The 280,687-nt window shown below is 28.1% G+C and overlaps 36 protein-coding genes, 2 long non-coding RNA genes and 2 other non-coding genes across 45 annotated transcripts; 22 read left to right on the forward strand and 18 right to left on the reverse strand.

Annotated features, from left to right (window-relative positions):
* Positions 1-4,100: 4,100 nt before the first annotated feature.
* On the reverse strand, positions 4,101-15,241 carry LOC145752194 (switch-associated protein 70-like). The gene is made up of 14 exons (XM_082568427.1): positions 14,996-15,241; positions 14,533-14,682; positions 12,059-12,242; positions 11,244-11,464; positions 10,379-10,495; positions 9,851-10,063; positions 9,454-9,594; positions 8,693-8,818; positions 7,916-8,062; positions 6,894-7,050; positions 6,207-6,340; positions 5,151-5,314; positions 4,848-4,968; positions 4,101-4,732 (listed from the first exon to the last, which is right to left on the reverse strand). Exons 3-14 carry the CDS (start codon positions 12,189-12,191, stop codon positions 4,499-4,501), a joined length of 1,908 nt encoding a protein of 635 aa, XP_082424553.1. The 5' UTR covers positions 12,192-12,242; positions 14,533-14,682; positions 14,996-15,241; the 3' UTR covers positions 4,101-4,498.
* A 23-nt stretch (positions 15,242-15,264) lies between these two features.
* On the reverse strand, positions 15,265-16,106 carry LOC145752546 (coiled-coil domain-containing protein 28B-like). Its single transcript, XM_082568848.1, has 2 exons — positions 15,960-16,106; positions 15,265-15,564 (listed from the first exon to the last, which is right to left on the reverse strand). Exons 1-2 carry the CDS (start codon positions 16,104-16,106, stop codon positions 15,265-15,267), a joined length of 447 nt encoding a protein of 148 aa, XP_082424974.1.
* Positions 16,107-16,295: 189 nt separating this feature from the next.
* On the reverse strand, positions 16,296-20,061 carry LOC145752083 (ubiquitin carboxyl-terminal hydrolase 48-like). Its single transcript, XM_082568289.1, has one exon. It carries the CDS (start codon positions 19,986-19,988, stop codon positions 16,587-16,589), a length of 3,402 nt encoding a protein of 1,133 aa, XP_082424415.1. The 5' UTR covers positions 19,989-20,061; the 3' UTR covers positions 16,296-16,586.
* An 871-nt stretch (positions 20,062-20,932) lies between these two features.
* On the forward strand, positions 20,933-26,986 carry LOC145751936 (dynein intermediate chain 2, ciliary-like). The gene is made up of 16 exons (XM_082568095.1): positions 20,933-21,115; positions 21,220-21,282; positions 21,413-21,592; positions 21,899-22,032; positions 22,149-22,314; positions 22,672-22,773; positions 22,873-23,005; positions 23,469-23,628; positions 23,987-24,154; positions 24,360-24,483; positions 24,589-24,678; positions 24,959-25,046; positions 25,302-25,530; positions 25,743-25,845; positions 26,227-26,412; positions 26,697-26,986. The coding sequence occupies exons 1-16, from the start codon at positions 21,089-21,091 to the stop codon at positions 26,802-26,804; spliced, it is 2,061 nt and encodes a 686-aa protein (XP_082424221.1). The 5' UTR covers positions 20,933-21,088; the 3' UTR covers positions 26,805-26,986.
* A 499-nt stretch (positions 26,987-27,485) lies between these two features.
* LOC145752925 (large ribosomal subunit protein mL46-like) lies at positions 27,486-30,370 on the reverse strand. Its single transcript, XM_082569297.1, has 5 exons — positions 30,127-30,370; positions 29,890-30,036; positions 29,437-29,554; positions 29,085-29,224; positions 27,486-28,315 (listed from the first exon to the last, which is right to left on the reverse strand). Exons 1-5 carry the CDS (start codon positions 30,313-30,315, stop codon positions 28,004-28,006), a joined length of 906 nt encoding a protein of 301 aa, XP_082425423.1. The 5' UTR covers positions 30,316-30,370; the 3' UTR covers positions 27,486-28,003.
* Positions 30,371-31,243: 873 nt separating this feature from the next.
* Positions 31,244-34,691, forward strand: LOC145752547 (flavin-containing monooxygenase 5-like). The gene is made up of 12 exons (XM_082568849.1): positions 31,244-31,382; positions 31,514-31,685; positions 31,904-31,987; positions 32,108-32,223; positions 32,507-32,649; positions 32,859-32,944; positions 33,239-33,365; positions 33,498-33,689; positions 33,779-33,929; positions 33,994-34,097; positions 34,203-34,301; positions 34,476-34,691. The coding sequence occupies exons 1-12, from the start codon at positions 31,265-31,267 to the stop codon at positions 34,689-34,691; spliced, it is 1,608 nt and encodes a 535-aa protein (XP_082424975.1). The 5' UTR covers positions 31,244-31,264.
* A 1,693-nt stretch (positions 34,692-36,384) lies between these two features.
* Positions 36,385-40,201, forward strand: LOC145752549 (flavin-containing monooxygenase 5-like). Its single transcript, XM_082568852.1, has 12 exons — positions 36,385-36,499; positions 36,623-36,797; positions 36,874-36,957; positions 37,376-37,491; positions 37,577-37,719; positions 38,154-38,239; positions 38,424-38,550; positions 38,734-38,922; positions 38,996-39,146; positions 39,320-39,423; positions 39,603-39,701; positions 39,989-40,201. Exons 1-12 carry the CDS (start codon positions 36,385-36,387, stop codon positions 40,199-40,201), a joined length of 1,602 nt encoding a protein of 533 aa, XP_082424978.1.
* A 2,213-nt stretch (positions 40,202-42,414) lies between these two features.
* On the forward strand, positions 42,415-46,754 carry LOC145752887 (flavin-containing monooxygenase 5-like). Its single transcript, XM_082569252.1, has 12 exons — positions 42,415-42,555; positions 42,675-42,849; positions 42,926-43,009; positions 43,879-43,994; positions 44,080-44,222; positions 44,655-44,740; positions 44,938-45,064; positions 45,235-45,423; positions 45,496-45,646; positions 45,819-45,922; positions 46,102-46,200; positions 46,441-46,754. Exons 1-12 carry the CDS (start codon positions 42,441-42,443, stop codon positions 46,651-46,653), a joined length of 1,602 nt encoding a protein of 533 aa, XP_082425378.1. The 5' UTR covers positions 42,415-42,440; the 3' UTR covers positions 46,654-46,754.
* LOC145752886 (delta-1-pyrroline-5-carboxylate dehydrogenase, mitochondrial-like) lies at positions 46,631-52,393 on the reverse strand. Its single transcript, XM_082569250.1, has 11 exons — positions 52,147-52,393; positions 51,791-51,974; positions 50,996-51,199; positions 50,495-50,647; positions 50,107-50,181; positions 49,577-49,764; positions 49,121-49,246; positions 48,618-48,762; positions 48,082-48,279; positions 47,505-47,626; positions 46,631-47,433 (listed from the first exon to the last, which is right to left on the reverse strand). The coding sequence occupies exons 1-11, from the start codon at positions 52,191-52,193 to the stop codon at positions 47,202-47,204; spliced, it is 1,674 nt and encodes a 557-aa protein (XP_082425376.1). The 5' UTR covers positions 52,194-52,393; the 3' UTR covers positions 46,631-47,201.
* A 2,777-nt stretch (positions 52,394-55,170) lies between these two features.
* On the forward strand, positions 55,171-59,561 carry LOC145752551 (chondroitin sulfate synthase 1-like). The gene is made up of 8 exons (XM_082568855.1): positions 55,171-55,217; positions 55,467-55,636; positions 56,096-56,351; positions 56,676-56,838; positions 57,043-57,277; positions 57,612-57,772; positions 58,125-59,246; positions 59,361-59,561. Exons 1-8 carry the CDS (start codon positions 55,171-55,173, stop codon positions 59,559-59,561), a joined length of 2,355 nt encoding a protein of 784 aa, XP_082424981.1.
* Positions 59,562-60,092: 531 nt separating this feature from the next.
* On the forward strand, positions 60,093-63,606 carry LOC145753309 (ruvB-like 2). The gene is made up of 10 exons (XM_082569718.1): positions 60,093-60,217; positions 60,424-60,606; positions 60,907-61,077; positions 61,303-61,401; positions 61,537-61,643; positions 61,738-61,955; positions 62,214-62,306; positions 62,478-62,704; positions 62,856-62,999; positions 63,185-63,606. Exons 1-10 carry the CDS (start codon positions 60,212-60,214, stop codon positions 63,338-63,340), a joined length of 1,404 nt encoding a protein of 467 aa, XP_082425844.1. The 5' UTR covers positions 60,093-60,211; the 3' UTR covers positions 63,341-63,606.
* Positions 63,339-68,794, reverse strand: LOC145753308 (general transcription factor IIH subunit 1-like). Its single transcript, XM_082569716.1, has 14 exons — positions 68,617-68,794; positions 68,048-68,139; positions 67,852-67,952; positions 67,432-67,528; positions 66,802-66,958; positions 66,399-66,551; positions 66,094-66,179; positions 65,558-65,685; positions 65,278-65,341; positions 65,109-65,197; positions 64,596-64,716; positions 63,944-64,147; positions 63,605-63,697; positions 63,339-63,542 (listed from the first exon to the last, which is right to left on the reverse strand). Exons 1-14 carry the CDS (start codon positions 68,768-68,770, stop codon positions 63,459-63,461), a joined length of 1,623 nt encoding a protein of 540 aa, XP_082425842.1. The 5' UTR covers positions 68,771-68,794; the 3' UTR covers positions 63,339-63,458.
* A 305-nt stretch (positions 68,795-69,099) lies between these two features.
* On the reverse strand, positions 69,100-70,832 carry LOC145753140 (uncharacterized). Its single transcript, XR_014283825.1, has 5 exons — positions 70,701-70,832; positions 70,396-70,517; positions 69,800-69,899; positions 69,460-69,593; positions 69,100-69,225 (listed from the first exon to the last, which is right to left on the reverse strand). It is a non-coding gene; the product is annotated as an uncharacterized LOC145753140 (long non-coding RNA).
* LOC145754238 (small nucleolar RNA SNORD24) lies at positions 69,298-69,370 on the reverse strand. The gene has a single exon (XR_014284120.1). It is a non-coding gene; the product is annotated as a small nucleolar RNA SNORD24 (small nucleolar RNA).
* A 195-nt stretch (positions 70,833-71,027) lies between the features above and the next one.
* LOC145752807 (elongator complex protein 6-like) lies at positions 71,028-71,874 on the reverse strand. The gene has a single exon (XM_082569149.1). It carries the CDS (start codon positions 71,854-71,856, stop codon positions 71,119-71,121), a length of 738 nt encoding a protein of 245 aa, XP_082425275.1. The 5' UTR covers positions 71,857-71,874; the 3' UTR covers positions 71,028-71,118.
* Positions 71,875-72,149: 275 nt separating this feature from the next.
* Positions 72,150-77,186, reverse strand: LOC145752553 (uncharacterized). The gene is made up of 15 exons (XM_082568857.1): positions 77,164-77,186; positions 76,951-77,042; positions 76,798-76,885; positions 76,602-76,698; positions 76,306-76,446; positions 75,883-75,996; positions 75,334-75,425; positions 74,829-75,018; positions 74,500-74,662; positions 74,051-74,311; positions 73,636-73,766; positions 73,321-73,450; positions 73,040-73,159; positions 72,597-72,752; positions 72,150-72,283 (listed from the first exon to the last, which is right to left on the reverse strand). Exons 1-15 carry the CDS (start codon positions 77,184-77,186, stop codon positions 72,150-72,152), a joined length of 1,932 nt encoding a protein of 643 aa, XP_082424983.1.
* A 390-nt stretch (positions 77,187-77,576) lies between these two features.
* Positions 77,577-82,303, reverse strand: LOC145752908 (neurotrimin-like). The gene is made up of 10 exons (XM_082569275.1): positions 82,151-82,303; positions 81,889-81,970; positions 81,384-81,514; positions 81,104-81,211; positions 80,699-80,824; positions 80,163-80,297; positions 79,756-79,882; positions 78,868-79,031; positions 78,562-78,600; positions 77,577-78,381 (listed from the first exon to the last, which is right to left on the reverse strand). Exons 1-10 carry the CDS (start codon positions 82,185-82,187, stop codon positions 78,278-78,280), a joined length of 1,053 nt encoding a protein of 350 aa, XP_082425401.1. The 5' UTR covers positions 82,188-82,303; the 3' UTR covers positions 77,577-78,277.
* A 657-nt stretch (positions 82,304-82,960) lies between these two features.
* Positions 82,961-88,999, forward strand: LOC145752554 (short transient receptor potential channel 4-like). Its single transcript, XM_082568858.1, has 11 exons — positions 82,961-83,252; positions 83,587-83,796; positions 83,891-84,047; positions 84,268-84,469; positions 84,948-85,157; positions 85,483-85,608; positions 85,900-86,043; positions 86,280-86,456; positions 86,846-86,993; positions 87,566-87,734; positions 88,060-88,999. Exons 1-11 carry the CDS (start codon positions 82,961-82,963, stop codon positions 88,997-88,999), a joined length of 2,775 nt encoding a protein of 924 aa, XP_082424984.1.
* A 606-nt stretch (positions 89,000-89,605) lies between these two features.
* Positions 89,606-96,862, forward strand: LOC145752556 (short transient receptor potential channel 4-like). The gene is made up of 13 exons (XM_082568860.1): positions 89,606-89,801; positions 90,135-90,332; positions 90,457-90,589; positions 90,796-90,997; positions 91,100-91,309; positions 91,423-91,577; positions 91,763-91,922; positions 92,052-92,135; positions 94,351-94,501; positions 94,596-94,709; positions 94,988-95,156; positions 95,492-96,297; positions 96,789-96,862. The coding sequence occupies exons 1-13, from the start codon at positions 89,606-89,608 to the stop codon at positions 96,860-96,862; spliced, it is 2,652 nt and encodes an 883-aa protein (XP_082424986.1).
* A 936-nt stretch (positions 96,863-97,798) lies between these two features.
* On the forward strand, positions 97,799-104,397 carry LOC145752472 (transient receptor potential-gamma protein-like). Its single transcript, XM_082568767.1, has 12 exons — positions 97,799-98,174; positions 98,322-98,525; positions 99,010-99,175; positions 99,809-100,010; positions 100,099-100,308; positions 100,630-100,740; positions 101,051-101,194; positions 101,314-101,472; positions 101,893-102,040; positions 102,417-102,530; positions 102,961-103,129; positions 103,318-104,397. Exons 1-12 carry the CDS (start codon positions 97,826-97,828, stop codon positions 104,222-104,224), a joined length of 2,883 nt encoding a protein of 960 aa, XP_082424893.1. The 5' UTR covers positions 97,799-97,825; the 3' UTR covers positions 104,225-104,397.
* Positions 104,398-104,803: 406 nt separating this feature from the next.
* LOC145752557 (short transient receptor potential channel 4-like) lies at positions 104,804-111,292 on the forward strand. Its single transcript, XM_082568861.1, has 12 exons — positions 104,804-104,954; positions 105,420-105,563; positions 105,709-105,838; positions 106,734-106,848; positions 107,337-107,546; positions 107,728-107,838; positions 107,975-108,118; positions 108,543-108,701; positions 109,118-109,265; positions 109,724-109,837; positions 109,973-110,141; positions 110,464-111,292. The coding sequence occupies exons 1-12, from the start codon at positions 104,804-104,806 to the stop codon at positions 111,290-111,292; spliced, it is 2,424 nt and encodes an 807-aa protein (XP_082424987.1).
* A 7,891-nt stretch (positions 111,293-119,183) lies between these two features.
* Positions 119,184-119,719, forward strand: LOC145752563 (uncharacterized). Its single transcript, XR_014283787.1, has 3 exons — positions 119,184-119,248; positions 119,482-119,547; positions 119,611-119,719. It is a non-coding gene; the product is annotated as an uncharacterized LOC145752563 (long non-coding RNA).
* A 1,031-nt stretch (positions 119,720-120,750) lies between these two features.
* LOC145752866 (uncharacterized) lies at positions 120,751-125,490 on the forward strand. The gene is made up of 10 exons (XM_082569226.1): positions 120,751-120,887; positions 121,136-121,334; positions 121,585-121,703; positions 122,298-122,479; positions 122,598-122,843; positions 123,040-123,194; positions 123,362-123,547; positions 123,913-124,107; positions 124,296-124,496; positions 124,675-125,490. The coding sequence occupies exons 1-10, from the start codon at positions 120,844-120,846 to the stop codon at positions 124,768-124,770; spliced, it is 1,623 nt and encodes a 540-aa protein (XP_082425352.1). The 5' UTR covers positions 120,751-120,843; the 3' UTR covers positions 124,771-125,490.
* A 1,320-nt stretch (positions 125,491-126,810) lies between these two features.
* On the forward strand, positions 126,811-128,407 carry LOC145752565 (cGMP-dependent protein kinase 1-like). The gene is made up of 5 exons (XM_082568869.1): positions 126,811-126,939; positions 127,097-127,171; positions 127,550-127,714; positions 127,978-128,163; positions 128,351-128,407. Exons 1-5 carry the CDS (start codon positions 126,811-126,813, stop codon positions 128,405-128,407), a joined length of 612 nt encoding a protein of 203 aa, XP_082424995.1.
* A 2,341-nt stretch (positions 128,408-130,748) lies between these two features.
* Positions 130,749-139,701, forward strand: LOC145752793 (serine/threonine-protein phosphatase 2A 56 kDa regulatory subunit gamma isoform-like). 2 transcript variants are annotated; one of them, XM_082569131.1, is made up of 16 exons: positions 130,749-130,837; positions 130,979-131,026; positions 131,481-131,658; positions 131,901-132,100; positions 132,323-132,433; positions 134,236-134,328; positions 134,465-134,595; positions 134,901-134,960; positions 135,178-135,286; positions 135,593-135,646; positions 135,924-136,094; positions 136,878-137,005; positions 137,289-137,390; positions 137,542-137,614; positions 137,772-137,939; positions 138,284-139,701. In XM_082569131.1, the coding sequence occupies exons 1-16, from the start codon at positions 130,805-130,807 to the stop codon at positions 138,416-138,418; spliced, it is 1,794 nt and encodes a 597-aa protein (XP_082425257.1). In that variant the 5' UTR covers positions 130,749-130,804; the 3' UTR covers positions 138,419-139,701. The 2 variants fall into 2 exon arrangements, with proteins under 2 accessions (XP_082425257.1, XP_082425258.1); XM_082569132.1 differs by lacking the exon at positions 130,979-131,026 and having other exon boundaries at positions 130,752-130,837.
* Positions 139,702-144,981: 5,280 nt separating this feature from the next.
* LOC145752721 (basal body-orientation factor 1-like) lies at positions 144,982-149,750 on the forward strand. Its single transcript, XM_082569047.1, has 12 exons — positions 144,982-145,112; positions 145,205-145,330; positions 145,935-146,058; positions 146,578-146,643; positions 146,764-146,973; positions 147,181-147,342; positions 147,565-147,747; positions 148,219-148,344; positions 148,443-148,543; positions 148,616-148,768; positions 148,979-149,149; positions 149,409-149,750. Exons 1-12 carry the CDS (start codon positions 145,054-145,056, stop codon positions 149,554-149,556), a joined length of 1,629 nt encoding a protein of 542 aa, XP_082425173.1. The 5' UTR covers positions 144,982-145,053; the 3' UTR covers positions 149,557-149,750.
* A 140-nt stretch (positions 149,751-149,890) lies between these two features.
* LOC145752567 (uncharacterized) lies at positions 149,891-151,477 on the forward strand. The gene is made up of 4 exons (XM_082568871.1): positions 149,891-150,142; positions 150,211-150,358; positions 150,630-150,736; positions 151,238-151,477. Exons 1-4 carry the CDS (start codon positions 149,891-149,893, stop codon positions 151,475-151,477), a joined length of 747 nt encoding a protein of 248 aa, XP_082424997.1.
* Positions 151,478-152,200: 723 nt separating this feature from the next.
* LOC145752195 (vacuolar protein sorting-associated protein 18 homolog) lies at positions 152,201-161,259 on the forward strand. The gene is made up of 21 exons (XM_082568428.1): positions 152,201-152,458; positions 152,839-152,961; positions 153,130-153,274; positions 153,531-153,722; positions 154,092-154,240; positions 154,796-154,901; positions 155,099-155,242; positions 155,497-155,650; positions 155,823-155,907; positions 156,187-156,288; positions 156,689-156,859; positions 157,289-157,441; positions 157,557-157,661; positions 157,885-158,004; positions 158,185-158,277; positions 158,397-158,524; positions 158,935-159,100; positions 159,477-159,623; positions 160,006-160,196; positions 160,269-160,446; positions 160,660-161,259. Exons 1-21 carry the CDS (start codon positions 152,312-152,314, stop codon positions 160,846-160,848), a joined length of 2,988 nt encoding a protein of 995 aa, XP_082424554.1. The 5' UTR covers positions 152,201-152,311; the 3' UTR covers positions 160,849-161,259.
* Positions 161,260-161,408: 149 nt separating this feature from the next.
* Positions 161,409-163,480, reverse strand: LOC145753001 (complex I intermediate-associated protein 30, mitochondrial-like). Its single transcript, XM_082569379.1, has 4 exons — positions 162,888-163,480; positions 162,318-162,503; positions 161,920-161,994; positions 161,409-161,714 (listed from the first exon to the last, which is right to left on the reverse strand). The coding sequence occupies exons 1-4, from the start codon at positions 163,449-163,451 to the stop codon at positions 161,544-161,546; spliced, it is 996 nt and encodes a 331-aa protein (XP_082425505.1). The 5' UTR covers positions 163,452-163,480; the 3' UTR covers positions 161,409-161,543.
* Positions 163,481-163,606: 126 nt separating this feature from the next.
* LOC145753004 (protein-lysine N-methyltransferase SMYD4-like) lies at positions 163,607-168,802 on the reverse strand. The gene is made up of 15 exons (XM_082569382.1): positions 168,631-168,802; positions 168,408-168,528; positions 168,180-168,303; positions 167,988-168,075; positions 167,848-167,925; positions 167,586-167,704; positions 167,344-167,472; positions 166,583-167,111; positions 166,382-166,489; positions 166,077-166,198; positions 165,438-165,591; positions 164,831-165,018; positions 164,480-164,634; positions 164,137-164,260; positions 163,607-163,826 (listed from the first exon to the last, which is right to left on the reverse strand). Exons 1-15 carry the CDS (start codon positions 168,794-168,796, stop codon positions 163,671-163,673), a joined length of 2,361 nt encoding a protein of 786 aa, XP_082425508.1. The 5' UTR covers positions 168,797-168,802; the 3' UTR covers positions 163,607-163,670.
* A 508-nt stretch (positions 168,803-169,310) lies between these two features.
* LOC145752182 (uncharacterized) lies at positions 169,311-178,160 on the forward strand. 2 transcript variants are annotated; one of them, XM_082568408.1, is made up of 15 exons: positions 169,311-169,460; positions 169,603-169,757; positions 170,197-170,374; positions 170,595-170,684; positions 170,775-170,835; positions 170,937-171,091; positions 171,408-171,668; positions 173,019-173,205; positions 173,597-173,691; positions 173,809-173,954; positions 174,116-174,139; positions 176,069-176,209; positions 176,376-176,474; positions 176,616-176,703; positions 176,999-178,160. In XM_082568408.1, the coding sequence occupies exons 1-15, from the start codon at positions 169,400-169,402 to the stop codon at positions 177,073-177,075; spliced, it is 1,818 nt and encodes a 605-aa protein (XP_082424534.1). In that variant the 5' UTR covers positions 169,311-169,399; the 3' UTR covers positions 177,076-178,160. The 2 variants fall into 2 exon arrangements, with proteins under 2 accessions (XP_082424534.1, XP_082424535.1); XM_082568409.1 differs by lacking the exon at positions 174,116-174,139.
* Positions 178,161-182,615: 4,455 nt separating this feature from the next.
* Positions 182,616-193,401, forward strand: LOC145751956 (myocyte-specific enhancer factor 2A-like). 2 transcript variants are annotated; one of them, XM_082568120.1, is made up of 10 exons: positions 182,616-182,852; positions 185,182-185,385; positions 188,358-188,498; positions 188,688-188,886; positions 189,549-189,602; positions 190,179-190,366; positions 190,804-190,903; positions 191,163-191,268; positions 191,627-191,725; positions 192,209-193,401. In XM_082568120.1, the coding sequence occupies exons 1-10, from the start codon at positions 182,799-182,801 to the stop codon at positions 192,342-192,344; spliced, it is 1,281 nt and encodes a 426-aa protein (XP_082424246.1). In that variant the 5' UTR covers positions 182,616-182,798; the 3' UTR covers positions 192,345-193,401. The 2 variants fall into 2 exon arrangements, with proteins under 2 accessions (XP_082424246.1, XP_082424247.1); XM_082568121.1 differs by lacking the exon at positions 189,549-189,602 and having other exon boundaries at positions 192,209-193,400.
* A 172-nt stretch (positions 193,402-193,573) lies between these two features.
* On the reverse strand, positions 193,574-197,838 carry LOC145751955 (RRP12-like protein). Its single transcript, XM_082568119.1, has one exon. The coding sequence runs from the start codon at positions 197,826-197,828 to the stop codon at positions 193,890-193,892; it is 3,939 nt and encodes a 1,312-aa protein (XP_082424245.1). The 5' UTR covers positions 197,829-197,838; the 3' UTR covers positions 193,574-193,889.
* Positions 197,839-198,311: 473 nt separating this feature from the next.
* On the forward strand, positions 198,312-233,040 carry LOC145752906 (protein DOP1A-like). 2 transcript variants are annotated; one of them, XM_082569271.1, is made up of 50 exons: positions 198,312-198,618; positions 198,826-199,001; positions 199,318-199,457; positions 199,581-199,645; positions 199,962-200,117; positions 200,560-200,758; positions 201,044-201,183; positions 201,487-201,593; positions 201,897-201,938; positions 202,113-202,277; positions 202,544-202,637; positions 202,992-203,174; positions 203,257-203,399; positions 203,892-203,977; positions 204,027-204,174; positions 204,309-204,451; positions 204,727-204,860; positions 204,926-205,054; positions 205,459-205,568; positions 205,724-205,947; positions 206,222-206,261; positions 206,332-206,409; positions 206,542-206,655; positions 206,886-206,947; positions 207,046-207,134; positions 207,321-207,464; positions 208,060-208,181; positions 208,405-208,648; positions 208,815-208,879; positions 209,107-209,270; positions 221,433-221,572; positions 224,753-224,917; positions 225,147-225,234; positions 225,433-225,578; positions 227,366-227,521; positions 227,596-227,697; positions 228,396-228,647; positions 228,896-229,156; positions 229,545-229,713; positions 229,901-230,073; positions 230,354-230,463; positions 230,618-230,829; positions 230,984-231,051; positions 231,237-231,386; positions 231,547-231,630; positions 231,714-231,877; positions 231,955-232,036; positions 232,110-232,265; positions 232,331-232,496; positions 232,631-233,040. In XM_082569271.1, exons 1-50 carry the CDS (start codon positions 198,478-198,480, stop codon positions 232,699-232,701), a joined length of 6,762 nt encoding a protein of 2,253 aa, XP_082425397.1. In that variant the 5' UTR covers positions 198,312-198,477; the 3' UTR covers positions 232,702-233,040. The 2 variants fall into 2 exon arrangements, with proteins under 2 accessions (XP_082425397.1, XP_082425398.1); XM_082569272.1 differs by having other exon boundaries at positions 204,045-204,174.
* Positions 211,665-218,868, reverse strand: LOC145752909 (uncharacterized). The gene is made up of 4 exons (XM_082569276.1): positions 218,743-218,868; positions 212,823-213,076; positions 212,332-212,599; positions 211,665-211,940 (listed from the first exon to the last, which is right to left on the reverse strand). Exons 1-4 carry the CDS (start codon positions 218,795-218,797, stop codon positions 211,834-211,836), a joined length of 684 nt encoding a protein of 227 aa, XP_082425402.1. The 5' UTR covers positions 218,798-218,868; the 3' UTR covers positions 211,665-211,833.
* Positions 233,041-263,020: 29,980 nt separating the features above from the next.
* On the reverse strand, positions 263,021-263,092 carry Trnaa-ugc (transfer RNA alanine (anticodon UGC)). Its single transcript has one exon. It is a non-coding gene; the product is annotated as a tRNA-Ala (tRNA).
* Positions 263,093-263,896: 804 nt separating this feature from the next.
* LOC145752615 (uncharacterized) lies at positions 263,897-269,075 on the forward strand. The gene is made up of 8 exons (XM_082568919.1): positions 263,897-264,032; positions 265,002-265,108; positions 265,858-265,972; positions 266,259-266,417; positions 266,492-266,560; positions 266,690-266,911; positions 267,365-267,504; positions 268,576-269,075. The coding sequence occupies exons 1-8, from the start codon at positions 263,984-263,986 to the stop codon at positions 268,672-268,674; spliced, it is 960 nt and encodes a 319-aa protein (XP_082425045.1). The 5' UTR covers positions 263,897-263,983; the 3' UTR covers positions 268,675-269,075.
* LOC145752616 (heat shock protein hsp-16.2-like) lies at positions 268,925-269,862 on the reverse strand. Its single transcript, XM_082568920.1, has one exon. The coding sequence runs from the start codon at positions 269,795-269,797 to the stop codon at positions 269,177-269,179; it is 621 nt and encodes a 206-aa protein (XP_082425046.1). The 5' UTR covers positions 269,798-269,862; the 3' UTR covers positions 268,925-269,176.
* Positions 269,863-270,345: 483 nt separating this feature from the next.
* Positions 270,346-271,175, forward strand: LOC145753011 (heat shock protein hsp-16.2-like). Its single transcript, XM_082569389.1, has one exon. It carries the CDS (start codon positions 270,414-270,416, stop codon positions 271,029-271,031), a length of 618 nt encoding a protein of 205 aa, XP_082425515.1. The 5' UTR covers positions 270,346-270,413; the 3' UTR covers positions 271,032-271,175.
* A 148-nt stretch (positions 271,176-271,323) lies between these two features.
* On the reverse strand, positions 271,324-277,435 carry LOC145752085 (uncharacterized). Of its 2 annotated transcripts, none has more exons than XM_082568291.1 (13): positions 277,318-277,435; positions 276,783-276,895; positions 276,076-276,203; positions 275,719-275,839; positions 275,095-275,194; positions 274,610-274,705; positions 274,169-274,369; positions 273,849-274,092; positions 273,575-273,666; positions 273,357-273,468; positions 273,038-273,263; positions 272,839-272,962; positions 271,324-272,771 (listed from the first exon to the last, which is right to left on the reverse strand). In XM_082568291.1, the coding sequence occupies exons 1-13, from the start codon at positions 277,382-277,384 to the stop codon at positions 272,350-272,352; spliced, it is 2,046 nt and encodes a 681-aa protein (XP_082424417.1). In that variant the 5' UTR covers positions 277,385-277,435; the 3' UTR covers positions 271,324-272,349. The 2 variants fall into 2 exon arrangements, with proteins under 2 accessions (XP_082424417.1, XP_082424418.1); XM_082568292.1 differs by having other exon boundaries at positions 274,610-274,720.
* Between the last annotated feature and the right edge of the window lie 3,252 nt (positions 277,436-280,687).

A 280,687-nucleotide genomic window follows, 5' to 3' on the forward strand; every position in this document is an offset into this window, starting at 1 on the left:
AAAAAAATTAGGGCGAATTTTTATTTTGGCCAGTTGGCCTTTATGTGACGTCATATGCATATATAATTATAAGTTGATATAAAAAATTGTAAAAAAAATTTATATTTTAGATTTTAAATTCCATTTACTATAACAACTGCAGTAACGTAACGAACCTATTTTGAAATTATTAATCAAAAATATTAATATTTATAAAAGTTATAGGCATATTACATAAAATTTGCCAAATCTTAAAATCCAAAATTAATTGCCTTATTAGATGCGCACTTGTCTAACTTAAATTCCAGATAAAAAAATTTGCAAAAAAAATCTAAAACAAAAAAATAAGGGCGAATTTTTATTTTGGCCAGTTGGCCTTTATGTGACGTCATATGCATATATAATTATAAGTTGATATAAAAAATTGTGAAAAAAATTTATTTTTTAGATTTTAAATTCCATTTACTATAACAACTACAGTAACGTAACAAACCTATTTTGAAATTATTAATCAAAAATATTAATATTCATAAAAATTATAGGCATATTACATAAAATTTGCCAAATCTTAAAATCCAAAATTAATTGCCTTATTAGATGCGCACTTGTCTAACTTAAATTCCAGATAAAGAAATTTGCAAAAAAAATCTAAAACAAAAAAATTAGGGCGAATTTTTATTTTGGTCAGTTGGCCTTTATGTGACGTCATATGCATATATAATTATAAGTTAATATAAAAAATTGTGAAAAAAAATTATTTTTTAGATTTTAAATTCCATTTACTATAACAACCGCAGTAACGTAAAAAACCTATTTTGAAATTATTAATCAAAAATATTAATATTCATAAAAGTTATAAACATATTACATAAAATTTGCCAAATCTTAAAATCCAAAATTAATTGCCTTATTAGATGCGCACTTGTCTAACTTAAATTCCAGATAAAGAAATTTGCAAAAAAAATCTAAAACAACAAAATTAGGGCGAATTTTTTTTTGGCCAGTTGGCCTTTATGTGACGTCATATGCATATATAATTATAAGTTGATATAAAAAATTGTGAAAAAAATTTATTTTTTAGATTTTAAATTCCATTTACTATAACAACTGCAGTAACGTAACGAACCTATTTTGAAATTATTAATTAAAAATATTAATATTCATAAAAGTTATAGGCATATTACATAAAATTTGCCAAATCTTAAAATCCAAAATTAGTTGCCTTATTAGATGCGCACTTGTCTAACTTAAATTCCAGATAAAGAAATTTGCAAAAAAAATCTAAAACAAAAAAATAAGGGCGAATTTTTATTTTGTCCAGTTGGCCTTTATGTGACGTCATATGCATATATAATTATAAGTTGATATAAAAAATTGTGAAAAAAATTTATTTTTTAGATTTTAAATTCCATTTACTATAACAACCGCAGTAACGTAACGAACCTATTTTGAAATTATTAATTAAAAATATTAATATTCATAAAAGTTATAGGCTTATTACATAAAATTTGTCAAATCTTAAAATCCAAAATTAATTGCCTTATTAGATGCGCACTTGTCTAACTTAAATTCCAGATAAAAAAATTTGCAAAAAAAATCTAAAACAAAAAAATTAGGGCGAATTTTTATTTTGGCCAGTTGGCCTTTATGTGACGTCATATGCATATATAATTATAAGTTGATATAAAAAATTGTGAAAAAAATTTATTTTTTAGATTTTAAATTCCATTTACTATAACAACTGCAGTAACGTAACGAACCTATTCTGAAATTATTAATCTAAAATATTAATATTCATAAAAGTTATAGGCATATTACATAAAATTTGCCAAATCTTAAAATCCAAAATTAATTGCCTTATTAGATGCGCACTTGTCTAACTTAAATTCCAAATAAAGAAATTTGCAAAAAAATATAAAACAAAAAAATTAGGGCGAATTTTTATTTTGGCCAGTTGGCCTTTATGTGACGTCATATGCATATATGATTATAAGTTGATATAAAAAATTGTGAAAAAAATTTATATTTTAGATTTTAAATTCCATTTACTATAACAACTGCAGTAACGTAACGAACCTATTTTGAAATTATTAATCAAAATTATTAATATTCATAAAAGTTATAGGCATATTACATAAAATTTGCCAAATCTTAAAATCCAAAATTAATTGCCTTATTAGATGCACACTTGTCTAACTTAAATTCCAGATAAAAAAATTTGCAAAAAAATCTAAAACAAAAAAATTAGGGCGAATTTTTATTTTGGCCAGTTGGCCTTTATGTGACGTCATATGCATATATAATTATAAGTTGATATAAAAAATTGTGAAAAAAATTTATTTTTTAGATTTTAAATTCCATTTACTATAACAACCGCAGTAACGTAACGAACCTATTTTGAAATTATTTTATCTCTATAAACCTTTATTTTAAATATTAATCAAAAATATCAATATTTATAAAAGTTATGTGCATATTACATAAAATTTGCAAAATCTTAAAATCGAAAATAAAGCGTCTTATTAGATGCGCACTTAGGTTAAAAATTATTTTTTGTTTTTTAATATTTAAAATCTTGTAAGACTATTAAAAGAAACATGAGTTTAAATATTATCTTTTTTTTATTACAATAAGATTTTTATTTGGTTAAAAAATTGAAGAATTGATATTATCTTACTTTTAAGTTTTTTTTTTTTGTTGTAACATTTTTGTTTAATCACAATTAATTTTTATGCTTTCAGTTACTCGGCTTTTTAAATTTAAGTTAAAAATAATCAAATGATTTCAAACCATATTTTATTTATCAGATAAATTTAGTTAAAAAATTTTCTTATTTTTAATTTTCTTATTTTCGCCAGATTCGAACTGGGTCCAACTGCTTACTAGTTCGCCACACTACCTGTTAAGCTAACGGTGAAGTTTGAAACCAACGTTTATTTACAAACATAAACATATGATATGTGATGTCAAAAACAAAAAAAAAATAATAATTGGAAATATTGGTTTCGAAAATATGAAAATCGAATTAAATAAAGCATAAAAGATGCTCGCAATGTTCATAATCTGTCTTAAGGTCGCATTTTATTGTAACGGCAACTTTTGACAAAGCTGTAAAGCAATAATATAGATATGATAAATCAAAGCAAACCTTTTTTTTAAAAGTTGTTTTTAAAAATATGTTTATGACGTTATTGCGACTATTGTCATAATTTAAATTTAGAATCTGAAAAATGTTTGTTTTTTTTAGATTGGCATATGAATAATAATACATGCATATAGCATTATGTGGTCAAATATTGGGCTACTTCAGTAATTCTTAATAACACTTCGTTTTCTATCTAAAAAGTTTTTTTTTATAATTCAACAATTTTTACAAAACGTATCAAAAGTTTTTTTTATTTTATTTTAATGGGTGCTTTCGAAAACGCGATAAATTATACAAAACATATTGGGAATATTAATAAATATTTAATGGTTTACCTTATTCGTTTCGTTGTTTTATTTTATCACTAATCTTGAAATTTGTCGTTTGATTTGATTTCGTATTTTTCCGATATGATTTCAGATCAAATATCCAGTTTGTTTATTCCGTAATCAGGTGTAATTATGACGTATCATTTTCTTCTATCGGTTATATTAAAATAATGTCTCATCTACAAAACAAAGTTTAAATTTTTAATTTCAGTAAGTTCAGTTAAGATTGCACTTTTGTTAACCTAATCAATGTAAATACAGAATCTAGCCTGAATTTTCTATCAAATCTGCTTTGTTAACAACCCTTAGTCTAGGAACTCGTGTTACAAATGATGACGTATTCGCATTTTTTTCTTTTTGCTTTAAGCGAGGCACTTTAACTAATCAGCGTTTTCGCACAATTAAGGAATTAAATTAGGATTTATTAGTACTAAACTAACGGGTTTTCTTCTAAAAAAAACTTGTTTTGAAATAAGTATATTATTTTCAATTTTTTTTACGTAAGCTACTACGTAAAAAATATTTTTAAACAAATTTATTTTTTATATTCATTATTTTTTTTAACTGGGTATACATTTGAAGTACATAAATTATAAATTGACAATTTTTTTACTTCTTTTTTTATATTTGTAAACACGCAAGGCAGTGTAAAAAAATGAAAAAATACCCAAAGTGAAGATATGTAGTTAAAAATAAAAAATATAAAAAAAGAAATTTTGATTCAAAAAAAAAACTATTCAATACGTGAAAGTGTGAAGACGGTTAACAAAATCAACTTAGTTTGCTTAACTTATTTAAACCAAGATTAACATTTACTTAATACCGAATAATGTCATTTTAAGCACATCCATGTTAATTTAAAAAAAGAAACTTATTTTGAATAGAGCAAAATAAAAAAAAAAATAAAATTCCAATTCTTTTCCAAACATATTTAGTTGTTTAAGCTTATTTCAAAAAGCTATATAAAAACATCAAAAACAAACAAAATTTAAAAAATATGACGTCATTAGCAAAGTTATGACGTCACCACTATGTTATGACGTCATCATCTTAAAGTCGACGTATCGAAGGGAGTTAAAAATAAAGAATAATCCGTAGACGAGGTTGACATATTCTCACACGAAGAAAAGTAATCCGAATATTTCTCTGAGGTTGAAAAATCTTTTGGACTTTGAACAACGATGGAAGGTTGCTTCAGTGGCACGTGGCGATGGTGGCTTGAGTCGGAGGACACACTACTGTTACTACTCTCATTGAAGGTGGGTGACCCTCGTAAAATCTTGAAATAAAAAATTAAATTTAAAAAAACATTTTAAAAATAAACAAAATTTTACCAAAAAAATAAAAATTTAAATAATAAAATAATCGGACTTAAAAAAAGAATAAATACTTACTTCTAGTGTGTGCCCTAACGTCGTTTCTTCTGCAATTAATCGTTTGAAAGACTCAGACTCGGTTTGTTCAGGTTCGGGGTAGTTTAAATTTGAAATAAAATCATCTCCTGATTTGGAAAATCTGAAAAAAAATTTCAAAATAAAATAAATAACTCTAAAAGTAATAAAAAAAAACGAAAATTACATATTTTTAACCCTATTTCAGTAAATTAAACATATACAGTGTTAAATCAAACATATCCGAATTGCACAGTGTATTTGATATTAAAATACTTGAAAAAAATAATGAAATTCTAAACTTACAAAGTTGTTAGTTGTTTATGTCTTTCATTTTTATTCAATAATCTCCGTTCTAACTGAATGGTTTCAAGTCTTTCATAAATTTTATCCATTTTTATAAGCTGAAGCATCTGGGCTTCTCTTTGAGCTGCTCGTTCGTTCAACGTTGCTTCGATCAAACTCCGTGCCTGAAAAAGAATTGTTGAGTAATTATACAAATATAGTAAAAGAAATGTTGTTAATGTCATACCCTAATTTATAAACAAAATACTGTCTAAATAGGGTACTACATAATGGTTAACGTGATAATGCGAATTTGGAAGAAATTTTAGAATATAGGGACTAGATAATAATGAATATGGTAAAGTGAATTTTAATAAAATTGTTAAACTTTTTGCACTTATACGTATTTATTAAAACATAAACAAACATATTTATGTATGATTTACAGTGTATATTGAATATAGTGAGAATTCAGTAATAATTTCGTTCTACTAAAACTAGTTTTTTGGGGATTTTGAAACATTTTTTTACTTTTTTATTTTTACTTTAAAACATTTTAATATTAAAAAACGGTAAAACTGATTAAAATAATTATTTTGCATCTTAACACGAAGATAATTACTTGAGACTTTTATCAATGAATCGTTAACATTTTAGATAGCTTGTATATTAACAACTTTACACAACAAACAATTAATTTAATTACTACCTAGTTATATCGTGAAGTCGTTGACAATAGAAACAATTATAATCAAATATCAATTTCTAATTAAATCAAATTTTAAAACTTTTTTGAATTTTATAAGAAAAATCGGATTAAAAATAATGTTTTAATATATTTAAAAACTTCTAATTGGGATTTTAAAACATTTGACAAATTTACATATGCTTAATTTAAACTATTTATTTTTAGTGACATTTTTTACACCTTTTTAAATTTGTTATCTTTATTTTATACCGTTTAAAAAGTAGTTAATTAGGGCGTTATTTCCTTATTTAAATTTTGCTTAAAATTTGTTAATTAGTGTTGTTTTAAAAAAAAAATTTTATTTATTTTATAATTTTTTTTAAATTTACCTTTTTAGCGTTTTGTAATTTTTCGAAAGTTTCGAAAACTTCTTTCTTTTTTCGAAACACTTCTCTCTCACTCTCTCTCCTATGATGACGTTCCAACCTTCTCTCACATATCTCACTCGTTTTCGCGCTCATACCTGATTCAAAAAACAATAAATAATCACGTGATGTAATTTGATATTGTTGGGTAACAAATCAAATTGTTTTTTTTAATGAATTGATTTTTTCTTTGTAAAAGAAAGACGTTAAAATTCAAAAACGGTTAATTTGATTGAAATATGATCCATTTTCGTTATAGTTTAAATGTAAACAAAAACAGGTAAAAAACTAAATTTTTCACTAATTAAAAACCAAAGATATATATTTATGCCCTTAAAAATGTTTTGTTTTACAAATATTTTCTGCAATTATATTTTTGAAATAATATTTGAAAATATAAGCGTATGAAATATGTCATAAATTAAGGTAATTTTATTGGATAACAACAGGTTGTCATAAAACTATACGTTTCTAATTGTACTGACTTGAATTATGATGACCCTATATATATAATTTTATACAATTTTTATTTTTAATGTTTTAAAAAACACGCAAATTTTGCGTAGTATCAAAAAAAATTAGGCATTTTAAATTTTTAATATCGTTTTTTACGTATTTTAAACATAGTTTTAAAAATTTATAAATTTTTACCTGTTTCGTCCATCCTAACAATAATGTTAATCAACGAAATCCAAGATTGGGTTGATTTATTATCTAATGTTGCAAACTCATATTCATCAGTAATTTTAAATCCTTCTTTTTCAACAATTCGAAATCTTTGTTTATGTGATGAAGAACCAGGTAATGCCTACAAAAATTGACAAAAATGTTTAAAAAATATTTAATTAAATGATATAAAACATATAGAATAACTGCATAAGTATATAAGGAAATAATAACATTAATTTTAAAATTTACAAAATTTGTAAAGTTATATTATTACCGAACTGTTTTAGAAATATATAATTAACAAGTCAAAGTTACAATTATGATAAAAGTTTGCTTGTTAAGTTGACCTATGCTAGTTAAACCCTAATAAAGCATATATAATTACTTAAATACAAAGCATAACTAAAGAAAAAAACAACATTTAATGTTTTGTAACAACGCTTAAAACCAGTAAAAATACAAATTTAAGCTAATAATTACAGCTTTAAATACTTAAAATTTTTAAACACTAAAATATTGCTGTTATGTTATAATTACCGGTTTCAACAACGCGCTTAAATTATAATAACTACTACCGAATATTACCAGCATATCTAAACTGGTTAAAAGTGCTTTATAAAATCTAAAAGTTAATATGTAGATAAAGTGTTTAGTAAAATTAAGACCGGTTTAGATTTGATAAACACTCGACAATGACATTTATTTTTTCCCGCGCGTTAATTAAAATAGCACCGGCATTTTAAGTAAAAGGTTACACCTGTTATCGTGTTTTGTAAGAGAATTAGAATACACATATCAGCACAAAAGTTCAAAAAATTAATTCAGTAGGTCGCAAACCCAATTTTCGGTTACTTTTACGTAAACTTGATATTTTAAAAGTTCTATGTTGTTACTGTTATTATAGTATTTAGGCTTTATAAAATACACATACCCGTCACCAAATACACAAAAAAAAACAGTAAACTATGTAAACTACATCCAATAAAACATTCAATTAGTGTTACCTCGATATGCATATTTCCATTAAATTTGATCTCAGTCTTAGCATATTGGCAAAGCAAAGTGGTATAACAAGTTAACTTGGAACCATGTAACACTGACCATCTTTTTCTCCATATATCTGTGCCTTGCTTGCGGACTAACAACCAACCCTGTAGAAATATTAAGTTGATAATATTGTTTATAATATAGTTAGGACCATATGGTTTTGACATTACGAAATTTTGTAATTGTTATGATACGAAATTTTGACATGGTATATGATAACCGGCAGCGTGGCGTAGTGGTAGGAACACTTGCTACACCACACATAAGGTCGTGGGTTTAATCCCCACTGATTTTATGCTGTAGTGCCCTTGAGTAAGGCGCTATAAACGGTATAAACTCCTGCTGAGCCATCACTTAATCAGCTCTATAAAATATCCCAAACTGTCACAGGCAACTCGAGACTGGGTCGGAGTAACTGATGTTACTCTATGTTTAAGTCGTCGCGCATTCGACTTTCCCACATCGAGGATAAATATATATACAACAAAAATAAATGAATAAACACTCTGTGTTTACTGTATAAATTAAAAAAATAAATTAAAAATAAAAACATGATTAGATTAAAGTTAAACTTTCATTTTCTATTTCCTTTCTTAATCGTATTAACCTAATTGTCGGAAAATTAAAACTTATAATTTATCAGGTCATCTTTTATGAATAAGTTTTGGTTTTATAATCTCCTAAACGCGTTAAAAAATATTAAATTAACTGGTCAGAACCGGTTTTAAACTTACCGATTTCATGACTTTACAATATTCGATCAGACAAAGTCGTTGTACGGCTCTATAAAACGAATTCGTTCTTGCTAAATCTACGCCAATAACATCAGATATTATGGATAAAAACTGTTGAAAATTAACCTGAAAAATATAACATTTAAACTATAAGATATATCAAAATTATAACATAACTCCAAGAAAAACTAATCTTATGTAGTTATAAATGTTTTGATAAAATTAAATTGTAATTTAAAACGATTGAAATTGTAAAAACGATAATTTTTTCTCGGTAAAATAATAAAATTAAACCCTAAAATATTAAATAAATTTTACATATAATTATACTCCATTTTATATCTTTAAAAATATATAAAAAAAAGATTAAAAATAATTACGTGGACAAAGTATAAAGGCTATTAGTTGTTTACGTATTTTGACCGTTCAACTAATTACTACAAAAATAAATACAACGTGAACAGATCGTATACGTGTTAGTTACATTAGGTTAAGATATCGCTTTGTTATATTTTTTTAATTAATATCCATGTGGCTTAATATTGACACGTCAATTTGGATTTTTTTGTTAGGTAATAAACTTTTTATCAAAAACAATATTTAACTAAAGGCTACACAACATTTGTACTGTGAGTATATATAATACTAAAAAAACATCAAAAAGTAAAATTACAAATGAAAAAAACTTTAATTTAAAAACTTTAAAATATGTAAAAGCCAGTTAATATTTTACAAAAAATTGACAACCCAAGAAAACTTACCAATAAAGGAGCTGATGGCTCATAATAAGAATCCTGTTTATCAGAAGCAGAGTCATCAGTTTGCATCGACTCATTATCATGATTTGACCCTGACCAAGGAAGACCCAAACAAGCTGTTAATTTACGAAGAAATAACTCGGTCTAAAAGAAAAAAAACATATCAATAGAAACAGTTTGTTGGTCCAATTTATGCTTTATTTGAAACATTTTAGGTGCCATATTTTTTTAAATCATATATATACTAATAAGCAAACATTATATTTTTACTTAAAGTTATGTTAACATTAAACTTTAATTTTACAAAAATATGGTTTTATTACTTCATCTAAATTTAACTTAATTATAAAATAATTTACACTACTTTAAAATTTTTTAAAAGTTCAATATTAGTTCTTACTTCTTCATAATCCATGCTTGGAGGGTAAGTATCAGGTTCTGTCAGTTTATTAAAAATACAAAACAACCAGTAAATTGTTTCCGCTAATTCTGCCGGAACAACAGAGTCCAGGTTATCAACAAGGGGATTATTTAGAAATTTTTGTCTGCATAACGACCAACAAATTGAACTTAGTTTTACAGCATCTATTTTGTCGTTGTTGGCCAACGTTGTCTAAAAAAAAATATTTGTTACAAATTAATATCATCAAAAAAAAAATTTCGAATAGAATATTTTAAATCAAATATTACAATTTTATATGGTCATGCAGTAAACAAAATTTAATTAAGTTTTTATTAGTTTTGGTGTAACAAATAGAAAATTAAATTAAACTTATAAATTAGATAAAATTATTAATTAACATTCATATCTTGATACCGTATAAAGTATATTTATTTATTCAACTAAATCTTAGTAACTTTTGCTTTCACAATTGTCAAAAAAACATTTATTTTAGTCATAAAATTTTAAAAATTTTATTACACTTACCATGACATAATCTTTATATTTGTTGAATGGAACTTGTGCATAATTAATAAAATGTTTTTGGATGTTTGTGTCAGTATGGTCGTTACCAAACATTGGCGATAGTGCAGTTGACATATGCTGTAAAAACAAAAGATTGGAATTTAATAAACTGCATACCAGTTTATAACTATAATAACACTAAACTTTATAAGTTATATTAATAGATATAACATTGTTAAAACAAAATCTGAAACAGTGGTTTTAGTAAAACTGTTAATTAAACCACACTGATATAGAAGAATGGCATTGGCAATACAAAAAATCCATATAAATTACAAATATAACACAAACTGTTTAAAATTTTTTACATAATTTGGTTAATAGATGACAAACATTTAAAAAACAAAAGCAAATAATTACCAAAAAAATTGTCATAAATTTCTATTGCCAAATAATTACTGTGTACACAGTTTAAAATGTGCATTGACTAACAACAGGAAAAGGCTACTTAAAAACATTCAATTGCTAATTGTCAGACAGATACATATTGAAAGTGGGTTTTAACTCCCTTTAACAGACCACAAAATACATTTGAAAAGTTTTTGGTGACATTTTTCCTGTAAATCAAGTTCCAAAGTACATTTCATGTTACAACATGCCATAAATTTTCAATGAAATTAAAATGATATTAGTTCAATTACCACAACACAATTACATTTAGCAAAAGCTGACATAGCATTTATAATTTCAATCCAAATAGGTAAAAACACAAAACCTATTTATAGATTTTAAAGAAAAAAAAATAGTACCTGTGACTGCTTAAAAACTACACAAAAAATTCTACTTCTTTATAATAATTAAATTTAGTTCAAGAATCTTGTCTTACCATTAATCTTCCTAACAAAACTTTCCCAGATGCCTTTCCATCAAGTACAGAAAAGGCTTGCCATAATGGAGCAAACATAGTATCATGATAACATCTGTGATATATAAAATTATGTCCTTGTTTGCTTGAAATAGACGAACTATCGTCAGTTAAACTCCATGTACTGTGTAAATCTCCGCGGATACAGTTGTTGAGTACATCTGAGATATGAAGTTGAGAAACTAAAAAGTTAAAAAAATGGTCAATTTTTTTTATGTTATCAATATTAACATTTTAATTATTTTTTAATAAATCTGGTTTAAGTTTTTTTTTTACAACAACAAAAGCGATTTTTTGAATTCTTTTAAATTTTGCCAAAGTTTAAAAGTTAAAAATAGAATCAACAGTTTTGTGTATTGTAAATCAAGCTAGACAACTTATTCTCCTTATTTCAACCAAATCTTACTCATTATAGCTTACATGAGTCATCTGCCTTCATTATATGACCCAAAATTACGTAAGTAGTAACATGATTTTTAAATTACTTTTTTTGGTTTATTATAGAATTATTAAACACTTTTTTTATAAATGAAGTTAAGTTTTTTAAAACTTTAATTTGGTATTAAATATCAATTAAAGTAAATTACTATACACTTAAAATTAAGCCTATGTAATACACATACCAAGCTCAAAATAGTATATACTTAAAAAATCCAAAAGACATAAATTTTAAATTTTTCTAATTCTTTATACCATATATTTAAATACTAATTTAGTTAATAATCAACTTTAGTACAACTATACTGATTAAGTTTATATTAAAAATATAAATTTACCTAATACATCTTCTAGCTCAAAATTTGGGGTTGGTAATTTTACTTCTGCCATTTCATCTGCTTTTGCTTTACCAATTCTCATTGAAGACAACCTCCTAATGGACCTACTAGTTGTAGACCTTTTTCTTTGCATTGTTTATATTTTAGCTTTTTTCCCTACACCCTAAATTCTCTCCTTTTCTTCCTGTAACATAGAGAAAAAGGCGTCATTAAAATGAGAGAGTTCTATTGTATTGGTGTTATCACACAGTAGAAAGTCTTATTATTAACAGGTAGAAGTATATAAGTTTTTATTTGTACACTGCTGGAGTTTTGTTAAACAAGTAAAAAAGTGTAAAATTTATAGCAGGTTGTTTCATAACATAGCATGATAAATTTAAGTGATAATTTTAGTTGTTAATATTTTAATTTTGAAAAAATAAATTTAATTTAAATTACACATGTTTTTTATAGTAATGCAATTATATCAAAACCTAAATATTACATTAATTATAATATTATTTTACCATAATGATTACCAAATTGTTATCTAAACACATTGTAAGTAACTTAAGCTTTTATTGCTTCACTTTATTAAAGTTATTATATGAATAAACTGTCTTAAATCATAGTTTCTTTGATAACTAATAGCTAGCAAAAATTCCCAGTTAACAAATATTTTTTGAATACAACTACTAAAACATTAAATCTCTAAATTCTAACATCTGATATTTAAAAGTATTTTGTATTAGACTCCAGAATACATTTAAATCCCTATCCAGACCTGTTAATACTAAAATTAAGAGCAGTTTAACAGTTTGGTGCTAAAGGTCTTTTGTGTTTGCTTTACTAATTAATATCAAAAAGGAAGGATATAATTAGATGGCTGCATAGGCTGGGCCAATTTCCTGAATTCAAATCTAATAGAGAATATAAATGTTTATTTAAATACATCTTTAATCTTATATGGGATTTTAGAAATCTAATTTATTTTGGATCTATAGAAATTTAATTTTAAATGTAAAATAAACATTAGCATAATGTAAATCTATTGATCTTTTTAGTTTATTTATCCTAATCCAGTATAATAAATAACATATCAATATTTTTGGTATTGTATTATGGATGTTCTCATAAAAAAATGTTAAATTAATTTATTTTTTGTACATAAATTTTAGATTAAATTTTGTTTATTTACATTGTTATCATTATACAACATGTTGTATTTTTGTTATCTATATAAACATGAGATAATAGCTACCATGTTATCTTAAAACATTTCTTTGTTTTTAAAAATTCTTTTAATTATATTTTCTGTTACAACAATAAAATATTATAGTGCTTCTGTTATCTCTAAAATAATAACTTGACTGTTATAAAAAATAAAACTAAAAAATATAAGAATAATGAAAGTTTAATAATATTTAATAACTTGAAACTATTTTTTTTTAATTTAAAAATTTTAAACTTTTAATCCATGCTCTACTATATATGTAACTACCTACTAACAACTTATGCAATTTTAATTCTACTTTTCATTTTTCCTGACTCTCCAAACTGGCTTTTACTTCTAACAAATGTGTTAAAACTAAAAACTATAAAAAAATAGGAGAAGGCCTACTTTTCACACCTCATTTTAAGCCATAAACTTCTTTATATGTAACACCTTTTAAGTTAAAACTCCATCCAGCTTATCAGTTGGACTAATGGCCTAGTTTTATACAATAAACTCATAAAACTTTAGAAATAAAGATAAGACAGTAGCCATGCTGTCTAAACAATTAAACTTTTACTTTAAATTCTTCAGATTTAAAACAGTGTGTTTGCATTATACTTGCACTTGAAGGGTGTGTGTAAAAATTTAAAGTTTAATTTCTTTTGTAGTTGTTTAGTGAGATTGTAGACTAATTAAATACTCATTTCCATTTTTGGCTATAGCCTGTCAATATTGACTTAGACAAAAACTTTGAATTAACTAAATATAATCTTTTAATCAGGATATTGTTACAATATCAAATTTTTATCAATTATCATATTTAACTAATTACCAAATATTATAATTCATATTTAATACCCTATAATTTTTAATAATTTAAGCTAAATATAATTTTTATAACATATTTATTTTGACCTGCTATCTTTAAATTTACAAAATACAATGTTACATTAAGAATATTTGATAAAAAACCTTGTTAAATTATTGTTCCAAAAGTTATGTATATTTCAAAGTCTACTAACTAATGTCTGGTATATAATGTTCCTAAAAATGCGAACAAATTTCCGAGAAAACCATTACGTGCTGCTTAAAACACTGCATTACAATTTCGAGATAACACCAAAAAAGGAAAAACACAGAATTTTTCACTTACTATTAAACTAAACTAAAATCTAATGCATAATTCATTTTATAAACCATACCACAGAATCTTATAACAAAATAAACCTACAAACGCATTCAACATAAAAGAATTTAAAAATCTTGCTTTTAGACTTACCGAGTAATCTGATTGCAAGGCTGTAATGATGTTACGCAGTTGGCATCTTTGAAACAGATTACTTCACTTCCTTTTGCGACAGACGTGATTGTATGACATATCACCCACTAGTAGTAATGCTATACCGAGTGAACTAAGTGCTGGTTTGGTCTGTAATATAACACATTGTAATAGGTGGGTATTGGTTTTAAATTAAGTGTTCTCACCACATAATGCTTGGTTTGGTCGAAAGAATTTTCTTAAAATGATACAAAGAATAAACCACAACTATGACGTGCAAATATAATGTGGTATATTCAATTACCTAGAGTGATGGTTTATTAAACAATAAGAATAAACTACAATCAATCATATTTTTTAAAAATAATTTCCGGCCAAATTAAAAATCAAATTATAACCAGTTTTGGCACAATATTTTAAAACAATTTTTTAATAAAAATTTGATAAAAATTAATACACTTACTTTTTATCGCAGATATTACTTGAATATAATTCAATTTGTATTTCCTTAGCTTAGATAAGCCAGATATGCATATTGCTTGCCAAAAGTCTTAATCAGTTTTGACAGGAACATTGTTTAATCAAACAACATTAATCAGATGTCAATGTAGTATGTGTGAAATATAAAGTGTTAATATACATTTTTGTCTTTAGTAGAATTTATAGACCAAATACATTGTTTGTCTATTTTAAAAGTTGTTGAAAAAAATTGTTTTTTTATCAATTTTTTGATTAAATGTCTTTATGTGTTTTTGCTTTAGTTAAAGAACCAGTAGCGTTACTAGGTGTACTTAACGACTTAATAGCGCCACCTAGGTGTTCCAAATTTTCAAGCAAAGTTGACATATTTTTCTGCTGTAACTCCAGCCCTTCTGTAGAGTCTTCTAAACCCTCGTAACTAACTTGACTGTCGAGACCAAAATGTTGGCGAGCCAGTTTTCCCTGCAAGTTTCGTATGTCTTCCATTTGTTGGATTGCTTCTTCACCACCAAATGCCCTGAGTTTGCCAGCTCGAAATGAGTTCAATAATCCCTAAAAAAGTTAAATACAATTTTATAAAAAATCGTGACAAACAAAAAAAATATTTTGATAATTTACTCAATTTTAATAAAAACAAACAGCACAGATAGCTGTGAGGGCAATGTAGAAAACTACAAGTGTTTTAAACAGCAACGCTTAATATTATATAAACTAGATGATGATCTTTCTTCTGGTTGGCATTTTAATTGTTGTAACAGGGTCGCAACTTTTAAGCAATATTTGCCGGATAATTTACCAACACACCACAACCAGCAGTTATATTTATTTTGTAGGCTTATTAATTAGGCATACATAAATACAATGTCCAATAAGCTTTATTATAAATGAGTATATTTTGACTAAATATCATAAGAGTAATACTATTAAAACTTTAAATATTAACTCACCAATAAATCTTGTTTCATAGATTGAATATCGGCAAGTTCCACCAAGAAAGAACAATTTGAAGATGGGGATGGCTTGCTCTCTTCAACTATTTTGTTAAAACTAATTTCACTCGGCTTTGATGGAATTTGATTCATATTTGAAGCCATTTTTAAATTTAACTAATTCCTAAAACTCTGCAGTAGAAAAATAACGTTATTACTTCAATGAAAAAAAACTTTTTTTATAGAAATTTAATTAACTTTAACACAATACAACTCAAAATTTAAACTGAACTTTTGCAACATGAAAAATAGCATTATTTGAATAATTTTACCTAACAATAAATACAATACAGTGGTATTTAAATGTTTAGTACTTCTACAGAATATAATGCACCTTAAGTCAAAACATTTTTTTTTTGTTTAATCTAAAAAGTTAAACCATAAAAGTATAAATCAAATTATTTAATATCTAAATACATTAAATATTTTTGGTTAACTAATGCTGTTACCGTTTTATGATTGTTAACACATTATAATAAAATGAATAAAAAACTTTAATATTTATTCAAAAAAATGAAATAAAATCACTGCATGTGTAACAAAGAAAATATTCTTTTTAAAAATTAACAAAATCCTTTTTTTTTACTACGTGACATAATTTCCAAGCAATCCCGTGCCTTTAAATCCCTCCTCTGGCTCTGCTGTTTTCCTTGAATCAAGTAAAAGCGATGGATCTTCCATGTTTGGAGAGTCCTCCGCCATTAAAATTGTGCATCCAGGAACAATATTTAAGCTCCCTATCAGTGCATCATCATCAGTTAAAGATTTCCCATCCAACCAGAGGTTTTGATCAAAAGGAGGGACCGCAAAATGTAGCATGATCTTGATTTTTAATTCTTTCAGAGTAAGTTTTGATGAAATACCGGATAATTTTTTCTCACCCCTAACACATCTTCTGGAACGCGATCTTCGTTTTGATCCCCCATTTTCTTCAACATCATTGCTTGAACCACTAAAAATGAAACCATTTTCCAGCCCCCCTTTTTGGATTTCCTTCATTGTCTTGGAGGACTTTATAACAAAAATATCGGCATTTTCGTAGCTACATAAACGTTTGTAACGCTCTAATCTCATTGCTTCCATACATTCAAAACAAAGTTTAGGATTAAAAGTAAAAGAAATGTCACATTTTCGCTTTTCATGTAAAGGTGATTTTGTGAGTGAAATATTTTGGTTCGATTTAATTAGCACAGAAGGTTGTTTGTCGTTAACTTTTTCTGTATTGGCAATCTCAGGAACAGTTAAGTTATTTTGCTCTGAAAGTGTGACATTATTGATATTTTCAGTTGTAGTATGCTGGTTATTAAAAGGAGATTCAATTTTAAAATCTGAAACAGTTTCAATTGTTTTTCCAGTCTCAAGCAGTGATTTATTTTCTTGTTTTTCAAGATGAATAGAATTTTCAATTTTTTTCACCACAACAGAACAAGGAAACGTTGTGGTTTTTATCACAGAAATGCTGTAATCCACATAAAAACAAGAACTAGTAATATAACTCCATTCTTCCTTAGTAAGCAACACACATTGTGGAGTATCATCATCTAGGTTGCTATCAGGTTTTAGTAGCTCAACAGGGTTGTATTTAAGCATGTTATGTTTGCATAAAAACATCTCATTTATAATTTCGATGACAGGTTCATTTTTAACAGGATTTCTTACAAACTCTTTCCAATCCTCCACAAAATCAACATTCACTAAATAATATTCTTGTGTTAATTCACTATTCTGTATTGAATCTTGAAGCCGATGGTAGGTGGTTCGATTCCTGTTGTGGTAGAGTTGTAATAATTTTGTTTTCTGCTCAAGTGCGAGAGCTTTCTTGGCAGCAGTGTCTTTTAATTCTTCAACAACTGCGCTCATGCAAAGGTGGCACATTCCCGAGCTCTCAACGGGATATGTTTTACATTTAGGAAAATAAGATTTCAATATTTCCCACACTTCTTCAGGTACAACTTGGAATACATTGTTATGAGTGGTCAGGTTTTGATGCTCACATAATAAGTCAGAATTAAAAACAAATTCATCAATATCAGTTTTAGAATTATCATCTGCTTGTGGGTTATCACCATTGGTTGTAATTTCCTCAGTTGAATTATTAGTCTTAGTTTGATATTTATCCAATATCTCCTTCAGAGCTTTTCGTTTCCATTTTCTCATTGACTGGCGACCAACATAATAACCTTCATTGTTATTTTCCCCTTCCTCTTTGTTACTTGTTTCAAACAATTTCATCAGTTCCATTACTTCTGTACTGTCCTCATTTAATTTCTTTTTATGCTGTAGGAGCAAACACCTTTGTTCGACACATTCAAAACATATTTTTGCATCTGAATAACATTGCAACAACTTGTATCGTTCAATGACCAAATCTCCCGCTGATTTAGGAACATATTTCATACTTGTAACTTTGTCTAAACTTATTTTGTTGTGAGGACAGAAAAAGTTTTCAAGTTTCTTATCAAGTGATTCACAAATTTTATTCGGATGGAGAAAGTTTTTCAAGGCAGCTGTAGGCAACCAAATGTGATCGTTACTATTCCTCTGTAGATCTTGGATGAATAAATTCATACTTTGATTATTTTCAAGCGTTGTCTTTTTCTGGTGCTGAGCATTTTCCTGTTTTTCTTTTATTTTCAGTTGAAATTCTTGATTGTGTATATCCACCAACCTTTTAATATTCTCAGGAATTAAAGCTGAAGTAACACTAGTTATAGAAGACACCCTTGTATAGACTAACATGTAAACATCTTTAGAGGAATATATTCCTTTGGAGAGTTTTTGTTTTTTACTTGGTGGTTTTTCTGCGGCAACAATATCATCCCAAATGTTATCTTCCCCTTTGTGGTTATCCAAATCTAATTTCTTTCCACTGTTCATTTTAACAACAACTTCATCATTAAATTTATACCAATCACCGTTAACAGAGTTTAATATATGAGCTACAAAGTGACCAGAACAAGCGCTATACCCACGATGTAATAACACAGCAGACAGTTTATATTCAAAGTTTTTATTATTAGTTGTACTTGGATCTAACAGTGGTGTAAAATCAATATGATCTGGAAAACTTAAATTGGTGGAAATTTTTTGTTTCTGTTGAGCTGATCTATTGTAAACAAATCGAAGTAGTTGTAAGCTCAATGTTTGTGGCAAAGATTTTAATACAATTTTTCTAACAGCGTCGCGTTTACACATGCACACTGTACAATGATATTGATTGTCACCGTTTAATTTTTCCTCTTTTAAAAACTCTTCAACACAACTTTTTAATTCCTTGTGGCCTTGGATATTTAAATCAAGTTCATAGAACTTAGCTGAAGTTTCAGTAGTAGTGTTACATGTAGTGCATTTTGTCACATAAGCGTATTCACCACAAAATTGATCCTGTATCACTTTATTAAGAGTAGGATTAGTCTCCAAAACACCCATTAATAACTTTGAAAATTCTTGTGCATCTTGCTGAAGATCAGTTGCAAGACCGAGACAATTTATAAACGATGTTGGGTCAACAGATTTACAAACACTGTCCTGTAAAAGTCCAAACATTAATTGCAACTGCCCCGATAGAGTATGTGGATAATCTCCGGTATTTTCAGGCACTTGTAAGTTATACAAAGCATTTCGAAATGCAATATTATGAAACCAAAGTTGTAGATATGTATTTACATAACATGTAGCACCCAAGTTTTTTAAACCAACTAAATCGCCAGATTTTTTCATTTCTGATGCAATTTCCTTAAAGATTTTTTGCTCTTGCTGTTCAGCTGATAATGAACAAGCATTAAAATTGATCCAGGCAGCTTCACCGAGTCCTTTAAGACATCTTGGATTTCCAGCGCAGTTTTTGCGACAGTTTTTGCACTGCGGTAGTTTTAGTCTGTATGCAGTCTTGACATGATTCTCGTTGATATTTTTTGAATCAGTTTCTTCAGTCCATTGCCAGACTTGAGACTCAATTGATTTTCCAAGTGAGGTCTTTTTACCCATTTTTGGTAAAAAATAAACAATCACAGCATTTTAGTTTAAGAAATTAACCTTAATATTGTTTATCAATTCTGAAGTTTACATGACACTAAAAATATAAAGAACAGTAATTCTTTAACAAAAGTATTACATTTGCTTTATTTTGACAATTTATCAAGCAAATTATAATAAACACTTGATCAATTTAAAATAAAAAATATGCAAAATAAACCAAAAAAAAAATCGCGTCTGATTTATATATTTATTTAGTAGATTTTTTGTTTTTGCTGTTTTGGCCAAAAAATGAAGTCTTACCAGCCTTAAAACTAACATTAAGCTGCTAAGGTTCTCTCGTATATAATAATAATGTCTCATTATTGCTTTAAGTACCTGATTTTATTAATTTTATTGATTAAATCTAAGTATAACCAACGTTTAATTTATTTTTGCAGTTTCGTGTTTTTTGACAAGTGACGTCATACGTCAATGTAGATGTAAATATAAATTAGGGTTCTTTTTCCGGACCAGGACAAACTATCTTAGGTAAAAACCAAATTAAGTAGTAATGTATTAGTTAAATAAAACTTTTATATAATTCACAAATAGTTTTTGCCTGCCACATAGGATCTGTAACTTGCATTAATTGGCACTGCACACGGTAACATAAAGCAGATTGCCTGGCGTTTGGACATTTAAAAAAAAAATAATTTAAACATTTTTAAGCTATTTGTTGTCGACAAAATATACTAAAAAAAATGTTATATAAGCAATTAATACAATTTTTTGATCAAAATAATTGTATTCAAAAATTTTCAAAAAAACCTAAAACAAATACCAGGTTACCATAAAGATAGTAACGGTTGTCATAGAGACAAAATGTCACAGAAATTGTTAGAATTTAATTTTTAATTCCTTATCGAATTATAAACTGTGTGGTTTGTTTATATCTAAGCATATGCTTTATCGCCTTTTCTATTGTTTATATGTTTGCAGATAGTGTATATTCGAATTTTTCAAGTTATACAAAAACGAAAAGTCGTTAATTTTTTCGATTTTCAACAGAACTTGCAAACTTTTAAATAGAATCCATAACTTTTGTAATAAGTTTAAACTAAAGACCAAAAATGCCTCCAAAAGCAAAGTCCGTAAAGGTACGTTTTTAAAAACAATGTTTTAGTTGTTGTTTTAGTTAAAAAATACCAATATTTTTGTTGTCTATATTAACTTATTTTAATAATTTAATTTATATTTGCAGGGGCCTGGCTCAACAGTTGGTACAAAAACCAGCAAAATAATGAAAGGGGCTCGCAAAATGAGGGTATAAAATAATTTAAATTAATATTTTTTAATTAAATTTTTTTTTTATTCATCAAAAAATTATGTTTGAAAGAGTTGCCTCTAAAAACTAAAAATTTCTTATAATATAACTTCTAATCTTACTTTTGTAGGAAGATGATGATATGACTGAGTTAGGCGACCTTGGCGATGAATATGTTCATGGTCGAACTTTAGTGAAACCCGACGATCAACTTGACCTTTCTGAGACTGAATTAAAAGAAGAAATCACCAGAATTTTAACAGCTAATAATCCACATGCACCTCAGAATATCGTCAGGTTCAATTTTAAAGTAAGTTAAGTTTTTAGGTTTTTCTATAGGCCTTTTTATATCACCTATTTTGTTTTATTAAAGGCTTATTCTTTAAAAATTAACAATAAAAATGTAAATCTAATTCAAGAGTTTTTTTATAGTTTATTCTTTAGATTAAATATTCTGTTTTATATAAGTCTAATTTTTTTGGGTTTGACAAATAGAATGTAAAACTAATGTGAGATTTTTCTATATAATTTTTGGATTCTGTGTTATAAGACGCCTATACTTGATAAAATAACTAAAGTTAAACTTTTCTGTTTATTTCTATATTTTTTTTTACAGGAAAGAACTTACAAACAAACCTCCAGTGTTGAACAAATAGCAATCCACTTTGCCCTTGATGGTAACATGTTGCATAAGGATAGTGATGAGGCCCGAAGGCAAAGAGCTAAGGCTGGAGCTGGGGAAACAAAAAGGTTTAAAAATATAAATTAATAAAAATTGTGTATAAAACTTTGGCCAACAAAAAATTCTTGTTTTTAAACAAAAATGTTTTAAATTTTATTTTAATAAATCTTTTTTTCTACTTCAGTGAAGTTGCTCTTAGTGAGGTGGGAGAAGAGGAGGAGAAAGGAGAGGGAGAAGAAGGAGATAAGGAAGAGAAAGAAGAGAGTGCTCCTCCTCCAAAGAAGGAGTCATTGAGGAATCAGTTTAACTTCAGTGAGAGAGCATCACAAACTTTCAACAATCCATACAGGGTAAGTTACTAAGTTTGAAAATAAAAGTTTTATTTTAAAGAATTGAACTTTTTTGTTTTGTGTTTAATTATTTTGGATACAAAAGGATGATTTAATGACTCAATCATATCATAACATTTGTTGCCTCGACTTAAGTCTTAAATTAACTTTTCCAGTGTGGAATAATATAGATTATAATTGCCAGATAAATAACATGTCATCTGCTTTTTGGCTCAGCAAGAGTTTGTACCATTATTAGTAGGATAAAAGGAGTGGTAATCTAATCAATGCTCTATGTTGTAAAGCCAAGTGTTTTGACCATTATGCCATGCTGCCGTTTATTTTAAATGTCATAAACTAAACAACTTATTATTTTAGGAACGTGGAACAGCAACTGAACCCCCACCAAGATCTAATTTCTCTTCAACTGCAAATCAGTGGGAGATATATGATGCTTATTATGAAGACTTACAGAAACAGGTTTAAATTTCTACACATATATATTTGCCTTTAAAAAAAGATCAAAGGCCCATTTAAAAAGATCACTACTAAAATTGCAAACTATTTAACCTTTCTTAGGAGAAATTAAAGGACAAAGCCAAGCAAGTTCCAGCCTATAAAAAGGATGATGACAAAACAAAGAAGAAGTTGGTTGCCTTGGAAACGGTTTCTGATGATATTTCCAGGGTTTCTAAAGCTGCAAAGATTGTTGGTAAATATGAAATAAATATTAGTTTATTCCAAAGAAAGGAAGACTTAAAAATTTATGAAATTATAAAACCAATTTCAATTGAAATGTATTTCTGTTACAGAACGTAATAATAATTTTTAAAAGCCATATTTTACATTTACAGAAATCATAATACTGGCAGCGTGGTGTAGTGGTAAGAACACTTGCTACACCACACATGAGGTCGTGGATTCACTCCCCACTGATCTCATGCTGTAGCGCCCTTGAGTAAGGCACTATAAACGGTATAACCTCTTGCTCAGCAGCGTAATTATCGTGCAATTATAATCTATAATATCCCAAACTGTCACAGGCAACTTGGGACTGGGTAGGAGTAACTGATGTTACTCTATGTTCAAGTCGCGTATTTGACTTTCCCACATCGAGGATAAAGATATATACAGAAAAAAAAAATAATAATCCCGATATTAATTCCTTTTTCCAGAGAGAATGGTAAACCAAAACACATTTGACGACATTGCCCAGGACTTCAGTTATTTCGAGGATGCATCGGATGAGTTTAGAGACCAGGAAGGAACATTGTTGCCACTGTGGAAGTTTTGTTACGATAAAGCTAAAAGATTGGCAGTTACTTCACTTTGTTGGTGGGTTGTGGGTTACATTTATTAAAAGAATTAAAAACTTGATCTAAGTAAAATTTCATGAAAAAACTAAAATATTCATAACAACTTTACATAATAAAACTAATTGGACTGTATATAAATGTATGTAAGTGCTGGCTCAGCAGGAATTCTTTTATAGGGCCGTACTCAAGGGCGCTACAGCATGAGAGCAGTGGGGATTGAACCCACGACCTCGTGTGGTGTGGTAATTGTTCTTATCACTACACCATGCTGCCGATTTTAAATTAAAATACCAACTAGGGGCGGGTTCATCTAGTCACAAATAATTTAATAATGCTTTAAAAAGTAAACTAAGTACACACTGCACTTATTTTTCCAGGAACCCCAAGTATTATGATTTGTTTGTTGTTGGACATGGGTCTTATGACTTCACTAAACAAGGAAGAGGAATGTTGTTGTTCTACAGTCTTAAGAATCCCTCTCATCCGGAATTTGTTTATTCAACTGAGAGTGGAGTTATGTGCATTGATATTCATCCAATCTATCAGTAAGATAGTTGTACTTTTTTTATACCTATATTTTAGTCATTGTTTTAAATAAAGGTCTAAATTTAATTTACACTTTTTCTATGCAAGATTTATACTATGACCTAAGGTTCTAAGTTCAATCCCCACTGCTGCTATGTTGTACTGGAGATTGGAGTTTTATAACAAAAATATATCACTAATAGACATTCATTCTGATGTTTTTAGGTATTTGGTTTGTGTTGGTTTCTATGATGGCAGTGTAGGAGTTTACAACATCAAAAACAAGAAACCCGGTCCAATATACAAGAGCACAGCTAAAAGTGGAAAGCATACTGATCCAGTTTGGCAGGTAAGGCTGTATGTTTAATGTTTATAGATGCTATTTTGTGATCCTTTTTGCTTATGTGTTAAACCTGTATTATGCTTATAATTTGTTTTAACTTTGGTGTTTTAGGTGAAATGGCAGAAAGATGATCTCGACAACAATCTTAATTTCTTTTCTGTGTCTTCTGATGGAAGGGTAGTTTCATGGACCCTTGTTAAGGTAGGTTATTATATATTTTACTTTTTATTGAAATAAATAAGCCAATACCCTGCTTAATATTGGAATTTTAATTTTCGTAATATGATTGCAAATATCAACAAATATTTGTCCATGGTAATTTACCCGAGCACCAAAAATTGGGTTTTAATATTTTGTAGGTTTGTAAATTGGACATAGCTGCCTAAGCCTCATTATATATATATATGTACTTCTTGCCTATGTTTGATATAAGTAATTAAACAAATATTTGTTAATTAAAGTACTATTGATATTCCTTCAGGATGAACTGATTTACGCTGATGTAATCAAGTTAACAGTTGAAGATGTGCCAGCTGAAGGACCTGATGGCACCCAGCTTCAACTATTAGGTTTTTATACAGTTTTATATTTTATTTAATAATACTAGTTAACCCCCAACTAATATTTGCTGGTGTAAATTTAACCAGGCACCTCAACTTATCTATTTTAAAGGTCTGTAAATTGGACATACCATTTATATAAATTTTGGACATACCATATATATAAATTTCAGCCCTAAGTTCCAATATATAAAGAGTGTGCATTTGTAATTGATTAAAATTCCATTAATCTTTCCAAGCATTTAAATAAACATTTTTTCTCAGGTTGTGGTACTTCATTTGACTTCCACAAAAAGATCGACTACCTCTTCTTAGTTGGAACAGAGGAGGGGAAAATACACAAATGTTCGAAGGCTTATTCGAGTCAATTTCTCGACACGATTGATGCTCATCACATGGCAGTTGACGCTGTTAGATGGAACCCATTCCATCCTGATATTTTTATTTCTTGTTCTGCTGATTGGACTGTAAAAATATGGGATCATAATTACAGGTATTACAAGATTAAGGTGTTGGATATATTTTAAAGGGCCATTCTACATTTAAATCAATGTATTAAATAAGTTTGCCATTTAACCCTTTACATTACTACAATATTTATGGTTTAGTGTTGTTCTTTTTAATATTATGTAAAAAACATAACAATTTCACAATAAAATATCAATATTGGTCGTTTAATTGTTGACAATGAACTCCTTTTTATAGAAATCAAGCAATGTTCACTTTTGATTTGAACAGTGCAGTTGGGGATGTGGCTTGGGCTCCTTATTCATCCACTGTGTTTGCTGCAGTTACAGCTGACGGAAAGGTAAAAGTTAATAGGACCTTAAATTTTTATAATTTACCATCCGTTTTACTTTTATTCAACCCCTTATAACAGGATTTTTGCCAGTTATTTGGTAACAAATCTAATAAGCAACTACTAGTCGATAACCCTCACTACAGACAGGATTTTATTGTTGAAATACAGTTGCAACTAATATTTGTATTTGATTATATACTTGTGCCACAAACAGCAGCTCTTTTTATTTTGCAGGCCTATGAATTGAACATACAAATATATATTGTCCACTAAGCTTTATTAAATATAGAAAATTTCTAGCGAATATAGTAACATGATTTTAAAAAATTTAAAATTTAAGGAAAAAATAATGTAACTGAGACCCTATAAAAGTTCTTTTCACTTTAGATCCATGTATTTGACTTAAATGTGAACAAGTATGAGGCATTATGTGAGCAATCGGTTGTTCAGAAGAAAAAGACAAAGTTAACCCACGTTGAGTTTAACCCCATTCACATGATCGTTATCGTGGGTGACGAGAGGGGTTATGCTACAAGTCTGAAGCTTTCACCCAACCTCAGAAAGGTTCCAAAGGTAAAAAAACATTAAACCTAATGCTTTACTCATGTACTTAAAAAAGGAGTTAGATAGTTAAAATAATTGCTTTATATTAAGTTATTTAAAGGCTGTGTATAACTGACTGTTTAACTTGTGTTTTCTGTGTAAATTAAAAAATGAAGTTTTGTTTTTTTAGGAAATAAAAGCACTATTCCTTGTCTATTTTAAAGTAGATGTGTTATATTTAGGACATTATATTTTCACTGATACATACTAATATTATGCTAGAAAACAATAAAATAAACTAATAACTTCTACAGAAAAAGAAGGGTGAAGAATCGACTCCAATTGACCATGAAATTGAGATTGCAAAACTTGATAAAATACTTGGTTTGGTACGGGAGCCTGACAACAAGGACAGTAAATAAATTTCAAAGCATTTTATATGCAGATTGTTAAATACAGAATTTTAAGACCACTTTAGTTTGTATTTTTGTTGTTGTTTCACCTCTGAATGTTTTAAATGAATATATTTAGTTTTATACCACATTTGTTTTTATTTAACGCTTGTTTCAAGGATTTTATCGCATAAAATCAATAAAAATTTAAATGCCTAAGTTGTTTAAGTCAGCTAAAAACTTAGCAAAAATAAAAGATAATGAAAGGTGAGTTACACTAACTTGGTTACCAAATTGAAAGCTAAAGTAAAGGAGCTAAAATAAATTTAACCGGCAGCGTGGAGTAGTGGTAAGAACATTTGCTACACCACACATGAGGTCGTGGATTCAACCTTCACTGATCTAACGCTGTAGTACCCTCTAGTAAGGCGCTATAAATGGTATGAACTTTTGCTGAGCCAGCACTTGATACTGGGGCAAAGCATAATTACTGGGCAATTATATTCTATAATATCCCAAACTGCCACAGGTAACTTGAGACTGGGTCGGAGTAACTAATGTTACTCGTATGTTTTCGACTTTCCCACATCGTGGATAAAGATATAGGCTATACAAAAAAAATACTTGTTTGACTTATGTTCCATTGAACTGTAGGTAGAATAAGTTTTAACTTACCAAACTAAAAAAAACAAAACTTGAAATAAATGTCGTGTATTTACACACACAGCACACAGTGCATTAACTTAAACGAAACAAAGTTGAACAAGAAAGAAAAACGAATAATAATATTACAATGAAAATAACCAAAGCATATTACAAGTTGCATTTTTATACATTGCTTAAATTTTTTGCTCTCCACAAAATAGAAGTTCAATAATTTTAACAATTTTTTTTTTAAAGTGATTTCAAAAATCGCACGTTTTTGCAAGACAGAATATTATTGGTAAAGTTATATTTAAGAAAAGTAAACAGTACAAAACATACTAAAATCACATGGTTATAAATAAAAAACAAACGGGGACAAATACGTGGATATAAGTTTGAAAACTTTGCAATATCTTTTGCAAGAGAATTTTATAGAAATTGAATGAAGACTTTTTAAGCAAACTTTTTTTTTAATTTTAGATAAGTATTTATATATCTTATATTTGAAGTGATATTTATTACCAATATAAATTTTTTTTAGTATTTTTGCACCAAAAAAACTTTAAACAAATAAAACACTAATTTTAAAGAATAATTTTCTGCACTGCGTTTGTATATTTAGGTTTCATATATTCCCTCATTTCATCCTTAGCTAACCATGCATGTCCTAAAATTTTATTCTCTGGATCATTTGGTTTAAAGTTGAAATCCAAATAAGAATCTGTGTCAGAATTGCGGGGTAAATATGCAACGTAAATAAATTGTTTTGCTCCAACTGCGGCATCCGATCGAGCTTCTTTGGGAAATTTGTATTTGTAAAATCCTGAGGGTCCGTTAGAAATAAATATAGCTTGAATTCCCTGTCCGGTATGAGTTATTAAAGCTCTTTCTGCAGCCTGAAAATACATAAAAAGGTAAATTTAAGCTTAAATTAAGAAAGATTATGTAGTAATATTTACTATTACCATATAAATCCAATTTATATGCCTTCAAAATATAAAAAACTGCTGTTGGTGGTGCGCAAATTATAGCGGCTAAATATTAGTTGAGAGTCGTGACCATATTACAACAATTTAAGTCCCAACCAAAGGGTGAACTATCGACCAAAAGTGTGAAAATTGTTGTTTATTATTCATATCATAATTGTAACTTTAGCAAGCTTATTGTTATATTTCTGACACATTAACTGAATAGCTATGAGTAAGTGACAAAAGTTGACTGTCATAGTGTTGAAAAATATATTACCACACTGCTATATTATCAACACAACTAAAAATACATATTATCTTATATAACTATGTGCATTGTTTAGTTTAAAGATATTTATGTAATATTGTATTGAAGGTTAATCAAGTACAAACGATTTCCTATCCCTTAATAGTTGTATTATATTTGTATTAAAAGGTTAATAATGTATTTTGTATGCTTAGTTCAGACCTAGTTATTTCATTTTAAAGTTCAATTGACATTTTTTAAACAACTTAACTTCAAATTTAAAATCAATAAACAATAAATTAAACTTGCTAAGATCGACATTTTAGTTAATGTAATATGATCGCAACTCTCAACTTATGCAAGACAAATGGCGTTTTTTTATTTTGTAGGCCTATAAATTGGACATACATATAAATATAATTCCCTTAGCTCCATTATATACATAAATACCTGTCTTAAGGTTTCCTCATCGTCCAAATGTGTATGCGGTAACATCCAAACATTATCTTTTCCCAAAACTTGTTTGGTCGCCAAAACTAAAGTTTCTTGCGGCCTTCTGTTAATATTTGTTACATCTTTGTCTTCATCAGCTGCAAATTTAATTTAATTATATATATATAATTAATTTTTGTTTGTTTATAATAAGTTTTCACAGTATATATAATATAATGTCAATATACAAACAATATCAATTTATTTAATATTACTTTTATTTAAATACAACATTACTTTTATTTAAATACAACATAACCTAATTGAATACAACATAAGTTCACAGGTAAAAATATAAACCAAGACTTACATAAAGATTCTGTTGTCTCATTATTAGCTTCAAATTCTTTTAAATTTTGATTATTTTGATCTTCAATATCTTTATTACTTTCCGTGAAATCAATATCTTCTGGGTTTTTTGCCCCTGACTAAGGTATATATGTAAAACATTGCATAATAATTATTGAAATTATAAGTATAGGCAATTGAATCACATTTTATGTAGGCCTATATATCTTATACAGAAATGTTTTTTTAAACAGTGAAAGTAACATGATTCAAGCAACTATATACAATTTCATTTTTTTAAATAATTCAACAAAATCTTTAAAAACAAATTGAAGAAAAAAATAAAACCAATTTTAAAATAAATTAAATACAAAAACAATAAAATATTCAAAAGCCAATTTATAAATGTAAAAAAGTATATGGAAATGCTACTTCTTTTATTTATTTTAAATTAAAATGCAAGCTTTCACCCTACCTCAACACTTGCAATGAGTTTAGCTTGTCTTATTTTTTCCATCTCCCAATCACTTAAACAACTTTTCTCAAACTCTAAATCATTTGTCATCTCCTCATATTTCCTCTCCATCTCTGTGAGCTCGTCTTCCTGGATTGGAAGTCGGATCTAAACGAAAAGTTTTTTTTAAATGTTAGGTTTATGCTAATAAAATGCATTTTAGATATACTATGAAATTAAAAATGGATTTTAACTTACCAAACAAGTAGAAGCACATATTTTCCAAGCTGAAGGACTTGCATCAATTGTCAACTTTTTTATTTTATCTTGCGCATAAACTTGGGTTGATAAGAATTTATAGTTATCGTAAATGTTGTTTGAAATTGGCCTAACACATACTTGGTGAGCTTTGTAGAAAGTACGACCAACAAAACGTACAGCATTCATCGTATACAGAGTCTTAGTTTTAACAATTAACCACACATATTACAAATTATTTTTTTTTTTCTGCAGAAAATAAAGTCTGAAAGTTACGTAACGTTATAACTTTTATACAACTATCATAAGGCATCAAACAGATCGATAAACTAATCTGATATTTAAAAATTACTATAACCTACGAAATACTATGTTTCCTATCATGCAAGTAACATTGTTTTAACATTGTTAGTAACCTACAAACATTGCACAGCGGTTACGTTAACCATGCTTTTTAAGAAAAACACAAATCAGAAGAAAGATGGAATCCGCTACGCAAGAACAACTTTGTACTTTATCCCCAAAACAAATAACAAAATTAATTTTTAAATCCCGATTTTAAACGCAAAATAGTATACTTATTATCCAAAATTACCTGGTATTTTAATTTAGTTATAAAATGTCAAAACTAATTTTAGTCTTGCAATATTAAGTAAAAGATCTGCATATTTAAAATGGACCGTTTTCAACTGAAACTTTACCCTTTATTAGCAAGATATGCCTAAAATTTAGGTTTGTTTAGGAAAAAACAAATTTATCTAATGTAAGTCATATGTATATAATAAATAAAAGTATGTCAAACTAGAATTTGAATGGCATTTTTTCTTAGGGCTATGACGTCACTTTCTCGCAGTGGGGAACTACCCGATAAAAAAATAAGAAAAAGGAAAAAAGTAAACAAACAAAATTGTTTTAAGTTAATTCAATTTTTACATAATGTTTCGAAATAAAAATAAATAAGCAGCACTTTGAATCCACTGTATAATACTTTCCAATAAAAGTGTAAAATATAACCTAAATCTACTTACTTTTTTACATAGCATATTTAACAGGTTGAATTTTGTTTTAGATTTATTTTTAGACAATTACATAGACTGATAGGCCTACTTTTCATGAATTAATATACTGATATAACAAAATGGGAAGTAAACGTATTGCAGTAATTGGGGCAGGTGCAAGTGGTTTAACTTCTATTAAAAGTTGCTTGGAAGTGGATCTAGAACCAGTTTGCTTTGAGAAAAGTCATGATATTGGAGGTATACAAAAACAAAATATTTTTTATTACCTACAAAATTAGATATATAATGCAATCAAATATGGTATAGTTGTTTGTGATATAAAATATTAAAAATTTACATTAAAATTTATTTTTATGTAATTTAATAAGGTTTATGGAGATATGAGGAAAATGAAAAATCTGGGGCAACAGTTTATAAATCAACCCACATTAACACAAGTAAAGAAATGATGTGTTTTTCTGACTTTCCCATACCTAAAGAATGGCCGAATTATTTGCACAACACTAAAGTACAAGAATACTTCAGAATGTATGCAGAAAGGTAGAAAAAAATTGTGTCCATATTTTAAACATCATCAAAAAATTTCTATGAACTAATAATATTTTCCACTTTTAAATATTTTTTTGAATGTATTTTCTAATTTTATTGTTTTGTATTTGTAAATGTAATATATTTATATAAACAAAACACTTTCACAATTTTTTTTTTCACCAAAAACGATTTACCATTCAATTAACTTTATTTGTGTATTGATTTAGGTTTGATTTATTAAAACATATTCAGTTTAACACAGAAGTTTTATCTTGCAAACCTGATGATGACTTCAACCTAACTGGAAACTGGTAAAGAAATTTACTGATTTTATGAATATTTTTAATTCTTGATAATTTTACTTTCTTTTTAAATTTTAATATACGTTAATGGGTTACATGAAAACATAACCTATATTGCGTTATTTCCAGGAAAATTACAACAAAATGTTCGAAAAGTGGAGTTGAAAAAACTGAAATATTTGCAGGAGTTGTGGTTTGTGTTGGGCATCATGCAGTGCCTTATTATCCACTTGATTCATTCTCAGGTTAAATAAAATAACTTTCATAAATATCACTTAATATAGAAGCATTAAAAATCTTTACAGTGTAAATTATTTAGATTGTTCAGTTATATTTTTGTGTATATCTATATATAATGGAACTTAGAAAACAATATATATCAATTTATAGCCCTGAAGAATAAATAAAACTGTTCGTGATGCGCGAGTAAATCAAATGTAATTTCATAGTTGCGACCATATAACAATTTAAATTTCGAGGTCAGGCTATCAACTACTAAAATAGAACTTGCCCTTTTGGTGTACACAGGAATTACTAAGTTTCAAGGATCTAAGACACATAGTCATTCATACAGAACTCACCAAGGATATGAAGGAAAGAATGTTCTGGTTATTGGAATTGGAAATTCAGGAGGAGATATTGCTGTAGAATTAAGTTGGCATGCCAAACAGGTAACCACAATCTCTGTGTGTTATGTTATAGTTGTAATATATTTAAAATATTCATTGTATTATTATAAGGATAGCATTAAACACGTAAGTTATATATATATGATTTATTGGTCCTATTATTTCTTGTGTAACTAAGTAAGTACCTGAGCATTAAACTTAGTGTAAATTAATACAAAATATCATGAAACTTAATCTTCTGGTATGTTTAGGTTTACTTAAGCACAAGAAGAGGAAATTGGGTTTTACATAGAGTGTCAACCAAAGGATTTCCCTTAGATTTTTTAACTTCTTCAAGGTTTTTAGCATTAATTTCATAATTTTTTTGTAACATTTAATCAAAATTCTTAGAAATATTGTTTTTTTTTATGGTATCACGTTTTAGTGTGGTTTATACATTATTTTTAGCAAACAACATAGTTAAATAAATGATTAACTATTAAGAACTTATTGCTTGTTTGGTGCGTAAATATTAGCTTAAAAGTTGACGAAATTTTTACAGTGTGTCAATCTATAAATTAAGCACTTATTCCGAAAACCTAAAATAAAGATCAAATTATGATCAAGTTTTTACACTTTAACCCAAATCTAGGTTGTGGAATTTTATAGCCAAAAGCATTCCATTCAGTTGGTTAAATGCTGGCGCAGAAAGTATTGCGAACCAGAGATTTGATCATGCACATTATGGACTTAAACCTGAACATAGAATATTTCAACAGGTTTCTAAATTTATATTTCCAAAACATTATAAATGTAGTGTTAGTGCACAAGCATACTATTATGATCAGAAAAAACTATATTAATAACAACATTGTGTTTTATGCTAAAAGTTGTTTTTATTTTCCTTGTAGCATCCTATGGTTAATGATGATTTACCAAATCGTATTCTGAATGGAAGTATTAAAATCAAAGCAGATGTAAAAGAATTTTCTTTGGACAAAGTTGAATTTATTGATGACACTTTAGAAAATGTTGACACCATCGTTTTTGCGACTGGTTATACCTTAAGATTTCCGTTTCTTGATGAAAAAACTGTGTTGAAGGTTTGATTAAAATTGTTGAAGGTTTGATTAAAACAAAAATGTTTCCTGTTTATAAGTTATAACATATCCACTAAATTTATTCTGTTTAGTTAAATGGAACTGACAGTGACTTGTACAAATATCAGTGGCCTGTTACCATAGCGAAGAACACCTTGGCTGTGATTGGTCACATTCAACCACTGGGAGCAGTCAACCCAATCTCAGAAATTCAAGCTAGATGGGCAGTAAGAGTTTTCAAAGGTGAAAATTAAAATTTCCTTCGCTATTCAAACCTCACACAATAATTAAAACTTTTCACTTTTAGGTTTAAATAAACTTCCAACAAATACCGATATGCTGGAAGATGTAAACAAAACACGCAAAGGGATGCAGGAAAGATATTATGCATCACCCAGACATACTATTGAGGTACTTTAACTTCTTGTACATTAATTTTGATCTTACATTATAGATTACAATATATTTATCAAATATTATATCAAGTTTTAATCCTAAACATATTTGATTTTACAGGTTGATTACATTGATTTTATGGATGACATTGCTTCCAATATTGGAGCCAAACCAAATTTGTTTAAAATATTTCTAACTGATTATAAACTAGGTGCAAAGGTAATAAAAACATAAAAATCATAATTATTGCCATTCAATTGCCTTTTATTTTTTGTTTGTGTCTAATAATGCAGCAATTGTTTTGCGAAGACTTTTTAATGTATTTATTTACATTGACCAAACAAAAATCATATATACAAAAAAATATTTAAATTAATTTTTTTTCTATTCTAGATGCTTAAAGAAGGTTGTACTCCTTTTCAATACAGGTTAGTTGGACCCAACAAAAACCAAAATGCAAGAAAATGGATGATGAGCCAAAAAGAGAGAATGCTTTTTCCTTTGCACTCAAGACCAATACCCGACCACTTAAAAGAACGACCAAAAATTTTTTTGGTTTATGTGTTTGTGGTTATTATAGCTGTTGTAATGTACTTTTATTTTTATTAATTTACTTATAAACAAGATTTACGTGTTATTTTTTTAATCAAGTCTGGTAATTACATTGCAAAGTTTCATATTTTAATTTATTATATGCATGTTGTAACATAATAGTGTGTTTTGTTTATTTTAATTAAAATAATATAAATTTTATTTTTCTTTGTTTTCATCTGACATAAATCAAAACCATGCCAATATTTTAAATCAGTAGCCTTATTTCATATAACATTATTGGTAAGAAGCAAAAAAGTTTTGTTTGTTTGTAATGTTTAAAAAAAAGATTATTTTATAAGCAGAATCATGAAATCATTGGGTTTTTATTTTTTTTTATATATCTTTATCCTCGATGTGGGAAGTCGAATGCCAATTTAAACATAAGTTACTTCAACACAGTCTCGAGTTGGTGTGGCAGTTTGGGATATAATAGATTATAATTGTCCGGTAATTATGCTGCTGATTAAGGGCTGGCTCAGCAGGAATTCTTACCGTTTATAGCGCCTTACTCAAGGGCGCTGCAGCATGAGATCAGTAGGGATTGAACCCACGACCTCATGTGTGGTGTAGCAAGTGTTTTTACCACTACACCATGGTGCCGGTTAATATTTATAAAAAAAATTATTTTATAAGCAGAATCATGAAATCATTGGGTTTTAATTTACTAATCTTACATTTAAGAGCGTTTTAATCTTTAATTATTAAAATCAAATTTAAGTTTAAGCTACACATCTTAATTTAAGGAAATATACATGCTATCATTGTTTGTTTTTGTTTATACCTAACGTAAAATATAACGAAAAACTTACTTAATGTTGTAAAACATGAAATTATATTAAATGTGTAGTGAGTATATGAAACCTCAATCTTCTTTATTTTTCGATAATTCAATGTGTGTGTTCCTTTATTACATGGACAACATTGAACGCTTTTTAAAAGTAAGCGCGAATCGTATAGCGCGAATCGTATAGCGCTTGAGGACATTTAACCATTAATTTGCGATCTTTAAAATGTTATAAAAACGCAATACTCATTAATCATAATTTATTAAAACTCGTATGATTTAAAATGTTTACATTCTTATTCGTTGAGATTAACTATCTAAAACAGTCTTTTTAATTCTTTCTTTTTTAAATTTAAATTTCGAGAAAAAGGGAAATAAGGGCTACTAAGACCTTACAAAAATGTGCAAATATCAGGCAAAAAAGAAAATTTTAGGCTAAAAAATGCGTGGTAGATTTTTATGGTTTTTATTATTCATCCGTTAGTAAACTTGCTAGGTTAATAGACTTAAGCTTCGTTTTATTGACTTAGTAGTTACTTGAGTTTAAAGTAAACTTCACCTGGTCATCAGTTAAATAGTCTTTCAATAGAAAATTGCTGAGTTGAACTTTACCTAGGTGCTAGTTTTAAAACCTGTAAATTTGTTTTTAGGAGCGTTAAATTGGGTTAGTGGTGGGCCCTAATAAGAAATTAACTTACGTAGATATTGCTACCAGATTTATTACAAAAATGTACTTTTTTATCTATGTTTAGATCAAGTATATTTATCGCATATTTCTATAATATTTTTTTTTAAAAAGTGTGTTAGCTGTACCTGTGTACAAATAAAGTTTTGCACTTGAATATTGATCTTGCCAATAAACATAGCTTTTTTTGTATTTTATAGAATAACATTTTAAGATAGTTTTGACTGGCTGCAACTAAAATGATGAAACGGGTTGCAATCATAGGTGCGGGGCAAAGTGGGTTGGCATGTATTAAAAGTTGTAAGGAGGAAGGAATGGAACCGGTTTGCTTTGAGAGAACTTACGACCTCGGAGGTAAATTTAAAGTTAAAAAAATTGCAAAAAGTATTCCTAACTTTTTTTAAAACTATTGCATGTAGAGTACCATCGAACTATTTTTTTAGCGATAAAATGTTTTTATAAAGGATTTCTTTTTAGGGCTTTGGAGATATGAAAAAACCAATCTGAAGCATGCAACAACTGTATATAAATCTACGTTTATCAACACCAGTAAAGAGATGATGTGTTTTTCTGACTACCCCATGCCAAAAGATTGGCCGAATTATTTGCATAACACCAAACTGCAGCAGTATTTCAACATGTATGCTGATGCGTAAGTAAAATTTTGCCAAAGTAAAACAAACAAATTTTATTAAACAGATTGTTTAAAACGATTTTTTTGTGTTTAGGTTTGACTTGAGGCGACATATTCGTTTTAACATGGAGGTTGTATCCTGCAGATTGGCTAAAGATTTTGACACAACTGGAAATTGGTAAGAAAATAAGTTACATTAAAAATCTATGTAAGAACATAAACATCAAATTAACTTTAATATTCGAAGCGAGATAAACAGTAACTTAAGCCGATCAAATAATTGGAGATGAATTTCTTAGAAATTATTTACAAGCTAAATATTTTAAAGTTTTTTAACTTATCATTAACTAGAGCAAAATTTGTTGGCCAACACATTTGCAATATCCCCAGGGGCATTTAAGTGTTGCAGATTGTGTAAAGATACCAATACAAAAGAACTAAAGTATTGGCTTGTCTTTTTGCTGGACTTTGTTAATCTGCCAAAAATTTTAAAGTTGCAAAAAAGAGACCAAAGCTTTTTTAGTAATGTGCCTCCGACATTTAAAATAGCCTTAATTTTATTAAGCAAACATTAAATTTAACCATTTTAATTCTAGGATTGTAACTACAAAATGTATGAAAAGCGACGAGGAGAAATCGGAACTATTTGGCGGTGTTTTAGTTTGCATCGGACATCATGAAATTCCGCATTATCCGCTTGATTCTTTTCCAGGTAAATTTGCAGAAGAATTTTTTAGAAAACTTTTAAACTTCTTAAAAAATTTAAACATAGCAACCATGCTTTGTTTCGTATTTAGGTGTCAATCAATTCAAAGGCACAGTTTCACACAGCCATTCCTACAAGCATCACCAAGGTTATGAAGGAAAGAATGTTCTGGTTATTGGAATTGGAAATTCAGGTGGAGATATTGCTGTAGAGTTAAGCTGGCACGCAAAACAGGTAACGACCATGTCTATGTATTATGTTAAAATTTATAGATATTTGCAAGATATAAAAACCAATAATGTCAATGTATTTGTAAGGATTTAAATCGTGTGCAAGTATAGTTGTATCAAAAACACCACAATGCCCTTAATAAACCTGAACTTTGGCTTAGATTTAGGCGTGATATTTATCAATAAATAAACAAACATGCAAGCCCGGCATTAGAGATTAATTTCACGATATTGGCCTGCCCTTGAGATTTTAAAGATAACAATCAAGCTAACCACAAGCAGATAACATTTCTAAAAAATGCTGAAAATCTTTAGGCAACCAGCTAACATGAATATTTAAGCTTTTAAAATATTAAAAAAAAATGAAAAATCCAGTCTATGTGGCAAGACCTTCAACCTAAATTCTTGTTTTTAAATAACTTATCTTATTCTTATTAGGTATACTTAAGTACCCGTAGCGGAAACTGGGTCATGAACAGAGTTTCAACAAATGGAATGCCCTTGGATGTGTATAACCTGACTAGGTTTGTAGAATTTAGCAAACTTCCAAAATATAAAACTCAATACGTTTGTTGGTAATAGTCTTCTGTATTAATTAGCAGCCTAAATTTCTCTTGCAAATTAGCTTAAGTCTCCTTTATTAATATTTTTATTAAACGAACTAGCCTAAAGCCTGCTAAAAAATTTATAAGCCAGCTCTTTATTTAGGTTTAACAGTTTTATGATGAACATTCTCCCATTCTCATTTGTTAATGACGTCATGGAAGCAAAAGTGAACGAGAGATTTAATCATGCCAACTACGGACTTAAACCAAAACATAGAATCTTTCAACAGGTTAAAAAAATTAAAGCTTTAACTAATACCCGTGTTCTAGGCATTTTAATACAAGTAGTTTGCATATACTAAGACTATCTACTGCCTTGCAAGGCAAATTTCGATAGTGTTTTGGAAGGTTTTACATTTTTTTAGTCGAGTTATAGTCTGGATTTAAAACTAACAGATAACCTTTGTTTTTAGCATGCTATGTTCAACGACGACCTTCCGAACCGCATCTTAAACGGCAGTGTCAAAATAAAAGCAAATGTAAAGAGGTTCGACTCTGACAGCGCTCATTTCATTGATGGAACCAAAGAAAAGATTGATACTGTAATTTTTGCAACTGGCTACATCATCAAGTTCCCATTTATAGAGGACTCGGTGTTAAAGGTAAGACTTTTACTAAGCCAATGCAACTTTTAGCTTATGAAAAGTAAAAACTTTAACGTTATATGCATTCAAGGTTGATGGAATGGAATGTGATTTGTACAAATATATGTGGCCCCTTACTTTAAAGCAAAATACCTTGGCCATTATCGGGCATTTACAACCACTTGGGGCGGTAAATCCAACTTCAGAGATACAGAGTCGATGGGCAGCAAGAGTGATCAAAGGTTTCTTGAATAAATATTTGATTTAAACAAATTGTTTAACTTTTTCTTTTCTTTTTTAACTTAAAGGTTTCAAAAAACAGCATTCCTCAACTTTAACTCAAAGTTATAGGCTACACATTTAAAAAACACAATTCGTTTAAAAAACACAAAAAAAAACACAAATATTTTTCAAGGTATTAACAAGCTACCAAATGTTAAACAAATGAAGAAAGATGTCGATTCCAAGAGAGAAGCAATGGCTAAAAAGTTTTACCACTCACCACGACATACCTTAGAGGTACATGTGTGCCAAGAAACACCTATCATTACATATTTAAAACTACTGTTCTTAAATTTAAAATCATAAATACGATTGCATGTATATAAAATAACACACTCCGAGGCGATTTTAAGCCTATGCAAGATCGTAGTTATTTTTTGACCTGTTTTTTAGTGTCAAATTTGTTTATATTACAGATTCCTTTCGTTGCATTTATGGACGAAATTGCGCGGGAATTTGGAGCCAAACCAAGCATCTTAAAACTTTGGTTGACTGATCCTAAACTCGCTTACCAGGTTTTATTTAAAACTATATTTTGTTGGGTTTTAAATGTTAAAAATCTAATTACTATAAAACGAATGTAGAGAACAAAAAATAGTTCTTAAAATTACAGTTTTTTTTAATATACTTAGAATATTTTTTTTTTAATATTCTTAGAATACAACAAGTTAAAGATAAATTAATCAATGACTAAGCTGTAAAGTCGACCCTTTTAATATTAGTTTTATAAAAATATATATATACTTCTTTGTTTTATCAAAATCTACATTGTCTTTGTTTTAACTAAACAATTTTTGTTCAGGTCTGTTTTGAACCATGCTCACCTTACCAATATCGTCTCGTTGGTCCCCACAAATGTAAAGATGCCAGGAAGCTAATATTTACCCAAATGGAAAGAGTTTTATACCCGCTCAAGAGTCGAGCCACACCAGAAGAACCCAAGAAAGGATTCGGTTTTTGGTTTTATTTGTTCATAGTTGCAATTGGAGTGGCGTTATATAAATACTTGTTTTAAAAAGTTTGTATATTATATTCTTGTACATTACTTGATCACCAAATAAATATATATAGTGGGTTTTACTAGATTTCCTAAGATATATTAAACAAGTCCTAACATATTATTACACCTTTAATATATTTGATTTATGTTGTATATACGATATTGTTTTTCCTTAAGAACTGTGTATAATATACATACATACAATCATGATAGGTAAAATATTTTGCAAAAACACAATATGGAACTTGGAAAATGAAGAAAGGAAATGATTTAGTAGAAATGACATAAAAAAGTTAGACCCAACTTAAAATGGCACAATTTTCTAATAACATTGCATTTTCACATTGATAATCATCTCATACAAATGTATATACAAGTAAAAAAAGCACGAGTATAGAAAGTTAAATTTCTTTTTCTTAAAAAAATGGCAAAACAAATTCCTGAAAAATATTTTTCATTTTTTGAAAAAATAGCAAGTGTATATTAACAGTTAAATATTGACCTCACATTTTTTAAGTTTTTAAATATCACAACCTTTGCACTCAAGACCAATACCCGACCACTTAAAAGAAAGACCAAAAAATTATTTGTTTTATGTGTTTGTGGTTATTATAGCTGTTGTAATGTACTTTTATTTTTATTAATTTACTTATAAACAAGATTTACGTGTTATTTTTTTAATCAAGTCTGGTAATTATATCACAAAGTTTCTTATTTTAATTTATTATATGCATGTTGTAACATAATAGTGTGTTTTGTTTATTTTAATTAAAATAATATAAATTTTATTTTTCTTTGTTTTCATCTGACATAAATCAAAACCATGCCAATATTTTAAATCAGTTACCTTACTTTATATATAACATTATTGGTAAGAAGCAAAAAAGTTTTGTTTGTTTGTAATGTTTTTAAAAAAGATTATTAGCAGAATCATGAAATCATTGGGTTTTTATTTTTTTATATATATCTTTATCCTCGATGTGGAAAGTCGAATGCGCAACTTAAACATAAGTAACATAAGTTACTCTAACAAAGTCTCGAGTTGGTGTGGCAGTTTGGGATATTATAGAGAATAATTGCCCGATAATTATGCTGCTGATTCAGTTCTGGCTCAGCAGGAATTCATACCGTTTATAGCGCCTTACTCGGCAGTGGGGATTGAACCCACGACCTCATGTGTGGTGTAGCAAGTGTAATTTATTAATCTTACATTTTAAAGCGTTTTAATCTTTGATTATGAAAATCGAAATAAAATTCAAGCTAGCGTTACACATTATTTTAATTTACGGAAATAAATATGCTATCATTGGTTGTTTTTGTTTATACTTAGTATATGTAAAATATAACGAAAAACTTACTTGATGTAGTCTAACATAAAATTATATTAAATGTGTAGTGAGTATATAAAACCTCAAACCTCTTTATTTTTCGATAATTCAATGCTTGTGTTCTTCTATTACATAGACAACATGGCACGCTTTTTAAAAGTAAGCCTGAATCGTATAGCGCTTGAGGACATTTAACCATTAATTTGCGATCTTTGAAATGTTATAAAAACGCAATACTCATTAATCATAATTTATTAAAACTCGTATGATTTAAAATGTTTACATTCTTATTCGTTGAGATTAACTATCTAAAACAGTTTTTTTAATTTTTTCTTTTTTAAATTTAAATTTAGAGAAAAAAAAGGAAATAAGGGCTACTAAGACCTTACAAAAATGTGCAAATATCAGGCAAAAAAGAAAATTTTAGGCTAAAAAATGCGTGGTAGATTTTTATGGTTTTTATTATTCATCCGTTAGTAAACTTGCTAGGTTAATAGACTTAAGCTTTGTTTTATTAACTTAGTAGTTACTTAAGTTTAAAGTAAACTTCACCTGGTCATCAGTTAAATAGTCTTTTAATAGAAAATTGCTGAATTGAACTTTACCTAATAGCTTTAAGATATAAAAATTTATGTTTAATAGCTTTAATTCGGGTTGGCGGTGGGCCCCAAAAAGAAATTAACTTACTTAGATATCGCAAATGGGATTAGTTATAAAAATAATTATTTTAAACAATATAAATGTTTAGATATAAGTATACTTATTAGTTTAAAGTAAATAAGAACTAATATAAGTTTATGTTTGCTTCTTTTTTGAAATAACATTTTATTCTTGATTGCTTTTACATATCTCTTGGTAAACATAGCTTTTTATTTTGTATTTTATAGAATAACATTTTAAGATAGTTTTGACTGGTTGCAAGTAAAATGGTGAAAAGAGTTGCAATCATAGGTGCAGGGCAAAGTGGATTAGCATGTATTAAAAGTTGTAAGGAGGAAGGAATGGAACCGGTTTGCTTTGAGAGGACTTACGACCTTGGAGGTAAATTTAATTGCAAAATATATTCCTAAACTTTTTTTTAAAACTATTGCATATAGAGATGGACCATCAAACTATTTTTTTTAGCCTATTAAATGTTTTTATAAAGGATTTCTTTTTAGGGCTTTGGAGATATGAAGAAACCAACTTGAAGCATGCAACAACTGTCTATAAATCTACGTTTATTAACACCAGTAAAGAGATGATGTGTTTTTCTGACTACCCCATGCCAAAAGATTGGCCGAATTATTTGCATAACACCAAACTGCAGCAGTATTTCAACATGTATGCTGATGCGTAAGTAAAATTTTGCCAAAGTAAAAAAAACAAACAATATTAAACAGATTGTTTAAGACAATTTTTTTCTGTTAAGGTTTGATTTGAGGCGACATATTCGTTTTAACATGGAGGTTGTATCCTGCAGATTGGCTAAAGATTTTGACATAACTGGAAATTGGTAAGAAAATAAGTTACATTAAAAATCTATGTAAGAACATAAACATCAAATTAACTTTAATATTCGAAGCGCGATAAACAGTAACTTAAGCCGATCAAATAATTGGAGATGAATTTCTTAGAAATTATTTATAAGCTAAATATTTTAAAGTTTTTTGACTTATCATTAACTAAAGAAATTTGTTGCCCAACACATTTGCAATATCCCCAGGGGCATTTACGTGTTGCAGATTGTGTAAAGATACCAATACAAACGAACTAAAGTATTGGCTTGTCTTTTTGCTAGACTTTGTTAATCTGCCAAATATTTAAAAATAACAAAAAACGGGCCAAAGCTTGGTATATTTGTAACGACAAAAAATTAGCCTAATTCCAATTAGCAAACAATAAATTTGTAGCGAATTTAATTTTAATTTATAAAACTGTTCTTTAGTGGTTAGTTGATACAAGAATATAAAATTCTGGCTAATTCTTACGGAAATAAACTCTAAATTTAAGTAATGTCTAAATCCATGTTCATTGAGTGGCGTCCGTTCAGCGGAACGAAATTGCCTAACTGTTTTTTAAAACGAACATTTGCACTTAATAAAAAGCAAAAATGAATCGTTGAAAAAATAATTCAATACCACAAAAACGAGGTTAGAGTTCCCATGTGAAAAGAGCAAATTTAAAAAACAAGTTATAGTTAAAAGCATTAAAACTTATTATTTAAATAGGGGGGGAGGGGGGGGAAATACGCGAAAGCTTGACAACAAATAAATAACAATTCCATTTCAAATCAATATCAAAAACTGTTTGTTTATAAAATTAAAAATTAGCTTATGTGGATTTATCCAAAATAAGCTACAAATTCAACCTATTTAATTCTAGGATTGTAACTACAAAATGTATGAAAAGCAACGAGGAGAAATCGGAACTATTTGGCGGTGTTTTAGTTTGCATCGGACATAATGAAATTCCGCATTACCCGCTTGATTCTTTTCCAGGTAAATTTGCAGAAGAATTTTTTAGAAAACTTTTAAACTTCTTAAAAAATTTAAACATAGCAACCATGCTTTGTTTCATAATTAGGTTTCAATCAATTCAAAGGCACAATTTCACACAGCCATTCCTACAAGCATCACCAAGGTTATGAAGGAAAGAATGTTCTGGTTATTGGAATTGGAAATTCAGGTGGAGATATTGCTGTAGAGTTAAGCTGGCACGCCAAACAGGTAACGACCATGTCTATGTATTATGCTAAAATTTATAGATATTTGCAAGATATAAAAACCAATAATGTCAATGTATTTGTAAGGATTTAAATCGTGTGCAAGTATAGTTGTATCAAAAACACCACAATGCCCTTAATAAACCTGAACTTTGGCTTAGATTTAGGCGTGATATTTATCAATAAATAAACAAACATGCAAGCCCAACATTAGAGATTAACTTTAAGATATTGGCCGGCTCTTGAGATTTTAAAGATAACAATCAAGCTACACAAGCAGATTACATTTCTAAAAAATGCTGAAAATCTTTAGGCAACCAGCTAACATGAATATTTAAGCTTTTAAAATATTTAAAAAAATTGAAAAATCCAGTCTATGTGGCAAGACCTTCAACCTAAATTCTTGTTTTTAAATAACTTATCTTATTCTTATTAGGTATACTTAAGTACCCGTAGCGGAAACTGGGTGATGAACAGAGTTTCAACAAATGGAATGCCCTTGGATGTGTATAACCTGACCAGGTTTGTAGATTTTGGCAAACCTCCAAAATATAAAACTCAATACGTTTGTTGGTAATAGTATTCCGTATTAACTAGCAGCCTAAATTTCTCTTGCAAATTAGCTTAAGTCTCCTTAATTAATATTTTCATTAAACGAACTAGCCCAAAGCCTGCTAAAAAATTTATAAGCCTGCTCTTCATTTAACATTTTTTTTTAGGTTTAACAGTTTTATGATGAACATTCTCCCATTCTCATTTGTTAATGACGTCATGGAGGCAAAAGTGAACGAGAGATTTAATCATGCCGACTACGGACTTAAACCAAAACATAGAATCTTTCAACAGGTTTAAATTCAAGTTTGGTTTACATAAACATGTTTAAATTGCTCATACAAGTAATTTGCATATATCTAGGCTATTTACTGCCTTGCTAGATGGATTATTAGCGGTTTAGAGAAGGTTATACATTTTTTACAGTCTGAATTTAAAACTTACAAACAATGCTTTGTTTTTAGCGTGCTATGTTTAACGACGACCTTCCGAACCGCATCTTAAACGGCAGTGTCAAAATAAAGGCAAATGTAAAGAGGTTCGACTCTGACAGTGCTCATTTTATCGATGGAACCAAAGAAAACATTGATACTGTAATTTTTGCAACTGGCTACATCATCAAGTTCCCATTTTTAGAGGATTCGGTGTTAAAGGTAAGACTTTTACTAAGCCAATGTAACTTTTAGCTTATGAAAAGTAAAAACTTTAACGTTTAATGCTTCAAGGTTGATGGAATGGAATGCGATTTGTACAAATATATGTGGCCCCTTACTTTAAAGCAAAATACCTTGGCTATTATCGGGAATTTACAACCACTTGGGGCGGTAAATCCAACTTCTGAGATACAGAGTCGATGGGCAGCAAGAGTGATTAAAGGTTTCTTAAATAAACATTTGATTTAAACAAATTGTTTAACTTTTTCTTTTCTTTTTTAACTTAAAGGTTTTAAAAAACAGCATTCCTTAACTTTACCTCAAAGTTATAGGCTACACATTTAAATAACACAATTCGTTAACTACTTTTATATTAAATTGAAATATTTTTCAAGGTATTAACAAGCTACCAAATGTTAAACAAATGAAGAAAGATGTCGATTCCAAAAGAGAAGCAATGGCTAAAAAGTTTTACCACTCACCACGACATACCTTAGAGGTACATGTGTGCCAAGAAACACCTATCATTACATATTTAAAACTACTGTTCTTAAATTTAAAATCATAAATACGAAGAAATGTATATAAAATAACACACTCCGAGGCGATTTTAAGCCTTTGCAAGATCGTAGTTAATTTTTGACCTGTTTTTTAGTGTCAAATTTGTTAATCTTACAGACTCCTTTTGTTGCATTTATGGACGAAATTGCGCGAGAATTTGGAGCCAAACCAAATATCTTAAAACTTTGGTTGACTGATCCTAAACTCGCTTACCAGGTTTTATTCAAAACTATAATTTGTTAGGTTTTAAATGGTAAAAATCTAATTACTATAACACGAATGTAGAGAGTTATAGATAAATTAATCAAGAGAGTTATAGATAAATTAATCAATAATTAGGCTGTAGGTTTATGTAAAGTCGACCCTTTTTTAAAAGAAAATACACATAGGCTACTTACTGTCTTATTATATAAAAAAACAACATTGCCTTTGTTTTATTAATTAATTTCTGTTTAGGTCTGTTTCGAACCATGCTCACCTTACCAATATCGTCTCGTTGGTCCCCATAAATGTAAAGAAGCCAGAAAGCTGATCTTTACCCAAATGGAAAGAGTCTTATACCCGCTCAAGAGTCGAGCCACGCCTGAAGAACCCAAAAAAGGATTCGGTTTTTGGTTTTATTTGTTTATAGTTGCAATTGGAATGGCGTTATATAAATACTTGTTTTAAAAAGTTTGTATTTTATATTCTTGTACATTACTTGATCACCAAATAAATATATATAGTGGGTTTTACTAGATTTCCCAAGATATATCAAACAAGTCCTAACATATTATTACACCTTTAATATATTTGATTTATGTTGTATATACGATATTGTTTTTCCTAAGAACTGTGTATAATGTACATACATACAATCATGATAGGTAAAATATTTTGCAAAAACACAATATGGAACTTGAAAGATATTTTAAACTTGAAAAATGAAGAAAGCAAATGATTTAGTAGAAATGACTTAAAAAAAATTAGACCCAATTTAAAATGGCACAATTTTCCAAGAACATTGCATTTTCACATTGACAATCATCTCATACAAATGTATATACAAGTAAAAAAAGCACGAGTATAGAAAGTTAAATTTCTTTTTCTTAAAAAAATGGCGAAAAAAATTCCTGAAAAATATTTTTCATCTTTTAAAAAAAAAGCAAGTGTATAGTAACAGTTAAACTTTGACCTCACATTTTTTTAATTTTTAAATTTGTAAATATCACAACTTTCTAATCCATGGAAGGGTATCTCCATTCCTTTAAGGCACTTGTCGTTCTCTTAATAGCTTGGGGCGAGACCCATCTTAACAAATAATGTGGACCCCCTGGTTTGTCGTTGGTCCCCGATTTACGTGACCCACCAAACCACTGTTGACCCACAACGCTCCCAGTGGATTTATCGTTGATGTAAAAGTTGCCGGCAGAGTTTCTTAAAATCTGGCGAGCTTCATCAACTACTGATCTGTTTATTAAACAAATAAGTTTAAATGTTAAAAAAAGAACACAACATATTTTTTGAATTTTTTTACTTACTCATCTTGAGAAAATACAGATCCGGTTAACCCATATTCTGAAGTTTGATCAATCAATTCCAACATTTTTTTGTAATCACCATCATCATAAATGTAACACGATAATACCGGTCCAAAAATTTCCTGATAAATATTACAAAGTTGTACCAAAAACATGGTTGATTTTGACAAACTTAGATGTTGTTAGCCATTATATTTTAAAACACAACATCTTACAAATGATTTACTGTTTTACATACACAAGAATGTATGTGAAAAGACCTAACATTATTGTATTGCTGGTTTTACTAATTCTATTTACAGATTTTAAACCTTTTTTTATCCAATCTTGCACACTTTGCTATCCAACCAACAATACTTGACATATATTGCTAACATAACTACAATAAGTTTGCTAAACTTTCACTATAACATTAAGCTACTGCTCTTTTACTTAACTAAAACGTTACTTCTTGTAATATCTGACTAAATCTGTTGTTTTTGAACTTTAACTAATGAGTAATATACATAACTTCCTACACTTCCTAATCTATAACTGAAGACAACTAATATTTTTAACCAAACCCTAGATTAAAAACCTCTTGCATGATTTTGTCTCGAGGATCTTCACATTGAACGATTGTCGGTTCCACAAAATATCCGACACTATCATCACAGTTACCACCTGCCAAAACATCAATTTTTGGTGATGATTTAGCATGATCTAAATATGTTTTGTTTCTGTTAAACGAAGCTTTGTCAATAACAGCTGAAAGGAAGATAGAGAAGTCGTCAGCCTAAAAATATTAAAGTTTAAATAAGTTTAGTTTAATAATAATATACTCAATTTTTAGTTAGTTTATAAAAAGTTGTTTACAAAATATTAAAAGCAAAAAACATTTGAATTAACATACATTAATATTCGAACAATAAATAAACTTAAATAGAATCTTAATATATATACAACAACTTTTCAGATATAATAATGAAATTTATCATTTAATTAAATACAATTAAACTTAATTTATACTTTAAACCAAATTAATAAAGCAATTAGTAATATCAATTTAGTATACAAACGTGATGTTAAACAGTTTTGTGTTTCAATATTATAACAAATCAAACGTTAACTTACATCTCCGAGTTTTATTTGTTTATGTTTCTCGAGTAAACCCTCCTTAATTTGAGGCCACAAAGACTTTGGAATATAAGCTCTCGAACAAGCTGAACATTTCTGACCTCCAAACTCAAATGCTGATCGAATCGTTCCATTTACAACACTGTTAATTTAAATTGGGTTAATATAAGTTTTTCGATTTATAAAGTATTTAGTATAACTAGTCGATAGCCTGCTCTCCAGTCAGATTTTTAGTTGTTATAATATGGCCAGAACTCTTAACTAATATATGCCTGTAATAGTTTACCCACACATCAAAAATGGTAGTTTTATTTATTTTGCAGAGCTATAAATTGAAAATACATGATATGTATATAGTCCCCAAAGCTCCATTATATAGAGATAAATGAATATATTTAAATAAACCACAAGTTTTTTAAACAGTTAACTTATAATAGTGTTTAATTTTTGACTACTAGTAGAAGAAAACAAATTTAGTTAAAGTGGAGATATAATCTTACCTATCTACATCAGCTGAGGAATGAACAAAATGATAATTTTTCCCCCCACATTCACCACACAATCGAGGAAAAGTTTTATATCTTGGTAAATTCTTTCCAACTTGCTGCCACAAATGAGTAAAAGTTCTGTTGTATAAGATAAAATTAAACGTAACAGAAATTGAAATAGCAAAATAATTAGCAAATTAATTTCCAAAAATACAAAACTCATTTATTTTAAATAGTTATATCAAAAACGACATTTGTCAACAAAAAATTAAAGTCTGACAAAGCATAAAAGTATCAAGTGATATTTTGACTTAGGTTCAACTCATATTGAGCTAACAACAAAAATAAAAGAACATCCTTTTACAGGAACAATTGTAATTTAATCTGGTGAAATTTAATACCTAAATGGGGTTAAATAGCAAGGACAAAACCAAGTTGAACATTATAGAAAAACATATTTAAACTCACGGTACGCTTCCAGTGAAGTTAATCCCAGCCAGATGTTCTGATGATGTCACCGTGTCCCCAAAAGTTGGACCCTCAGCGGGGAGAAACTGGATGACCCCAGGAGGTAACCCACACTCCCTTAACGTCTCGTAAACGACCCAACTCGCCAGCATAGCTGTGTCACTTGGTTTCCATAAAACAACGTTGCCCTGAATAAATATTAAATTAAATTTTACATTAATTCGGGTTAGTTATGATAAAATAAATAACATGTTCAAAATTAAAACAGAGTAACTTGTACTAATAACTAAATTGCATAACAAAAAAATGATAAAAACATCATTTTATTTAAATCCTTGTTTAACGCAAACACATAGTTTATGTTTTCAAAGCATGGATACAATTTCTTGTGTAATAAGTTATTGTAAAAATACAAGAGTGTCAGCATTGTGGTTTAACTAAACGCTTGGTTAGCTTTTAGCCATTCAAGCTTGCAACTGTCTGCAGTTTCATGATTTAACAATTTTGCAAAAAAAGAAAAATATTTTTACCATCATAGCTGGTGTTCCTGCCAAGTTTCCCCCAATTGCAGTAAAGTTAAATGGAGAAATTGCAGCAATAAAACCCTGTACAAGTATTAAAAACATATGTTATTTAAATTCATGTTAAATTCTGTGTGTTATTATTTTAACACTAAGGAAAATATATAATAGAGTAAATACCATAATAGTTAAATCAACAACTTGTATAACTCAATGGATAATTGGTACTTACAAACACTTAAAGTTAATGAGTTGAGTACATAGCATATGCTAGTACTACTATATATAGTCAATATAATTACAACTTTAAGTTATGCTACTCTATGTTATAATATACCTACACATTGATAGTATCCTAATAACTTATATTTTACAACAAAAACCTAAATATATTCACCTCCAAGCCTCTGTACTCTACAGTATTGGTCACATCAGGATCTGGACTTATAGGTTGAGAATTCTGAAGGTTCATTGCATACTCTGCATTAAATCTATAAAAATCAATCAATTCTGGACCAGCATCTATATCAGCTTGTAGCACATTTTTTGCCTGTTAAAAATTTAAAAATATTGATGTACAATCAGTATATATAAAATATAGATAAATTTACTATTGCAAATTTATAGTAAATGTCAAAAAAAATATTAAATTTAATAAAAGACTGCAAAAAACACTGAAAATGTTGTTAAAATTTTAAAATTTGAAAACTACAATCAGTATAATATACTAGAAAACACTGTTATTTTGTAATAAATACAAAAATCAAAACAAAATTCACCAAAATTTTGCTAAAGATTGCAAAAATATTAAAATTAAAAATCAATATGTTAAACAAAATTCATTAAAATTTAGCTAAACGTTTAAATAAACAAAGTAAAAAAAACAAAATGATGTTACTTGTCCTGCCATAGTTGCTGCTAAAATCTCAGCTCTTTTTTCATTGCTTAAAACATCGGCAGCTTTCAAGAATATTTGAGCTCGATCGCTTATTGGTTTTGCTTCCCATTCTCTTCTCACAGACAAGGAATTAAGGATTGCTTTGTTAATTAAATCAGATGATGCATAAGTGTATCTTGCTATCTTTTGTTGATGGCGGTATGGCTGTTAAGAAGAAATAAAAAGTAAGTATATATACATTACAATAAAACAATTTTTTTTGTATATATATTTATCCTCAATGTGGAAAGGTCAAATGTGCGACCTAAACATAGAGTAACATCAGTTACTTCGACCCAGTCGCAAGTTGCCGGTGGCAGTTTGGGATATATAGATTATAATTGCCAGTAATTATGCTGCTGATTAAGTGCTGGCTCAGCAGAAGTTTATACCGTTTATAGCGCCTTACTCAAGAGCGCTACAGCATGAGAGCAGTGAGAATTAAACCCACGACCTCATGGTGGTGTGCAAGTGTTCTTACCACTACACCACGCCCAGTTAATTAATAAGCTTAACAAACATATACTACAATTATGTACATAATTGAAAAAATTAGATTGAAAAAATTAGAATATAAATAAATGCAGTAAAATATTAAATGATGAAAAAAAATAGAAATATGAGATAAATAATATTTTAAAACAAAAAATTATAAAAAAAGTCTACAAAAGTTTTAAAGGTTGTTAACTTAATTTTTCTTTACAAATTTATAGGCATTAATATAGGCTTAAAAAGATTTTAACATTAAAAAATTACCGAAACTTGAAAATGTTCGTCATCGGTGAAAATTTCATCTTGACCAATCACAATTGGAACATCCTGAACATTCGATTGGACAACTTTTAAAGCTTCTTGTACGTCTAAACGTTCGCTCGATTTGGGGATAAATGAATGAATTGGTTCATTTATAACTGATACACATCTAAAAGACTGATTTTTCCTGAAAATAAATGATTTTTAAATTAGTATTTTGCATAAATTGTAACGTTACTAACTGCAATTTGAAGTTAACATTGCTGCATTGGAAATTGCTAATTTTATCCTAATTATTTTCATATTTTTTTAAGTTAGACAAAAAAAAAACGTACAAAATTAATAAGTTCATTACTTACCCATAACTAATTATTTTTGGGATAATTTGTTTAAGTCTTGAAAACATTTTTGAACGAGTTATTTTCAGCTACGTTAAATTTACTCAAGCTTAAATAACCACGCTCTAGATACAGACAGAAAAACTGAAAAAATTTAAAATTTAAAACTGAGCTGACATTTCCTTCCGCTTGGAAATGAAATTATATACTTAAAATTAACATATGTTTATTAATTTCGCAGAATTTATTTTGTTTACTTCGATCTTTGGTGACTTTCACACGCTATGATAATAGCAATTGCAGTTGTTACCGAAATATGTACACTAAATATTTTTGTGTAGGCGATTTATGCTATAATATTATTACTCTGCTATTAGTTCTTTAGGCGTTTTTACAGGCAATTGCTAATAAATTACAATTATTATATTAATAAAATACATTAAATAAGTTCATTTAACATTACATAAATAGTTTAAATATGTTTCAAACCAGTGAATTAACTTAATTTTAAAAATAACTTTTTAAAAGGAAAAAACATTTCTCTGTGCTTAGAAAAACAGCAAACTACACAAATAATATCAATAAACATACTAACATCACTAAATAAAAACAGAGGCCAAGTTACGCTAGAAGGTGTCTCAATAAGAAGAAAGACAGCAATAAGCATTGCTATTATCAAGTCCGAAGCCACGCAAATACAGCTCAATATTAACCAAGTTCTCATTCGTTTTAAAAGTTTAAATTGAACTTTTTCAGAGTTTAACAATTTGTTGCTTCCCGTAACGCCAGAGGTGCTGCTTGCTTGGCTTGAGATTTCTCTGGATGACGGGTTTTTATTTAAAATGCTGACTGGCTTGTACTTTAGTTTGTTTTGCTTTTGTTCTTTTTGATATTGATATAGAGGATACAGATAACAGTAAATCAAAGCAACCTGTAAAATTGTGTAAAAATTTATGTTTCAATTACACCATTTTGTAATTTTTTATAGTATATAGCTATTCATATAATACTGTTATAGTTTTTATGGATAAACAATTTGTAAAAATATCATGTTAGCAAGTTAATTTAAAATGTACAACCTAAATCTGTTTATAGTAAAAAATAAACAAAAAATGAGTTACTTTTTTACAATACAAACATTAAATCACCTGTATAAAACTATAACTGGTAGCCAAGATAATTAACGGTATTTGTTTTCGAAATGGAACTCTAAGAACGACACAAACACCGTTACACATCCCAAACAAATCTATCATTTGCTGGAAAATCAGCATCACAAACGGGTTAACCATCAGCACTACTAATATGATCCACATAAACTTTTCCATCCATGGTTTTCGAAGGCGTCGAAGTGCTGAGTTAGCATAAAATGTTCGCTGTCTCCACCATAGAAAAATGTAATTCCAAGACACAGCGACGTTGAATAAAGTAGATTTAACACTCATTAACGTGCTGCACGATTGTAGGCTTACACCAGAATATATGATAATAAACTGTTCTGATAATGAATGTAATACACTTGTACCAATGGCAAAAGCGCATAAGATTCTTAACCTCTTGCCAGCTTTTAAATTTTCTGTGCTAGTGCATTCGTAAGTGATAAGCGCGATTAGAACATAAAGTGAACCGACGAGAAATATTCCGGAAACCGTTTGGTATAAAATTTCTTCGTTTTCAAATGGTAGTCGAAAGTTAGAACATCTTGTATCGTTGAATTCTCGATAACTTATGTTATTAATCATTATTAAAAACCCTTAATTATCAGCAGCTTATTAATTAATATATCAACTTTACAATTATATTGTTAAAGATACAACTTTTATGTAATGATACTTCAATTCTCATTCAAACGTTGTTCAGAATAACCTTTCAAAAATAAAACCTCAAATTTTTGGTGTCATTGAACGTTATACAACTTAACCTTAAAAAGCAGCGCCGTACATTTTAATACAATATAAAAATAAACAATTACCTACTTTTGTTGGTACGAGGATGATATTAAAATAACAAATTTGAAATTATTGCCTCGGTTACTTTATTTCAAATAATTTTCTAAAAATATTTCTTCAACGTCAGTCTTAACTATTTAATAGCTAGTAATTATTTCTTGAAAAATAAAATATTAGAAATGCGAAAACAGGAAAATTCCCTTTTAAAATTGCCTTAATTTCTAACAAATATATGAAATAAAAAATTACAATTGCGATGGTCGACGAATTAAAAAAAAACGCAGTTTTATTGACGTTTCATAATTTTAAATATATATTATTAATGTGATTTAAATGCGATAATACAAAAAGCAAATAAGATCGTATAGATTAAGAATATATTATCATAATTACTGTCATTTGTGATCCATTAAAATTAAGAAAAAAAATTGAAATTGATTTAAAATAAAAATTTTAAATTTTTTAACCCCAAAATTTGGTGAATTAATATTTTTCAGATATTTGTCTGTTTTATGAATTAAACTTCTTTTGGATTTGTTTAGTTATGAGGCGTAGGTAAACATACTTTTACTATTCTCAAGACGCCTATATTTAAATAACCAAATGTCAATAAACGTAAAAGTCACATTTTCAATTCTTTTCCAGTTTTATGCTGAAAGTAAAAACTTACCTTTTTGATGTACATTTAAGCGTAATATTAATAATAAGTTAATTAGTTTTGAAAAGGTTAATAAACTACGATTGCTTTATAAAAAAGGTAACAGCATCGCTAAAGTAATAAGGGTAAAGATTTCAGGATATACCTATATCGATTAAAGCTTCTATTTTAAATTAAGAAATATTAGGTTACTTGTAAAATTTCATATTTTACTTTATATTAAAGAATTTTATTTAAATCCAAAACAGGTTTATGTGAAAAGTATGCAATCTAATGATATTAATTATTATAATTCCACTAATTTTCAAACCAGGATATCAAAAATAATAGAATCGTGTGAATCATAAACCATTGAACCGAATATATTATTAATTTAGAGCATAAAATATCTATTGTACAGTAATAACTTAATTAAAGGCTGAATTTATGATTGAAAAAATGCGATCACTGCGAGGCCAGCATGACATTGAAAAGACTGTATACAGGTGACATTATATTTGACGTGTGATATTTTAAATTATAAATTAAGAGCATTAAATATAAAATAAGAGAAAATGCGGGATGTATACAGGTAAAAACATTAAGTATTTATGTTATATTTCATTGGGCCAATATATTATAATCTAATTATAAAATAAGGCTTCTGTATAGTAAGTACAAAATGTTAAACTGTTTTAAAAACTAATAAACAAAATTACTAAACCGAAAATTTAAGCTTTGTTTTACTTTTATAGGTTTCTACTTGGAGGTGTTTTAGGATATATGCTTGGGCAACATATAATACCCAACATCATTCAACCCATAAGACATCATGTTCATTCTATTACCTGGTGTACTGTAGTTAATGGGTATCCCCACGCACCTACGATACCAAGAAATATTGAAAGAAGCAATATTTATATAGGTTCGTAATTTATCGCCCTTTAGGTAAATAGAATCTGGTTTAATATGTTTGCGTAAACGACATTGAGTTAAAATATTGATCTTTAAAATCTAAAACAGTGTGTCTTATTTTGTTGTCTTTGCAAATATAATTAAACCGGCAGCATGGTGTAGTGGTCAGAACACTTCCTACACTACAAGGTCCTGGGTTCGATTTCCAGTGATATAATGCTGCAGCATCCTTGAGTAATGCGCTATAAACGGCAGCAACTCCTGCTATAAGCCAGTACTTAATCAGCAGCTTAATTATCAAGCAATTATAATCTAAATAATATCCCAAATGCTAAAGGCAACTCGAGACTAGGTCGGAGTAACTGTTGTTACTCTATGTTTAGGTCGTGCATTTGACCTTTCCTCATCGAGGGTAGAAATATGTAATTTTTGATTACATAAACCCTCTTTATTATTACGTGTTTTTTAGGTATGATGTCAATGAGTAAAAACATCGACAGTCGAGTACAAGCAGCGATCGAAACATGGGTTAAACATCCTGGTGTTACAGTCGAGATATTTGCCAACAATAACGGGACCTTAGACCCAACTTACAGACATCTAACTTCTACTTTAGACAGCGGGGTTCCAATCATACAATTGCCAGGGGTCTCTGATAATGTTTATCCGCCTCAGAAGAAGAGTTTTTCAATGATTAAATTTATGTACGATTTCTACATTAAAAAGTAAGTTGGTCTCGGAATATTATAAATTATAATTGCCTAATAAAAATCTGCTGATCAGGCGTTTGTTTAGCAGAAAATCATTCCGTTTATAGCGACTTACTTAAAAGCCCTACAACAAAAGAGCAGTGGGAATCGAACCAAAAACCTCATGTAGTAAAGGAAAGTGTTCTGACCACAACAAAACGTTGCCGGCTTTCGATTATATTCATATTTAACGCTTTCAAAAGCTTAACTTGAAAAAAATAGACAAACCCAAAACCTTTACAGTACGATTGCATCTGGTTGATTTTTATGAGACCAGAATTAAAATTATTTTTATCCTAGATATGATTGGTTTGTTCGCTTAGATGATGATGCTTACCTCGATTTCGAGAAGTTGGACAAGTTATTAGCGAGAATTAACTCGTCCAATCCTTTATATATTGGGAGTGCTGGGTTCGGAAAAGATGGAGGGGATTGGATTGACAGAGGAGAGAACTATTGTATGGTAAGAACGTTAATAAAAGATAATAATACTAAGAAAATTAACTCCAGAGCAAAATGGTTTTACGCATATGAAATACTGTATATCCATTTTAAAGTTAATAGTTTAAATAGGTTCTAACTTAACGTCATTTTCAAAGGGAAAAGTATTTTAGTGTTGGCAACTCTCAAACTTGACTTAAACAACCTTTATGTTGTTTAAATACAGGGCGGGCCAGGGATGGTATTTTCAAAAGCACTTCTCTTGCAACTTGGACCCAAACTCGGTGAGTGCCTCCAAGAAATGTTGACAGAACATGAGGACATTGAAGTCGGAAGATGTGTTCGGAAAGTGTCCGGAAAGTTGTGCACGGTTTCTTGGGAGACGAAGAAGATCTTCTTCCAAAACTACCATGGAGGATCTTATTCGGAGAACATCAAAGAAATAGATCAATCGGAACTTGGTTTGTTTTAATTCTTCAATGTTAAAATAACCCCCTATTATACTGCAAATTAATAAACAAATAAGATCATAATCTGCAACGTAAAAAACTAGTAAAAGCATGCTATATAACTAAAAAGGATATTAAAACTCTGCTATTAAATAAGTGTCACTAATCTTTTAACGACTAGTTTAATATTTGAAAAAAGATTTAAAAATAGTATATAGCATATTATACTTTACCTAATATCATTTTAAATTCAGTCACCTTTATTTAGCAATATTAAATGATGGTATCATGCAACCTTATCTATAAAACAACATATGTACCACATTAATAAAACATATTTTATTAGATCATGGCGTGATATTTCATGCGAATAAGAAGAAGGAATACCAGCTTCGATTTCACACTTTGGTTCTCTCCCAGAAGATTAATAAGCTGATCAATAAGATCGCTAAAATGGAAAAGAACATTCGAGAAATGGACAACATGCCAGATACTGTTGATGAAGCGGTTAGTGAAATAAAACTTTCAAATATCATTATTTGTTTATTTTTTTATTTTCGATGTAGAAAAGTCGCATCACGACCTAAGCATAGAGGTAACATTATTTACCCTGACCCCCTGACCCAGCTTCGAGTTGCTTTGGCAGTTTGTGATATTATTGATTATAATGTGGGGTAAGCCAAGTGTTTATTCTAATCACTACACCATGCTGTTGTTTTTTAGCGATGCTTTATTTTTAATTCATATTCAAGTACAGAACTCGACAATTATATTCAATACCTTTAATTACAGCCAATATTTTTAATTACTTTTTTTAAAAGCAAAATAGTAAAATCAAATGATTTGTTTTATGTTCCAGGGTATAAGTATTAACCCACATCACCGCTGGAGTGCGATAAAAAGTTTCCATACTTACAGCGCTGATACAACCGATGTTAAATCAAAAACTCGTGCAAACGACAAAGCTGTTCTTCTCCAAAATACCAACACGTTTGTACGAGATGTCCAACAGAAAAAAATAGAGCCTAACCTAAAGTTAAAAGAGGTTGAATTAGTGCAAAGTTATTCTATAGTTAACCCGCGATTTTCTGCTGATACTATTTCACAAATTCTCTTTAAATATATCCCGAAAAGCAAAAGAGGAGGTGCTATGGTTACCCACAAAACAATGTCAGTTCTACATAGACAATATTTTCCTGAGAATGTATTTTTCATGACCGAACCAAACCAAATTGATGTCAACGATCTCAGTGTTTCCAAAGTTAAAAGTGTGAGCTCATATAATGGTAATTCGGACGTCTCTGTTAGTTATTTAACGGAAACACCAATTGCTGTTAACTTCCTAATGGCATTAAGTGGGCGTCCCAAAAACTTTATACGATTTGTGGATAACTTTGAAGAAACCTTTTTAAAGAAAAATGAGAATGTCAATCTGGTAATCGCATTTTTCCCGGAAGTCGAACCCGAAAACCAGGAATTACCCGGCGCCGTTGTAGACATTGACGCGAACCGGGATGTGCCCGAAAATGCCAGTTACGACGGTGACTTTATCGTACAAAGTTTAAGTCACATGCAACAAAAATACCCAGAGCAAAACTTTCAAGTTGTTATGATGAAAAACGGCGCTGCGTTCTCAAGAGGAGTAGGCTTACAAGAAGCTACTCATTACGTCACAAATGATAACGAAATTATATTCTTTTGTGACGTCGACTTAGTATTTTCACCCCAAATTCTCACCCATATTCGACGCAACACTGTCCAAGGTAGTAGAGTCTACTACCCTGTGTTTTTTAGCCAATACGATCCAGATGTGGTGTACTCACAGAGGCAAAAACCGTCAACACATTTCCACTTTAGTGAATTAGATGGTTTTTGGCGATATTTCAGCTATGGAATGCTGTCTATTTACAAAAGCGATTTTGCTAGAACATCTGGGTTTGATTTAAATATCGTTGGATGGGGTTTAGAAGATATTCATATGGTAAGTAAAGGCTAAAAGTAGACCTAAAGTTTTAAGTAAAACCACCAAAAACAAATCTAAATTTTAAGTATAGCCTTGCAACGATTTTACATCAAAATTTATTTTCATTTTTAGGCGAACTCAGTGACGAACGCTGGACTAGATGTATTCAAATGCACAGAACCGGGCCAAGTCCACGTTTTCCACGAGAAGTATTGCGACCCATCCTTAGCTGCTGAACAACTTAAGAATTGTATTCGATCCAGGGCCGCACATTTTGGCCCAAAAACTTTGCTTCAGTATTTGTGGATTGAGCCTGAGATTGACACAGAGTAGAATTAACTTTATACACTGTTATATTGTTGTGCCTTTTTTTATAAATTATGTTCTATTAATTTATATGCACTGTTCGTTTTAGTGGCTTCAAATATTAAATTAAAATTCATCTAGTAAGAAAACTGTTACAAAAAAGTTGCAAAAACAATATAAATGTGATGATAAAAAAATATTTAAGGTCATAAATTTTAAAATAACAAAAAACTTTAATTTAAAGTCTATTAGGTTGCCTAGTTTGTCAAATAAAAAAAATTGCTTTTAAAATATATATTTAATTTATTAATTGATTGGAAACCCTGAGGCATTTTGTTGTTAAATTTAATTTTTTATTTTTCAAGCACATGTTCGTTAATGCTTGCATGTTGTGAAGTTTAACAAAAATATAACTAATTGCATTTGTAAATTTTAGTAAATATTGAAACCATATGCAATGTTTGTTTAAAATAAACAAGATAATTAAGTTTAGACTCACGAGTACTGTATCGGTAACCTGTAGTAACCGTAGAATTTGCTAGAACAAATAAAATTTAAACACGAAATTTAAATTTTTTAAAGGTTTAATAATTGTTACACTGAATTGAAAGTATACACATTTCTGTAAACTATTACACAAAAAGTGGAAATATAAGATCAAGGGTATCATAAATAAAATGGCAGTAAGTAATAAACATTAAAAATAACTTGACTGTTGATAAAAATTTTTTTTGGTAAATGTTATGCCAAAAAAATGTTTAAATTTTCAAACATGAATAATAACTTGCCTGACAATTAAATTATAAACTAAATGCAGTGCTTTTAAACAACCCATATTTTTTGTTAAAAATATTTTTGACATTCAATAAAAAAAAATTTTTACTCCCAGGCATCCACTGTCAACAAAGTCCAGGAAGTGAGAGATGTGACAAGGTTGGAGAGAATTGGAGCCCACTCTCATGTGAGAGGACTTGGTCTTAATGATGATCTGGAAGCGAGGCAGGTTTCCCAGGGGATGGTCGGACAACTCGCAGCAAGAAGAGCAGCAGGGGTCATCCTAGAGATGATTAAGGTCTGGTCTTTTTACCTTATGGTTTATAAAACAGGATTGACTAAAAAACTCCATCCCTACCAGTTTTATTCCTTATGAATGCAAATATTAACATTTTTTTAAATATTTTTCAAGAACACACTTGAAATCACATACCCCTTTTCATATACACCTACCATTATATATATTTTTTTACATATATCTTTATCCTTAATGTGGGAAGGTTGACCTAATGACATAAACATAAAGTAACTTTAGTTACCCCGACCCAATCACAAGTTGCCTTAGGCAGATAAACACTCTTTTCATATTCTTTTGTAGGAGGGTAAAATAGCTGGAAGAGCTCTACTTATCGCAGGTCAACCAGGCACTGGTAAAACAGCGATCGCTATGGGGATGTCCCAAGCAATGAATAGAGATGCTCCATTCCAAGCCATGGCTGGAAGTGAAATATTCTCACTGGAGATGAGCAAAACAGAAGCTCTAACACAGGTTTGAAAATACAGATTTGTTCGCCCAATTAATTTTAAAAGGACAAGTTTTGAAGTAAAAAAATATTTAGTTTTCTAAACTCCATTTTATATTTTAAAACCATTGTATAACTATTAATATTATTTAAGTGTCCTCTTTTTTCTTGAATATTTATACTTGGTTGCTAAAATTGTGTTGCAAACAAAATAGGCAAATTTATGTCTTTTAACCAAATTTATATTCCAGGCATTTAGAAAATCGATTGGAGTTCGGATCAAGGAGGAGACTGAGATGATCGAAGGTGAAGTTGTGGAAGTGAGTGTGGAAAGACCGGCAACAGGATCTGTAAGTATCAGCAACGACCTTATTAAGTTTAATATTCTCTTAACAAAATTTTCTTTTTAATTTTTGTTAAAAAAATTCTTTTTAATTTTTGTTATTTATATACTATATAAAGCGATTTTAATTTTGTTTTTTAAGGGAGCAAAAGTTGGGAAGTTAACTTTAAAAACAACTGACATGGAAACTATATTTGATTTGGGTCAAAAAATGATCGAACAAATCACAAAAGAAAAAATCCAAGCTGGGTAAAAATAAATATCTCTCAAATAGTAATTCTAATAAGTAAAGGGTAATATATAATATCATCATTTAGAAAAAACTTGTTATTTTTTATTACAGAGATATTATCACCATTGACAAAGCAACTGGTAAAATCTCAAAGTTGGGGCGTTCATTCACGAGGGCACGAGATTATGATGCAACCGATTCACAAACAAGATTTGTTCAATGTCCGGAGGGTGAGTTACAGAAGAGGAAAGAAGTTGTGCACACTGTAACTCTTCATGAGATTGATGTTATTAACAGCAGAACACAAGGCTTTTTGGCTCTATTTTCAGGTACATATGCTAAGTCATATACAATGTAGACCACACGTCGATTGCCTGCCCTACAGGCTGCATTTTAATTGTCATTATATGGTCGCAAATAACTTTGCCTGTGGTAATTTACCCTTTCACAAATGGCATTTTAAAATTATTTTGGAAGCCAGTAAAATGGGCATGTATTAATGTCGACCACTTGGCTTTACAAAAACCACCATAATATTAGTTGCACCATGTTTAAAATAAAACAACTAATATTACTTTGATTGGCAGGTGACACTGGTGAAATTAAAAGCGAGGTCAGGGAACAAATTAATTCAAAAGTTGCCGAGTGGAGAGAAGAAGGGAAAGCTGAATTTATTCCAGGTTTAAATCAGTAAAAATGTGTCGTTAAAAAGGTTAAATTTGTTAACTATAACATGCTCTGAGACCATGCTCAAAATTATACCAAACTTCATATTTTAGTATACTAAAATATAGAATTACTATCCATATAAGACCCCCAATGTATTTAACTTACTACTTACAAAATTTCAGGAGTTCTATTTATTGATGAAGTCCACATGCTCGACATTGAGTGCTTTTCATTCTTAAATCGCTTGCTAGAAAGTGATATGGCTCCTGTGTTGATAATGGCCACAAATCGAGGGATAACTCGAATTCGTGGAACAAATTATAAAAGTCCTCACGGATTACCGATCGATCTTTTAGACCGACTTTTAATTATTGCGACAACTCCGTACACAGAAAAAGAAACAAAGCAGGTATAATTAGGAATTTCTTTATTTGAAATAAGGAAATCAATTTTCTATTGCATATTTTTTTTCAATTTAAATGGCTGTCGTTGTTAGCAAATAGTGCTGCCCAAGATTCAATTTTTTTACCCGGATTTTAACCTCATTTTTTTTCCTCCAGATCTTGCAGATCCGATGTGAAGAAGAGGATGTAGAGATGGAGGATCAAGCACTAGCTGTGCTCACGAGCATCGGCATGGAAACATCTTTGAGGTATGCGATCCAACTCATCACCGCATCCAATCTGGTCTGTAGGAAGAGAAAGGTAAGAGATTGATCTGTTTAAAATTTGTAACATTTATGCAAAAAATAGTCTATATATGTTAATGTATTTAAAACACAAAAACTCACCATAGTCTGATATTCTAGTATTTCCCCAGCAAAGATTTTTGTTTTCAAAGTTTTTTTATAACCACAATTATCATATTTAAACCCTTGTTAATGTTGTAGGGCACTGAGGTATCAGTTGATGATATAAAAAGAGTTTACTCTTTGTTCATCGACGAAAGTCGCTCAACGACTTTCCTTAAAGAATATCACAAAGAATTCATGTTCGATGAAATGGAGAAAGGAGATGGAAATCAAGCTGTTCCGATGGATGTTTAGACTCCGCAGTGAGGCTGTTACAATGGACATTTAACCTCCCTGATTTAGTTGCATTTTCGTAGCGTTGTGTCAAATAAAATAAACATTGTTTTTGTAAGCACTGAGTTTAAAAATTGTTTCATTTTCTAGTTTGTTTTTTACTTTTCCAGCTATTAAACTTTGTATAAGCTGCATTGAACATTTCCTCTAAATGCTCAGCCACCTAAATTTAAATAAAACCTGTTAAAAATTTACAAAAATTAATCTATTTATGTAAATACTTACATTAACATGGACAGTACTTCGTCTTAAATTATCCTGGTAAGCTCTAACTCTTGAGTTATGGAAGTTCTCAATACTCGTGCACATTCGAACAACCTAAAGTATAGGTGAAAATTTAAAAAAAAGATTAAAATAAATAAAGCAGTGTAAAAATAAATTGAAGTACACCTTATTAGTAGACCCAGAATATAGGCTTAACTAGACAAAATCTTAAGACATAAAATTTTCCCAATAGGTGTAAAAATATAATATTCAAAACTTTTAAAACCTAATAAATATTAAAAAAATAAATAAATATTAGTTTCTAATCAGATTAAAAATACCAACTATGTTAGAACTTACTTTTTCCTGAAGAAACGGGGTATTAGCTGGAAAACATTGCCAGAAATGCCGAAGTAATTCAGATGCAGATGAATATAATTGTTTAAGTTCGTCTAATTGTTGAGTTGAGAGAATATGTTCAACTGTATTAGTAGTTTGGTGGTTTGAGTTGACAGTCCCTGATAGATCTGACAAAGCTGTAGCAGCACTAGAAGGCTGTAATGCCTGTTTTAAACATAGGTTAATCCATAAATAATAAAGCTTATTCATATACAAGGTGCTTAATAAATATATATGTTTAATTCAAAGGCCGAAACAAAAAAATATGCCACATGAGGTGTAGGTAAATTATCACAGGCAAATATTAGTTGAGACCATTTGACGACAACTAAAATGCAGCTTAAGGGGTGGGGAATCTACTATTGTTTATAAAGCAAAAACAATGTTATACAATTTTAATTTTACCCTATTTAATATGTTTTTAAACAAAACAATTATAAGAATTAAAACTTACGAAAATGATTAAAATCGGAAAAAAATATTTCATTACTAGCTTAAAGTAGGGCAACTTAATAGTTTAGGTAAATACTTTTATATGTTTTGTATATAAATATATATTAAAAATTAGGTCAATATTTTTGGGCAATTTTATCAACAATAGTTTACAACTTACCTGTGTTAATCTAGGTTTATAATTCCTACATTGATTTGAAACCAATTGAATTCCTTGTCTAACATTTTGATGATTTAATTCATGGTGAACTTGGTTTACTAAAGTTGGTCCATGTAGATAACTAAACAATTTATTAGTTTAAATATATTTTCACAAAATTTTAAAATTTCATGCAAAACTATGTTGAATTGTCAAAATGTTCATCAAAGCTAAGACCATATAAATGTAAAAAGTTAAAAAAAAGGGGACAATAAGTTACCTATTCACTATATTGTTGAAAATATTGTTAACTAACAAAAATTTATTGAATTAAACATTTTGTTACTTTACCATTTTATCTGAAATAATATTTTCAATGGTCAATATCTGTGATGTAACTATTAGTTGTATAAATAGAAATATTAAAAGGACCAAAAAACATTGAAAAATAATCATTTGCAGTTATAGTTAATAAATGGTTGTTAATATTAAAATGTATACATGGTTAATTTAGTTATTATTATGTTAAATTACCGATCAGATTGTTTAAGAGTTAACGGTGTTTCATTTTTCTCTGAAATATTCTCTAGATCCTCATAAACAGTTGCTTCTTTTAGTTTGGCCTAAATGAAATAAGTTTTGAAAAATACATTAACATGGAAATATAAATTTTAATATTTTAAAATTAAGAATAAAATCTCACTCTTTTATTTTCAGGTTCTTTATCTCCATCCCCATTCTGTATAGTTGTTGTTGTCGGTATTTTTCTAATGGTAGAAGTAAAAAAATATTTAAAATAATATAATCAAAGTTTACTATAAAAAACATAAAAAAATAACGATTACAATAATGATGTTCTTTAGATATTATACCATTACAAGAATACAACTACTAAAATAAGTAGCGTGTACCTTAATTTACATAGTTCAAAATAAAAAAATTAATCAATGCACAAAAAAAGAAAAGAAGAATTTGGTTCTTACTTTTTACAAGCAGATAATATCATGGCATTCTGGTGGTTAAATCTTTTAATAATATTCTGGTTAATTAGTTGAGTGTTTGATTGTTTTCCTTTCGCAAGTGGAGCAGTAGAAATGGTGGTTCCATAACCCTTAACATAAAAGTATTTTTCTTTAACTTAAAACCCAAAAACTTTATTATTGTAACTTTATCTGTTTAATATAATTCCTTTCTTATTTCTTATTTTTATATAACCTTAAGGTAATAGGTTTACATTATTTTGGAAAAAGGTGTGCTGTTGTGACGTGTTTATAATCTATCCTTAGCTTAAAAGGGCGAATAGTATGGCATTTGTGCGGCTTATATCCGGCTTATATCCGAGAATCTTAAGCTTCTGAGTATGCTGCCAGTGCCATGACACTACGGGACTTAAATGCTATTCCTATGAAGTGTGGCTTAAAAACGGAAGTTGTTTGTATATACCAGCATATTTTAAGTTCAAAACATGTATAAAGATAGCTTATTTTTATAAAACTTTAATTAAATTAAGTAATATAACCTCTTCTTTTGTGCTATCCTCATCTTCCAAGTAGTTTAGGTCGTTAAAAACATCTTTAACTCCAATATTAAGCAACGAAACTATGTCTAAACAAAATTAAAGTTCAATTTATAATAATGTGATTTTTTTATTATTAACATAATAACAGGATATTTATACATTGGTATTAAAAAGTTGGTTTTACAAAAAGTTGGTATTAAAACTTTTAAAAAAGGATTTTTCCAAAGCCAATCAATATATTTTCTACCAGCAGTGAAAAGGGTAATTATACTACAATATACACACTGTTATTTTTATGTTTTTACCCTGTTCATCTTTCTTAATACAATCATTAAAAATATCTTTGCTAGTTCCCTGGTTGAGTCGATCACGATGGAAGTAGTGAGATTGAAAAAACATCGTCCAAAACTCTTTCTCTGTCAATTTATCCGGCACTTTCTCCAAGTATTTTCTTTTGACTAAAATAAGAAGATTTAAGTTGAACATTTATACGGTTATCTACATGTCATGGAGGTTGGTGGGCAATAAATTTATAGGAATACAAAATAAATTAAACTGTAGTTTGTGGCGCGCTGGTAAATTATTATAGGCAAATATAAATCAAGAGTTGCAACCACTTTACAACAATTAAGATGTCAATGGTAGGGCGGGCTAATGACTGTTATTTAAAAAAAAGATTTTTATCCAAATTATTGAAATAAATACAACCTGCAGGATAAGTTAGGAATATTGACTCAATGGTGTCAGCATTGAGATTGTATCTTAATCCATTACAACCGTCTGCTTGTGGTCTGACGTCTGCAAGGAAAGCTGCGGACACTCCGACATTTTGATTTGATCCGTCCTTTGCCCCACTCGACAATTTCTGTTGATTAAAACATTACAAAATATTATAAAACGTTGGTCTAGCAATACAAGTTAAAAATGTAAGTGCAATATTCAAACAGTGTCTATAAATAAAATAGTTGCAGCATGGTGTATTGGTCAAAACACTTGGCCTAACTATATGAGGTCTCGGGTTCAATACCCACTGCTCTTACACTGTAGTGCCTTTAAGTAAATCCTTTAAGCGATTTATAAAGCCCTGCTGAGTCAACAATTAATCAGCAGCTTAATAATCAAGCAACTAAAATGTAAAATTTCCCAAACTTTAAAGGCAACTTAAAACTGGCTCAAGGTAACTGATGGTACTCTATGTTTAGGTTGTAAAGTCGACCTTTCCACATTGAGGGTAAAAATGTATATAAATAATTTGTTTGCATTTTTAAGCCATAAACTTATTATTTCCATTTCCAGTTGGTTAAATAGTGTTTAAAACAACACAATTTTATAACTTACTGAAGAATGTGAAGCCCAGAATTCATCAGGAGTAATCACCCCGCTCACAACTAAATCTTTGTAGGTTTGGAATAAATCTGGATCTACTTGAAGCAATCTAAATATTAAATATCTTTATATAAACTTAAAAAAGATGAAGTTAAAAAATTCAAAGTTAAATTTTACCAAATTAAAATTGTATATATAATAGAACTTGGACTATATTTATATGTATGTGTCTATGTCTAATTTGAAGTCTTATTAAAAAAAACTGTCATTCAAGGTGGGCAAATAAATATTCAAAGGCAAATACTAGTTGCAAGTTGCAACAATCTATATACATTGTATAGGGCAGGCATTATAGTGGTATTAATCATAAAGCAATCATTCTAGATTTTAAATGTTAGCAATATTTAAGTTTTTTTATAAATAGTAACAAACTTGTTTTTTTCTTCTAAATCGGTGTCAATTTTTCTGCGAAATTTTGGTAGCATTTGAGCCAAAAGATTTTTAACATTTTCCCGATCCAATTTTGCTGTGCTCTATATAACAAATATTTTAATTAAAATTTAATGAAAAAACTTAAATACTAGGAATAAATAAAATTAATGATTGAAAGAAAGAAAATTTAGTTTACCGAATTTGTAAAATGAAAAACTACGGAACTTCCATTCAAAAGTAGAAGTTGTAATTGAATTTTTGCTTTGCTTTCTGGACTGACTTTTTGACCTAAACAAAAAATATGTTAAGTTTAGTGGGATTCATAAACAAGGCTACCCTAAAACAGGACATAATAAAGAGATTATTATTTTAAATAATTCTCGTTAAGAGCCTTTTTTATTTAAGCCTTTCTGCAAAAGCAATGTAGGCTAATTAAAAATACTTTTTTGATATAAGTTGCCAAAAGTTTTGGTCTCTTTTTTGCAATTTATAATGAAAAAATTGCTTTGTGTAACATAACAGAAAATTAACCGGCAGCGTGGTGTAGTGGTAAGAACACTTGCTACACCACACATGAGGTCATAAGTTCAATCCCCACTGATCTCATTAAATTGTTAAGAATTACAGTGGCATTCTAGCAAATACGTCATGATATAATACTTAAGGAAATTGTGTTTACATAAAGATATTATAGTATACTATGGCATGGTCACCAAACGCAGTATTCGTAAAAATATGCGCAAAATAAATAAATAACAAGCTTACATTTAATATCCGCAAATAGTTCTTTTACTTCAAAATGTAAATCCTTTCCTTCTGGGCACCAAGCTATTCGTTCCCCCATTAAATATAAAGTACCATCTCTTTTTTTATGCCGAACTTTATTGACCATTAACTGAACTTGCTCTGATGCAGACATTTTAACGTTTTTAAATGAAAACTCAACTTTAATTACGACATGGAAATGTGCAACAGAGGTTGTGAAAAGTTTGTAACATGTGTCAAAATCACGTGGCAACAATTTTGCTACATTAAATAAATGTTGCAAAATTTTGACACAAAAAATGAGGCCATAAATTATATCTACTAAATTTTTTTTATCCCGATTTTTTACCATGCTTTATTAAAATTAATTACATTCAAAATTTTTAAATCAGTCAAAAAGTAACCTTAACAGTTATGTTTAAATAAAATTTTTTTTCAGATATACTAGCTGGTAAATGTTAAAATAATGCAATCAAACTTAGCTTTTGAACAAAAACTTTTATTTATTTTCAATCAAAATTTGCAGAAAAAAAACAAATAAACAAAAGCATTTTAAAATCCAAAATTGTCATGAATAGGTGAAAATTACTTTTTACAACCACCTGTCCTCTAAAACAAAAAAAAAATTAGGATTAATATAAATACATCACTGATTAAACAGTTTTATACACCATTTAAATTTGCCTCAGCGATCTTGGTGGTTGCCATTGTTATCACGTAATCAAGATAGCAAATATTACTGTCATCATTGGCAAATATAAGATTATTTTTTTAAATATATTTAAATTCATTTTTTTTTATAAGTTGTTTATTTTTAAATATGTAACAGATATAACTAGGCACTTTTTGATTGCAATTTAAACCTAATTTCAGATGCAAAGATGGAAAAAGAATTCACACAACCATACATAATAATTAGATTCTGTAACTGCTTTAGGATCGCTTTGAAGCAGTTTTGTTCAATTTCTTTCATCAACCTAAATAAAACAATATATACGACTTTTTTATATAATGTTTAGTACAAATTTTGTAATTTTTTTCACTTATTTTACATCTCAGATTGAACGGTATTTGATATCACGCACAGTTCTACTAAAAACTGTATGATAATGGCAGAATTATTTAACATCATCGATGAAAAACTTACAATTAGTTGATCTAACCAACAGATATTTAATATTACCTCTTGAGAGATGAGCTTTCAATCATCCACTTCTTATTAGAAATGCGAACATTTTAGGCACAATTTTGTTCAACTTTTGAATTTTAATAACATTTTTGACCTATTAAAAAAGACTTATTAAAATAATGTTAGCTAATTGGCCTACAGAATTATTTTAAATTGTAATTGAAATCAACAATTCAGCAAAAAATGTTTTTTTTGATTTCAGTTAAAATCATCATAATTGCAGAACATTTCTCATCATTAAAGTTGATTTATTAATTGTTATAAACTAAACATTTAAAAATTTTATCTTTTTATTTAACAAGTAATTCTGGATCTCTATTACTTTCGCATGCCCGAATTTAACAAGGCGTTATAACCTAAGTATGGCAATTGTTCAACCAGACATTAAAAAAATGGTTTGAAATATGTTTTAATGAGTATAACTTAGTCCGCTTTATGAGTCAGATGTGTTAATGGGTAAACTGAATATGTGAGGGTTAAGGTAAGGGTTTAATTTATGCAACCTTTTTGTTTAATTAGATATGCCGCATTTTGGTTACACACCCTGTTTATGTAGGGCGTGCAAACTAATAGAGATCCATAATTCTTACCAATGCAGTAATATTCTGTAATTTAACCAACAGATCAAACAATAATCTAATGATCATTTATTACATGTTGCTTATAGCTGTGCAGTCATGTTCAACTCAAAATGGACTTTTTGTTCGTCTACCTGTATTTAACTTAAGTTAATACGTAGTAATACCATGTGACAATAATCAAATTACGCTTGTACTAAATTCGTCTCAGAGATCTTGGTGAATTATCAGGAATCAGCAGTAGCAAATATAATTACTAATCATCGACAAAGTTTTTATTTAAATTTACTTCACAGTTATATAATTTAATAACTTACCGTTCTTTGAAATTCCCATGCTTCCCGCAGCAAACCATCATGCAAAAGAGATAGTATTAGAAAAGTAAAAAACACGTGCGTACATAGAAGCAATATAAAATTTACGTAATTTTTTTAGAAATTTAGATAATATTTAATTATCCTCTAATTAAGGTAAATGAATTTAAAACATTAAAAAACATTTAACTTGTAAAATCTGACGGTGTCATAAATATTAATGTAATATCTATGATGGTGTAAAGAAAAATGTTCCAATAAATAATTTAAAAGCTTGCACAACAAACAATTCCTTTAATTATTATACCTTAAAAACAACACAATCTGTAGCCTAATATAATAACACATTTTATTTAAATTTACAATAAAAATATTTACTCAAAAAATTTACTGTGGGTTTGAAATGTGTAAGGGTAATTGATTATAAAACAGCAGAAGAAGTGCCTATAGCAAATAACTTCAAGCTTCTATCAGTAACTCGATATTGCATCTCGGTAACATTTTCGACAGTTACAAATTGTTTTTTGTTCTTTTTCGCCAATATAATCGAACCATGGACATCTTTGCTATAACCCGATTGTAAACCTTTTGTACAGATTTCGGTGTTGCAATGAAATTTACAGTAATTATAAAGTTGATCGTTGTGTTTGTAGATTTGGGTAACAAAAAGGGAGTCACAAGATTTACAGAGCACTTTAAGGTAGTGTACAAATCCAGTTAAATCATCGATTTCCATTCCTATATTTTGTAAAATTGAAATATCATCCAGAATAATTACAGAATTTCTTTTTTGACCCATATTTAGTTTTACATCCAAGTACAGATTTTTCATTGTAAATTCACAAGACCCAGATTGTGTATCTTCATTGTTTAACCCATAACTTCTAAGACTTAAATCCAAAAAGTCGATAACTTTTAGTTTTCCGTTTGTTTTTGAACGTTCTAGATTAACACCAATCTTGGAACAGGCAACCACATAATGTGTAAAAGTTTGGGATGCTGTGATTAAAATGACATTTTGGTTTGCCTTTAAATACATTGCTATAAAATGGTGAATTAAAAATGTTCCGTCGACATTTTCTTGAGAAAGCAAAATAAAAGATTCTGAGGGTAGTTTGGTATTTCCCCAACCAGCGAATCGGTTTAATTCATCAAACATTATATTAATTCACCCTAGTTTTCTGTCAAAATAAAAAAAAATTAAATGTAAACCTTATTATAAAAGTAAAGTTTACACCTTTGTTACAGTGGGAGTTAAAAAAATGAATTAAAGTTAATTTAAAAAACTAAAAGTTATATAATACACATATTATATGCTAGATGGTGCAAATGCATTAAAAAAACTATTTCATAAAATTACAATTCCAAAAAAATTTAACATAGTTAACATATAAACTGCATAAAAATCAGTATTCTATAGCCCTAGAATCCAAGTTTATATCTTAAATGTTTCTATAAATCATTTGATATTAAACATAGCATAGCTATGCACAGTTCTTCATCAGAATTATGTTTAACTACACAGTTTACTGGCACACAACTAATTGATGGAATGTTTTTATTTTCTTGTAAGTTTTTGCACAATTCTAAAAAAAAAAAAAAAAATTTATTTAATAACATGGTGTAGGTTGAAACGCTTGCTATTATTACATGAGGTCCTGAGTTTGACCCACTGTTCCATGCTAATTACGCTTAAGTAAGATAATATAACATTGGTATCAACTTCTAGTAAGTGGACAGGGTAACAAATTAATGTTTAGGCCCTGAAGTTGGCCTATCACATATCAGGAATAAATATTTACTAAAAATATATCAAAACTACTACTGCTAAAAAAGGCAAGGCAGTAAGTTAAGGTTAAAATAAATAAAACTAAACACTTTAATAAATATCACACTTACCATTAATTGTTTCCAACTCAAGATCAGCTTGCTTATAAATTAATCTTAGTTGAATGACATTTTGAAAACTTTGATTATTTCTTGACAAATTAGTTTCCAAAGATTTTAATATTTCTTCTAGTTTTTCTTTTGGTTCTAACACATCTTTATCAATACCTAAAATATTTTAAAACTTAAAAACTTTTAAAAAGTAAAGCCTAAAATTACCTGCATATGAAGGTTTTGTTTTTTTTAAATTATTGAGCCTCGATGTGAGAAGGTTGATTTCACAATTATGTTTGCCCGATAATTAAGCTGCTGATTAAATTTTTAATTAGCAGGAGTTCATTCCGGTTATAGCGCCTTACTCAAGGGCGCTACATTAAAAGAGCATAGGGAATCAAACCAAGGACATCATTAAGAAAAGCGACGTGTTCTAACCACTACACCAAAATATAACTTACATGATGTAATACATTGTTGTGAATATGTTTTAGTTTCGCTTGCTACTACTTGCCATTCAATCTTAGCATTTTTAGGTAGGGATGAAACAACTACATATACTAGATCTAATTTTTGACATTCTAAAAAATATATAATTACTTTTACATTATATACATAACAAAAGTAATTAAAAAAAATTAAAAACTATATATCATGACCAAAATTAAAGAAAGCATCATATTGTAAAGAGTTTTTTTTAAATAATTTATACATGTTTTTATTTTTACAACTTGCACATTACCTTTTGAGTTAGTAGTTTTAAATTGCCATATATGTTTTGCTGTAGATATATATTTAATATCAGTTACATAACAAACACATTGGCAGATGTTGCTCAGGTTTAACTCTGGGTCCATTGCAGTTAATACACTCTAAAATATAGATTGCTAATTAGAAATTATTTTTAACTGGTACAATTACAGCATCTTAACCTAGAAATTACCATAAACAAAAAATTAAAATTAATAATTTAGAAAACAGAAGTTATATTTTTATTTTCTTACATACCTAATTATAAAAAATTTCCTTAAAAATTTTTAGACTATTTTATAAATACCTCAACATGCTGCAGTGCAATGCAACCTTGTTCTTCAACACTTTGTTTTAACTCCATAGAACCTGGATCTAATCCTATTTGACCAGCAATAAAGTAAAGGCCGCATCTCAAAACACATTGACTGTAAGGACCTTCAAACATTTTTTTCCAAGTTTAAAATATTAAAACAGGTTTTTTTATTTTTTAAAATTTCTTTAGTTCATTCATAAACCAATAAAAGTATCAAAAATATTTATAATAAATGTAACAAAAAAATGACAAAATAAATTTCATGATTTAAAACATGGCCAGAATATTAATGTTTACATAAAGATTTTATACTATAATCCAGTATAGGCCTTGCTTTAAATTAAGCTTATTTCTTATTTATACATGCATAAACTTTTTTTCATTTAAAAGTAACAAACTTTTATACCTATATTAGCAGGAGCCCAATGCGAAATTCCTTGCACATGCATAACCTTATGGTCGGTTGTATTAGTACAAGATATACATTCAATCATCATTATTTCATCATCTTTTAAACCATTTAAACCAACACAAACTCTGGCAGGTGGGTTGATGTTAAAGAAAGTTTTATAAACTGAGTTGATTATCCCAAAGTGGTTCATGTTTGAGATATAGAAATGAATATAAGTTGCATTTTCTTTTCCATGGTTATTTTCTTCTAAAATGTCTAAAAAAAATTTAAAAATAAAAATTTTAATAAATTATGCTAAATAACAGATAATTTATTAATAAGGCGAAAAAATGAAAATGTGGGACAAAAATAAAAATGTGGGAAAAAAATAAAAATGTGGGACAAAATGGAAATGTGGGACAAAAATTTAAGAGCAATCCAGAATATTTAATTTTGTTTATTACCTTTTAGTTGGTTAAGAAGTTCAGTAGTTTTTTGTTTAATTTCTTGATTTTTTGCTTGTTTATTGTAAGTTGAACATATTCCAGATACAAACAGAAAACATTTATGTTTGTTTGCATTAACTTTGTTTTGTATGGATTCCATTTTGTCAATGTTCCAATTTATCTAAAAAAAAGACAACAAAAAGTTTATGTTTTAAGAAAATTTAATTAAACTTATAAAAGTAAATACTTTTGAACAGTGAATGCTAGTAATAGTCATTTTAAAAAAATTCATTTGTAATAATTATAATCTACAAATGATAAACGCAACATGAAAATGGAAAACTTACATTTCTTGGGGTAATTTTGTTTAAATTTTCTTTTAAACAAAGTTCCTTCGGTAATTGAAATTGTGGAATGAGATGTGAAAATTTAGGTTGTTTGTAATTTGTTTTTTCCTTAAGATGACAAGACTTTAAATACAAATAAGTTACTGGGGCAATCAGGTCATCAGAGTGAATTATAACTTCACTTTCATCACTAAAAAGAATTTTATAAAATAATTTAAAATCTTTTACCAACCACAACAAAAAGAAATACATGTAGATATTTGTGTAGGGTATGGTTGTTGCAAAATAATAACAAATACCAACTTTTTTAGATTTTATAATTTAATGTGGACTTGTAACTAGTTAAAAGCCTGTCCTTTGATCGGGATTTAAACTGCCTTAATATGGTCACAACTCTTGTCTGTTTGTCTATAAATTGGACATACATATAAATTTATATCTTCCACTAAGCCTAATTATATAATATAGATAAGCAAGCAACACTTTTACATATAAAACAACTTACATGATAATTTTTTGTTTGAACAAAGGACAATCAAGTGTAAAAGTTTCATATTCACCCCCTTCCCCACAAATATGACTGCCATAATCTTCATTCTGTAAATATACTATTAACTGTTAAGCTAATACATACAATAGTTTTTAAATAAGGAAAATTTAAAGAGATAAACCGGCAGCGAGGTGTAGTGATAAGAACTCCTGCTACACCACACATGATGTCGTTGGTTCAATCCCCACTGATCTCATGCTGTAGCGCCCTTAAGTAAGGCGCTATAAACGATATGAACCTCTGCAGAACTAGCACTTATTCAGTTGTATAATTACCAGGCAATTATAATCTATAATATCCCAAACTGCCACAGGCAACTCGAGACTGGGTCGGAGTAACTGATGTTACTCTATGTTTAAGTCACGCATTCAACCTTCCCACACCGAGGATAAAGATGTATACACAAAAAAAATAGTTTTTAAATTAATAAATAATAATGCTCTTTGAATTTACATTTAAGCATTTAAAAATTTCAGTATTTTTCATTTAACTAAACTAACATACCAGCTTAATAAGATGGTTTTGCATCTGAGTAAGGGACTTTCCCAGATGTTTTTGGTTTAATCCTAGAGCAGCTGTCTTGATTAAAACAGATTCAAGTTGATTGTCAACCATCTCCTATATAAACATATAAGTAAAACGGTAAAAGACGAAAAACAAAAGTCCAATCAATTTTATTAAATAAGTCTATTAACAAAAACAAATTTTCATCTATATTTAATGGACCTCGGTGGTCATGGTTATAAGCCTACAGAATAAAAAAGTGCTAGTTGTAGTGTGACGTTAAACTACCACAGACACTTTATTAATAACAAGTTAATATTGCTATAAAAATTAAAATTGCTATATAAAAAAGCTGGCAATAGAGTGGGCTATCGGTTAGTTCTATTAATATAAGAACATGCTTAAATAAGGTTTTGTATTTACCTGAAGTAATTCTTTTTGGTTTCTTCTCCACAAGTAAGTAAGACTGATCAAACCAAGTCTGTTGCAAACATTTTCAACTCTGATTCGTTGGTAATCTGATAAAATTGCTCCACAGGAAACCCCCTCATACTGAACATTGTCCTATTAAAAAAAATAAAGTGCAAATTACAGACGTAACCTTACTTTGAACATTACAAAAAGCAGTAGAGTTAATGAAGTCCATCTACTCTTGTCTTATAAAAACAGAAGAAAGTTAGCTAAACTACTTTGCAAAGTTAATACAAATAATAATTTACTTTAATTTCTTTTAACAAATGGAATAGGTCTTCTACCTCATCTTCTTTACTTTGTAAATAATTTAAACCTGTTGATTTAGAATGTCCTTGAATTTTTCTAAAATAAACCAATGTTAAAGTATTAAAAATGTTGCCTTACAATAAAAGCATATTACATAAAGTTGAAATAATTAAATGAATTGAAAGCAAGACCAACCTTCTATAAAGAGGTAAATCCATTGCCTTAGCATAAAACTGAATTGCTTCATGACCAACAGATTGATACATATAACTATCAGCTTCACCTAACAGTTTTAAAAGTTATTTTTTATAGGATCAAATGAAGAGATATTTAAGGTAATTTTCTTACCATTAATTATAGGTTGAAGATTTGCCAAAGCTACGATTTGATGACCCATTGCTACACAGTGCATCATATTAAAACAACTATCCTTACCTCCACTATAAAAAGAAAAACGATTTAAATTTTAAAGTTTTTATTTTTATTTTACATTTTTGTTACGTACTTTTAAAATTAGGTTTTAGTCAAAAATTTTTAACACAAATAGAACAAAAAGCTTACCTTATTAACGCAACCACCCTCATCTTGAAAAAAATATGTTTTTTTTAGTAATTCTTACGTTATTTAGCTAACTATTTCAACGTTTTAGTTAATTTAAAACTGTATATAAAAAAGTAAACAAAAACACGTGGATTTTTCAAGAGTTTCCAAATAATTGTTAATTGCTTTCTTATTTAATTATCCTCATTTCGTCCTGACCTGAAAAGTATGCAATATAACTTTTAACATTGTAATTAAAAACTTAATTAGCTTTTATTCATGCAAATAATATCCTATATGGATGGGTTGAATATAATTAAAAAACAGTATGTATTTAAACTAAACTGGCAGCGTGGTGTATTTGTCATAACACTTTCTACACTACAAGAACTTGTAAACGTTTTTTGCTTTACATATTGTAATATATGAGGCTGTGCATTATAGATTTATTTAATGCTGCAATAACAAAAACACGGGCAAAATAATGACAAACTAAACAATCTAAAAACATAGAACCATTAAGACATTAAAAAAACAGCATTATATGAAGATTTACAATAACATGATTAAAATACAAATTACAGAAGTTTTTGATTTGAAGAATAATTGGTGATTGATAAAATAAACTGCAGTGGGTACAGGAATAGAAACAACACAGTGCTTTTGAAACGGCAGTGGCATTATTAAAGCAATATTGATTAATTTGATTTAAAAAGAAACAAATTAGTAAACATAAAACTGCAAAAAAATTAAAATAATTAACGAAAAAAATTACATTTACTTGGTACTTGAAAAAACACTTTTTTGGTTTAAGATTTTAATTTACAAATGTGATGGTTTTAAAAACATACTTTAAGTTTTCGCTTCACAATTTTGAATTAATTTCACAGTTTAAAATTATATTTTAGAGACAAGGAAAATAAAAGTAGTTAGGTAAAATTAAAAATGAACATTTACACATGTGTATTACAATAAGGAAAATATTTGATAACATTTTGATTTTTAAATGAAATTCAATAATAAATTTAATTAATAATATAATTTTACAATGTTAGTTCAAGTTACAATTTTGTTAGACATTTTAAAGAACGAAAAAATTCAATTTTAATTAAGATTTTTGTTAAAATTATTTTTTTTACAAAATAGTGGAACTGGTAATAATGGTGAATATTGTAAACAATATAAATTGTGGTTTCAAGTTTGGGGATCCACCTCCATTGTTGTTTTTTTGTCCAAAAACTTTAAAAAAATAAAAAAATAATAATAAAACATTTTTTATAAATTTATAAACTTTGCATTTCAATTCTACAGTTTAAAAAAATTTAAGATTTTGATAAAAAACTTTTACTTATATGGTACTGATATTACTTTTTTATAACTTAAAAAGAAAATAGATTAAATTAATAATTTAAAACTTACCAATATTAGGTGGTAGTCTAGTAGGAGGTAATACAGTTTCTAAAAACAAAAAATTAACTATTACCAAAAGAATAATTAAACAATTAAGTCAATAAAAACAAGTTTAAACAGTAATTAAAACATTAATTATAAGGAACAAACATAAAAGCTTATAAAGATTAGTATTATTGGTCATTTACTGGACTGCAATTAAACCTTATGTTAAAATGTAAAGTTTAAAATCCATTAAACAACTATTAAAAAATAAATACCCAAGTATAAAATACTTAAAGTATAAAAATACAATTTTTTAACAACAATACTTACTAATTAATGAGACTGTTTGATTGGCAGACCCGCGAATATTAGAAGCTAGGCAAGTATAATTCCCAAAATCTTTTTGTTTAGTGGAAGAAATGAATAAAGTGGATTTCATATATTTACCTTCCTGTTTCATGTTCACCACTCTATAACCAGCAGTTCTATCCAATCTGCAAATATATAAAAGTCAAGATTTAAAGAATAAAATTAATAGGTATAATAGAATTGTAATTATATGTATTGGCTGCATTGTTAAATAGTTAATGTTAAAACAATTTTATTTATACTTCTTATTAAATAATTAATTGAACAATAAAAAAGTGGTCAACCTATAAAAACACAAAGATTTCCAAATCTTGAATTTTCAAATAATTGTTAGTAATTAAAATAATTAAATCTTCATAAATAGGCCAACAATGTTAACTTATACAATTAACCGATAAACCAATTTTCTAACAGAAATCAATACAGGAAATTTAACCAGTTAATTGGTTAACATTTTTAAGGAAATTACAATAAGAACATGTGTTTTTAAGCTGTAATCTCTCCCTATTTGGCCGACAATCTTCCAATAGATTGTAGTAAATTTATTGATTTTAATAAAGTCATTTAAAGCAGATTAATCAATAAAGAAATAAAAGCATTTAAAAAATCAATATTCTCATTAAAACACAAATTGCAAAGTTCAAATACTTAAGTATAATGTACAATAGTTAAAATTTTAAAAGCTAGTATAAATACAAATTTCAATCAAATTTTATTGATGATTACAATAAAGTAATCAATAGAGATTTTAAACCAACTAAATAATAAAAATATTTTTTTGCATACATTGCCAAAATATTTTTAAATAAATAACAAATTTAAATCAAAATTCCTAAACAAGAAACTTACAATTTTCCATTAGGGTTATACCAAACAAAATTAGATTCAGGTTCGGAATTTGCAACACATTGTAACGATGTAGCTGAATTTATCGCTGATTTTTGAAGCCGATTCTCATTATCCAATTGAGGTGGATCTAAAATAAAATTAACTTTCGTATTACAAAAAAACACCCTAACGAATGCTTTCACAAAATTGACACATTTTAAAATTGTTTTGGGTATTTAAGTATAATAAGTTTGTTTATAAATCACGTAAACCAATTTACCATCATATTATTTAAAATTTAAATTTTTTTATACAAACATTATCCAAAAATAAAACATTTTTACATGTATATATTTAAAAGTTTGATGAAGTTAAAAAAATTTAGTAAACATGTATATATATATATATAATAAATACTAAGAACTTACAATTAACAGTAAGTCTGATTGCCTTTACAACAGGTGATGAGACCCCGTTATCAGCTGTACATTCATAAGTTCCTGCACTACCTCGAACTACTTTACCTAACGGAAGGAATTCACTTGTACCCCTAACCCCATCAGCTGTAAGAAATAGTTGAAGTTTAGGTTAATAACAATTAACTTGTTGTTTAGTTAAAGTCACAATCTCAAATAAAAACTAATTGTTTTTTTGTTATAAACCTTATGTATATATAAATAAATGATATAAGTATAATAAAGCTGCCATAACACAAAACTGCCAGTTAAAAAACTTAAAATTCCAATCTATTAATAAATAATTTATAAACAACTTATTTAAAAAACACTAAAAAATTTAGATATACCATAAATGACATGTGGTAGTGGTACTTTGCGATAAAAAATTAAAAGGAATTATGACAGAATACCCTTATAAAAAATCTATAAAGTTAATTGGCAGTTCTATTAGGTATGCGCCAAACTGGCGGTCCTTTAAAATAAAAAATTCAATTAATTATTAATACCTGAAGGCACTAAATGTCGCCACGAAATCTTTGGTTGTGGTTTTCCTTCAGCGAGACATTTTAGAAATACTTCATCTCCTTCATTTACTGTGCGATCTTTGCTTACTTCTGATAAAACTGGTGCGACTGTAAAGTAAATATTGGTATAAAATTTAACCCAGCTATTACAAAGTCTGGTATATAAATGTGTTTTGTCTACAATAATTTTTAGTTACTATGATGCAGTTTGAAAAGCTTATAGGTTTATATATGTATATTTAATATTATTTGATTTTAACAGATATCTTGTTGAAAAACTTTATGTTTCTGTAAACTTTTTAAATATAAAAAACAATAAAGCTTTTTTTAATAATTAAAGCACTTTTATTATTTCATTCTGAATTTTTTAGAATAATTTTAACTTACCATTTACTGTGAGATACATGGCTGACTTCGCTGTGTTATCTCCATAAACTGCACAAACATATTCCCCTTCATATGATGGATTAACCTTACTAATTTGAATTGAGTACTCTGAAAAAAAGTAAAAAAATTTACTATAACATTACAAACAAGTATTTTATAAAATATTTATAAACTAAAGATGAGAGTTTCAAGACTTTAAAAAAAGTATAGAATACTAATTTTAAACCATTTTAATGTCAAAAAATTTAAGTAAAAACAGTTAACTTAATTTTTAATTTACCATTTTGTTTATTAGTAAGTAGTTTAATATTTTCATCTATTTCGTACTGATCCGTACCAGCATAGAGAATCATTGAAGTTTTCCGAGTCCACGAACGCTTGTTGCTAGTTTTCCCATTCTTAATATTACACCTAATAAAACATATTTTAAATTTTGACTTTTTTTTGTATATATCTTTATCCTTGATGTGGGAAAGTTGAATGCACGACCTAAACATAGAGTAACATCAGTTACTTTGACCCAGTCTTAAGTTGCTTGTGGCAGTTTGGGATATTATAGATTATAATTGCCCGATAATTATGCTGCTGATTTAGCAGGAGTTTATACCGTTTATAGAAGTGGGGATTGAACCCACGACCTCATGTGTGGTGTAGCAAGTTATCTTACCACTACACCACGCTGCCGGTTTTATATGTAATTGACTGACTGAGCATTTTGCTTTACAGTTTGACAGTCAAACAGTGTAGTCTAGGTAAAGTAGCATAAAATAATTTTTAAACTCTACCTCAATGTAACATCTTGTCCTTGAATAACAGTTAGATTTTTTAGTGGTTCAATACTCAGCGTTAATCCAGTTTTAAATATTCCTAATTAAAGTAAAACAAATTGAAAAATTCCCCGACACTTAACAATAATTTAAGTGGATCTTTACACCAAGTAGTAGTAAATAAATAATTGTTTTTCGAGCTAAATAATAATTAGCTTACATAATATTTAATACAGACTTAAACAGTTAAATGACTTTGTTAAGGGAGATTTTTACTTACCAAAACACAGAAGAAAAATAATGTAAATTTGTGTCATAATTATCAGATTATGCCTCACTAGCAACCAAGTTAATTTATTTTTAAAATTTACAAAAGTTTACTTATTCTACAATTTAAAAATCAAGTAAATTTGTTAGCAAACCATAGCTTGAAATTAACTCAATAAAATAAACTTCGTGCTTGCACTGAAATTTAAAAATCAATAACAAACAAAATGCCAGGGTTGTCAAATATTATTCTAATTTAGTGTTGCCAAAAATTTAATAATTAATAATCCATAAAAACTTAAAAATTACTTTTAAATATCTATTAAAACCGGCTTAAAAAATTAAAAAAATAAAAAATAAAATTGAACTTAAAATTGTTTTTTTTTTAATAAAGGGGGGCTTTAAAATTTTAAAATCTTGTATTTTTAAAATGATTCATAATTAATTTCGCACCGGATTCTAAGTGTTTAATTAACTAACGTTATAGTTTATCATTAAAACGTGATTTAACTACTGGTTGGTAGTAACAAAGATTGCAACTAAGACAGTATGTTAGTTAATAAAAACTTGTCAACAAGTATTTTTGTATAATGAAAATGAATGTAGATTAGAACTTTTAAAATAATTTTAAAATCAACTAACTACAAATAAATTTATACAAAACGTAGAGCAGTTAAATAACATTATTTTAATATTAATTTAATTTAATTACTAAAAAAATAGTTTTTATAAATGTAAATACAACTTAACATTTTTTCGTCAAATATTTTTATTAAATTCACCACAAAGCGTTAAACCATTAGATTAGTTAAAGATATATAAAATGAGAAAGAAGACTGCGTCTACATCAAGTAATAAAAGTCACGAGAAAATACAGTTAGAAAGTAACCTTCCAAGGTCAAGCAGTGTTTTATATTTAAGTGAAGGGAACCAAAATCAAAATGCAACAAATGCAGATAACGAATTCCCGAGAATAGAATTCTTAAATGACAGAAGTAATGATACAACAAAGCAGCAATCAACTCTGCCTAAAAATGTAAGCGAAGACGACTTGAATCAATTAGATGAGAATTATGTTCTAACTTCGATTCTACCAACAGACAGGCGGAAATTTGGTAAGCGTTTGTTTTGTTTATTAACACTTCAGGAAAACTGGATGATTCAGTTTGTTGCAATAACACGAATCAACACATATTAGTTTACTTTACTTTGTAAGATTTTATAGATATATTTATCGGCAACATTAATATCCTTTCTTTCTGTGCTGTTATGTTTAACAAACAACCTTTTTTTATTTAACTATTGATACCATAAAGTCTGCTTCAGGCTAATATACAACTAGATACCTTACAAAAGTTTCCCTACAAAACACAATTTTTTTTTATTAAATAAGAAACTAATTATTAATTGTAATTATTACAAATAACTTTATATTTACATTTATTTCAGCTCAACGCCAATATTCTATTCCATCAGTAACTTCATCAGTGGACTTATGTGATCAAAATAATCGATATTCAGTGGCAACATACGACACTGGACTGTGCTCAGATAATGAAATAGATAGACAAGATGATTATATGTCGCTTAGATATGTTGCTGATGCTATTAAAGGCCAAAGAAAAGTCAGCTTTCAGATGGACACATCGACTTCAATACGTAAGCTTCAAATTTGTGGCAATGTTGATGTAAATTGTGTTATGTACTTAACTGTAAGCTTCTATTGTAATGTGCCTTATGTTTTTAATTTTAGTTAACCAAAGATCTAAAGAGCCTAAAGTGATTTACGAAAGCCCAGCCAAAGAGTGGGAAGCAAAACAACGAATAAAGCATCAGCAAAAACTAACAAGAAAAGCTTCAAGGGAGATAAGGGCTGGATGGAGAGTAAGAAAAGCATTACATAGTACAACGTTAGTTATTTTATGTTCTTTTTTATTAACATAACAAAATTTTAAAGAAAAAAATCGAAGAAGTGTTTGTGGATTAATTTAAGTAATGGGTTTAATAACTTTCTTACAAATGTTTTTTTTAACAACTAGACAATGTTTTTGTTTATAAATATTACCAAAATTTATTTTGTTTAATACTGTTAATATTGCTTTAAAAAATGTTTTTATTTTTTAATGTTAGGCCCGGTTTTGCTGATAAATACTACCTTGAAAATGTGCAACTCGGCAAATGTGAAGAAATCCAAGCCTTGTTTGTCCTGGCAACAGCTAATAAAGACATTAAACTAAACAAGGAATGTACAAACCAGCACGGGAAACGTGCTCTGAAACTTGCCATCGAAAACAACGATGCGGAAATGTGCAAAGTTTTGCTGCAAAACAAGGTGTTAATAATATTTTCCATTGTGTTTTTTATAAATATATCCAACAACCTAGGGTAACTTGTATAATACAGACTGCTTTAAGATGATAACAAAGGCTTAAAATAATCTTAAACTTTCAAATAATTTGATTCGGTTAGTGATCGAGTTTTTAAATTTTTTTAAGATTCAACTTATTAAAAATAACCACTAATTTCAACCAAAAAAGAGTTGTTTTTTTAATCAGCACCAGACTCAAAACCTATTTCATTATTGAGTACCTAATTTAAAACTTAGTTTAATATTCAGCAATTGATTCAAAATTTCGCTCCAAATTAAATATCAAGTTTATTATTTGACCCCAAATTTAGGATTCAGTTCATTATTCAGCACCATATCTTAACAGCTAACTTTAAACTTTAAATATGGTGCTAATAAATAAACTGGAAAATTTCAAACCATCATAAAGTTTAAAACTAAAAAATGTTGTATAAACTTATAGGTTCAAATTCGAGATTGTTTGTTTGTTGCGATCGAACAAAACTTTTTCGCTGGCGTTGAAGTTATTTTAAGTTTCGATAAAGCAACTAACATGAAAACTTCGATCAAGGATTATCATTTTCCATGTTGTATCACTCCAATAATGTTAGCAGCTCATAACAACAACTATGAAATACTTGAGCTGTTGACTAACAACGGACATCAATTTGAGGTACAATTAATTAGTTTAATAATTAATTAAATGATTTAACCTTAAAAATTTTTGACAATAATTTGACAAAATTGATTGTAAATATATATAATAGTAAGCTTTTACAAATAACTAAAAAACTGTTTTATATTTTACAATTCCATTTTTGTTTTATAGAAAAGTTATACTTAATGCCTAAACTTAAAAAACTTTACACATTTAATACTTTTTTTTGCGTTTTTTTAATGATTCGTTATAAATGATTTGTCCGTTATAAATAATGATTTGTCCGTTATAAAAACCCATATAAATCCTTCTTTTTATTGGTGTTAAATTTCACTAAAAGACGAATACTTCTCAGGATATACCGAAATGGGAAGAAGGAATTGGTGCTGCGTGGGAATCCGCACAAGAAAGAAGAATGTATTGTAAAGCAGCAGCTAGTCCAGCTTATATCGCTCTACTCCACAAGGTAGATATTAACTTGAGACTATTGCATGACCAAACAATGAAGTTTATATAGTTAGGTTTGTCAGAAAAATGTATACAATATAACTACTAGCCTTAAATTAAATGTTTGTACGACTAACAAACCTTTTTAAATAAGATTTACACAAAAAAGCAAGTATTTCATTGTATTAAAAGGATTATTGCAAAAAAGGTTTAACAATACCTTAAGTAACAAAATATTTTTTTTACTTATAAGTAATGCTTGTCCCTTTATATTAAATATTTTTAGATTTTTAAAATAAATTTAACTTAGAGAAAAAGAGAAGATCCGATGGAATATTGTATGTCTCACATTCGTATAGCTCGTATGAACAGCAAACTGGAGCCGGAGTTTAATGGATTTTATCAGGAAATAATTTGCCAACTTGAACAATTTATGTGCTCGTTGTTGGACCAGGTAAAAATATTTAAATAAATTTTATTTAAAAAAGGATTAACTGAAAAAAAATATTTTTTATTATAGGATAATATAACAAAATCTAAATAGATAATAATTTATATTCAAAATAAACATTTGAGTATATTAGTAATTTATTTAAAATTCCACTTTAAAATTATTTGTTAAACCCCTTTTAATTTAAACAATCTTTAAAAGTCTTAATTATTATTTTAAAATACTTTGCAATTTTATAGATTCGTTCTACAAGTGAGTTATCTGAGTTATTTGAATACGATTTTATCAACTACGAAGCAACTAGTTTTCGCGCTGCTGCCCAAGCTGCCCAAGAATCTCTTATGGATGTATCAACAGATAAAGTTAGAGTTGAATCATTACTCTACTTGTTGGATAAGGCGTGCAAGGAGAAATTAGTCAGTTTTGTATCACACCAAAATGCACAGGTGTACAAAGAGTGTAATGCATATTTATCTTACAGTAAAAATATTTGTACTCTATGTAATTAGCTGTATTGGTTAATAAGCTGTCTAATATTTAGCCTATTTATTCAATTTTTAATATAATTTTGTTAGTAAATAAAAAAGAGCTAATTAAACTTAATCCAAAAAATTAAAATACCAATCTTTTTAAATCTATTAATGCGTATGCTTTAAAACACTTTATAGCAAATATACGAACATTTATGCTTTAAAATCTTACTTATAGACTGGTTATTCAATATTAAATGTAATTTTTACTCTAAATTATAAACTAACTCTTACAACTAAAAAAATGTAATACAAAAAATATTTTTTTTTTTCAGCTTACTATTGCTTATATGCAGTATAGATATCTGACCTTTATTCGCAAAGGATCCACGATAAAACAAATGTTTATTCGTTTTTTATTTGGTTTAATGTTTCCAGTGTTGTCAATACTTTATGTACTTTTACCAAACAGCCAATGGGGAAGTAAGAAAATTTTTTTTTTTTTTCTAAAATTCAGATATATTAAATATTATTTATTTATTTTGTAAATATGAGCCAATCGTTATTAAATAGTTTTTTTATACAAGATTTTAAGCTTTTTATAACTTATAATTTTTACAAGACAAAATTAAACATTTTTTTTAAAATTTAAATCAATTTTTTTTTATGTTTTTGGGTCTTCTAACAATTCCTACTGTATCGTTTGATTGCCACGTGGTATCTGACCTTACTTTTATTTCCCTTTTAATTTACAACACTGCGAATAAAAATTTAGAAGAACGAATGTTGGGTAAAATATTCTTTATTTATATTTGTTAATTAAGTGATAAAAGATAGAAACTACCTGCCAACCAAATACCCCCTGCTCTGGTAGTATTTGTTTAAATAATCCATAAAAATATTTATTATTTTAGAATAAAAAAATTATAATAAACCTATTGCTTTGCTAGTACTTGTTATACAAATTTTCTAACAAAAATATTCTTTTAAATTCAAACAGGTTTATCAAATATAAAGAAAATGGAGAAATTTAAAACTTTAACTTTTTATAACAGGTTCCCCACCAACAGTTGTAGAATGGATAATCACATCTTGGGTATTGGGAAAATGGGTCCAAGAGTTACAAGAGATGTACTACCGAGGCTTCCCTGCTTATATTAAAGACTGGTGGAATTATAACGACATTTGCCAGCTACTGTTGCTCAGTTCTACTATTGCATTGAGGTAAAGTAACAATACCAGTAAGTAGCCTACTAACTTGAAAAATTGGGACAAAGACGAGTGCAAAAAGAATCAATAATAAAATCATGTGACAATTTTTGGTGTTACGAAACTGAATTTTAATTCCAAATATGCCTTTTCTTCTTGAACTCCAACTTATGACTTAAGTAATATTCTTATTTTATTCTTATTAACTAAGTAGTCTTGTTGCCTGCATAAAATCAGTGTTAAAAACAAAAGCGTTGATATGTTAAAGTTATTGACGTAATAGTAATGTCTGCATAAATCCAATTTACAAACCCTTTTAAATACATTTAATTTTCTACAGAGCAATAAGTTACGGATATTACAATAGTGCCTCTGCACCACCCGATTCGCATTTAATACCAAGGTCGGAGTGGGGACCTTATCAGCTCAGATTTATATCAGAAGGATTAACAGCATGGGCTTATGTGTTCGTATTCCTACGGGTACTGGCAATCATTAGAGCTCATAGAGTAATTGGTCCGCTACAGATCTCACTTACAAAAATGACCATAAACGTTCTTCAATTTCTGACTATATTTGTGCTGATTGTGTTCGCATTTGCCCTAGGTTTAAGTGAGTTGTATTGGTATTACGGCACACCGCAAGGCAAAATGACAGTATGTAAAGAAAATACAACATGTAAGGCTAGACCCGTTTTGTTTAACACCATTCAACACTCACTGTACGACTTGTTTTGGACATTATTCGGATATATCGACATAAGCGATCTATCCCTTCCGCCAGGACATTACTTCACCGAGGCTATTGGATTTACTTTATTTGCTTCGTATCATGTTGTAGCTATCATAGTGCTACTTAACATGCTTATTGCGATGATGACAAAATCGTATGAGGATACAAGTGCTAATGAGGAAAACGAATGGAAATTCCATAGAACGGCGTTGTGGGTTCGGTTTATTAAGCGGGAAGTGATCCGGCCTCCGCCTATGAACCTTATCCCTAATCCGTATCGCATTATCCGCAAGACGAGGCAGCTACATACTTGGATAAAAAGAAGAATTGTGCGCAGGTCGAGACGAGATAATGTTAACGCTAGCTTAAATCATACGAAAAGTTTCCGTCTTGTAACTGGGCCATCGTTAGACATTGGCCGTGAGCTACTGAACAAAAAGAACCGAAGACACAAATATAGACAAGTTCTTACCAAGCTTCTAAACAGATATAAATACAAAGTACTTTTTTCAGAAGAAGGGTTAGGACACAATTTAGAGCATTATTAACTAAACATATAAATGTAAAACTTGTGTGAATTTATTTATGTTTTATTGCCACTGTATTTTGTTATAACTTAAATCGAATCAAATGTTCAAAATTAAAAAATGAATTTTTTAATTTTTTTATACCTCTGGCAATAAATCCAAGAACAACCTCTATCAAGACTGTTAACCATGAAAATATTAATACTCTGTTTGTACAAACAAAATTTTACTCTAAATACATAAAATCAGGCGTTAAACTAACGCCATTAACAGCTAGTAAATATTGTCAAAACTATAAAAACAAAAGGCTTGGCAAAGAATAAAATTTATGTGACAATATACTCAAAGGCGCAAAATAAAAAAGTCTCAATTGCAAACATTAACTTAGTGTATAGTTATTAAAAAGGAGCTTGTTGATGGCGATAAATGCAAACAGGTTTTCAGTACTTTATAAAAATCAGTTTCAAATAAATCAAATATTAAGTGAATAGATCGCATTAAGATGCGTGTGAAGTGCAAAATTTTCTACCAGGCAATGCTTAAATTTTGCATATATTTGAAGTACAATGATAACAGATTGTTATTTAACACAATTGTCAAATTAAAAAAATACTTTAATTCACAATAATGGCTCTTCAACGAGAATCCACCAAAAGTATAACATTAGACAATGTTTCCGTGACGATCGAGAGTAATGATGACGTCACAATAGATAGCAATAGTGACGTAATCATCAACAAAACGGGTGATGTTGATTTGTTGAAGCTTACAAAAACAGGAACACCTCAGGAATATGAGATCGACCAAAAACAATTGGACCAATGTAAATTTTTTTACTTTTTTTTGATTGCTTTTTTAAAATTAATAAATTTCATTTTTTATTTTTCAATATTTTTATTAATGCCAAGAACTTAATGCATAAATTTTACATGTAACGGTTTAGGTTAATAATATATAATTAATGTGTATTGGCAGTTTAACGATGTCGGGTTTTTCCAACCCCTAACAGTGTTTACTTTGTTAAAAACACCAAGGCATACTCATCAAACAAATAAATTTTAGAACAATATTTGCTTGTCTCGTTAATTACTTTATTACAGCCTTAGTAATATTTATCGCGATAATAATTTCTTTAATATTTTTAAATTATAAGTAGTAGCCCAACGTCTATCTACTTTACCAATTAAATCTCCTGCTTCTTTATTCGATTCACACAACAAGTATCAATACCCTAACGTTAACCCAGTTGGTAATATCGTTCAATCCGCCAACCAAGTTACAAAAAAAATATTTGATAAAACTACGCTCAATGACGAGAAACCAAGATGCAAAACAACATCTACTCCTGCACATGGTAGATACTTATTACAATTTTTTTTATATTTTAATAAAAAGTTTTTACTATTTGTAAAAAAATTACTTCGCAAAAAGCTATACGTAAAGATTATTTAATCATTATAAAAACATTTTTTTTCTAGAATTGAAGAAGCGGCCAGTTTCAGGAATGAATAATGGAAATCTAGTCGAACAGAAAAATAGAAAGACAACAGATGTTCAGGATCAAACTGAAGCACACTGGAGAATCAGACACAAAATTCAAGAAGCAAACCAGTTAGTATAAGTCACTTGTTTTGTAGATTTTTTTAAATGTTGTTTATCAATGTTTTCCGCAATATAAGAATTGGGAAGTAACTTGAAAAAATTCTTTAAATATACCAAAATCAGTATTATTACCAAATGTAAGTTAATACATTAGAAGAGCTGGTAAACATACTCTAAAAGCGTAATTTTAAAACCGGAATATTATTTTATATTAGGCCAGGTAATGCAGACGATTTTTATTTGAAGTCGGTTCAAAATAAAAATGTACGTGACGTCACTGCTCTCTTTTCACTTCTGGAATTGGATGAATCTATTCACTTGAATAAAGAGGCGGAAAACCAACATGGTGAACGAGCTCTTAAACTAGCCTTGGATAACCAAGACATAGAAATGTGTGATGTCTTATTAACAAATGAGGTAAAGAGGTTTATTTAGAAAAATATATATTTTTATTAATTACATCAATACAAACCAACGTATTTTGTTTCGTAACCTTCTACTTAAATTATTATGTTTTAGGTTGAAATACAGAACTGTTTGTTTTATGCAATTCACATCGGGTTTTTACCTGGCGTAGAGGTGATCATAAAACATAAAAAATCAGTGGGAATGAAAGCAAAACTAACCGAATTTAATATTCCTTGTCAAATGACCCCAATTCTGTTAGCGAGTTACCATAACAACTACGAAATTCTAAAGTTTCTGATGGACAACGGTCATTTCGTTACAGTAAAATTTTTTCATTTTATATTATCGTACGTTTTTGTGAGAAACAAAACACTTTCCAAGTTATAAAATTATGTGTAAGATTTTGCCACTAAGTTATATTTCATGCAATTTAGGAGCCAGAAGATTGGGAAAACGGATTAGGAAGAGCATGGGAATCCGCACAAGAAAGAAAAATGTATTTTAAAGCTATATCAAGTCCTGCTTGGATCACTCTAATGCCTAAAGTAAACTCTGATAATACTGAACCAATTACAAATATACTAGTAATGTACCAACCTAGCATATAATTATGTCAAAAGACCACAAATATACAAAACACTTTTGTTGTTAAAATATATTCAAAAATAAATGCTGGGTTTATGTTTAAAATCAATTGATTTTTTTTGTTTTCAAGATTTTGTCTAAAAAAGAAGCTGAAACTAAAAAAAGAAAAGGCACCAAAAACAAAAATAGTTTTGAAAATCATACGAATCCCGAAATAGATCAAATGGAATACTGCTTAAAACAAATTCAACTTGCTCGAAAACAATCGTACGTAGAGCATGAGTTTAGTGAATATTATAAAGGAATTGCGAAACAACTGGAGGAATATATGTGCTCGTTATTAGACCAGGTAATACCATTAAACAGATGATTAACAAAAACAATATAAGCCATTTAAAATTTTTTTTTTTTATATATTTGTGTATCCATTTATCAATATATAAACAGAGTTTGTTTTCATGAAATACTTATCTTCTAGGTACAAGAGTCGGAAGAATTAGCTCATCTTTTTGAGTTTAATATAACTAGTAGTACTCCAGATGGCAATAAACCCAAATCTCAAGTTACCTTTGGCAGTTTAAAAAATTATAGATAGTAAAAGCTTAAAATATTATAGGCTGAATTAGTGTTGGCTTAGGAGGAGTTCATACCGTTTATAGGGATTTACTTAAAGGCGTTACAACACAAGAGCAGTGGGTAAATGTTTTTGCGCTATTCGTCTCGTAAATGTCGCGTCTAATAGAGAGAATGACGTTGGTGCGGCCTCAACTATAAATCTTTTAGTCTGGGTACCATAAGATCAAACTGTTATATTTATTTTTTTTTTTTTTTTTTTTTTAGCAAAAGTTTTTTTATTCGACATACAGTACAAGACAGGAAAGAATAGCGTAGCACGTAGTAGTACATATCAAAAAACAAATATTAAAAATTTTAAATAGCTAAATACAAACATAAACATAGTTTAAGGCAAAGTTGACCATTTTGTAAAAAATTTTTCCATTTTTTTAAATTTTTTATAACGATACAAATCACAATCTCTTAAGTTGGTTACAAAAAAAATAAGTTCCCTAATTGTTGGTGTCCGTTCAGCATATTTACAAATATAAACAATATATCTAGAGCATAATAATAATAAATTAATTAACGAATGAGAGTGATCATGCGAGACCACTCCAAACAAACGTTCGCTGTTAGAAATAATTAAAGGAAGTCTTAATGTGGCCGCAATCCAGGATATGGCATCTTCCCAGAACACGTTGGTTACTGGGCATTTACAAAAAATATGGTAAATGGTCTCACTTTCGGCTTTACAAAAGGAACATACAGGCGTGGTCTTCACCCCAAACGCAAAGAGAGCATCGTTAGTAACTATGGCCCTAAGGTTTAATTTAATTTGAAAAGATCGCAATCTAGTCGTCAAACTTGTGTCCGCAGTTAGTTTATAGACTGATTTCCATACGTGTTCGTTTAAACTCGGGTCGTTAATAGTAGATTGCCATTTTAATTTTTGTTTAATCGGAGTTTTTGTATTATTTAATTGGTAATTGTAAATAGACTTAACTGTACCGCCGTATGTTTTAAGAAAAAGTAAAATATCATCTATGTATTTTAAACCTGAGCGCGTGTTATTGTTAAAATAAGAGTCGTCAACATAGGGTAGCTTGGATTTTAGTTTTATATAAAAAATGTAATCGTCATTTGTATTTCCAATGTTATATTTTGAAACTAGGTCGCTAAATTCAATGTGTTCGCCATTGTTTGTATATAGTTGTGAGAGGTCGGTCAATCCACGTTGTAGCCAGTTGGGGTTAAAGAGATATTTTCCTCGATATTTAGTGGTCTTATTAAGAAATATTGGTTCGGCGACATCGTCAGGTGGTAACATTATTTTTAATAGTTGTGCTGTTGTTCGTAAGTTACGAAGCGGTAAAATCCTCGTTATGTCTTTATGGTTGTAAATCAGTTTGGAACACATCACATTCGCAATTGTTTGCAGGTTTCCTGACGCACTTTCTATGTTTTTCCATTGAGACTTAAAGTTCTTATCAAAGAGTTTTGCTGCCCAACGTGTGTATAAGGCTAAGATGTAACTTTCTATATCAATCATATTAATTCCTCCCTCTTTATAATGAAGATGTAGTGTTTCGCGTTTCACACGTTCCCATTTGGAACCCCAAATAAAAACAAACAATTTTCTTTTTAATTTTGCCAAAAAAGCCTTTGGTGGCAACACTGGTACAACGCTAAGTTTATATATTAAAGTAGGTATAACTAGGCTTTTGATTATCGTTGTTTTTCCGATTAAAGTAAGGCCCCGAGAGGACCAGATTTGGAGTATGTTTGCAATTTTGTTAAGTGTTTCGCTAAAGTTTAAGTTGAAGAATTGTTTATCACTAGTGTATTTGGAAATCGGTATGCAAACGCCCAAATATTTAATGTTCTCCGACGGCCATTGAAGGCCAGCGGAGGCGAAGGGATGATCTTGGTTATTTCTACTTGCGCCAATATAAAAGGCTTGGCATTTTTCTATGTTCATCTTACACCCGGAGATGTCCCCGAAAAGATTTACAGTTTCAAAGACTTTATCAAATTCATCCGAGTCACCGTTGAGAAACACCAAAGTGTCATCAGCTAAGAGCGATACTTTAAGCCGGTCTTCATTTATTTTAATACCTTGAATAGATTTGTTTATTCGTATTGCCGTTGCCAGACATTCTATGCAAAGAACAAACAGCGTTGTGATCAAACTGTTATAAAAACCAATATACTTTATATAGCTCTCTCTCGCCTACATGCGGTACCGATATATTGTGACATTTTTCAAAGGATCAGTTTTAAGAAGAAGTGGATTTCTTCGTTTCTTGGTTGGACTCATGTACCCACTTTTCTCATTGTTTTACCTTATAGCCCCACAGACACCAATAGGTGGTAAGTAAATTTTGAAATTTGACTAGTGTAGGAAAAAATAAATAAGGTATAAGGGTATGCATTATTATCTAAAAATTTAATATTTTTGTTTCAGGCTTAATTACTGTACCAACCGTTTCGTTTGATTGTCATATTATGTCGGACATTGCTTTTATTGGACTTCTCATAATTAAAATTTCCACAAAAACTATTGAAAACAGCGCATTAGGTATTTAACCTATACTTCTCACTATAATTAAAAAGTTTACCCATTAACACATCTGACTCGTAAAGCGGACTAAGTTATACTCATTGAAACATATTTCAACTAATTTTTAATGTCTGGTTGAACAATTGCTATACTTAGGTTATAACGCCTTGTTAAATTCGGGCGTGCGAAAGTAATAGAGATCCGAAATTTTAAAGTAGGTCTTTGCCAAAATCTTAAAAAACATATATACCTAAAACTTTCCTAAAAAAAATTACCCAAAGTAATTTGAATTTAAGGAACAAAACCTATAATTGTAGAATGGTTTATAATGGTCTGGATACTTGGCCGAATCGTCCAAGAAATACAAGAAATAACAAATAGGGGAAGGGCCAACTATTTAGGAGATTTATGGAATTGGAACGACATACTACAGCTTTTATTATTTACTGTAGCTATTTTATTAAGGTAAAATGTGCAAGAATAAGTTAAATAACGAATATTGTTGAACCAGAATGGTACATTTTGGCATATTGCAGGCATTTCTGTATAATTAGTCTGAAAGTTAGATATTTAGTTTATATGGCATTTTTTTGTATATATCTTTATTCTCGATGTGGGAAGGTGGAATGCGCGACCTTAACATAGAGTAACATCAGTTACTCCGATCCAGTCTCGAGTTGCTTGTGGCAGTTTGGAATATTATAAAGACTATAATTGCCCTATACTTGCATTCATTTAATTTAATAAATATTATTTTGTCAAAAAAATTGTTCCTAATTAACTATATACAAAATGTGTAGGGCAATAAGCTACGAATACTACAACAGTTCAAAAAGCCCCTATCCCGTTCCCAGTGCTATACCAAGATCTGAATGGCAACCTTATGAACTTAGACTTATATCAGAAGGGTTAACAGCATGGGCTTATGTATTTGTATTTCTACGTCTGCTGGGAATATTAAGAGCTGACCGAATTATTGGGCCCTTGCAGATATCTCTGACTAAAATGCTTTTTAACGTCTTACAATTCTTAACTATTTTTGGTTTAATTATGTTTTCATTTTGCATGGGTTTAAGTGAAATGTACTGGTATTACAGCACAGATGAAGGCAAACTTAGTACCTGTGGTGCAAAAAATATAACTGGAAGTTGCGATCGTCCAGTTCCTTTTGGAAACATTGTTTACTCATTCCATGATCTGTTTTGGGCTCTGTTTGGTCAAATAGAACTTGATCAATTGTCTTTAAACAGTCACCACTCTTTTACAGAAGTTATAGGTCGTGCGTTGCTAGCCTCCTACCACGTGGTAGCTATCATAGTGCTACTTAACATGCTTATTGCAATGATGTCTAAATCATACGAAGAAACGAGCTCTAATGAAGAGAACGAATGGAAATTTCATCGAACTACTTTATGGATTCGATTTATTCGTCGTGAGACATTAATACCCCCTCCCATGAATCTTCTTCCCAATCCATGGAGATACAAAGAAAACCTGAAGCGTTTCGTTGCTTGGTTTAAAAAGAAAACTACTTGTACTCGGCAGAATCGCGACGAGAAGTTACATGAAAAGGAATATTACGATACACAAGAAGCTTTAGTGAAGCGTTATAAACAAATACTTTTTAAACATGTTAAAGATTAATTTTAAAACTATATTTCGCCGTTGAGCTATTCAAAGTGTACATTCTATTGTGAATGTTTATTGTATACGCATGTGCGTTATAAGCAGTATGCTATAATTTTGGTTGCTTGCATTTCTACTCTTCTTTATTTAACATCATAACTTTAATTATTTGGGATTGAAAATACACATCTAAATTTTTTTTTTTTAATTTCATTTAATGCACATTTGTGAGCATCATCACGTAAAACTACTGCTTGTTAGTTTGTTAAGCACGTGGTTAATTATTTTCGTTAATGTAATAATTTAACACTCTGCATGTTTCGGCAGAAAATTACGTTACAAAAATTGCATAAATGTGAAATATTTGTTAATTTTTAACAGTAATGTTAAAGTTTTAGCTGCCACTGTATTTAATTATAATTTTGATTACAAAAATAAAACTGTACAAATTCGAAAATTATTTTTTTTTAGCAAACAAAAATAAATCTTTGTTACAATTGCTTATATTTAAATCGGAAATAAACGGCAATTCATTCAAACTTTGAAACAAAAACATTTTTCTGTCGCGTACACACTTTAAATATTGGAAAACCCCACTTTAAATAAAAAACCGAGTAATCTATTCACATCGAAATGACTAAGAGCATGTCAATACAGTTTCGAATAGCGCCAAGTATTAAATAACACCAACACTTTTTTTCGCACAAACTGAATTCTTGACCATAAATACAGCGAGAATTTAAACCCGATGCTTAGATCAGGCTAGACCAACAAACCTTATAAAAAATAGGCCGTCGGTTTCGCATCGGTTCACGTAGTAATCTTAGTTAAAATTCTAAAATAACCTGCCCAAAGGGGTTATAGTTTAACATTTTTTGTGTCAGAGAAAATAATTAAGTTTTTCGTGGCAATTAGTTGGAGCTATAGAAACGTTTTTATTATATTTTGTTACGGTAGTTAGGTATTTCTTAAACGATATTTCAAGCAAACACAAACTTAACAAATATAGAGTTAAAGCCCAAGCAAAATAAACTTTATTGCTATTCTAAAGTGTAGGTTTTAACTTGCTTTAACTAATATTCATAATGAAACGTAGGATAGCCAGGTTGAATAAATCTAAATAAAGTATTCACATAGGTAGGCTATCAAGCGTTAAAATTTAAAATGCATTACGCTCACAATAAAAGCAAAAAAAAAACGGTAATTTGAATTGCCTGCAAATTCAAACAGTTGTTTGAACCATAAGCGTTTTCTCAAAATAACGACAGCTTAAAATTACTAACGGCTTAAAATGTGAAGTTTTTATATACACTGTATAAACAAAGTAGTACCACACAAAAACATAAGGTCAGGAAATTATTTAGGGGCTTTAAAGTTAACACGGTGTAAAATATTTAAGGCTTTTAAACCCAAGAGAGCAAAGGTTAAGTTCTGCATTTTTTAATACAACGATTTTTGGTTGTTATTTAACAGAACACATTCTAAAAAATAGAATTTAATAAACAACAATGGCTTCTAAGGGAAAAAGCCCTGAAGAAATACCACTACAAAATGTTTCCATTGTGATCGAGGGCATTGACGACGTCTCAATAAATAGCAAAGATGACGTCACAATTAGCCAAAATAACGACGTCACAATAAAGGACAAAGATGACGTCACAACGGAGGCCAGTGACGACGTTATCACCGAAGTCGATGCAAAACTTCTCGATTATAAACCCATGTTGTCATCGGATAACGCAACAAATGATGACGAAACGAGTGATGACGAAACGAGTGATGACGACATGTCGATGGCGCTGACGAAAACAAGATCAACTCAGGAATACGCGATCGACCAAAAACATTTGGACCAACGTAAAATAAAAAATTCCTAAATTGTAACCAAAGGTTAAGATAAAAAATGTTTTCTAAACCTTACAAGTGTCTTAAGTTTAATAAGGTCATAAGTTACACAAAAATTATAGCAATCTAGTTTATAATAAATTATACAAATCGTTCTAGGTGTTCGACGTTCATCTACGTCATCAATTAAATCTTGTGCGTCATTATTTGACCCCCACAACGAGTATGAATATTCGATTGTTAAGCCCGTTGATAAAATAGTTCTTCCAACTAGGCTCGAGGCAGGAAAAGTGCTGAAAACGAGTCAAGTTAACTTTAACGAGGAAAAACCAAGAGGCAGAACAACATCAACTGCTGGGCTCGGTAACACATTCTTATTTGTTTTATTAATATTACCGAATCATATGTACTTAACGGTATTTAAGCGTAAAGAAACCCAAGTCCACAGCAGCCAAATATCACCATGGTACCAAAACATATCATTGGTCGGGGTCCCATCAACAATTTCCCGCTGCATCGCATTAGATATAAACTCAAGTTAAATTAACTTTACTTTGCCAAATTTTTCCCCATACACTCTTAAAAATGTCCTAAATTCGATTTACAACTTAGCTCTGTAATAAAAGGTTAATTTAATTTTATAAATATGTTAAATGCATATTGTCCTTGGTACTTTTACAATTTTCGCATCTTATTATTTTCACGATTCTAAATTTTCAAATGGCTTGAAATTACAAATGATTACAATTTTATATTTAAAGTTCTAATTTAATACACCAACGTATTTGCCCCCCCCCCCTCCATGAAAACAAAGTTGCTAATTAATAACATTTTAATTGATTTAAAGTGGTAAGAAATCAGCCCAATCGGCAATACAAAACTTCGTTTGAAAGTCCAGCTTCGGAATGGGAGACGAAGAAATTAATCAAACATAAGAATGAGATGACAAAAGATGCTTCGGATCAAATTAAAGCAGGATGGAAAGTTAGACAAGCAATACAAGAAGCAAATCCGTAAGTCATGTAGTTATAATTTTAGCTTTCCTTCATTTTATTTATTCTCGATGTGGGAAGGTCGACTTCACGACCTAAACATAAAGTAACATCAGTTACTCCGACCCAGTCTTGAGTTGCCTGTGGCAGTTTGGGATATTATAGATTATAATTACCTGACAATTAAACTGCTGATTAAATGCTGGCTCAGCAAAAGTTATTACCGTTTTTAGCGTCTTACTCAAAGGCGTTACAGCATGAGAGCAGTGGGGATTGAATCCAGGACCACATGTGGTTAAGCCAAGTGTTCTGTCCCTACACCACGCTGCCTGTTCAAATTTTTTTTTCAAGAGCTGTTATTATTTAATTGGTGGCATAATAGTTTTTTTTGTAAACTTGTTTAAATGATAATTTATTTTAACTTAGTTAAATACGTAATTGGTAAACCTAATTTAAGTTCCTGTTAATGTTATAGAAACCGCCCACAGGTTAAAGGTATTAAGAAAAGGAGAACTGAGTAATTCTTACACTTAACTTGCCCTTCGCTTGGAAATTCCCTTTAGTTATACGAAATTCAGCATATTTTACTCGCGCCATGTAGTAAAATAAACCAGTAAATAAAATTTTGGAATTTTTAATCACATTTTTTTGCAGGCCGGGGAATGCCGATGCATTCTATTTAGAATCAGTTCAAAATCACCATGTCCGTGACATCACTGCTCTGTTTTCACTTCTGCAGTTTGATAAATCGATTGTTTTGAATAAGGAGGCAAAAAACCAACATGGTAAACGAGCTCTTAAACTGGCCTTGGATAACAAAGACATAGAAATGTGTGATGTCTTATTAACAAATGGGGTAAGAAGGTTATTTAAATTTATATTAGTTATGTCAATACAAACCAAGGTATATTATTTTATAATCTACTTAAAATGGTATATTTTAGGTCGAAATACAAGACTGTTTGTTCTATGCAATTCAAATCGGGTTTTTACCTGGCGTAGAGGTGATTATAAAGCATAAAAAGTCAGAGAAAATGAAAGCAAAACTAACCGACTATCATTTTCCTTGTCGAATGACACCAATTCTTTTAGCGGGTTACCATAACAATTACGAAATTCTGGAATGTCTGTTGGACAACGGTCATTCGTTCGAGGTACATCTTTCTATACAATAGTTTAATCCCCATTCAATCCTAAAGGTTTTTTGCCTTTGTTACGTTTTCCCTAAACCTGTTATTACCTTAAACATAAGGATTTGGGTCTTGCACGCATATATACAATTTTCCCTGGAAAAATTTAGCAGTAATGCTTATATTATAACAGCAAATAACATGTTTAAATTTTCAAATTCTACGTTTTAACTAAACAAAAAATGTTTTTAAAGTTGCTTGTACAAACATCAGTATGACATTTCTTCAATTAAGGTTTGAATGAGCAATTTTTTTTTTTAATAATTATTTGTTTTTTAAATTTAGCCCATTCCGACTTGGGAAGAAGGAATTGAAGATGCGTGGGAATCTGCGCAAGAAAGAAGAATGTATTTTAAAGCAACTTCAAGTCCTGCTTACATTACTTTAATGCACAAGGTAAATTAACAAATAAGTTTTATATATGTCAATTTATAAGCCTACAAAGTGGATCAAAACTACCTTTGTAGTGCGCATGTAAATAATCGTTGGCAAATATTAGTTGCAAGTTACCACCATATTACGAAAATTAAAATGAAAACTGTTGTCGACTAGTAAGAATGCGAATATTACAATATAACCAATGCATCAAAGGTAAACTGTATTTGCTCTGGTGTTAAAGGCTGTATCATTTTAATGCCAAACTATTTTAAAACGCTTTCTCAACAAGTTTAAAATCGTTATTTCCTTTTTAAATTTATATTTTAAGAAATTGGACAAAGACCCAATGGAATATTGCATAGAACATATTAAAATGGCTCGCAAAAACTCGCATGTAGAGCATGAGTTTAGTGAATATTATAAGGGAATTGCGAAACAACTGGAAGAATATATGTGCTCGTTATTAGACCAAGTAATACCATTAAACTATAATAATATATATATATATGCAAAAAAGGTAAATTTAATATATGAATAATAAAATGTTATGAAGTTTATTTTTCATTTTCTGGCTGTTTTTGTATTACTTAGGTTCGCTGTTCAACAGAATTAGCAAAACTTTTCGAGTTTAAAATAAACAACATTTTGGATGGTTCTTTACCACGATCCCAGATCAGATCCCGGTTCCATCTTCTCGACCGGGCCTGCCAACAACGACTTACTAAATTTGTTTCACATCACAATGCACAGGTAAGATGAATAAAGGTTATTTAACTTTTATAGAAAGGGTTTGTCTTCGAAGGCATTATTTGAGTGATTTTTGATATATAGAATACTTATCTAAATACAGATTTCTTTAGATAAAAACCTGAAACCTTAAAGTTTTAAAACTTTTCAAATGTTTTATAATCTAAAGACAGAACACTTGAAAAGTTTGAAATGCCCTTTTTTATCTAAGTCACTTTAAGGTTTCATTTTTTTGTATTTTTATTGGAAAGGGGTGTGGTGTGCTGTTGTGACATGTTAAAGCAATCCATAAACGCCGGTTCCAAGGGCAAATGGGTGGTATTGGTGCGGCTCGAACCTGATACTTTTAGGCCTAAATTCAACGCCATGACAGTTATACATTAATATCGGGTGATATCCTTAAATTTTAAATTGTTTTTATAGCTCTCTCTCGCCTACATGCGGTACCGATATATAACGATGTTTCGTAAGGGTTCGGCATTTCGAAGAGGTTTTCTTCGCTTCTTGGTTGGGCTCATGTATCCACTATTCTCATTGTTTTACATTATAGCCCCACAGACCCTTGCAGGAAGTAAGTTGTTATTAAACTAGTGACATTTATATTTGAGACCAGAAACGGGCACTATAATGTATTGGCCAGAACACTTGTATTCGCTACACGAGGTTCTGGGTTTGATCCCTACTGCTTTAATTCTGTAGCGCCCCGAAATAAGGTACTATAAGCAGTATAAAATTCTACTTGGTTAAAACCTAATTAGCAGCGTAATTATTGGGCAATTATATTTTAAACTGGCAATGGCAACTCGAGGCTGGATTGGGTAAATAATGCTACTCTATGTTTAGTCGTGAAGTTAACCTGTCTTCACCAAGGATAAATAAATGTAAAAAACAACAAAATACTAAAGTATGTGTACATAATTAAGGTATTATTTTTTGTTTTGTTTCAGGCTTAATTACTGTTCCAACCGTTTCATTTGATTGTCATATTATGTCCGACATTGCTTTTATTGGACTTCTCATATTCAACATTTCAACAAAAACCATTGAAAACAGTGCATTAGGTATAAAAACTGAAAATTTGTTTGTAAATTACCCTTTTTTTAAATTGTATTTATTTTCAGCTTTTTAACACAACGATAAATAAATTTAAATTTAATTTTTTTCTAAATAATGCCAAGTTGTATAAGTCAAAAACTTTTTGTTGGATATAATTTATCCTTGATGCGGAAAAGTCGATTGCGGGACTTAAACATAGAGTAACAACTGTTACTCCGACCCAGTCTCGAGTTGCCTGTGACAGTTTGGGATATTATATAGAGCTGATTAAGTGCTGGCTCAGCAGGAGTTCATGCCGTTTATAGCGCCTTACTCAAATACGCTACAGCATGAGAACTTTGCCAAATAATGACAAAAAATATGTTAAAAACTACAAGTGTTCTTACATAAATTAACATTTTAACATCAAGTTACCCAAAGGAATTTTAATTAAAGGAATGACCCCTACAATCGTGGAATGGTTGATATTCGTTTGGATTTTAGGCCGAGCCGTTCAGGAAATGGAAGAACTAACAAATAGGGGAGGGAAAAACTATTTTGGGGATTGGTGGAACTATAACGATATTTTCCAACTGATATTGTTCGCTGTTGCTATTATATTAAGGTAACCTATATGGTAATACGTAATAGAACACGTAATAGTTCTGCATATTATTAACGTACTTTATATTGTTTAAAGTAAATTCAGTTATTCAATTACGACATTTTTAAATTTGATATCGAAATTTAAGTTTTAAACAAAGTAAATGTTTATTTTAAAATATCTTATTTAACTGTATGCAAATATTTTAGAGTCGTAAGCTTTTGTTACTACAACAGTTCAAAAAGCCCCTATCCTTCCCCACAAACTATACCACGATCAGAATGGCAACCTTATGAACTTAGATTAATATCAGAAGGGTTAACAGCATGGGCTTACGTATTTGTATTTTTACGTGTACTAGGCATAAGTAGAGCTGACCGAATTATTGGGCCCCTGCAGATATCTCTCTCAAAGATGATATTCAACGTCTTACAATTCTTAACCATATTTGTCATGATTATGTTTTCATTTGGTTTGGGCTTAAGTGAGTTATATTGGTATTACGGCACAGATGAAGGCAAAATGAGCCTTTGTGAGGCTAAAAATGTAACTGCAAACTGCGACGATAAGCCGATTTTATTCAGAAACATATTTTACTCGATGCTTGATTTATTTTGGGCTCTCTTTGGTCAGATAGAACTTGATCAATTATCCCTAACCGGTCGTCAGTACTTTACAGAAGTCGTAGGTCGTGCATTGTTAGCCTCCTACCACGTGGTAGCTATCATAGTGCTACTTAACATGCTTATTGCGATGATGTCTAAATCATACGAAGAAACGAGCTCTAATGAAGAAAACGAATGGAAATTCCATCGAACTAATTTATGGATTCGATTTATTCGACGTGAGGTTATCAGACCGCCGCCAATGAACCTGTTTCCAAACCCCTACAGATACAAAGAAAACTGGTACCGATTTATTGGCTGGTTTAAGAAGAGAACATCTTGTATTCAGCAGATTGAATATGACGTCAGAAAATCACATGACAGAAATGGTGTCCATATAAAAAAGGATCGACTTTCTAGAGCGGATTATAACAAAACATTGAACAAACTTGTGAACCGATATAAATTTAAAGAACTACTTTCAAATCAACCTGTTAAATATGAATTTTAAAATACTTATAAATAGTTTGATCGCCAATTAGGGTGTATCGTACAATACGTTGTTCATTCTAATAGATATTTTTCCCTAACAAGTAGTTTACTAATATTTTTGATGCATAACATTTCTTGTTTTCTGTGTAAGAATGCAATTATTCTGTAAATCGTTAATAAAAAAGTAGTACAAATTTCACCTGCAAAAACCCGTATAGTTTCAAGTTTTAAATTAAGATATATCAAAAAACAATATTAAATTTAAATTCACAACTTAAATTTAGTAATCTTTAGACACGAGTTTATAGAAAAAACAGAACATTTTTGTGTGGGTTAAGTTAGGCCTATGTTGCGCAGATATGTGTTTTTAGGTCAATGTTTTGACCATATCAACACTTTTACACTTTACTAATACAACAAAAAATAAAGGTCCTACCGTTTTTCTCATGCGTTGCTGCATTTGCAATAAAACGTAAGGTTTCGTTAAAAAAAACTTACAACAGATAGAAACAAAGCAATAGTTAGTGGCTTAGTAAACCAAGTAAAATATAATCTATTAAAGTGCACGCTAACAGATATTCAAATTTAAACAACGATAATGTTTTCTGATGACTTGCAAATGTTACCTCTCGACTTAAGTACAAATCAATCTCCAACTACAGACAATTTTATTCCTGATGACGTCAGTATCGATATGAATCTAACGGATGATTACGTCACAACGATTGATCAAAATCATTTCAATAAACGTAAATATTTAAACAAATGAAGTTGTATGTAGAATATTATCAAGATTTAACTAAATTAATTTTTTGGACATGAATATGTAAGAAAAAAATTGGAAAACTTATCGCTAATGTTGTACTATAATCTAATACATTTTTGGGCTTTATTTATTTTTTATGTATATATCTTTATCCTCGATGTGAGAAGGTCAAATGCGCGACCTAAACAAAGAGAAACAATTGTTACCCGACCTTGTCTTGGTTGGCTGTGGCAGTTTGGGATATTATAGATTATAATTGCCCGATAATTATGCTGATTATTTAGTGCTGGCTCAGAAGGAGTTCTGCCATTTATAGCGCCTTACTCAGGAGCGCTATAGCATGAAGGCAGTAGAAATCGAACCCACGATCTCATTAGGTGTAGCAAGTGTCTCTACCACACCACGCTGCCGGTTAAATTTGTTTTATTAGATCTATATTGTTTATTAGGTCTTCGCAGTTCTTCTATGTCTTCGGTGTGTGAATTATGTGAATTCTCTGACCGAAAAAGCAATTCAAATATTAGTGACATCATTTTTAGTGACGTAAAACCGAGATCGAAATTAAGGGCGAATTTAAACGAAGCAGAAGATGGTAATAATTGTAAGTTAATTTAAATAGTGTGCAGTGATATATTCTGTTTACAAAAAATATTTTCTATAAATTTAAACTATTAGATAAACTTTTTCAAATTGAACTTGAGTTTATTGCCAGTAAATTAATTTTTTATTTTATTAAGGCGCAAACGCATTTAGAGATCGGTCAAAGACTACCCATAACGACCCAAGGAAAATATTATCGAACAAAAATGCTTCCGATCAAGCTAAAGCGGGATGGAAAATTCGAAAAGAATTGGAAAAGTCTAACCCGTAAATATATCAATTAACTTTTGTTAAAATTTATTTAAATTAGTAATTGTGATTTCCGTACATTTCTACTCATAAATTATTATAAGTGTTAGGTTTTTTCAAGAGTTTAATTATAAATTCATTAACAATAAAACTACAAAGTGATATAGGTAAACACTATAACAGTGTTGTTTACAGCCCAAAATAGCTCTAACATTACGTAATGCCTGCAAAGCGCTTGTTTTTGCGCTCTGCATAACTTAGCATAACGTTTGGAAAAACCCTTAAAGACTAAAAGGGTAATTTCACGCCCACGTTTTGCGGGAAAAAAACAAAAAATTTGCGGGGGAGAAGTTTTAAAGTAAAATGAATTTTGCATTTTTGACATATTTTCACCAAATCCTTTGTTCGTTTTTTATTCAATGCTTGTCAACCCCATTTTTTAAGAGGGGCACGCATGGGTTGCTTAAATACGAGGGTAACTTCTTTTTAACCTACCCACGTAAAATATTTTAAATTCTTTCACGTTTGCAAGAAAATTCCAACGGTCTACTTTTAATAAATTCAAAATTATACCCTGTTTTTTAATTTTGAATTAAGTAAATATATATTTTTTATATATTTTTATTCTTAATGTGTAAAGGTCTACATACGACTTAAACATAAAATAGCATTAGTTACCCTGATCTAGTCTTAAGTTACCTTTCGCAGTTAGGGATATTATAGATTATAATTGAACGATATTTAAGTTGCTGAATAAGTGCATGCTCAGCAGAAGTTTATACCGTTTATAGTGCCCAGCAAGAATCAAACCTAGGGCCTCGCGTAGTACAGCCGAATGTTCGGACCACTAAACCCACGCTGCCGATATATTTGCAACATTCGTGTACTTAAAACATTTTCGTTTTTATAACAGGCCTGGCGTTGCAGATGATTTTTATCTGAAATCTGTTCAAAATAAAAATGTCCGTGACGTCACTGCTCTGTTTTCACTTCTGGAATTGGATAAAACATTTGTTTTGAATAAGGAGGCAAAAAACTAACATGGTAAACGAGCTCTTAAACTAGCTTTGGATAACCAAGACATAGAAATGTGTGATGTCTTATTAACAAATGGGGTAGGTTAATTATTTTGTTTCGTAACGTCTCACCTATAATTTTCAAAACCTTATTGCATAAATAAAAAATAATTTAACATTTTTTTTGTATATATTTTTATCCTCGATGTGGGAAAGTCGAATGCGCGACTTAAACATCGCGACCCAGTCTCGAGTTGTCTTTAGCAGTTTGGGATAATATAAATCATAATTGCCCAGTAATTATGCTGCTGATTAAGTGCTGGCTCAGCATGAGTTCATACCGTTTATTTTATTTAAGGGGGCTACAGCATGAGATCAGTGGGGATTGAACCCACGACCTCATTTGTGTTGTAGCAAGTGTTTTTACCAATATTATCTATATTTATAAAGCTATCAACTGAAGCATTTTACTCGAATAATGATGAATTTTTTTGTGAAAGGTGCCAATTCTTGACAGTTTGTTTTATGCAATTCAAATCGGTTATTTGCCTGGCGTACAAGTAATCATAAAACACAATAAATCGATTGATATGAAGGCAAGCATTAATGCATATCACTTTCCTTGCCAAATCACTCCAATTTTGTTGGCTGGTTACCATAACAACTATGAAATTCTTGAATTTCTGTGTGAAAACGGTCATTCGTTAAAGGTACATTTATCTATTAACGGCTTTAACCTCTATACAACCCTTTATATTTTTCCCTTTGTAACTCTTTTCCTTTTCTTTACAACAACAGCCACTAATTATATTTTTTAGTAAGTTGCCAAATTAAAAGATTTTATTTAGGCTTAGCCTTTTATTACTTGAGGTACGTTATTGTTAAATTCAGAAAGCTAAAAGTTGGGAAGATGGTATTGACAATGCTTGGGAATCTGCACAAGAAAGAAAAATGTATCTCAAAGCCAAAACAAGTCCTGCTTACATTACATTAATGCATCTGGTAATAAATCAATAACTAAAATTAACAAAACATTAAGTACATATACTAAAAACGACAGAATGAATAGTCCTTCATTATACCATAGTTGAATGTCATAATGTTAAATGTGTTAGAACTTACAATTTTTTCTCTTTAGAAAACTGGCGTTGATCCAATGGAATATTGTATGAAGCATATTAAGTTGGCACGAGACCACGCTTACAAAGAGACAGAGCATCATGCTTTTTATACAGAAATACAAAATCAACTGGAAAATTACATGTGTTCCTTGCTTGACCAAGTAACTTTATAAAAAATTATTTGCAATACTTTTAAATTAATATTTATTAAAGAGATATTTTTATTATCAAAATGCCAAAAAGTTTGGTAACTACGTAGTAATAGTTAGGCTTTCAATATATAACTTGTTTATCGAATTTGCGCTTTATATTCGACAACTCTTTTCGCATAAAAACTTTAAACTGGTTTTTCTGGTATTGCCTCATACCCTAAACTATTCATTTATGCTTTATATTAAGTACAAATGTTAGATTTAAAAACACAGAAATTTCGTCCTTTTGAACGGACGCCGTCCAATAAACATGGGTTCTGACTTAACGTTAATTTAGTGTTTATTTTGGAAGGAATTAGCCTTCAAAACACGACCAACCACTATAAAAGTTGCAATCTAAATTATTAAATTCGCCACGTGCTGTTGTTAATAGGTTCGGAGCTCTGACGAATTAGCTGAACTGTTTGAATTTGAAGTTAAAAACAACCTGAGCGAACCTCTAACAAGAGACGAAGCGAAATCACGATTTGAACTTCTGGACAATGCTTGTGATCTTCGGCTTATCAATTTTGCTTCCCATCAAAATGTACAGGTACAATATTGTTTTATTTAAAATGTTATTGCTTAGGTGCCCTTTATTTTCGTTCTTTTTTACTGTAACGTCGTGCTTAAAAAGAAAAAGTATGCCTCAAATGCAAATCAAGACCTGTTTTAAGTTGCAACATTGGAAAATTTAAAAAAAATATAAAACTTAAAAATAATAATATAACAAATTGCATAAATCAATTTAGACTGGGTTTAGGTAAAATATGTTACGTTATGTTTAGCCCATTAAGTCTTACCATATAGGTTGTTTAATCCTTAAAAAATATTAAATAACCAATACGACTTAATATTAAAGAAATGTATCCGTTGCGATGTATTTACTAATGCTATTTAAATAAAACTTAAAAAACTGTTAAAAAAACTTTAAAATCAATAGATAACAATAAAGGTGTTTTTTTACAGCTTTCAATTGCAAAAATGTGGTATGGGTATGCTACAAGCCTGCGCAATTGTTCAAAAGGTACGCGCATGGTTTTACGAATCTTAATCGGTGTGATGTATCCTCTGTTATCGTTACTTCATATTCTTTTTCCTCATACCAAAGGAGGGAGTAAGTGTTGTTCAATATTTTGATACAACTATAAAACAAATGTGTAGTCCGGTGAACCGGTCATGGCGTCGGACTACGAGCCAAAAGGTTTTGTGTTCGAGCCGCACCAACGCCACACTATTCGTCCTTGAGCCCGGCATTTACGGATAGCTTAAACACAGCCTAATAGCACACCCTTACCCAATAAAAAATATAAAACCTATTACATTAAGGTGATATGAAAAAAAATACAAGTTTGTTAAAAATAAAATCTATAAATTGTAAACATTGCGTTTATTAAAATTCAATATTAGTAACAAAAAAATGTTTGCCTAATTTTTAATGTAAAAAAACTCGATTTGACAAAGTTATTGTATAAGAAATTTAAATTTTTTTTATTATTTTCACGCATTGTCTAGACTAAATAGGCTTGTAAAATCGGTATGTTAGACAAACTTGCTAAAATTTATATTTTCAAGGGTTGATAACTGCTCCAACATTATGTTTCGACTGCCACCTTGTGTCTGACCTTACCTTCATCGGCTTATTGATATTCAACATTTCAACGAAAACGATTGAAAGCAGTGCACTTGGTAAAAATTACAACTTAAATCAAAGCTTAATGTTAAGATCCATGTAATAACATTTTATTATTACTTTGTTGTAAAACATATCTTTAATAACCAAATATATTTGTAAAATTTACTTTAATTTGTTGAACTGAAAAGGGACGAAACCTACTATCGTCGAATGGTTGATTTTTATTTGGATTTTGGGCAAAGCATGGCAAGAAATAGATGAAGTTTTTAACCGAGGAATCCACAAATATTTTGCTGATTTATGGAATTGGAACGATATTGCTCAACTTTTTTTGTTTGGAGTTGGTATTGTTTTAAGGTAAAATGATTTTAATATATTTCAAATCATATAACATAGGTTTAAATATCGAAATTTGCATTTTACTGGTACAATATTAATATAAGAAAGACTAGTCGTATAGCCTGCCTATAGTTGAGATTATAATTGTCGCAATATGGTTGCAACTTTCAACTAATATTTGCACATGGTAATTTAGCAGCGCAGAACTAACGGCAGTGTTTTAATTTTTTGGCCTATAAATTGGACATCTATACATATGTATTATCCACTAAACTCTATTATATATAGATGTACCGTCTTGCTTTTAATGTGCCATTGATTTTATGCAAATATTTTACAGGGCTTTAAGCTACAAGTATTACAACAGCTCAAGAAGTCCTTACCCTAACCCAGAACTAATACCAAGATCTGAATGGGATCCTTATGAATTTAGAATCATAGGCGAAGGACTAGCTGCCTGGGCTTACGTGTTTGTGTTTTTACGTCTGCTTGGTATAACTAGAGGGGAACGTACCATTGGGCCTTTGCAGATCACTCTGTCAAAGATGATATTCAACGTCTTACAATTCCTTTTAATATTCTTAATGATCATGGTTGCATTCGCCTTAGGTTTTAGTGAGCTGTACTGGTACCATGGCACTGATCAGGGCAAACTTAGCCTCTGTGAAGCAAAAAATGTAACTGCGAGCTGCGAAGATCGCCCTGCTTTATTTGGGAACATTTTCTATTCTTTACTCGGCCTATTTTGGGCTCTGTTTGGACATGTCGATCTTGATCAACTTTCTCTTACCAGCAAAAGAAATTTCACAGAAACTGTTGGCCGTATTCTGCTAGGCTCCTACCACGTGGTAGCTATCATTGTGCTACTTAACATGCTTATCGCGATGATGTCTAAATCATACGAAGACACAAGTGCTAATGAAGAGAACGAATGGGAATTTATCAAGGCAACCTCCTGGATCCGTTTCATTCGGCTTGAACAGATCATTCCGCCTCCGATGAATCTTATTCCGAGGTTTCGAGATGCTTTGCGAAGATTTTATACATGGGCATTGAAGAAACTGGCCAAACCTGATCGAAGGAAATACCGCTTAATTTTAAATAAACTTGTGTACAGATACAAGTTCAATCAACTGCTATCTAGCCAACCTGTTAAATACAAACTTTAAAAACTTTAATTCAACTCTTTCTGTCTTAAAGCCCCTCTTTTATATTGTATATATAACTGTTTAAAATGTATTAACGTTGTATATAGCATTTTAAAATGTATCAAATTAACACAATATTGTATGATAATTTAACAACAACATATTGATGAATAATTAATGGCCTAACAGCCTTTTTGTAGCATTGCTAAATAAATGTACCGATAAAAATAAGCTAATTATTTATGTTTGGCCTGGTATCTACGTTAAACTATTTTAAAACACAAGTAAAAAATTAGACTACATTGAAATATAATTTTGTAAAAAATTCCCTAAGGCTATGTAATTGTAAAAATGTTGTGATTTATAAAATAGAATTCAGTAAAAGAATATAAAATTAAAAAGCGGGGATGTCAAATGCATAACTTAAACAGATCGAACAAGGAACCTATATATGGAGCAAATTAAACAGAATACAACAGAATATTTAATTGTACAAATACCTAAAAACAGAATAACTTATATCCCTGCATGAACGATTTAAAAGTACTGATAAAACCATTGCAAGTATTGTTAATATCATCAATATATATTTATGAAAGTTAAATTGATCAAGTAGTGTTAAGGTTAGGTTAAGCTACTATCAACCAAGTTACAACTGCAAACATATGCAGCGTAATTGCATGTACTTTGATTTATTTACACCGTGATATCCGGTAATCTGTTATAAATCATTATCAACGCTGATGACAAAATAGCTGTTTGTAAATTTTCCCAGAAGAACAGTTACCTTAATATTATCATAGTAAAATAAGCAAAGATTTATATTTAAATATTTAATAACAAAAGAAAGGGTTATTGGTGGAAAGAAACCATGTGTAAGTAAAAATAAAGTATAGATTACAATATTCTTAATTGTTTAAAGGTTGTTCCTAAAATTGAAAAACAACTATTACTGAATGTATTTAAATGTTAGATTCTAAATGTATTTAAATGTCTCCAAAGAAAGGAAAAAACACTACTACCATGGGGTAAGTAACAGCATATCTTTTATTAAGCCTTACCTGTATTTCAATAGCTTAAAGCAAACTCTTATGTAAGAAGTTATTATTAAAGCAGTTTACTTACTTTACTGTATGTATATAGGTTTTAAAAGGAACGGAATGGGTCACAAGAATATATTTGTTGTTTCTTTTTGTTATCTTTTTTCTTGACGTCGAGCAATTGAGATCGGTGTCGGGGATTTCCCAAAATGTTGAGAAGAAGGTGAATAAAGCAACCCACAAGAACGTAAGTATAGTAAATACTTTTCATATATATGACCATTGAAACTTTAAATGATATGTTTTCAAATGGTGACTGGCCAGTATTTTTTAAAAAACAATTAATTTTTTTAACAAAATAAACATTTGTTGGCTCAGGTAAATGCTCAAGTAAAAACTACTTCAATTTGTGTTTAAAAAAAATACATTAAAAATAATATATTTTTTTGGTTACAGTTTTTGGATGAACTAGTACGAATTTTTGACGTTTACGTTGTAACTCATTTGCTTGGTTGGTATCTTTTTACTGTGATTTTTCGAAGTTACACTACAGCGTTTTGTGCTAGTTTATTTTGGGAAACTATAGAGGTAATATCTTATGAAGTTTATTGCATTATACCAAACCAAGTTTTGGTAAAAATTGTATTAAATTTAATACACTTAATTTGTATTACAATATTCAAGTAACAGGCTTAAATAAAACCATTTGATTTCTATCAAGCCTTTTGAAAATCAAAAAAAGTTAGATTCGGGTAGTTTGTTTATTAATTGTTTAATTAAAAAAGTTGCTAAACATTTTTAGAAATATTTCACTCCCTATTTCCCTGACTTTCCCGAATCTTGGTGGGATTCGATCGTTGTTGATTTATTTGTTTGCAACAGCTTTGGAATTTGGATAGGAATTAAATTTTGTGATAACTTTGGACTAAGAAATGGTAAAAATACGTCCAACAGGTAAACCTCCCAATATTTTTTTGACAAAACTTAAAAAACCAAGATATATTTAATTTCCTTTTTTTGCACAAATTTTATATAATTTTGTTCAAATAAATAAAGATTTTTATTTGTTTATTAACAGAGAAAATTTGCCCCAAATACCTCAAAGTTTTAAAAAACTTTTACACCCAACCTCAAAACAATTTAGCAACTTGGTATTTCTGAAGTACTTGGACTTATCCCATGTTTTTGTAAGTATACAACAACAAAATACCTATGTTATGTGTTGGTTGTAACCTTACCTTGTATACTATAATAAAAATTAATATTTCATTTTGATACTCGGAAATTGAGCAAATTTGAAAGCTTAATTTTTTTTTAAACCACCTTTAAATGTATTTAAATGCACAAAATATTTAAAATAAACCAAACTTTGCTTATATTTAGATACTGCAATTAAACACGTTTATGTTAATGTCAGTGTTCGATCTACCTGCTTTTCATTTGTTTATATTTTTACGGAACAGTCTCGCTTATTGGGGATGGGTGTTCAACATACCGTAAGTCAATTAATCAAGTCTTTTTTAAGACTATTTAGTATTATTATAATTAATACCAACATGTTTAGGCAACTACCAAGTAATATACTAACAAAGTTAAGCACTTTAATACCTATTAAAGTTAAGCAGGAAAATATATACAACTTTAACTTTGTAACATAGCAAATAAGTTAAAGTAAAAATTTTTTGTTGTAATGTTATTAATTTTGTTTTACAGAAACTTTTTGCCTAAGATGATGGGCATTCAATGCAAGCCCCTATACCACAATAAATTGGACTTAAATTGGTAAGAGGAATTTTTAAACCATTTATTATATGTAAAGTTAAATAGAGTTTAAAATGATTATCGAATTGATTTTTGTTTAGGTTGATGTTGCTAGTAGAATTTGTTGTAACTTTTAAACTTAACCCAGTTTTTCATACTTTACATTTTATTGGAGGACTTGTACTTTCCGGCATTTTATTGGTAAATACATCAACAATATTATTTAAAAAAAGATATTTAACTTTCTCAAAGTTTAAAAATTGTTATTTTATTTTTAGCAATCTATCGCAAGTGCGATATGTGTATATATTGATCTATTGGATGCATCTAAGAAAGCTAAGATACAAGGTTTGTGATAAACAAATATTTAATAGTAAAACTTAATTTTAAACATTTTAAAAATTTAAATTTTAATTGACTTATGTTTTTATTTAGAAGTTAATGGAATTGATTATACAAAACCACATTTAACGTAAACGCCTCAACCTGTTTAGTTTAAAATTTATATTCTGGTGTTGTTATTTGTTTTTGATCGTTTAAAAAATCGTATGCACAAACATGCAACATTATGTTTTAGTTTAATAAACGTTTTATTTTGTTTACAAAAACTCGGGAAATAATGTTGAAGTATATGGAAAGGATGCTGTTAGTAATAACAACAAACATTGAAGTTTTTGTCCGTAGTGAACGGTAGTGAAGTGATTTATATCAGAATATCCGTTACTGCATTACATTTAGTTGCAAAATATATTAATTTGTAATATTTGTTTATGTTCGATGCATTTTGCCTAGTCAGTTATATAACAAAAAACTTTGTATTAACAATCAGTAGAAAGTTAAACAACTTATTTATTATAGATTACGTATGTTGTTTAAAATATGGTTAGTTAGATTTGCTTTTAAATAATGCTAGATCGAATTTCAATCGAAAAAACACAAAATGCTCACCAAAAAGTAAGTAATCTAACAATGTATTTGTAAGTGTGTTAATTAAATTAAAAAATTGAATCAACATAGCTTAATTAACTATTTATTTAATGCCAAAAATAGTAGTAGGTTATTGAAAACGTTATTTATTTATATTTATAGATTTTAAATACCCTGGCATTGGCTACGAAATTATACTTATTGGTTTTATTTGTGCTATTTTTCCTTGATATTGATCAAGTAAGATCGTTTTGGAGAAAAAGTCAGTACAATTTTGATTCTCTAAAAAAGTCGAATCAGCATAGCGTAAGAGGATAAAATGTTTGTTATTTAAAACTTAAACTTCAATTTCTTTGGTTTAAACTAAATCAACAACAACTATACCTACAAAAATGCAGTAGTTAAGTCTTAAAATTTTGTTTGTGTGTTTTAGATATATGATGAAATTTACCGAGTTTTAGACGTTCATATATTCGCGCATTTATTTGGTTGGTTTATTTTTACCGTTATAACTCGAAGTTGTATAACTGCTTTATGTGGAAGTTTATTATGGGAATTCGTAGAGGTAAAATCAATGATGTTTTCATTACTAAAAATAAAATAAAACCCTTAAAATCCTTTGGTCAAAGTAACTGATGTAACTTTATGCTTAGGTCGTGAAGTAGACTTTCACACATCGAGGATAAACAAATGTAAAAATAAGAAAAATATATTATGTTAGTGTTTAGGTTAGCCTGCACTAAACCTATGACAAATTTATGGAATACTTACATAACATTTTTTGTAAATTAGTGCATATTGTTTTTTAAACATGTTTAGTCCTAATTTAGATTTATAATAATAATATTTTTTAATCTAAGAAAAACTACTTTTTAGATATATTTTGTTTCGTATTTCCCTGTCTTTGACGAAGTTTGGTGGGACTCGTTTATAATTGATTTATTTGTTTGCAATGGATGCGGTATTTGGCTTGGCATTAAGTTTTGTGATCACTTTGGACTTAGGAACAATAAAACTTTATATAACAGGTAAGTTAAAAGTAAGTTTTTGTCACTTTTTAACTTTGTAACGAATATTGGTATTTCAACCAAAAATTTTTTCAATGATATTTTTAAAGTTTAACAAATCCTAAATACCAGTAAAAGTCAAAATCTATAATAAAAATTTAGTCTAATTTTTGAGTCAACACGATTGTATTTTAACTTATTTACAGAGAAAATTTTCCAAAAGTACCTCAAAGTTTCAAAGAGCTTATACACCCAACTTTTCAACAATTTAACAACTTGGTACTCCACAAATTCTTAAATCTATCTCATGCGTTTGTAAGTTTATTTAAATATATTGTTTTAGTAATTGTAGTAAAAAGAAAATTGGTGTAGTGATTAGAAGACTTGGTTTTACTGCGTGAGGTAATGGGCTCGATCCTCACTGTTTCCATGCTGTAGTGCTCCAGTGGTAATGCGCTATATAAACAGTATGAACTACTGCTGAGCCAACATTCAATCAGCAGCTTAAATTTGGAGAAATTACAATCTATAAAATCAAAAACTGCCAAAGGCAACTCGAGACTGGGTGGTAGTAACTGATGTTACTCTATGTTTAGGTCGTAAAGTCGATCTTCTTTCATCTAGTATAAACAAATATATATAGAAAAACTCAATGTTAAAATATTTTTTAGTTTATGTTACTCTATGTTTAGGTCGTAAAGTCGACCTTCTTTCATCTAGTATAAACAAATATATATAGAAAAACTCAATGTTAAAATATTTTTTAGTTTATTCAATTAAATGCCTTTCTGCTAACTTCTGTATTTCAACTGCCAACTTTTCATGAATTCACTGTTCTTCATGGGTTCCTAGTTTTTAGTAGTTGGATCTTTAATACACCGTAAGTGGAATACAAAAAGTTTACAAGTAATCTCTTGTCTTTATTTAAAAAAATCTTACAATTTATTTTAAGTTTTAGATCACGAAAAAATTCTAAAATGTTTATTTTTCACAGATACTTGTTATCCGAAATAATGGGAGCCAATTTAAAAACCTTATACCAAAACCAAATAGATTACAATTGGTATGAATATTGATAAACAGTTTTATGTTATTAATTTGTTAATATAAATCATCTTATTTACACTTAGGTTGGTGCTGTTAGTTGAATTCGTTGTAACGGTTAAACTAAACCCCAGTTTTCAAACTTTACATTTCATTGGAGGATGTATTTTATTTGGCGTTATTTTCGTAAGTGTATTAAGGTTAAAGTAAATATATAAAATTAATACAACTAAATAATGGTTAAAACTAATTTGTGTTTCAGCAAATACTAGCAAGTGTACTTTGTGTTTATTGTGATTTATATTTCTATAAAAAAGAAGTTTACAAAACAGGTAAGATGAAAATTTATCAAAAAATTTACCTAAATCTTTATATCTTTTTTATAAATACCCCAACTTTATATATTTTAGAAATAAATGCATATACATCAACCAAATCACATAAGAAGTAACATTCTAGTACGCCAAGCTGGTTATCTCTTTTGGAAACCCGCATCCGATTGCAAGTGTGCTTCAAATGTTTTGAAAATAAACATACATTTTGTATAAACCTAAGCTAGTAAAACGTTAATATACAATTAAAGTGCCCTGTACTGATTAACTAAACTAAAATATTATGGTTTAATTTAGGCAAAAAAATTATTTTCCTAAACGTCAGATCCGTTATTTTAACGTAAGCATACGTTTATGCAAATTTAATATTTATGTATATGTAATTTATGTATATGACGTAGAACAATAAATAAATCTAATTAATGTGGGAGTTTTAATAAAATAATCATTGAAAGAGATAGCTTTAAACTGTTTTTGTTATGTAACTGATTAAACTAAGTATTTTGGTTAGGTATAATAGACTAGATAACAGTTGATATTTTAAAGGTCAGGCTTAAATTAGACCGCTTAATAATAATTCAAATTGTATGCCTTCTTGTAAACAACTTTTAGGAGTGATCAATTATTATGCTAATAAACTAGTTATATCACCTTAGGCTTAATCTTTTTGATTTCAAAACAGGCAAAAGTTAAAATGACTCAGTTATTGTCGATTAAACGGATACAAAAAACTCACAAAAAAGTAAGTAAACTACACAATCTGATTATGAAATTTAGTTTTTTATCTAAACTTAACAGCAGATTTATCTAAACTTAAAATATTTTGGTACAAGGAGTACAAAAAAACTTATCAAGCAATAACACAGGCGTGCTATTTAAATTCTCTACATTTAGATTCTTGAAGCATCGACGTTGTTAGCGAAAATATATTTGTTGTTTCTGTTTATATTATTTTTCTGTGATGTTGAACAAATACAATCTTTTTTGGGGAGTTTTCAAAGCAAACATCAAAATATTACTATCGGAACCAATCACACAAATGTAAGATTACAAATGAACATTTAACATTTTTTAAAATGTATTATCTAAAAAAATTGTTTTATATTTCATTTGTGTTTTTTTGCTAGAAATTTGGTGACATTTTAGAAATATGTGACGTTTATGTATTTTGTCATGTAACCGGTTGGTTCATGTTTGCTGCATTAACCAGAAGTTATACAATAACAATTTGTTCAAGTGTTATATGGGAAATCACAGAGGTAAAAAATGTAATTTAAATCCTTTGCAAGATTTTATATTAACATGGCTTTTATAATTTATACAAAATTAATACTATTTTAGAAATATTTCACTCCCTATTTCCCTGACTTTCCCGAATCTTGGTGGGATTCGATCGTCGTTGATTTATTTGTTTGCAACGGACTTGGAATTTGGATAGGAATTAAATTTTGTAATTACTTTGAAATGAGAAATAATAAAAAAATATCCAAAAGGTAAGACAAAGTTATGTATTCTTCAATATATAAATGTTATAAAAAAACCTACCAAACCACATTAAATAAAATAAATAAAATAATTATTTTACATAAAACTATTCACAGATTTCAAAGTGGACAACCTCAGCCAATAAACAAAATTATTAAAAATATGGCGAATACATTCACAACGTTAAATGAAATGTTTGTGAGTAGAAAACAGACTGTGATGTTTAGCATAAGAAAATAGAGTATATAAAACATTAATCAGTATTTTTTTAGTTTTTTCAGTTTAATCCATTCATGCTGTTATCAATTTTCAAAATACCCGCCATTTGTTTTGTGTACTCCGTTGCATTTTCATGGCGATACTTTTTATACTTCACACACCGTAAGTAGGACGCCCATTTCTTTGTTTTATATTTTCAAAGTTTATTAAAATTGAGTCATTTTTTACACTTGTTTATTTGACTAAAGATAAAATGCAAAAAATGCTGTCATATACATTTTATTTTTTGTGTTAAAATATATTTTGTTTCATTAAATTTTTTTTAAACAATTCTAAATGTTTGTGCTCATAAAATACATATTTAAAAAAAAGTTAAACAAAACTCTTTTTTACAGAAACTTTTTATCAGATATATTCGGAATTGATTTAAAACGACCAAGAAACACACGAAATTCACAACGGTAAATGAGTCTTGCAAGTTATAGAAAATGTTTTAATTTTTAACACAACTTATTTATTTTTAGGTTTTTGCTTTTAGTAGAATTTGTTGTAACGTTTAAACTAAACCCGGTTTTTCATACTTTACACTTTATTGGAGGACTTGTGTTTTTCTGCATTATATTGGTAAATTGAATTATATTTATCCATGATAATTCTATCCAAATTTAAATTTTTTGAACATTTATTATTTAAGTTTTATCATTTTACCACTTTTATATTTCAGCATATTTTCGCAAGTCTTATCAGCGTGGCAAGTGATACGATTCAGCAAAAAGTAAACTTTACTTCATTACAATATAAAAATCCATGATAAAAAGAGTTATTAACATTAAAAAGTTTAAGTTTATTATACTGAAATTCTTCACATTTTTCAGGTAAAATTTACATTGAAAACCTAATTGCAATACCCAAACAACACAACATTTTTTTCCAAAATAAAATATTTTCGTTTGTATTTGTCAAAACCTTAAGGCTAGAAAATGTGTTTTATACGTAGTATAATAATAATATAAATATTTATTAACGTTTTTCTTAAACTAAGCCAGGTCTATTATAACATCATATGTAAATGTATACCATGTAGAAAGAAACTTTGCGTACAAGTATTGGCCAAACTGAACAAGAAACAAAATTACTACCTTGATAAATGCGTGACAGCGTTTTACGTACAAGGACTTGGGCAGAATTCTTTTATACTCAAAAATGTGCAGCTGTTATCAAATCATATCAACCTAATTTTGTATTAGTATTTCAAAGAGTTTTTATTTTTTTAGATGTAAACTTCAATCTTTTAACTTGACCCTATACAGTCAAACGTAAAACTTCATTGATTTTTTTGTACTTACAATTTTCTTATGATTCAAAATTAAAAAACGTGTATGGTTTCTGTAAAAAATGTTCAACTATAGTTTTTTTTTAGCGTAAATGGGTCATATGACCTTGAAATGACGTAATTGCGATAGGTTATTTTAAACCATGGGTGGTGACCAGTGTTTAAAACAAGTTTCAATCTATAAATAAATAAAAAAAATAACGCCACTCAATAACGACTTACTCTCGTTATGGGTGGGTTAACGTGGGTTTATAAAAAAAATCCCTGAAAAAAAATTTAACTTAAATATATTTAGACTTTTATTTGTTTTAAATCATTTTTTAGGGGGGTACAAACTCTTGTAGGTAAATTTATAGGTGTATATAAACAGTCCGACAGTTGGTATAATAATTTACAGAAAATTTAAAACTTTTTGCTTTTAAAAATGAAAGCATTTACGATTATTTTAGTTCTGCTACATATTCAAGGGTAAGTTAAAATTATTTAGTGTTATTATCAAAATATTAAGTAGTATTTACATAATATATTGGTCTTGCTTATTGGTAAAACTTACATAGTCTCAAGTAAGTATTGTTAAAAAATTTTATTTTAGATAAAAAAGTCTTAACAAAAGACTACTTATCAATTTTTCGATACATTTAAAAAAAACATATTTATCGCCCTTAATTTAAAAAATATATTTATCGCCCCTAAATTTAAAACCGATATACTTTTAGGCTGCAGTCTCAATCTGTAGACCGTACTTTAATACCAGGAGAAAGCGGTAGAGACGTCGTTATTGCAAGTATTAATAAACTTCAACAAGGCAACTTTTCCAACGATTTTGAATTGTTGGAACGAATAGCTTTGGTTGAATCAAATTTTGGAACAAATGTTTCAGTTATTCAAAGCAATCCTCTAGGTGGAATTTGGCAGGTAAGTTATTACATAATTAATTATGCTTAAAAACATCATTTGTATATATAGCCATGTTTAAAAGACGATATAAGCATGACATTGTCGAGCTTCTAAATGGAAATAACATGTATTAAACGTTGTAACAAATTATCTTTATTGTTCGTTGACTTTATGACTAACAAAACTTTTAAAATAACTTAAGACTAAGAGTAAGTGTTAAAGTTTTAACCATGTTTTTACAACTATTTTAAGTGTGTTTATGGTTTAGATTACCCAACAAATACACATCGAATTATTGGATGGAATTGAACATATTCAACCGTTTATCAACGAGTTCTCATTTCTGGGAAACGATATTGTTCAAATAGCAAACAACAGCAATTTCGAGTAAGAGTTTAATTTAGTAAATAACCTTATCTAAAAATGTTCTGGCAGTTAAAGTTGTATTAAGTGTAATGTAATCATAACAATAGAATATATTGCCAACACCCCAAATTTGATTATAGATCTCTAAAAGTTTAAGGTGTTGTACGGAAATGAAACTTACGTGAATACCCTTTGCAACACAACTAAATTTTTATGTATAATGAAAATTAATAGATGTTAAAGGTTTTGATACGCAAGCCTAACTTTTGTTTGGCAGAGGCCATAAAGTGTTCCCTAAATAAATATTCTTAAAAATAAAACCATTTTTTTAAATTCAATTACTTTTCAACATACTGTTTTACACAAACTATATTCCGGTTAACCTTTAATGTACAATAGGGTTTAACGCTCAGCCTAGCTTAAATTACATTTTCAAATTCCCCTTTAATTAGTTGCAGCTACAAGCAGTGAACCAAAACGTTGACGGTTATAGAAACATTTGTTCGAAAACATATTTTGTTTAAATTCAGTTAAAATTACCTACAAGTCAAAGACGTTTAACATTACAATTACAACGACTACAATACAACCTAGATTTAATTTCTACATTTTTAGAATTCCTCTCCGTTCTGCATTTGCAGCTCGATTATACATTGCACTTGTCCAACGAAATAGAAACGTGCCAACTTTACCTGGTGGTATTGCGACTCAGGCCAATTGGTGGGCGTCTTATTATAACTTAAACGGGAACGAAACAGAATTTATAAACACTGTTGTTGCCTTTGAAGATACTCAAAGTAAGTCATATACTTCTCAAAGTAAGTCATATAAGTAGTGTAAAAGTTATTTTTGTTTTTCACTTGAGTAATATGAAATGTGTTCGGTCAATCAAGTAATGCTGATTATTCATTACAGCTTGTACAGTCGACAGAATGGATCTTTGGTTTTTACTCGATGGGTCTGGAAGTGTGGACGCCGTTAACTTTAATCTTTCACTTTCATTCATTATTACACTTTCACAGCGATTTACGATTTCGCCGACCCGAGTTAGAATGGGTTTTTCGGTTTATTCAAGTGGTATGGAACATATCAGCTTGTTTAACCAACATACGAACAACTCAGAATTTGCCGAAGCCGTTGCTAATACTAGACGACCTGCTGGTAAATAAAATACAGCCTTACGTAATACTTTAACCTCACAAAAATAATTTAAATCCAATTTTAAAGTAGCCCTACCCCCGTTTTTCTAAAGTTAACGTTATGGGTTCAGTATATAGACTATATTTAAAGTACTTTTAAACTTTACTAATCATTTAAGTAGTAAGGTCATTTTCTAACTATATATTTATAAATTTAGGGAGTACATTAACTGGAGAGGCTATCGAATTTGTTGTCAATTCTGGTTTTAATGAAACAAATGGACTTCGTCCTTTAGAAGAAGCAGTACCAAGAGTTTTAGTTGTTTTAACTGATGGCCAAAGTAGAGATTTAGTAGAAATACCATCTGATAACGTAGGACTCTATTGTAATACAACATTGCTTTTAACTAAGTTTGCAAGTACACGGTTAAATCTTAATGTAAATTTTGGTTAAACAATTGCTCACACATATTTGTTCTCTTAAAAAGTGAAGTATGTGTAATAACCAAGTGAGTTTACATCTTTTTTTTAACGTTTCAGGCCCGTGCCAAAGACATTCTCGTATTCGCTGTCGGTATTGCGAATTTTGCTTCCTCCGAGTTGATTCAAATTGCAAATTTTCCCCAATCAAGATACGTATTCGAGTTGGCAGACTTCAATTTATTGTCGCTGGTTTTAGATAACTCTTTACGAGAAGCAAGCTGTGAAGTGAACGTTATTGTACCGGTAATATTATTAGGTTTTAGTTTCAATTTAAATATTAAATTAATATAACTACTTACTTTTTTTTAAATATAAAGTTAATTTGCCTTACATATAAAATCGTATAAATCCGTTATGCTTTGTAAATTTATAGTTAGCTTATAACTACTAGTGTTTTTGATAAAACTACGACAATCAAAAAGCGAAGAAATAAGATGGCATTAATTTACATACAAATTTTGGTAGTGATTTACATACAAATTTTAATATCTTAAAAATTCAACGATGGCGACTATTTAGAGAATATTTACAGGTTTTAAACCCCATGCATTAAGTATGATCCTTTAATTTACATGGAGTCGTTTTAAGTTACCATTCATTAACAATAGGACAATACCAGTGTTCCAGTAACAATCCCACCGGGTGAAGCCCGTTTCGCAACGTTACAACTTCCACAGAATGGCTCTATTGAGCTTAACTACGTCATAGGCCGAGTAAATGGAGGGACAGGGGTGGTTTACATTTCTGGAAATGTTGAAAATCCAAACTCAGCTGTCTTCGATCTTTCATTTACTTTGAATGTGGTAAGTTAAAACGTTAGCTGTTCTTAAAGGGTGGATAATCACTACTTTGTGCAATTTTCCAAACGATATTTATGTTAAATAATCAAAGTTGTCAAACTGCTAACAATATATACGTTTATTTATTTTATTTTGACAAAGATTCATATCTACAATGTCTGTAAAATAACGCAAACCCATTTTTTCTATAGGATACTACAATAATTTTAATCAACGTTGATGGTTTTAACACAACGACGTTCACTATAACTGGGACACAAGCCCGCAGACTAAGAAGGAATGTAGAAGATGATGGAATGGTCACGATATACACAGCAGTTGAATCAACTGGCACAGGAGATTTGGTCATGGACTTTACTGCAATTGGAAGAACAACACAATTTGACTTAGAGGTATTTGGTTTTATTTTAAAGTCTTAGACTACATTTAAATGTTTTTTTAATAATAACATAGTAATAGCATATTTAAAATTTAATTTCCTTTATGATAAATAACGTTTATAAATTATAATATTTGTACAAAATAAACAAGATTCAATATATTAACGTATTAAATACATTTTTTCTATAGAGTGCGTCTTCAGCGGTAAAGTTCAACCCTAGTCTACTAATAACGTTGTGGATACTTGCAGTATTTGTAACCAACAAATTTTGTAAATATTACTAGTAAGTTTGTAAAGATAGAAAGATTGATTTTTTGTATGTGTACTTTTTTTTGTAATGTATTGTTACGCAAAAATTGACCCTGTAAAAAGCTATACAACGTAAAACTTTATAATGTTACACAGTTAAAAACAGTTGTTTTTTGTTTAGTAATCGGTTCAGTGAATAAGTAAATGTTTTTAAAGTCTTGTGACTAAAAGTCATGTGACTACATTTTATTTAAGGAAAAGTTGATATGGGTCAAATATGCAGATTTAGTTAAGTTAAAAATAGAATCAAAAAACCCGCATTTTACCCATTTACTAATAAGTTAAAAATAAATATCCCAGTTATGGGAAAGTTAAAAGTTTAACTAAATATAAACCTTAGCATCCCAGAATAACAAAAAATCCCTTTTTTTGAATAATTTTACCACCCTGAATTTTTAAGTAAGCGTTGTATGCAGATATTTGTTAAAGACACTGCTTGCTATATAAAAATAGCTAAAATTCTCGCAAAAATTAAACCGTTTAACAGTTACGTTTACACACTAAGTATAAATCCTTATGCATGGATATTCAAACACGTATATTTTATTTGTATAAGTCAATGCTGTTATTAAAATTTTATCTTAATTCTACCCAAAAATCATGTTTTAATCAATAAATAAAAATACTGACCAATAAAATATTTAGCGTTATATTTTAAATGCTGTAAAGTTTGTAATTCTAAAATATAAATTTGTAGGTGGATTTTTGAATGCAATTTTGTGTTAAACTATATTTAAACTAAATTGTACAATTCCTATTTAGTATTGACGTATTTTAATTGTATTTTTAGGAGTTAAATAAAAAATGGATGAGCTTTAGTGGGTAATTAAATAAATAGCTTATTTTGCAATCGATTTTGCTAAGGCGTTTGTATTGAACGAATTATTTATCTTAATCAACAGTCAATAAGAAAACAATAACTCTGTCAAACCATGAATAAATAGATTAAAAGGCTATTAGAAATAAAAATATTTATGATATAAAAATCTACATTTAACCATACAGGTAGAAAAACTAGATATTAGTAGTTAAAAAATCAAATCGATTTTTTTGATTCTTAAACTTAAATCATTTAAGCAAAAGTTAAAATTAGTGATAAATCTTAACTAAAGTTTTATTTTTGTTTAAACTGTTTAAGACTAGATTAAACTTTAAATACAAAATGTAATACAGGGCAAAGGTGATATATTATATAAGTAATCCAGGCCTTATATTAGTTAGTCTAATTAGGGCTGTTTCGTTTTTGACAGCATACGTCTACAGGGATTTTTTAAAGAAGGAAAAAATTTAACATTGATTTAATTCTAGATTAGAGGACGTTAAATCAATACAAACAAGTCCATATTGGCTAAAAACATGGCATTTTCTTGTTTTACGTCGAAAAAACGATGTTTACGTGTTGACATAACTTCAATATTATTCACGATTAGGACTTTTTTATTAAACAGTTAAAATCTTAATATTTTATTTTTCAATCTCATTTTTTGTGTAACTAAACTTAATCTTCTTTTTAAAGAGTTTTTAATTTTTTAAATTAGTTTGTTATAATTAACGCATATAGCACTATATTCCGCTTAATTTAGCCTTTAGTGAGACGAATTTTTAAACAAAACGCCTATTTAAATGCATGAGAATATCAATAAATCGCCCGATGATAATAATTATAATTCCCTCCCAAGGGATATAGTTGTAATAGGCATAAATATTTTAGTTTTAGCACATTTAACCGTTGCAAAGATTGAGAAAAAGAGCAAGTGTTTAAAACAGATATGTAGATTATAAGATGATGAAACTATTTAGTTTACGCTTATATGGAAGATAAAAAAGTAACTAAATTTAAAGAATATAGCTTATTAATTTTAGTAACTAATAAAGGTAATGCATAAATTTTTAAAAGTAAAGTTTGATTTTTGTACTTAGGCTTGAAGCCCTATATACAACCTTAGTTGTGGCCTACAAGTTTTGAACTAAACTAAATATTCTCTACAAAGTTCTCGTTTAAAACTAATAAAACAATGTTCTGCTGTTGTATTGAAAATAAGAAAACAACTCAAAAAGAAACGAAGCCAGAATTTATTCCAAAAATTGTTGTTGAAGAACCTACCTTGTCAATTACTTCATACAACCCAAATTTTGACATTAAGGTAAAAAAGTGACAGAAAGATAACATGTGGTAATTAAAACACCTGTTAAAATAAAAATCTATCTGGTAGGCTACCTGTTTGTGTGAAACAGAAAAAAAGAAAAATATTTTGGTCTTGAGGTACCTAAGATTTAACTCTAAATATTTTTGTTGTTTAGAAATGTAAGGTCGAGGAACTCCTGGACATCAAGAAAGGAACAAAGACCGAGGAACAAAAAGAATTTCTTAAACAGGTTAAACTAATATTAATCCATTATTTTTAAGTCAACAACAGTGTGTTAGGTAAATGGGATTTAATTATTTAATATTAAGACGCTTTCAGTTAGTAAACAAATAATTTCAAGCATTTAGTGGGTATAAAGTACATTTTATTTTAATCGGTAAACACAACCAATGTCTGATAGTAGCCTAAAGATTACGGGTTCAAGCCACGCCAATGCCTTAATTGCGCACAGCGTTCACAGGTAGATTAAAACACGTCCCACTAGCAAGCCCTTTTCTAGTTAAGTGTACCTTAAAAGGCGGATATAAAAGAGTATACTGAAGATTAACAAAGACAATGCCTCTAAAAATATAGGCTGGCGAAATATAAATAAAGTACCTATGTTTAGGCGGTGTACAAAAATGCGTTTTTACAAAAAATCCACGTTGATCAAATCGATGAAATGATCGAATTTATGGAGGAAAGTTTTCCATGCAACGAAATTATTATTCGGGAAGGAGAAAACGGGGATCGGGTTTACGTTTTAGAGTCTGGAGAGTTGGATGTCACTCAGGTATAAACTATCACTTATAACAATCATTGCGTTATTGGGTTTTGATGTTTCTTATGCCTAGGCTTCTTAGTTAAATTTAGGCAGGCATGGGAAATAGGTAAGGTAAAATTTTGTTTTTTTTCCTAAGATCAGCTTTAAAGTAATGTTTTTTTATGATAAGCTTAAAATATAAATAAACTTACCTTTTAATAAAGATGAATAATAAAATATGCAAAGAGTGAGTTTGCAAAACACTGAACAATTTTATATTGTTGTAATTATAGGGATCTATATTTCTCAAAACTATAAAAGGAGGCACTGTGTTTGGCGAGCTAGCAATTATCAGAAACTGTCAAAGAACTGCCACAATTACCTCAAAAACCCCGGCCAAAATATGGAGTTTAGAAAGGGGGGTATTCCAGAATATTATCATGAAGCGACCAACTGTAAACCTTACCGAAATTGTAGCTGTAAGTTACCAGTAGTTAAAAAAATAAAAAAATTAAATAACTTCAGGAACTAAAATAAAATCAACAAATAAATATAATAAATTGATCACAGCTTAAAAGATAAGTTTCTAATTCAACATTATGTATATTCATATTTTGAAAATTGACTTGTAATTTTTTAATGTTTGAACCAAGATATTTGTTTCAGAATTATCCAGATTTAAAGCAATCAGTTGGACTTCCACAACATCGTTCCAATATCTAAAATATGTAAAGAGTTTATATTATAATAAACTAACTATAAGATCTCAGTTCGATAAACATTTTGCACAAAAAGAATTTATTTTTTATATTTTTGTACATGTAACTGTGGAATATTATTTAAAAACACATGCGTGACTAAATTGAGATGAGCTCATTATATTAAATAACTAACACAGGGAGTCAAAACTTAACTAAAAATTGGTTACACAAATTAAAAACCTTGCTGGACAAATGTTCCAAATGACGAAGTAACTTAAAATACTTAAGATAAACTACATCAACTAAATACATTTTTATTAGTAAAATAATATTATTTGGTTTGGTTTGTGGCCCTAATGTTTTTTATGCTGTTGATACCCATGTTTGTTGATTCTTGACTAAGAAATAATTAATGTTTCTTTACAAATTTACTCTGTATGTTTGCACAATTTTTTTTCGAATAAAAATTATATAAATGCATAATTTTAAAAAACTTTATGTAATTATTTTATAACAACCCAGCTTACCTTAATTATTATCCTAAGTTGTGTATAACTCAACAGTAGCCTTGTTCAAAGTCTTAGTTTTTCTAAAAAACAAAATTTTTGAAAAAAAGTAGTGTTTAATATAAATAATTTGGTATAGTATACATTTACCTTTGTTTTATGTTATTGGTTTAAATCCGCTCTTTGAAAGTTAATTGGTCATATTTTTATATAACCAATTTCATATTTTTTTTTATATAATTCATGAAATGCACTGAAACAAATTCACTTTGTAACAGTGGTTTCATGAATAAATCTGTGATGTGTATTCAATATTTAACATCTTTTTTAGTAATGTTAAATGATGTTTTTTAACTCGCCAATAGATAATGATCTATTGTTCCCTTGAAAAACTGAAAAAAACTACTTGATAAATTAGTACTGTGATACTTTAATTAAATTTAAATACTAATGACAGTTTACCATGATATTCAATTCATAAATGTAACTGAAAAGTTGAGAATTAAGTAAATACAACCTACCAATAAAAAGTTACTGGAATAAAAACCGGCGGTGTGGTGCAGTAGTGAGAACACTTGCTACACCACACATGAGGTCGTGGGTTTAATCCCCACTGATCTCATGCTGTAGCGCCCTTGAGTAAGGTGCTATAAACGGTATAAACTGCTGCTGAGCCAGCACTTAATCAGCAGTATAATTACCGGGCACTTATAATCTATAATATCCCAAACTGCCATAGGCAACTCTAGACCGGGTCAGAGTAACTGATGTTACTCTATGTTTAAGTCAGGCATTCGACTTTTCCACATTGAGGATAAAAGAATACACAAAATATAAAAAATAGGTTTGTTTTAATAGTAAAAAAAATATTTGTTAATGATCTTGTAAAACTGCTATTTATTGATTGCCGACAGTCAGACAGTTCGGCTAAAATTGAAAATCTTTCGAACTTCAATTCCAATAACTAAAAGCAAAACTAAAAATATTATTAAAGTTAAATGATTTGCGCATTTAAAACAATCTTATATATGTTAAAGAGAGTCTGCTGGAAAATAAACTAACAAGTTAACTTATACAAAAAATAAAAACACAACTTAAGCACATGTCTAAACTCAAATAAGTTAAGTTTGGAGCGGGAAATATTAACACCCGGTGCTGGTTACGGTTCCAAACAAGATCCTTTTGTACCCAGTAAATAATATATTGCTTTTTTAATCGAAGTTATTTGTTTAATTATTAAAAAATATAATAAATTAATTTTTAAATTCTAATAAAGACATTTAATATATATGTATTTGACCTGCGGTATTTAGAAATAAGTTGAGGTACTAGATAATCTACTTAAGTTTTTACATCAAAAATTTTATAAAAAAATTATTACAAATTATTTTTAAACCAAATATTATTTATTATACAATTAAAATCATTAAAATACTATGATTTATAAAATTATTAATTAAAAAAGTTACCAATGTTATGCAACAAATAAACTTTATTGTATCATAACTTCTGTTTCGCCTGTTGGATTTATAATTAGATACAATCGGCCCCGCCACGAAATATCAAATTCTTTTGAGGTTTTTAGGCTAATTTTAGTTTTTTTTAATGTAACTTAAACCATAACAATCTTTGTATAGATTGTTAATGTACCACATGTTACTTAAGTTGCATTTTAGTGTTAAATTAAGGCTGCAATGACATCAAAAGTCTATATTTGTTTTACATTTTTTATTGATTAAATTATGATAAATTATTTATTAATTTTTATTTTAAAACTGTCAAGATAAACGTGTTACTGTAGTTTATTTTAGTAAAATTGTGTGAATTATAAGTAAACTTTATATTATTTTTTTACTTAGACATGTTAGTAACCTTTAAATATCTGTAGAAAATTTAAGGAAAATATATGAAAAATGCCAAATCTCAAAACTAAAAAATCGGATAAGGTGAATTAATTCTTTAACATGCTCACATAGCTTTTTTTGTAATGAAAGCAATTGTTATGCATTTTTTTATTTGTTTATTTTTAAGTTTGCAATTTCCAATCAACAATAATTTTTTTAAATTTTTGTTGCAAATTTTTGTAGAGCTCAGCCAAAAGTGCAACCAATGCTAAATCAAAAGAAGGAGATGATGTAAATATATTTAAAATTTTGGCCTCAAAATTTTTTTGATTTATTTTTTATTTGCGCCAATAAAAAATTATTTATATAATTTTTTATTAAAGGCCTTTATGTTTTTTTTGTAGTCTGGTTGTTTTATTTTAATTTTGTTATATATATAAGTACATTTCAATTTACTTCTATAGGCTTATACCATTATCATTATGTTGAAGTGTCAAAAATTGGCATCTTATCTGTAATTTTGTTTTGGTTTTAATCATTTATTATCAGATATGGGAATCAAACCTAAAACCTTAAAACTCTTACATTGTTAGTTTATTTTGTATTAAGTAAATAGTGGCTGGCCTAAAGTCACTAAATGTAAGCATTGGTGAATTTTTAAATCTTTATGTTTTTATCGAAAAAAAATATGTAATAAAAGTATGTAAAGAATAATAAACAACTTTCTGTGTAACAAATTCTTCAGAAAAAATCGACTGCTCACCCCCACCCTCATCACAACACAGCTGGGCCCCCAGTTACCCAGTTAAGCAAGGTTCATTATGCTCCTGGGGTGCCTTTGGTTAAGAAGGAAAAGCGGCAAAGTTCATCGAGATTTAATATTACTAAGAACAGGGAGCTTACTAAAATGCCAGCACTTAAAGGTAAATTCTTTTTAAGTTTTTTTGTTATAGAATATTGTTAACCCTCGGTAATTTGACAACAAATTTTTCAAATTTTTTTTTTATTATCAAAACCTTATATATGCAGATTTTCAATATAAAAATGTAACAAAATTTTTTACTGCATATTTAAACATAGAAATTGCTTGGTCCATTAAATTTTTGTTAAATGTAAACTGTATTTTGTGTAACAACTCTGACATAATTTTGTGTATATCCCAAAGATGCTGCTCCTAATGATGTAGAAAGTTTGTTCACGCGCAAACTGCAACAATGTTGTGTGGTGTTCGACTTTGTTGCTGACCCTCTCAGTGATTTAAAGTGGAAGGAAATCAAAAGGGGAGCTCTTAATGAAATGGTTGAATACATCACTCACAATCGTGGAGTTATTACTGAAGCTATCTATCCTGAAGCTGTTCACATGGTTTGTTACTTGAATACATGATTTACGTATTTTAGGTTTGATTATTAAATGGGAAAAGTATTGTTGAAAAGGTCGTCTTTACAATTATGTTTGGCATAAGTAAAGTGCCCAAACGATTCAGCAATGTGCCCAAATGATTAAGCAATGTGCCCAAAGCAATGTATCGAAAGTACATAACCCAATTGTGCCCAAACAAATTTTTATACAATTTTTTTACTTTAGTTTGCTGTGAACACATTTCGAGCTCTTCCTCCATCTTCTAATCCTTCAGGAGCAGAGTTTGATCCGGAAGAAGATGAACCAACACTGGAAGCAAGTTGGCCTCACATCCAAGTAAGTTAACACTTTAGGCATTGTAGGATATTTTTAAAAGGTTACTAAGCCAATTGGTTCACTTGGTTGTTGTGTTTTTTGGACTAATACAGTTAGTTTGTTACTGGCGTTAAGGCTGTTTAAAAGCTGTGTGTTCTGTAGTAAAAAAAGTTGAAGTTGTATTTTATGTTTTTGTTTGTTATATAATTGATTTTAGGTTTTTTCTAACAGATTTTTGGCGTATTTTGTTGAGTGAAATAGTCTTTAATTCTGAATTTATTGGTAATGATTACATACAGTGTTGCCAAAGTCTTTTTAAAATTGAATAACACACCTTTAGATTTATTTTAACTTGGGTATTTTATAGAATTTAGTTTTTCTGGTAAAAGTAATAAATAAAGGCAATAAAATTTGGACAGACTTTGGTTTAAAAGAAAGGAGTTTACTTTTATATGTTAAAACATTTGTTTAAAATATTTTAAACCTGTTGTGGTTGCAACGTGTATGCAATGGACAGGTTGTTTGATTGATAGGATTCCCATAATTTCCCCTGCTTTAATGTAAAATGTTAAACGCTATTTATAGAAACTTATAAGAACAATTTGGCATTTAACAAAAAGAAAATTCTTTTGTAATAATGTGTTATTTTTGGAAATATTTCATGGCTACTTAAGATGTAAATTTAAATTTTTTAACTTCAACTAAACTGTTAGTAAGCGTGGAATTGATTTTTTGTTGATAATCCCTGCTGTATTTAATAACTGATTATGTGCAATGCACATAGCTTCACTATCAATGGGTTTATTTACATAACACACATTTTTCGCTTTTGTTAAAAAGAAGCTAAATCCACAAATCAATAAAGTCGGTAAAATTCATGTTTAATAAGTCAAACATTAAAATATACAAAGGCAATATTTTATAGTGTATTAAGTGGTTTGTAATACATTTCCGCAGTCAAAGTTAAACATTGTCATAAAGTAGTTAAAATTGCAACACTTCAAGCACTACTTATCCTTTAAAGATTAAGTTTTAATACTTTGAGTTATCCTTGATCTAGACTTTGACAACATTCATGATAGTTGTATTAATGTTGTCAGCATATAAGGCTTTGATAGTACTTTCATATTGTCAATTATGTATTCAAAATATGATTCATTTATTATTCTTGGTAGATTCTTGAATATAAGATACTTATAAATAGAAGTTAGGCCTTAATAAATGTCACAACTTTTATTCAATATTTTGATTTAAATTGCCAATTTTAATAAACTTTTTTCTATACAAAGACACTTTAATTCTCCGTATATACATCATTTTTTGTGCAAATTTTATATTGCTGATATGAATTATTAAATATATATAAATACAAAATTTTGTTTTTGGTTTAGTAAGACCTACACAACATGCTTGTATTGTGGTTGTAACAATTACACTTGTTTAAGTAACTGGCCATCAGATTAAGTTTCACATTGGGCTTTGTTTATTTGAGATTCTGGGCATAGTTGGTTGCTTTAAGGACATCTTCAAAATCTCATTGTTTCGTAGATAATGGTTGTTTATGTACAATTATTTTATGCACCACTGCCCATTTAAACAATTATTTTTAGGGTTTTATACACTTCTTATCCTTTTTTTGCTGTTGTAAATGATTTATTTAAATAAATTAGTTTGCATTTCTTTAAATTAATATTTAATTTGAATTTTTCTAGAAATTAACACTGTTCTTAATATCCATGTTTGCACATTTATATTGCTTTTTTAAACTGTAAAGGCAATTTACACATACCATTTTTACCACAAGCCAAACATTGTGTTTTTAGTTGATTTACGAATTCTTTTTACGTTACTTGGAGTCACCTGACTTTCAACCTAATATTGCCAAGAAATATATCGACCAAAAGTTTGTACTAGAGGTAAGTAATCATATTTTATATTGCAAAAAATGTCAGATTTATATACAAGTTTTAATGTATGCGCCCACTGCTATTTTTTTAGACTAATTTAACTAAACAATTGTAAGGTTGTTAATTTTTGTTTATTTTTTTCTAGTTGTTGAATCTGTTTGACAGTGAAGATCCACGCGAACGTGACTTTCTTAAAACTACTTTGCATCGAATTTATGGAAAATTTTTAGGTCTTCGAGCTCATATTAGAAAGCATATCAACAATATTTTTTATAAGTAAGTTAACGTTAAAAAAGTTGAAAACTTAAATTCTATAAAAATTTTTTCAAAAAAAATGTGTGATTAACCTAAAGAAGCTAAAGCTTATTTTTAAATCTCTTGCTCAATAATGATACCTTAACTTAATCTAAAATTTGAGTAACCCTCTAAAAATTAATCCCTTTACTAGCTTAAACTTAATTCTCTGTATACTAAACAGTATATAGGATAAAAACCTCAAATCCTACAAAAAAATTGAAAAGTTTCTGTAGAAAACTTTGACTGTATTAATTTTTGAAATTAATTAAATTAACAATTTTTAGATTTATTTATGAGACTGAAAGGCATAATGGTATTGCAGAATTACTTGAGATATTGGGAAGGTATGTAAAATATTATAAGTTTTAAAAACTCAAAATTATCTAATATAACACTTAATTTTAATTAAATTTGATAATGTCGGCCAAATATTAGTTCAGTTTGGTGAAAATTTTAATGGTTTGCAAATACGCCAAAAACATTGTCTTAACCCAATAAAAATTTAACATTTCTTAAGCCTATAAAATAGTTATAAGTTTAAGAATTTAATTCCCTCCACAGTATTATTAATGGATTTGCTCTCCCATTGAAAGAAGAACACAAAGTATTTTTGGTTCAAGTTCTGATACCTTTACATAAAGCTCGATCTTTAACTGTTTACCATCCTCAGGTTAGATTTAAAATATTCCATTTAGTAAAAATATTATTTAATAATAATTTAATGTTAACGAATCTTTATATTATTTTAAGTTTTTGTTGTTATATGTAATTTTGGATTAATATTATAGGATATACATAGGTATTGTTTTGGGTCAATTAAGCAATCTGTTTTTTATTTTGGTTTAAATATATTATTAGCAATTTTACTGTTGTTTTAATCATTTTAAATTTCAAAATATTTATAGATATAGGTTAGAGAAACATGTTAGTATATTGCCATATTAAGGATATAAATTAACATTTTATATTTTTACAGCTAGCGTATTGTGTTGTTCAATTTCTTGAGAAAGATTCTGTCCTCACCAAACCAGTAAGTAAACTTTTAATCTGTTTTTTTTTTTAATAAGAGTTAAACTTCAATTATTTGGAATAACTGTATTTAAATATTCGAAATGTAAACTTTCTATTTTGTAAGTTTTTAAGTTCAAGTAAATGTCACTATAATAACTTTCTGTTTTTGTAAAGTTTGTTGGTTCATTTTTGACCTTTTGAGTTTGTATTTAAGCAGTCAATAATTTGCTTATAACACTAAACGCATAAAAGAATCGCATGATACAAAAGTTAATATACTTTGATATATCTTATAGGTAATAGATGGGTTGCTAAAGTTTTGGCCAAAAGTTCACAGCCCGAAAGAAGTGATGTTCCTCAATGAGCTGGAAGAAATATTAGATGTGATTGAGCCACAGGAGTTTTGTAAAATTATGGTCCCTCTGTTTAAAAAGTTGGCTCAGTGTGTTTCAAGTGCACATTTTCAAGTAAGTAAATTAACTATTCACTAAAATTATCACCCAAAACCATTTGACAAAATAAACCTTTTTTCGGCAATTCAAAATTTAAAGAAATGGCCCTTAACGAAATTTAAGTTGACATTTTTCAAAAAAATAAGGGATTTTTCTATAGGTTGAAGGGCGTAAATAGAAACTGTTTTATTTTTTTCTATAAAATTTTTATAGATTTTTTATCGTTTTTGGTCAAAATCTATTTAGTAATATAACAGTAGCCTATACAATTCCTAGTCTATGATAAGATAGTACTTTTGTTTGTATTCTTTATTAATTATTTTTGTAAGATAATGATTTGTCTTTTACAGATTTTTTTACCGTAAATGTTTTACTAAAACTAAAATAGCAAAATTTAAGCTAGTAACTGTAAATTCCTTTTTATAAAAATATGTAATATTTTCTTGTTTTTACAGCCAATTTAATTGTTTAATTTTTAGTGTGTTTTGAAATTAAAGTTTAACAGTTCTGTTTGTTTTCAGAGTTTCTATTGCCTAATACTACTTAACTTGATTTATGGTTATCTTCTAATTATTTAATCTGGTTAATCATTAAAAACTTTTAAATACCGGCGTATTTTATTAAATATTTAACTTGGTATTTAAAGATTTTAAACTTAATATTAACACTTTTTATTTTTTAAACTTTTTATATCTTAAATTTTTGGTAAATCGTTTTAATCTTAAAATTTAAAGTAATTACTTAACCAAACAAATTAACAGTATTTTCGAATTTTATAATTTTTTATCTTATTTTTAGGTAGCTGAGCGTGCATTATATTATTGGAACAACGAATATATAATGAGTTTAGTTAGTGATAACACTCAGACTATATTGCCAATCATCTTTCCTGCTTTATTTCAAAACTCAAAAACTCACTGGAATAAGTAAGTTGAATGTGCATCAAAATTAATATTTTTAAATCATTTGATATTTTAAAATAATATAAAAGTTACTAAAATGTATATGGTTTATTGCGAATGTTTTTTTTATTGCAATTTTTATATATACTTTTTTTACAAATTAGCAAAAACGAAAGCAAAAAATCGATTTAGGCATAATTTTATTAATTTTAGAAGTGTACCTAACAAAAAAATATTAACTTGTTATATTTTTTCATTGTTTAAACATAAAAACCAATTTAACCCAAATATAACACTTTGTTTGCAGAACTATTCATGGTTTAATCTACAATGCATTAAAGATATTCATGGAAATGAATCAGACTTTGTTTGATGAATGCACTCAGAAATATAAGCTGGACAAACAAAAGTAAATTCTATTTTTAACATCTTAGAATACAATTTAAAACAATGAATTTAAAAAAATTGTTAGTATAATTTAACCAAATTTACCCCTTTTCTTTGTATAATACGATTTTAAACAAAGAGTTTGCTCTAACTTGTTGAATCAATTTATTTAGGGAGAAGCAGAAGTTAAAAGAAAGAGAAGAATTGTGGGGAAAATTAAGAGAAGTTGCTCTCAAAAGTCCATTGGTAAAACTCTCTTTTTTTGATCAAAAACAAAGAAATGATAAAGTTATACTCACAATATTTCTAAACAATAATTTTCAAGCAATTTTTAAACTACAAAGAAAATTTGTCAAGTGTTTTATTTTTTTTTGAAGGCCTTTAACCAAATATTTTTTGACAGTCTAAGCAGTTTATTCGCAACAACTTGTGCTCCAATCCAGCAGTGAAGTTGGATGCCGGGGATCCGGGAACAATGCAATGTGATCCAGTTATTGCTGTTGCCATGGACACACAGGATAGCGTTGACATTGATTTGCAACCAGATCAGATCAAGAAAGAAGCTGATGATGTAAGTTTTCATTTTGAGAATAACTTTGTAAATTTTTTTAGATGTAGATCTATATTTAAAGTAGCTTAGTGGAAGTTATATTTATATATGTATATGTATATATATATGTCCAATTTATACGTCTACAAAATAAAAAAAATATTCTTTTGTGGTGCACCGGTAAATTATCAAGGACAAATATTAGTTGAGAGTAGTGGTTATATTTCTGTTTATTAATTATGATCAGTGGCAATGTAATGTAACTAATTTTTAACTGCATGCTAGTTACCCATAAAATCATCAAACAAAAGATCCAATGTGATGTTTATTAATGCAACAACAATTAAATAAATGTTGGTACACAGGTGAAGAAGAAGAGCAAGGCTGCAAACTTGGTGAGACGAAAGTCCGAACTCCCCCAGGATCTTTACACTTCGAAGGCTCTCGCCTCCTACAAGAGACCGGAGGATCACCTCACCACCAACACAGAAAACACTTGAGTTGTGACGTCACTGTATCCATGGTTACGTCACACCACGATTTGATAATGACGTTATCAGTTTTTTTGATGACATTCTATTTTTTGTTGACGTCATTAGTCTTTTGATGATGTCATCGCCGTTTAAATGTGTGTTTGTTTGTAGACAATTAAAAAACTGATTATATTATGACGAGCACTGCTAAAAATAATGAATTATTATGACGTCATTGTAGCCTTATTATTATATCATGTGGTTAATATAAACTAGAATGTTAAGACTGTGCAGAATCGTGATCTTTTTTAAAACTGATTTCAAAAGGTGATTCGTTCTTGGCATCATTCAAGCTTGCACTGTATGAGTTATAACTGTATTACTCTACTGTATAAGGTTCTTTTAAAGGTTGGTATTATTTGGTTAATTAACTTCTGGCTTTTAAAATTGTTTAAAGAAATTTTTTGAAGTTTAGATGGCTCAAGTTTGTGATATAATGTTAATTTCGGTTGTATTACAATTCATTACTTTTTCTTTTTTTAAAGGTATATTTAAACTAACATTTAGGTTTGTATTAAATAATTTGACCCTATATCATGCGATCAGTTAACTCTTTAACTGCTCAGAGTCAAAATTATGCAATTATCTTGAACATAAAATGCGTTTCATATTGCTAAACAGTTATCTGGCGATATTTGCTCAACATAATCGATTTTTACAAAATTTATTAAAGTGTAAAAATAAAACATTATGTTCTGTATACATTAAACAGTCATAACACTTACACAACTAGGTTTTTTTTCTATTTTCCTTATTAGTTGTAATTTTTTTGTTTAATTTTCACGTTTTGAAATATGTTGTTGGTTGTTAATATCAATCACTAACTTATAATAATAAGTAAGGCCAAATCAATTGATTGTAGTACATCAAAATTTGTAACATTTTTGGCGTACTTGAATGACCCTAGTGTATTATATTTGTTGTATATTTGTGTTAATCTAGCAAACTGTATTAAAATTACTTTATATATCAAAGGTTCATACCAATTTTTGATTAACATAAAAACTTGCTGTTCCAATATTACGAAATTTTCTCGTTTTTTTTTCGTAAAAAGTTCGTTTATTTGAAATTTTTCTGTTTATGCGCGCTTTGATTTATTTGTTGTAATATTCTTGTTATTATATCACATTATTTTCTGGCCACGGTGATTTTTGTTGTGTTAAAATTTCGTCGCTACAACTTTTGTTTAAGCAACAAATACATGGCCAACGATAACAGTTGCTGTTCATAAAATTCAAGTTACAAAAACCTTTGAAATTATTTGATTACCAGTTGATTTAAAAATTTAACGAAATATATGTTGTTGTTAAAATGAGTTAAGACGAAAAATAGCAAAAAAATATAAAATATTAATAATACCTAGTCATTTTTATCGAGGATAAACAATAAAAAAATAAACCATTTTGATTGGCTAATTTAGGTAAACATGGGAAGACTTTTCTTAAAGGATTTTCGTTAAAATAATTTTATTGAAAATCAATTACCTTTTATTTTTTTATTAATTACTATTAAAATTGGTTTAAAAGTTAAGTATTAAAAAAGCAATTGTGCAAACAAAAAAGTCTATAGTTTAGTTACGAAACCTTATCGTTAAATAGCCAGTTACGGAAAACAATCTAGTAGTTTCATTTTTAATATTTGTAGTGTCAATTTTTTAGCTCATTTTTGTACAAACTACCTTAAAGTAGGCTAAATAATCTAATTACTCAACCGTGTACATCAAACTGGTAAGTTTAAACTTTTTGTATAAGTTGTTGTAGCCTTCTCAGCCAAGATGCCAGTCACTAGAGAACAGCATTACAAAGCTGTTATAACACCAGCAAAGGGCTTACGTTTAAGTTGCATTTCGTTCCCATTTCGTGCTTGATATTTGTTTTTATTCAAACAATTCGTTGATGACGACTTGTACATGTGTTTAGGCTGTAGGTTGTCCATTTTTAGGCTGTCAAAGCTAGGTGGTTCGTTAATCTTTGGTATAGTGCGATCTGAGTTAGTCAATCTGTGGATTTCTGGTGAATAAAACGAAGAATAAACTTGTGGAAGATAGGATATGGAGTGAGGCTGTCTTGAAATTGTATAATCAACGTATTCTTGTTTTTTACGCCGCTCACAATTCGGTCCGGTCTTTTCGTACTCAATTGAAAAATCGTCGTCGACATCGTTTGAACTGTAAGCCGAGGATGAACTAATCGCTGCCCCGTCAGTTTCAATAGTTTTTCCGATGTCAAGTTGCTTTGAAAGCGACCAACGATTTCTAGCATTTCGCACACGAGACATACTATTATTTGTATTAGGAATAAACCTTGTTGTGGGGTTTGTTTCTAACTGGCTTGAAGGTAAAGCCTGTGGCCTGGATTTGGTCTTAGCCAATTCTTTGTTAGATTTTGAGTAGGGATAACAGTTTTCCTGTTCTAAAGAAGTTGCTACACTAACGTTGCCTGATCTATGGGAATTGGCAAAGCTTTTTTCTCCTAAAACCAAGGTAAATGAATTATTAAAGTAGGCTTAATAATACATTGTGTAGTTAAATTAAATTTTAAAGAATTGCGACTGGCCTACCTTTGTTTTTATGATTTAACTTCTCTTTCCAGTTTTTTCTGTCACTTCTCCGCTCTTTTCGATGACTTTCCTTGGACAACTTAGAACGCGATATTTCATCCGCAAGGAATTGATCACCTCGTCCCCTAAAGGTATGTTTTGTAGCCACATCTTTACTAGAAAGTTGGTCTAAAGACCCGTCCCAAGACGCGCTTGTAAATTCATGCGGCGGCGGGCATTCAATCGTAACTTCCTGGTCACATAGCGACGTAACACTACGATGTGTTTTTGGGACATTAAAACCGGTAGACAAACATGGTTTTGTTGATGGAAAATAACTGCAAACCGGTCCAGAGTTATCGTAATCTAACGAGTGCGTAACTTTTGTCAAAGGTGGCGCATGTATCCATGACAAGTTACTATTCTCGTGATGCGGTAGATTGTGTGTATTATGATCTATGTTCTCCATCGGTTGCTGTACCTCGTTAGTGTTAAGATCAGTGATCGAGACTTCGTTGTAGCCGCTGTCAGATAAAGGCAGCCTAGGTGTACTTTTCGGCAATCTTAAAATTCAATAACTTAATATTTAAACATGTTTATGTTTTTTCTTATACTGTAAGCTTGCGTATAATAAAGTACACTACTTAGAACTAACAACACAACTAAAAAATTGATGGCAAGCTAACAAAAAAAAAATATACGCCGATCTTATTTTAGTTACGTGTGTCGTTACTAATTAATAACTTAAACAAACAAATATATTACCTGACAATATATATTACAAATATATTACCTGTAATAACTTAAACAAAGAAATATATTACCTGACATCCGCGATTTCTTTTCGGCTTCTTTTTGTAGGAGGGTAATTTGTGGGCGATAAGAGACTCCCACATTGTGACGTATGTTGTTTGTTGGGGCACGGTGTTCTAGAATTAATAAACCCCGGAGAAAGTGATCGTCTTCTCAAACTAAAACAACTAAACTTCGTTAATAAGTTTTTGCTAAGGGTTTTAATACATTTTTAATTGTAACCATAGTCTGTTTATATTTTGCATTTAGAATTTAAACAAGTTTTACCTTCTTAGACAAAAACTTGCCGGAAAATTTCCTTTTTGTCTCACAATCGAGTTTTCGCGCGACAACTTTGTGACGTCATCATCGATGGAATCTGTTTCGTCACTTTGGTTTAACGATTCAATCTAAAAGGTAAGAAAAATAAAAAATATCTACTTTTCTTAAATTTTTGGTACTAGAAGTACATTTTATTGCAGCAAAAAACCTATAAATGTCCACAACTTTAAGTCAGGCGTTACGGGTAACTAAAACAAGTCACAATTGCCCACCTTCTTTAAGAAAAAGTTTAGAAAACTATTACCCTAAGGTGGTATGAAAAAATGTATATATATGTCCATAAATTAAAACAACTAAATGAAATAATGTGAGTATTTGCCATCTTTACCTTTTTTACAACATCTTGTATCACCATTACGCCAAGTGATTCGGACAAAATAAAAGCAACACCCGCGAAATAAAACGAGTATCCGTAAACGTTATTTGTCGATTTCTGTTGGGTTAGTTTATCATTTGAAGAAATGTAAATTATTATCCCAAGCACGTTAGAAAGACCTGTGTAGAAATAAAGTATTTTAAAACAAAAATAGCCTTATAAGAAAATATGTTTTGAAATATATAGGTTATATAATATTACAATAAACTATAATAAAAAATGCGTTATTTTCACTATTCCCAAATCGCAAAGCAATCAAAATAGATCAATATTGGAATAATGCACTTGATTGAAATAAAGAAAAAAATCAAATGATTATGTGTCGTTTGTTATTTTAACTTTTCTCCGTATATATTTCTGCTTGTATATAACATAACGAGGCTTAGAACAACGACACTTTAATTACTTATACTCCCAGTGGGTTTAAATAGTTATTCAAATATTATTATTTTTTACTTCGTATTTTAAAAGCGATCAGTTAATAAATATTTTCACACATTAGTTATTGCATCTTTTTATTAATGTCATATGTTATGTTTTTTAATTGGTCCTATGAGATACAGTTATTACGAAACTTCGTGCAAATGTATTTAGAAACAATATTGTAATTGTACTTTATATAATGGTAGAACTAATAAAAAGTGCCCAATTTGTCCTGTTACTAGTATAGCGGAACATTGATTTATGCCATTTTAACGATATATTAAACACATTTTTTTTAATTTAACATTTTATGTTGCTTTTTGTGAATTTAAGTTTCTATAAAAAAATGAAACTAGAACAATATTTGACTTACAATATCCCTTTATTCTAATTCATTACTTACATACTATTTACAATTTTATAAACATAGGTAAAGTGTTTGGGCTTACCTGATAACACGAAGAAAACGCCTCCAGTTAGTGGAAAAGTAATTTTGTTTTTAATCCAGATTTCACCAACTAACAATAAAATTGATCCCGAAAACTTTAAGAGAATACTGAAGATTGGAAAAATGCAAGACTTGCGAAGAAACTCTAAAAACAAATTTAATTTTAGGTAAATTTACTAAAAAAATAAGTTAAGACCGTTTATTTTTAATCATAAAACAGTTTATATCAAAATCAAAAAAATGCAGCTAAAAATTACAATAACGTATTGGAATATCGATAATAATATATGAGAACTTCAGTTATACTTATAATAAATATAGATGAGGTTGTGCTTTGTATGTCAATCTCAGCTGTCAGGTAGTCAAGAATACGACACTGCCCCTTACATTCAGCTAAAATATAAATTATAATTACTACACACCTTCAATAATTTTTTTTGTCTACGTCATAGAAAATATAGTGAGATTGTAAAAACTGACTAAAAGCGTGACGTCATTACTAAAATTATGACGTTATTAAACGTAAACTTACCCGCGCCACAACAAATTTGCCATAATCCCGAATTTGAAGCAATTTCTTTTTGTATAACTTCAGTTTTGTTGGCCTCGTTGTGGTTATTTAAAGAACGGTCGGTAGGTTGTACTACGAATGGCCAAGCTGCTGTTTGATACAACCAGTGATCGGTAAAAAGTGAAATTACTAGAAGTAGAAACGCAGTTGTGGACCCCAGGCTTAATACTCCACGCTAAATTGAAATTGTTTATTTAACATTAACAATTTATCCTGTTTAATTTGAGGTAGGGTTTTTGACATGATTAATAAAAATAAATCAAAAAAATTAATGATGCGATATTTAAAACGAATCAACTTTTCAACAAACGATTTTTTATACTTACTCGTAGAATTGCCAAAAACGTCATTTTTCTCTTTAAATGTTTTTCTTTTAAAAAAAACACAAGCTTTTGTGATAAATTTGCTTAAACAAACAAATAAAAAACTAAGCTATTCCAAATTAAATATGTGAATTACTCAATTAATACCTTTTTTTTTATTCGACTCTATGATCTATTTAAATTTTCAGAATAACTTGTCCTGCAATTTTTTTAAGTTACTGTTAATAACAGAACACAATACAAACATCTTGAGATGTAAATTTTTAAGCCTTCTTCCCCTTGAGAATTTCCGTGGATTTGTTTCAACAAACAATAGTTCAACTGTAGAAAATCGATTTGGACGACATTTTTTAGAAATGATGAGCCACTGACTTTACCAAGCCAAAGTTTTTTCGTGTTTTTGTCATTGTATGAATATTTGAATGTTTGCATTAGAAGATATTTATTAGTAATTTAACAAAACAGTCTGTGGCATGTCATAGTTTTTAGTAGAACTGAGACGCTATTGTTTTTCGTTTATATCTGCTTGTTGATAGCTAAATTTTTGCTGTAACACCACAAATTGTTTAAAGATAATAAACTTAATATTTCATCTGTAGTTCAATTAGTAATATATAAACTAAACTGTTTTTTAACATTTGCAAACACATGTCATGCGCTAGTCTTCGAAATATGCTATGCGTCGTAATTTAGTAACAACCGTCACTCGTATCTATAGCAACATCGTAAATTCAAGTTTTGGTGTGTTTTGCTTCCATTTTTCTGTGCATGCCTTAAACTTAATAAAAAATGCCGAAAAAGGGAAAGAAGAAGGGTGGAAAGGGTAAAAAAGGTGGAAAAAAGGGAGGGTACGTATTTTTATTAAAAGATTCTGTAGTTTTTGTGCATAAATATCACACTTTTGGCGAATTAATGGACTTTTTATTTTACGTTTTTATAGAAAAAAGGGAAAGTCAGGTAAAGCACCAAAAGTAGATCGTGATGTAGAATTAACAATGGCGCTGGCCAACGCCAAACTATGGTCAAGTAGATTGGAAGTTACTGAAAAATCGAGGAATGAATACAGGTTTGTAATTTGCGACAAATTAAAATACAAACAGACAAATGTTCTTATCAATCTGCCGATTAGCAGATTAACAGTTGGTAAACTTTATCAATAACATTTTTAACTTCCTGAAGTAACTTAACATCTTGTTGCGGTGACAAATGTCCCTCTATATTAAGGCTGTGAAGTCAATTTTTTACTTGCTATATTAGATTTTTTAATTGCTATATTAGATTTTTTGGTATTAATATTTTTTTTTTTTGTATATATATTTATCCTCGATGTGGGAAAGTCGAATGCGCGACTTAAACATAGAGTAACATCAGTTACTCCGACCCAGTCTCGAGTTGCCTGTGGCGGTTTGGAATATTATAGAGATTATAATTGCCCAGTAATTATGCTGCTGATCAAGTGCTGGCTCAGCAGGAGTTCATACCGTTTATATCGCCTTACTCAAGGGCGCTACAGCATGAGATCAATGGGGATTGAACCCACGACCTCATGGTGGTGTAGCAAGTGTTCTTACCACTACACCACGCTGCCGGCTCAAATTCTTTATTTATAATAAAGATTTATAACACGGTTACCCAATTGTTTCAAATTTTACCTTTAACATTTTGTTTAGAGAAACTTGTAAACGCATGGCAGGTGAAAATGAGAAACTTCATGACACACTCTTTCAATCTGAGAAGGACACAATTGAAGTTGTCACCTTTCTTAAAAAGGGGGACATGAATAAAGATGAGCAAGTAATATTTAAAACTTTGTTATATTGCTTGTTGTTAAATATTAATATATTTGTGATTAAATTTGGTTTTAGTGTTTATGTCTGGATTTTGTTTGGCTAGTTCTTTTTAATATATAAATTTAAGTAAATTTTTTTATTTTAAAACTTATTTTATATATATTTTTTGTATATATCTTTATCCTTGATGTGGGAAGGTTGACTCCACGACCTAAATATAAAGTTACATCAGTTACCTCGACCCAGTTTTGACTTGCCTTTGGTAGTTTGGGATATTATAAATTATAATGGCCTGATAATTAAGCTGCTGTTTAATGGCTGGCTTAGCAGGGGTTTATACTGTTTATAGCATTATTCAAGAGCGCTACAACATGGGAGCCATGGGTTCAAATCTAGGATCTCATGTAGTGTAGGAATGGTTCTGACCACTACATCCTGCTGTTGCCTATATATAGATTATAGTCTTTATTATTAAAGTTTAAATAAATTGTATCTGCATACCTAATATAGATAATGTTTATAGATTTCGCAATTGCAACAAGATTTAAGAGATCTTAAAAAAGAAGGAAGAAAAGAAAAAGAAAACTTGGTAAGTTTTGTAAAGGCGTTAACGAATAAACTTACAGTTAACCATGGACTATCTAAGTTTTTATTATTTAACATTACCTGTATTATATTGGGTAATAAACTTGTGTTAACATAACTACAGATGGCAGAGTTTAATACCCAAATAAGTGAGATGGAAGGAAGGTTAGAACAACGAACCGGTGAAGTTAAGTTAATGCAATCTGAGCTCAAACTTGTGAAAGAATTTCGTCGAAAACGAGCACAAATGCAAAATGAATTAGATGAAATACGAGAAAATTTGTTCACTGCTAACAAGGAACACAAAGATACGCTGCAGAAAATGGAGCATAAGGTATTTATTACAAAGTTATTGTACTAAAATTTTAAAAAAACAAACCCGCTAAACTTCTGGTCTATAATATAAAAAAGTATTTTATTCCACTATAAGTACAGTTAATAAAATAAATTTTCATTGCTTTTAAACCCCTTTTTATTATTAATTTTAAAACTGTTTTATTTAAATTTAAACCACACAAACTTACTTCATAATTTTGTTTAGTTTTTTGAAGAGAAAATCAGATTAGAAAGAGAAGCAAGCCAAAAGATTGCAGAATTAGCTGAACGTGCTCACACTGAAGCTATAGCAAATCTTGATGAGACAACCAGATCTGTTTATAAAGAGAATATTCGACTTAATGAAGCTTTAAGTTACCATTTAAAGGTAGGATGTTTTTTAAAGGTTTAAATACATAGCTTGTGGTATAACTTTAATTCTATCAACATTGTAGCTATATATAAGTAAGAGTTTGAAGTAAACAAGTAAAAAAAAACTTTGTTTTTTATAGTGATAGTATACCTTCTTGTTGTTTTATGTTTATTTAATTAAATGTTTTAAACATTACAAGTTTAACATTAAAATCTTGAAAATTTTATTAAAATTAAGGAAGCACAAACCTACCAAGGCCAATGTGAGCTTTTAACCAAAGAAGTTGAAGAACTGAGGGCCCACAAGAAATTAAATGATGCTACTGTTAAACAAAAAGTCACTGAAAGTAAAAGACATAAACAAGAAATAACAGACCTAAGAGATAAAGTCGGGGAACTGGAAACAGCATTAAGTTGTATGGTGAGTCAACAAATGGTTGTTTTTGTTTGTTTTTACATGTAAATGGACTTACTGATTAAGGTACCTTTTAACAATGCTTAATACACTGGCTTTATAACTAGATGCCTTTACCATGTTAGAATGTTATTATTTATTACCTACCCTTGACAACATTCTGTTTGTCATTATATTATGGTTAAAACTAGCAGTTAATATTGCTTGCTATAATTTATCTGCGCACCATAAACGGCAGTTTTATTTATTTTGCAACCTTAAAAATTGGACATCTTGCCACTAATGTTTGTTATTTGTAGGTGTGTTGCCTGATCAATACCCTTCAATTAACTGTTATTTAAAAAGAATTATGTTTAGTGCTTTACTAAAGAGTACTATGACATAGCTGCAATGGGGATTGAACCATGGACGTCATGTGTTGAGGTTTAGTTTCTATGTACCACACTGTAGGCTCATTTATGTTGTGTTTTATTGCAGGTGAGAGAATTTCACCATGAGAAGCAAGTCGTTGAAAGAAATGTTAAAGTTAAGTTGGAGGCAAGTGAAGGGGAGTTGAAAAAACTTCACAGAACATTGGAACTTAAAGATAAAGAAACAAACAAAGTAAGTTTAAAACTTATTTACATCTTATTTTTACCAATTCTATTTCTACTTTTGTAAAAGGTTTTTTAAATTACTAAATTTAAAATATTTTGTTTCAGGTAAAGAAACTAGCCAAGAATATTGTTGAACAACGAACAAATGTTGAAATATTTTTTCTGGATGCTTTAGAGAAAGTTAGAACAGAAATTTCACTTAACAGGTTTGTTCCTTCCCTTTAAAAACAAATTTAAAATTAAATATCCTTATTGAAAGCTTTATATTTAACCTCTAGATCCCAGTATGTTCAAGCTGCACAAGCAGCATACCAACGTAAAATGTTAGCTGCCCATGCTGGCCAAGCTGAGTTTCCAAAAATTAGAACTTTTGGAAATAACGAGAAAAGTACAAACAGTGTTTTTGCTGATCTTAGTGAGGCTGAAAACTGGTATAATATCAATTATTTTGAGACGCTTTTTACATTCGAAATTTACTGTAAAACACTTTAGTATGTTCATAATTTAAGTCCCGTTATATCAATAGTATTAACAGGTTTTAAATATAGTAAATATGTGGACTATTTTATAGCAAACTTTCGTTTAAAAAAACAAAAAAAAATTTACCTGTCATTAAATATTTTGCTTTTCTGATTTTAAAGGTCAAGTTTAGGTCGTGATGTTGATATAAGAGATCTTACTTGGGAACAAAAAGAAAAAGTTTTGCGTTTACTTTTTGCTCGAATGAATGGAGTTAAAGGGGCAAATAAAACAACAAGAAACAATAGATCAGCTCCACAATCTACCCTCAGTATTAAGGACAAACCATCAGGGTATATAACCTTGTTTATTAGAGGTTAAATTGGGATCTAAAAACCAAGTTATTACTAAGCCAACAAAGCTAGTTTTTACCTGGCTTAAATAGCTTAAAGGATGGGCCAAACATTTTTTTATGTTTTGGTTGTAATGTCAACTGTCTTATCCTTAAGATAAAGAAATATATAGAAAAATCCTACCTTTTTTTTCCAAAATTTGATTAAGCAATTTGGTTTAAACTTTATGTAAAAATGAATCTGATACTGTTTAATTTAGATCAAATACAAAAGCAATCGAAGGAACACAACCCAATACAACAGCTTCCAAAACCACACCACATCCAAACACATTTCTAACACAACAAGAAGATGCAACAACCAATGTTTCTCTTCCTCCTTTAACTATTAACCAAATTGCAACCTAAACTTACCAAGCTTAGGTTAAATTATGTATTTTTTCGTTTTATTGTAAATTACAAGATTTCTATATTTTTTATCAAACAAAACCCAAAAAAAACTTAGGCGTATTGATATCGTAGTGACTCCACAAGTTTTAGGGTAGGCCTTGTAGTAAATCTGTTATGGCAATCACTAACAACGCAATGTAAATAGACAAACATTTTGAATCGCCCTCGTTGTTTACATAGTAAACTTTCTTGTAAACCGGTTTCATCGCGCATTGGTGTAGTATAGTAATCTGGTTTGCAAGTAACTTCATCTTACTTTTGCGCACTATAGTAAGTACAGTGTGTCGTGATCATGAAAGTTATAGTAACAAGTATGCCAAAAGCTGGCACAAAAACTTTAGCAACGGCACTAAGAATACTTGGCTACAATGTATACGATTATGAAGAACAGTTCTGGTATTTGGGAGATGTTTTGTTAAAAGCAATGAAAGAGGGTTGCTCAACTGAAGTAATTCGCGAGATTTTTAAAGATGTTGATGCAGTAACAGATTGTCCTGCTTGCACATTCTGGGAAGACATTTTAAAAGCTTTTCCAGACGCGAAGGTATAAACAATTTTCGTCGCAAACCAAGGATTAATTATTTTATAGTAACGTCATTATTTTAATTAAAGGTTATTCATACAAAAAGGGAAAACGAAGACATTTGGTTGAAAAGCTTAAATAAACAACTGGAAGAAATGGGTGCAAGTTTGTTTGTTCAAATTGTCATGACTTTGACACCAACTGGTCGAAAATTTCGCAACTATTTGAACTCCCAAGGTAGGTAAACATACCATCCAAGGTTGCTTATAAAAATTTCAAATATTTACTAGAAATGTTAGAAGGTTAACTAACTTATCGAAAAAACAAAAATTTTGTAACCTCGGCTGTTGTTAACTTTACCAAATAACTTATTTTGTTTATATAATTTATTGTTTTGCATACAACACAAATGACCCTAAACATCAAAGACGCTTTGCTCAAAAACGCAATCCCCAATCAAATTGGTTACCATTTTATTCCATTTAACTTGTTAATTAATCAACTTTAGGTCGTGTCCAGTTTTCTATGACAGATAAAACTTTGTGGAAGAACCGAATTTACAATCCAATGTTGTATAAGTTAAGATACAGGGAACACAATGCACGCGTTTTGGAGGTAGGGGTGTAAAAGTTGGTTAAAAATAGGTGTTGTTTGTTCTATTGTTTACTCGCCCTAATAGCGTTTTTGTATTGCTATTGCTATATAACAAGCATGCAAAGTTACACTTTCTTTATGTTTAATAATTAACCGCCAGCGTGGTGTAGTGGTAAGAACACTTGCTACACCACACATGAGGTCGTGGGTTATATCTCCACTGATCTCATGCTGTAGCCTCCTTGAGTAAGGCGCTATAAAATCCTGCTGAGCCAGCACTTAATCAGCAGTATAATTGTCGGGCAATTATAATCTATAATATCCCAAACTGCCACAGGCAACTCTAGACTGGGTCGGAGTAACTGATGTTACTCTATGTTTAAGTTGCGCATTCGACCTTACCCACATCGAGCATAAAAATATCTATAAAAAAAGCCTATGTTAAATTTAATCCCCTTGCCAAGTTATATACCAGGCAACTTTGAATAATTTGTTTATATTTGTTGCAATAAAATATTTCAGGCGCTCCCAAAGGATAAGCTGCTACAACTTGATTTTAAAGATGGCTGGAAACCACTTTGTAAATTCCTTGATGTTGAAATTCCTGATTCTCCGTTTCCTCATCAAAATAAAAGAGGGGAAATGGTTGAAAAATTTGTAACCGAGGGTTTAATATTTGGTCAAATCAGAAAAGAATTTTCTGGTGTTTTAGGCATTATTGTAGTAATGTTTGCAGCAGTTGTGTTTTATTTTTTCATGTGATTATGTAATCTACATTTCTCTTATAACACACCCTTTTTTATTTTCTAAATGATTTCAATCTGTATATTACGTAATGGGTATAATGATTTCATTTATTTTAAGTTTACGGAAAAATAATCCGATATATAAAAACTCCACGATCCGCTTATGCACTCCGCCTTTTACAAAGGTCCGATTTTTGTCATCAATTTTTTTTTGAAAAAAAAAGATAAAAAAAATTCATTAGTCACGTGAAAAACACGTGTTTATAAAAGAACAGATAGAAAATAATAATTTAATAAAAAAGAATAATATTTTGGATCTCTGTTAGTTTAATTTTGAAGGTGAATAAATCTCTAGAAGTATTTTACTTTTGTTTTCGTTTTGTAACTTTATTTCATTTATTAAAAGTTTTTGGATCTCTATTAGTTTCGCACGCCCTACATAAACAGAGCGTGTAACCAAAATGCGGCACATGTAATTAAACAAAGAAGTTGCATAAATTAAACCCTTACCCTAACCCTCACATATTCAGTTTACCCATTAACACATCTGACTCGTAAAGTGGACTTAGTTATACTCATTAAAACATATTTCAACTAATTTTTAATGTCTGGTTGAACAATTGCCATACTTAGGTTATAACGCCTTGTTAAATTCGGCCGTGCGAAAGTAATAGAGATCCAAGTTTTTAACATATTGTTCAATTTCATATTATATTTAGATGTCTGGATAAAACTCGCAGTGTTTATATTAAATAGTTTAAACAGTTAAATAAGTGTGAATGGTTACTAGCACCAAAATAAGGCCGCTTTGACAGTTTGAATGCGAAATTGTAAAGCATAAAGAATCATTATGACATCAATAATCGACCAATATGAAGCAAGCATGTCTCAGAGAACAATCAAAAGATCGACGAGCAATGCTTCAACCCCTGAACCAAAGACAAGTGGTTATATTAATTATTCTGAAGATGAAATACCGATCTTTAGTAAAAGCAAGGTAAAAAATGTGATTCCTAATCACTTTTTAATAACTTTAATAATATAAAATTGTGAGTTTCAGATTTGTCCTCAATGTAATTCAAGTCAGTTTTACGAATTAATTCTAAGGTTGTTTTAAAATCTTATGTAAAAGCAAACAGCACAATACCAAACATAAGTTATAACTTAATATCAAAAATGTTTAAAAGGATTACCAATATAAACACAATTTTCTAATACAAATTCACATACCTATTGGGTTAAAATTGTCAAAGGTTTCCCACTAGAAATCCTTTTTTTAGTTACAATCCTAATTTTTTTTTGTGCCATATAATTGATAGGAAATTATATTTTATATAAGTGCTTTAGTAAATCTTGATTTGCTTTTCTCTTATTTAGATCAAATTTAGGCCGCAAGAACCTATTACCCATCTTGCTATATGTAACAATATGTTGTGTATGGTTATGTCAGGAAAGCTGCTTCTTCGAATTAATCTTCTACATCCTGATGATGTTGATGAGGTATAAATAAAGTTTGTTTCATGGAAATCTAAAAACTTATATATACGTCATATAAGCACTCAAAGTTTTAAAAAAATTTTGCTATAAATCTTTTTTGTTACCTCCTACCTAATGTAATTTTTAATTTAGATGTCAGTTTATAATTTTAATTTTGCCATTAATGTTCAGGTTGAAATAGTTCATGGAAATAACAGAGTTTACAAAATTTATTTCGACCCAACTGGTCAATATTTATTACTAGCTCTCAACTCAGAGGAAACTTTATTTCTTTCAACTAACTCAAGGAAACCCAAGTCTCTTAACAAATTTAAAGGTCAGTCGAAATACTTCTAAAACAACAGTTTTTCAAGCTTTGATAATGATTTAAATATAAGTCATGAGTAACAATAAAAAATATAATTATTCCAAAATTAAAACATATACTGCTTTAAAACATGTAATGCTTTGATTTAAATATATAGTATATAAGTCTAAAGTTAAATTCAAACACTATAGCATTGGCATGTTTAAATCGATAAATATTTAATGTTAGGAATATTAAAAATTGTTGTTTAATTATCTGCTTTTAGGCCATAAGGTTGAGAGTCTTGCCTGGTGTAGAACAGCAAGTGGTAACACCACAGGACAAATATTAGTTGGAACGAATTGGGGGTTGATTATGGAATGTTGTATTGAGGCAGGGGAGGAAACGAGGTTTTTTGCTGGAAGTGTTGACCAATATTTAAAACAAGTTTTTAACTTGAGCAAGGGAGAAGGAAAAGGTAGAAGTTTTATTTTTAATTGTCAAATTTTGATTTCAATATATATGATTTTTTGCCATAGTTATTTTTTTATTTTAAATATACTTTAAATGGTATATGCCCATATTACTAAAAACTTTTTTCATTTAAATGGACATTACTGGGAAACTTAAATTTATAACATTTTACTAGAGCTTAGCTTAAAAGTTTTTAAAAATTGAAGGGCATTTTCAAGAGAGGGGTTAGGATAATAAAGGGGTTAATAGAAAATGTCCACTGGCTGTTAAAATGTCATTTTTGGGCGAAAGTTCACTTGAAAAAAAAAGGTTTTTGGCCATCTTACAGTAAGTCATTTTAAAATTATATTTAAATAAAGAGTTTTATGTTAAGGTTCTCCTGTAATTGGTTTGGAATATTTTTGTACTGGAACAAGATCAGATGGAAAACATGAATATTGTGTTTTTGCGATAACTTCCAACAGACTTTTCCAATTTAGTGGAACTCTTATTCCTAACAGCGGAGATATACCCCTGTTCCAGGTAGATATATATTGTGAATTTTATAAGCTATAGGCCTATCTATATAAAATAAATCTTAGTGTATGCTATATATCTACAGGTATATCCAATATAGCCCTGCAAAATAAAAAATTACTGTTTGTGGTGTGCATTAAAAGTAACATCAGTTACTCTGACCCGGTCTAGAGTTGCCTGTGACAGTTTGGGATATTATAGATTATAAGTGCCCGGTAATTATGCTGCTGATCAAGTGCTGGCTCAGCAGGAGTTCACACCGTTTATAGCGCCTTACTCAAGGGCACTACAGCATAAGAGCAGAGATTAAACCCACAACCTCATGTTTGGTGTAGCAAGTGTTCTTACCACTACACCATGCTGCCGGTTTTTTACCATATTTTCAAGTTGTAACCATATTACAACAATTAAAATATAGCTTGTGGGATGGGCTTTTGACAAGTTATAATATTCGACTATTTGAATTATATATTAATTGGGTTAGTTATATTAGATATAAATATATCTAATGAGGCTTCATTTTTTAGCAATGTTATTACAGTGTTAACATTAATATTTCAGAGTGTGTTTGCTCCATATGAAAGATCACCACCAAGATATATAGACCTACCTGGTTCTATTGATAACAGTCAACTTTATTTACATTATGATCTCAAGTCGTCAGTAGGTATGTAATATAAATAAAATCAAAGTAATTATTAGTATAAGATGATTTAAATTTGTATATATAGCCTACAAAACATTGTTAAACGCAATACTTAAAATTTAGTTTATCATCTTTTCAAATTTCCCCTATCTTAAGACCAATGTTTTATACAATATAGCCTTTCTTTTACTATTTTAAGGCTAACTTGTATATTTTAGCTCAAATTCCCACCATGTTTGCATGGTTGGCTTCACCAGGTGTTTATGTGGGTGATATAAAAGTCCCCACCCATAAACCTGGAACCCCGTTCCATCAAAGAACTTTGATCAGTGATGCTAAACTTATTTCATGTCCTGATACAGGTATGTTCAAGTGTTAACCACTGTTAATTAAATATGTATTTGCCCTTTACATGTATAGGCCTATACAAAAGCCCTTTTTAGTTGATTTATATTAGATTTGGACCAGTTTAGTTTTAATCATTTGTTTTCCTTGAAAATCAGTCATTTTTACTTAGTTTTATGTAGTATTAAAAAACCTGTAAAAAGTTATTTTATACATTCTTTATTGATTAGCAAATATAAAAATATTTTTAATTTGTAAATTTCAATTTCAGCTGAGGATGGTATTAATCCATTTTCAGAAGGAGAAAACAAAATATTGAGCCTAGTTTTAACAGAGTTCCATCTTCTGCTTTTGTATCCTAATCGCTTGAAAGTGATTTGTTTACTGAATGAACAACTTATATTTGAAGATGTTTATACATCAAGGTAATTTAAATCTTGTTTCTAAATTGTCAATAATTAAATGTGGAAGTTTCTAACATTGGATCATCAGATATACTTATACAAAGACAAAGATTAGTGTTTTATTGTCCTTGTGAATTATTTAGGATTATTTCGGTCGATTTATTCATATAATAATTAAAGTTTAACATTTCAGATATGGGGATCTTCTTGGTTTAATTAAAGATCCAACCCAGAACACTTTGTGGACATTCACACAAAAAGCTGTGTTTAAATACAAGGTAAACTTCACCCTAACATAATATCTCTCAATCTATAACTAACACAGCTTAGTGAATAACACATATATATATGCGTATATCCATTTTAAAAGCCTTTAATATAAAAACATTGCAAGTTGTGGCGCGCAAGTAAATTATCATGGAAAAATATATATAATTAGATTGAAGTTTTTATAGAGGGCAAAAAATGATATAATTTGTTTTACATAAGGGCTAGTTGTCCTAGTATGTTAAGCAAGTTGTTATTTAAAAATTGAAATATTTTAAACTTGTTTTTAGGTTGTTAAAGAATCTAGAGATGTTTGGCAAATGTATTTGGACATGGAAAAGTTTGATCTAGCAAGAGAATATTGCAGAGACAATCCTGCTAATTTAGACAAGGTAGAAGATTTATATTATCAATAATATTATAATACCTGGGTATACTAACACATTGAAATCTTATCTGGGTTTGGCCACCATGCCTTTTTTACCTTTTGTAAACACCTAAAACATGTTTTAATTCACATTGTTTATCTTTCTATTACTTTTATTGATGCGCAAAACGAACATTTTAAAATTAATTTTTAAGTTGGTTACACTAACATTTTGATAAAATGTAATTTTTTATGTCATGATATTATTATATATTGTAGTCTACTATATCATGTCTTAAAAGTTAGAATACAAAACATATTATGGAATTTTAACACAGAAAATTAAAATATTAGTTTTACAAAAAAAATTTAGACCTCGAAAATAAATTTAAACCACAAAAAATTAAAGTTTAATTTTCACCAAGGTTATAACCAGACAAGCTGAGCATGCGTTTGAGCATGGCAAGTATCAGGAAAGTGCTTTATATTATGCCATCACTCAAAACTCTTTTGAGGAAATTTCGTTGAAGTTTTTGCGAGCTAATAAGGAGATTGCATTAAGGGCTTTTCTGCAAAAGAAATTGGCAACTTTAAAGGTAAGATGCAAGTAATAAACAATGATTTGTACTAGAATGTAATGGGTAAAATATGGAATTCTACTTAGTTACATCTAAAAATATAAAAAGAATTTTTTAGAAAATCTTGCAAATATTTATACATTTCAACGCATCTGAAGAACTTAAGTTTAATTACAAATTTAATATCCAAAAAAATTTGAAAATTTGTTTAAATTTACATTTTTATATCACTTTTTACTTTTTTATATTCCTAACTATTCAGTCTTTTATTTCTAAAATTGCCCGCTAAATTTACAGCATAGTCATCAAAAAGCGAATAATATGACATTGGTGCAGCTCAAATAGCGAATAGTATGACATTGGTATGCTTAAAACCTTTCAGCTTGTAATCCATAACCTGGTGTACCACACTACTTGACCTAGAATAATTAAAATTAACTTTTGCAGCCTGATGAGAAAACCCAGATGATAATGTTAACCACCTGGTTGGTGGAATTATATTTGAATCAGTTGGGAAAATTGAAGGAAAATAAACTGGGATTGGGGGATGATGAAACTTCAGGAAAATGCAGGGAAAGTTTAAGGAAACTGTTTGCACAAGTAAGCAAGAAACTTTAAATATTTCCTGAAGATCCAAAATTTAAAAAACAACAATAATAAAATATTCTAATGTTATATATCTAAGGTTGAATAAAGTTATTTTATTTTTTTCTAGAACCGCTTGAAGGAATGTTTTCAAGAGAATAGAAATACTATTTACAATCTTCTAATAAGTCATGGAGATATTGAAGATTATGTCTTCTTTGCTGTCATTATGCAGGTGCTGTTTATTAAACTTACATTACTACATTCTAATATTACAATGTATTATTGTACATGGTATTTTAAGGTTTCTTAATGTGTTAAAATATTAGATTTTTAATAAAACACAATTTTTTCAAGCAAATTTTTTTTCAAAAACACAATGTTTTTAAGTTTTATGTATATTTACTTATGTAGCATTGTTAACAAAAAATTAAATTGATTTTGTTTTATTTAAATAGGATTACGAAAGAGTAGTAAACCATCACTTACAAAACGAGAAGTATTCGGAAGCTTTGGATGCTTTAAGAAAACAAACCAACATTCAACTTTATTATAAGTTCTGCCCAATATTAATGCAGGTAAAATAGAAATTTTATTAAAAAAGCAACTAACAATTAAAGTTTATACTGTTTAAAAAATCGATTATCTTTCGCAATTTAAAGAAGGCGTAATTCATCTTAAAATTTTTTGTAAGAAACCAATTATAAATAAACCTATTTATTTAACTTACACATAATTATGAAATTGTTTTATTTCAGCATATTCCTAAAGAGACGATAGATACTCTCATCCATTTGGAATCAAGAATTAAACCTTTAAATCTTATCCCAGCTTTAATTAATTGTACTCAGGTATTAAGATTATTTTATTAAATTTTCATGTTATTAACATTTATTTAAAACTTAAACAATTATAGTTTTACTAACCATTACTTTCTAAAACTACAAAAATTGATTTTTGTACTTCACAGAACCATCAAAGAGATCAATGTATTCGATATTTAGAGTTTTGTACAACAACGTTAAACTGTAAAGATCCAGCAATTCATAATTATTTGTTGTCCTTGTATGTTAAACACAAACCTGATGCTGTTAGTAGGTTAGTTAACTCATCTTATGTTGTTTATAGTGTATAGGATTTTTTTAACTAATGTTTGTTTTATTATTCAAGATGTTTATGATATAGTAAGTTACATATTTTGTACTTCATCACCCGTAGTTAAAGATTTTATATTATAAAAGTAATTTAAAGTTTTTGTTATTATCTTACTAGTCGATAGCCCACCCTATGATCAGGGTTTTAATTGTTGTAAAATGGTTGCAACTGCCAACTAATATTTGCCTTTGATAATTTTCACACACCATAAATGGCAATTTTATTAATTTTGTAGTGTTATAAATTGGGCATGCATGCATACATACATATTGGTCACTAATATCTATTATATATAATTCAGATATAATATTAAATAGTTACAATATATAATTTACAATTAAATATTTCTTCAGATATCTTAAAGAGCAGGGTGAAGACCCAACGCAAGTTTGTTATGATGTTAAATATGCGTTGAGGTTGTGTCTGGGTGGTGAAGGAGGCAAGGTTTTGCACAAAGCTTGTGTCAGTATTTACACAGTCATGGGCTTGTATGAAGAAGCTGTTGCTATGGCTTTAAATGTAAGTTTTTATTATAATGTATGATGTAGTTTTTTTTTAAACTAGTTGATTGCCTCACCTGCAGACTACATTTAATCCTTGTTATATATTCACAAGAAATATTTGTTCATGGCAACTAGTCTTTGCACCACAAAAAGTGTTTTGCATAGGTCTATAAATTTGACTTATATAGAAAAATTGTTCACTAAGTTCTATCGGATATTGAATAAAATTACTTTTTTTAATTTTTTATTTCAATTTTAAAGCAGTTAACTTAGTTTTAAGTAACAATTTATTTATGCAATATAATTTTTTAATCTTTTTCCCTTTTCTTTTCTTGCTCTTTTTTTACCCTTTTCTTACCCCAAACTGCATTTTTTTGTGAATAACCCCTCAGGTTGATGTGGAGGAGGCAAAGAGGATCGCAAATAGAAGAGAATTGGAGGAAGAAGATGAGGAATTGAAGAGGAAATTGTGGCTGAAAATCGCGAAGTTCATCGTTCAAAATAACAGAGATATTGGGAAAGCGATGAGATTCTTACAGGTTTATACACTTTTTAATTATTGAACAATTTCCTAATAAATTAACTATTTTATTTTTATTATACTAGTCAATCCCCTGCCCTGTTTGCCACAGGCATTTACCTACGCACCACAACGGCATTTTTTTTATTTTTTGGGCCTATAAAATGAACATACATTTATGTGTCATCCACCAAGTTCTGTTATATATAGATTAACATGCTAAACTGATACCCTTTCTGTCCAAATTTATAAAAAGTAAAGCTTTTTTAAATTTTGTAAAATCTAAGTTCTTTAAGAAAACCAATATATTTATACAAATTTTTTTCTAAATCAGAGCCTTTAGTCAGTTATTTTTAAATCTAAATTTACTAATTTTTCTGAAATATTATATTTTAATAAAGGAATCGGGAGATTTGCTTAAAATTGAGGACATTCTTCCGTTCTTCCCCGATTTTGTAATGATCAACCACTTTAAAGATGCTTTATGTGAATCATTGGCAGAGTATAACAAGGAAATAGATCAACTTAAGGAGGATATGAACGATGCAACCAACAGTGCTCATTCAATAAGAGAAAACATTCAAGATACAAGGTTTTATTAACCAATATACCACATTACTGTACTAATGTTGTTGAAATTTAAGTAAAAAATTCTTTTTTATAGAAATCGCCACCAAGTGATCGGAGGAACTGAACGTTGCATGACTTGCAATCGTCAACTTCTTACTCGGGCTTTCTACTTGTTTCCATGCCAACATGGTTTTCATAACGACTGTCTGTGGCATGAAGTTCGACCTTTCTTAATCGATTCTAAACGAACGTTGGCAGATCGAATACAAAATGTAAAAGTTATAACTAAGAAGCTGTTAATGTTTTTATTCTAATTTAATTAGTGTTTACTTTGCTTGTGTTAAAAACATAGTGAATTGTCTCAACATACACTGAGAATTTAAAGTTCTATTTACATTTAATCACCCAATTAAAAGGTAAGAAGTTTTCTAAATTAAATTTTTAGTTATATTCTGAACCCCTCAACTAATACTTGTATTCAACAGGATTTAAAGAACTTCAACTTATCCGATGAATCTAAAACTTTGCTGCAAAAGAGGAAGGAACGCCAGAGTTTGATTTTAAAGTTGGATGAGACTATCGCAAGTGAATGTATTTTATGCGGAGAGGTTGCAATAAGATCGGTGGATATTCCCTTTACTGATGATTCTAATGATGCTGAGAGTTGGTCTTAAATATCTACTTCAAAAAAGTTCAATGAATACTTGAAGAAATTGTGATTGATTCATTTTAAACTGATTATTGTTGAAATATGTGATTATTAATCTTAGTAAGCTTTATTAATTATTACTTAAAATTATGCAGTATCCCTAGTACTTGTAATTCGAGTTAAAATATTGCGTATATGATAAGTTGGGGTTTTATTTATAACTCAAATATAGAAGGTTATACAGTTCACATTGGTTGTTTAATTTTTATATATTATAAGCCTTACATTATACTTTATTCTTATTACACTCTATCATTTATTCACTTGTATTAACCAATTCATCATCCTTATGATTATTTACTTAATTTTAAATTTCATTTGTTGCAGTTTACTAATATGTATTGTAACAAATGAGTGATATTAAAATGTTTTATATTTGTGCAATAAAATGCTTTATTTAAATTTATAAAAATCGCATTACAATAAAGAAAAATATAATTTCGATTTTTTTTAAATAAAGTTACTCAAAAAACAAGTTTGTTTCTTGATAAAACCCTTAAAAAATTTACAAAATGCAATTCTTTACACAAAAAAATCGACTGAGCTTTGGGACCAAGTATAAATGAATAATATTAGTTTTATCGGACAAAAAAAATTGTTTTTTCTTTTTCATTTCGCACAAAATGAAAAGTTCTTAGCACAAAAAAGTCGGAACAATAACTAACGAGAACTTGGTGGTGCAGAGTTCGAGTTGATCGGGGCCCAAGGGTCATAATTGCTGTTCCACCCCTCAAAACCAAATCTAGGATCTCTAGAAAGGGCCACATAATCAACCTCAAGTTGAAATGGACCCTCAATTCCGTCGTGAATTAAAAAGCGAAAGTTACACATCTAAAAGTTTAAAAATGTTTTGTAAAGCTAAATTTCTTCCTATATATCCTTATCATTGGTGTGCAATAACTTTACAACCTTAACATAGAGTAACATTTGTTACCCCAACCTAATTTTAGGTGCCATTCTCAGTTTTAAATAGTTAATTTTCTATAAGGAAAAATAAAGTAACATGGTGATAAAAAAACAAGCTTATTGATCTTACTTTGCTTTTCACAAGGTTTGGTTGGCGTAGTAAAGCAGCATTTTCTCTTGATGCAATCAACTTAGCGAGCGGTATCTAAACACAATTTTACTTTCTGACATAAATTAGTATTCAGTTTAAGGTTTAATCCAAATAAATTATTTTTGGTTGGTAAAAATAACAATTGCCCACTGTTATTTTATGTTCTAATGCACTTTTAATATTAAAATATGTTAAATTTAATCCAGTATTAGTAACACTAACCAATGGGCAGCCCTACAGGCTGCATTTTAATTGTCATGAAATAGTTGCAACTAATATTCGTACCACAAACGACAGTTTTATTTTAAAGGCCTTTAAATTAAACCTATACATATCATCCACTAAGCTTAACTATTTTGTAAATGTCTTCTACTTACAGATATTTCTTGCCATAGTGGGCCACCGTTGGTGTAAATAGGTACCCCATACATTACTCTAATAAAGTCAACATCTCCACTATCACATAAAGTTTGGAACATATATTTCCTTCCATCCCCTCTTAATCTTATTTTGATGCAATTAAAATGCTCAAAGTCCATGTAATCTTCTCTGTCCATTACAACCTTAAGAATTTTTTTAGGTTTAAATTGTTTAAAGTCTTTAAATCATTTGAACTTGCTTTTTAAACAATTAAGGAATGTATAGTACTAGAGTGAAGACCAAAAAGTGAAAGAGTTTTGTCGAGGACTGTTATGTTAATGTACAACACTAAGTAATTCAGGTTTTTAACAAACATTTTAAGTATTTAGTTTAATAAAAATCATGACTTTATTGTTATTTTGCAATGTCAAAAATTTGTTTTCAAGATGTTTTTTTTACATTTAAAAATTGTTTAACCTTAAAAGTATTCACATAAATTTTAAAGCTAAATTATATCAAATCAGACCAAAATTTAGAAAGTATAATTGTAATATTGGTTTTATATACACAATTTCTTTTTTACTTACAACAAAGGGCTTTGTTTCTACATAAGCAAACCCATGATAAGGTGGTAAGTCTTGTAAAGGATCTGTCGAAGGTTTTCTATCACTAGGAGGCTTCTCACTAATATTCCCTCTAAACGTTGCCGTCATTTCATTCCTACCATGCACAAACTCTGCCCAACTATGTCCCTTTACATCTTCATCAGTTTGTACATACCAGTAATCTAAATCTTCTTTGGTACGAAAATAATAATAAACGTGATCATTTTTTTGTAATCTTCCCCAACTGGCATGCTCCCTAGCTGGTGAAAATTTATTTTTGATATGTTTTAGGAAGTGCTTCCATGCTGTTTTTTTCTTTTTCCAGTCAATTTCTTGTGGGTTAAAAAGTCGATAATATTCTTCGTCTTCTCTTACTTTTACACTTTTTTCATCCTTCTTGTTTTGTGATGGCATAATTGACATTGTTTTGGCATTGTTGTTTAACAATTTATTAATTGTTGGTGTAAATATTAAGTTTGGTTTTGTGAAATTCTGTAAAGTTTTTAAATCCAAATTTCTTCTTATAAAATGAGAAAACTTTAACATTATTTAAGTTTATAAACTAACACCTATTACCACAAACTCTGTAAAAAAAAGATTATGATTATTCTATTATAGTCAAAATTAACCGAAAACAAAATTGCAATTAAGTTATGTGAAAGCATTTGGCAAAAAAACAAATATTTTTAACTAGCATCATATACAATATAAATATACACTTCACCCACAAGAAAAGATATATAAATAAACTGGTGAAATTATTGTTCAATTGATCATATTTAATTTAATTCCACATTCAATTTGGCGTTCAACTTTTAGAGTATTTTTCCATTCAAGACTTCGGTTATCCAGATTTAGTTTTAAAGTTGGAAAACATTTGTTGAGATAAAATTGAGCTTGTTTGTAATCACAAATATGAACCTAAAAGTTAATATTATTTTTTTTAAATTAAACATAATATAAATGAATTTTTGTTTGTGTATATTGTTTCTCTTTATTTTAGTTAGAGTTACAAGTCAATTGCCTGCCCAACTGTCGACATTTTAATTGTTTTAATATGGTCGCAATTCTTAACTAATATTAGTCAGCAATAATTTACCTGAACACCACAAACAGCAGTTTTTCTTTTTTGAAGGACCTTTAAATTGGATACAAATATATACTGTCCACTAAAGTCCTCCTTCATATAAAGTTTATAAGTATAACTTTTATTAATTTTCACTTTACTTACTTGTAGTGTAGTAAGTTTAAAAAACTCGCGAGCAGCTTCAATACTTTTACTTCCAAATCTCATGCAAGTTATTTTAACACTTTGTTGAATATGGGGGATTGCTAACTTGAATTGCTCAGTTTCACTATAAACAAGTTGTTTTATGTTAAGAAGTTAAACATATTAAAAACTTTAAATTTCATTATCTAGAAAACTCTAACTTCAAATTTTAAATATTCAATTAACTTTGGTTAAACAAGTCTTAGGTTGAGGGTGATTAAGGGAACCTAAAAACATATATATTATATTCTTATTTACTTGAACTACAGATTGTTGTGAATATAAGACAAAATCAAACACTTACGTGTAACAAAACCCAATAAGATCATGGATAGAACCTAACGCTCGATGATTATGATACAAAATTCTCTTCAATTTTTCCAAGAATTTAAGTAATGTTATAATACAGGAAAAGAGATTTGTTTTCGACAACATGGTTCTTACTTCATTCATTTGATTCTGTAAACATAAATTAAAACTAAAGAGGCCTTTGGCATTTGTTTAACATAGAATCAATATGATAAGAGTCTTATACAGTATTTGGGCTTGAAGAGTACTTTTCCTTTATAGCCTTTATAACTTAATAACTTTAATAGCTCTACTATAAATCGTAAAAAAAAAGAAAATTAATAATTTTTGTTTAATAAAAACTGACCATTATATTAAAAAATTCATTATCAGCAGAAGTAAGATTGAGAGACTTTTTACATTTAACATCCAAACATATTCCAGTAATTTTTTTATTTTCCCCGGATTTACTTTCAGTAATCGCACAAGGACCACTACAGTATTTACATTTGTAAGCTGTGAACTGTTGCTGGTACGCTTGTAAATCACTATCACCTTTAATATGAACATTTCAAGAGTCAATTTTATATTTAAAGATGATATTATTATACAAAACAGTTTAATTTTTAAACTGAAATTGGTAAAGGTTATACTAGTCAAAAGCTGTTAAGGTCATACTAGTCAAGGTTATACTGGTAAAGGTTATACTAGTCAATAGATGTTAAGGTTATACTAGTCAATAGCTCAGCTTTTGTGTAGCATAATAATTGCTGTAACATTGTCACAACTCAGAACTAATATTTGTCTGTAGTAATTTAACCTGGCATCTTAAACAACATTTATAGTTTATTTTGTAGGCCTACAAATTGGACATACATATATACTTAAATATTTAATATATATATTGGCCCCTAAGCTCCATTATACATAGTAGGAAATAAAAATTTCAAGAACAACTTTAATAATAATGTTACCTGTGTTGTTGCCATTGCAAGCTGTACAATCACATTTAAAGTAATATTGAGTTTTTAACATATTCTGTCTCTCAGTGTAGGAATGTCCGGTTACACAAGGACCATAACAATGAAATATTTCATCATCTTTTTTCAGTTTGGTGGTTAACTTGACCTAACGATGGAAAGAAATAAAAATTTATATATATTCGAATAAGTTACTGTCCCTAGTTGATAGTTAGACCGGCAGTGTGGTGTAGTGGTAAGAACTCTTGCTACACCACACATGAGGTCGTGGGTTCAATTCCCACTGATCTCATGCTGTAGCGCCCATGAGTAAGGCGCTATAAACGGTATGAACTCCTGCTGAGCCAGCACTTAATCAGCAGCATAATTACCGGGCAATTATAGTCTCTATAATATCCCAAACTGCCACAGGTAACTCGAGACTGGGTCGGAGTAATTGATGTTACTCTATGTTTAAGTCGCGCAATCGACTTTCCCACATTAAGGATAAAGATATAAACAAAAAAAAAAAAAAAAGTTAGTGATAGTTTTTTACATCATTAATGGAAGATAATAAAGAAATTATAAGGTTCAAAACAATTTTTTTTTTTTAAATGTTATATATACTTTTTTTTACTATAAATATTAGCTTACCTTAACAGTGTTGCCGTGAAAGTTTACAAAAGTGTTTGGATCACAGCTGTGGTTTAAAAGACTGAGATTTGGAAACACTGCGCTTGCAATTCTCTTCTGAGTTACATTTGTTGAATGATTAGCTAAAAATTAAAATAGTAAAAAGTGTAATGAAGTTTTTGGTATTTTTATAAACTTGAACAACTCCTTTTCAGTTATATTTATTGAAAATTTTGTTTAAAGATTAAAGTTTTTTTTGCAAAACTTGTGATAAGAAAAATCGAAAAAAAGTTAAGCGAATAGAATCTTAAAAATTTTAAACTTACAACTTTTTTCTTCAACAGTTTGGAATATTGCTTGAGTGTTTGTTAAGAGTTGTAAAAGATGATGGTTTAGTAAATAAGTCAGCATTTCATGAAAGCTTCTAGGGGTTTCTAAACAGATAAAATGTATTAGTTCATATTTTTGTAAAATCAGGTAAAAAATTTGTACTTTTTCTTTTAAAGAAAATTGTTAAACTGTCGTACTAATGTGTATATCCTTGGTGTTGAGATCTTTTTCACTTTCATCAAAACTTTGACAAACTTCTTTAATATTTGATCTCATTTTCTCAATTTCAAAATCTTCTTGATTCATCCAAAAATTTAAACTCAATTTCTCGAAACAAGAACTTACAATATTTTGGATAAAAATCTTATTTTCAGTATCCTGTATTTCTTCGAAAACTTTACATTTTTTCACACACATTGTAACTATTTTTGCTAGGTACCAGGCCAAATGTAATGAATTAGTTTTGGTCTTTAAAGAAACATCTTCAGAGTGAGTTAATAGACTTAACACACTAATATAATCTTCATTGAAAATGTCATCAAAGTTTTGCTTTGGACATGATTCAAAGCTGGTTATAATTTTGTTTAAGATGAATTTAAAAACATTGTTTTTGGAACCATCATCAAATTGTGTTTTATTATTGTTGTTTGATTCATATTTTTTTTGTGTTAATTCATATGCAGCTTTTAATACAATTCGAAGTGAAAGAATGGCAAAAATATCAATCTAAAAAGTAAACAAATATAAAAACTTTAACATTATTCATATCAAACTAGTTCGTAATCCACTCTACCGTCTGGATTTTAATTGCCGTAATATAGGCCAAATTTAAAATTTTGCCTGTGACAAATTACCCATGCACCATACACAACACTTTTTATTTTGCAGACCTAAAAGTTTGACAATCATATGTAAATTATTCACTAAACGTTATTTTTTTAATAAAATAAAAGTTAACCTTGCTTATTAATGGCCAAATACTACACTCCAACCAATGATATTTTTTCCAAGCTAAATTTTTACAAATTTCATCACAAAATAAAGCAGAAGTGCAACCATAACATGGAATACCGGTAGCTCTACAATCCTGTACAATATAGTTGTTCAAATAAAAAATACAAATAAATTATATATTTTTATACTAACATCAACAGAAAAACATGTAATATATTTTAATGCTTTTACAGGATTTGGTTTTACCTTATAACAATAATTACAATAAGTATTCATAAACTCAAAGTTAAGAATCCCACAAAAACATTTTTCCTTAATTATCAAATCTCCCGCCTTTAAATCACTAGTTGCTTTCAAATGTCTTCCTACAGAAAAATAAAAAGCATTTTATATTTTAAAAAATAAGGCTTAGTAGATTCTATACACTTTTATTATTTACTAACTTAAAGTAGTATTTTTTTTTTTTTTTTTTAAAAACTTTGTATTTATTTTTAGTTTTAATTTTCACCTTTAGCTGGGTTTGAAAAGATTTTTACATCTGATGAAACTCCATTCTTCAACTTCTTTTTATTATTTAAAACTTTATCTAAAATAAAGTGCTCATTTATTTGGTTGAAAGTTTTGATTTAAAATTAAATACTTATATACCTTGATCTTTTAAGTTAACTTTTGGGCTCTTTTTTGATTTTTCCATTGTGCTTAACTTATCCAGCAAACTTTTTAGAATTTCCATTTCCTAAAAATTGTATTTTTTTTATTAAATTTTCAAAATATTAATTTGAATAAAAAATATTCTAGCAAAAAAATACAAAAAAATATTTAGCCAAAATAATAAATTACTTTGTTAAAAGTATTCTCATATTCTTGTGATGTTTCTGTAATTTCTTTAATAACTTCTTCACATTTTGAAAAGTTTTTTAAATGCCAATAAGACCAAGCTAATCTATTCATTAACTTGAAGTACCTAAAAAAATAATACTGAATTAATTTAAACAAACTACAAAAACATAGTAAAAATAAATTATACAAAGTTTTAGCTTTATTAGTTTGTTAAACTTATTTTTATACTTGTTTATATCAGTTTTTCCATTCTTAAATACTTGGGTAATATCAAGAACAGATTGTTCATAATTCTTTAATCTGAAATGAGCAGCTGAGCGATTAGCAAATGAAATTGAAACAGGAATTTCTATAACATAACAGAAAGACAATTTATTAGATTTAATCTGTTTGTTTATTAAAAATTAAATTATATTTTAAATTTTGAATATTATAATCAATAAAAACAAACCTTTGGAAGTTTCTGAATCCAGAACTGGAGCATAAATTAAACCGTTTGTGTAAGAGATTAACGCTTCATTATAACTTGATTTCTTAAAGTATTCGTTGCCAATTTCTCGTAATTCAAGATACTTACTTAACAATTTTTCATAGGTATCATATACAGAAGAAGACATATCTAAATAAAGCTTGTTAAATGGTTACTAGAAAGTGTTTTTATGAGTGTATTACTTCACTAAAACGTGTTTTTTTTTCAAAATCACATTTTCGTATTTCCACGTTGGGGATTTACCTAAATATAAGGATTCCAAGTTTTGCTTCAACCACAAAAAATTTATTAAAGTTGTTTGTAATTTATATTATTATTTATAGTTAGAAATATTTTTGTACTAAATTACGTTAAGATGTTTTTTTTGCAAGTTTGTGTTCGATTGAAATTGGGGTTAAAAGGGACACGCTTTTTATTTAGCACACTCTAGCGGAAGCTTTTTTAAAATTCCTTTTACTTGTTCTTTGTATTTATTTTATTTGCTTTTTTTGTATGAAAGTTTTAAGTAGTAAAAGTTGGTTTACTTAGTTATAGAGCAAATTAATAACATTTAATGAGTTCATTTACGTTAAAAACAGTGTATATGTAATTTATAATTTATTAAGACAGTTATTTTTTTTAATTAAAGCAGTATAATTTTATTTTACAGGCTAACAAGTCTTTTAATTAAAAAGTTATAAATTCGAACTGCTTTTTTTGTAAAGTCCGTGTTATATATTTAATTCCAAATATGCAGGAAGGGTGGAGTATAAAGTTTTATATTTTGTTATGCCTTTCAACATCAAAAATAGGTGAATTTTTATTCTGATATTTTTATAATCTAATAAACAGATAAACGTAAATAATGATAAAACGAAAGAACTTTTTTAAAACTTAATTTTTACTTTTTTTTATTTAAAAAAATAACATTATGTTTTATTTTTTCTGTTACAGTGCTTTCTGTTGATGTAATTGTGATTCAAAGTAAAACAGCAACATTACATTGCTATGATGCAAAGATAGCTTCACAATATACCGATTATTTTGTTGTAGTTAAATATAATGAAGTTGGTTCAACTGAAGAGTCTAAAGAAATTGCCAGATATCAGGTTAAAAAATATTTTTGCAAAATTAAGCATTTAATATAATAAGCATTTATTGGTAAACGACACTTATAATCTGGGAAGTCTGAAAAGTAGGGCAGTTTTCGATGAGATCTCGTGCGTGCAAGCGTAAATATTGGTGTGACCGCACGTGCATGCATATTAAAATTTTTGGTCTACGCATGCACGCATGATTTATGTTGGCGTATTTACGTTTAATTTTGCATTTACTGTTGCCAATTTTTGGCGTGCATTTTTTTCAACAAAAAAAATCTTGTTCGTGCACCCTGCCCTACTTTCTAGACTGGTAATCTGGAATACTGTCAACCTTCCTACATCAAAAATAAATATAAAAAAAAAATCATTTTTAGGTGCAAATATAAACATAGATAATTTTAAATTTTTAACATAGATTAATGTAAATAATTGGAAAATTTATTTTAAGCCAATGAAACAATCAACCCAAATTAAAGACATTCGATACGAATCCCGACTAGAGTTTTTATCGACAGGAGATATTGAAATAAAATTTGTGGATTTAAGAGATGAGGGAACTTATACCTGTATTGGACAATCTTTTGATGCACGAGAAAATCGAATTTCAAATAATATTGTGGTTTATGGTAAATAATTTTTAAATGTAACATGAGTTTAAAAAAAATAGATGATGCTATTTTTGTTGTTTATCTTTTCTTTTTTTAACAAAAGTATAAAATATGAAGCCCAGGTTACATTGATTTAAATATCCTTGCGTTTAAATAAGTAATTTAAGTTTATTTATAGTTCTTTTTTTTAAATGTAAATAATTATCTTTGTTTAAAAAAAGAATTTTAAATATTTCAGTTATGCCACGAATTGATGTGAAAAAATCAACCGAATCTTTAGTGGCTGGTGCGGGGTTAAGTAGTGCAGCAAAGTGTTCAGCTATTGGAGGTAAATTTAACTTTGAATTTGTAAATTTAAGTTTTAAACAGTTTTGAGGGTAAGTTTAAAGTTAGCATTAAATTAATTGTTTTATAATAGGAAAACCAGCAGCTATTGTAAATTGGAAAACAGACCGACATTTTGAATTTGAACAAGTAAAGTAAGTAACAAAATAAATCTTTACCAAAAATATAAAATACACAAAGTAAACCAAAATATTTCTACATAAATTTTATTTTAACAATAAAACTTTAATTCCAGGGAAAATAAAAGTGATTCTGCTGAACTGACGACAGTGGAGTCAACTTTACATATTAAACCAACAAAGTTTTACAACAACCAAGCTTTTTATTGCACAGTTTCACATCCTGCTTTACCTAATATTAACCAAACAGTTATTCTTCTAAATGTGACTTGTAAGTTTAAGGTTTTTTTAAGCAGTTTAAAATATCATTAAATTAAAAACAGAGAAAAAATATATACAAAATATACCCAGTAAATTTAAAGGTTCGTTACCTTGATATATTGACAAACCCAACTAAACTCTATTTTTTAAATCTAAATATTTTTTTTTAAATTGAGTTTTTATTGAAAATCCTAATCTCAATCATTTACTCAAGTTTAAACTTAAAAAATTTGAACAAAATTAAACTGATATTTATTGTAACTTTTCTATTACTTTCATTAATTCACAAGAACCTCAATAACAAAAAATATAATGTTTTTTTGTAGACCCCCCAGATCCACCAACAATCAAAGTTTCAGAAGATCACACGACTTTAACTTGTACATCAAATGGTAACCCCACCCCAACCATAACATGGACATTACCTCCCGGGGCACCTACCCCTTACATAGGACCCTCTGTAGTGTTAATCGACCCCCAGGACCCAAAAAGATATAACGATACTTATATTTGCACGGCTAAAAATGGAGTCCCACCAGATTTGAGCACAAATATAACAACAAGAGAAGCTTCGACTTATGTACAAAGTAAGTTGTACAAATATATCATTAAAGTGGAGTTTGGTAAAAAAAATGTTGTTAATGTAGGCAAAATTTGACAAAATTTGTTAGGGAGTCTAAATTTAAATAAACTGTCTAAGAATTTTGTTGTGAGATCATATAAGATGTTGTTGTTGGATATTAATATTTATATTATTAAAAAGTATATCCAAAAAAGGAAGTTTATTTATATAACCACAAAGAATATAAACAAGTATTCTCCATCGTTTCTGCCTAGCCAGGATATTTGGTTTTAAGCTTGGCTACCCACTGTCTATTAACAACCAGCCAACTGTGATATAAAATTTCTTTTATATTCTTTGTGAAATTTGTAGGGTTGTAAAATGGGTGTAATGTCAGTCCTGGTATTTGATTTGTTACCAAACTTTGGTTCTCTTTTTATTGTAATTGAAGAGGTGCTTGTTAGTAAATAGTTAAGGAGAATTGTTCTTTTGTTTTGTAATAGGAACTGAAAGTTGGTGATTTAATTCAATTCTCTTTTTCGGTTCTTGGTAAAGTGAAAGTAAGAACTTCTCGTATTTGTTATATAAAATTTCCCTTTTGCTTATTTACTTCCTTTTTTATTCTATTTAAATTTTAATTAGGGACTAATTTTTATAAGTTAAAATTCAAGTGATAACATATTTTAATTAACATGTAAAATATTCCCTTTTCTGTTTAAATGTAGTTCCATAAATATCTTTACATAGACATAAAAATGGTTTTATTTTAGGACAATGTCATTTTTTACGACAGAGTAAACATAAAAGTCATTATACGCTCACGTTTGAAATTTGTTTTTATTCTTTTTAGTGTACATAAAGCGTCATTCCCTTATTGAAACATATAAATAATATAAAATAAAGTCAGTTGGGTTGCATAGATTAAGTATGGATTAACACAATGTATTTATTGTCCTTAAAGTGCTTAAATATTAAAACTTAATTTAAGTTAAAGTTGAATTTTGTTAAAACTTTAAAAGTTTAACTACTTTACATTCAAATTTGTATTTTATGATTGTATAAGTGTAATAATGAACACAAGATTGCCTTTTAATGTACTAAACAGAACATAAGTTTCTTACTCTTTTTTTGCAAATGCTTTAGTCTAATAATAAACACAAAATAACGATTTATTTTTAAAGGCAAAATGAAAGTAATTTTTAATTATAGTGTTATACCATAGCTTTACTGATTAAGGTTATTACACTGTATTTGCTATAATTTTTGGCAGAACTTAATCAAAATATTCTTCTATGTTTAGCATTAGTAAACCATAAGTTTATATAAAAATGAATAACATTAAACACACAGGTAACAGCTTGTTTTTTTGTTGTAGTGGCGGACACAAGTAATACTGGGATGATTGTTGGAATTGTGATCGGTTGTCTTTTGTTCCTTGTACTTGTAGTTGGTCTTGTTTACTACTTTATCATCAGACCATCTAAGGGGAAAGATAGTGGACCTTATAAGGAGAGAGACGATGTACAACATTATCCTTATAATCTTGAACGAGAAGGTTCCAGGTAAATTTACTGGGTTTTTATTTTTTTGCATTTTTTAATAGGCTATTACATTTTGTGGGAAACTTTTATCAGCTTTCTTTTCTTTGAACTTTTGATTAATATTTTCTTGGTATCAAATACTAATCTTACAAATCAGAATTGAGTATTTATGGTATTTGTGGCTTTTGTTCTTCAACTTTAACCAATTAGTTTAATGGTGTAAATATATTATATTACTGGCTAAATAATCTACAATAATGTGGTAGCAACTGCAGTTTGGTAAACACTTTATTTTCAAAGTAAACAATCATTTCAAGTTGAAAAATTAATATTTAGTTATTTTGATAACAACTGTACCTAGGTTAACACTTTTTTTAAAAAAACAAATATTAATTTTAAAATTAATTTTTAGTTACGGAGGACGACCCCTGATTGAACACCAGAATTCAAGTTTAAATAAAAATCGACCCCCAAGTCCAAAAGGACCTCCACCTAATGAGGACAAAGGTAGAAAAAATTGAAGTTAAAAATTTTTTGATAAAGCAACATAAAATTCTTTTTTTTTTTTAAAAAAAATTTTAAATGAGAAAAAATTGTTAATTAAACTTGTAACTTTGGCAACAGACAACAAGGATGATGACTCAAGTGGGACAGACACAGACGAGGGAAATCACGATGTTGACGTTGAAGTGGGACCTGCCACGAACTTGAATGACCCTGACTTTGATGAAAGTCAAGGAATTACAAGTCGAGCTTCAGTAAATTTCCAGGTAATTTAGAAAGTAAAAATCCGTTGTTTTTTAACAGTTTCTGAATTAATAAAATCATTATTTTTATAACAGTTATTTTTAGTTTTCTTTTTTATATTTAATTTATTAAACTTTCTTTATTCATGTCTTAAGCTCTTAAATTAAAAATAAATAAATTGTAGCCGTATTGGAAGGAGACTTTGCAGGTTAGTTCATGTTTTAAAGCATGGATCAGTTTTTTTTATTTTCAGTGTTGTTTGGGATGCTTTTCGTTCAAAGTTTTTATTTATTTTATAATTTCTTTAAAGTTAAAAACAACTGGCAAAATGTAAGCCAGTTAAACATTCTAAAAGCACATTTTAAAACTTTTAAATAATTAATGGATAGTTTTTAAAAGTATTTGTAATTTTTTAATTGATTTGTTTAATTTAGTCATTGATTTCATGTGTAAATGGAATTTTAGTTACTTCAAATTTGCTACTAATAAGTAAGAATATGTTAAGTTTTTAGAAATTTTTGAATACTAAAAGAGTATTTTTTATTAAAAAATCATCCCAAGAAAGTAGACTAGATATAACATTTAGTTTGTTGATTTATTGCATTGTAAAATACTTTGACAATTAATTACCAACTATTTACGACTCCCATAAAAACACACTTGCTAATTTAAATGTGAATTTTAAACAAAAGAAAAATCAATAATCATAATACCCAACATGTAAGTTATTAACTTAACAATTTTTTTGATATTAACTCTAGGTTTGTTATATTAAATTTAATATTATAAGTATTAAAAATAAAAATCACATTTTTTTGTTTGTATTAAATTAAATAATAATAGTTTAATTTGTAGGTTGAAAAATTAATTATACGTTACCTTATTTGTATAAACTAAAGTTTTTAATTGAAATTATAATTTAGATTTAAAGTTACTGCCCCAGGCCTTTTGTATTGTCCATATACCTAACTACTAGTTAATTTTTATGTCTGGTGTTTAAATTCTAATAATAATCTGTAGAATATATTATTATAACATTAATTTGTGTATTGGAATTTTACTGAACAAAATTTGTTCGATTCTAAATTCAAAATAAATCTGTTTTAAATTTGAAATATTTTTATTTAACAATGGTTATTACATCACAATACACAACAATAAAACAACAATTGTTAATTTAATTTCATTGTTGTTGTAACTTAATTGTTGTCAGTTTGTATTATTATTCTAACAATGCCAGCTGAAAAGACAAAATTATAAAACAATAAACTGTAAAATATTAGGCAAAAAATAGGTAAAATTTATATTTGTTAAATAAAATATATATAAAAAAAATTAAGTAAAAAACTGAAAGATTGGATTGAAATTCAAAAGCACGAACACCATTGTTTTTTACATATTTGTTTTCTTTTATTATGTTCACAATTGATATTGTGAGAACAATGCACTGTTATTGAATTTTGGTTTAATCTTGATTCTAAGCACTATGTGAGTTCTCATTAAAACTAACTAAAGCCCGAGATTGTTAAATATTTAATAAGCTTTCATGCTTGCATTATTATTTCATGTTTTTCTACTATTTTATTATGTTTTAAAATGTATTCTTTTGTTCTATTATAAATTTATTGATTTTTAGAAAATAATTTTTTTTAATTTAAAAAAATATTTTTTTTAAATTTTTTTACCACGAAAAAATTAAATTTAAAAGAATTTGAAATTGATATGAAATTTATAAACATTATTATAAAGTAGTTTCTAGTATAAAGTGGTCATTTAATCAATAACAAAATATGTTAAGTTCAACTCTCATGGGTTTGTGGTTTGTTGAAAAGTTATTGAACTTCAAGTTTGTTATATTGAATAAAAGTTAAAGACAAAATGTTTTAAATTTTAATACATATAAGCAAATTGTAAAAGTTATATTTAAATTGTTCAATATCATAATTTGTTCATTTTATAGCTTGCAAATTTTTAAAATTTTATTTTGCAATTTTTTTATGTTTTAGTATGCTCATGGTTTTAGAAACTTAACTAAATTAAATTCTTATAACCTTGCCTCCATCATGTGTTTTCTCGTCGGTTTGATATTATTTTTGTAAAAACCTTATTTTTAATTTTTTTTTTTAATTTTTTGTAGGCACGAAGGAAGAGACCGAGTACCTCTCCTGGGAGCAGGAGGAGCAAGCACGAGGCACAGATGAGAAGGGATTCCCCTGTACAGAGACATAGTTCTAATCCTCGATATGATACTCCACCTGGAGAAGATTATGACAAAGATGTAAAATTTTATTAGTTATATGTTCAAAAATAAAATAAAAATATTAATTTTTTTAATTAAAGTCTTGTTTATACAGAAAAATTTATATAAAACAAATCCCTTTTTTTAAATTAAATTTATGTTTTTACTGTTTTTAAGTAATTTTTAAAAAGTTTTTTGTTTAAAGATCAATCCACTGGTTAAGCAAGATTATTCTGGTTACGAAGAGGATGGTTACAGGGACCAGTACAATCAACCACCAAACTATGGTTCAAGATATCAACAGGTCAGTTTAAATGGTTGTTAATAATATGGTGTAATTGTGCAATAAATGGTTCATAAAAATAATTAATAATGATCTTTAAAGATAATTTTTTTAAGCCGTTCCTAATATTGGTTTATTTTGTTAATTTTTATGTTACCACAGCAACAACAACCACCAAGAAGAACAGATAGTCTTCCTCAATATGAGCCCAAGTATAGTGAGATAGACCACACTGCTTATAAGAAAAATCGTGAGTATTGCCTCAGAGCTTTTTTAATGTTGGTTTTTACGTAACTTATTGTACTATTATAATATTTTCTACCTGTCGATGGCTTTTTAGTTAGCATGAATATTGATGTATTATAGTCACTACCCTTATTTTTCCACAATAATTTACCTACGCACCGCAAATGGCAGTTTTTTTAATTTTGTAGAGCTTTACATTGGACTTACATTTATGTGCATACTTATCTTCACTGAGCTCCATTATATGTAGATGTTTTTATATTAACTTGTTTGTTAAATTGCTTGTTATTTTTTTTTAGCCAATCCACCAAGACAGCCTTACAACGAACCTATTGAGTATGCTCAAATAAGACATGGATACTCACATGTAGTTTAAATATTACAATAAATTGGCCATAAAAATGGTTTAATTTTTACATGAGACTTTTAGATGACTTAAACTCATAAAGATCGAGCTGTTCACTATATAAAAAAAACGTTCTTTATGTAAATAGATCGTTTTTTACTTTTCTACAATTATAACAATTAGTAAATGTTGTTTTTACTATTAATTTGGTTAGGAAAATAATTTAAGTTAACAAAGCGCATTTCGTTTCTTTACACCAAGATGCTAATTAGTTAAAACTCCAATAACATTTTGAAACAATTTTTTTCCATTCATGTGTAAATATTTGGTTTATTTTTTTGGTATTTAGTACAATAACTTTAAAGTTTTTGTCATTAAAATTTAACTATAACTTTTGTTTGTTAAACTTTTTGTGCTATTTAAAAATACTGGTGCTACATAGTAAGTAATTCATATATATCAAACAATCCGAAAGTTTAAAAATATTTTATATTTGCAACTTGGATAACTAATATACAATTTCAGAAACTTTTTTACTTTATTATTTCTGTATATTTTTATATGTTCGTAGAAACGTTAGTTTCATATACCATATTATTGGTGCTATTTTTGTTAATTCTGTATATAGGTGCTTAATGGTTGTTTCGTTTTTCGTTTTTTAGGCTGGCATTTATGGTACATTAACTTTTGTAGTTTGGATAATACTAAAATACGGGGTGCGGGAAATAGTGAAACCACATGTGAACTTTAACAAAAAATCGCTGAATGCGGAAAAGTGTGGAATTTTTATACCTAATCTTTCCTTTTTGCTTTATAGTCGATATCGCATAACCCCTTATCCATTTATGTAAATACGACATTATTCAAGTTGCAAAAGTATAAAAATGCTGTTCCGTCCCGCATTCCGCGAATTTTTGTTAACGTTAACATACGAACCCGTATTTTAGTATTGTCCTGTAGTTTTATATAAAAACCATTTTTTCAATTTTGGTTCTTATTAATTATGTTTTTTTTTACGTTTTTTATACAATTTTTTTTTGATTAGCTTAACTTTTATAAGCTATAGCGTTTTGTAATTAGAAATTCTGTACATATTAATTTAAACTGCTTAATAAAAAAACATTATTGAAAATTTTGTGCTTACTTATTTTAGTTTAAAACACGGCCGCTTCAGGGCGTTGTTCGGCAATTTTAAAGAATTCTTCGTTTTTTTTTAACAAATTTAATACACTACAGATCTGTTTTATAAAAAAATAATAAAAATATATTTTTATGTTTAGTTAGTTTCTGTCCCATTTAGTTATAAATTTCATTATACAAATCTTTTAATAATCATTTACAAAAAGGTTCTTCAAAAAAATAAATATCGTAAAATTAACATAAACAATATGTTTTAATTTCGGCAAACATAAAAAAAAATATTAACCTACCATTAGATAAATAGTTAATATATATTTTGGGTCAGTAAAAATTTATATATATTAAGATTATCTATAAGGCTAGAGTTTATAAATATATATTTCTCAAAAACCAAATAAATAGAAACTTGGCAAAGACTTACAATTTAGCAAGTTCGTTGGAGGACCGTTAACTAAAAGTGATCTAAATTTCAATATTGAAATTTTTTAATAAACATAACACATTTAACTTTAATTTAAAACATTTTAAATTATCAATACTAGTTTAATTTTTAACTTAAATTTAAAACGAAAAAAGTTTCAAAAAAATCTAAAAATAAACATTTACAACAATATAATATTATTCTTCTCAACTGGGCAATGTGATGTCATAAGGGGTTATGCACAATAAGTCGTTATCAGAATGGATTAATATTACGTGAGAAGTTAGCAGCTGTTTTGTAAAAGACATTAAGTGCCATAGCAACGCTATTACGTCAATGCGTGTTCATTGATTATGTGCGTTGGAATGCAACTCAGCCGCATGGATAAGACCTCGTGAAAAAAAAGAATTTTTTGGGGGGTTTAGTCAAACTTAGGAGAACTTCTAATTATAGTTTGATTAAATATGATAGATTATGCGTAGGCGACGTAAAGATATTCAGATATTTGTGTTGTTTAAAATTTGATATTGAATTCTAGATAAGGTCAAGTCATAATCAACCTGTCAGCGTTCACTTGTCATTTACTATGACGTCATAGTTGTAATCAGCTGTTAGAACGTCAAAAACTTTGCAAGCGACCGAACACTAAATATAGAGAACCAAGAATAGATTAATTATTTAGGTAGAAAGAGTCGTCAAGCGTTTTTTTTTGTATTTTTAGATAAAAATTTAGATCTAAACTTTATTCACGATAAATTATTTAAAACTAATTAAAAATAAAATGTGATAATATTTATTGCCGCTTTATTTTTGTATTTTTATTAATATTTATATATTTTTTAAATAAAAATGTTTAAATTGCTCCATTTAATGTTAGATTTGTAATTTTTTATTGAAACTAATTGAGGATAAAGCGATAAAATAATAATTTGTTGTTCCAATTGTGACGTCAATCATTTTCTCGCAAAAACATCTGGTGACTTGCAAAACAAAATTTTTCGATTTTTTCTAAAAAAAAACTTTTCAGCAATTAGTTAAATATTAATTTGTTGATGTTTAAGTTGTGGCAAAGTTGTCAGATTGTAAATTTTACACAGAACTTGTCAGTTGTATGTGTGAGTTAAGATTTAATCCGAAAGAGGAACAAAAAATAAGTTTTTTTGTCGTATAAAAACTTGCAATATTTAAAGCATAATAAAAAATAGTAAATTAGTTTATAATTTTTAACTTATGTTTTAGTTAAATATATTTACATGCAAAATTAAAAAAAAGTGATTTATGTGATGTAGTCTAACTGTCTAATATGTTTAAAACTTGTAAATGCCCTAAATTTTTATTTTTAAATAAATGTTATGCTTGTTAAATAAAAATTATATATCAGCAATTTTTTTGTAAAAAATTTTAAGAATAAAATTTATTTTTAGCTTAAGACTGTAAGACATTGTTTATGTTTTCTAAATATATATATTGTTAAATGCATTTGATACTTTCTTATGTTTTGTGTTGTAGTGTGCAAATTTAAATTGAATTTTGTTTAAGTATTTTGTCATACCATAATACCTGCACGACCTTATTCTGTAAGTAATTATTTTGTTTATTGATTATTTGAGGTTTATACATTGAATTTTTTGAATTTAAGAATAATTATGAATTAAAATATTTATTTTTGGCCATAATCAAATAGATAAATGTAACATGTTTAATGTTTAAGCTTTTACTCGATTTATGATAAAAATTTATATATATATATATATAGTTAATTTTTTTAAGAATTTAAAAAATCTTAATTACAAATAAGTGTATATATAAAGTTACATTATTTTTGTTAAAAACTAGGCTTAATTGTTAAAAAAAACTTGGATTATTCTTAATTTAAAAATTGACCATGTGGGATTTAAGTGTCGCGTTAAACTGAATTTAAATCATGTGTTTTAATGTTTTGTTAAGAATAATTCAGGATATTTAATATGGAAGTGTTTAACAAAAATAGAGTAGTATAAACATAATTATCATCCTATATCACCAACTAATTTTCTATTTATAATTACCTGAATATTTTAAGTTTTAATTAGTCATGTTTCCTTAAAGGTTTAAAAGATTTGATGTTGTATTTTATATGTGGTTGTTAAAGTTTTAAAAAGTTTAAAAATTTGATTTAAATTTTAAGTTTTGAATTTTTTTATTTTTTTTATTATTTTTTATTTGTATCCTCAATGTGGGAAATACAAATTTACAGGCTGAACATAAAGTAACATAAGTTACCTAAAACCATTCTCAAAACGACTTTTGCAATGTTGATTAGTTGGGTTAAATTTATATATATAGAAAATACGTTTTTATTTATAAAATCCATTTCTTTCAAAAAACATTAAATTTTGGCATTATGGTATTGTGTAGGAAATCAAATTTACATATTATTTTTAAAAATTTTAAAAAGCCCAAGGTAACCCAATTATTATTATGTTACCTATAGTCATATTCGTCTATATAATTTGTTGATTATTTTGAAGTAGCCTATTTGACAAAGAATTGCGCAAAAAATCCTATTGCAAAAACTTTTAATTTTATTTGACAGTAAATTTACCACTGGATTAATATGCACCCCTGTTTTTATGGAAGTTAGACGCTTATGTATAGAGCAGGTATATATACCGCATTATTTTTCTTCTCCTTTGACTTTCCTTTTGAACGATAAAATTTTACCGCGGGCAAAATAAGGTGCGCGCCAAAAACGAAATTTTAAACTTGAATTTTTTGTTTACCGGAAAACTCTTTTAATTAATTATTAAAATAGTGGTTTTTGTAATATACTACAAGTGCAATTTAATGTGATAACCATACAATGTTTAAAATTTAAAAAAAAAATTTATATTTCTTAAAAAAAAAATTTTTATCACCCAAATTTTTTTAGTTTTTTTTTCCCCTGAAAATCGTTTTTTTTTTGCTGCTTACGCTAAACATGTTACGCATTGTTCACGCTACATAGAGAGAAAGAGAGAACGTCACGCAACAGAGCACACATTATGACGTACCGGAAACGTGACGTCAGCAGCCTGGCAGGGAAATGCCTTAGGCCAGAGTAGTAACGATATAGTGAGCGATATTGATCATAACGATAATTTGAAGAGCAGAATTTTCGAAGTGCGGGCAAGGTCAAATGAGGCTTTAAACATTAAACAAAACATTTAAATTAATTAAAGTTGTTTTATTTTATTTTTTTAATTGTTTATTTAGGTGTATAAGCAGCAGAAATTGCACGATATTTTATCGCTGTAACATCTTGCTACGAATAATAATTATCGCTCCGCGCTTTATATATATCAGTAAACAAATTCGATAACACAAAGAGAAAGAACGCTTTCTCTTCTATTATAAGCAGCAATTCTTTGTCGTTAGCGAGCCAGAACGAGTTCGCTTTTCGTCATGTTTTCTGTGCGTGACAGATTTAGCCTCGTCTGTGTTATATTTGTGAGCGCGGCTAATAATAATTCGAGCTTTTATTTTAAGCTACTATATCTGTAGTAGGGTCGAAGCGTCTAGGTTTGCTTGTATATTTAGGCCCGGGGATTGTAAGTGTTTAGAAAAGGAAGGAAATTAGGTTGTTGATAAATTATTATTCACGAAAAAACTTTTACTTTTTTGTTTACCATAACACAAAAATTGAACAGCGTTATTTTCCGTCGACTTTTTTCCATATTTTCATGCTGGATATATAAAATTTATAAAAAGAAATTAGTAATTAGTGCTACCTATATAAACTGAATAATTTGTAGCAATATTAATCTAATATTGGACAGGTGTAGCTGACTAGCGCAACATATTTTCTTGATCCATTTTGGTTCGCTATAATAAGCTAGAATTGGATATTATTGATTGGTTCTCATTTTCTACAAACCTGTTTGTACCTCGCGTATATTAATAGAATATTTTACGTTTTTAAGCAATATTTTTTGACGGATTTCACAAATTAAAAAAACGCAATTTAAAATAATTTTTTAATTGCAGATTTTGTATCTAAATATTAGGTAAAAAATTTTAATTAATTCTAAATTTTTATTTAAACTAAGTATGCTCAAAACTTTAAGAAAATAATTTCAAAACAACAACAAGATAAGAATACGATCGAACCCGACTATTGAAACGTCACAACCAGCCCTTTATTACGTCACAAACCAGGTTTATTACAAGTAAAATGGGAAGAAAGAAAATACAAATTTCGAGGATTGGAGATGAAAGAAATAGACAGGTGAGTTTTAATAACTTTTAAGATTTTTTGTGTGTAAAAAGTGAATAAATTTAGGTTGTTTAGGCTTCAGTTCCCAAATTAGTAAAAAATTTTACATTTCTCTGTTTTCTTTATAAAAAAAACTATATTTGTAAGTTATTGGCTAGTTTTTTAACTTATCTTTTCGGGGGTCTATTAGTTTTACAAATTGTAGTCTAATTTAAAAACAAATTCAGATTTAATTTTAATATGTAGTTTGACATTTAAATATAAAGTTGTTTAATAAATCTTCATGTTAAAACATATGTTCATATACCTACTACATTTAACATTCTAACGTCACATGTTATGACGTCATAACTACCCACAAATATGTAAAACATTATAACAACCTATCAGATATTAACAATTTTTATTTAATTCCAACATTTTATAAGTTTTCAGGTTATTCGTAAAGAATTAGTTTAATGTAAGTTAAAGTTTATGTAGTATGTTAATAAGTGTAAGTTTTTAGCCCACCTTTTTTAGTTGCCACTGTATAACACAAGTTTGTTAATTATTCACATCCTTATAGCAAGTATTAAACATTTGGTTGCCCTATTATAAAGGTTATAAATATCCAAATCAAGTGTGAACACAATATTTATAACACAAATTATATGCAAACTGGTTTAACTAGTTTTTACAATGTTATAACAGTTATTTTTTGTTGATATTTTAAGGGGAATTTCAGAAATATAAATCCAGTCAATTGGGTATACTACTCTAAATAAAGCGATTTAAAAATATCTTTATTCTATTTTTAACTTGATACACCTAGTTTAAACACAGTGCAGTTTCTGTATTCTAAACACAGTAATCACATCTTAAACTAATGCTTGTAAAAAAAAATTTTTTAGGAAAAGTTAAAATAAAAATATATATTGTTTAAAAAAAATAATTTTTGTAAATGAAAACTTGATTTTTATTTTAAATACATAAAAGATTTTGCTTTATTTGATATTATACAAGATTTAAAAATAAGACAAATTAAAAATAAGTTTATCAACAGTTCAAAAGTCTTGTTTAAAATAAATAAAAACAATTTTGTTTAAAAAGAAACTAACAATGCCACGTTTACTTGTTTGCACTGTGACGTAATACAGTATGGGCATTGTGACTGAACATTTGTTTGCTTTGTGATGTCATAAAGCGGCTTATGTGAATAAGTCCAGTTGCTTTTAACCCCATTTTAAATTTAAACTCAATCTAAATTTAGGTTTTCCAGAATTTTAATGCATTTATAAAAGGTTAAATATAAAATTTATTTGTTCCTTTAATAGTTTTTCTAAGAATTTAAAACCAAAATCTGCCGCAGAATTATCATTTTTTTAGACTAATTAATTAAAATTGTGCTAATATAAAAATACAAATGTCATCTTAAAATAGTTTTCTAAAAATGTAACAATTTGTCCGAAGTTCGATTCCATTGTCTTTTTATCACCTTGGCAACGATAAGAATCGTCTTCTGTTGACGTCACAATAATAAAATATTTATAAGCTCTTAAAATTTCGTTCCGCTTTCGTCGTTTTTAACCGAACGCGTCGTTTTCGCTAATTCTTTAAATTACCCGGTTCGGGCATTGTGACGTCAACAATACACTGCCTCTGACGTCACAATCACTTCCTAATATGTCAATCATTAACCTTGAAGTCTCGCCCGAACAATTTGTTCAAAAATCTAATTTTCGTTCATAAAAAACGCAAATGTTGATTAAATTTGAAATTTTATCAAACGTTATTCGCAAAATCACAAAATATTACGTCAATATTTAATTTATTTATTCTAAAAACAATTTATAAACATAGAAATAGACACTCTACTAATTTATCTATGTTTCACTAAATGATCTATTGAAATAGTTTCTTGTATTAGAACGGTATTGTTAAAGTACTACGAATTATTTTGTTTTCATGTAATTAATGCCAGTAACATGATATAACAGTTATTGTTCTTAGTTTCATTTTATACAAAAAATTTACAGTTTAAAACCTTTATTCTTGCGTTGTACTTGTACATACTTTACATTTTAGTTGTTTTTATTTTCTGGTATATACTTTAATCTATTCTAAAACTAATGCCTGAAATCTGTAAAAACTAATGCCTAAATTTCAAAGAAAAATTTATTATTATAAAACTTTTTTGATAAAAATCCATTTCTTTAAATTTAATTTTTAGTGTACACTTTCATCTATACTAAAACAAATGCCTAAAATCTGTAAAAATTTATGTCTTGATCTACTAGGGAAAATTAATAAACAAATAATGAACGTAAATTGATTGATAAACTCACACTTTTTATATTTTTAGGTTACTTTCACGAAGCGAAAGTTTGGTTTAATGAAGAAAGCTTACGAGTTATCAGTGTTGTGCGACTGTGAGATCGCCCTCATCATATTCAACAGCTCCAACAAATTATTCCAATATGCCAGTACTGATATGGACAAAGTTTTGCTCAAATATACTGAGTACAACGAACCTCACGAAAGCAGAACCAACGCCGATATTATCGAGGTATTATGACGTCATTATATCATGGTATACGTCACAATAGGAAAGTGTGTTATATATTTATTAACAGTGTATATTTACCACACCCCAAAAAAATATTTTTTAAAAATTTGAGTTAGTAATTAATATAAAGCTTCTTTAAGAATCTAATGTGAATTATAACAACGTTTATACCTTACTCTATACATACCATACCGCAGAAGACATTATACAATATTATAAATGTTAATTTGATTATATTTATTGCTTATACACGTCGACACTCTGGCATTAATGAACGCGGTTAAATGAACTTACATAACATTAGTATCTTATACCCTAACAGTGCTATTATAACACATATATTCAGTACATTATTGTATATCAATTTAATGATAAAATATAGGATTTTAACATAATGGCATCATATAAATTTTTACGATTTTTGATTTATCGGTATTTTAGCTCTAGTTTCGGTTTAACATTTTATATACATTTTAATCGCGGTTGTTAAATGGTCATGATATTATTATAAATGAACTGATATGCCTGATTTTATAATAGAACATACGTTAACGTATGGAGACCAAATACCGAGAACCAATTGACGTATTCTATATTAAAAAACGTGCTCTTGTTGGTATTTAAACTTCTTCGCGGCATAATCTGTTAACTGTAGGTGCAGAAATTAAAGATTTAACTTTTTGTAGAAATTACGACGACATTTTAATCAATGTGGCCTTGTTAAAAGCGATTTTCTCACCACAATCTTGTATTTTCCAGTACTACACTGCGCAGTATACGCTGGTTATTTTTAACCCGAAACATTACGAATAGCTACTTATAAGTAGAGACATGCGTATATAGTATATAGAGTCTAGATTTGGAATTCGTATTTTAAGACCCGGCTAACCAGTTTTAGACTTTTCTGGGCTATTTTAAGTTGGGGAAATCCCCCTTTACGTATGTCGGATTGAAGATTTAAAATGAGTAACAAGATTTTATGTACTTTGTACACACTTCGAGTCATTGAAGTATTTCGCATACGTTAGATATTTTGTATATGGCTCTATGCTTGTAATATTTATAAACAATCGTATCTATACATAAAGAATACTGGCTAATATAAACAAATGCTTTGTTTTTAAATCAGTCATTGCACTACTTTTCAGTTCTTTTCTAATTTAATTAAAATAGTTGTCAAGTCACGATTAAATAACGTAACGCATAGGCATAAAAACGTAAAAAAAAAATTTTAAATTTTAAATCGTTTTTTTGATAGTTTGAATCTAATTTTTAAAGGTAATATCGTATTTTTAATATTTATAGTCTACCTTGCAAAAAATTATGTTCATGAAAATACAAAAAAAGGGAAAATAAATTGATTTGTTTAAATTGCACGCAAAATTTGCACGCCGCCATTGCACGCCTATTTAAAAACCGAAACTGGGAAAATGTTACGCCCCTTGATCACGTGACTTCCACAGACGCCCGATTTACATATTATATATTATATCAACTGTAATGATAAAGTGACCTGATCATTAGAGATAATGAAAATGGAAATGGTGTCTTTAAAGCAATAGCAAACACTATCTAAAAACTTACCAAAAAAGGCGGACTTAAATTAATAAGATGTATAAAAAAACACGAAATATGAAACAAATTTTTCTTTTTAAAACCACCACCTTTTTAACCGTTTAAAAATTAATGCAAACCATTTAAATATTATCTATTATCTCAAATAAATTTCAATTATATAAACACTTGTTTTCAATTTAAATTCCGGTTTGAAATCAATATCACAATAAACGTTTTAAAGCGCACCAACTGACGTACTGCATTCATACTTCCAACCACAAAACGGGATATTTTCGGCACATTTTTGTGCGGGATATTCAAGCTCTAGAATAGCGCATTTATTATCGCTCGAATCAGGCCTTTTTCTGATGTTCTAAGCCACAATTTACGTCACAACTACGTAGGAGATATAAATAGTAAAACTCATTATACAGAGGCGCAGCACCGTAACATAGCAAAGCATGTGTTTTATGCATTGGCGCGTAAACTTATTATGCGGCTATAAATAACATTTTTAACCTCAAAAACTTACAAAAATAATCATATGATTTGTAATTTTGTTGGGGTGATTGCAGCAAAATTTTAGGACTTATAAACTTGTGTTAAAAAAATTAGCAAGCAAAATTGATAATTTGGATTACCCAGACTTTATAATGCTGTAAATTAACGCGAAAACACAACGCCTGAAGCGCTTTAATATTCGTTGTGCGTGTTTTAAGATTTTCGTTTTCGGAAATTTTAAATTTTATGACGTCACAATACGGTCTAGTCATGGCAGCGTAGCTTTGTTGATTCTATTTTTAGATCACGATTCTAGAACTGACCATGTTTTGATTCACAATTTTTTGTTTTAATCATTTAAAAAATTATTTTTAAAAATGATATTTTGATTCAAGTTATATTTTTAGACTGAGTTCTAAATACAACCCCTATTTTCTATTCTTAAAAGGTTGCAATTTCATATAAAAAATGACCATATTTGGTTTTTAATAACAGATAATTAAACATTAATTTTAACAATCGTTTGCTTGTTAACTTTGTTATAATACTTGCTAGTCGGTCTTGCCCTACTGTCAGCATTTTACCTATCATAATATGTCGCAACACTCAACCAATATTTGCCTTTAATTATTTATAACAAACTTCTTATACATTTTCATACGGTAGTGTGGTGAACCGGTCATGGCATTGGACTACGAGCCTGGAGGTTTAAGGTTTGAGTTGCACCAATGCCATGCTATTTGCCGTGGCATTTCGCCCTTGAGCCCAGCGTTCATTAATAGCTCAAACACGTTTTAAACCGCACATTCTTACCTAATAAAAATATCGAAACCTATCCGCTTCGGGAGATATGAAAAAAAAAAAAAAAACTTTTCATACATAGATCATGTAACTAGAACTAATTATTGTTGCAGATGTTAAATAAGAAGGACAACAAGAACTGCGACAGCCCAGATGTTGATCACCAAGCTCAGATGCCGACCCCAGGAACCATGCAACGTTACGACACGATTAATCGACAATTTGAAGAAATGATGAACACTATGAGACCACAGGTTAGTTCTAGAGATTTTAATTAAGATGTAAAGCTTAAAATTGGTTCCTATTTCTAGATTTTTGTTGGTAGAATTGTTTGAATTATGACATTTTAACATGATTGTTTTAGTTCCTAAATTTTTAATTTATAAGTTTAAATTTTTAGTATTTTGTGTTTTGATATTGCAACAAGTGTGTTAACTTTACAGCAAGGTGGCTTCGACACGATGCCGGTCACCATCCCTGTTGCTCCGGGAATCTATCCTGGTCAGATGGTGCCGCCACAAGTTCAAATCCAGCAGGAACAAGACCCCAATTTGCTTTATCCTCAACACCACCAGCCCCACCGCCGATCCCCGTTACCCAGAAGTCCGCTAGCTCGAGGACCAAGTCCTAATCATTCTCCAGGTGGGTTTGTGCGTTAAAAAATAGGGTTAAAAAACTTTGGGTGAGAAAATTGGGTTAAAAAGATTTGTGGTGAAAAAAGTTTGAAAAAAATGGGTTAGAATTATTGATAAAAAAATAAAAATAACACGTCCAAATTATGGTTATTTTTAAATTTATTTTTCTAAAATTAGAACTTATAATTTTGAAAATGGTTAGGGTCATTAACTAACTGCAAAACCATCGCTTGTGAATAGCGTTTATGGAAAAAACTGAAATAATGGTTGACTGGTTTTACTATTAGGATATATTTAGTTACCCACTTTAACTAAATTTAAAATTTCCGGGGGTAAAAATAATTTGTTTTACTGCAAAATGTAAAATTCTGCTTGTATTTCATTTTAACAAAATAATTCCATTTATAATTAATATTATTCTGGGCACATCCTTTTTAAATTGTTACCAGTAATATATTTTACATTCAAAATTTTTCGATATTTAATACTGTCATCAACATAGTTTTAGATGTTTTAAAGATAAAAGGTTAAAGTTATTTTTCCATTTAATTTTAAATTCACAATTCTTCAAAAATTTTCTAATTTTTTGTCACTTTTTTTAACATTAAAAACGTGCTCAGTATAATAAATCACACTAGCATGCACTAATATTACTAATCTATCACTTAGGGCCAATATACAGTCCTGAAGTTAGTATGATGTCAGATGCTCACTCTCCTGGAGGTAAACACTTTATTCTTTGATTAAAAATATATTAAAAGTGTCTACTTTTTTGGTAAAAATTATTTTTGCCTTTAAACCATTTTTAATTAACTTTTGTTTTAATTTTTTTTTAATTATTTTAAAGTAGTTTAATTAACATATATACTAATTACTCTTTACTAATTTTTAGTTTTACTAATTCTGAAATCATTTTTCAAACTAAACTTAACTAACCTAATAATTTTTATTATTTTAACCCTTCTTTGAGTTTGTTTGGTTTTCAATGAAATATTATTTTTAAATTTATTTATTTTTGTAGCCCGGTCAAGAAAAAAATTTATTAAAATAGAATTTTTTAAACACACAAGATTTTATCAATTTTGATTGATTAGAAATTGATTATAATTTTTAGGCTACCGGTAAAATAATAATTTAAACATGATAAAAAAATTGACGCGATGATTAACTTTAAAGATTTAATTTAAGAAAAGAAAGTTAAAAATACCTTTAAAGTTAAAAAAAAAATATCCATAAATTATTGAAAATGTGGTTATATAAAAAAAATGGACAAAAAAATTAAAATATTTTCTTTTAAAGGTAATGGATATGTTAGCGGGGGTCAACGTGGAGGGAGTTCCCCTATGCATATGCAGGGTCGTACCTCTCCCATGCCTCCTCAGAAACACATGAATCCCCCGTCGCCCCTCAGGGGGGGTGCTGGAGGGGGGAATGCACACAACTTACATGTCACAATTCCACCGTCAAGAAACAGTTTAGGTGGAATGGTAAGAACAAAGTTTTTTTTTTTCTTAACATCGTCTTAAGCTGAGCTTTTATATTTAATTAAGAAAGAGTGTTCTGTTGTGACAAGTTTAAGCAATCCATAAATGACTGCCCCAAAGGCAAATAGTGTGGTTTTGGTAAGGGTCAAACCTAAAACCTATTAGCTTGTAAATTAATGCCATAAAAAGAAAATTATTCACTACTTAAATAAAATTTTATCGCTATTTTTCAAGTCATCTATAAAAACAAATAAAGCTTAGTGGAATATATATGTTTATAAGCCTTTAAAATGTAAATTATCCAAGTAATTTGTAACCAAGTAATTAAAATGACAGCAGTATAACAGGCGCCCAGTTATTTATCATAAAAAAATGGTGCTACATCCTTGTTTACCTGGTTGAATTACCTTGTTTTTCAACTACTTTCTTACATTTTTTAGGATAGTAACGCGCAATTATCAACCCCAACAGTCAGTCTAGCTACTCCAAGTATAATGCAATATCAACATCTAACCCAACAAACTCCCTATAATGCTGCAGGTAAAGACTACTGATTTTTTATAATTATATTGGTCAATTTTTAAACTATTATAGTTAATAATTAATTTGTTATTACTTTAATAAAAGTTAAACTAATATTTGTCTTAACGAAAAGTATTTTTCTGTTTAGTTACAATAACTTTGAAATTAAACCTTTTTTTTAAAGCAATATACAATGTTAACTTAAATCTTGTACATTTTTAACTTAAGAATAATTCCACCAAAAACGCCGCTAAATTTTTATTTTTGTTTATATCAGGTGAATATCAGGTTTTATCTGGGGGTGAATATGCATCACCGGGGCCTCTGTTGGGTCAGTGGGCGGGACATCAACTTGGACAAGGACTTAGTACTTCACATTTAAAGTGAGTATTCAAACAATATTCTCTAAATAAATTTGTTGTTGTTGTTGGGCCATTGAATATGAACTTTTGTCCTAAATAACCTTTCAACTTTTGATTTGTATTTACTGTAAATAAGTTGTGTAAAAATCCAAATTAGTTAACAGTTTGATATTCATATTTTGTGCTTTTGTTAAACCGATGGTGTTCATATTTTATGTTATTTGACTTTTGTTTTTCTTAGCTCATTTCTGTATTCTATGTAAAAAAAAATAACTTACATCAGGCTTTTTTGTCATCACCCATTTTGTAATGTGCCAATGTCCTTATACAAATGAATCAAGTTTCAACCAAATACCTAATTATAATTTCCTTATTTTAGTCCAATGGTCCAGCATTCGACAGTTACAATAAAAAGAGAACCAGCATCCCCTCCCAATAAAGATCAACATATTTCTATGCAAAGACCAGGGGCTGGAAGGTAAAACTTTTATTTTCTTCTAAGTCAAAACTTGTTTACAATATACATTGCAAGGTTGTTTACAGAGCAAAAAAGTTTTTAAAATTTGTCCACAATTATGTCGTCCTCAACATTGTTTTTGGTTTATATTAAAAAGAATATTTTTTGAACACTTATTAAACAGTTTTTAAACTTTATATCTATTGGTCAGTTACCCCACAGGCTACTTTTTTATCCAGTAATATATGTAGATTTTTAAACAAAACTCAAGATAGTGAAGTGCTGTATTTAAGCAGTCATGACATGTAACTAAAAGCCAAAAGGTTTTGGGTTCAAGCTGCACCAATGCCACACTATTTCTGCTTAAGCCTGGCGTTTATGAATAGCTTAAACACGTCACAATAGCACACCCTTACCCAATAAAAATATGGAACTCATTGCCTTAAGGGGGTCAGAAAAATGATTTTAAATTCATAAAAAAACTCGTGATTTAATTTTCCCTAGATCCCCAATGGAAGTTTATGATTCAATGGATGACAGGGGAGGGGGAATAATGATGGAAAACGGTGAACCCCCCTCCAATAAAAGACAGCGAACAGAACCTGGACCCAGTACCTCGCCCAGGTGGGCACAATCCTGACATTATGATGTCATAGACACCCCTGATCGTGTCACAATGGCTCGTTAAAACTTGCAAAGAACTGATCTGTGTTGTCATAGAGCAAGTTAAAAAACTTAAAACTGAATTTGCTTTGGTTTAAAATTGGCCGGGGTGGATCTCTACGGATATTAATACTCTGCTAAAAGGTCAAGGGCAAAGGTTTAATGTCATTATAATTACTACAAGGGTTATTGCTCTAAAAACATTATTAAAATGAAGCAAACAATGGTTGCACTGATTCTTTGTCCGGTCGAAACTTTTCTCGTAATGTGTCAAAATGGGTAGACACTTTTTAACGTGTCATATAAGAGTAGACACTCTGTTGTGGAAAATACTTTTTCTATTTATGATTATTTTCTGCCAAGTTCCTATATGCTCATGTATTGTCGCCTTTTTATTTGTTGTTTCAATGTTTACTAACAATTTAACTCCTTTAAAGAAAATATTTTGGGTCATTATCTTTATTGGGAGGTCTTTTTGGGTTTATGTTATAGTTAAATTAAAGGTTATATCAAGTTAAAGATAGTCAAGGTTGTATTTTGGTAGGTTATACTGGTTTAATTTCATATAAAAAGTTATTTTTAACAACTTTTTAAAAGTTTGTTTGACAACTTTAGGTTATATCAAAATTTTAATGAAATTTTAAACTTGATAAATTTTATTTTTTATTTTAATAGAAAATGAAATAATTTGGTAAATGTTTAAAATGAGATTTTTAACCAATAATTGGTTTCATTTTTTATCGCCACACTTGTAAATATTATCACCAATTTTTGTTGTTCGTATTTTTGTAAATATTTGAAATTTTGATCGAATCCTAAATCTTTTAGCCCAACATTATAAATTGGTAAATTTGTGCCTGCATTGAAGATACAAGAAAGTCATATTAAAGCCTTTTACCTTGCTTTACTTTCATGTTTAGGTAATTTAAATATTTGCTATTATTTTAGTGAATTTATTTTGGGTTTGGATTTTAAAATGTTTTGCACTAAAATTAAAACGCTTTGTTGGGCATTTTTCAATAAAATTTTGAAATTCTATTTGCTGTATTTTTATACTTCTTTTATGTTTATAATTTAGATATTAATTGCATTTTTTTTTCTGTATTATCAAGTAGTTAGTATTAAGAATCTAGTTATGCTTTTTACTATCTTCAAGTCCCTTTTTTTATCAATCTGCACATAGTTATAAGCACACTTTATGAACATTTGTACATTTTATTATAATTTAATCTGGGTAATTGATGTTTTAAACTATATTGGAATAAGTTAAATAATATTTTTGTCCATACTAAAAAACATTAAGTTTGGTATACAATTAAATATTTTTCATGCAAATTTAATTTTAATATTAGGAGGTGATTTATTATATTTTACCTTAATGATTTACTATGTTGATGATATTTTATATACTAGGTTAACATGAGAAATATTGGCAGCTTTAAATTATTTTTATGTGGCAATAACACAATTTATAAAACTTTAAAAATCACCCAAAAAACCACACACATATTTGATTATTCATTTAAAACTTTTTCTTTTGTTTTTTTGATTTAGTTTTTAGTTTTTTCCCACTGACGGCCCCCTTCTTTGCTGCTTTCACCAATCCATTATATTGCCCCGTCACCTTCTTTTGTTTTCTTTTATTCAGGGCAGCATGATTAAATGGAAGATAAGCGTAAGGCTCGACAGAATTCCTTTTCTTCATGTCTCCTCCGGACTTTTTGCTTTTGAATTTTGATCCTGTTGATTCTAGATCTCGATGGATTCCTTTACCACCAGGTTTGTAAGTTGATTCCTCCTCATCTTCTTCTAACTTCCTTTTCTTTCCTTTTTTAGGAGCAACTCCGATGCTAGTGAGGAGTTTGGTATTCTCTTCTTCTTCTTTAAGATCTTCATCTCCATCATCAATAATCAGTCTTCCATCATCTGAAGTTTTAAAGTCATTTTTTCGCTGCTTTTTAGTTTGGGAGTTCGGGTCGACTCCGACCACTTTTCTAGAAACATCCGCATCCAATAAATCCATCGGCTCATTTCCCTCATCATGCAACCAAGCTCCTTTCTTTGTCTTCTTTTTTCTTGGTTTCTTCTCATCAATTTCATCGTTATCAGAGTCCGATGAATCAGCTAAAATATCATCAATAGAATCCTTTGTCTTCCTTTTATTAAAAGCCGGCTCACTTTCATTTTCAGCAAATCTCTGTGCCCGCTTCTCACTCTTCATCTTCTTTGTTCGATCTTGTATTTTTTTAATGTTGTGGAGTTGTTTTCGGTGAGCTTCAGGGGTCATGGAATAAACAGTTTCGTATCCGAACTTCTGAACCAATCGCTCTAGAATCTGTCGAACTTTAAACCGAAAATGTCTTCTAGTCTCTGGCTTCCAACCTAACAAAGAATCCAGAATTCCTTTTGTAAATTGAGCAAGTGTTGGACGATCCAAAACTGTGAATAGCACCATTATAAAACCTAAAGCACCTTTACAGATCTCTCTTGAATTAGAACCCAACAACAAACAAATATTTGAAATGGTTTGTTCCATTAAACTCGATGGCATCATGGCCTTGTACTCATAGATCAATCTTGAAAGACCAAATATGGTTGCTTGTATGGTCATTGGTGGACCAGACAAACCGGTAAACACCACTTGAAAATACTCCTCCAGCATAGACTGTTTCATATCATTACTTTCTTCACTATCCATTAAAACTTTTGCACCAATAACTAGCATTTCAAAAGCTGCAGATCTGCTTCTTGCAGCACCTTGAGTGCATAAAATAACTTCAGGAATTGCACATTTAATAAACTCTAAACAGTCCTGAACTGTGTTTGAATTAGAACCTAGTTGTATCATGATTTGTTCCATGCATTTAATTCTTGGGCCTTTGGATGATTGAGCCGATGTAGAAAGTCCAGTAATAAACGAATCTTTTAATTCATCTAAGTGAAATTGTATAAAATTTCGACAAACTTCTTTTTCTGAGCCGCAAATTTCTTCCATTATTCGGTAAGCCTTTTTCTGCAAGCTGGGGTTAGGACTTGTTGTCATGGGCTTAATAGTCTCATAAATATCTTTCAACTGCTCCTGTGGGATGTAGATTACCATAGCAACCATAAGATCAAGAAGAGCAAGTCTTGTGGCATCATTTTCACCATCACCATCAAAAACTCTGAATTTTGCTTTCGGGAAAAAGGTCGATATTAACTCTTGGTCACTAATACTTAAGTACAACTTAATTGTTTCAAGTGCTGATAGCCTTTCAAGGGATTTTCGCTTGTTTGCATCATTTAATTGACATTCTTTGCTTTCATTTTCATGCCCTTTCGCTACTTCAATAGTTGTGTAAATGTTGAACAAAATCGGGAGATAATTTTTAGCGAACCTTGCTACAACTTTGCAATCCCTTTCCGATTTCTTTCCAGCGATAATTATGTTTCTTAAACCTTGGAGCACAGTGAGCCTAAGATCTTTATGCTCCTCTAATGCCCTTCCTAGAATCCTTGCAAGACCTGGAAAAGAACTAGATATATCAGTTGCACCTTTACAGAAAGCAGGTAACAAATCCCAGCATTGATATTGCAGAGTTTCATATGAACTTGATTGGATATCTTGCTTTTTGAGTTTCAATTCTATACTCCGAGCTCGAAGTGTTGCAGCCAATGGTAGAAAATATTCAAGAAAATATGAAAGTTCGGTTGAAACTATTGATTTTTTAAGCAACGGAAGAAGCCAACTTCGTGGGAAGTCGTAATCTTTTGCAGAGCCATCGATACAAAGTGGGGCAGCTTGGAGAAAAAGTTTGGGTCCCAATGCTCCAATTGCTGACCCAACACAATCATCTAACTCACTATTATACTGAAATTGTGGGGAGTTCCTCAAATCAACTAAACTACTGAGCTGTATTTTAACAATGGTAAAATACTCAGGTAAAACAAGGGTTTTAAATGCAGTGGAATACAGCTTAAACACAAGGTCCCAGACTGATAGAAATTTGTATTTCAAACCCTCTGATAATAACTTAAACATTGAAGACACCAAACCTTTAATTGCAGTTGAGTTACTTTTGTTGTTCTCAGTATCATCTTTCACCTGACAACATTCCTTCATTAAAAGCTCAACAGTCGAAGCTGAAGCCTCACAAACAACTCGATTTTGTGAAGCCAACATTTTAAAGCAAGTTGCAGAAAGCTTCGGAATATGAGCTATGGATAAACTTCTTGCATTTTCTTCATATTTTGTTCCCTTGAAGTGCTTAGACAAATGTACGAGGGCTTTCTCCATTACAGCAAGCCAAGCAGAGCATACTTGACCATCAGAAGAGTTAGGGTAATAATCATATAAGGCTGTAATAATCTGTGCATTTAAATCTGGAGTTAAAAACTCAATTCTGGGTTGGTTTAGAAACATGTTGTAAAGGGTTTGCAAGCAAACTGATTTGACCACAGGTTCACTTAAGGTCATTAGTCTCAAAACAGTCTCGCATGATTTCTTTAAGGTGATCAACGGGAAAGTATAAAGGACTCTGCCGAGCATTGACAGAACATGACACACAGAAGAAGTGGAAGACATTCCTCCAAATTTATCGAGATGAGTCACGGCAAATTTTGCCGTCGCCGTGGTAGCAGGATGAACAATTGCTTTATCCTCCTTCAAGAAGGAACTTGCGCACAAGATACTACAAATCGCATTCTGAGATGCTTTTCGGATTTTAGGTTTTAAATGAGTAGAAAAATTTAAAATTGCATTGTAGATGTTCATAGTAGAAGCATCTTCCCACACGCTTAAGTCCTGTTGTCTTAAAATTGTTGCAAGACATGATATTACTGATTTTATCAAAGCAGTCGGCATACTTCCATCACATTTCATCGAATTTTCACTCAGAATATCGAACAAAACTTTTGAAACTTCTCCAAACTTTGCTCGAATCACAGGAATAGGAACGTTCTTACAAGTCATAGATAATAAATATGCCACAGCCGCCGCTGATTCGATTTGTGTCACCGATGATAATGCTGTGACCAGTGCCGCAAAATATGCCGTGTCCGATTCTTCCCCTCCTTGGTCTCTGATTACTTCGGTTATTGCCGCTAGTACAGCACAAACTTCTTTATGTTTTGCTGAATTGTTTAACCAATATCGTTGAATTTTACCAAAAGTTACGTTGGTACAATCCGATAAACCGCTTAAAAATGTCTTAAATGTTCCATTATCGCTTGAATTATCGTCCATCATTTGCTCCATAATTTTCGAATTTTCAGTTTTTTCACTTTCCAATTCATTGTGGATCTTCACTGCTTCGAGAGTTAAACCCTTATTTGATTTCGTCGTTGGTTGCATGTGGAAAAATCTCGCTTTTGCTTTCTCACGATGGGAGCTCGCAGCGGGGTTACTTGAACTAGAACCCCCTTTTCTCCAACTTTTTAACTTGTTTCGAACCCCGCTTTTTAACTTTCCCGGTTTACCCATTTTTGTTATATTTGTTACCAATAGAAACCAACGCAATCTAAATAATTTACAAAAACATATTTTATTTCAAAGCCCTAATAATTATTATTAATGAACAAACATTTTAATTTGCTTATAATCAGATAATGTACAATCATAAAAGATTAACGTTAATTTTACTTTTACGTAGCCCCGAAACAAAACCATGCCGTTTGTGGCTTAAACTAACATTTTACAAACTGCTAGATAACGTTAATAATATTTAAATGATTCTATAAGATTTAATTTAGGCAAAAAAATGTTTTTTTAGGCTTATGCCAGCAACACATGTGTAACCTTTGACCCTAGTTTCGCAATAGAAATCATAAAATGCTCCTGGTGGCCATTTCTATGCTATAGAAATCTTATAATACAATTTGAGGGTATTTCCCCATTTAAGATTGGATACAAACCAAAAATCTTGAAATCTTTGTTGTCATGATCACATGACGCCTTCTTTGGGATTAAATCAAGATAAGATTGTTTAATTTTGTTAACTATAATTATACAAAGTTAAGCTATTCATTTTTCTTCATAAATATAATTATTTAGTGCAACAAATTGAGAAAAAAGAACTGTTTATCAATTTAAAAATAGAAGTTTTGTAAAATAACTAGAATACGTATTAAAAATGGAATATAGCGATGATAATTCGTTATTGGATGACCCAAAATATCGTCAATATATCTCATATGTTGAGAAGGCACTGAGGAATTTTGAAAGTTCAAGTGAATGGGCAGATTTGATTTCGGCTTTGGCAAAACTTAATAAAGTAAAAGTTATTATTAAATATTGTGCATTAATTTTCAGTAAACTTTTTAAGCTAAGGTGATTTGTTAAGTTTATTTATTTTATTTTAATATAACATATTTAAATTATTGTTATGACTAGTTTTAATATATAATAGTTATAACATATATAAAAGAAAAAAACTTTAAAATTCCAAATTTTTGTATGTTGCAATCTTAATTTTTTTAAGGTTTTGAACCCCAAATATAATGTGATCCCCAAAAAGATGACGGTGGGTAAAAGGTTATCCCAATGTATGCACCCAGCTCTACCCGGTGGGGTTCACTTGAAAGCTCTCGACGTTTACAACTCCATTTTTAAGATAATCAAAACTGATCGTCTCAAGAATGACCTCTATATTTATAGGTTTGTTTTTGTTTAATTTTTTGGATTGAAAAAAGTTGTTAAATCAATTTAATTGATTTAAATTTACTAACAAAACATGTGGTAATAAATATATATAATGGAGCTTTTTGGATATTATATATATATGGGCATCTAATTTTGGCCTTGCAAAATAAATATATTATATATGTATAAAACTGCCGTTTGTGATGAGCAGGTAAATTATATTGATTGTTGGTTGCAACCACATTACAACAAATAAAATCTTGACCGTAAAGCGAACTATCGACTAGTTTTTTTAATATAAAAATATTAAAAATTTTATCAATTTTTTTAGCATGGGAGTCTTTCCTCTTCTAGTGACAGCTTCGATGCAAGTTCGTCCTGTGTTGTTGAATTTGTATGAGACCCATTTATTACCACTAGGGGGAGCATTAAGAGGGTGTTTGGACGGGTTATTATTGGGTTTGATGCCAGGTAAGTGAAATAATTTTTTCGACCCCAAAAATTTTGCTTTTTTATAAAATAAAGGTTAATATTAAAAAGTAACCCTTTTTCTTGCTGTATTTAACATTTCTTAATTATTACCTTTTTTAAAAGGTTTAGAAGAAGGAACTGAACATTTTGAAAGAACTGACATTTTACTGGAAAGAATTTGTGAAAAAGTAAAAATTATAACAAATAATAGAAATAATATTTAGTTGCTAGGTTATTTTAATTAAAAGCCATCATTAGTAACCTTTTAATATAGCATCATGTTTTGTTTATACAATATAGTATGTATACTCTATTTATCTTTATTTAAGATATGCTCCATTTACTATAAATAAATTTACAAAAAGTAACAGTATTTAATAAAGGTATGTTTGTGTACTTGTAATATAAACGTGTGTGAATTTACAATGTCCTATAGTTTTTAAAACTTACTTTTTTTTGTATTTTGGTATTTATTAACTAAATTTTATTTTGTTACTTTTTAAGGTTTCTCCATTGGACTTTTATGAAGCGATATGGAGATGTGTTTTGTCTTCCTCCCAAGCAAGATTGTCTGCTCTTCAACTAATCTTGAGAAGATTTGATCGCAAAAGATCGACAGACGATCAACTTTTTATTATTGGCTCTGATATCAATGTTATGGTAAGTTTATAATTTTTTTATTTTTTTATAATCTTTTAACCTAAATATATATATTAAAGCTTGGTGGACAATTATATATATATAGAAATATATGTTAACGCAATTTAGGAGCATTCAAATAAACTGCCGTTTATAGAAAGGGGTAAAACTGGCAACGTGGTGTAGTGGTAAGAACACTTGCTACCGGGCAATTATAGTCTCTATAATATCCCAAACTGCCACAGGCAACTCGAGACTGGGTCGGAGTAACTTATGTTACTCTATGTTTAAGTTGCGCATTTGACCTTCCCACATCGAGGATAAAGATATATACAAAAAATAAAATAAATTATCACGAAAATATTATTTAAGAGTAAATATGCAGCCCTTAGGGTTTGCAGTTGCCTAGTTGTTGTCAAAATATACTTTTATTAAAAACTTATTTTATTTAAATTTTTTTCAGGTTTTAGGATTGCGTGAAGCGTTATTAGATAAGTTGGTTTTAACCCAACGATCAGCACTCGATGTCCTTGTTTTAATTTGTCCTCTTTCTAACATTCCAGTTCCAAGATCCGATATCAAAGTTTTGGTTGAATCCTCACTACTCTGTGTTCTTAGAAGAGATATGTCTCTTAATAGGAGACTGTATTCTTGGTTGTTGGGTTAGTTAATTTATTTGTTTGTACTTATTTATCCTTGATGTGTAAAGGTGACTTCAAGACCTAAACATAGAGTAACATTCAACTCTGACCTGGTCTTAAGTTAACTATGAAAATTTGGGATGATATTTGATTAAAACTGGCTGTCAATTAATCTGCTGATTACGGTATGAATACATGGGGATTAAACCCCCGACCTTTTGTTGTGAAGCCTAGTTTTTTTCTTTATAATAAGCTTTTACTGATTATAAATTGTATCTAAAATCTTTTAAATTTTGTTTACATTAGGTTATGATCAAACTAAAAGACAACTGAGCACTGGAAGTTTGGAAATAAAAGAAGAAATTTCTTATTTTGAGAAATATTCTCAAACAGTTTTAATCGAATCAATCTCCAATATGTTGCTTCAACTTAAAAACAAAATTACGGTTTGTTTAAAATGTTCAGTTTCAATTTAAAAACATAAATAATTTATTTTTTTCTCTGGTTATATAAAGGAATTTAAATTCACATGATTGAAATTTTATAAATAAAACCTGTATAAGCTACTGATATAAAGTAGTATAAGCTACTGTTCCATATACAATAGAACAAATTGATTTTTTATTGTATACATTGTATTGAGAAAATCAATTCCTATTTTAAAACAAAAAATAATTTTAACAAATAAAAATTGTGCTTTAAATACTAAATATAATATTTAACCCCACAACATTAAAATTTATTAACAGATAAAAAGTGAAAATGATTTGTATCCACTTAAGTTATTGGTTAGTTTATTGGACAAACAGGAAATTGGACCTCTTATTATTGAGGAGGTGTTGGTTGATGTGTTTAGGTAAAGATTGTTATCCTAAAATTTTATATTATAAGTGTAAATTGCTTTTGGTTAAATTGCAATACATATTTTGGGTCACGTATGTTGTCTGGTTTTAGACAAAACATGATTACACTACGGCTCTCCTAAATTCTCTCGCCTGAAATTTTATTTGAGAGAATTCTCTCCTATAGTAAATGACACATTGTTTTGTCTAGAGCCGGATGACATGCATGATCCCATATTTTCTTTAAAGTATAAACATTTTTAATTTGATTTTTAAATATATTTAGAATTTGTTTTATTTATTTTTTGTTTTAACAGATTATTACAAAAATCAGTTGATGTTATTCAAGAAGCAATCAGGTTTTTTAACTTTTATTTTTGCATTGTAGGAGTAAAGGTTACATTTTATAAAGTTTATCCCAATTATAATGAAATTTAAATAATTATTTTGTGTATTTTTTTTTAACTCATGAAGTTTGAAGCTGTTTATATTCCAAACTTAACTTGTTTATAATATTTAAATTTATTTTTTAGTGCAAAAATTTACATTGAAAATATTGGAAATCTTAAAATCACTGAAATCTCGAAAACAGGGAACTTATTATTGGGAGAATTTCAACCAAGTTATATCTGGATGTTTACTACTAATTTGTTAATCAATTATTCAGCTCAACCTGATGACTGTAAATCTAATATTGAGTAAGTTGCATCTATATAAGAGCTTAGTAAACAAATTGCTAATAAGTATGTATGTTCAATTTATGAGCTTTAAAAAAAAAACTGTCGTTTGTTGCAACCATATTACAACAAGTAAACTGCAACCTATATTAGGGACAATAAACTAGTGTTGTTTTAATGGAAGGATAACCACAATTTTATTTAAGATTTTAAATTTACAATAGTAATATGTTAAAAATATTTATTAGTTTAGTGATTGTTTTTAATTATTTCAAAATTATTTTTAGATTACCAGACCGAAAAGAAAATATTTGTTTTTCTGAAATCTGTGATTTTATTCGACTTCTGTTGAAAATTGTAAACACAGAAAATTTTGAAGAAGTAAGTTATAATATTTTTTATGTCACCACAAATGTTTTTTGTATATCTTTATTGTAAATATAGGAAACTAACACTATGGTTTAAACATACATTTGTTTTTCTTATCCAGTCTTTTAGCTGTTGGCATTTAAAGGCATTATTGCTTGTTTTTTAATCTACCAATTGTTTTTTTGTCTCAAAAAGTGTTTTTACTGTTTACAGTACCTTACTTGAGAGTGTGAGAGAATGGAAGCACTGGGGATTGAACTCAGTACCTCATGCTGTTTAGCCAAGTGCTATAACTTTCTTACTCACGCAAACTGTGGTTTAAGAAAATAGCAACTTGTATTACAATAAAATAAAACTTTTTTTTAGATCTCAACAATTTGCATTCCTAATTTGTTGTTTAATGTGCTTTCAACATTACACAAAAACTTAGATACATTTAAGTTTAAAGTTGTTTTAAATGGACTTAAGATTGTGGGTTTGTTGTTGGATTATTGTTGCCCTATTCAACCTAAAGTTGGCGTACAAAATAATATTGTTGGCGAACAGGAAGTATGTTATTTATTTTATTTTTTTATAAGATTAGTTACGTTACTTAAATATTTTTTAACCTTTTGTTATTATATTTTTTTAGCATCCATTAGACAATAATGGTTCCTCCAGAATGGTTGATGTTGGTTCAAATATATTGGTTGACAACCATTCCGTTGAAGATTGTTCTTTTATTCTGCACCAGATTTTTTGCTCATTTATATCTCAAAATATTTGCTCAGACAGGTAACAAAAATTATTTTCAGATTTAATTTAAATTTAAACTAAGAAAACTTTTTTTTTAAATAATATTTATTTACGTTTTACTTATATTTACCCAATTTTTTGTTTTTAAATTAATGGCTTAATATTTTTTTACCGGTAGCGTGGTGTAGTGGTCAGAAAACTCTTCTATCATAAACAAGGACATAAGTTCGATCTTCAGTGATCTGATGCTGTAGCACCTTTAAGTAAGGTGCTATAAACGGTATGAATTCCTGCTGAGCCAACTTAATCAGCAGCATAATTATCGGGCACTTTTAATCTATAATATTCCAAACTGCCACAGGCAACTCAAGACTGGGTTGGGGTAACTGATGTTACTCTATGTTTAGGTCGTGCAATCGACCTTCCCACATCGAGGATAAAGATATATACAACAAAAAATCTAAATCTTATAACCTACTACTAATAAGATGTCTGATGTTTCTAATTATTTATATTTTTTAATTATTATAGAGAATTGGTAACATCTTGTGTTAACAATCTTAAAGAAAATTTCAATGAAGAATTAATTTTTGGTTCAAGTGATCAAAGCCAAATAGGTAAGTAAAACGAATATTAAAAAATTATTCTTGCAAATTTTTTTTTTAGTTGATTATATTTTTACAGACCCAGATGGGCTAAATGTTTTAAAAGAAATTTTTGATTCGATTTGTAATCTTGTTTGCAACTTTGCTTATTTTCCTGTTTATTGTGAAAGGGGATCTTCAAGTCCCAAAATGAAGTCGAACGAATTAAGGTTTGGTAAATTTTTTTTTTAACTCAATTTTGTTCTTCAAAAGTACTGTAGTTAACTGTTAGTAATCTTTTTATTTTTAATAAAAAAGAATTTTTAATAAAAAATCAAATTTGAAATTAAAATATTCGTTTAAGTTTTCCAGAATGGTTTGAATATTTGATCTGGTGTTCTTGTGACCAGACAACCATGGATGGTGTTTATTTTCCATTCTCATTGGTAGCTATACAGACCATACTTGAATTGGTTTCTTTTGCTGGTAGTCAACCAACATTACAAGGTAAATAATTGGTATTTTGTTCTGTACATTAAAGTTTTCGTCCATATAACTTGAAACCATTAACTAGATGGAAATTTGCCCAAAAACATAATTTTGAAAATACCATTTTAGTAAGGGGGCCATTTTTCGGAGGAGGTTTAGGCTAAGGTATTGATTAGTAATATGGCGTTTTTGTGCATATGGTTTTTAACCAAACAACATAATACATATACTCCATGTCAAAAAAAAAAATTCTTGCAAGGAAAATTTAACTTAACTTGTTTTTTTAATAACAGAAGACAGGGATGATAATAACCGATGTATGGGAACAGTTTATGTTCGAGTTTTATCTCCGTTGAAGAACTTCCACGCTGAAATATTAGAACAAAATTCAACTTTTTATCAACTTGTAACAAAGAGATTGTGGAAGGTTTAAACATTTTATTAATTTGTAATTTGATTTTTTATATAAAACAATATTTGTTATTTTTCAAGGTTTTGGGAGACGAAGAAATGTGTCCCCACCATATATTGTGTGTTCAGTTACTTCTAAACCTTCACACAGTGTGTAAAGATGGAAGATGTGAAGTTGTGATACTTCAGGACATCATTAACTCTCATAAGGTTTGATATTTTTTTCTATCCATATATAATGCAGCTTAGTAGGCGATATATGTACATATATATGTGTGTATGTCTTATTTATATGCCTACAAAAATAAATCATTTGTGGTGCATAGGTAAATTATCGTGAGCAAATATAATTTGAGAGTTACTTTCATATTACAACAATTAAAATGCTAACCAAAGGACAGGCTATGAGAATAATGTTAAAAAGTTTTATCAAGAAATTGTAATAAGTTAGATTTGAGTATGGATGTGTAAGATATGTGTATTTATGTTTTTATTGCTAACTATAGTGAATATATTATTTTAATAAACAGATCTTATTTAATAAAAATTTTTTTTCTTTTAACTATGCTTTTTATTTCTTTAAATGATTATAATATATATTTTAAATATTTAAGGATGTTAAAATTGCTGCTTTAAAGAAGTTTTGTCTTCTCTGGCATTTAATACGAATTATAACTCAGAAAAAAAATTATTTACATTTTGGAAAACTGAAGCTATTCAACAGGTAACACACTAAATATTTATATTTTTTGAGAATTTTTAAAACTAATTAAAGATTGCTTTTAAAGTAAATGTGCTTATTAAATACTTAATTATATTTATTTTTTTCATAATTAAAACAATTTTTCCATAAAATCAAATTTTTTCTATTTTTTTTAGATGTTTGTTTGCTGTTGTTGATTCCCTTTCCTCCTCCTCCCATCACCATAGCAACCTCTCCTCTCCCTTCAACCTGGACACCGGAGGTTGCTCGGTGGTCACGGCAACAGCATCGTCATGGTTACGAGAATGTCTGGAGGAGAGAGATTTGTTGAGAGTTCTAGAACCATATTTGATGATTTTGTTGAGTCCATCTACACACAGTGTTCCTTTTCAACAATTTGGTAATTAATGTATTTTATTTTTTATGTTTTAGGATTCTTCCATTTTATTATCAACATTTTGATTGTCATTCTAGGTTTGAAGTCTTATTAAGTGTAATTTTTTATTTTTATTTCAAAATTTTATTTATAGTTTTTAAGATGTTGGTATTTTAGTGCCATTTAATATTTTATTCTCAAGATTTTATTAGCATCTTTGGTGTGTTTCTTTGATGGTGTTGTCATGCTGTTGTTACATTTTTTGTTTCTTATATTAATGTACTCCTTTTTTATTTAGATTCAGAAAGTGCAGTAACAACTCCTACTCAAGCAGAAAAGTAACTTATATTTTATTCATTTTAATTTCAAATTTATTTTGCTATTTTAATAATTTTCTTATTTTTTTAGTTTATTGGAAAAACAAAATGTTATTTTTTCTGAATCTTCAGTTAAAGCAGATATTGAAAATGGAAAAAAACTATATCGGTAAATTATTGGCAACCAGTTCAAGCTTTAAACTAACTAGAGAACTATTAAGTTTAAGTACATTCTAAAATAAAGCTACAAACATATGTAATATAAAAAATTTTAAAACATTTTATGTTTTTGTTATATTAGGGATCTTATCTCAACTTTATCCACAAGCGAACAAGACACAGAATTTGATTTAAATGAAAAAGCTGCAGAAATATCTGAACAAATTATAAAACAATCTCTTAAAATATATATCAAGTATGCTGTTTAGTTTTGTTTTAAAAATTATAGTAGAAGTTATGCAAAGTGATATAAATTTTTATTTTTTATGCAAGCTATCTTAATACAATTATATTATTTCATACTTCCATGTACTTTTACTTGTACTTTTCAGCTTATTCTTTTGCTTTACATTCTTTACCATTTTTTTCGTACTAAAGATGACTGTAGAGTACAAGTGATTTATGTTTTTAAAATTTTTTTTTTAGAATGAAATCTCAAGATAATCTTCACCTAAACCATATCAACAAATCGGATTTAATGGACAGTGGTAGGTTAATATTGACATTTGCATTTACCAAAAATGTTAAAGTTTAACCTATGTCAAATACAACTTGAGCACTAAAAATGGTTTTAATTTTATTTTAGAAACATCAGAAATGACTTCGGATTTCTCTGGTTCGGAAAAATCTATTCCAACCACTCAAAATATCACAAACAATATGCTCATATACCAGGTTTGCTTTATAGTAGTTCTTTCTTAAAAAATGCCTTTCAATTTCCAAAACATGTTGAACTAGATTTGAGTAATATTTCAACTTTTGTAAAGGTTTTGGCAAAATGGTTTTTGAAGTAGCCTATTTATAAATTATAATATATTGTTTAAGACAGGATTAGAACATAAAATATTTATATCAATTTAGGAAGATTTTGATGCCAACAGGGTATATTACTCTCTTCAGTCTATTCTCACACTGGTTCAAACCCACCCCCAGTTATTTACTTACACTGCTTCTACTCTGCCAATTTGTCCGCATGAATCTCGCTTTACTGGGGGAGTTATACAGGTAGAAAAAAATATTAACTGTTTTTATTATGCTCTTTGGTATAAGGGTTATATCTGTTTTACTTATAGAAAAAAGGATGTAGTGATTTGTAGTGTTTAGGCTATTTGTGAATATCAGGTCGAAGGGCTAATAGTGTGTTTTTTGTGAGGCTTGAATCTAAAACCTTTTGGCTTGTAGTCTGCAACAATGATCATAATGCCACACTACTGGACAAGGGCTTTTTGTTTTATACTGTACAATTATATACAAGAAATAATAATAATCTCTATAATATCCCAAACTGCCACAGGCAACTCGAGACTGGGTCGGAGTAACTTATGTTACTCTATGTTTAAGTCGCGAATTCGACTTTCCCACATCGAGGATAAAGATATAAAAAAAAAATAAAAAAAATAATGCTGTTTCTGTTACTATTTACAGCTAGGTTCAATAATTTAAATTAAAAGTGCATGTGAGAGTCCTAAAAAAAATGAAAAAAATAATTTAGAAGTGGTTTAATTGGTTGCACCATGTTTTTGTATATAATTTATGTGACATCATACTACCCACTAAATACAATACATAGAATAAACTTAACTTAAACTTTATTGTTTAGGACTTGCTGGGTCGCCATCTTCATTCCTTATCAGGTCAATCCTTTTATGCTGACAACATAGCTCGACCTTATAACATCATGATCGTTGAAGTGCTTGTTAAAATATGTTTGCGCTATATAAGGTCAGTAAAATCCTGATTACTTGAATTTTTAATAAGCAATTAACATACTAGTTGAAAGCCTGCCCATGTTCATAATCTTAGTTGTTGTATTCTGGGCACAACTCTTAACTTATATTTGCCAACAATAATTTACCTGTGCACCACAAATGGCAGTTTATTTGGACATACATATATCACCAACAAAGCTTATTTATTTGTATATTTTTAATTTAAAATTTTTCAGATCTTGGCATCCTCGTTCCAACTTCTCTCTAGACTCCCTCCACGATGTCCGCTCCATCTCCTGCTCCCTCCTCTCTCTTCTTCTCCAACAGATGACTCTCCTCACTCTAGATCGCAACATGACATCATCAGTGACATCACAAGGGGCACAACAGTTTGGGGCTTACGTGGAGTTGATATTAAGGGAGAACAAAGTGGGTGAGGTTGTGTTGGGGGCGTTACATTTAACCACTCAAGCTATGGACGTGAGTGTTACAATTTCCTTAAGTTTAAGTGTTAAGTTAAGTTTAAGTACCTGAGTTAAGTTTAACTTTTGAGTCAAGTTTAAGTGTTTACTGTAGCTATGGTGTTGTTCGAGTTTTGACTCAAGTTTGAATGTGAATAGAAACTAAATTTTACCTCGACTTTTAGGAACCAGGACTATCTGAAAAAAATGCTTCTTCCAAAAACGAGCAAACTGCAACGACCATTGACAGGTAATTTAATATATTACGTTGTCCTCCTTAGCAAAAAAATAATAAGTAAATCATGTTACACCTTTATTTGTAAATTTTTGTTTGTATTGAAACACATTTTTAGGGCCAATAAGACTTTTTTGGTTGATATTTTAGTTTTTAGAGAACATGTATTTGGTCAAAAGATTCTTAGTTAAATGGGCTTATACTTTCATCAGTTACTTTAATATAATTGTTGTGTTTTTAAGTTTGAAAAGCATCCAACAACTTGACGGCCACGATTTATTAACTTGGTGGTTGGGAGGAAACAATCTTCGTGTTCTTTCTTTTCAATCTCATTTACTTGCTCTCTTGCGCGATCTAGTGGTCTTCCAACATCATCTTGTAGCATCAGAAGCTTTACAGAGTAAAGGTAAGATTGTATATTTTAAGGCAGAAATTTAAAAGTTAGAAAAATTATTAGTTTGTTGATAATTTTTCAGTTTTTTATTGGACACAAGATGGTAGAAGAGAGTATTTGTTTAATTTTTTTCTTAAAATGTTTTAAAACGTCTTTAAAAGCATTTTGCAGAATTATAGGTTTAGCAAAACAAAGTAAGTTTAAACTGAATTTTAAATCCATTATATAACAATTTTATATCAAAATTTAGGCTTAAAATCTTAAAAGTTGTTAAGATAAAAATTTTAAGGTTATTTAAACTTAAAAACTTTTGATATTTTAGATTTAAAACTTTTTTGACCTTTTTACTAAAATGTTTTTCCCCGAATTTGGAATCAATTCAGTTTGTTTTGATGTAACTTGATATTTTGATTTGAGGTTGTTATAAAATCTTGACTTTGCTTAAATTTAAATTTTAACTATCTGGAAAATCTGTGGTTTAGGATTTCGGTTTTAAAGCTATCATAAAAGCATAAATCTAATGTGGTTTTAGAAAAGACATTAGGTTGTTTTTAATGGAGATATGCTAGGAAAAAATAAATTCATTTTTATATATTTGTAACTTATTTGTAAATCTTAAAAAATTCTACATTGAAATATTTTAAAGTAAACATTTAAATCTAAATTGTTTTTTAAATCAATATTTGCACACTTAAAATTGCTTTAAAATACTTAAATTAATATGTCAGGTCCATTTTTGTAATATGTAGTTTATAATATCATCTTGTTTAGTTAAAATTAATGAAATTTCATTTAAATATAATCTTCTGATCTAGTGTCAGTCGCATTGTTGTCCACTTACAACGTAACAATGGTCACGTGTTTACGATAACAATCATAATTGGTTGACACCATTTGTTCAATTTCTAGAAATCTTTAAAATCTTAAAAGCGGGGAAATTTCGATCCAAAATTTTCATGTATCAAATTTGCAAGTTGTTAAACTGTCTTTAATATAATCTTCAATATGAGTAATGATAAAATTATGGTTCTACTTTTAAGATAAATTAGTAGATTTTATGTTCTTATAAATCTTATGATATTTTGTAAAACATGAATTTTAAACTTAAAGATTATGAGTAATGGTGAAAAAAGAGACCTGTTGTGATTTTTAAGATAATTAATTGTTTTTGTTGCAAAAATATAGTTTTTTTTTATTCAGAACCTGTAAAAAAACATGCAAATTTAAGCTAATTTTTTGCTTTTATGTTTTAAACCATTTTTTTTTAATTTTAAAATCTGATTTAAAAAGGTGTCACTTTTTCAATCTTTCAGCTGTTTTAATATTACTAGATATTAAAAGATAAAAATAATATAAACAATATTTTTTTGTTAAGATTCTTCTATTTTAAAATGATCAAAGTTAGAATTAACTTTTACTTTTAAAGTTTTTATCTCTATTAATTAAGCTTTAAGATTAAATCTAATTCTGTTTTCGAATAAACAGAAGTACGTCAAAGTTTTGGCAAAACCAATTTCAATATTTTGAAAACTTTTTATTGTTAATTAAATGGAGATAGTATCAAACATTATTTTTATGGTAAAACTGTGCCTATATAAGTATATGTTTGTGCCAGTGTTTCCCTCAGGGCGTAAATCTGGTACGGTTTAATTGGTGTTTGATAACAATCTACGATTTATTTGACAACATGACAGTTTTGTTAGTACATTATACGCAGTTTACCATAAATAAACTATTAAACAAAAACGAAAAATGTTATATAAAAATGATTTTTAAAAAATTATTTAAATTTTTTTTTGTAAAAGAGTTTTTGGAATTATGTTCTGAATGTTTAGAATAGTTTTTTTGGGGGGGTTTCCTTACGCTTATGACTAATTTCAAACTTTTAAACCGGGTCGAATTATGTTGTTTTAAACATTGTGGTCTAAAAATAAATTACTTTATAATCTTTACAAAACATAAATATTAACAGCGGTTTTTGAAACATAAATCATTATATTCTAATTTATTTATTTTATTTTAGAAGTTTTTCTTTTGGGGTTTATTTAGGTTCGATTGCAATAGGTTTAAATCAATGTTAAAGTTATTTTGTTTATTGTGATAGCAGAGAATTAAGATTCAAATTTTTAATTTCATTTTCTGTCCAAGTTTAGGCTTCTTAAAAATTTTATTTTAAGACTTCTATATAGATTTAATTTTTTTGTTTAAAATTTACAGATTTTATTAGTTTGTATTTTTTTATTTCTACCAATATTCAAAAGTGTGCAAAAAAGACAAAAAACATAAATAACACAACAATGTGACAAAAATAAAACGTAAAAAATGTAAAAAATATAAAAACAACAAATATTTAATAACAACCGTAAAATTTTTGGTACTATGATGTAGATAATACTTATCGTGACGTCATATCGAATTCGTGACGTCACACTCAAGTTTTTTATGACGTCATAATAATTTGTGCGGTACAAAAGCGATAACAACACAGTGTTTAGAACACTTTCCAATTTACAACACGCTAACAAACGTCACCAGTTTTGGTTTTAAAGCGCCATCTCCAGCGCCCACTGACGGATCACAATAACTTGATTGTTTTGCGGCAATAATGTTTAAAGCAGTGCACGCATAGGCCCAGCATCATTTTTCGTATATTTGGAAGGAATTTTAAATTTACATCGGGAACTGTAAAAAAATAAATTATTAATTAATTTTGGAGCTATTAAAATATTCTTTAAAATACTTATTTTTTTTTAAATTTTTTGAAATAATCTAAAGGTCTAAATGCTAAAATTATTTTAAACTAAATTTGTTTTTAAAAATATGAAACAAGCTGTTAAGTTTAATCGGTTTTTGTGTTTGAAGTGTTTAATTATGGTTCACATTTTTAAAATTAAATTTTATTATATAATGTTAACTTTTAAGAAAATGTGGGTACATGAAATCATAAATTTTTTTTTATATTGTATCACGACTTAATTAAATCCTTTTTTTGTTTATGGAATATAACGCATTGTATACTCTTACACGCTTTCCTTATCACGCAACATTTGACCTATTATGATGTAACACTTACCAATTATAAGGCAGTCCGAATAACGATTCAAATGGGGGCAAAGATTTTCGTTTTTGCAAACTGGCCACAAGTTATCGGGCTTTAAAGGTTTAATGAAGATCGCCTTTTTCATATTCTCTTTTTTCGGACTCTCCTCTCTTTCTTCTTCTCTTTCTTCACCCTCTCTCCTTCTCTCGAATTCTTTTTCTTCTTCTTCCTCTCGTTCTTCTTGAGGAGGGAAGAAGGTTGGTAATCTTCGGTGGTTGAAAAGTTCTACGATTTCGTCAACCTAAAAATAACAAAAACACTATAGATAAAAAATACCAGATTAAACACCATTTTAGGAGTTTTATAAACACCAATAAATGGTAAAATAGGCTTATTAAAAATGATAAAAAAAACTTTTGTGTTTAAAACACTATTAAATGTTCAAAACACCATTTTAAACACTATTGAATGGTGAAAATCGATATTAAATAACAAAAACACCATTAAATGGCAAATAAACTTACCATTTTATCTTCGAACGAGCAGTCTGGCATATTTCCCTTCCATTTTCCATTACTCGAACACTCCATCGTTGTTCTGCGATGATATCCTGGAAGGTCCATGTCACAGCTGTAAGTGTAAGCGCACTTAAGCCCCACTGGGACTTTTCCTAGCAACCCCAGCTTGCTGACGTCATTGGTGCACGTGATATTGGCGGGAAATTCCCATTGTAGAGTGGGGCGGGTCAGGTCAAGAAAACTGCACATGTGTGGTTTTTCTAAAATAAAAAATACGATTTTTATTGAAAATGTTATCACGTGGCAAAGCGTTAGGGCGTGTTGTTTTAAATCGTACCATCGTAGGTTCGAATATCGGTGACGACGTGTTTTTTTAATTGAATTTTTAAGTGTTTTTTGACATAGTAATAAGTGCCTTCAATATCAGGTAATGTCACACTTTTTAACTTGTTTATTTCATGCTTATTAATCAACATTTTTACGATGTTTAACATTGATTTAATCATGTTTTTAAAGTGGCTTTTATAACAACATTTAAACCTGCATTAGTGGTTAACCGTGTTGGAATGTTAATTGGCTTTTGTGGTTTGGCAAAAGTTGTGAAAAATTTTTAAAAATATTTTTTCACAACTTTTTTTTTGGAAATTTTTTTTCGGAAATTTTTTAAACACAAATAAATGATAGTAATTAAGATTATATCTTTCTTACATTAAAGTACTTTGTTAAAATGTTTAATTGTAAAGTAAGTGTTACCCAGAATTTTTAAATTTGTTAAAATTTCGTGGAATAATCACAAAATATTCGTCATTACAATATGTTTATTGGATACTTGGTATCAAATATTGCGATATTTAAACCTTAATTGAATGAATTCGTGTCGCATATTGTCACGGAATCACGATTCCACATTAAAAATGATCTGACCAAGCGATTTTTAATTTTTTTTGTATTACAAAAAAAAATTATTATTTATAAATTGAAGGCTCGGGATTTTAAAAACAGAGCGCTTCAAAAATTAAAATAAATTTACTAAAAGAAAAATAAAGAAAATTTAAATACGCAAAATAATAAAGTTTTTTGAAATTAATTTTTAATTTATTCAAAAGAATTGGCATGTTAGGAAAATGTTAATTAGTTTTTAATTAATTGGATGAAAGCCAGACATCATTTCCAAAAAAATTTTGAATCTAATTTTTATGACATTTCAGGTCGCCAACATTCTAATTTGTGACGTCATAATTTAACACATAATCGTTAAATCAAAAAGTTTTTAAAAAATTTCGGATTAAAAATTTTGCAAAGTTGTTAAAAAGTTTTTATCAAAAATGTCATCTTGCAAATATTTATAAAAGTTCAAATTTTTACAAGAACGTTCCGATGTTGCAACACCTGCCGTTTATTTACATTCATAACAGAATATCGTGCGTGAGTTAACTACTACAATTTTGCTAATTAATTAAGGTTCACACAAACGTACGCTTAAAATTTCTAAAAAAATTTCTAAACAAACTTTTGGGCGTTTTTTTATTACTTTTTTTTTAATTTTTTCATATTTATTTTTTTTGTTATTTACTTTTTACTTTTTTTAATTTTAATTTTTTTTTTGTTCTGTTTTTGATTTATTTAAAAAATTTTTTACCTTTTTTAACTTTTGCGATTCTTGCTCGCCATGCAAAATAAGATCCATCAGTTGCCCCGTACGAAAAATAAGCTGAGCCATTTGCAATTGTCGCCAATAATAATAAATATAATTTCATCATTTTTAGGGTTTTTGTTATCAAGTTTAAAAAAATATTGAAATTTTAAAATCTGTTAAAATATTAAATTATAAAATTTTTATTCTTTTTTTAGCACTTTTTATTTTTTATTTACATTTCTAAACTTCTTTACAACTTAATTATTTTATTTTTTTGTATAATTTCGATCGCTCTAACTTGCAAATCGATTATGACAAAATAACTGACAACTTCGCTTTATATATACTCACATCATTGTTACGTCACAATTTTATAAACTTTCAAATCTCAATTTTTTTTTTAAATCGTTTGTTGTAGCACAACGAAAAAGGCGCAAGTCACCTTTTTCACTCCTTGTATGACGTCACAGACCACTATTTATTACAAAAAAATGTTAGATTTGTGACAATCGAAAGATTACAAATGAGGTCATTTAGGTTTCCTATACCTACAACAATGCTTTCTTTATGACGCCATTAACACGCGTGTTAATTGTAAACGGAAGTTAATGCGAATTAAAAGTTGGAAAGTTGCAGTTGATGGTTTTGAACCCAGTTTAACTCTGGTTTAACTTTGTAATCCTAGGGCGTTCTACATCAAATTTACTTCCTTTAAGGTTGTATTGTGTATTGTTGTATTGAACATGATTGGATAAATTGATTAAATGAAGACCCTTCATTATCGTGGTTTTAGTAAAGTTTAAACGAGTTTTATTAAAATCATGTTTCTTGAAAATTTTAGGTTTTTGTTTGCTGTTTTAAGTTTTTGAAATCGATAATTCATAAATTTCTATGAAAACTGAATTGTTTTTAGTTTAAAAATCTGCATAAACCACTTTAGGTATGACTATTATTTATACCACGATTTTTACTTAAATAACTTTTATTTAATTTACATAAATTACTAATTTTGGGTTTTATTAAACATTTTTTTATCAAAACTGTTTTTTTTCCTAAAACTTTTTTTCTATCAGAGGCTTTATTAATCCCTTAAAGTTGATTTTTGGTGACAAATTCCATTGGTTGTTTCGTAACAGTTTATTGTACATTGTCCATTGTATATTGTGCAGGGGCTTTAGATAATATCGACTTCCGAATTTTTCTTAATGTTAAATTTAATGTAAGTTAATATACAAGCATGTTATATCACGAACATCTTATTTAGGGTTTTAAGAAAATACCTTTTTTTGATTTTTTTTTTTAATTTTGATTTTTTTAATAATTTTAATAAAAATTGATAAAATTTAGTTTTTAAATGTTGTAATTTTGAAGTGTATTTATATGAATAATTTAATTTTATTGGATTACAATTTTTAACATAAATTTAACATCGAAATTCAATGTTTGTTTATTAAAATTTGGTTTTTCTACATTTCGTGTTACCTTCTCTTAATTCCACCACAACTATCTTAAGGTTAAAATTATATTTAGAAAATAAATAATTAGGTTTTAACATCACGGGTATTTCTGATATTTTTGATGATGTAATTTGTGACTTATTTAAAAGCGAAATTTCGTAAAAACATTTTCGAGAAAAAGTTTCAAAAATTTTTCGTAATCGGTAACGGAAATGGATTGTTAATTGTTTTAAAATCTACGTCACAATTAAACAATTGTTAATTTTTAATTGTTTTTTGTTAACAAAAATGGTTTAATTTCCAAATATTCGAGTCACGTGACTGTTAAGTGATCACGTGATCAATCTATTCTGCACGTGGCTCGTTAACACGCAATTCCATGCTTGTATGACGTCACAATACCCGATTATTTTGCTTAACGATTTAAATTCCAGGTAACTGTCAATTGTTCACTGTTTCCATGTATGTATGAATATTTGCCAAAATGTAAACGCCTATGTTTTATAAGGTAGGGCTTTGAAAGTGCAAATTATTTTATTCAAAGAATAAAATAAGTTTAAATATTCATTTTTTTATGTAGGTTGCATTTTATAGTTTTAATTGTTTTTTAAATATTTTTTATATGAGACTAAAAAAATTTTGATTTTACTTTCGAGTAAAAAGAAAAATTCAAATAGTTTGTACTTTTTTTTACAGTTTAAATTGTTTGTTTACTATTTTTTTTTAGAATCTAAAAGCATTAGTTTTACCATTTGTTTGCAATAATAATAACTTTTTTAAGGTACGTTAAAAAGAATTAGCAATTTCAGATTACTAATTAACTAGTAAATCATCATATTATCATGCAGGGGAATTTAAATAATAAACTTTCTGCCAACACAAAGGTCGTATTCTGCACAGTTTGCCAACACAAGATGTTAAACAAACAAACAAGAAACTTAAAAACATAGCGTGCCACTATTAACTAAAACTTAAATGTCAGTTGAGTTTAAAATGTCATTCTTGTAAAACATGAGTGAACGATGCTGGCAACTATTTTAAATAGGGCTTAGGGTAATTGATCACCTACTTATTAGCGTGAAAATTTAACAAGTTCTGGATTCAAAAATTAAAATTCGCGAAAATTATTTTTAAAGTTAAAAGGTAGGCTGGTGACATAATTTTAAAGGTTAACAAGCAATTACAATCTAGTTACGGTTGTTACTAAAAAAAATTCGGTAAAAAATTCGCATTTTTTAGTAATTTCAAATGTTTTACAATAATTTCTGTAAACTTGCTTAAAAGTGTGCCAGTTACTGTCTTATAACACGTAATTAGACGCCTATTATTACATAACAATTAATCTATTATTACATTTTAATCGAGATTTTATCATACGAAAAATGTTAAAAATTTGCTCATATTGTTTAAAGATTCTTAATGAACTTTATTACAATAAATTACGAATTATCTTGTTTAAATTTCGGCAAAAATCCATAATATTCACTACACATTACGCGCTAAAATAAAAATATCTGTTTGAATTTTTAAAAAAATTTACTTTTTCACGTTTTTAATTTTATTGACGTAATTATTTTTGGATAGAAACCAAAAAAACTAAAACGTTACAAATAAAAAATCAAAAACCTACACGTACAATGTTTTCTTAGAATATATATAATGTTAATTAACTTAAATATACTTTGTTTAAATATACAGGATTTATTAAGTTAAAGCTTTTTAGTTGTTTTTTGACCTTTTTGTTTTATTTTAAGATCGAATCAGGTCAAAATTTTTAACGTTTTTGGACTAAGTTACATAAATTAAGTTGTCCTTTTTATATATTCTATAAATATAAGATTTCTAGATTTATCTTGAACTGAATTTTTTCAATATTTTAACTTTGTTCTTTTGTTTGTCGTTATTTCACGTCACCCTACAACCTTTATGACATCACAAAAGGTTGTTCCAAAATAACTTTAAATTCAAATTATTTTTGAACCGTGAAATTTTGAAGCATGTCGCCGATGTCGCCTAATTATGACGTCATTTTGGAATAATTATGACGTCATATTACATCATCTTACAATTGGATGATAAATTTATCTTTTTTAGTTTTTGTTTTAGTAAAAATTATTTAATAATGTAATTGAATATTATTCAAGTGAGTAATTCGTTGACATTTTACCTAGATGACCAGTGACGTCATCTGAACTTTAAAATATTTAAATTTTGGGAAAGTTATTTTTAAATTGTTTGTGAATATAAATTGGTAAAATTAATATATTTTTTTTTGTATTTTTATAGGTTTTTGCATTTAAAAAAAAGAGTTTAAGAAAGATTTTAAGAATTTATAATAAAGGTAGAAAGAAAATCGTAATTTGAAATTTAATTTGCCTTTTTAGCTAAATTTAACGAAATTTAAAGTTACAAGTTGTTATTAGTTAAATAATTATCCAAGAAAAATTAATTTAAATTTTGATTAATTAGCAAAATTTTTTTCACCGCTCTTCACTCTAAGTACAATCACCAAGGTCATGGGGTCACGTGATTAAGTTAAATTTAACACGTTTTCACATCTTGGTTACTTTGTTTTTCTACATTGTCAGTTAATTAAAATAAAGCCTTTGTTTAAGTTAAATAAACGTGCGCTAATTTATTATTAGAAAACAAATTTTTTACATGATGGAAAAATAATATTTTATTCAGGATTAACATAGTTAGGGATATTTTACACGATATATCTAATAATTACCTGAAATAAAATCTATTTTTAATATTAAAAACATTTTTTAATTTATTTTTAAGTTTTTCGAATGTTGTTTAAGTTAAAATTATAAAAATAGAGGATTACCTTTTAACAAAGAGGCGAGCAGTGCAATGAACATTCTCTGAAAAACACTTTTCATTTTGCGGCAATTTTCAGTTAATTTTCCTCAATTTGAAATTAAAGTTTTATTTTACAAAAAGTATAATTTCCTGAAACAATAAAATTGTAAAAATATCAAATTTCAAAGCAAAAACTTTTCTAGAGAACTCGCCAACGATATCAAGTTAACTTTAATATGGAATTTAGAACGAAAACTAATTCCAATTTTCCTAAAAATTCGATAACTTTTGTCCTAACCGCTTTTTAACACACGTTCAATAACCATTGGTTAAAAATCGACTTTAAGTTGAGCAAATTACGTTGCAAACTTTAAATATTCGGTAACTAGAAACGCCATTGGCTAAAACTTTAAATTTTTTAAGGGAATAAACTTGTTTAACCACTTAACCTTTCAAGATAAAACCTAAATTTACTTTTAATCAAATTTTGAATCAATATTTTATATCGATTGAATTTAAAAACTATGTTTGGGTAATTATATTACAAGCTTATATCCATTTAAGGTTAATTTATTGAATTAAACTGAATATAAAGATAATTAAGTTTATTAAAAATCTATTTTCTGTTTTAAATTTAATTAAACTGCATTTTGAACTATGAATCAGCAATAACATGGCATAAAAATATCGAACTTTAATTTTAAAAATCTGTCTCAAAATTGAAATCAGACATAAACTTAAGTTGATAATGTTTTTAAAATTATTTAATAACCACTTTGGTTCAGTTATCTGACAACTAACAATAAAAATTAATTTTTATATTTGTTAAAATTTAAAAACCGCACACTTTAACTCTTTAGCCACCAAAACGCTTGTTTTGTGTTTAAAATGAATGGGAAAGTATGTGAAAGAGTTAAAGAATGATAATCTAGCAAATGCTGTATTAATGTCTGTGAATTTTAAAGATTTTAAACGATTTAAAAGTTTTGTTGAAAAGTTAATTCTGTTTATTTCAAAATATGTTTTCAATTTTATAATTCTCGGGGATTTTTGCCAAAAATAAATATTTTTATTTTTTGTTAGGATAAAATATAGTTTGTATATTTTGTAAATTAAATAGAAGAAACGAACAATACCACATTATGACGTAGCAATCAGGTTATAAGATATATTTATGACATATTTGTGGGTTAGAGTGGGTTATAATTAGAAAATGATATTTCCGGGTTTCATATTTTTAAGGTTTTGGGGAATTCTTCGCACGAAATATTATTTAAATATATTTTTTGAACATATTTTATTAATTTAATTTATATTAAATAATTATAAATTTTATTATACTTTATATTTAATGATAAGTTATTTTATTATTGTATAAAAGCAATTAATACAGAAGTTGGCTACTACTAATACAGAAGTTGGCAACTTTTTTCGCTCTGCGAACCGATTTAAAACTGAAATCTTTTTCGCGGACCAGCCTTTAAAAAAACATTTTTTTGCATTTTCGGGTAAAAGAAATCAATTAGTTTAGCCAACAATGATGTTTAAAGAGACACAAATAAGTTTAAAGCAATTTATTCCTTCATCAAATCGATAATAAACATTTTTAAATGTTTCTACGACAAAATAAGCTAAAAAACCAAAAAGAAAAGACGTTTCTGTTTCTAAGCATTTAACCTGGAAAAAAATACGGTCCGGTAACGTACTGCTCATGGACCGGTGGTTGCCGACCACTGAACTAATAGATATTGTTCTCATCATTTTTGCGGTACTAAAATTTGTAAGATGACTGTAAACTTACAATTAAAAAATATAAATATAGAAAGCAACCCCTACTTTCTATCTTTTTTAACATTTAAATTTTGACGAAACAAGAAACAAACGAATCTAATTAAGTTTCTTATAAAAAATCAAGTTTCTAAAGAAATTTAAAAATAGAAAAAAAAAATTTTTACTTTAAAATAAAACTAAAACGCAACCAGAACTTTGACAACTGTTGCTTCAAATTCTATTTTTTGTTTCGTAATTTGTTTAATTAAATATTTAATAAAAAAACTTGTAAGTTTTTGGCTGCAATTTCATGATATATAAGTAAACCATGTGTAAAAAAATAATTTAATTTTTGGGTTCAGTTTTACATGCAAAATTATATTGTTTGTTGTATTATTTAAATTGCCATAGCTGCGTAAAAAAAAGTAAAACGGGTTAAATTGTTAAAAAATTTTGAATTAATTTGTAAACATTTGATATAAATGTTGTATATGCTGAAGTTATAAATAAATATTACAAAATTAAAACTTTAAAAACTTTTGACGAACATCACGAATATTTATAACGTGATGACGATGCAAAAAAAAATTAAGTTTGCAAATTTAGGGTAAGCCGACATTTTGATTTTAAATGTTGCTCATTTTTTATTTATTTTAACATTTCTGAATAAGGAAAATAAACTTTACCGTCACTCAAATATTAATACTGTTTATACATATAAGAAATGTCATCTGCATTCAGATTATGACGTCATTATAACATTAATTATTCTGTGTCTAAAAAATATTTTTTATGAAGTTTTTCTAATAAAGTTGTCGCTTTTTTTATTAATAAATTATTAATTAATTTCTATTGAAAATCTAATTAAACTTTAATATTTATGTTAATTAGGTTATTATTGCAACTAATTAAATTATATTAATTACAAATATTTTAATTTTGTAGACAAGGAATCCCCAATACATAAACAAACTGAGAATAACACGAACAGTGACGTCACAAACCAACTTGTTTACCTCCCCGGTAAACCGTTGTGTTCACAACCTTTATTATCGGCTTCTATCATACACGTACTTAGGCTTCAGGTAAGGTTGAATATTTATTCAAGGAGGGCAGGATAAAAATTTTAAAATTTTGTATTAGAGAAAAAAGATTATTTTAATATTTATGTTAGTTTGAATTACTTTTTAATCAATTTTATAATTTATTTTAATTAAGTTTTGTTGTAATCTTGGCCCTTTAAAGCATTGAAAAATTGCAGAAACTTAGCTTAATTCAATGTTGCATTTTGACCTATAGTTGTAAGCCTTCAAAAATACTAGAGACCACCCAAACTTAACACATGACAATCATAAATAATCAGAGTTGGGATAAAAAATATTTTGCAAAAATTGCTACAACATGTCATGAACATTAAATTTAAAAGTTTTTTGATTTTGTAAAAACATTAAAAAAAATAACTTCTTAAAAAAATTATAAACTGCGCAAAAATATTTAAACAATGCATTATATGTATTTTGAAAGTTAAAATGTTTATAAAACCTACAAAAATAATAAAATTTATCTAAATTTTTATATAATTTGAACCAACATAAACTTATATTGTTTTTACAGCTTCTATAATTCAAAAAATTACATGTTAAGGCTACCCTTTTTAAAGTATATTTTGGGTTAGTTTATTTGTTTTTGGCCAAATTAAATCGAATTTAAAGATTAAATTATAACTTGTGGCATAAAAAAACAAATTTAAAACAACTTTGAATAAATATTTTGCCAGAAAATGCCCGAACAATAGCGTGGCAGTATCTGACATTTCGCCTAAAATTTAAATTTCAACGCTGGATTAATTTAACTCAATTACATGGACTTCGTAAGACTTTTAAACATTTAAAACTTTCTTGTAAACTTTAAAGCTTGGGCTAATATGCGGAAACAATTGAATTTTTGTTCGGAATTTATCTTAAGAGATAATAAATTTAATTTGTTTTTAATTTTATGGGGATTTTTGTAAATTTCAAAAAACATTTAGAAGAAAAATGTAACTTTTAAAAAATTTAAATTTCTTAAAAAATCGCATTACAATATTTAGGGAGAATACTTTTTGACACATTGAATGTTGTAAAATATGAATGTTATTGATTTCAACAATTTTAACTAATTTAATTGAACAAAAGTGTCGAAAATTTCGTGTTAAATTATCTGGAAAATCCTTCATGTAGCAACAAATAAATTTGATTTTTCCTTTTTAATCTTAAACATAAAAATATTTGAGGTAACAACAAAAGGCTCTTGACATTGTTTAAATCTCACGATTTTACACCTACTATGACGTCATAATAGTATAAAATAGGTGCAAAATTGAGAATGGAAATCAAAGAATTTAAAAATAAATAAAATTTTAAATCATTTTTCTTTTTCAATCAAAATTTTTAGATTTTTGTGAAGTTCTTTTTCGTATAACATTCCTTCACTATATTTAAATTTCGCTCGACCTTTATAAAATAAACAGCAACACTGACCCCTTTACCTTTTAATAATGGTTTAAATTTCAAACTGGCACATTTTCTTAATTCGGCAACTTGACATTTTAAGTTATTTTGACGTAGTTATTGTAAAAATTTCACGTAAGCACGTTGCAGAATGCGTCAAACTAAAAATATTTTAACGCAATATTAAATTCTGCATAGGACTACTATTTAATAACACTAAGTATATATATAAGTATCCAAAAAATATTTTTTAAAAATCTTATTAGATACTTAAACAATTTAATATATCCTCTTGAATTTTCATAAACTAACTAATATTATTTCTGTTTTTTAACAACTTTTATACATCTACTTTATCTACTATTGTTTAAAATAGACGCCAAGTCTAAAAATGACATGCTTTACAAATAACTACCTAAACACAAAATAAGTTGTGAAACTTACAAAGAACCTGATCGAACTGGTCAATAAATAAGACCTATATATTTATAAGTTAACTTGTTCTATTTTAAACACTTAAATTAAAAACTAGGTTGTTTTAAATTGTTTTTAACATACTTATATGTGTGTTTGTAATACGTTAAGAAAATTGGGTTATATACGTTTAAAATGTCAATAAATTGATAAAAATATAACTTATATTTTTTTTTTGTATTTGATTTTTTTTAAATATTTTTAATTTTTTTTTGAGAACTAAAATTTATCGTTTTTTGGGGGGTATGAACTAGCAAAAAAAATTACAATTCATAATGACACTTGTTCTTACGTTGCTATTGCTTTGTCACGTGACACTTTCGATTATTGACGTCACAATTATTATTTGTTCTGATTCTTTGACGATTTAACTACGCCTTAAATTCGAGAACTAGAGTAACAAGTATTCAATTATTTCGAAAAAAATTATCTCAATTATTTTATTTTTTATCCAAAAATTTCTTTTCACAGTGACTTGAATATAAGCTTTGCTATTTGTCAAAATTAAAGCAATTTAGTTAATCGGTCTTTTACTCATTTAAAAAATAATTTACTTTTAAATTATCACTTAAAGTTTTAGAATTATTTTAATTCATTAAAACGTTTAAAAATAGGGCGTACTTGAAGATCTAGCAAAACTAGAAATTCAACAAATAAATTTATTAAAATAATTTTTTTAATATAAAAAATAGTGTAATGCATAATGCGGTAATGCATTTAAATTATTTAAATTTTATTAACATTATTCAACAACAAACGTTTATTTTTTTTAACAAAACATATATATTTTAAAAAAAAATACTTTTTATATGCATTTAAAATTGATTTTTTGATGTGCACAGTTCATAGAAGTATATATATTTATAAAAAGTATTTTTTTCGGTATAATATGCTTATTCATTTATTTAAATTAAATGCACATATTTTAACAACTAACGCCAAAACAAAAAATATAAAACAATTAATAGTTCCTATTAGGTTTATCTTAAAAAGAAAATTTTATTCTAAAAGCATTCAAAATTAATTTTTAACCCAAAAAATGTATTTTAAATCCGTATTAGAACGTGGTTTAAAAGCTGATGTATTAAAAGGCTTGCCAACCCGCGGTAAAGTTAATTTGTTTTGGCTTCCTTCTGGTTTATAAACGTCATTTAAGTACATGTGTATACAGGTGGCTTATGACTGATTCTACCGACCCAACCTTGTATTTGATTTGTCTTCTATATATTTAACGAAAAAAATTATATTTTTAGAATTTATTTTAAGTTTTTAAATTATTAAAATATATATATTTTTTTTTAGTCTGCTCGCCATGTTCACGTGGAATGGCTCGAATTTCTGACGTCACTGCTCCCGTTTATGACGTCATCTTTACCTGAACTTGTAACTCCGGTGACGTCACAAATATGTAGGAATCTGGAAATGGCGGGAAACTTATATGTCACGTGGTCGGAGTCGGATGCCCGGGTAAAAAAGTGTTTCAAATTATTTTTTAGTGTTTTAAGATAATTGTCAGTGCTTCCAAATATTTTTCAGTGGCTTCCAAATATTTTTCAGTGCTTCCAAATATTTTTCAGTGCTTCCAAATATTTTTCAGTGTTTTCATATTTAAAAGAAAATTAAGAAACCAGAAATGCTTAAAGCAATTTCTTGTGGTTTTTGTCCTTGGAAATTTAAAATTTTGTTTTATTTTTAGAATGGTTTACCTGTTGATTATGTGACGTCATTACTTAAAAGTTTAAGACTGTTAACTCACTTTACTTTACTTTTACATTCCAGTTCGGGTAAGTTAATATTTATTTAGATTTTGGTTAATTTTTGTGACTAATTGAACTCAAAAAAGTTTCTGAAAGTTAAATTAGGAATTTTAATTTTAAAATAAATTATTTTTTGTTTACAAAAACATTTATTTTCGAAACTAGAACAAAACATATTTAAATCTAAAAGTTTTTGGAAATTTTTCGACAATTTTTTCGTTCTAGTTCAACACCCCTTTAAATCGGACAAACTGACGTCATCAGTGCTTACGTCATCAAGCGCTAGTACCACGAGTCAGATGTCGAACTTGCCTGGGTTGTCAGCATTGGGAAGTTTGTTCAACGTTTTTACTCCAAGTTCCTCTGTTAAGGTAAGCTTAAGATGTTTGAGTAAAGAAATTGCCCGCCCTAAAATATATAATTGTTTTACCTACCAGTCTAACTAATTTTTTCATTAATATTACTAGTCAGTAGTCTGCTATCAGTAACAAAATTAAAGGTCAGTAACAACAGCGTTTCTGTTGTTAATTCCATGTATAAAATTACCATTAACTTTTTAAGTTTTTACTCTAGCAAAAACTAGTCGATAGCCATTAATTGTCATATTATGGTTACAACTCTTACTCTTAACTAATATTTGTCTGCAATACTTGCGTACCACACACGAAAATTTTTTTTTTTTTTTTTTATTTTGGTTTTTCGCGCATTGATAAAAGTAAATAATAAATACGATATACAATTAATATTACAACAATGCGACGGGAAAAAATGACAAAATCAATTTAATGATTTAAAACATGCCAAAAGTATTAATGTTTACATAAAGATTTTAATTATTTTATGGCATGGTCACCAAACCCAGTTATGGCTGGGTTTATATTTTAAGGACCTTTAAATTGGTGTATGTATTAATTGACTTTTGAGTTCTATTATAAATAGAAACATTATTTCTACAGAAAAATACCCTTTGCACTTATATATAATATGTAATGGGCTTAATAGGCAATATATATGTATATACTAAGCTCTATTATATGTGGATGTAAGAATGATTTTCATATTGCAAAAATGTCTAGTTTTTGTGTTTTTTGGATTTAGATTTTGCTATGTAAGCTACAATAATATGTTTAAGTAGTTAAATTATTTATCAAATTTTATTTAAAAATAAAAAAATATTATTAAAATTAACGTCAGGCTGACGGTTCAAAAACTTATATAAAATTTAATTTGCGTAAATAATTGCGTGGAATAATTCAAAAGAGGTCATCGTATGATTAAGCGTTAATGACAAGTTTTAAATTTAAAAAAAAAAACTAAAAATTTCAACTTTTGCGACATCGCTAAAACTTAAACTTCATTTAAGCCAAAACAAATGTCAATTGTTGACGTAATAATTGAGGTTTAACGTTGTTTGTTAATGAATGAACTCTGATTGTGATGAAAAACTTTCAATCAACTTAAAATCCACTTAATTATTAAATCTTTAGTTTTGAAAGTAAATCGTTCTAAGTTTTTGTTTCATGGACAAATAATTAATTTCGCAATTTTGGTTCGAAATTCCTGCAATTTTTTTTAACTATTTGGTCACTTTATTGTTATTTTTTCATAAAAAAAATAAAAAAACAATTTAGAAATATTATTCAAAATAATTTTTTGTTTTGATTGATGTTCTATTATATTGTTACGTCACAAACATTACTTCTACGTCATACAATTAAGACTCTTTCAAGTAAAACAATTCTCATAAAAAAATTGGTTTTGTAAATATGTTTGTTGTTGTTTTTATTTGCTAAAAAAATTCATTTTTAAAATAAGACTTTAGTATTCGAATAAGAAGAAGTATTGTTGACGTAATAATGTAGATATTGTTACTCATAATATCCTAATTCCGGATTTTTATATCGAAAGTAAACAAGATTTAAACTTGAATTACAAATTAATTTTTCTGTTCGAAGGAATTAGATTTCCTTATTGTTTACTATATTCTAACTTGCCAATAAAATGGGGCATTGTTATAAATAACAATCGAACGTTTGTGACAATTGCAACTGTCATCTCATTGTTAGATTTTAAAGCAATTTTGCAATTGGAAATTTTGTAACATTACCCATTATTTAGTTTTTTTGAAAATTTTTTTTAATCTTAGATTTTTTTTTAGAACCAACGACAAATTGATGAACAAATCTTGCCTGCAAAATGGGTCGAAACAAGACTTGTGACTCTTAAAAACTTGCCACGAATTATCTCCTGCCTTGCTGTAGTGTGGCACAAGGTCGTGACACATTCAGCTATAACCTTTACTCCAAACGCAGGGGTAAAATTACAAAAGAAATTTATAATAAAATTTTTCTAAAAAATTTTGTGATTTTAAAATTCTTGTCTTTTCAGGACAGGGACATTCCCCCGATCCTTAACCCTTGCGTTGCTATGGGAAACTCGGACTCGGTGTCGCAAAGCATTCTGCAACTTCTCAACCCGCTTGCGCTCCAGGTATTATGACGTCATAATAATATTATGTGCAAATAATCGAAGCGACAATGAAGGACTTGTGGCACGCGCGTGAATTCCCGATTTGCGAATTTAACATCAACAAAGATTTGGTTTTCGCCGAATTTCGTTGACAATAATCATAGTTGGCCTTCTCACCTGTTTGTTTATGCGCGCGCATAGCTTTGATGACGTCACAGAGTGGCATTGTTGACGAATTCCGCCGACATTCTTTTGGTCGCAAATTTCCCGCGTTAAACCACACACCGAGATTTGTAAAAAAAAAATTTGAGTTTTGCAAAACTTGGTGATTAATATTTTAAATAATCCTCATTAAGATCTTTGCGCGCTAAAATATTTTGTATTTTCTTCATTCATTCTTGATTTAAAATCTTTTGTTATAACAACCTGGTTTTAAATCATTTTTAAAAGATTTTTTAATTATAATTTCTGACTGGGATGTAGTTGTAGTTTCTACTGGTGGAAAGCAAATTTAGTAATATTATTAAAAAATTAAAACGACTTGGCCTTAAAAAAATCGTCTTATGTGTTAACCATTTTAAAAACTGCAAATATAACGTTTACTTTTATTAAAATTAATTTTTATTACGTATGATAATTATATTTTTTTACCATTGCCAAAATATTTAAATCACATTTTTTTATTTAAATTCTTATCTGGAAACTTATTTTTAATACAGTACGGCGAAAACTTGATAAAGGCCGTCGCGATCGTATGGGAACGGCGGGGTCGAAGTAGCACCAAGTCCCGCCAAAGTTTCTTCGAATCACTGGGCTCGTTGAACGATCAACAAAGTCGGTTACTTCAACTATTCAGCAACATCAAATCTCTTCATTTCGACGGGATATTAAATATTATTAAAGGAGTTTTAATTCAACCTCCTGAACTACCCGCGATTCAATCTAAAAAGAAATTTAAAACCAATCTGGAGGTAAGTGATGACGTCAAATGACGTAATAGATCTCTTACATGTTAGGGTTATCTGATAATATCTTCCGTTTGTGGCGTCAATGTTTTTTCAATTTTTCCATTTTTAGGAATTTTAAAACCTTTTTTGTTACTAAAAATTTTAAAATTCTTATTACACAATTCTTTTAAAATCATTTGTTGATAGTTTTTTTTAATATTTGCAATTTTGATATAGATTTTATTGTGATTAAAAAACTTGATTTTTTTTAGGAAAGTTTATTGGACTTTACTCTTCGATTTTTACGCCAACAAAAATCAAATTCTTTTGTTGAATGTTGGCCAAGCTTATTGTCCTTACTTCGAGAATGTCACACCTTTCCTCCTGCCACAACAAGTCACGAGCCTGTCTCGGTGGCGGGTGGAAGGAGACAACTCAGCCACAACTCTTATTTTCTGTTGTTAGTAATTGCTTGGGAATTTGCAAAAAAAACTCCGACATTTGAAGATAAAAAAGACCAAAAGGATTTACAGGTTTAAAGTTTTTTTTTACTTGGTTTAAAATAAGGTTTTGGTGTGGTGTAAAATCTGGTTTTAAAGCTAACGCAACCAAATATTAAATTTACTCAAATTTAGTTCAATTTAAAAGGTATTACATTTTCTCGTATTATCTTAAAGTGGTTTTTGTATTTTCATTGGTCCTCAAGTTTAAATTTACTTGAGCTATAATAATAATAAATCCGGGCTTTAACGCGAGTAGTGTAGCATTGGTGAGGCTCGAACCTAAAACCTTCAGCTTGTAGTCTGTTGCCATGAGCTAGCTCACTACCGGACCGAATTGTTTTGAAAGAAAAGCAATGGTGTTTTCGCAGATCAATGGTGCCCACTTGCGATTAAATTTTAAAATTTTATTTATTTTCAGGATATTTGTATAAAATGTGTCGAGGCTTGTAACACAATTGTGTCGTGCTCACTCGAGCATGGCGGCTGGTTGGCCCGGAAATCCCCATCAGTGCTACCCCAACAGCTAAACCTCGAGAAGGAGAAAAGTAACAAAAAACTTGAACCTACGTCATCGTCCGATTTATTGGGTAAAAAAAATATTTCTTGCCTTTTTTTAAATAAAATTTATTTTGTTACAAAAAAAATATAATTTTTATTAAAAATAAAATTTATTAACCCGATATTTGAATACTGTAAAAAATTACATTATGGTATACTAGTAATGGTATGAAAAATAGTGTCTAGAAGCTAATGACAAATTCTTTTTTTCTCCAGACCCTCATACACCACCGAGTAGTATCAAAGCCGCTAGCTCAGACCCATGTTTACCATCCAGCGGGAAATCGAGTTCTGAAACCCCGCCAATGACAGCATCTCCACCGAGCTCAGTTATTCCAACCAACCCTAACTATAGAAGTAGTGTCCAAGCTTTGGACGTTCTATCTCATGTAAGTTTTCTGTGATTATTTATAGTGTTTTTGTAGGCTTCACGCGTTTTAGTTTTGTCCCCACTGCTTCTGTATCAAGAGCTCCTAAAAAAAACGATTTTAATATTTTTCTTCTAAGCTTTTATGTTAAAAAAGTGCGTCTTTGTCGAGGCGTCTTTTTCATATTTTTGTCAGCACTTTGAGACTAGGTCGGTGTAACATATGTTACGCTGTGTTTAGGCTGTAAAGTTGTCCTTTCCACATTGAGAATAAAATCTAAAAGAATTAATTTAAATTTTAGGTTCTTTCCAATTTGTTGGATGTGATTTTTGGAAGTGAAGAGAAAGAGAAAATTGTTCCAGTTCTTACTCCTGTGATGAGCAACGTCACTCCCTATCTACGTAATCACAGGTGACGTTTACATCACATTGCTTACGTCACAAATAGTGACGTACAACAATTACATTAATTTACGTCACATTTAAAAACTTACGTCATATTTTTGAAAAATTACACATTTTGTGACGTCCCCAGTTTTTTAATGACGTCATAATTACGATTACAGCATCAACAATGTTCCAAGTTACATCGCTGCTGTTCGATTGTTGTCGGGTTTGTCCGGTTACCAGCAAACCAGGAAAGCATGGAAGCGTGACGCGTTCGAACTTTTTCTCGAACCCTCTTTTTTTAAGATTCCGCTCTCTTGCGTCCCCTCGTGGTGCAATGTCGTCGACCACTTAATGACGCACGACGCGACCACTTTTAAGGAGTTTATGGGTTTGTCTTTATTTTAAATTGTTTTTATTTCAAAATCTACAATTTTTATGATAAAATAAAGTAATATCAATTGTTAATTTTTATACGAATTTGCAATGGGTCCGAGTTAAACCTTTATAATCTACAAATTATTTTCTTTTTTTTTCTTTTTTAGCTCGTTTAAGTTTAACAAGAAGTTCTGGCACAGGTGCTTCACTTTATATTTTCACAAGCAAAGAACAGGTTCAAACTTCTTAATTTTATTTTATGAAGTTTTGTTAAACTTTTTTTTTTAACCTTAAATGTTGTTTGACTTATATAAATTTTCGACTTTTATATTCCCAAGTGTTTATTTACAATTTTTTGTTAATTACAAAAATAAAACACTTTGAGATTTTTCGAAAACTTATTTTATTATTGTGACGTAGGAATTGGAACAAAGAGCGATGTTGTTGAAACGGCTTGCTTACGTCATTTTCAGTAGTGACGTCAGCCAGTATCAACGCCATCTACCGGAAATCCAAGAAAGATTGTCGGAAAGTTTGAGATGGCCACAAGTTCCGATCGTACAAGAGCAGGTTTGAATCCCAGTTATTGCGCAAATTGTTTCAAAAAAAACAAAACTTTGGTTTTATAAAAAAGTTTTGGACTTTTTTGATCAAAATAACCAAAAGTCCTTGCCTATTTTTAAATTTATTAACATATAATAGCAAAAAAATTTCAATATTTATTTTCCAGGTATTTTTATGTTTCCGCGTTCTTCTTATCCGAGTTTCACCGAGTCATTTAACTTCGTTCTGGCCTTCTATAATTACCGAGTTGGTTAGTTATATATTTGTTAAGCTAACTATATTATATTGCAAAAAAATAAGCCTAAAATAAATTGATAAACATATTTTTTTTAGGTTCAAGTTATCGGACAAATTGAACAAGATTTAACTCTGCAAGAACTTGAAAGTGACGTCACTGAAATTCACGACAAGAAAGCCTCCGCTACGCCATCTAGCGGTGTTGGAATTCTATTCTCCAATGCAACTGGATTTTCATCAAGCACTTTTATCCAAGAAAAGTATAAAAAAAAATTTTTTAAAGTTTTTTTCTTTTTTAAACTTTTAATTACAAAAACTTGAACATATTATTTGTTAGGTGGATGAAATTATATTTATCAGCTTGCAAACTGCTGGATCTTGCTTTGATGATTAAACCAGAAAAACTGGCACATTTTAAGGTAATCGTTTTCTATTTTGTTTTAGTACTTAAAAAAAACTTGTTAATAAAATATTTTACTTATTACGTCACAGATGTTTCGATGGTCGTTCGTGGGCGAGCCGGGCGAAATTCCCGAAAACAAGAAAGATTTTGGGTCCCACTCCGAAGATCGAATCGAGGACAAAGTCAACAAGTCACGTGATTTTGTCCCCCACTGCGTCCGTATTAAACGACTTATGCAGAAAAAGGTAAAATAGTTAAACAAAAAATTAGTGATGATCTTGACTAAATTTTAAAATTTTGGTTGTTCTAGAATCCATCTGGGGCTACGTTACTTTATGACGTCACACATTTGCGCCCCCTACTGGAAATAAACACGATGACGTCGGTGTTACAACTACAAACCTTTTTTAACACGATTGTTGCACCGGGGACTATGTTACGTCATTATCAGCAATGTGACGTCAATTCTACCGAAGGTTTGTATTTTTTTTTAGTTAATTTCTAAAAACACATAAACGTATTATATTATTTTTATTATATATATAATACAGTATAAATATTTATTAAATTTGTGATTTACTCATTATTTAACTTTGTCTTTTATTGATAGATGAAAATCTTTTAAACAATTCTCGAATTGAACAACTTTTACACAAAGATTTTGTTGAAGAGATCTTTTAGAAATGGATGTTAGAAGTTTGTGAAATTGTCATATATTGTATTAGTTATTTATTCTTCGTCTTCGTATAACATCTTTAACTTAAATGTTATCAATCTTATTGAACTGCTAAAATGTAACAATTACTCTTATATATATTGTTTTTTTTACTATATTATTATTGCAATATAGTTCTGTGTTTTATACTATACTACTCTTAAATAAAACAAGTGATGGTTATAAAGCGTAAATTAAAAAATACGATTTTTGCAATGTTTTTGTTTTAGAATTTATATTCGGTGTGTTGTTGTGTTACTGTGCATAGTTCTTGCGTACATTCTACTTAATAAACGTACTAATATATTAAATATTATTTTTGCAGCTTTTCTTACCTAAACAAGTTTAATAACTATGTGTTTTAACAATATGCTAAGGGAGTTTTTTTTGCTATTTTTAATTAAATATTTTGTAGGACATTTAACTTAAACCTAGCGTTTTAAATTTTTTTTATTTTATGTTTTTGTTGAGGATAAACAATAAAATATCAACTAAATATTTGGGAAAACACCTATTGGGAATTACCCAGTTTTGTTATTAACTCAAAAGTGCAATACAGTCCGGTAGTAATGGATGTGTTTTGTACAGCAGAAAATCTTGTGTTGAGTAGAATTTGTTTGTGGCAAAATCATTTTGTTGCTTTCTTGGTAAGTAAAAAATTGCTTTGCAATGAATTTTAGCATAACTAAAAATGTGGGTTTATGTAAATTACAAGATTAACATTGATTGTCAAATAATATTTTTCAAAAATATTAATATTCATAAAAGTTATGTGCATATTACATAAAGATTGCCAAATCTTAAAATCCAAAATTAATTGCTTTATTAGATGCGCAATTGTCTAACTTAAATCCCAGATAAAGAAATTTGCAAAAAAAATTTAAAATAAAAAAGTTAGGACAAATTTTCGTTTTGGCCAGTTGGCCTTTAAGTGACCCGGTGAGGTCATATGCATATATAATTATAAGTTTAAACAAAATTTTTTTTTTTTTAATTTGAAATTCAATTTACCAAAACAACTGCAGTAACGTTATGAACCTATTTTAAGAATATTTAAAAAAAATATTAATATTCATAAAAGTTATGTGCATATTACATAAAAATTGCCAAATCTTAAAATCCAAAATTAATTGCTTTATTAGATGCTCACTTGTCTAACTTAAATCCCAGATAAAAAAATTTGCAAAAAAAAAATAAAATAAAAAAGTTAAGACAAATTTTTGTTTTGGCCAGTTGGCCTTTAAGTGACCCCGGTGAGGTCATGCATATATAATTATAAATTTATACAAAAATATTTTTTTTTTTAATTTGAAATTCAATTTACCAAAACAACTGCAGTAACGTTATGAACCTATTTTAAGAATATTTTTCAAAAATATTAATATTCATAAAAGTTATGTGCATATTACATAAAAATTGCCAAATCTTAAAATCCAAAATTAATTGCTTTATTAGATGCGCACTTGTCTAACTTAAATCCCAGATAAAGAAATTTGCAAAAAAAATTTAAAATAAAAAAGTTATGACAAATTTTTGTTTTGGCCAGTTGGCCTTTAAGTGACCCCGGTGAGGTCATATGCATATATAATTATAAGTTTATACAAAAATTTTTTTTTTTTAAATTTGAAATTCAATTTACCAAAACAACTGCAGTAACTTTATGAACCTATTTTAAGAATATTTTAAAAAAATATTAATATTCATAAAAGTTATGTGCATATTACATAAAAATTGCCAAATCATAAAATCCAAAATTAATTGCTTTATTAGATGCGCACTTGTCTAAGTTAAATCCCAGATAAAGAAATTTGCAAAAAAAAATTAAAATAAAAAAGTTAGGACAAATTTTTGTTTTGGCCAGTTGGCCTTTAAGTGACCCCGGTGAGGTCATATGCATATATAATTATAAGTTTATACAAAAAAAAAATTTTTTAAATTTGAAATTCAATTTACCAAAACAACTGCAGTAACGTTATGAACCTATTTTAAGAATATTTTTCAAAAATATCAATATTCATAAAAGTTATGTGCATATTACATAAAGATTGCCAAATCTTAAAATACAAAATTAATTGCTTTATTAGATGCGCAAATGTCTAACTTAAATTCCAGATAAAGAAATTTGCAAAAAAAATTTAAAATAAAAAAGTTAGGACAAATTTTTGTTTTGGCCAGTTGGCCTTTAAGTGACCCCGGTGAGGTCATATGCATATATAATTATAAGTTTATACAAAAAATTTTTTTTTTTAAATTTGAAATTTAATTTACCAAAACAACTGCAGTAACGTTATGAACCTATTTTAAAAATATTTTTCAAAAATATTAATATTCATAAAAGTTATGTGCATATTACATAAAGATTGCCAAATCTTAAAATCCAAAATTAATTGCTTTATTAGATGCTCACTTGTCTAACTTAAATCCCAGATAAAGAAATTTGCAAAAAAAATTTAAAATAAAAAAGTTAGGACAAATTTTTGTTTTGGCCAGTTGGCCTTTAAGTGACCCCGGTGAGGTCATATGCATATATAATTATAAATTTATACAATTTTTTTTTTTTTTTTAATTTGAAATTCAATTTACCAAAACAACTGCAGTAACGTTATGAACCTATTTTAAGAATATTTTAAAAAAATATTAATATTCATAAAAGTTATGTGCATATTACATAAAGATTGCCAAATCTTAAAATCCAAAATTAATTGCTTTATTAGATGTGCACTTGTCTAACTTAAATCCCAGATAAAGAAATTTGCAAAAAAAATTTAAAATAAAAAAGTTAGGACAAATTTTTGTTTTGGCCAGTTGGCCTTTAAGTGACCCCGGTGAGGTCATATGCATATATAATTATAAATTTATACAAAAATATTTTTTTTTGAAATTTGAAATTCAATTTACCAAAACAACTGCAGTAACGTTATGAACCTATTTTAAGAATATTTTTCAAAAATATCAATATTCATAAAAGTTATGTGCATATTACATAAAGATTGCCAAATCTTAAAATACAAAATTAATTGCTTTATTAGATGCGCAAATGTCTAACTTAAATTCCAGATAAAGAAATTTGCAAAAAAAATTTAAAATAAAAAAGTTAGGACAAATTTTTGTTTTGGCCAGTTGGCCTTTAAGTGACCCCGGTGAGGTCATATGCATATATAATTATAAGTTTATACAAAAAATTTTTTTTTTTAAATTTGAAATTTAATTTACCAAAACAACTGCAGTAACGTTATGAACCTATTTTAAAAATATTTTTCAAAAATATTAATATTCATAAAAGTTATGTGCATATTACATAAAGATTGCCAAATCTTAAAATCCAAAATTAATTGCTTTATTAGATGCTCACTTGTCTAACTTAAATCCCAGATAAAGAAATTTGCAAAAAAAATTTAAAATAAAAAAGTTAGGACAAATTTTTGTTTTGGCCAGTTGGCCTTTAAGTGACCCCGGTGAGGTCATATGCATATATAATTATAAATTTATACAATTTTTTTTTTTTTTTTAATTTGAAATTCAATTTACCAAAACAACTGCAGTAACGTTATGAACCTATTTTAAGAATATTTTAAAAAAATATTAATATTCATAAAAGTTATGTGCATATTACATAAAGATTGCCAAATCTTAAAATCCAAAATTAATTGCTTTATTAGATGTGCACTTGTCTAACTTAAATCCCAGATAAAGAAATTTGCAAAAAAAATTTAAAATAAAAAAGTTAGGACAAATTTTTGTTTTGGCCAGTTGGCCTTTAAGTGACCCCGGTGAGGTCATATGCATATATAATTATAAATTTATACAAAAATATTTTTTTTTGAAATTTGAAATTCAATTTACCAAAACAACTGCAGTAACGTTATGAACCTTTTTTAAGAATATTTTTCAAAAATATTAATATTCATAAAAGTTATGTGCATATTACATAAAGATTGCCAAATCTTAAAATCCAAAATTAATTGCTTTATTAGATGCTCACTTGTTTAACTTAAATCCCAGATAAAGAAATTTGCAAAAAAAATTTAAAATAAAAAAGTTAGGACAAATTTTTGTTTTGGCCAGTTGGCCTTTAAGTGACCCCGGTGAGGTCATATGCATATATAATTATAAGTTTATACAAAAAATTTTTTTTTTTAAATTTGAAATTTAATTTACCAAAACAACTGCAGTAACGTTATGAACCTATTTTAAAAATATTTTTCAAAAATATTAATATTCATAAAAGTTATGTGCATATTACATAAAGATTGCCAAATCTTAAAATCCAAAATTAATTGCTTTATTAGATGCTCACTTGTCTAACTTAAATCCCAGATAAAGAAATTTGCAAAAAAAATTTAAAATAAAAAAGTTAGGACAAATTTTTGTTTTGGCCAGTTGGCCTTTAAGTGACCCCGGTGAGGTCATATGCATATATAATTATAAGTTTATACAATTTTTTTTTTTTTTTTAATTTGAAATTCAATTTACCAAAACAACTGCAGTAACGTTATGAACCTATTTTAAGAATATTTTAAAAAAATATTAATATTCATAAAAGTTATGTGCATATTACATAAAGATTGCCAAATCTTAAAATCCAAAATTAATTGCTTTATTAGATGTGCACTTGTCTAACTTAAATCCCAGATAAAGAAATTTGCAAAAAAAATTTAAAATAAAAAAGTTAGGACAAATTTTTGTTTTGGCCAGTTGGCCTTTAAGTGACCCCGGTGAGGTCATATGCATATATAATTATAAATTTATACAAAAATATTTTTTTTTGAAATTTGAAATTCAATTTACCAAAACAACTGCAGTAACGTTATGAACCTTTTTTAAGAATATTTTTCAAAAATATTAATATTCATAAAAGTTATGTGCATATTACATAAAGATTGCCAAATCTTAAAATCCAAAATTAATTGCTTTATTAGATGCTCACTTGTTTAACTTAAATCCCAGATAAAGAAATTTGCAAAAAAAATTTAAAATAAAAAAGTTAGGACAAATTTTTGTTCTGGCCAGTTGGCCTTTAAGTGACCCCGGTGAGGTCATATGCATATATAATTATAAGTTTATACAATTTTTTTTTTTTTTTTAATTTGAAATTCAATTCACCAAAACAACTGCAGTAACGTTATGAACCTATTTTAAGAATATTTTTAAAAAATATTAATATTCATAAAAGTTATGTGCATATTACATAAAGATTGCCAAATCTTAAAATCCAAAATTAATTGCTTTTTTAGATGCGCACTTGTCTAACTTAAATCCCAGATAAAGAAATTTGCAAAAAAAATTTAAAATAAAAAAGTTAGGACAAATTTTTGTTTTGGCCAGTTGCCTTTAAGTGACCCCGGTGAGGTCATATGCATATATAATTATAAGTTTATACAAAAAATTTTTTTTTTTAAATTTGAAATTCAATTTACCAAAACAACTGCAGTAACTTTATGAACCTATTTTAAGAATATTTTTAAAAAATATTAATATTCATAAAAGTTATGTGCATATTACATAAAAATTGCCAAATCTTAAAATCCAAAATTAATTGCTTTATTAGATGCGCACTTGTCTAAGTTAAATCCCAGATAAAGAAATTTGCAAAAAAAAATTAAAATAAAAAAGTTAGGACAAATTTTTGTTTTGGCCAGTTGGCTTTTAAGTGACCCCGGTGAGGTCATATGCATATATAATTATAAGTTTATACAAAAAAAAAATTTTTTGAAATTTGAAATTTAATTTACCAAAACAACTGCAGTAACGTTATGAACCTATTTTAAAAATATTTTTCAAAAATATTAATATTCATAAAAGTTATGTGCATATTACATAAAGATTGCCAAATCTTAAAATCCAAAATTAATTGCTTTATTAGATGCGCAAATGTCTAACTTAAATTCCAGATAAAGAAATTTGCAAAAAAAATTTAAAATAAAAAAGTTAGGACAAATTTTTGTTTTGGCCAGTTGGCCTTTAAGTGACCCCGGTGAGGTCATATGCATATATAATTATAAGTTTATACAAAAAATTTTTTTTTTTAAATTTGAAATTTAATTTACCAAAACAACTGCAGTAACGTTATGAACCTATTTTAAAAATATTTTTCAAAAATATTAATATTCATAAAAGTTATGTGCATATTACATAAAGATTGCCAAATCTTAAAATCCAAAATTAATTGCTTTATTAGATGCTCACTTGTCTAACTTAAATCCCAGATAAAGAAATTTGCAAAAAAAATTTAAAATAAAAAAGTTAGGACAAATTTTTGTTTTGGCCAGTTGGCCTTTAAGTGACCCCGGTGAGGTCATATGCATATATAATTATAAATTTATACAATTTTTTTTTTTTTTTTAATTTGAAATTCAATTTACCAAAACAACTGCAGTAACGTTATGAACCTATTTTAAGAATATTTTTCAAAAATATCAATATTCATAAAAGTTATGTGCATATTACATAAAGATTGCCAAATCTTAAAATACAAAATTAATTGCTTTATTAGATGCGCAAATGTCTAACTTAAATTCCAGATAAAGAAATTTGCAAAAAAAATTTAAAATAAAAAAGTTAGGACAAATTTTTGTTTTGGCCAGTTGGCCTTTAAGTGACCCCGGTGAGGTCATATGCATATATAATTATAAGTTTATACAAAAAATTTTTTTTTTTAAATTTGAAATTTAATTTACCAAAACAACTGCAGTAACGTTATGAACCTATTTTAAGAATATTTTTCAAAAATATCAATATTCATAAAAGTTATGTGCATATTACATAAAGATTGCCAAATCTTAAAATCCAAAATTAATTGCTTTATTAGATGCTCACTTGTCTAACTTAAATCCCAGATAAAGAAATTTGCAAAAAAAATTTAAAATAAAAAAGTTAGGACAAATTTTTGTTTTGGCCAGTTGGCCTTTAAGTGACCCCGGTGAGGTCATATGCATATATAATTATAAATTTATACAATTTTTTTTTTTTTTTAATTTGAAATTCAATTTACCAAAACAACTGCAGTAACGTTATGAACCTATTTTAAGAATATTTTTAAAAAATATTAATATTCATAAAAGTTATGTGCATATTACATAAAGATTGCCAAATCTTAAAATCCAAAATTAATTGCTTTATTAGATGTGCACTTGTCTAACTTAAATCCCAGATAAAGAAATTTGCAAAAAAAATTTAAAATAAAAAAGTTAGGACAAATTTTTGTTTTGGCCAGTTGGCCTTTAAGTGACCCCGGTGAGGTCATATGCATATATAATTATAAATTTATACAAAAATATTTTTTTTTGAAATTTGAAATTCAATTTACCAAAACAACTGCAGTAACGTTATGAACCTTTTTTAAGAATATTTTTCAAAAATATTAATATTCATAAAAGTTATGTGCATATTACATAAAGATTGCCAAATCTTAAAATCCAAAATTAATTGCTTTATTAGATGCTCACTTGTTTAACTTAAATCCCAGATAAAGAAATTTGCAAAAAAAATTTAAAATAAAAAAGTTAGGACAAATTTTTGTTTTGGCCAGTTGGCCTTTAAGTGACCCCGGTGAGGTCATATGCATATATAATTATAAGTTTATACAAAAAATTTTTTTTTTTAAATTTGAAATTTAATTTACCAAAACAACTGCAGTAACGTTATGAACCTATTTTAAAAATATTTTTCAAAAATATTAATATTCATAAAAGTTATGTGCATATTACATAAAGATTGCCAAATCTTAAAATCCAAAATTAATTGCTTTATTAGATGCTCACTTGTCTAACTTAAATCCCAGATAAAGAAATTTGCAAAAAAAATTTAAAATAAAAAAGTTAGGACAAATTTTTGTTTTGGCCAGTTGGCCTTTAAGTGACCCCGGTGAGGTCATATGCATATATAATTATAAGTTTATACAATTTTTTTTTTTTTTTTAATTTGAAATTCAATTTACCAAAACAACTGCAGTAACGTTATGAACCTATTTTAAGAATATTTTTAAAAAATATTAATATTCATAAAAGTTATGTGCATATTACATAAAGATTGCCAAATCTTAAAATCCAAAATTAATTGCTTTATTAGATGTGCACTTGTCTAACTTAAATCCCAGATAAAGAAATTTGCAAAAAAAATTTAAAATAAAAAAGTTAGGACAAATTTTTGTTTTGGCCAGTTGGCCTTTAAGTGACCCCGGTGAGGTCATATGCATATATAATTATAAATTTATACAAAAATATTTTTTTTTGAAATTTGAAATTCAATTTACCAAAACAACTGCAGTAACGTTATGAACCTTTTTTAAGAATATTTTTCAAAAATATTAATATTCATAAAAGTTATGTGCATATTACATAAAGATTGCCAAATCTTAAAATCCAAAATTAATTGCTTTATTAGATGCTCACTTGTTTAACTTAAATCCCAGATAAAGAAATTTGCAAAAAAAATTTAAAATAAAAAAGTTAGGACAAATTTTTGTTCTGGCCAGTTGGCCTTTAAGTGACCCCGGTGAGGTCATATGCATATATAATTATAAGTTTATACAATTTTTTTTTTTTTTTTAATTTGAAATTCAATTCACCAAAACAACTGCAGTAACGTTATGAACCTATTTTAAGAATATTTTTAAAAAATATTAATATTCATAAAAGTTATGTGCATATTACATAAAGATTGCCAAATCTTAAAATCCAAAATTAATTGCTTTTTTAGATGCGCACTTGTCTAACTTAAATCCCAGATAAAGAAATTTGCAAAAAAAATTTAAAATAAAAAAGTTAGGACAAATTTTTGTTTTGGCCAGTTGCCTTTAAGTGACCCCGGTGAGGTCATATGCATATATAATTATAAGTTTATACAAAAAATTTTTTTTTTTAAATTTGAAATTCAATTTACCAAAACAACTGCAGTAACTTTATGAACCTATTTTAAGAATATTTTTAAAAAATATTAATATTCATAAAAGTTATGTGCATATTACATAAAAATTGCCAAATCTTAAAATCCAAAATTAATTGCTTTATTAGATGCGCACTTGTCTAAGTTAAATCCCAGATAAAGAAATTTGCAAAAAAAAATTAAAATAAAAAAGTTAGGACAAATTTTTGTTTTGGCCAGTTGGCTTTTAAGTGACCCCGGTGAGGTCATATGCATATATAATTATAAGTTTATACAAAAAAAATTTTTTTTGAAATTTGAAATTTAATTTACCAAAACAACTGCAGTAACGTTATGAACCTATTTTAAAAATATTTTTCAAAAATATTAATATTCATAAAAGTTATGTGCATATTACATAAAGATTGCCAAATCTTAAAATCCAAAATTAATTGCTTTATTAGATGCTCACTTGTCTAACTTAAATCCCAGATAAAGAAATTTGCAAAAAAAATTTAAAATAAAAAAGTTAGGACAAATTTTTGTTTTGGCCAGTTGGCCTTTAAGTGACCCCGGTGAGGTCATATGCATATATAATTATAAGTTTATACAATTTTTTTTTTTTTTTTAATTTGAAATTCAATTTACCAAAACAACTGCAGTAACGTTATGAACCTATTTTAAGAATATTTTAAAAAAATATTAATATTCATAAAAGTTATGTGCATATTACATAAAGATTGCCAAATCTTAAAATCCAAAATTAATTGCTTTATTAGATGTGCACTTGTCTAACTTAAATCCCAGATAAAGAAATTTGCAAAAAAAATTTAAAATAAAAAAGTTAGGACAAATTTTTGTTTTGGCCAGTTGGCCTTTAAGTGACCCCGGTGAGGTCATATGCATATATAATTATAAGTTTATACAATTTTTTTTTTTTTTTTAATTTGAAATTCAATTCACCAAAACAACTGCAGTAACGTTATGAACCTATTTTAAGAATATTTTTAAAAAATATTAATATTCATAAAAGTTATGTGCATATTACATAAAGATTGCCAAATCTTAAAATCCAAAATTAATTGCTTTTTTAGATGCGCACTTGTCTAACTTAAATCCCAGATAAAGAAATTTGCAAAAAAAATTTAAAATAAAAAAGTTAGGACAAATTTTTGTTTTGGCCAGTTGCCTTTAAGTGACCCCGGTGAGGTCATATGCATATATAATTATAAGTTTATACAAAAAATTTTTTTTTTTAAATTTGAAATTCAATTTACCAAAACAACTGCAGTAACTTTATGAACCTATTTTAAGAATATTTTTAAAAAATATTAATATTCATAAAAGTTATGTGCATATTACATAAAAATTGCCAAATCTTAAAATCCAAAATTAATTGCTTTATTAGATGCGCACTTGTCTAAGTTAAATCCCAAATAAAGAAATTTGCAAAAAAAAATTAAAATAAAAAAGTTAGGACAAATTTTTGTTTTGGCCAGTTGGCTTTTAAGTGACCCCGGTGAGGTCATATGCATATATAATTATAAGTTTATACAATTTTTTTTTTTTTTTTAATTTGAAATTCAATTCACCAAAACAACTGCAGTAACGTTATGAACCTATTTTAAGAATATTTTTAAAAAATATTAATATTCATAAAAGTTATGTGCATATTACATAAAGATTGCCAAATCTTAAAATCCAAAATTAATTGCTTTTTTAGATGCGCACTTGTCTAACTTAAATCCCAGATAAAGAAATTTGCAAAAAAAATTTAAAATAAAAAAGTTAGGACAAATTTTTGTTTTGGCCAGTTGCCTTTAAGTGACTCCGGTGAGGTCATATGCATATATAATTATAAGTTTATACAAAAAATTTTTTTTTTTAAATTTGAAATTCAATTTACCAAAACAACTGCAGTAACTTTATGAACCTATTTTAAGAATATTTTTCAAAAATATTAATATTCATAAAAGTTATGTGCATATTACATAAAAATTGCCAAATCTTAAAATCCAAAATTAATTGCTTTATTAGATGCGCACTTGTCTAAGTTAAATCCCAGATAAAGAAATTTGCAAAAAAAAATTAAAATAAAAAAGTTAGGACAAATTTTTGTTTTGGCCAGTTGGCTTTTAAGTGACCCCGGTGAGGTCATATGCATATATAATTATAAGTTTATACAAAAAAAATTTTTTTTGAAATTTGAAATTTAATTTACCAAAACAACTGCAGTAACGTTATGAACCTATTTTAAAAATATTTTTCAAAAATATTAATATTCATAAAAGTTATGTGCATATTACATAAAGATTGCCAAATCTTAAAATCCAAAATTAATTGCTTTATTAGATGCTCACTTGTCTAACTTAAATCCCAGATAAAGAAATTTGCAAAAAAAATTTAAAATAAAAAAGTTAGGACAAATTTTTGTTTTGGCCAGTTGGCCTTTAAGTGACCCCGGTGAGGTCATATGCATATATAATTATAAGTTTATACAATTTTTTTTTTTTTTTTAATTTGAAATTCAATTTACCAAAACAACTGCAGTAACGTTATGAACCTATTTTAAGAATATTTTAAAAAAATATTAATATTCATAAAAGTTATGTGCATTTTACATAAAGATTGCCAAATCTTAAAATCCAAAATTAATTGCTTTATTAGATGTGCACTTGTCTAACTTAAATCCCAGATAAAGAAATTTGCAAAAAAAATTTAAAATAAAAAAGTTAGGACAAATTTTTGTTTTGGCCAGTTGGCCTTTAAGTGACCCCGGTGAGGTCATATGCATATATAATTATAAGTTTATACAATTTTTTTTTTTTTTTTAATTTGAAATTCAATTCACCAAAACAACTGCAGTAACGTTATGAACCTATTTTAAGAATATTTTTAAAAAATATTAATATTCATAAAAGTTATGTGCATATTACATAAAGATTGCCAAATCTTAAAATCCAAAATTAATTGCTTTTTTAGATGCGCACTTGTCTAACTTAAATCCCAGATAAAGAAATTTGCAAAAAAAATTTAAAATAAAAAAGTTAGGACAAATTTTTGTTTTGGCCAGTTGCCTTTAAGTGACCCCGGTGAGGTCATATGCATATATAATTATAAGTTTATACAAAAAATTTTTTTTTTTAAATTTGAAATTCAATTTACCAAAACAACTGCAGTAACTTTATGAACCTATTTTAAGAATATTTTTAAAAAATATTAATATTCATAAAAGTTATGTGCATATTACATAAAGATTGCCAAATCTTAAAATCCAAAATTAATTGCTTTATTAGATGCTCACTTGTCTAACTTAAATCCCAGATAAAGAAATTTGCAAAAAAAATTTAAAATAAAAAAGTTAGGACAAATTTTTGTTTTGGCCAGTTGGCCTTTAAGTGACCCCGGTGAGGTCATATGCATATATAATTATAAGTTTATACAATTTTTTTTTTTTTTTTAATTTGAAATTCAATTTACCAAAACAACTGCAGTAACGTTATGAACCTATTTTAAGAATATTTTAAAAAAATATTAATATTCATAAAAGTTATGTGCATATTACATAAAGATTGCCAAATCTTAAAATCCAAAATTAATTGCTTTATTAGATGTGCACTTGTCTAACTTAAATCCCAGATAAAGAAATTTGCAAAAAAAATTTAAAATAAAAAAGTTAGGACAAATTTTTGTTTTGGCCAGTTGGCCTTTAAGTGACCCCGGTGAGGTCATATGCATATATAATTATAAGTTTATACAAAAAAAAAAATTTTTAAATTTGAAATTCAATTTACCAAAACAACTGCAGTAACGTTATGAACCTATTTTAAGAATATTTTTCAAAAATATCAATATTCATAAAAGTTATGTGCATATTACATAAAGATTGCCAAATCTTAAAATACAAAATTAATTGCTTTATTAGATGCGCAAATGTCTAACTTAAATTCCAGATAAAGAAATTTGCAAAAAAAATTTAAAATAAAAAAGTTAGGACAAATTTTTGTTTTGGCCAGTTGGCCTTTAAGTGACCCCGGTGAGGTCATATGCATATATAATTATAAGTTTATACAAAAATTTTTTTTTTTTAAATTTGAAATTTAATTTACCAAAACAACTGCAGTAACGTTATGAACCTATTTTAAAAATATTTTTCAAAAATATTAATATTCATAAAAGTTATGTGCATATTACATAAAGATTGCCAAATCTTAAAATCCAAAATTAATTGCTTTATTAGATGCTCACTTGTCTAACTTAAATCCCAGATAAAGAAATTTGCAAAAAAAATTTAAAATAAAAAAGTTAGGACAAATTTTTGTTTTGGCCAGTTGGCCTTTAAGTGACCCCGGTGAGGTCATATGCATATATAATTATAAGTTTATACAATTTTTTTTTTTTTTTTAATTTGAAATTCAATTTACCAAAACAACTGCAGTAACGTTATGAACCTATTTTAAGAATATTTTAAAAAAATATTAATATTCATAAAAGTTATGTGCATATTACATAAAGATTGCCAAATCTTAAAATCCAAAATTAATTGCTTTATTAGATGTGCACTTGTCTAACTTAAATCCCAGATAAAGAAATTTGCAAAAAAAATTTAAAATAAAAAAGTTAGGACAAATTTTTGTTTTGGCCAGTTGGCCTTTAAGTGACCCCGGTGAGGTCATATGCATATATAATTATAAGTTTATACAAAAAATTTTTTTTTTTAAATTTGAAATTCAATTTACCAAAACAACTGCAGTAACTTTATGAACCTATTTTAAGAATATTTTTAAAAAATATTAATATTCATAAAAGTTATGTGCATATTACATAAAAATTGCCAAATCTTAAAATCCAAAATTAATTGCTTTATTAGATGCGCACTTGTCTAAGTTAAATCCCAGATAAAGAAATTTGCAAAAAAAAATTAAAATAAAAAAGTTAGGACAAATTTTTGTTTTGGCCAGTTGGCCTTTAAGTGACCCCGGTGAGGTCATATGCATATATAATTATAAGTTTATACAAAAAAAAAAAATTTTTAAATTTGAAATTCAATTTACCAAAACAACTGCAGTAACGTTATGAACCTATTTTAAGAATATTTTTCAAAAATATCAATATTCATAAAAGTTATGTGCATATTACATAAAGATTGCCAAATCTTAAAATACAAAATTAATTGCTTTATTAGATGCGCAAATGTCTAACTTAAATTCCAGATAAAGAAATTTGCAAAAAAAATTTAAAATAAAAAAGTTAGGACAAATTTTTGTTTTGGCCAGTTGGCCTTTAAGTGACCCCGGTGAGGTCATATGCATATATAATTATAAGTTTATACAAAAAATTTTTTTTTTTAAATTTGAAATTTAATTTACCAAAACAACTGCAGTAACGTTATGAACCTATTTTAAAAATATTTTTCAAAAATATTAATATTCATAAAAGTTATGTGCATATTACATAAAGATTGCCAAATCTTAAAATCCAAAATTAATTGCTTTATTAGATGCTCACTTGTCTAACTTAAATCCCAGATAAAGAAATTTGCAAAAAAAATTTAAAATAAAAAAGTTAGGACAAATTTTTGTTTTGGCCAGTTGGCCTTTAAGTGACCCCGGTGAGGTCATATGCATATATAATCATAAGTTTATACAATTTTTTTTTTTTTTTTAATTTGAAATTCAATTTACCAAAACAACTGCAGTAACGTTATGAACCTATTTTAAGAATATTTAAAAAAAAATATTAATATTCATAAAAGTTATGTGCATATTACATAAAGATTGCCAAATCTTAAAATCCAAAATTAATTGCTTTATTAGATGCGCAAATGTCTAACTTAAATCCCAGATAAAGAAATTTGCAAAAAAAATTTAAAATAAAAAAGTTAGGACAAATTTTTGTTTTAGCCAGTTGGCCTTTAAGTGACCCCGGTGAGGTCATATGCATATATAATTATAACTTTATACAAAATTTTTTTTTTTGAAATTTGAAATTCAATTTACCAAAACAACTGCAGTAACGTTATGAACCTATTTTTAAAATATTTAAAAAAAATATTAATATTCATAAAAGTTATGTGCATATTACATAAAGATTGCCAAATCTTAAAATCCAAAATTAATTGCTTTATTAGATGTGCACTTGTCTAACTTAAATCCCAGATAAAGAAATTTGCAAAAAAAATTTAAAATAAAAAAGTTAGGACAAATTTTTGTTTTGGCCAGTTGGCCTTTAAGTGACCCCGGTGAGGTCATATGCATATATAATTATAAGTTTATACAAAAAATTTTTTTTTTTAAATTTGAAATTCAATTTACCAAAACAACTGCAGTAACTTTATGAACCTATTTTAAGAATATTTTTAAAAAATATTAATATTCATAAAAGTTATGTGCATATTACATAAAAATTGCCAAATCTTAAAATCCAAAATTAATTGCTTTATTAGATGCGCACTTGTCTAAGTTAAATCCCAGATAAAGAAATTTGCAAAAAAAAATTAAAATAAAAAAGTTAGGACAAATTTTTGTTTTGGCCAGTTGGCCTTTAAGTGACCCCGGTGAGGTCATATGCATATATAATTATAAGTTTATACAAAAAAAAAAAATTTTTAAATTTGAAATTCAATTTACCAAAACAACTGCAGTAACGTTATGAACCTATTTTAAGAATATTTTTCAAAAATATCAATATTCATAAAAGTTATGTGCATATTACATAAAGATTGCCAAATCTTAAAATACAAAATTAATTGCTTTATTAGATGCGCAAATGTCTAACTTAAATTCCAGATAAAGAAATTTGCAAAAAAAATTTAAAATAAAAAAGTTAGGACAAATTTTTGTTTTGGCCAGTTGGCCTTTAAGTGACCCCGGTGAGGTCATATGCATATATAATTATAAGTTTATACAAAAAATTTTTTTTTTTAAATTTGAAATTTAATTTACCAAAACAACTGCAGTAACGTTATGAACCTATTTTAAAAATATTTTTCAAAAATATTAATATTCATAAAAGTTATGTGCATATTACATAAAGATTGCCAAATCTTAAAATCCAAAATTAATTGCTTTATTAGATGCTCACTTGTCTAACTTAAATCCCAGATAAAGAAATTTGCAAAAAAAATTTAAAATAAAAAAGTTAGGACAAATTTTTGTTTTGGCCAGTTGGCCTTTAAGTGACCCCGGTGAGGTCATATGCATATATAATTATAAGTTTATACAATTTTTTTTTTTTTTTTAATTTGAAATTCAATTTACCAAAACAACTGCAGTAACGTTATGAACCTATTTTAAGAATATTTTAAAAAAATATTAATATTCATAAAAGTTATGTGCATATTACATAAAGATTGCCAAATCTTAAAATCCAAAATTAATTGCTTTATTAGATGTGCACTTGTCTAACTTAAATCCCAGATAAAGAAATTTGCAAAAAAAATTTAAAATAAAAAAGTTAGGACAAATTTTTGTTTTGGCCAGTTGGCCTTTAAGTGACCCCGGTGAGGTCATATGCATATATAATTATAAGTTTATACAAAAAATTTTTTTTTTTAAATTTGAAATTCAATTTACCAAAACAACTGCAGTAACTTTATGAACCTATTTTAAGAATATTTTTAAAAAATATTAATATTCATAAAAGTTATGTGCATATTACATAAAAATTGCCAAATCTTAAAATCCAAAATTAATTGCTTTATTAGATGCGCACTTGTCTAAGTTAAATCCCAGATAAAGAAATTTGCAAAAAAAAATTAAAATAAAAAAGTTAGGACAAATTTTTGTTTTGGCCAGTTGGCCTTTAAGTGACCCCGGTGAGGTCATATGCATATATAATTATAAGTTTATACAAAAAAAAAAAATTTTTAAATTTGAAATTCAATTTACCAAAACAACTGCAGTAACGTTATGAACCTATTTTAAGAATATTTTTCAAAAATATCAATATTCATAAAAGTTATGTGCATATTACATAAAGATTGCCAAATCTTAAAATACAAAATTAATTGCTTTATTAGATGCGCAAATGTCTAACTTAAATTCCAGATAAAGAAATTTGCAAAAAAAATTTAAAATAAAAAAGTTAGGACAAATTTTTGTTTTGGCCAGTTGGCCTTTAAGTGACCCCGGTGAGGTCATATGCATATATAATTATAAGTTTATACAAAAAATTTTTTTTTTTAAATTTGAAATTTAATTTACCAAAACAACTGCAGTAACGTTATGAACCTATTTTAAAAATATTTTTCAAAAATATTAATATTCATAAAAGTTATGTGCATATTACATAAAGATTGCCAAATCTTAAAATCCAAAATTAATTGCTTTATTAGATGCTCACTTGTCTAACTTAAATCCCAGATAAAGAAATTTGCAAAAAAAATTTAAAATAAAAAAGTTAGGACAAATTTTTGTTTTGGCCAGTTGGCCTTTAAGTGACCCCGGTGAGGTCATATGCATATATAATCATAAGTTTATACAATTTTTTTTTTTTTTTTAATTTGAAATTCAATTTACCAAAACAACTGCAGTAACGTTATGAACCTATTTTAAGAATATTTAAAAAAAAATATTAATATTCATAAAAGTTATGTGCATATTACATAAAGATTGCCAAATCTTAAAATCCAAAATTAATTGCTTTATTAGATGCGCAAATGTCTAACTTAAATCCCAGATAAAGAAATTTGCAAAAAAAATTTAAAATAAAAAAGTTAGGACAAATTTTTGTTTTAGCCAGTTGGCCTTTAAGTGACCCCGGTGAGGTCATATGCATATATAATTATAACTTTATACAAAATTTTTTTTTTTGAAATTTGAAATTCAATTTACCAAAACAACTGCAGTAACGTTATGAACCTATTTTTAAAATATTTAAAAAAAATATTAATATTCATAAAAGTTATGTGCATATTACATAAAAATTGCCAAATCTTAAAATCCAAAATTAATTGCTTTATTAGATGCGCACTTGTCTAACTTAAATCCCAGATAAAAAAATTTGCAAAAAAAATTGAAAATAAAAAAGTTAGGACAAATTTTTGTTTTGGCCAGTTGGCCTTTAAGTGACCCCGGTGAGGTCATATGCATATATAATTATAAGTTTATACAAAATTTTTTTTTTTTTAAATTTGAAATTTAATTTACCAAAACAACTGCAGTAACTTTATGAACCTATTTTAAAAATATTTTTCAAAAATATTAATATTCATAAAAGTTATGTGCATATTACATAAAGATTGCCAAATCTTAAAATCCAAAATTAATTGCTTTATTAGATGCTCACTTGTCTAACTTAAATCGCAGATAAAGAAATTTGCAAAAAAAATTTAAAATAAAAAAGTTAGGAGAAATTTTAGTTTTAGCCAGTTGGCCTTTAAGTGACCCCGGTGAGGTCATATGCATATATAATTATAAGTTTATACAAATTTTTTTTTTTTTTTAATTTGAAATTCAATTTACCAAAACAACTGCAGTAACGTTATGAACCTATTTTAGGAATATTTTAAAAAATATTAATATTCATAAAAGTTATGTGCATATTACATAAAAATTGCCAAATCTTAAAATCCAAAATTAATTGCTTTATTAGATGCGCACTTGTCTAACTTAAATCCCAGATAAAGAAATTTGCAAAAAAAATTTAAAATAAAAAAGTTAGGACAAATTTTTGTTTTGGCCAGTTGGCCTTTAAGTAACCCCGGTGAGGTCATATGCATATATAATTATAAATTTATACAAAAATATTTTTTTTTTAAATTTGAAATTCATTTTACCAAAACAACTGCAGTAACGTTATGAACCTATTTTAAGAATATTTTTAAAAAATATTAATATTCATAAAAGTTATGTGCATATTACATAAAAATTGCCAAATCTTAAAATCCAAAATTAATTGCTTTATTAGATGCGCACTTGTCTAACTTAAATCCCAGATAAAGAAATTTGCAAAAAAAATTTAAAATAAAAAAGTTAGGACAAATTTTTGTTTTGGCCAGTTGGCCTTTAAGTGACCCCGGTGAGGTCATATGCATATATAATTATAAATTTATACAAAATTTTTTTTTTTTGAAATTTGAAATTTAATTTACCAAAACAACTGCAGAAACGTTATGAACCTATTTTAAAAATATTTAAAAAAAAATATTAATATTCATAAAAGTTAGTGCTTATTACATAAAAATTGCCAAATCTTAAAATCCAAAATTAATTGCTTTATTAGATGCGCACTTGTCTAACTTAAATCCCAAATAAAGAAATTTGCAAAAAAAATTTAAAATAAAAAAGTTAGGACAAATTTTTGTTTTGGCCAGTTGGCCTTTAAGTGACCCCGGTGAGGTCATATGCATATATAATTATAAGTTTATACAAAATTTTTTTTTTTTTAAATTTGAAATTCAATTTACCAAAACAACTGCAGTAACGTTATGGACCTATTTTAAGAATATTTAAAAAAAATATTAATATTCATAAAAGTTATGTGCATATTACATAAAGATTGCCAAATCTTAAAATTCAAAATTAATTGCTTTATTAGATGCGCACTTGTCTAACTTAAATCCCAGATAAAGAAATTTGCAAAAAAAATTTAAAATAAAAAAGTTAGGACAAATTTTTGTTTTGGCCAGTTGGCCTTTAAGTAACCCCGGTGAGGTCATATGCATATATAATTATAAATTTATACAAAAATATTTTTTTTTTAAATTTGAAATTCATTTTACCAAAACAACTGCAGTAACGTTATGAACCTATTTTAAGAATATTTTTAAAAAATATTAATATTCATAAAAGTTATGTGCATATTACATAAAAATTGCCAAATCTTAAAATCCAAAATTAATTGCTTTATTAGATGCGCACTTGTCTAACTTAAATCCCAGATAAAGAAATTTGCAAAAAAAATTTAAAATAAAAAAGTTAGGACAAATTTTTGTTTTGGCCAGTTGGCCTTTAAGTGACCCCGGTGAGGTCATATGCATATATAATTATAAATTTATACAAAATTTTTTTTTTTTGAAATTTGAAATTTAATTTACCAAAACAACTGCAGAAACGTTATGAACCTATTTTAAAAATATTTAAAAAAAAATATTAATATTCATAAAAGTTAGTGCATATTACATAAAAATTGCCAAATCTTAAAATCCAAAATTAATTGCTTTATTAGATGCGCACTTGTCTAACTTAAATCCCAAATAAAGAAATTTGCAAAAAAAATTTAAAATAAAAAAGTTAGGACAAATTTTTGTTTTGGCCAGTTGGCCTTTAAGTGACCCCGGTGAGGTCATATGCATATATAATTATAAGTTTATACAAAATTTTTTTTTTTTTAAATTTGAAATTCAATTTACCAAAACAACTGCAGTAACGTTATGGACCTATTTTAAGAATATTTTAAAAAAATATTAATATTCATAAAAGTTATGTGCATATTACATAAAGATTGCCAAATCTTAAAATTCAAAATTAATTGCTTTATTAGATGCGCACTTGTCTAACTTAAATCCCAGATAAAGAAATTTGCAAAAAAAATTTAAAATAAAAAAGTTAGGACAAATTTTTGTTTTGGCCAGTTGGCCTTTAAGTAACCCCGGTGAGGTCATATGCATATATAATTATAAATTTATACAAAAATATTTTTTTTTTTAATTTGAAATTCATTTTACCAAAACAACTGCAGTAACGTTATGAACCTATTTTTAAAATATTTAAAAAAAATATTAATATTCATAAAAGTTATGTGCATATTACATAAAAATTGCCAAATCTTAAAATTCAAAATGAATTGCTTTATTAGATGCGCATTTGTCTAACTTAAATCCCAGATAAAGAAATTTGCAAAAAAAATTTAAAATAAAAAAGTTAGGACAAATTTTTGTTTTGGCCAGTTGGCCTTTAAGTGACCCCGGTGAGGTCATATGCATATATAATTATAACTTTATACAACATTTTTTTTTTTAAATTTGAAATTCAATTTACCAAAACAACTGCAGTAACGTTATGAACCTATTTTTAAAATATTTAAAAAAAATATTAATATTCATAAAAGTTATGTGCATATTACATAAAAATTGCCAAATCTTAAAATCCAAAATTAATTGCTTTATTAGATGCGCACTTGTCTAACTTAAATCCCAGATAAAAAAATTTGCAAAAAAAATTTAAAATAAAAAAGTTAGGACAAATTTTTGTTTTGGCCAGTTGGCCTTTAAGTGACCCCGGTGAGGTCATATGCATATATAATTATAAGTTTATACAAAATTTTTTTTTTTTTAAATTTGAAATTTAATTTACCAAAACAACTGCAGTAACTTTATGAACCTATTTTAAAAATATTTTTCAAAAATATTAATATTCATAAAAGTTATGTGCATATTACATAAAGATTGCCAAATCTTAAAATCCAAAATTAATTGCTTTATTAGATGCTCACTTGTCTAACTTAAATCGCAGATAAAGAAATTTGCAAAAAAAATTTAAAATAAAAAAGTTAGGACAAATTTTTGTTTTGGCCAGTTGGCCTTTAAGTGACCCCGGTGAGGTCATATGCATATATAATTATAAGTTTATACAAAATTTTTTTTTTTTGAAATTTGAAATTTAATTTACCAAAACAACTGCAGAAACGTTATGAACCTATTTTAAAAATATTTAAAAAAAAATATTAATATTCATAAAAGTTAGTGCATATTACATAAAAATTGCCAAATCTTAAAATCCAAAATTAATTGCTTTATTAGATGCGCACTTGTCTAACTTAAATCCCAAATAAAGAAATTTGCAAAAAAAATTTAAAATAAAAAAGTTAGGACAAATTTTTGTTTTGGCCAGTTGGCCTTTAAGTGACCCCGGTGAGGTCATATGCATATATAATTATAAGTTTATACAAAATTTTTTTTTTTTTAAATTTGAAATTCAATTTACCAAAACAACTGCAGTAACGTTATGGACCTATTTTAAGAATATTTAAAAAAAATATTAATATTCATAAAAGTTATGTGCATATTACATAAAGATTGCCAAATCTTAAAATTCAAAATTAATTGCTTTATTAGATGCGCACTTGTCTAACTTAAATCCCAGATAAAGAAATTTGCAAAAAAAATTTAAAATAAAAAAGTTAGGACAAATTTTTGTTTTGGCCAGTTGGCCTTTAAGTAACCCCGGTGAGGTCATATGCATATATAATTATAAATTTATACAAAAATATTTTTTTTTGAAATTTGAAATTCATTTTACCAAAACAACTGCAGTAACGTTATGAACCTATTTTAAGAATATTTTTAAAAAATATTAATATTCATAAAAGTTATGTGCATATTACATAAAAATTGCCAAATCTTAAAATCCAAAATTAATTGCTTTATTAGATGCGCACTTGTCTAACTTAAATCCCAGATAAAGAAATTTGCAAAAAAAATTTAAAATAAAAAAGTTAGGACAAATTTTTGTTTTGGCCAGTTGGCCTTTAAGTGACCCCGGTGAGGTCATATGCATATATAATTATAAATTTATACAAAATTTTTTTTTTTTGAAATTTGAAATTTAATTTACCAAAACAACTGCAGAAACGTTATGAACCTATTTTAAAAATATTTAAAAAAAAATATTAATATTCATAAAAGTTAGTGCATATTACATAAAAATTGCCAAATCTTAAAATCCAAAATTAATTGCTTTATTAGATGCGCACTTGTCTAACTTAAATCCCAAATAAAGAAATTTGCAAAAAAAATTTAAAATAAAAAAGTTAGGACAAATTTTTGTTTTGGCCAGTTGGCCTTTAAGTGACCCCGGTGAGGTCATATGCATATATAATTATAAGTTTATACAAAATTTTTTTTTTTTTAAATTTGAAATTCAATTTACCAAAACAACTGCAGTAACGTTATGGACCTATTTTAAGAATATTTTAAAAAAATATTAATATTCATAAAAGTTATGTGCATATTACATAAAGATTGCCAAATCTTAAAATTCAAAATTAATTGCTTTATTAGATGCGCACTTGTCTAACTTAAATCCCAGATAAAGAAATTTGCAAAAAAAATTTAAAATAAAAAAGTTAGGACAAATTTTTGTTTTGGCCAGTTGGCCTTTAAGTAACCCCGGTGAGGTCATATGCATATATAATTATAAATTTATACAAAAATATTTTTTTTTTTAATTTGAAATTCATTTTACCAAAACAACTGCAGTAACGTTATGAACCTATTTTTAAAATATTTAAAAAAAATATTAATATTCATAAAAGTTATGTGCATATTACATAAAAATTGCCAAATCTTAAAATTCAAAATGAATTGCTTTATTAGATGCGCATTTGTCTAACTTAAATCCCAGATAAAGAAATTTGCAAAAAAAATTTAAAATAAAAAAGTTAGGACAAATTTTTGTTTTGGCCAGTTGGCCTTTAAGTGACCCCGGTGAGGTCATATGCATATATAATTATAACTTTATACAACATTTTTTTTTTTAAATTTGAAATTCAATTTACCAAAACAACTGCAGTAACGTTATGAACCTATTTTTAAAATATTTAAAAAAAATATTAATATTCATAAAAGTTATGTGCATATTACATAAAAATTGCCAAATCTTAAAATCCAAAATTAATTGCTTTATTAGATGCGCACTTGTCTAACTTAAATCCCAGATAAAAAAATTTGCAAAAAAAATTTAAAATAAAAAAGTTAGGACAAATTTTTGTTTTGGCCAGTTGGCCTTTAAGTGACCCCGGTGAGGTCATATGCATATATAATTATAAGTTTATACAAAATTTTTTTTTTTTTAAATTTGAAATTTAATTTACCAAAACAACTGCAGTAACTTTATGAACCTATTTTAAAAATATTTTTCAAAAATATTAATATTCATAAAAGTTATGTGCATATTACATAAAGATTGCCAAATCTTAAAATCCAAAATTAATTGCTTTATTAGATGCTCACTTGTCTAACTTAAATCGCAGATAAAGAAATTTGCAAAAAAAATTTAAAATAAAAAAGTTAGGACAAATTTTTGTTTTGGCCAGTTGGCCTTTAAGTGACCCCGGTGAGGTCATATGCATATATAATTATAAGTTTATACAAAATTTTTTTTTTTTTAAATTTGAAATTCAATTTACCAAAACAACTGCAGTAACGTTATGGACCTATTTTAAGAATATTTTAAAAAAATATTAATATTCATAAAAGTTATGTGCATATTACATAAAGATTGCCAAATCTTAAAATTCAAAATTAATTGCTTTATTAGATGCGCACTTGTCTAACTTAAATCGCAGATAAAGAAATTTGCAAAAAAAATTTAAAATAAAAAAGTTAGGACAAATTTTTGTTTTGGCCAGTTGGCCTTTAAGTGACCCCGGTGAGGTCATATGCATATATAATTATAAGTTTATACAAAATTTTTTTTTTTTTAAATTTGAAATTCAATTTACCAAAACAACTGCAGTAACGTTATGGACCTATTTTAAGAATATTTAAAAAAAATATTAATATTCATAAAAGTTATGTGCATATTACATAAAGATTGCCAAATCTTAAAATTCAAAATTAATTGCTTTATTAGATGCGCACTTGTCTAACTTAAATCCCAGATAAAGAAATTTGCAAAAAAAATTTAAAATAAAAAAGTTAGGACAAATTTTTGTTTTGGCCAGTTGGCCTTTAAGTAACCCCGGTGAGGTCATATGCATATATAATTATAAATTTATACAAAAATATTTTTTTTTTAAATTTGAAATTCATTTTACCAAAACAACTGCAGTAACGTTATGAACCTATTTTAAGAATATTTTTAAAAAATATTAATATTCATAAAAGTTATGTGCATATTACATAAAAATTGCCAAATCTTAAAATCCAAAATTAATTGCTTTATTAGATGCGCACTTGTCTAACTTAAATCCCAGATAAAGAAATTTGCAAAAAAAATTTAAAATAAAAAAGTTAGGACAAATTTTTGTTTTGGCCAGTTGGCCTTTAAGTGACCCCGGTGAGGTCATATGCATATATAATTATAAATTTATACAAAATTTTTTTTTTTTGAAATTTGAAATTTAATTTACCAAAACAACTGCAGAAACGTTATGAACCTATTTTAAAAATATTTAAAAAAAAATATTAATATTCATAAAAGTTAGTGCATATTACATAAAAATTGCCAAATCTTAAAATCCAAAATTAATTGCTTTATTAGATGCGCACTTGTCTAACTTAAATCCCAAATAAAGAAATTTGCAAAAAAAATTTAAAATAAAAAAGTTAGGACAAATTTTTGTTTTGGCCAGTTGGCCTTTAAGTGACCCCGGTGAGGTCATATGCATATATAATTATAAGTTTATACAAAATTTTTTTTTTTTTAAATTTGAAATTCAATTTACCAAAACAACTGCAGTAACGTTATGGACCTATTTTAAGAATATTTAAAAAAAATATTAATATTCATAAAAGTTATGTGCATATTACATAAAGATTGCCAAATCTTAAAATTCAAAATTAATTGCTTTATTAGATGCGCACTTGTCTAACTTAAATCCCAGATAAAGAAATTTGCAAAAAAAATTTAAAATAAAAAAGTTAGGACAAATTTTTGTTTTGGCCAGTTGGCCTTTAAGTAACCCCGGTGAGGTCATATGCATATATAATTATAAATTTATACAAAAATATTTTTTTTTTAAATTTGAAATTCATTTTACCAAAACAACTGCAGTAACGTTATGAACCTATTTTAAGAATATTTTTAAAAAATATTAATATTCATAAAAGTTATGTGCATATTACATAAAAATTGCCAAATCTTAAAATCCAAAATTAATTGCTTTATTAGATGCGCACTTGTCTAACTTAAATCCCAGATAAAGAAATTTGCAAAAAAAATTTAAAATAAAAAAGTTAGGACAAATTTTTGTTTTGGCCAGTTGGCCTTTAAGTGACCCCGGTGAGGTCATATGCATATATAATTATAAATTTATACAAAATTTTTTTTTTTTGAAATTTGAAATTTAATTTACCAAAACAACTGCAGAAACGTTATGAACCTATTTTAAAAATATTTAAAAAAAAATATTAATATTCATAAAAGTTAGTGCATATTACATAAAAATTGCCAAATCTTAAAATCCAAAATTAATTGCTTTATTAGATGCGCACTTGTCTAACTTAAATCCCAAATAAAGAAATTTGCAAAAAAAATTTAAAATAAAAAAGTTAGGACAAATTTTTGTTTTGGCCAGTTGGCCTTTAAGTGACCCCGGTGAGGTCATATGCATATATAATTATAAGTTTATACAAAATTTTTTTTTTTTTAAATTTGAAATTCAATTTACCAAAACAACTGCAGTAACGTTATGGACCTATTTTAAGAATATTTTAAAAAAATATTAATATTCATAAAAGTTATGTGCATATTACATAAAGATTGCCAAATCTTAAAATTCAAAATTAATTGCTTTATTAGATGCGCACTTGTCTAACTTAAATCCCAGATAAAGAAATTTGCAAAAAAAATTTAAAATAAAAAAGTTAGGACAAATTTTTGTTTTGGCCAGTTGGCCTTTAAGTAACCCCGGTGAGGTCATATGCATATATAATTATAAATTTATACAAAAATATTTTTTTTTTTAATTTGAAATTCATTTTACCAAAACAACTGCAGTAACGTTATGAACCTATTTTTAAAATATTTAAAAAAAATATTAATATTCATAAAAGTTATGTGCATATTACATAAAAATTGCCAAATCTTAAAATTCAAAATGAATTGCTTTATTAGATGCGCATTTGTCTAACTTAAATCCCAGATAAAGAAATTTGCAAAAAAAATTTAAAATAAAAAAGTTAGGACAAATTTTTGTTTTGGCCAGTTGGCCTTTAAGTGACCCCGGTGAGGTCATATGCATATATAATTATAACTTTATACAACATTTTTTTTTTTAAATTTGAAATTCAATTTACCAAAACAACTGCAGTAACGTTATGAACCTATTTTTAAAATATTTAAAAAAAATATTAATATTCATAAAAGTTATGTGCATATTACATAAAAATTGCCAAATCTTAAAATCCAAAATTAATTGCTTTATTAGATGCGCACTTGTCTAACTTAAATCCCAGATAAAAAAATTTGCAAAAAAAATTTAAAATAAAAAAGTTAGGACAAATTTTTGTTTTGGCCAGTTGGCCTTTAAGTGACCCCGGTGAGGTCATATGCATATATAATTATAAGTTTATACAAAATTTTTTTTTTTTTAAATTTGAAATTTAATTTACCAAAACAACTGCAGTAACTTTATGAACCTATTTTAAAAATATTTTTCAAAAATATTAATATTCATAAAAGTTATGTGCATATTACATAAAGATTGCCAAATCTTAAAATCCAAAATTAATTGCTTTATTAGATGCTCACTTGTCTAACTTAAATCGCAGATAAAGAAATTTGCAAAAAAAATTTAAAATAAAAAAGTTAGGAGAAATTTTTGTTTTAGCCAGTTGGCCTTTAAGTGACCCCGGTGAGGTCATATGCATATATAATTATAAGTTTATACAAATTTTTTTTTTTTTTTAATTTGAAATTCAATTTACCAAAACAACTGCAGTAACGTTATGAACCTATTTTAGGAATATTTTAAAAAATATTAATATTCATAAAAGTTATGTGCATATTACATAAAAATTGCCAAATCTTAAAATCCAAAATTAATTGCTTTATTAGATGCGCACTTGTCTAACTTAAATCCCAGATAAAGAAATTTGCAAAAAAAATTTAAAATAAAAAAGTTAGGACAAATTTTTGTTTTGGCCAGTTGGCCTTTAAGTGACCCCGGTGAGGTCATATGCATATATAATTATAAATTTATACAAAAATATTTTTTTTTTAAATTTGAAATTCAATTTACCAAAACAACTGCAGTAACGTTATGAACCTATTTTAAGAATATTTTTAAAAAATATTAATATTCATAAAAGTTATGTGCATATTACATAAAAATTGCCAAATCTTAAAATCCAAAATTAATTGCTTTATTATTTGCGCACTTGTCTAACTTAAATCCCAGATAAAGAAATTTGCAAAAAAAATTTAAAATAAAAAGTTAGGACAAATTTTTGTTTTGGCCAGTTGGCCTTTAAGTGACCCCGGTGAGGTCATATGCATATATAATTATAAGTTTATACAAAATTTTTTTTTTTTTAAATTTGAAATTCAATTTACCAAAACAACTGCAGTAACGTTATGGACCTATTTTAAGAATATTTAAAAAAAATATTAATATTCATAAAAGTTATGTGCATATTACATAAAGATTGCCAAATCTTAAAATTCAAAATTAATTGCTTTATTAGATGCGCACTTGTCTAACTTAAATCCCAGATAAAGAAATTTGCAAAAAAAATTTAAAATAAAAAAGTTAGGACAAATTTTTGTTTTGGCCAGTTGGCCTTTAAGTAACCCCGGTGAGGTCATATGCATATATAATTATAAATTTATACAAAAATATTTTTTTTTTTAATTTGAAATTCATTTTACCAAAACAACTGCAGTAACGTTATGAACCTATTTTTAAAATATTTAAAAAAAATATTAATATTCATAAAAGTTATGTGCATATTATATAAAAATTGCCAAATCTTAAAATCCAAAATTAATTGCTTTATTAGATGCGCACTTGTCTCACTTAAATCCCAGATAAAGAAATTTGCAAAAAAAATTTAAAATAAAAAAGTTAGGACAAATTTTTGTTTTGGCCAGTTGGCCTTTAAGTGACCCCGGTGAGGTCATATGCATATATGATTATAAGTTTATACAAAAAATTTTTTTTTTAAATTTAAAATTCAATTTACCTAAACAACTGCAGTAACGTTATGAACCTATTTTAAGAATATTTTTCAAAAATATTAATATTCATAAAAGTTATGTGCATATTACATAAAAATTGCCAAATCTTAAAATTCAAAATGAATTGCTTTATTAGATGCGCATTTGTCTAACTTAAATCCCAGATAAAGAAATTTGCAAAAAAAATTTAAAATAAAAAAGTTAGGACAAATTTTTGTTTTGGCCAGTTGGCCTTTAAGTGACCCCGGTGAGGTCATATGCATATATAATTATAAGTTTACAAAAAAAACATCACCTACCCAATTAACGTTGATTTGTCACATGACCAATTAGTTCCGCTTGAATGAACATGAGATATTTAAAAAATATTTTCTTTGACTTTTTGAAATAGACATAGTTAAGAGTCGAACCCACCACTACCAAAGTTTAAATTAATTTTTTTTTGCTCTTGCGCTACACCGGATTTAAACTGGGGCCATTGGCTTGTGAGTATAGCTCCTTAACGTTGCGCCAACTAGAAATAATGTAACACGACGTTTATTTATATATACATATAAATAGAAAAATACGACAGGACCAAAAAAGTATTAGTTAAAAAAAATATAAAAACTAGATTTATTTGATAAATAAAAAATGGTTCGAAATTATTTGATTATTTTTAAAATTAATCTTTATTGTGAATAAATTTATGCATAAACATTACTTAATTAAAAATATTAACTAAACTAATTAAACAAATATTATATATACCTTTTTTTAATTATTAGACTAAAAAATTAATTTTTTTTTATTATTCTGCGCTTTAATAACAATCCCTGATTTTTATTAAATAAACAAGCTATTAAATATGATAAACATACAAAAATTAATTTTTTAACTTGTTTTTATTTAACTAATATCATAATATACAATTGACCAAAATTTGAAAACCTAACAACAATCTTTAAATTTTAATTAATAAACATCTATTAATTAGTAATTAGTGATAAAAATTAAAATTTTAATTCATTTTTGAGTTACTAATATCATGATACATAACTGACCAAAATTTAAAAACCTGATAACGATCTTTAAATTTTAATAAACAAAGACCTTTTAAATTTTCAGAATAGGAGACTCAGAAAACAACAATATGACAAACAACATACTAAAATTTCAAAACTTTCAATGTGCTAAAACAAAAGTTATTTTAAACCAAAATTCGGACTAGTAAGAATAAAAATAATAATAATAATAATAATAAATATAATAACAATAACAATATGTTTTCGAAATCTAAGATTTCGAACCATAATAATAAATATAATGACAATAACAATATGTTTTCGAAATCTAAGATTTCGAACCATAATTATAATTGAATTGTAAAAGAGCTTGTAAGGTTTAATCTCTGCGTGATACTTTGTTGTAAGTTCGATTCTCATTAAAATAGCAAATTCTGGCAAACCTGAAAGTTCTAAATTACATTATAACATTGTTATTTCTTAAAAAAACATATTAACGTTGTAATTAACATATTAACGTTGTAATTAGGATAAATTTATAATAATCAGCAAAAAAATAAAAATAAATAAAAACATGGAGATGCCGGGGATTGAACCCGGGGCCTCATACATGCAAAGCATGCGCTCTACCACTGAGCTACATCCCCACATAAAAAACGATCCAACGTTAATGGTCATTGAAAAGCGAAGTTATTTTACACTACCTAACGAAACCAACTAATTAATATAACTATGAATATATTGTTAGCAAATTTTGTTATTTTTTCGTTAATTGCTATGCATATTATTATTATACTATGGGATTAGTAACTATGTCATGTTATACTGTATAACATGACATAATTACTTTTAATAATTTTAAATGTAAATTATATATATATTTTTTTGTCATATATATTTTTTTTTGTTTTTTGTCTTTTATTAAAAAAAAAATAAATAAAGAGTATTAAACAGAAATTTATGTTAATTTTAACGGAAGTTTTTTCAGGTGGTCTATTTTATAAATTATTTATTACTAACGATGAAATAAAAACAACAAATTTAACAAATTCTAATAAAAAACCACGTCAATACAATACGTTTGTATGAAATAATATCTTATATTATAATATTACACGTTTTCCCAAATGTCATGACGTCATAATGATGGAATTGTTAACGAACAAATATCGATACCCGTTTTTAATCCAATGAGAAGAAGAGAGAAAAGAAAAAAAGGGTTTCTATTTTCCATCTGCCTTTGGAGAATAAAAGAAGATAAGATCAATATAATTTTTCATTCTAAAATGAAGATTATTATACTGCACTAGTGTAGGTGTTAATAAGCAAAGGCGACAAGTTTTTATAAAAAATGTATTTTTAAATAAAGTTTTTAGTCTTATTTATTATCTTCATTAATAAATTATTTTTTAATTTTGGGATAAGTAATTTATTTAGTTTTTTGTTTTTTAGATTTTTAATTCATTTTAAAAATATTTTTAAAAAGTGTTGAAAAACAAACTTTAACAAGGTATCTACAGGAAAAGAAAAAGAAGAATATGTTAACCATTCTATTTTCAATTGTTTTGTCTTTATCATTAACACAACGTAAGTACAAGAATTTATTTTTATTATTTAAACTAGTCGATAGCCCGCGTTTCGGTTAAGATTTTAAGTGTCATATTATTGTCGTAACTCTTAACTAATATAAGTTACCCATGCACCATAAAGGACAGTTTTTATTTTAAAAGCCTTTAAATTGGACATAAATTTGTACATAAATAAATTCCAAACTCCATTATAAATAAACTCCATTATTATATTTTTATTAAAAAAACTAAAAAAATTTACTTAATTAGTATTTCATGTTATTTTTAATAGTTACAAAAATATTTGATCAAAAATTTTCGTCTTAAATTCTAAAGTAAAAATCGATTTTTTCTAACCAAGTGTGAAATGAAAATTACTTTTATATTATACACGGGATTCCAATTAACACGGATCCGGCCATACTATTATAATATATTCGTTTCAACACATATGTCAAGTATTACTGATATCCACTATTCAATAGGGATTTCAAATCCCGTATTCCTACGTTTGCGTTACTTTTAACGAAAATGTCAGAATGAATTATTCATGTTTTTTCTAATTTTAAATATTTTTGACGTCAGGCCGTAATTAAGACACAACCGAATATTTTTAACATCCTGGTTGATTACTTTTAAATATTTATACAATAGAACAGCTGGTAAAATTTTGAGATTTTTACTTTTCAAAATAACGGTAAATAAGCTTTATGCGGTTTGGGGTTTAATAAATTATGAATTGATTTAAACTCAAATGTCAAACGCATACTCATAAATTATTATAAATGTTAATGCTGTCTTAAATATTAAATTCGACTTTAGGAAAATTGAAATGCTTGATTTAGTATATAAGCAAACGACCACTTGATACGAAAAAGTTAAATCCAATCTTCATAAAAACTTTAACTTTTTGTAACAATTTCATGAAACGAACATCTTAAACAATTCTATATACTTTAAACCACCATTTAAAATACATCTTATACAGAGATTGTCAGTGTACCGGTTCCAACAACAACAACTACTACAGAAACAACTACCACAACAACAAATATTACTCCAGAACAAAACAACTCAATCACAAACGATGAAGTAGTGAGTTGAAAGTTATTTTATGTTCTTTTTGTAACTGTTTTAAATATTAAAAGGCTTAAACTAAAGAAATGTTGCCCTCTAAGTTAGGATTAAAATTTAGTTTAATTTTTATAAGAAAAAACATTTTGCTTATTTTACTTGGTATGTATAGGCAAATTGAACTGACGTAAGCACCATTGTTACGGTTTACCAATGGTTTATTTTGAATATTTTGAATCTGATATTAAACAATGTGTATCTTTGTAGTTAAGGTTATACCGGTAAAAAATATTGTGAAATTTATTGATTTTATCATTTTTAAAACGTTTACCAGACGTCCTTAAAACCAAATTAAAAAATAGTAATAACATTTCAACAATGGTGCTTACGAGATTTTATTGAAAATAAACAAGCGAGTTAATTGTTAAAACGTCAGTAGGAATCAATATGTTTTTGATGGAACAGATTTTGTTGATTAGAAATTGAATAAACTACTTTTTCTGATTCTAAATTTGTAACAAAATAAGCTCGGATCGATAAACCGAAAACACAATTTAATTTAAAAGAAAAACTCTATTTAAATTTATTTTCAAATTGTTTTAATTTTAACTGTTATCTTCTAAAAAAAGTTTACCAAAAAAAAAATTTTTAAATCCTATTTTTTTAAATTTTTTAATACTTTTTTTATTTTTGACATATTTTTAAAATTTTTGGACATTTTCTATTTTTAACTTTTTAATATTTTAATATTTTTTTTATTTTTTTTATAGACAATGAATTGTCTTATGGAAGCTATTATGGCGATGTCGGGGGGAGATAAAAGTGTTTCGGAATTCTGCAAAAATTTTCTCATAATGCAACAATCAGATGGCAAAGATAACTCGGGTACTTTCTGAATATTTGAAACAAAAATTTTAATATTTTAGTTTTGAGTGGGGTTTGGTTTTGTTAAAACAATTCGTTTAGAAAATGACAAGGTTTTTAAAGTCCCCAATATGGATAATATTATTGTTTTACATGGCCTGGTTTTTTGTTATTTTTTGCATCATTAATTCTTTTTAAAAAATTTTAATAATTTTTTTCGTATCACCTTAAGGTTATAGATTTATATATTTTGAGTAGAGAAATGTGAGCTGTTGGGACGTTTTTAATTTTGTTTTATTTTATTCAGTTAAAACTGGAAAAGAGGTCACAGCGCCACCTGCAACCGCCGACCCTGATTTGCAGAACGAACTGAACGATCTGACGTCACAATTACGTGGAATCAATGCCGATTATGACGTCAACAATGACGATAATGTCCTGGGATTAAAACGTAGCGCGAATGGAGGTAAGAATATTAAAACGGAAAATTAAAAAATAAATTAGAATTTTTAATATTTTTTAATTTATTTTTTGTTTTAGAATTAAATGAAAATAATAACAACGTTATTAATATGGAGACTGGTAAAAAGAATAACGAAGATATTTTGGGTGAGTTCCCACAATAAATTTCGTTTTGTTATAACTTTTATTTAATTTTTAAATTACAAATATATATTAAAAAAAACTAAAAAAAAAATTAAATTCGCTTAAAATTTATAAATTCCCTATTGCTAACAGATAATACAGATCAATCTAATACTGATGACGACATAATGAATGGTGATTCAATAAACACCCCGTTTATTACGTCACTGAACGAAGAAGATGGAGAGTTCTTGGTCATCCCGCTCGATTACCTCAAAAACGAAATTTTAAACGAAGAAAGTTTAATAGATTCAATTCCTGAAGAAAACCAAGAAGACGAGAAAGATAATGGAGATAGTGACGTAACAAAAGAAGGTATAAAATATGACAATATATTTTTAGGAGGCACTTTAAGGGTAAAAATTGAGCAAAGGGGATTTCCCAGCAGGGGGGTATTAAAATATTTTTTAATGTTTAGTGTTCCGCAATAGTTTCGTTACATAACCTGTCATAAAAATCCTTCACAATTTAGTTATATTTAAAAATCCAATAAATTGAAAAAACAAAATTTAATGACATGTCAACAACAGAAAAATATTTTAAATATAACACCAACAACTTACGTCAGAGAGAATAAAAAATCTTCAATTATTTAAAATAAATCAATATCGAACTTGCTTGAACCTTTGCTTAATTATATTTTTTTTGACCAATTTTTTTTAATTACTAAAATTCTTCTTAAATAAATATGGAAAAATAAAAAAATAAGTATTAACAAATCGAAAAAACGAATAAAAAATATTCATTTTTAATTTTTTTGTTTTTTAGCTTTTGAAAAAGACAACGATGAATTGATTGGGGACAGTATGATGTCAGACAATAATAACTATGACGCAATTAACAACAACAATGACGCACAGGCAGTTTGGAATGACGAAAACACTCCGACCGAAGATGCAATGACAGAGGTGGGATTTTAATAAAACAATATTTTAAAGTCAGATTTATAAAACGTTGCAGAAATGTAAAAAAGCTGGGAAACTAAATTACATAAATTCGCATCATTTTACATATAAAAGAGCTTAGTGGACGAGTATATGTATGTCCAATAAATAGGACTACAAAATAAATAAAAGGGTGGTTTGTGGTGCAGGTGATTTATCGCGGGCAATTATTAGTTAAAAGTTGCGATCATATTACGACAATTAAAATTCTAACCGTAGGACAGGCCATTGGCTAAACTTATATAACGTTAACAATTTTAATTAAACCATATAGAAGCGTTAAAATATTTAAAATCTCAAAACTAACCCAAAATTAATTTACGAAACAAACTTTAATTTGACAATTTTCTTTCATTATTTTATAATTTATATGTTTTTTGACGTATAATTTAAACATGTAATCTCAAATTCGTCAATATGTAAATATATCGATTCAAAAACGTCAATAACATATTTGAAAGTCTTGTTTTTATGTTAAATAATTCAACAGTTTGGTATTTTCCACTCATTAATTCGTGGCCCCTTTTAAACATTTCAAATACAAATATTAATAATTAACAAAGTCAATCTTTCAAGAATGAGCAAATGTTCATATAATATAAGCTTATATATAATGTTGTTGTGGCATTCATAATTTAAATAGGTAGGCAGAATTTAGAAATGTTATCATGCATTTTACGAACACCAAGTGGTACTGATTTTCTATCAGTTAAAAATCATTATCAATTAAAGAAAATCGTATAGGAAAACATCTTTTTAATATGTCAAAATCTTGTTACAATTTAAATTTTAAACCATTTCACATAAAAAAGAAAGACCTAATACATAAATTAAAGTTTAAAAAAAACATTTTACAAACACCAAATTACTAATTTTTTTTGCTAAAATAATATATTTAACAAAATCACATAGAAAACCAGTTTTTATATACCTAATTTTTCAACAAATAAAATCCCAAAAATCTAGAAAAAAAAAGAAAGACCTAAAATATAAATAAATTTATTTCTAATTTTTACAAATATTTTTAACTTGCAGAAGGAAATGGCGATTATGTATAGACTCGAACTCGACTTATCAAGACTTGGCGAGGACTTAAAAATCCTGAATATTAGACCTTCTTCATTAAAAGAATAACCGACGATTTAAATGCTACTTTGTACATAAAATTTTAAATTTAAAAATGTCGTAAATTTTGTAGCTAAATTAAAAATGTTTATTTTTTTTCATAATTTTTTGAATATTGCGCACTCATATATTGTTAAGATTTTATTTCAACTCGGACGTCTGTGCAATAGATTTGTTAAAAACTGTAATTTGTGACGTCATATTATTATGTTGTTTAATTTCATAATCATATTTATTCACAACTAAAAAAAACGCTACACTATTCTTCCTAAATTTGGTTTGTAAATATTTCTTAAAATAAATATATCAACAGAAACTAGATTTTTTCTAATGGCAAGAAAATAGAAGTTATTTACATTTTATTTCACCTTTTTTGACGCAGAATTACACGATGTTAATAAATAAAGAATAGTATATATATACATAACTTCAATATGAATGATTATAAAAGATTAACATTGTACTGTTAGGCAAAAAATTATAAACTCAAAAAGCTTAATTTCCAAACAAATTATTCATCGTTTGCTTTTGAGCTTCCAGCTTCTTCTTGATTTGCCTCACTAGTTTCCTCTTCTTTTTTCTCACTGTTCTCTTCTGTATTGCCTTCTTCTACTTCATTATTCTCTTCTTTACCTTCTTCTAATTTCGTTACAGCAATTTCTTTCTCTTCAGGAAGAGAGAGAGCGGAGAGAAAGGGAGCTTGAATTCGGAGCACACCTTCGTCATTTAATTGTGATGTCAGCGCATCGACGTTGACGTCATCAGGAAGAACCAAAGATTTGTGATATTCTTTTCTGGAATAAGATTTTAATCCGTTTGAGTTTTCTTCCTCTTCTTTTGCAGCATCCACGACAAGTTTGTGTCCGATCACTTTGACCTTGATCTCGGAGGAATCAAAACCTTCAAGTTTAAAATCAAACAAGAATTCTTTATTTTCATCTTTCTTCGCGCAACATTTTCTCTCTTCAGGTATTCTTCCGCCAGTCGCTAGAAGTAGTCCCGGAAGTAAATGATCAAAAATTTCGTCTTCAAAATTTCTTCTACGTTGTTGTCTTCGCGGACTTACGAAAAATGGATTAAAAATTTCTTCGTTGTAAAACGACGAAGCTGGGTAGACAATTCTGCAAGCCATTTTATTTTCTTCTAAATTCTTTTAATTTCTGATAAATAATCGATATCCAGTGACTTTAAATCTTTTGTTAATGATTCTGAATGATATCTTGTCTAAGATTCGCAATGCTTTTATACCAACTTGTCCGAATTCCAGAAAAATCGAGAAACAAAAATGACTGATTTTCTAGAATATTCTGACAATAGCGCGAACCTGCTTAAACAACAAATACACGGCGTATCAAAATTTTACAACGTCAAAAGTTAAAAAGTTAGATAATGTATTTTAAAAATAAAATACCAGAAATTTAAAATAATTTGCCATTTCAATTTAAATGGAAAACATAGTTAGCATTTTGCGTTAAAATTGTAGTTTAATTAACAAAACTGTAATAAATACAATTTTGACGCGCCGTGTGTTTCTAGAATATTCTAGAAGGTGCAATAGTGTTCTAGTTCTAGAAATTGCTGAAAAATTAAACTTTGTTAATTCTAGAACGTTCTACAATTAAGGTAAATTAGTATTAGAACCTCGCAACTCTTAGACAAGACATCATTCAGAATTATCAAGAGAAGATATAAAGTCACTGAACATTGAATATTTATCAGAAAATTTAAAGAATTTAGAAGAAAATAAAATGGCTTGCAGAATTGTCTACCCAGCTTCGTCATTTTACAACGAAGAAATTTTTAACCCATTTTTTGTAAGTCCGCGAAGACAACAACGTAGAAGAAAATTTGAGGACGAAATTTTTGATCATTTGCTTCCCGGATTACTCCTAGCCAAACGCGGAAGAATATCTGACAATAGAAAATGTTGCACGAAGAAAGATGAAAAGAAAGAATTCTCGTTCGATTTTAAACTTGAAGGTTTTGATTCCTCTGAGATCAAGGTCAAAGTGATCGGACACAAACTTGTCGTGGATGCTGCAAAAGAAGAGGAAGAAAACTCAAACGGATTAAAATCTTATTCCAGAAAAGAATATCACAAATCCTTGGTTCTTCCTGATGACGTCAACGTCGACGCACTGACGTCACAATTAAATGACGAAGGTGTGCTCCGGATTCAAGCTCCCTTACTTCCCGCTCTCTCTCCTCCTGAAGAGAAAGAAATCGCTGTAACAAAATCAGTAGATGAAAAAGAGAATAATGAAATTGAAAAAGGCAATACAGAAGAGAACAGTGAGAGAAAGGAAGAGGAAATCAGTGAGACGAATCAAGAAGAAGCTGGAAGTTCAAAAACTAACGAAGAATAATTTTTTGTTAACATTTTGACTTTAAAGTTCTTTTTCATTATTCATTCCGACTGTACTTTTTTACTTAATTACATATTTTTATGTGCTATGTTTCCTATTATGCCCTTGATTTAATGTGTTTTTATTTGCTTTTTTGCCGATGTAAATAAACGAATGTTACATAATTAAACTCGTTAAACGAATGTTACATAATTACCCAGTATTTTTAAACCATCATTTGTACAAAGTTTAGCTTGTAAAAAAAACAAACAAGCAACACCGAAAACAAATCCTCTACGTTTACTTTGAACAAAGTTTATTTAATAGTTTGATATAAAAGTTAAAAGCGCAAAAAAACACAAAAAAATTAGCAAGCTTTTCTATACATAAGTAGATGCAAATGATTTCAAGATCATGAAACTCGAAAATTCATGACGTCACGAAGTTTGTGACGTCATTAAAGCATGATTAGTCGTCACAAGGATGGATTGTAATTGGATTTTAGTAAAAATGAAATAATTGTCGTACGAAGTTATCTAAAAAAAATCCAATTTGTAAAAAAAACAAAAAAATTAAATATTACAAAATAAAGCAAAAAAATGAACTGAAAAATATTAACTTTGGGCGGTTTCGAACTTGCGACTGCACGGACTCAAATATCAGGTTTAATTTCTTTATAAAACTAAAGCAATTGGTGTAGAAAAATAGGCTTTTCATAACAAACAAAGTAGGCACTTTAATTGAATTGGCAGCGCAAAAAAACATTTTTGGCAGAAGTATTTACCCTATACAAAAACTTTACAACATTTTGTACTTCTTAATCTGATGAAAAAGTGAACAATTACAGAACGAAAGTTAAAATCAGATTTACAAAACAAATTTTTTTATCGAGTAAAAATTGTAATACTGACGTCGAGATTTTAGAATTAAAAAAAATGGCACGAACAAAAATATGAGGGAAACACTGTATTTTACAGAATTCTGATTGGTTGTTCGTGCAAAGAAACCGACCAATCACAGAAGAGTAGGTAAAAACAAGTGAAAATTTGTTCCTAAATTTAAGAAAAATAATATCTGGATATAAAATTAAAATAAATTGAATAAAACGTCGGAAATATTGAACTTTTCTTCAGAGCGGCTTTAAAATAGTTTTTAAAGATGATAAGCAATAATTAATTCCCTAATTCTTTGCACCAAATAGAAATCCTAGGTAATTTTTGAATCCTCCTATTTGCTTTTATTTTAACAACAAATATCAGCTTCCACTTCTAAAGTTTTTCTTCTAGATTCTAAAGAACAGTAAACTATGATGTCATAGTAAAAGACAATCCACTGAATATTAATCCCACAATTGCTCCTCGTCTTCCACATCCACGTTAACATCTTCATCCGAACTTTCCGAGTTCAAATCCCGCCGAGCTCCTTCATGCATTAAACCACTATCTACACTCATCTGCTCATCGTCACGCTTCACTGGAGTGACATCACAATGCTCCAAAGTGACATCAGTATCATCATGTGATGATGTCATCGAGTTGTCATTATTTGGTGGTGAAGAGAAAATTTTTTCGCTTTTAATTTCTTTTTCTCCGTTTTTCTCAACTTCTTGACCTTTCTTGTGACCTTCAGGATGACCTTGATCTTCCTCCTCACTGCTATTGTGTCCGAGAATGTCCCGGATGCTGTGTCCGCTCTTCTTTGGACGAGTGGGAGCTGGAGGAGAAGTAAATCCAAAAAATGTCGGTCTCGGAAGTTTGAAACCTAAATAAATATAACATTTAAACAAAAGTTTTAAAAAATGACAAATTTAATAAAAACTTGAACTTACCTGGTGAGCTAGCAGTTTGTCCAAACATGAATGGATTTGGTGAATTTGCCAAATTATTCGGGGAATTCAAAGACAAAGAATTCCCAAAGTGATCACTAACATCAGTTTCATCCGTGATGTGACTCTGTAGAAAAAAAAATAAAATAAAACTGAATAATAACTAATATTTCTAAAATGTAAAAAGTTATAAAATTCAAACCTTGAATCGGAGTTTTGGGGCTTTCTGGCTTAATAAAAACTTTTTATCTGAATTTTTCACTGAATCTTTTTGTTTCAACAATTCCTGGCCATTGTCCTGATTGGGACTTGAACTTGGAACCTTCTGGTCTGATTCTGTTGACCTATTTCTCTCAACTTTGACCTCTGCTGAGGCCTTTTCGTCAGATCGATGCAGTTTGGAGTTCAATCCCCCGTCATTGAAACTACTAAAGTAGAAAAACAATTTTCCTTATAAATAAAATATTTGCTAAAAATGATTGAAATATACACAGCAGCAAATAACAATATAGAAAGCTTACCATCTTTTTCTACTAAGTGGAGGTTTTTGAAGTTGTAAAGTTCCATTACTTGAACTTTCCAAATTCCTGTAAGCTCCAGGAGATAACAACAGAGATGGGGTATGTGGGGTACCTGGAATAATCCAAATATTAAAATCAACATCAATACATCAGTAAATTTTAAAGTAGCAACTTGTTTTATTATATATTTATAAAATCATAACTATTAAAGTGTCTACCTGGAGTATGGGGTGTAAGGAACCCATTGGAAGTGGAGTTAACTGGGTTTGTAGAAGTTTTAGGGGTTTCTGTACTGGGGTCACTCCCTGGACTATAAAGAAAAACAATATTGTTAAATAAGATAAAATATGCAAATCTAAAAAGGTGTTTTATATAAAATTTCATCAAAAAAAACCATTAAATTAGGACCTACGCCATTAAATTTTATAATTTTGGATCAAACGTTCAACTAATTAGTATCAAAAAATGAAGAAATAATGATCTTAAACTCACGTATGATAAGCTTTAATATCATCCACATCGAACGAGAAGAAATGTCGTCTTCTACTTGGGTTCAAAAGACCGGGGCTTGCTGTCTGTAGAGGGCTAAACGAGGGTGAAAAAGTGGGGCTTGGAACATATCCGATGTAAGTAGGGGTCGTAGGTAAGGAACCAGGATAAAGCGGTAACGGGAAACGGAAGGCACCGGGTGTTGGAGGTCCGGTACCAGGATTTACTCCCTGAGTGCTTGGACTACCTAAAAGAGTAAAAAAAAATGTTTAATTTTTTTGTAAAATTTGCCAAAATAAAAATATGAAAATTAGTATACTAACTTGGAACTTGAGACAACGCAGGCGGAACCATTCTGTGTCTAAAATGTCTCGGAATCACTGAAGGGTGACAACGATAACGAACAGCTCCCACAAGTGGAGAAATTGGAGCTGGCATTCCTCGGATGACATCGTCACTCTCTGATGTTGCAAGAGACTCTTCACTTCCATCACTAACTGATCCACGAAGCAATCTTGTAGCAGCTGAAAAAAGTTTTTTTGTATCAGAGCTTGGTGGGAGGTATATATAAGACCAATTTATAGGCCTACAAAATTCCCCTTTGTGGTGTGCAGGTAAATTATTGCTGGCAAATATTAGTTAAAAGTTGTGACCATATCATGATAATTAAAATCCCGACCGTAGGGGCAGGCTGTCAACTAGTATTTTAAAAACTTTTTCTTTTAATTATTTTTTTTACCGAATGGATCAAGATTTGAACTTACCCATTCTTTGTGGAGGCACTGTTGCTATTGGAGACTGAAGTGGAGATTCCTGAAGGGGACTGAAGACTTTATCATCACCATCACCACGGTTACCATCTAAACAAAGTATCACTTTTTTATATTTTGTCACTTTTTTAATAAGTCGAAAAAAGTTGATAATTAAATTTTGTTAAAAGAATTTTTATTTCTAACAAGAATTTAATTGAAATGTAGTTTTAGATAAAACAAATATTATTTTATTCAAGTTTCTTTTTCCCTAATTAAATATTTGTAATGTAAAGTAATTACTAATTAGCGAGTTCCTAACAATATTTATTTAAACAAGTCAGTGGGTCACCTAAAGTTAAAACCAAAGTTCGAATTTTTTAACTTAAATTAACAACAAGGTCTATAACAAAATAAATGTTAGAAAAATAAGTAAAAATTTGGCCACAATAGGAGACAAAATGTAAACAAGAAATGTGATATTCTACAAGAAAACTTACTCATTCCTGCTCTTAGTTGGTTGATGATATTTAATTGTTGTCGTCGTGAAATATCAACCATATGGGCAGTCATTGCTGCTACAGCTGCATTAGTTGGAAGCTGAAATAATTAAAATATTAAAATTTATCGAAAAATATTTAAAATATTAAACAAGACACCTGAAAATTGTTATGTAAAATTTTTTGCTGGTAGATTTTAAACATTGACCTTAAAAAAAACAGATAAAATATTTCCAAAGTACTTATATTAAGAAGAAAGGCATCTCAAGGTTATGAAACTACAGAAATGTTGTTTATAATAAATAAGATTAAGTAATTTACATCAACTAATTAGTTATAAGGTTAAGGAGAAATTCGTGAATGTTTAAACACCAAACTTATTATTAATGTAAACTGGCAGTTTAAACTTTTAGCTTATACAACAAAATATGCTTTTAAAAAGTAATTTAAAAAAGTAATAAGAAAATAATTTAAAATAAATAAGGTTTGAACATTAAAGGTTTAACGAAAATACAACCTATCCACATAACAAAATTAAATAAAAAAAAATCAAGTTTTTAACGACAAAATTTAAATTTTAACAAAAAAATTTGGCTTCTTCTATTAAATAGTTGTCATGGTTACCTGTTGTGAATGAGGGAGTGGAGGAGTTAGTCCAACTGGAGCAGCCAGCTCCCGAAAGTTAAACTGATAAGTAAACCTTTTTCCCTTTGTTTTATACAAGATCCGTTTGTTGTAGTAATACCTAAATGAACCATTAAAAATGTAATTACTAAAATATGATTAAAACTGATAACAAAATCGCTAACAAATACATAAATTTAATTTCTTAGCCTTAGTGTTTAATTCCTACACACATAGCCTTAAAAATAAAGTAACATACCACAAAAAATACAAGAATCAAAAAAAAAAATTCTTTAAACCAATAGCAAACAAAAAACTAGAATTTTTTAAATTTCACAGGACATGTTAAAGTTTTACCTCAATGCTCTACTGAGCTTGTCATAGTTCATGTGAGGTTTACACTTTCGCATCCCCCACAATTTTGCCACCTCATCCGGATCTTTGATTACAAACTCTCCATATTCACCTTGCCAGGCAATTATATCCTAAAACAAAATTAAATACAAGTTATATTAACAGCTCATACTTTAAAGCAGTTCGTACAAGTACATCAATTTTGTGATTTTATATTCTGCCATAAAATTTATTGTTTAAGTAAACTATATACTAAATACTGGGAAAGTTTCCTTGTGTATTTTAAGTAGAACCCTTATGTTAAAAATACACGTTTACTAAGATTTATGTTAGAATAAAGAGCAAATATGTAGGTGCAAATTGTTGGTGATGTTAAATTATATGTTTAACAAGAGAAAATATGTTGAAGTTATATAACATGACGCAATATTTGAAATATTTGAAAACTACCTTAACATTAAATATTTGTTTTTCGCAATTTGTTTGCAGAGCAAATCGATGAAAAATATTCAGAAAATTTACAAAGATGACAGTGCATAATTTAACACTATATATATGTATATATAATTTATTGTAAAATTTTACTTTTTTTAAACTTATAAAAAATATTTACAAATCTAAATATTACACATTAAAATGAACATTATAAATGACAAAACTGGTGGTAAACTATTAGCTTCAACCCCACATTTTAAACCCCTTTATTTTACCTGATATTGTTCATCTTGTAACAACTCTAATATAAAATGCCACAACTGAACTTGTCTGCTGCCAGGAGCTGACTCAGGCTTGTAAGCCCAGTCTGGGATACTCTGGTTGTTGCCTGAAAAATATTTGTAAAATTAAATTTACAAAAAAGTAGACTAAAGCAGAATTTTTATATCTTAGTTAGTGTTAGTTACTAACATTTGCCTTTAAGGTAGAAATGAGAATAAAAAATAAGTAGAACCAGGTCAAATTTTTATATAAAAAATTGTATTTTAGTTTGAATATAGAATGATCTGTATAGTTCAATTAAAGTTCGTCATCTAATCTTAAACACAACTATAAAGAAGTTGTAATTTTAACAAAAATTTACGATGGTCTAAAGTAAATATTGTAAAACTAAATTAAGAACAGTTACTACTCAATAAAACTTAAAGAAAAATTTAAAAAGAAGAAATGAAAAAACAATTTAATCAACATTTAAAAGCGAAAATTAAAATGTTTGAATTAAAAAAAAGAAAATGAAAAAATAAGTTTTACCTGTTCTCCACATATTAGCTCCTCCTAGTGGTCGAGATTTGCATGGGTCGGGGAGTGAACTTAACATTCCAGATTTCAAATTTAATTTTTAAAAACAAAATTTACCGATAAAAACAACTACAAAAAATAAATAAAAAATGGTTAAATTTTAAAGTAAAATTACATTTATCTGAATGGGTGTCTACTTTTGTCTGACTTTTTCTTGCAATATAATTTTTTAGAAGTAACTACAGTAGTTTTTGTCTGCGTACTGACTTTGCGTCAATTATTTGACTTTTCCTAATCAAAAATACTTTTAGCCAACAATTCGACAGCATAAAAAATGCTTTGTCTCTTTTAAAAACACAACTAAACTAATAAACCTACAAAAAAGCTTCGGATAAATATGTCAAACAAATGCTGTTTAAATGTAGTCAGTAGTTACTGGTATAAATATCAAAATTAAAAAACATTTCGCTTTCCTAATACACAAACAATCAACAAATACCATTGTTAGTTATGTTTCTTAAAATTACAAATTCTTTTTAAAAATCACAAAATCCAACTAAACTTTAAAAACTGAAATCAACAAAAACCTGTTTTATTATATTCATAATACTTCTAATACTGTAACTATTGGTAATAAATCTAAACACTGGAAAAGGTGGGGTTTGTGATAAAAGAAATGTGGGTTTAAATCCACATAACATTGAATAGAAAGTTAACATTATATTAAGCTTTGGGCTAACATTATTCTAACATATTTAGTGTTTAGGAGAAAATTTAAAGTAGAATAAGTCGTGATAGAGGAAATATAACAAACTATGCCTTCTTAAAAACTACTGTCTGGTAATATTTCTATTTTGCTGTAGAAAGTTCATCATTTTTAACTTACAATTTAATTAGTAAATGATTTCAAATGCCAAGATCTAATTTCGGTTTAAAAAAATAAAAACGAAAACTACCCAAAAATAACCGTCACCAATTCCAATACAAAAGATTTATTTTTAAACTGTTTGATATTATAACCTCATTTCCTGAACTTCTATATTTGAACTTATAACTTTGGGTGGTCCAATTTGTTTAAAGACTTCTTTTAACGCCTGGTTTTCTGTCGTACCGAGTTGTCTTCGTTCAGCTGACCAAGCAGAACAATATCGAAAACACGCTTTCCGAGTATCACGCGTTGCTCACATTCAAGCTGTGTTAGAACACTACTAAGTGATACCATAGCTAATCAATGCAACTCTCTCTATCTCTAGTCTATTATTAACATTCTTTTTACATACGGGCCAAAAATCTTACAAAAAAACGAGTTCTTTGTATTAGGCCTAAGTTTCAAGTAGCGAAATCGACGGACAATATGTAGGTTCACGCAGTAGCGCCGTCATTACGGCTATACAAGGCTGGTTTCCGTTTAAGAAAAAAACTAAAAATCACCAAATCTCGACCTATATCCGACTACTGAAGACACTCGCTTTGTATACAGTTGAGATTTCGAGTTTTTATGGTCGGTCTTCTAACAACTAACATCTTTTACGCGGTACTTATATAGCGAAACAATTCGGTCGAGGGCAGTTGGTGTATTTTCGGAACCGTTTGAACTTTAAAGGCCGGCACCTTATGCCTCGTGTTCCAACTTTATTCAAACTTACGGTTAATTAACCTTACTGTAATACAGATGTTATTATAAACGACTCCTCTGTTCTAGTTTTCAAATTAGCGAATTGTAAACAGAAACTTATCCTAACCTACTTTCCGGATAGCGCGACGATTACATCAAAAGGTCAAGAACGCGATTTGCTTATTGTCATGTCACAACGGGTCTATATGACGTCACAATAAAACGATTACCAACAGCGATTTTTTTCGCGTTTCGCTAGATTATGACGAAATAAAGGAAGGCTATGTTGTCGAAATTAAATCGCGATTTTATTTTTTTTAATTCTCGAAACATAGATTGTGTGATAATCCAGTAATTACCTAATTATTCGTCTTAAGAAAATGATAATCAACTTTATCTGCTGGCCTGACGAAAAAATTAAAATTTTAATAAAATTTTTGGTTTTAATTCGACTTACAAAAAAATTAATAAATATCTGTTTGCGGGATTAATTAAATATGGAATCTTAATTTTGCGCATTTTAAAAAAATTGCAATTGTAATCTAAAACAACGTCTAGCTACTTTATACATTAACTTTATAAAAATAAAATACATATAAAAATTATTATTTAAACCTATTAATAATAACAAAAAACCTTAATTTAAAATAATCAATAACATATCTCATATAATTATAACGACTTTAAAGCTGAAATCTTAATTTTATGACACTGTAACCTAAATAATCAAAGCGGATATAACAGTAATAAAAACCTATAAAATAGAATCGAAATTTGTCAGACCTTATTTCCATATATAAGGAAATCAAAATACAATTAAGAATAAATATATTCGCGCGAGGTATAAAATAAAAAATTGGTTAAAACACAAACGAAATATTGGTTTATAGAATTCGAATTGAGGTTGCTGTTTAAAACCTAAACAATATGTCAAATAAATTAACCCGCGTATTGAAGTCTATTATATTACTATACCTCAATGAATAGGTTATTCTTTATCGTGAAATATAGTTGCAAAAATTTCCCCAAAATTTTGACATTTAAAATTGAATAAATTTTAGGGTGAAAAAAAGAAAAAAAATCCTATTTTTAACGGCTAATAATATTGATCTTTTTAACCGCAACGCTGTATTGAAAACACACAAAAAAGTTATTAATAAAAAGATAAATACCACTTTTTAGGGTGTGGCTGTTGCTATGGTAACACAACATAATACCAAAACTTTAAATTCTCATAAAATTGTCTATTTTTTTTAAATTGAATTTTAAATAAATTTGTGTTAAAAATATAAAGTAATTAAACAAAAATTTAATTAATTTTCCTTAAAAACATAACATAATTCACTATTAAGCAATTTATTACCAAAGTTAATTTTGTTTTTAATTTACTTAAATTAAAAGTAAAAAACAAATAAATATCATGGGACCACTGTTGTCACACTGTTAAAGGTTAGTATACTAGGAAATCCCCGACAGGCACTTAACAGAACTTAGTCGTTGAATAAAACAAACAAAAACTCAATTCTCATTACACCCGTGTATGCAACTTGAAACCTTTGTACCCTGAGTTATTAACCAAATCTATTTATCATATAACGTGAAATAGGTAAACAATATATCATTATAATGTTATGTATATGTAGTATATACAGCTAAAAAATCTATTTTTTTAAAGATCTTAAGCCGAATTTTTTTAGTATTTATAAGTATGGTAACGCCTTTTATATTTACTCAAATTTTGATTATTTATTAACTCGTATCCATGTA

Source organism: Corella eumyota, chromosome 5 (genome assembly GCF_963082875.1).
Source record: "Corella eumyota chromosome 5, kaCorEumy4.1, whole genome shotgun sequence".
Classification (NCBI taxonomy): Eukaryota; Metazoa; Chordata; class Ascidiacea; order Phlebobranchia; family Corellidae; genus Corella; species Corella eumyota.

Excerpts from the sequence above, each read along its gene's own strand:
- LOC145752194 (XM_082568427.1), bottom strand. The coding sequence starts at position 12,191 with ATGCAAAGAAAAAGGTCTACAACTAGTAGGTCCATTAGGAGGTTGTCT. Across the intron at positions 9,595-9,850 it reads CAAGCATGGATTATGAAGAA|ACCGAGTTATTTCTTCGTAA; the intron begins GTAAGAACTAAT and ends TTTTTCTTTTAG. Across the intron at positions 6,341-6,893 it reads TGTTAGGATGGACGAAACAG|GTATGAGCGCGAAAACGAGT; the intron begins GTAAAAATTTAT and ends TTTTTGAATCAG.
- LOC145752908 (XM_082569275.1), bottom strand. The coding sequence starts at position 82,187 with ATGACACAAATTTACATTATTTTTCTTCTGTGTTTTG. Across the intron at positions 81,212-81,383 it reads ACTTACTAATAAACAAAATG|AGTACTCAATTCAAATTAGT; the intron begins GTAAATTAAAAA and ends ACTTTTTTTCAG. Across the intron at positions 78,601-78,867 it reads TCAAACAGTCTCATTAATTA|AAACTGTATTACCTCCTACT; the intron begins GTAAGTATTGTT and ends TTTTGTTTTTAG.
- LOC145752556 (XM_082568860.1), top strand. The coding sequence starts at position 89,606 with ATGGCTCTTCAACGAGAATCCACCAAAAGTATAACATTAGACAATGTT. Across the intron at positions 90,998-91,099 it reads ATGTCTTATTAACAAATGAG|GTTGAAATACAGAACTGTTT; the intron begins GTAAAGAGGTTT and ends ATTATGTTTTAG. Across the intron at positions 94,710-94,987 it reads TATTGAAAACAGCGCATTAG|GAACAAAACCTATAATTGTA; the intron begins GTATTTAACCTA and ends TTTGAATTTAAG.
- LOC145752547 (XM_082568849.1), top strand. The coding sequence starts at position 31,265 with ATGGGAAGTAAACGTATTGCAGTAATTGGGGCAGGTGCAAGTGGTTTA. Across the intron at positions 33,690-33,778 it reads ATGAAAAAACTGTGTTGAAG|TTAAATGGAACTGACAGTGA; the intron begins GTTTGATTAAAA and ends TATTCTGTTTAG. Across the intron at positions 34,098-34,202 it reads CACCCAGACATACTATTGAG|GTTGATTACATTGATTTTAT; the intron begins GTACTTTAACTT and ends TTGATTTTACAG.
- LOC145752554 (XM_082568858.1), top strand. The coding sequence starts at position 82,961 with ATGAGAAAGAAGACTGCGTCTACATCAAGTAATAAAAGTCACGAGAAA. Across the intron at positions 84,048-84,267 it reads AAAGCATTACATAGTACAAC|GCCCGGTTTTGCTGATAAAT; the intron begins GTTAGTTATTTT and ends TTTTAATGTTAG. Across the intron at positions 86,994-87,565 it reads ACCAAACAGCCAATGGGGAA|GTTCCCCACCAACAGTTGTA; the intron begins GTAAGAAAATTT and ends TTTTTATAACAG.
- LOC145752546 (XM_082568848.1), bottom strand. The coding sequence starts at position 16,106 with ATGGCTTCAAATATGAATCAAATTCCATCAAAGCCGAGTGAAATTAGT. Across the intron at positions 15,565-15,959 it reads CTATGAAACAAGATTTATTG|GGATTATTGAACTCATTTCG; the intron begins GTGAGTTAATAT and ends TAACTTTTTTAG.
- LOC145752549 (XM_082568852.1), top strand. The coding sequence starts at position 36,385 with ATGATGAAACGGGTTGCAATCATAGGTGCGGGGCAAAGTGGGTTGGCA. Across the intron at positions 36,798-36,873 it reads TTCAACATGTATGCTGATGC|GTTTGACTTGAGGCGACATA; the intron begins GTAAGTAAAATT and ends TTTTGTGTTTAG. Across the intron at positions 39,424-39,602 it reads CACCACGACATACCTTAGAG|ATTCCTTTCGTTGCATTTAT; the intron begins GTACATGTGTGC and ends TTTATATTACAG.
- LOC145752085 (XM_082568292.1), bottom strand. The coding sequence starts at position 277,384 with ATGTTAAGTTCACTCCCCGACCCATGCAAATCTCGACCACTAGGAGGA. Across the intron at positions 274,370-274,609 it reads AGTGCCTCCACAAAGAATGG|CTGCTACAAGATTGCTTCGT; the intron begins GTAAGTTCAAAT and ends AACTTTTTTCAG. Across the intron at positions 273,469-273,574 it reads CCTTACACCCCATACTCCAG|GTACCCCACATACCCCATCT; the intron begins GTAGACACTTTA and ends GGATTATTCCAG.
- LOC145752906 (XM_082569271.1), top strand. The coding sequence starts at position 198,478 with ATGGAATATAGCGATGATAATTCGTTATTGGATGACCCAAAATATCGT. Across the intron at positions 199,458-199,580 it reads ATTATTGGGTTTGATGCCAG|GTTTAGAAGAAGGAACTGAA; the intron begins GTAAGTGAAATA and ends CTTTTTTAAAAG. Across the intron at positions 231,878-231,954 it reads AGCACTTTTATCCAAGAAAA|GTGGATGAAATTATATTTAT; the intron begins GTATAAAAAAAA and ends ATTATTTGTTAG.
- LOC145751955 (XM_082568119.1), bottom strand. The coding sequence starts at position 197,828 with ATGGGTAAACCGGGAAAGTTAAAAAGCGGGGTTCGAAACAAGTTAAAA.
- LOC145752887 (XM_082569252.1), top strand. The coding sequence starts at position 42,441 with ATGGTGAAAAGAGTTGCAATCATAGGTGCAGGGCAAAGTGGATTAGCA. Across the intron at positions 44,741-44,937 it reads GATGTGTATAACCTGACCAG|GTTTAACAGTTTTATGATGA; the intron begins GTTTGTAGATTT and ends ATTTTTTTTTAG. Across the intron at positions 45,424-45,495 it reads TAGAGGATTCGGTGTTAAAG|GTTGATGGAATGGAATGCGA; the intron begins GTAAGACTTTTA and ends TAATGCTTCAAG.
- LOC145752615 (XM_082568919.1), top strand. The coding sequence starts at position 263,984 with ATGTTAACCATTCTATTTTCAATTGTTTTGTCTTTATCATTAACACAA. Across the intron at positions 265,109-265,857 it reads CAATCACAAACGATGAAGTA|ACAATGAATTGTCTTATGGA; the intron begins GTGAGTTGAAAG and ends TTTTTTTTATAG. Across the intron at positions 267,505-268,575 it reads CCGAAGATGCAATGACAGAG|AAGGAAATGGCGATTATGTA; the intron begins GTGGGATTTTAA and ends TTTAACTTGCAG.
- LOC145752553 (XM_082568857.1), bottom strand. The coding sequence starts at position 77,186 with ATGAGGGTGGTTGCGTTAATAAG. Across the intron at positions 77,043-77,163 it reads AGGGTGGTTGCGTTAATAAG|TGGAGGTAAGGATAGTTGTT; the intron begins GTAAGCTTTTTG and ends TTCTTTTTATAG. Across the intron at positions 76,886-76,950 it reads TCTTCAACCTATAATTAATG|GTGAAGCTGATAGTTATATG; the intron begins GTAAGAAAATTA and ends TAAAACTGTTAG.
- LOC145752557 (XM_082568861.1), top strand. The coding sequence starts at position 104,804 with ATGTTTTCTGATGACTTGCAAATGTTACCTCTCGACTTAAGTACAAAT. Across the intron at positions 105,564-105,708 it reads TTTAAACGAAGCAGAAGATG|GCGCAAACGCATTTAGAGAT; the intron begins GTAATAATTGTA and ends TATTTTATTAAG. Across the intron at positions 107,547-107,727 it reads AAAACGGTCATTCGTTAAAG|AAAGCTAAAAGTTGGGAAGA; the intron begins GTACATTTATCT and ends TGTTAAATTCAG.
- LOC145752925 (XM_082569297.1), bottom strand. The coding sequence starts at position 30,315 with ATGAATGCTGTACGTTTTGTTGGTCGTACTTTCTACAAAGCTCACCAA. Across the intron at positions 29,555-29,889 it reads AACTCATTGCAAGTGTTGAG|TCAGGGGCAAAAAACCCAGA; the intron begins GTAGGGTGAAAG and ends TATATACCTTAG. Across the intron at positions 28,316-29,084 it reads ATGAGGAAACCTTAAGACAG|GCTGCAGAAAGAGCTTTAAT; the intron begins GTATTTATGTAT and ends ATGTATTTTCAG.
- LOC145753308 (XM_082569716.1), bottom strand. The coding sequence starts at position 68,770 with ATGTCTGCATCAGAGCAAGTTCAGTTAATGGTCAATAAAGTTCGGCAT. Across the intron at positions 66,959-67,431 it reads TCTGGGCTTCACATTCTTCA|AAATTGTCGAGTGGGGCAAA; the intron begins GTAAGTTATAAA and ends TTTAATCAACAG. Across the intron at positions 63,543-63,604 it reads GAAGTACTGTCCATGTTAAT|GTGGCTGAGCATTTAGAGGA; the intron begins GTAAGTATTTAC and ends ATTTAAATTTAG.
- LOC145751936 (XM_082568095.1), top strand. The coding sequence starts at position 21,089 with ATGCCTCCAAAAGCAAAGTCCGTAAAG. Across the intron at positions 25,531-25,742 it reads ATATGGGATCATAATTACAG|AAATCAAGCAATGTTCACTT; the intron begins GTATTACAAGAT and ends TCCTTTTTATAG. Across the intron at positions 26,413-26,696 it reads ACCTCAGAAAGGTTCCAAAG|AAAAAGAAGGGTGAAGAATC; the intron begins GTAAAAAAACAT and ends TAACTTCTACAG.
- LOC145752793 (XM_082569131.1), top strand. The coding sequence starts at position 130,805 with ATGCCAAATCTCAAAACTAAAAAATCGGATAAG. Across the intron at positions 135,647-135,923 it reads ATTCTGTCCTCACCAAACCA|GTAATAGATGGGTTGCTAAA; the intron begins GTAAGTAAACTT and ends TATATCTTATAG. Across the intron at positions 137,615-137,771 it reads TTGCTCTCAAAAGTCCATTG|TCTAAGCAGTTTATTCGCAA; the intron begins GTAAAACTCTCT and ends ATTTTTTGACAG.
- LOC145752886 (XM_082569250.1), bottom strand. The coding sequence starts at position 52,193 with ATGTTTTCAAGACTTAAACAAATTATCCCAAAAATAATTAGTTATGG. Across the intron at positions 50,182-50,494 it reads TAGAGTACAGAGGCTTGGAG|GGTTTTATTGCTGCAATTTC; the intron begins GTGAATATATTT and ends ATACTTGTACAG. Across the intron at positions 49,765-50,106 it reads CAGGAACACCAGCTATGATG|GGCAACGTTGTTTTATGGAA; the intron begins GTAAAAATATTT and ends ATATTTATTCAG.
- LOC145753011 (XM_082569389.1), top strand. The coding sequence starts at position 270,414 with ATGGCTTGCAGAATTGTCTACCCAGCTTCGTCATTTTACAACGAAGAA.
- LOC145752807 (XM_082569149.1), bottom strand. The coding sequence starts at position 71,856 with ATGTTTGATGAATTAAACCGATTCGCTGGTTGGGGAAATACCAAACTA.
- LOC145753309 (XM_082569718.1), top strand. Across the intron at positions 61,956-62,213 it reads CTTTTTGGCTCTATTTTCAG|GTGACACTGGTGAAATTAAA; the intron begins GTACATATGCTA and ends TTTGATTGGCAG. Across the intron at positions 62,705-62,855 it reads CAGAAAAAGAAACAAAGCAG|ATCTTGCAGATCCGATGTGA; the intron begins GTATAATTAGGA and ends TTTTTCCTCCAG.
- LOC145752195 (XM_082568428.1), top strand. The coding sequence starts at position 152,312 with ATGACATCAATAATCGACCAATATGAAGCAAGCATGTCTCAGAGAACA. Across the intron at positions 155,908-156,186 it reads AAGCTGTGTTTAAATACAAG|GTTGTTAAAGAATCTAGAGA; the intron begins GTAAACTTCACC and ends ACTTGTTTTTAG. Across the intron at positions 158,278-158,396 it reads CTTTAATTAATTGTACTCAG|AACCATCAAAGAGATCAATG; the intron begins GTATTAAGATTA and ends TGTACTTCACAG.
- LOC145752866 (XM_082569226.1), top strand. The coding sequence starts at position 120,844 with ATGAAAGCATTTACGATTATTTTAGTTCTGCTACATATTCAAGG. Across the intron at positions 121,335-121,584 it reads CTCTAGGTGGAATTTGGCAG|ATTACCCAACAAATACACAT; the intron begins GTAAGTTATTAC and ends TTTATGGTTTAG. Across the intron at positions 124,497-124,674 it reads CAACACAATTTGACTTAGAG|AGTGCGTCTTCAGCGGTAAA; the intron begins GTATTTGGTTTT and ends TTTTTTCTATAG.
- LOC145752182 (XM_082568408.1), top strand. The coding sequence starts at position 169,400 with ATGCAGGAAGGGTGGAGTATAAAGTTTTATATTTTGTTATGCCTTTCA. Across the intron at positions 170,685-170,774 it reads AAAGTGTTCAGCTATTGGAG|GAAAACCAGCAGCTATTGTA; the intron begins GTAAATTTAACT and ends GTTTTATAATAG. Across the intron at positions 173,955-174,115 it reads GAGCTTCAGTAAATTTCCAG|CCGTATTGGAAGGAGACTTT; the intron begins GTAATTTAGAAA and ends AATAAATTGTAG.
- LOC145752567 (XM_082568871.1), top strand. The coding sequence starts at position 149,891 with ATGAAAGTTATAGTAACAAGTATGCCAAAAGCTGGCACAAAAACTTTA. Across the intron at positions 150,143-150,210 it reads AAGCTTTTCCAGACGCGAAG|GTTATTCATACAAAAAGGGA; the intron begins GTATAAACAATT and ends TTTTAATTAAAG. Across the intron at positions 150,359-150,629 it reads CAACTATTTGAACTCCCAAG|GTCGTGTCCAGTTTTCTATG; the intron begins GTAGGTAAACAT and ends AATCAACTTTAG.
- LOC145752083 (XM_082568289.1), bottom strand. The coding sequence starts at position 19,988 with ATGGGTAAAAAGACCTCACTTGGAAAATCAATTGAGTCTCAAGTCTGG.
- LOC145753001 (XM_082569379.1), bottom strand. The coding sequence starts at position 163,451 with ATGTTAAAGTTTTCTCATTTTATAAGAAGAAATTTGGATTTAAAAACT. Across the intron at positions 162,504-162,887 it reads TAGAAACAAAGCCCTTTGTT|GTTGTAATGGACAGAGAAGA; the intron begins GTAAGTAAAAAA and ends AAAATTCTTAAG. Across the intron at positions 161,995-162,317 it reads CACTATGGCAAGAAATATCT|ATACCGCTCGCTAAGTTGAT; the intron begins GTAAGTAGAAGA and ends AATTGTGTTTAG.
- LOC145752472 (XM_082568767.1), top strand. The coding sequence starts at position 97,826 with ATGGCTTCTAAGGGAAAAAGCCCTGAAGAAATACCACTACAAAATGTT. Across the intron at positions 101,195-101,313 it reads TGTGCTCGTTATTAGACCAA|GTTCGCTGTTCAACAGAATT; the intron begins GTAATACCATTA and ends TGTATTACTTAG. Across the intron at positions 102,531-102,960 it reads CATTGAAAACAGTGCATTAG|GAATGACCCCTACAATCGTG; the intron begins GTATAAAAACTG and ends TTTTAATTAAAG.
- LOC145753004 (XM_082569382.1), bottom strand. The coding sequence starts at position 168,796 with ATGTCTTCTTCTGTATATGATACCTATGAAAAATTGTTAAGTAAGTAT. Across the intron at positions 167,705-167,847 it reads CTTTTCAAACCCAGCTAAAG|GAAGACATTTGAAAGCAACT; the intron begins GTGAAAATTAAA and ends ATTTTTCTGTAG. Across the intron at positions 166,490-166,582 it reads CACCAAGGATATACACATTA|AAACCCCTAGAAGCTTTCAT; the intron begins GTACGACAGTTT and ends TTATCTGTTTAG.
- LOC145752721 (XM_082569047.1), top strand. The coding sequence starts at position 145,054 with ATGCCGAAAAAGGGAAAGAAGAAGGGTGGAAAGGGTAAAAAAGGTGGA. Across the intron at positions 147,343-147,564 it reads CTTTAAGTTACCATTTAAAG|GAAGCACAAACCTACCAAGG; the intron begins GTAGGATGTTTT and ends ATTAAAATTAAG. Across the intron at positions 148,544-148,615 it reads ACAGAAATTTCACTTAACAG|ATCCCAGTATGTTCAAGCTG; the intron begins GTTTGTTCCTTC and ends TTTAACCTCTAG.
- LOC145752909 (XM_082569276.1), bottom strand. The coding sequence starts at position 218,797 with ATGAAAAGTGTTTTTCAGAGAATGTTCATTGCACTGCTCGCCTCTTTG. Across the intron at positions 213,077-218,742 it reads GCTCGCCTCTTTGTTAAAAG|AAAAACCACACATGTGCAGT; the intron begins GTAATCCTCTAT and ends TTTTTATTTTAG. Across the intron at positions 212,600-212,822 it reads GCTCGTTCGAAGATAAAATG|GTTGACGAAATCGTAGAACT; the intron begins GTAAGTTTATTT and ends TGTTATTTTTAG.
- LOC145752565 (XM_082568869.1), top strand. The coding sequence starts at position 126,811 with ATGTTCTGCTGTTGTATTGAAAATAAGAAAACAACTCAAAAAGAAACG. Across the intron at positions 126,940-127,096 it reads ACCCAAATTTTGACATTAAG|AAATGTAAGGTCGAGGAACT; the intron begins GTAAAAAAGTGA and ends TTTGTTGTTTAG. Across the intron at positions 128,164-128,350 it reads ACCTTACCGAAATTGTAGCT|AATTATCCAGATTTAAAGCA; the intron begins GTAAGTTACCAG and ends TATTTGTTTCAG.
- LOC145751956 (XM_082568120.1), top strand. The coding sequence starts at position 182,799 with ATGGGAAGAAAGAAAATACAAATTTCGAGGATTGGAGATGAAAGAAAT. Across the intron at positions 185,386-188,357 it reads CCAACGCCGATATTATCGAG|ATGTTAAATAAGAAGGACAA; the intron begins GTATTATGACGT and ends TTATTGTTGCAG. Across the intron at positions 190,904-191,162 it reads AACTCCCTATAATGCTGCAG|GTGAATATCAGGTTTTATCT; the intron begins GTAAAGACTACT and ends TGTTTATATCAG.
- LOC145752616 (XM_082568920.1), bottom strand. The coding sequence starts at position 269,797 with ATGGCTTGCAGAATTGTCTACCCAGCTTCGTCGTTTTACAACGAAGAA.
- LOC145752551 (XM_082568855.1), top strand. The coding sequence starts at position 55,171 with ATGCGATCACTGCGAGGCCAGCATGACATTGAAAAGACTGTATACAG. Across the intron at positions 55,218-55,466 it reads ATTGAAAAGACTGTATACAG|GTTTCTACTTGGAGGTGTTT; the intron begins GTGACATTATAT and ends TTACTTTTATAG. Across the intron at positions 56,839-57,042 it reads GAGGAGAGAACTATTGTATG|GGCGGGCCAGGGATGGTATT; the intron begins GTAAGAACGTTA and ends GTTTAAATACAG.